The 288,358-nt window shown below is 43.3% G+C and overlaps 4 protein-coding genes across 11 annotated transcripts in view; 1 reads left to right on the top strand and 3 right to left on the bottom strand.

Annotated features, from left to right (window-relative positions):
* The window catches only part of adgra1b (adhesion G protein-coupled receptor A1b), a 131,276-nt gene extending 28,862 nt beyond the window's left edge, over nucleotides 1-102,414 (bottom strand). Inside the window, exons 1-14 of one of the 3 annotated variants that reach the window (XM_029254380.1) lie at nucleotides 101,713-102,414; nucleotides 86,944-87,015; nucleotides 73,610-73,681; nucleotides 71,820-71,891; nucleotides 71,569-71,640; nucleotides 71,209-71,372; nucleotides 64,863-65,076; nucleotides 57,302-57,466; nucleotides 56,449-56,632; nucleotides 50,173-50,322; nucleotides 48,776-48,937; nucleotides 46,860-47,078; nucleotides 7,738-7,945; nucleotides 6,723-6,931 (exon numbers count right to left, since the gene is read on the bottom strand). In XM_029254380.1, the coding sequence (XP_029110213.1) occupies nucleotides 6,723-6,931; nucleotides 7,738-7,945; nucleotides 46,860-47,078; nucleotides 48,776-48,937; nucleotides 50,173-50,322; nucleotides 56,449-56,632; nucleotides 57,302-57,466; nucleotides 64,863-65,076; nucleotides 71,209-71,372; nucleotides 71,569-71,640; nucleotides 71,820-71,891; nucleotides 73,610-73,681; nucleotides 86,944-87,015; nucleotides 101,713-101,930 (2,181 nt within the window). In that variant the 5' untranslated portion in view covers nucleotides 101,931-102,414. Of the gene's footprint in view, nucleotides 1-5,974; nucleotides 5,992-6,722; nucleotides 6,932-7,737; nucleotides 7,946-46,859; nucleotides 47,079-48,775; nucleotides 48,938-50,172; nucleotides 50,323-56,172; nucleotides 56,201-56,448; nucleotides 56,633-57,301; nucleotides 57,467-64,862; nucleotides 65,077-71,208; nucleotides 71,373-71,568; nucleotides 71,641-71,819; nucleotides 71,892-73,609; nucleotides 73,682-86,943; nucleotides 87,016-101,712 lie in introns of those variants that run through there. The other 2 variants (XM_029254378.1, XM_029254379.1) reach the window with 2 other exon arrangements.
* Nucleotides 102,415-126,279: 23,865 nt separating this feature from the next.
* LOC108925798 (gamma-aminobutyric acid receptor subunit pi) lies at nucleotides 126,280-157,692 on the bottom strand. Its single transcript, XM_029254266.1, has 10 exons — nucleotides 157,501-157,692; nucleotides 149,731-149,824; nucleotides 135,281-135,393; nucleotides 134,895-134,962; nucleotides 133,898-134,115; nucleotides 133,018-133,100; nucleotides 129,387-129,524; nucleotides 128,932-129,084; nucleotides 128,423-128,616; nucleotides 126,280-126,618 (listed from the first exon to the last, which is right to left on the bottom strand). The coding sequence occupies exons 2-10, from the start codon at nucleotides 149,784-149,786 to the stop codon at nucleotides 126,280-126,282; spliced, it is 1,362 nt and encodes a 453-aa protein (XP_029110099.1). The 5' UTR covers nucleotides 149,787-149,824; nucleotides 157,501-157,692.
* Nucleotides 157,693-183,347: 25,655 nt separating this feature from the next.
* Nucleotides 183,348-237,047, top strand: cfap46 (cilia and flagella associated protein 46). Of its 6 annotated transcripts, none has more exons than XM_029254186.1 (59): nucleotides 183,348-183,874; nucleotides 184,117-184,244; nucleotides 186,202-186,333; nucleotides 188,174-188,238; nucleotides 189,153-189,317; nucleotides 189,916-190,039; nucleotides 190,213-190,307; nucleotides 191,142-191,252; nucleotides 191,590-191,689; nucleotides 192,180-192,278; nucleotides 192,435-192,625; nucleotides 193,981-194,209; nucleotides 194,340-194,460; nucleotides 195,765-195,882; nucleotides 196,258-196,382; nucleotides 196,786-196,913; nucleotides 197,984-198,099; nucleotides 198,849-199,061; nucleotides 199,785-200,001; nucleotides 201,922-202,071; nucleotides 202,693-202,803; nucleotides 202,961-203,142; nucleotides 204,535-204,666; nucleotides 205,268-205,515; nucleotides 205,663-205,810; nucleotides 206,385-206,568; nucleotides 211,343-211,496; nucleotides 211,622-211,690; nucleotides 212,790-212,911; nucleotides 213,328-213,444; nucleotides 214,251-214,427; nucleotides 214,549-214,697; nucleotides 214,966-215,064; nucleotides 215,440-215,512; nucleotides 215,799-215,960; nucleotides 216,196-216,396; nucleotides 217,063-217,169; nucleotides 217,416-217,598; nucleotides 218,284-218,419; nucleotides 219,778-219,975; nucleotides 221,436-221,624; nucleotides 222,477-222,581; nucleotides 222,944-223,123; nucleotides 223,506-223,679; nucleotides 223,792-223,889; nucleotides 224,209-224,273; nucleotides 225,306-225,472; nucleotides 226,038-226,144; nucleotides 226,754-226,839; nucleotides 227,762-227,917; nucleotides 229,811-229,887; nucleotides 230,295-230,355; nucleotides 231,049-231,084; nucleotides 231,752-231,851; nucleotides 232,663-232,775; nucleotides 234,168-234,249; nucleotides 234,583-234,719; nucleotides 234,946-235,053; nucleotides 235,715-237,047. In XM_029254186.1, the coding sequence occupies exons 1-59, from the start codon at nucleotides 183,826-183,828 to the stop codon at nucleotides 235,843-235,845; spliced, it is 7,800 nt and encodes a 2,599-aa protein (XP_029110019.1). In that variant the 5' UTR covers nucleotides 183,348-183,825; the 3' UTR covers nucleotides 235,846-237,047. The 6 variants fall into 6 exon arrangements, with proteins under 6 accessions (XP_029110019.1, XP_029110017.1, XP_029110016.1 ...); XM_029254184.1 differs by having other exon boundaries at nucleotides 212,790-213,013; nucleotides 217,419-217,598; XM_029254183.1 differs by having other exon boundaries at nucleotides 212,790-213,013.
* An 18,259-nt stretch (nucleotides 237,048-255,306) lies between these two features.
* On the bottom strand, nucleotides 255,307-268,440 carry valopa (vertebrate ancient long opsin a). The gene is made up of 5 exons (XM_018738032.2): nucleotides 267,591-268,440; nucleotides 266,341-266,551; nucleotides 265,605-265,722; nucleotides 264,786-265,025; nucleotides 255,307-257,513 (listed from the first exon to the last, which is right to left on the bottom strand). The coding sequence occupies exons 1-5, from the start codon at nucleotides 268,003-268,005 to the stop codon at nucleotides 257,283-257,285; spliced, it is 1,215 nt and encodes a 404-aa protein (XP_018593548.2). The 5' UTR covers nucleotides 268,006-268,440; the 3' UTR covers nucleotides 255,307-257,282.
* Between the last annotated feature and the right edge of the window lie 19,918 nt (nucleotides 268,441-288,358).

The raw sequence follows: 288,358 nt of genomic DNA, 5'->3' as shown, positions 1-288,358 counted from the left end.
CAAATGTTCCTTTTACAAACTGCACAAAACTGGGCAATTATGGAGACTGACATAAAACACCAAATGTAGCAAAAAGCTGATATTAAGTGACTATTTAAATCTGACAGCTCTGTAGAGAGCACTTCAAGTATTTCCTCTGCTCTACTGTGATGTCAATGAGTGACCATCTGCTCAGCCTTGTCCCTGGAACAGTTGTAAGCCTCAGCAGTATGGTGACATTGACTAAGAAGCAACATTCTACCATATGACTGGATGCTGTCATAAATGTCCTATTTATTTTTGCATATATTTATAGAACACTGAAAAGTTGCACAAATGGGCAGGCAATTGTTTTCCAGACAATACCTGCATAATACAGCAAGTGTATCAAAATTCAGCAGCTAGGAGTACACTATTCTGTTTTTGATTTTTCTGTTAAATCTGCTCACTGGAGACATAATCTAACAAATAATGGGTTAAAACCAAACCATCTGTATGCAACAATAACAAATTTAAAAATACTGTCAGTGTGAGGAAGAAAGAAAATTATATTAAGTGTTGAGATCAGTTCTGATTTCAGTGTCATTGCTGGGGAAAAAAACAATGTTTTATTTGGTGCTGAAAACACCAAGGTCACAGGTTTGTTCACCATATAATCAAATAAAAGTCCTTCTGCAGAACACCATAGCTTTAGTTTAACTAATCGCTCTGTATTTCTTTAGCAGTGTAAATTGAAGCTACAAATTACTGTTCAGGAAATGCTCCTTATTACCTTACCTATTACATTTGTACTTAATCACACATTTATGCGACGAAAGAGGGATAACTTGGCGACTGTCACGCCCCAGCAGGTCAGGTTTACACGCCTGCATGAAGTAAAGGGCAGGTATAAAGGGAGCTGCACCACACATTCAGCTCATGGAATCTCACTGAGACTAACGCCCCCACTACAATCATGACCCGCTCCTCCTTCCCCGCTCCTCGCTCCTGCTCCCCAACTTCACCCCGTGCTTTGCCACTCAATCTCACCTTCAGATTAGCCCTCCACAGAAAAGAACAGCCCCAATCCAGACCCCAGCCACAATAAAGCCCCCTTTCTCATTTACACCACCAATACCCCACATATTCTCTATAAATGTCCGCATTTGGACCAAGTCCCTCGTCTACTTCGTCATCATTGTGTGACAGTGACACAGAGTAATACTGTATGTACAAATACACATGCCCATCTATGTCCTTCTAGAAAAATGATAGTAATAACCACACATCTCCACTGTGTTGAGCCCCACCGATGTGAGTCCATGGCAAGTGCACAGATGTATTATTATTATTATTTTGATTATTATTATTATTATTGCTGCTGCTGTTTAGTTCCGTTCCAGGGCAGAAGGAAACGAGCAGCATAACAATCTAATGATTCAGTCTGGAAATGACGACCAATATGGGGTGGCATCATTAACAGCTGTTCAATATTTGCATATTGATTTGCATGAAGTAAGAGATAAACATACCAGTATTATTTGTCCAATGACATGATTCTATCCATAAAATAATTAATAAAAAATTAGTAATAAAAACTGCTACAGTCTGAAAGCTTCGTAAGTCAACAAACTTTAAGTTTTTAAAAGAGGCATCGTATTAAGAGATGCATGGAAATCCAAAGCTAGCCAAGTCGATCTGTTTGTGGTGCTGATATAAGAAAACAGTTCCTCTAACCTCCAGACAGTTTGAATTCTGTTATTGTTATTGTTTTTATTATTAACTGACAAAATATTTGACATCTGGCAAATATTATTTGATATTTGCCAGTAGAAATTCAAGTTAAGTGCCCCACTCAAGGCCATTACAACTAGGTCCCTCCTGGACATTTCACAGCAACGTTCAAGTTACGAGCCCTTGTCCTTAACTATGCTACTAGACTTCCTGCTGTTTTCATGAAGCCCTACTGGGCACTTATACCACTTATTCATTAGCCTTTACTGTTCCGTACTGATCTGTGCTCGCCTGCTTTTGGGCTATTTTCACTGCCTTTTAAAATACGCCTGGTGGCAGCATACTGTGCCAAAAATGGCCTCCTTTCTGAAGTTGTGCCAAAGTATTTTACTGGGTTGGGGAGTGCAGTTATGATGACACAACAAAAAACCACAACAATCAAAGCGGCAATGAACAAAAAAAAAAAACAAAAAGAAAAAAGGTTTACGATGCAATGCCCTGGTGTGTTTTAATTACATGGTTAGATGCAATGGCACAGCCCAAGTTTTGTCAAACAGCAGGAAAGCAAATTCAGTCTTGCTGCCATACAGGGTCAAAATCAGCACAGTGCAGTACTTCAAGCACAGTGAAAATAAGACATTTCAGCCTTTTATTGTACTGCTGGTGCCTTTCATCACATTAACCTTAAATCATTACTGCAATCTGTATCAGCAACTGTTGCACCAGTATAAAGCCATAGTATTATTGTTATTTTAAGCTGAAACATTTATCAAAGGTGACTTACAATAAGCTGCTTAAAATTTTATACTGACATACAGTATAAAGCAGTATAGAAATTCAGAGAGAAGAGCAATGGCAGTTCAGAGGAAGCAGGAATTGAAATGTGAAGCCTTCAGCTCACAAGGCAAAAACTTTCATCACTACACTACCTGGTGCCTCTCACATTCACCCTTAATAGCCCCTTTGTACAGCTGAATACCATAAATTTAAAAGAAAAATTGACAAATTACAGTAGCAGTATCAAGAGTGTGTTCCACAGTCAATGCCAGCTAACACAGCATTTACAAGCTTAACCAGTATATGGAGCCAAACACATCCTAGTGAAGTGTAACTGGTAGGACATTATTGATCAAACACACTTTAAGAGTTAAATGGATTTTGCAATCAATTGATTAAATTGATTGTTAAAATGATAACAAAGCTAACCACCTCTGCTAGTCTGAGTGGAAATCCATAATGTGTCTCACGCATATATTTTGTGATTTTTGTTAGAAATGTGTGCATGCACCCTTCAAAACCATGCACACATGTTCAATACGGGGAAATCAGCTATGCTACTTTTGCTCCAGTTGGAGCTGGGAAACATTTTGGGGAAAAAAGTTCTCCCCCATTTTCTGATGACTGGAAAAAAGAAGAATTCCTGCTCTTCAAACATCTAGTAAGACACCCATAATATTTCATTATTTTCCCAACTGAGGTGGTATTTTTAACAGTAAAGTGCGAACACAGTCAATTAGGGGACAGCTGGTGCCTTTAGACCTAAAGATCAGAGGTTCAACCTCCAGCTGTAATACCCTTGATCAAGGGACTTACTCTGAGTTATTTCCGTAAAATTTCTCCAGCTGTGTCAATGGGTAAGAAATTGTAAGTCACTTTGTAGAAAAACATCAGCTAAATAAATAAATGTGTCATCATTATGATATCCGTAAAATGAGCTCCACTTCAAGAAGTCATTGATAACAAAATAAATAGAACCACAGAATAAAATGAACAAAAGGATTCATCTGAGAAAATAAGGACATCCGTAACTTATTTATCCGTAATAAGGCATAAGAAACACGCATCATACCATCTGTTTTGTTAGTTTTCTCTAAAGCTAGTAACTAATGTATGTTAAAGTCAAATAACAATGACGAAATAAAGAGGCACGCAATAAGGGCCGGGGGGTGTGGTGGCGCAGCAGGTTTGGCTGGGTCCTGCCTTCTGGCGGGTCTGGAGTTCAAGCCCTGCTTGGTGTGCCTTGTGACAGACTGGCGTCCTGTCCTGGGTGTGTCCCCTTCCCCTCCAGCACTGCACCCTGTGTTGCCGAGTCAGGCTCCGGCTTGCTGCAACCCTGCTTGAGACAAGCAGCTTCTGTGTGTGTGTGTGTGTGTGTGTGTGTGTGTGTGTGTGTGTGTGTGCAATAAGGCTGGACAGCAGAGTCAGGGACTAAACACTAAACCCACAGCGAGACTCCCGAGAGGCTGCTGTGTGACCAAGCAGTATAACAGTAATTATTCACACAGTCAGACACAAAGTGTTTCAATCTTTAAGGCTGATGAAATACTCTATGTTTGTTATATGCACACTATACTATAAGAGTACAAATCAAAGTTCAGTGATAGTACAACAGACCATTAAAGCAGCAGTTTGTAGATACAGGGCATGTTCATGTCACTTCTCAGTAAGCTGACAGGCTTTGCTACAAAATGCTAACACAAAGCCCTTCAGAAGCATGTTCGGGGTACAATGAAAACTCTAGATTTGACTGAGAAATGGCCTTTCTCCACATTTAAGTTATCACATGTTAAAAGCTCTCCTGTCACCCTGATAGTCATAAGGATCACCGGTCTTAACAAATCTTTGAGGCCAGAAAAGGCCAGAAAAGCCTTGTCAAATGTACACCGGCAAAATGCAGTTAACATTCCATCTCATTTCTTAACGTAAATCCTTAGGCACAACTGTACCGTACTGTCACACTATTTGTAGACTCATTATCTCCAGGCGCTCATAAATCGTGAATGAAATCCTTAATCACTGCAAGTGACAACAGGAATGTATTTCAAAGATTCTTTATAGGTCCCTGTGAATATTTTCCCATGCTACCTTGTATTTCATCTGTGTCTGTCTAAATCAACCATGTATTTTAGCTCACTTCGAAGGCATAACATTATTAAACTGATTCTAGCTATTGGACGTCACTCATGTGGAAAAGATTCTCGACTTGGCAACAGAAACCAAGACACCAAAGTGTTGCAAAGTGATCTGTAAAATGAAATTCTGTATTTGAAACCAGTGGAGGTGTACTGCTGCAGGACACCCCCGCAAAGCTGACCTGTGGAAGTGAAGAGGGTCCAGGTTGCCACTGCATAAGGCCTGAGTGGTCGCACATCACTTAGAAATTACTCGTCTTCATGTAGCCGACACCTTTGCCCACAAACAGTATTACATAATGAACTTTGCACTGATTTACCCATTTATGCAGGAGAGTATTCTTACTTTATCAAGGTAAGTGCGTCGATCAAGGATGTAACAGCGGAAGTAGGATTCGAACCCAGGACCATGATTTTGCAACAGGACAGCCCTAAACACTGCACTACCTGCTGACCTCCCAAATAAGAGTTATTACTGAAAATTGAAAGGAACTGGAAGAAGGGACCTATAATTGTGCTGTACCTTGTAAAATTCAGTCCTGCTCACATTCGCTCTCCTTGGGCAGATCTTGCATGACAAAGGCACTTCTCCTCATCTCCTCATGATGACTCAGGGTGTGGGGAGGAAAAGCAAACCCTTAAAACTTCCTCATCTTGCTCTACACATTATGCAACAGGTCATGGCTGCCCGCGTGTTGGGGGGGGGGGGGGGCTTGTGACTATAAAATGACAGCATGGAGGGAAATACGACGCCACGAGTGGGTAAATAATAATGATCCTGATGGGAGGCACCGCAGCGAGAACTGCGGGTATCATGGTAAACGCACAGATACACACGCGCACGCAAACGCACGATCCAGGGTCGCGTGGACGACGGGGGAATCGTCACGCTCCACCGCGGCACGCGACGCTCCGAACCTCTCTCCCGGCCACAAGAAGAAGAAGAAGTTGAAATCGCGAATCCGCCGTGGGCTTCCCGCTGACGGAACAGCTCCATCTTCGGACACGCGACGCGGCACGAACGAGAAGCGGTTCCGACTGGACAGCGGAGAGCGGAAGAGGCGCGGAGCCCCACGCAGAGCCCGCAGCCGCAGCCGACAGCCGCACATTGGTATTCACCCCACGCGAGCTCACACTTCCACAGCGCCGCGCCGCGTCGCTCCCACACCTCGAGCTCGAACACAGGTGGCAAGACACATTTCGGGGAGCAACAAAGAAAGAAAGAAGCGGCACGAGACACAGCACGTCCACGGACACGTCCACGGACACAGCGCACACGCAGATAGACATGTACATCATGTGTGCAGATGCAGGTGTGCGAAGAGAGGAGGAGAGGAGGAGAGGAGGAGAGGACGAGGAGCGGATCAGACCTCCCAGTCCGGCATGTCGAGGCGCTCGGTGAATATCCAGCGCGTCTCCGGACGCTCCAGCAGCGACGAAGCGCGACCGAGACCAGAATCAATCCTCATTCTGTCGGTACCATCCATCCAGAACAGAACCGACTACATCAACGATAGGAAAAGAGGCTGAGGGTAGATGCAGCACGAAGCAGAGGAGGAGTGGCGCACAGTGATTCAATGAATGAGGGGACGAAGCGGTGCGAGGGACGCGCGCTCCGATCACACGTCCCAGATGGAGGAAAAGGCAGAGGACGGAGCCGCTGCGGAGCGCATCGCGCTCCCGTGGACACCGATGTGAGTGCCGCACGCGCTGCAAGGTGGCCAGTGAGTGGGTGGCGAGTGGGTGGCGAGTGGGTGGGTGGGTGGGTGTGTGAGGGAGATCGCGGTTCGACCCGCTGGATCTAACGGACAGATGAGCGGTCGGCTGCAGACGCGGCTCTGCTTCGGGCGCACAGAAGGAGGAGAAGAGCGCCCAGTGCCGCTCATTAGCCGTACTTTCCACACACGCGCACACACGCACACACACCAACGCCACGTCACACCATCTGTAACATCACGCAAAAAAAAAAAAACAATAAATCGAAGCGACACTACTGAAAAAAAGAACTTTGCTTGGAAATGCACATCACGCTTCACTCGGGGACATCGATTAAAGGAGACCTAGGAGGTGATGCTTTTGCCACCACAAACCCCCCAACCCCACTTTGTAAGTACTCACCATCAGCACTGCGAAGTTGCTGTGGCGCGTGCACTGGATGGTGGTGGCGTCGCGCGCGGAGCCCGTTATGTGGCAGCTCTCTGCCCTCCAGCCCCCGTGTCCATCCAGAAGGTCAAAATCCCAGTGGGCTGCGGCGGGGTCCACACCCAGCGCGAAGTGCCTCAGAGCGATGGTGATGGACTGGGAGAGGCTCCCGAGGCGGCACCCATCTGCAGGAGCGGCGCGCGGAGTCAACGAGGGAAGGACGTGGAAGACCCACGCGGGTGCGCGCTCGCGCGTCTGCGTGCAGCCCGCACAGTTACAGACATGTATTCGGCAGACTTCTCTTGCAACCCATGCAGTAAAAACATCCGCACGATCAGAAAGCACCCTGATGTCATTTGTTGCATTAAGAATAAGGCGGAAAAACAAACAGCCCCCCCACCCATCCAAAAAAAGAGCCCCGCAGGTTCGTCCGTGCGAGATTTTGTGTGACGCGATCGCAGCAACATTCCCCGGCACGCGACGTCGCAGATTAGAGGCACCGTAACCTTGACTACCACATGTATCTGATGAGCAACACAATGACGTCCTTTGTGAGACGTTAAAAGCCGCAAGAGCTGCGAGCGGCGCGGGGCAGAAAAGCGCAACAAAAGAAAAGGCAGCAGAGAGAAAAAAGCAATGCACATCATAAACATATCATATGACATATATATATATATATATATATATAGCGATATTATTTCTATTTCTTTTTCTATTTCTATTTCCACCACCTGGCTGGAACGCGGTAACATTCACCACAGCTGCAGTGTGAATACTGTGCATATGCGGCTTCTTCCTGCGTCAGAGACACTGGAAAACAGGTGATTTTAGGCAAAGCCGCGCAGAAGTGACACGCGTGCATCATGTCTGCGGCGCGTGCCTGCGATTCCCGTGGACAAGTTCTGCGCAAGTGTCTCGTCCACGGGCGTCACGAAGATGATCACGAAAGGAAAGGACAGAAAAGGGGGGAAAGCGGCTCGTTGCGTCTTACCTAATTTTGTGAAAGCAACTGGTGTGGAAACACTCCTACGTTTCCCATCATCTGCAAGATTTGACGAATTCCCAGTGCAAGGAAAGAGTTTCCCATTTCGAAAGACAATAAACTGCAGCTTGCAAGTGGAGTTATCAACAGATTGCAACGCAGGGGGGCTCAGAGCAGCAGGCAGGGGGAGCTGGATAGAGGCGACCGCCACCGTGTTCTGCAGACGGAATAAAAAAAGAGGGGGAAAATAATAGATCAATTGAAAAAAAGTATCATTCACAAGCGCTGCGCTCAATCTTTCATTTTAACTCTTGCTGCAGAACAAAATGTAAAAAGTTACCTCACTTTCCACACACTGGGATCTACCACAAATAAGAGAGCGCTAAGAATCATGGAGATGTGGTTAATTCGCTCTGCGTGTGTGTGTGTGTGTGTGTAATGTGTGTGTGTGTGATGTGTGTGTGTGTGATGTGTGTATGGGTTCTCTGCTCCCTGCTGCAGAGGAGGAGATGGTTCGTACCACTTCTGCCCCAGGGAGGGGGTTGGGGGGTTGGGGGTTGCGGGGGGGGGGTGCACATCCACACTGCAGCGCTCATTTAAAGAGACAACCTACCGGCTCCCTTTCTCGTGCATAGCTCAGTAAAACAAGGCACATTAACCCCCACCCCCCACCCCCCGTTACAACAAACAGTCCACAGAAATTACCGCAAAATGACATTAGACGGCCATAAAGAACCCCCCCCCCCGACCCCCCTTTAGGTCTTTTAATACGAATTTTGTAATATACTGTATGTCTACAGTTGAGTTGTGTATTTGCGCGCAGACACCCGCTATACGACGCTAATTATATGTGCCCATTAGGTGCGTCTTCCAGCCATACAGATATAGCAGGTACAGTGGGATCCCCCCTCCCCATACATAATATATATATAATATATATATATATACATAGAAATGCGTTTGTATTTATTGGTGACTTCCACAATATCACATATCATAGGGTGCATCATACTGCATTTTCTTTATAAACGCCATAAAAGACCATTTCTGCTTTCTGTTCATCAACTGGTTGCTCTGCAGGGGTGTGGTGGTCTAGACCCTATCCTGGAAACATAAGGCATGAGGTGGGGTAAACCGGAAAGGAACAGCAGTCCGTAGCGCAACACTAACACAAACTCATTCACTCACGCGTACACATGTTGCACACAATTTAGCCATCAGTTTTCCTGAAACATGTGTCTTTGGACTGTGCAGGGAAACCAGAGCACCCAAGGGAAATCCAGTATAGGATGAACATGGACAGAACACGGAAACTCCAAATTCCTACTACAGGCTGAACTGGATTCAAACACACGTCTAAACCCTCAGTCAAGGAGCTGTAAGGCACATCACTATCCACTATGTCAACATAACACCCTTTAATTACATAAAAAATATGGAAACATTTTTGCAAAATTTGATTTTTGTACCTATAGAATAAAGGTGATCTATAATAACACAACTAACTCCATGTGCTATAAAACGGTTCCAGTGTTCCTCTGACCAGCCACTTCACAAGTTAAGATGTAAGTGGACCACATTTACATTTCTCTTAGGGATGAGTGGATATATTGCCATATTTAATTTACAACAACACAACTCAGCAATTAGTGATTACCCAGCTGTTTAACTGAGTGAATAATTGTAGGTAACCTAAAGTTGTAAGTCGCTTTGGAGAAGAGCATCAGCTAAAGGAATAAATGTAAATGTAAAAGCAACTACTATAACCAGAAGACAGATCATCACGGTGTTACATCATCTTTGTGTGGTCTGTGTTTACGCTTACATTGGTCACACTGGGGACGCAGTCAAGGTTCAAAGGTAAAGCTGTGTCAGACACAAGCCATTCTCAGGATAAGATAAGGGTTAGAGAAGCCCTGAAGTGTACACCTGTGGAGTTGGCACTGATGGCCGAGATCTTGTCTAGCTGCCCTGCATTCAGATGTACAGTTCATGTGTGAAATGATTCCCGGAAGCTCTGCTGGGGAACTCCATGGAACTCCAAGAGTGTGCTGTTAATGTTTTATAGGACCCCTTGTGTACACAGGTGAGCAAAATCAGCAATTCAGCAGCAAATGGTATTTGGATACTCTAGGTGTTCAATGAGAAGAACCTTGAAACAATAAGAGGAGTTTTACAGAATATATAATGAAAGACATCTACCAATATGGCGTTTAGATAATCTTACATTGATTCATCTAACTGACACTCTTCTCCAAAGCAACATACATTGATTGTTAAGCTACCAACAACTACTGAACCATTTATACAGCTGGCTGATCTCACTGGAGCAATTTAGGGTAAGTACCTTGCTCAAGGGTACTGCAGCAGCAGGTGAGATTTGAACCAGTAACCTTCAAATGCAAAGGCACCAGGAGCTGCCACCATGAAGCCTTTATATAGTTTTTCTGAACATGAATAGTCAGAAGGTAATGCAGCTGTTAATGGTACAGAGGTGTAAAGTCTGTGGTTTAAGTCCAGCTACCCACTATTTACTTTTCAGTACGGTTCTTACCCTAAACTGCTCCAGTGAAAAAAAAAAAAAAAAAAAAAAACCCATCAGCTGTGCAAGTGGGTGAAACAGGTCTACTGTAAGTCTCTTTGCACTAAAGCACCAGTTAAGCCACAAATTAATAATGAAAACTGATGCTATTGCAGCATAGTTGTGAGCAGTATCATAGTGTCGGCACTTTTTTTTTTTCTTCAAATATGCTGCTGACTGAAAGGTGTCTCAGAGCAGCACACCCCGAAACTCTTGCGGAAACAAACACTAGTGTTTTTGGTATATAACTAGTGTTTATGTTTATCCATATACTATATAAAGAAACTGTCATGAACTCTCCATACTAGTGGCAACTGCTGCATCAACACTAAAATTACTATTATTTTAAAGTACAGAGAATATATTGACAGCATAAAATAGTCTGCATACTGAAAAAAACTGAATAAAATTGTAATAAGAAATACCAAATAATTGTAACTGCAATCAAAATCCAAAATTTGAAAGTGATCTGCCAGTTTAAACACTGAACATAAGATGTGAAACATAATAAAGATAAACATACAAACATAACAAAATTTTGCAACCAACAAGCAAAGCACTGCTGCTTGATTTATTAAAATACTTAATATAATATATTGGAGTTTGGCTCAAATCTTTCTGACATCATGTGAAACAAAGGGAAGAGGGATACACATTGGTAGTGGTGAAGGACCTGGACTTGTGCCCAAATGCTAGTGGTCAACATTCTGGTAAGGACCCTACTGCTGTACCTTTGAGAAAGGTATTTAAACAGAGTTGCTTAATCGCTGGTGGCAATATTCCCCAATAAGGAAATAAATTATAATAAAAGCAAATCTAGGCTTCATCCACAAGGCCCTTGCCAGCCACCACTTAAAAAAAGCATAAATTAAATCAGAATTAGATTCTTGAATTTATTTACTGACTTTCAGCTCTGCTGAGCCTTGCTGAGGATTTTTACGAAAACATAACAGCCAAAATAGTGTGTAGTCAGTGTTTTCACTAAAAGTTGATGAGGTGGCAGCCAGCATCAATCAATTAAGGTTGTTTCTAGTTGTGCCAAAACCAGTTTATGATCTCTTCTAGTAAGAGAGTCTGGAGCCATTGTTAGAGGAAGGAATGAATGATCCTGAGGGAAGTTCCTCCCAGACAGTATGTGCCATGTAATGGTATGGTGCAGCATCTCTGCAATAAGATACTAAGTACACCTTGAGTACCAAAAAATAAGGATGTGAGGAACACACAGATTCCCTTGTGTCAGTTACATGGGTTGAACATTAAATTAATGAACTAGTTTGACTCACAGGAGGTTTGCATCATGAGTTACATGAATTATTATTTAACTGAATTAAAGTACAGTATGTATATTAAAGGTTATCTGTTCAAGTTCTGGAGTCTTCAGCTTTCTGAACATATTGGTACTCGAGAACCTTGATGAACAAAGAAGCAAGTTTGATCACACAAATGACAAATAGCCTTTTGGTGCTTATCTGTAGTGTCTCTTAACACATTAATTGCATCCCTTAAACTTTGCCTCTTATTCTCATGTCATATGTCACTGTAACCACCAGAGAGGGAAAAAGAGAAATGCACTGACACTTTGAGGACAGGTTTTGCTGAAATCATTCGCCCGTCTCCTGCTTTCTCTTTCGCTGCCGCCCTCGACAGTTCCGAGCCGTTTAGGACTCATCCCTCCGCTGACAATGGAGCCCAATCTTTGCCTTGTGTGACAGCGGCAAGTTTTAGAGCCAGCAGGTCCTGAATCTACAGAGGCCACCTCACAATTACAGCATCCTCAGCAACCTTACCATGAATTGACAGAGGGCAAATTTCTATTAACCCTGTCACAACTTTTATAAGCTGCTTGTACATAAACCTAAGAGCTTCAGTTTTTTTACAGATACAGTATGAAGCTTAATAGTTAGTGCAATGGATCACACTTAATAGGATACTGATTTTCATCAACTTAAATCTCACAAACGTGTCTTTACTATGAAGCTATGTCACGGTGCCTTTCTCTCAGAGCTTAAATGCCTTTCCCATATTTCTATACGCCACTATCGAAAGTTATGCTGAAGCTCTCAGGGAAAATGCCTAAAGCTCTATCGGAAATATGCCTCAGCAGCAATGTCTGCAGTGCCACTAGGATGGGCTTTATTAACACGTGAAGCATCACAGTAAAGCATTGTTTGTTCCATTTCATGATTTATTCATTCTTTCCTTCCATGTCTTACAGCCAATTGTCCAAAGTAGGGTCACAGTGGTCCAGAGGGAGGGTACACCCTGGACAAGGTGTCAGTATATCACAGGGTTATTACACACTCGTTCACTCAGGCATACACATTACAGGCATCGTAGATCCACCTGGAAAACGTGTATTTGTACTGCGATTTGTACATATATATAAACATGCGTATATTTTTTATGTGTAGTGCTTATGAACAAGTATTATGTTTTTATCTCAAATTACAAATCAGTCATTTCAAGCAGTAATAGTCATTTGTAATATTATTAACGATGACTTGGCTATATATACATATATATATATTTTTTAAATCAATTTAATGGTATCTTGGTAAAAAAAAGTACTAATTCTTTAAAAAACATGAAGATTTTTGGGTGATTCCAGACTTTTGAATGCTAGTGTGTGTGTGTGTGTGTGAGAGAGAGAGAGAGAGAGAGACAGTATCAGCTTTGATCAGCACAGTAAGTGGCAGTTCCAATGAAATGATACATCACACTTGGCACTGCACTTTGGATGGGGACAGAAGCTTCCAGCAGGGCACTGAGAAGCAGATCACCACAGTGGTCATCAGGCTGCCAGTTTATCGTGTGCAGCATTCTGCACACCGTTTAGAATCCATGTTGTTTTTATGGCGATTGTCATCCTCCCACCCCCAAAGTTTGGCATGCTGTAGCCTTAGAAACGATAATCACCTCTTGGCTGTGCATTACCTCGGTAAGCAGTTTCCTGGTCTGGAAACACTGGGCTTAATGTTAGCTGTCTCACTTCTCATTTAGCTGCAGACATTGAGGTGTTCTGGAGATGCCTGAATTGATGACAACTGCATCTGTGGCCTGTCACTGTGCCATCCACACAGCTTGATTAAACTACACGCACACCGGAATCAGAGAGGGTACCACAGACCCATCTTCTCTCAGTGCCACATAGCTGTAAAAGCCAAATGTGAAGCATTTAAAAACATCACTCTCTGAATGACAGCCTAGATGCCAACTTCCTAACCAACTCTGGAAGCAGAACAAACTGCATCATTCATAGCCCACTTAAACCTATCAAACCACATACCAAAGAGTCAACAGTACATCCATCCATTCATTATCAATAACTGCTTGTCCATACTAGGGTCATGGTGAATTGGAGCCTGCCCTGGAAGCCCAGCGTGTGAGGCAGGGTACACCCTGGATGGCACATCAGTCCATCATAGGGAAAAAAGACAGTCACTCATCCAAATATACACACACTAAGGGCAAGTTAGAGTCACCAAGCCACTTGAAGTACAGCTCTTTGGGATGCAGGAGGAAACTGGAACACCCAGGGGAAGCCATGCAGACACGGTGACCTGGATTGGAACCCACATCCGAACTCAGAGCCTAAAAACTGTACAGCACGAGCTGTACTTGCCGCACCATTGTGCGTCCGATCCAAATGATATATGTAGATAAAATTCAACAGCTTAGCTACATAAGTAGCAGAACAGCACCTAACCAAGGTTTAATATACAGTACATTACAACTGGCTGGTACACACTGCCAGGATTTTGCAGTGAAGCTTAGTAGTTTCCATTAGTCTGTATCAAATCCAACAAAATAACTCTATCAGTAACAATCTCTGTCAATCAAATAAATAAACGCTGCCGTCTGCTGAATGAAGATACAATTACAACAAATTCTGGCCACAGCGCAATTCACCTGTTTTACAGCTATAAAATAATAATTGCACAAGTGTGACTGCCATAAAGGTCCTAGATCAATTGAGCATCACTGTCGTCTTGTTACTATTACTCACCAAGTGGAATTAAAACAGGGAACACAGTTGCCATGCCAACCTGCTGCCTCTCCTAGACGATGCCAGTCTGAGTTTCAGAGCAGATTTTACCAAGAAAATAAAATAAACTGCTCCTGCAGAAGAGATTTAGCAGCGAACTGAGACGAAACTTTTTTTCTTCCAATAAAAGTTTTATGTTTTAAAATATATAAAGTAAAATGGCAACCAGCAAAATAGCTTTCACATTTATACAGTAAAATATAATTTGAACATTAATGAATAAAATAAGAACATCCAAAACACTGGAATCGGTATGAAAAGGTAACAACATTCAAAAGTTTATCTAGACGAAATATTACATTGTTGCAAGACACTACTGATGATTTTTTTAATATATTTTTTAAAACTGATGTTCTAACTTCAGGGGAAAACAAATCAAGGGTTTACAAATTATAAGCTTTGTAGCTGAATGAAAATTCCTTCAAATTTTGTTGCCTGATGACAAAACTTTATGAGCAACAACACAGGCTATAGAAATCATCCCAGAAGAGTAAAAGGGCAGTATAAGAATATGTATCACAAGTAATTATTAAAAAATCAGAGCTGCAACCATGAGAAAACCACAAAACTGGGATTCCATCTCACTGTGACAAGATCAGCCATGTACTGAGGTAAAGACGCAAGGAAATGTGGAGACAAAATAAATTATTTCAATGGGATCCACCAGCACACAAGTTTTTTTTAAAGTGTGAACCAGGTTCAAAATACTTGCACTACTTAAAATATGAGTCATGACACCAGTCTTCTTAAGTCTTGCTCCTTCTCCACTCATCTCCACTCCCATGTTTACCCCGAGGCCAGCTATATACAAGACTCCACCCTCAGCCAGTCCATTTAGTAACAAATTTAACAATTTTTCACCGCTCATTAAGAGCAACAGAGAAGTGCAATTAGGAATATTAATATTCTATACAGAAACTGCATTTTCTATTTTTCCATTTAATTAAATCAACATCCATTAGACAAGTTTGACTGCTCCCACAATCCACTTCCCAAATAAACCCTCCTTGGAGGCATTTAAAGGACTCAAAATCCTGTCATCCTCTATTTAGCAGCTTTGCTGCCATCTTAAGTGTTGGTGTTTGTAATTTCTTTACATTGAGAAAAATCTGAAAATATGCAAGGGCAGAAAAAACTCAAACAAAGCACAATACTGCTCAGAAGTGTAGGTCTTCCATGTGATGGGGCCTTAACTGGGCCTAAGTCACTGCAATTAATGACAGGACCCAGGAGCCTAAAAGAAGAGACATTTGATGAAAATAATAAAATTAAACACAGAAAGCCGCAAAAGTAACTATTACTGGAAATAGTTTTAGAAGTAGTGATATAAGGTAGTGAAGAGCACTGTTAAGGAAGCACACAGATGTTTAAAGGTCACCAGTTTACCAAGGAGGGGAAACTAGGAACCTTTCCTCTCAGACTGCCTCTTTTGAGAGTTATCCTTCAATACATTAAGAAATAAAACCACTTGAAATGATTTTTCACCCTGGCAGCTGCTGAGAGTTTTAGATACTGCATTTAATGGCCAGATATACACCAGAAATTAAATGGGTGACGATCCCTCCAAATGGCTTAACATGCAGCATACTGTACATCAGTATACTGTACATTGCACTTACATGCAGCACTATGAACGAGCTTTGTGTTGTAATACTACCTGTATTCAAGTTTGTTGGTGGCAGAGATCATTAAATCATTCGTAGTACATGACATAGCTATCTGAGGACATCTGTAAACAAATGGCAATGAGAAATGACATTTGATTATAAACAGCCAAGGGATCACAGCTCTTGACCACAGCCTTCCCCTTCCTTAATCTTTATAAACCTCTATTTTAATAAAGGGACTCAAAGGAAATGTGACATTTTACTTCCATAAAAAGTTGCCCCGAGCATCAAGAGAAGATCATTTTGAAAACTTGAATGATGGAAGCGAGTGCGCTCAACTCTTCAAAACCTAGACACATTATGAACACACACATATTAAATTATATAATTAATAATTCATAAATAATTATTTATACTAAATGAAATTATGCAGATACTCTTATAAAAATTACCTTTTTTTTAATCTTTAAACTGTCAATTCCGTCAAAAAAATTCACAGAGATGACAGTTGACAGAAGCAACATTCTAAGTATTTTTTTTTTTTTTTTAAGTGGCAATGCCTTTGCAGAGTGTGCTAAAAATATTATGCTCCAAAACGCTTTATTGCTGTGACACTTTAAAATGGGAATTCTGAAAGCCACATGCGGCTCTGTATGCAATTGCAATATCCTGTGGGTAGCTGTTGAAAACAAAGACTTAAGGTGAAAAACAGCACTAAAAGCAACAGGCCGTCTGCCTTTCCTCGACCGCAAAAAAAAAACACTGCCCAGGAAAAGAGTTGTACACATGTGCAGCACACTTTTACGGCAGTGATACGGCGCGTATGAGGACACAGATGCCCCCGTCATCTCTCCAGTGTAACCTCGTCACTGAAAAGGCCATAACAGCTCATGAGGCAGCGGGCAACCAAAACAAAACCAGCAATAATACTCGGTGGAGCTCAACACATGCTTGCTCGAAAACTGGGGCAATCACCTGGCAGAGCTCCTGTGGAATACACTGTTCCCGCACTCTGATTACACCGACGGAGTCACAGGCCTGGGCTTTGATGCAGGACACAGAATCCCACGTGAACTGCGGCAGCCATGCTGGTAACGTATGAGTTGCCAAATTCCTTGCAACCTCCCCTGTGATAGAAATCCATGAAGTTGGATTAGTCCACAAAGGGTTTGAGCCACTGTGAAGTGTTCCATCGAAACAGTGGCTTCCTTTTCAACGTGTTTTCTAAACCCTCCTTACTCTGTCCCTCCAGTATTGCTAACTCAACTTCCCCATGTTTAATTCTGCACTCGATCTGAAGACAATAAGATTTAATTAAATAAAGGACAACCAATGCTACTCTATTTATGAATTTATTATTGCCTTGCAGGGATTTCACTGTGTCACACATAAAGTGCATCTCAGCTGCCAGACATAACTGAGACGCATTAAATATTTGTCAGCACCAGCTTGTGCTTCTTTAGAACTTGCTGTTGAAAACAATAATGATTCTCAGGGAACATGGATTGCAAAAACAATATTGGGGGCTCAGCACCTTGAACAGTGGGTGCGGCTGCAGGGTTGCATGCTAAAAGTCACTTCTCACATGATGTGAGCATCAAGTGAAGTTTCCCAAAGCGTACAATGCGTTGCGATTGCGTTGACTGGTTCATATCACTTTCTCATCAATGAAAAATTAAAGATATAACCATTAAATGAGGAATTCTGCCTCATCCATCCATCAGGAAAGCAGGGTAAGTGTTTAATATGCAGTAGAGGGGGCCAAGAATGTCCTTGGACAGATTTTCTTATTATTTTTTCAAAAGGGAAGCCTCTGGTCTTGCATCTGTAATCTGGCTGACCAAATATACAAGCACAGTCCCTGAGGATATATGTATATATCAGAAAGTCTTTGCTTTTTTTAAGAAGCCAGCTGTTGATAACAACTGAGCATTTATTTAACATGGCTAAGGTGATCTACTGTAGGAAAGGCCTTTATTTATTCAAATCACCACAAACATATCGTTCAGTGTTCTCTCTCAGCAACAGTCCTACTGGAAAGACTCACGAATTCCAGTCCAGCAGTACGCAGCCCTGCGTAAGTGTATATTGGGTCTGTTCCACACGCTGACATTTAAACACCACCCGAAAGCTGTATGAGATATTTGCTAACATATAGGCACGAACCCTGTTTTTCAATGGACTCTACTTATGTACAACTGTATGCCTGTCTCTCCATCTGTTAGAGAAGCGCACCTTTGTTTACTCTGAGTACTTTGGAGAAAAGTGACTGCTAAACAAATACATGCAAATGAAAACGTTTGTAAGGTAACTGCAGAAACAATTTACAACAACTATTCCCCAGGACATTCTGTATACAGCAAATGATGAGTCTGCCAGTTACTGAGCTGAGGCACAAATGCTATGCCCCTTTTCGCGCTTTCCTCCAAGGGGTGGAGGACATTATTGAAAGGATCAGGTGAAAGCAGCTCAGTGGAAGGCTTCTTCAAAGTTGACTAGCTTAAATAGCTTCTATTTCTGTGTTCTTGTATTTCTGTGTCTTTAGAGGAGTAATTAAAGTTGGCGACAGCACAGTGTCCCATCTAGGACCCAGTTCTCCTTCCAGTCTTGTAAATAGTGCTGCGGTTGCTGTCTCAGCCCTATGTTTTTGTGAGGAGGGCTTAGCTGTTTTTGTTTACTCTGTCCAGTCATGGCATCAGGCCCACTCTGAAAGCAAGCTTTAAATCACGTTTATTACAGCATAGCTCCAAAGTGACACTGTTTAGCTCATCATCAGTTTTAAAATGCTCCCAAAGGTTGGTATTAAAAGTCAATGTAGTAAAACGATGAATGATTCTTGTTGTATTTACTTTTTTCCAATTCTGGAACTGAATTTGACATACATGATATCTAAATAAAAGCTAGTATGAAGCTTTAGAGACCATAATAATACAGTCTGTACACTAGTGGCAAGTCATAATAGCGTAATCTCCAAGACTACACATCCACATCCACATTAACATGTTCAAAACCCATCCCTGGGTGAGATTTATTTTCACACAAGTGTGTTTTCAAACTGCTGATCTCTGGACCTCCTCTGCTTTCTGTGAAGCATAGATGGCATTTCATTATAGTAATAACCAGTGAGGTATGTTGCCTCACATTTTCCTTCAATTTACGATGCGGCTGCAAATGGGCATATTGTCTCCATGGAAACCGGGTTACGGTACTGGATGACTTAACATTTTCAGGAGACCTCATGTGTTTGTAAGACACAAGAAGGAGGAGAGATAGTTTGACAGGGCGTTTTAACATCAAAGAGTACAAACCTTAGTGGTGAAATTATGAAATTATAACAAAATTTTTAAATATGAAACTTGATATTTCAAAAAAGGGTTAATCAATATGAATATTCAATACTGCCCTATCATTACAAACTGTATGTATTATGTGCTGTCCATGATATTAAATAATTGCCCAGAATTAACGTAATGAAGCAGCATGTGGCCTGTACTGGTGCTGCTCTGATACTCTCTAATGCTTGGCAGTACCCAGACTTCAGAGGTTTCACTGTCATTTCCTGCATTTCTCTGCATTTCTTCCGCATTGCTGCCACCTCAATGTATATATAGTTAATGCAGCCAGATTTTTATGTCATTTTAAGATTTTCATGTTAGTTGGTGCCCTGCATAGGTTCACTTCATATTCTTCACATGTAAATGGTTAGTGTACAGCTGTTCTGTTATTTCACAAAAGAGTGAGTGAAGAGTCAATCCACAGAGTAGACAGTACACTACCTCTAAGAATCTGATATGGTATTTTAGAGTGAAGTAGCAAGATAATGAAGAAATGAAGTAAAAATGTGTTCAGGGGTCTGGGGCATTGGGTCACCTAGTCTTTCTGAGCTGAGACTGGCCCTGCTTACAACGTATCTACACAGCATATCAGTGGACACAAACCAGATTGAAGTGCTCGTACCCCACTCCATCGCCGTGACTGAGCTGGTGGTGTGATCATCACTGCAGTATGCGCCTCTTTCTTTCCCCAGTTGGTAAAATCAGTTGATTGTACAGTTCATTGTAAACTGAATGAAAAGTCACGAGCAATGGGCAGCACTGTGAGTAAATATCCCTTCCATACATATATTTTAAATCATATAAATACCTACATACAAAATAAGGTCTGAAATTGCTCAGCCAATGAAGAGCATATTTTCCCTTGCAAATAACGTACTGAATTACTCTTCTGGGTGTATGCAGGGTACTTAATAAAACAAATCACAAAAATGCCTTTTTGATTTATGACCTGTATGGAATGTACAGAAAGTATATAAGTTTTTCCATTATTTTATTTGAAAGTAGAGAACTGGTTAAGTGCTACAACACAAATCAATACAACAGCTGTGGTCATTCCCAGAATTCAGTGTAGAATTTGGGGTTTCATTACTTGACATCATGTGTCATGCCCTACCATAATACCACATCCCATACACTGCACTTCTGCAAAGTGTCTATGAGGGCGGAAACACATCAACAAATATGGCAAATATAACTAGACTAAATGTGTCTGAAAGCTGTTTCTAATGCAGCCAAATGGTTCCCTTACTCTCGAATGTGTCCATCTGTTGCCTGTAATTATACGTGTTCCTGGAGGAGAAGAGTATCTCGAAGTTTCAGCCTGATCTGTGGGGACCTGGCTGGCAGGATGCCACACTGAGGTCACACAGCCCATTTGGACACAGGGACACAGTCCTTGAGCGCCCCGAGATTGTGAGTCCGGCACCTGAGGTTGTGCAACGGAAGCGCGTTCAAAGTTGTCCTGAAAGGCCTGCCTGAGTACAGCAGGAAAATGTACAAGAAAGTCTGTTTAATATAGAAACTGGTGGGTTTTCCAGACCCAGGAGAGATGGAAAAACAACTGCACAAACAACATAACATTTATATTTTCATTTGTTTGCGAGTTACAGGCAAAGAGTCCTTGTTCTGAAGAACAAATTTGTGCTAAACGCTTAAATAATAAATGCAGCTGCTAAACTGCTTTTCAAATGGTTTCTCAGCAAACAAAAATACAAAAGACACGGCAGTATGCAGACACTGGCCTAGAGGCCTAAAACTTATCTAGAACCACTGATCTTTCCCATCCATTTTTCCCTATATCCCCAATAGATACGACCTTGCTAATCTGTAGTTTCCTAACCCCCGACCCCATAACGTTTACATCATTGTCTTTCATATCTCACTATCTCTTATCGCAGCTTCTCTGATTTCTCCCTCCAGGTCATCTTTGTGAATCAATGTGTAACTTCTGTACTCAGCCAGGCCTCATATCTGGGCTATTTTCCAATGACCAAAGACTTGCCTACAGTTATGAAGACTAAATTACCATGGAACATGTCACTCCACCCCTCTCTTCTCATTCCTATGTCCTGAAAGGGACGGACTGTGCAGATGCACCAAGATCAAAGTTGTACATTCTTTGAATTTCTGTCACAGATTTTCAGTTATTATTTTTTTATGTAATTATTTTTTTCCAGTATGCAATGAGATAAAAGAGCATGCTACCATGGACTCCATAATACTATAAACCAGCATCTTCTACAGTCTGATCGAAAGCACATACATAGTGGATATGTGATGGCATCCAGAGAGGCTGAGATGTGTGTGTGTGTTTGTGCAATTTACATAAAAGACACTGGCTGCATCTGTAAAACACTGTGAACATCTGATTTCTGGAGTTCTGTATCCAAGGCTTAGGGCTGAGCTAACATGTACACCACTTCTCCATATTTTTACCACTGCACCTTTGCCATCTTCCAGCCAGGTGTGACTTTGCCATAAACCTTCTCCTGATGCAACTTTGATTTAGCCAAGAGCCTCTGGCACAAAGAGCTTCTCCCACGCTGCACCCTAACCCAGCACCCAGCATCATTAAATGAAGACAAACACACGCTCATACGGCTATACAGTCAAGTCACTTCTCATCTGGACACATTTCTGACGGTGGCTGCTGTCATCTCTCTGCTACACTTTCAGCTTTAAAATTCAGTGAGAAATCTTATAAAACAATGCAACCTACAAATAATTAAATGTTAATGCCTTTTAATTTCTGTTATACTCATGACTGAGTTTCTCATAGTGTGCTGATCTTTTCGAACCCCACCGTCTCCTGATCCACTCAAATGAGATATTTCCCTGGTGAATGTCTAAAGAGGTAAGCGAATTATTAGCTCAGGCTACGCATGTCAGGTGCTAAGCATGTGACTGCTGGCAAAACAAGTAAAATGCTTTAGGAGTATGTTCATCTTCAATAATATGCCATACATGCTTGAAAGAATATATCTGTTTTCAATAATTTACATTAAAAGATGAGATTATCATCTTAGAGAAAACCTATAAATCAGGAAAAAAGACCATAAATGGAAAAGCCTATAAATGGAAAATATGGCAATATATTTATGACTTCAAGTCTTCCGTTTTTTTCAGGATGGAGTGAATTTATATGTGTGTTTACTTATATTAGCAGATCATGTCTTTATTCTTAACTCATACTTATTAAAAAAAAGAAAAGAAACACATTTTATTTAATTCTTTTCAAGCTCAATGGGCTGGAATAAAGGTCTTGTGAATACACAAACAACATATTTCTATAAAGTACTGGCACTTTATAATGTCTTTCCTCTACCTGTTCTTACACATTTCATTACTGGCTTGGCTACAATAATGATTGCCCTGTAATGGACTGGTGTCCCATTCAGAGTGTACCCTACGTTGCACCCTAATTTTTAATGAGGAAAACATTAGGAAATAGGAACCATTACAGGCACTGAGCCACAGTTTTCTGAAAGTGGACAGTGCCTTCAGAAAGTACTCATGAGTCTCCACTTTTTCAGCACTTTGTTGTGTTGTAGACTTCAAAATGAACTAATCTGACTTTTTGCCATCAAATAACACACAATACCGTGTAACGACGAAAAGAAACATGTTTTTAGGACTTTTGTGAATTGGCATCTGTCAGGTAGCGAGTAGTACCTGGTTTTTGCCAGACATGACGCTTGCCCTTCAAACCAAACAGTTCAATTTCAGTTTCATCAGACCAGAGAGTCTTTTCCCTCATCCTCTCAGAGTTGTTTAAGTGCCTTTCGAAAAACTCCAGGTGAGCTGTCATATGCGCTTTACTTAGAAGTGGCTTCCATCTAGCCACTCTTCAATAGAGATCTGACCAATGGAGTGCTGCAGGGATGGTTGTCCTTCTGGCAGATTCTCTTATCTATACACAGAAACTCTGAAGCTCTGCTACAGTGGCCGCTGGGTTATTGGTCACCTCCCCAAGCCAGTGCCTTTTCGCCTGAATACTCAATTTAGTCCAATGGCCTACTCTAGTCATGATGTCTGAAAAGTTAAGAAAGTCTTGACGATTCAAAACTTCTTCCATTTGACTATGATGGAGGCCACAGTGCTTCTGGGAACCTTCAATAGATTGTCAATTTTGTATAACTCTCTCCAGATCTATGCATGAATCCAATCTGTCTTTGAGGCCTACACAGAGTTCCTTGGACTTTACAGCTTGATTTTTACTCTGCTCTGCACTGTGAACCATAGAACCACATAAAGGGGTGTGCCTTTCTAAATCATGTCTAGTCCAGTGAATTTGCCACAGGTGGACTCCAATCAACTTCTTTGGTGAGCTCAAAATTATCAAAATAAATAGGATGCAGCTGAGTCCAATTTGGAATGTCAAGGTAAAGGTTTTGAACCCTTTTGTAAATTAGATATTTCAGTTATTAGTTTTAATAAATTTGCAAAAAATTCTAAGAACTTGTTTAACTTTGCCATTATGGCCTATTGTGTGTCAATTTATGACAAAAAGGATCAGCTCAATCCACTCTGGAACACATATCCATCACAATAAAGTGTGGAAAAAGTGGAAGGGTCTGAATACTTTCCGAAGGCATTGTATGCATTTCTAGTTTATGCCAAAAATAAAAAGGATTCCTTGTAAAGATGAAATGAGCAAAAAGTTCATTCTGCACATGTACTACATGAAGTCAGAGGTGTTGCTTCATCTACAAAATTAAGTTTAAAAAAAAATGCCATGACATAGCAAGCCTGTAGACCATTGCATAAATGTAACCAAAGTAATACAAAGATTAAAGGAAAAGAGAAGGAATGCACATAAGCAGCAATAAAAGGTGCATGATAATTTGAAGAACAACTCTATGAGTACTGGAGTTATTGCAGGCGGAACTACATGGTGTGAAATATTAGCGGTAACTCAGCCAGAAAAGTCTGATTGGTTCTAATGAACAGAGCATTAGGAGACATTCCAGATGGTGGCAAGAGGTGGACATGGAAGTGATTCTTCTTATAAGTCCTCCCTTTTACCTGTTTGAACTATTGCTATCCACCATGAGTGCTCTTGTTATGGTTTTAATGATATCTGTGCTTTTCTGTGTCTGGAAAAAGTCAAATTACACTTTTCAAAGCTTTGAGAATTTATTCCTCGGATCCAAGATGGGAACAGAGGTGGGGAAGTGATGCTCCTGCATTTCTCCCACCAGGCAGTACTTGTTTACAGGCCTTTTTATTGACATGCCTGTAATTGTGCAAGACTGGCTATCTGCCACACCAAACTCCATTCTGCCTTATCTCCATGACCTTCTCAGGGCTCCTGTCCAGCCAGCTGAAAAGCCCAGAGAAAATGCAGATCATTTGATTCCCTCCTTTCAGGGCTGACATTCACCTGGCTTGAACGGTTGTGGGGAAGGTGGCTGTTTCACATACCCTGTTTTCACATACCCTATCCTGATCTCACCGAGTCACCACCCTGTCTTCAACTTAATTCTTCTCTCTTTTGGTGCACCAGCATCACAGACCATTTTTCCCATTTTCCCATTCCATACCCTCACCTTCCCCTTGCTCCAGTGAGCTGAAACCCCCTCCCCTGGCTCCCCTTGACAGTGTGTCTTCACAGTCCTGTTCCATCTTCCCTGTGGACTCTTGCCTCTCACCTTGCATCACGTAAGTGGTGTTACCTGACATGTAAACAGTTCCCAAGAATCAATTTCCTGGGATATCTTCCCCTGATTGTGAGAAAGGTCCTGGTCCAACATCTCTATTGTCAACCTGATTCATTCATTAGCAAGGACTCAGCTGAATACACCATTCACATACACACCATTTATCATGCATGTCTCCTCATGCAACCCTCCGCATTATTTTCCACTGACGTTAAATGATAATCGGCTTGGTAACCACCTTAGAAACGGTTCCATTTCCCCCTGCTCCTTATTCTAGTTTATTCATGAGTTTGTCCTCTCCTGCACTATATGAAGGGGGGTGTTAGGGAGCAGTCTGCGTCTGTGATGTGTGCGAGTCTTGACAAATTGTTGCCATCGTGCTATGTGTCTGTCTGATAAATGCAAATTTCAGCAGATGTAATGCACACCCTAGGCATGAATTAGGGGAGGCCCATTCTGAGGCTGGGAACTGGGGAAAAAAACCAAGAAATACAGGTGGGAACCTTGTAAGGCAATTGCTGCTCATATTCAAGAGCCTGGGGGTAGAGAGTGGTGCCCCAATGGGATTAGCAGCATTGGAGAGGTGTTTAGGGGTAATGGCTGTATGGAGTGACTGCTTCCTGTGAACACATGTAGGCCAAATTTTCCGGAGTGGTAGTGGCATGAGGAGTCGGATTAGTTAATGTCTGAGTCCTGCCACCAATGGAATGATGCATAAGAGGCTCAGAGGACAGATGAACCATAACGGCTGAAAAGAGGTGTTTGGACAGGGGCACTAAGGCTGAGGCCAATGTGTCACAATGTGATTGCTTGTCTTGCTATGGAACTGTACTGCGATACACCAGACATCTGAATCATAGGGTCACCTGAGGGGGGTGTGCAATGATTCAGTATAACATACTGGTTATTGACCTTATTTTTCCTTGTACTCTCAAAAGTGCTAAAGCATTGTACAAATCTTGACACTGTAAGTCACCTCAGCCAAAGGTGCCTGTTAAAGAATTAAAATAATCACTGCATATAATAATAATAATAATAATAATAATAATAATAATAATAATAATTGGGGGCGCGCGGTGGCATGGCTGTGTATCAGGTCTGGGGTTTGAGCCCTGCTTAGGGTGCCTTGCGATGGACTGGTGTCCCGTCCTGGGTGTGTCCCATCCCCCCTCGGCCTTGCGCCCCGTGTTGCCGGGTTAGGCTCCGGCTCGCCACGACCCTGCTTGGGACAAGTGGTTCTTGACAATGGATGAATAATAATAAAAATAAGGGTGTAGCATCATCTTATGTGTCCTGAATAAAGTTTGATTTCATGTCGGTGTAGGCATGGGGTCTCCACGCTAGATGTTCTATGAGGATTCTACCAGCTGAGTACAAGTTTCATGAGAAACCGTCACAATTTGGTCCCGAGCATCGTAAACAAGAATTACTCAGAGAGGTGTCACAGAAGTGCTTTTAGAAAGCTACACTGACAGATGAGTCAAGCACATGCAGCCACAATGGGAAGTTCAACAAATTGTATTTTTTAATGTAAGGAATAAACTTTAAAAAGAGAGTGAGATATAAGCTGCTTTCACAATTTCTTTCTGAAGAAATGATTGGTTTAGTATTAATTTGTAGTTTTTGTCTGGCGATAGAACTTTTTCCACTTTTCAAAATAATACAATACCTGAAGTTGTCCTGATAGTTCATTATTCCTACATCTTACGCTCAGAGGTTTATAAATCAAGAGGTGCATTCACTTCACACCGATAAACTATAATGAATAGTACTTGAGAGCTGATAAGATCATATTTTAAAATACCATAAACACTTGTGTCTCGAGCTCATCAGTTTTATCCGTTGTGATGTGCTCTTGGTGGACGCATTCAGTCAATGTCACATTTGCATCAGACATTTTGGCAAACTGACATGAGAACCGCAGCATCATCTATAAGTGAAAATGATGAATCTATCATTAATAAGTGAAAATGCAGCCACCTATATTGGGCAAGGCAAAAAGACACCTGTGCCACACCTAAAAGTAATGAATTTCCTACCTGCAAATGTGCAATTCAACAAGCATATTTAACTGTGACCCGCCCACAATTTGCACAGCTTCTAATGCATGACAAGCTGTATCTCCGTCAAACTAGGGCTCATGATCTTAAAAGGAAAATTATGATACTGTGTTGATATTTCAGAAAATATGAAACTGCCAGAATCAAGACAATTTAAAGCATATGGTTACTATCTGAGTATAGTGGTTCCAAGAATTCAGTCAATATTAAGAGAACCCTGAAGAGGATATAAAAAGTCTCAGTTGCTAAAAATTACATCTTCAGTTTAAACAAAATGAGGAACAACTATATGTATCATACATTTGGTTAAACTCTCATTAGTGCTTCAGTTAAAGTCACTGAAACATTTTACCGTCAATCACACACACACATTTTCGGAACCGCTTGTCCCATACGGGGTCGCAGGGAACCGGGGCCCAACCCGGCAACACAGGGCACAAGGCTGGAGAGGGAGGGGACACACCCAGGACGGGACGCCAGTCCGCCGCAAGGCACCCCAAGCGGGACTCGAACCCCAGACCCACTGGAAAGCAGGACCCGGTCCAACCCACTGTGCCGCCACCGCGCCCCCCTACCGTCAATCAATAAGAAAGAAATAATTATCTTTACAACAGTAATTCTTTACACTATCTATCTATCTATCTATCTATCTATCTATCTATCTATCTATCTATCTATCTATCTATCTAACTGTGAGAGATAAACCAAAGCACAGCAAGAACCAGCACATAGAGGTATATCTGGTGGACTTGACAAGGTAACACAACACTGCCTTCTGGGGTGAATGTGTTGCTTGATTCATCTCAGTGGATTGGAAGCCAAGAACAAGTGGGGTCAAGACATGAGAGAGAGGCAGGATGGAAGCGACAGTCTGCCAGGAGACAGTCTCAAGGGATTGCATGTCATGTTGGCAGAAATGAAAAAGATGGAGATGAAGAGGATCAGAACAAGGACTAAAATGGCAAAATGGGATTAATATCGTAGACTTATGGGACAATCACCAAGTAATGCAACAGGCACAGAACAGCACAGGAGGGAAGAAATGACTTTGCAGAACATAAAATCTAATGTACTACTATATTACACAGCTGAAAATAGCCATCAGAAACGGTACCATCTTCAGGAGCATCACAAAAAACGTGGTATAGTGTTTTACTTTATAGAATATAAAAGCATGCTATCAATGCTTAAGCAGTTAATCCAAAAATGAAATTATTCAAAGATTAACACAGAGCAGACTACTGACAGGGTGACAGGGTGGATGAGTCTTCACCCTTTGTCCTTTTCTTTCTTTATCAGATTGTGGAGAGATGTCTTCAGCAAAGAAATTGCAAGTAGTGTTGTTCTCCTAGATGCCCTGTAGGGCTCCACGCCAGGAGCGGGCACATTCAGCGAGGGGGTGGAACATTGTGGCGGTCCGGTGGTCCAGCGGTCCACCAGTCAGCTGTTTGCTGGTCGCTCCCAGTCCCTGCTGACCCCTGCCTGAAAGCTCCACCAGCACACAGGCATCTTGCAAACTGTAGGTGCTGTGGTGTTAACTGGATTTCTTTCTTTTTTGCTGTTCCTCTGTACTGACAAATTTCTGCATTATGTGCAATTCAAAGCTGGAAAAGTTCTGACTCACTGTTTCTACCTGCTTCTTTTATTTTGCCTGTACTGGTATCCTGCCCACCATGAGCCATTAACTCTAGGCCTTCACAGCACTAAATAGCTAAACAGGGGCAAGTACATGGGATCCATTTAAGTACTGACAACAAGCTCCAAAAAGTAAAAAGAAAAACAACTGAGCACATAACAATTATGTGAAATTTAGCCTAAACGTGTATTTTTAGGCTTAAGTTTACAGTATGCTAAAATCAAATCTGTAATACTTGGTAGGATTCAAAGGTACCAAATTCGTCAACTGTAGCTCAATAGTTACAGTCTGCGTTCTGACTCAGTGAAGATATATCCTGTGTTCACAACAACTCACATTAACTCCACTATTAAGGTGGGCCCAGGAATTTATCTTGTAACAATACTGCAGTTCTCTGGAGCCCTTTTTCAAAATAAATAGATGTTTAAAAGCAGAGGTTATGACCAAATAGGGGTCAAGGATTTGCTTCATTATGGGATATGTCCCTGAAGTAAGGATTGCAGACTGTTACAAAGCAGACCACATCATGGACTTCACTCTAAAACAGTACTGTAATGTAAATTTCTGACGTTGATATGGTTATAGAATAATATAAAGATGGTATGGCTCTAATTCATGTCAGCTATGACTGTTTTTATTCTGCATGATACTTAGAGAGTAATTTTATTGCCTGTATTTTTCTGTTTCAAATTTCATTTCTTTTTTACTGAATTTATTTAAAAGTAAATCAATTTAAATAAGGCAACATGTAGTGTGATGGTTAGAGCTGTCACTTGCAATATATTTTTATGTTAATGACAAATTTCAAGCATCTTGATACATTAACAGAGAAGCCAGATGTATTGCAAGTAATCTGAAAAGCTGATGTGACCCTGGACTAATCTCGTGTGCAATGAGGGCATGACTGGAGTGGCGTTGCACAGATGAGACACAAACGGAGCTGGGACCGCAGCTGAGATGAGCTGCACCCATGTTTTTACTGCATCTGTTTACAGTCACTGAGTCTTGTAGTATTTTCCGTACACTAAAAGCAAGACATATGCGACGCACTCCAGCTTTGAGAGTTGAGGCGTAAGGGTGGCAAAGAAAGGTATCCGTTGCAAACTATGACTAACCTTTAACCTTTAGCTCCAAAAGACAACAAAGAAACATGAGCTTTGGACCGTCCAAGAAGATAAGAAAATGTGACTTCATTCTTACTGACAGTCAGAGCACATCACAAACAGACTCCGTGTCAAAGAGCGCGAGACGCACTAATTGCCTGTGAAACCAGCAGATAATGCAATCTTTTTAACAACTTATCGAGGGCAGGCAGCCGAAGTCAAAATTCCCCCTTACAGTTGCATCATGTATCCATAAATGAGTGTCAGGGCTCTCACTGTGTCTTGATAGGCCATGTTGAAAGAGATCAAGAGAAGGGCGTTAATGGTGTGAGTAAACGAGCGTGCAATGAATCTCTGCTGACACAGGCGGCTTACGGCTCCATTGCCGTCCATTAGACTCATGTACAGGGGTGGCTGCAAGAGCCACTGATACTAAAACTGGAACAAATCACGGGAAAACAGGAACATTCAATATTACGGAAAAGATCAGCATTTAGAGACTAAATGCTCAAAAAAGAAAGAGCAGAGGACTTGACCACTAGTTCCAGCATTAACCAAATTTCAGCAGGAACGCTTCTTTTTCCTGAAGGTTTGTGTTTATTCAGATTCTGAATAAAATAAGGAAACACAAATCTGGAGCTTATTGTACAGCCACTTTAATTTCAGACCCTCTGGTTACAACACTAACCATTCGGTGCATGTCGATAGCAGCGGACTGTGAGTACTACCACGAGTACAGATCACACTGTACGGTACTGTGCAAATGCTGCCGCATAAGTACAAGGTGCATAAGGAGCTGTTAAGAGGTTAAGATGTTGCACTTTCCAGCAATTCTGTGTTTGTACTTTCCTCCTTGCTTAAATGAATGTTCAGACACGCGGTGTTCACATAATTAAACCACTCAGATGATTTTATTTAATTTTATTTTATCAGATTATTCAGACTATTTCAGACTACTCTGTACAAGTCTAGAAAAACATCCACAAAAGCCAAAGACATTCCAGTGCTTGAGGTTAACCAGAACTATGTTTCTACGATAACCGTGTTAACACTAAAAAATAAATAATTTTACTTTGTGCTGAATATTGTAATGATAGGCCACTGTGCATTTGAAAAAGAGTTCCCAGGTTTTATATAATAAAAATGAGCAAGTTTGTAATTAAACAAGAGTATGATTCACTATTCAGTGCTCAGCTCTTGCTCTCATCCTCCCTAATCCTGCAGTATTTAAAAGTCCTCAGAGACTGATTCAGCACAAAAATGCTCACTAAAGCAGAGAGCACTATGCTGGACACAATGCAGCATGTCTCCTCTCTTCTTTTCTTCATACTGTATTAGTGTCAGCAACTGAAAGTCAGAGGGACACAATGGATGGTACTGTATGTACACTTCAGGGGAAAATATCAAAGGAAATGACATCAAGTTACAAAACAGATAAAATAAAGGTTAATGAAAATCTAAATAACTTTGCTTTCGTACGCGCTTTCAAGCTCCACAGTGACCCGCTGATCAAGACCACAGTGAAGGATGGGGAACCTGGCAACAGCAGCATTCTGGGGCCTGTGCACCCATCAGCCTTGTTCCCAATTTCTATGTTTCATTAATACAACAGTACCTCATATTCCAGTCAGTTCTCCTAACAACATAGTTACATAGCTCCGTTAATTATTCTGCTTAATTTTATTTAGTTGTAGTTTGACCATTCCACTTAAATTTACTTGCCATGCACACAAATCCATGTAATTTTGGAGTAAATGCTCAACCTGCAAGAAGCTTCATATGTATCTTGCCTCCTCATCTCTTCTCCTCATCAAGTTCAAAGCTGTGGTTTCAGCCTACAAGACCATCGATGGATCTGCTCCGCCATACCTGCAGGATTGGACCTAATAACTCGCTATGCCACAACCAAATCGCCACACATGAGTTGGCCCAAAAGCCCAAAGGTTGTCAGTTCTGGCTCAAGCATGGTGGAACGAGCTCCCTCATTCACTGAAAACTCCCAAATCTCTCTCAACATTCAGGAGGAGCCTCAGAACATATTTCTTTGGGACCTAATTCTCACCTGATCTCACATCTGCTTTACAAACTTGTAATGCATTTTCTGTTTAAAAACAAAATGTACACACTTTCAATTCAATCTGCAGCTCCTTGGGTGGTGTATGCGAGAAAAAACAGCAGTATGGAACTCATAGACTCTACTTTGTGAACTGCATGTCTGCATCTCTGTCTCTCCATCTGTTGGTTAAACCCACTTTTGTTTAATCTGAGTTGTGTATTGCTTTGGAGAAAAGTTGACAAGTTGAATGCATGCAAATGTAAATGAAAATGTCTGGTACCTCATTTGAAAACACAATTCTCTTAATTTGTTAGGAATTTTATTTTATCTTTATTTTATTTGAATGTTACTTCATTAGAGGAAGCAACAAGTGCAGTGGTTAGAGCCATCTCTTCCCAATTAAAGGACTTGGGTTCAAATGCCTCCAACTGTAGTGCCCTTGAGCGAGGTTTGAAGTCACCTTGCAAAGGCCGAATACATAATATATAATGATATTAGCTTCAGCCAGTAAGTTTCTTTCTTTTATTTGGATGGGAAAGATTTTGAAACTTACATAAATATAATAATTCTACCAGGCAATAAACATACCTTTCTTGCATTTATTCATTTAGCTGACACTTTTCTCCAAAGCAACTTACAATGGTAAGGTTACAATTATTTACCCCTTTACACAGCTGGGTAGTTTTGCTGGAGTAAACGAGGGTAGGTACCTTGCTCAAGGGTGCTACAGCTGGGGAGGAGGCTTGAGCCTGTGGGTCCCAGGGGAGTTGTTCTAACCACTACACTACACTACAGGCTGTCCCCCCACCATGTGCTTTATGCCTTCATGCCTGATACAGCTACCTTGTGTTTCTCCACTTCTTAACTCATTATCCTTTTGACCACCATAAAGAGGATCTTTGGTTTGCTTATTTAGTGATTTAATTTATTCTGTTTAGCGGTTTTGACTGACTAAATATGTTTTATCCAGCGCCAGGCCTCCTACAGGGGTGGGGTTCCGGGCCACATGTATAGAACACTGGGTTAATACACACACACACACACACACACACACACACACACACACAGTGCATGTTAAGAAATGTCTGTGCTTTTCAACCTCTTAAAAATGTATGGACAGGTGCTTTTACTAGCTCTGCTCTCTGGATGTTCCCGATGCTACAAAGTGCACTAAGCTCAGCGGTGCGCAGAGCTCCTCGTCTTCATTGGTGCTTGCTTTGCGGGTGTTACCCCATAATTTCTCACCTGCCTCTTCCCCGCCTAGCGCTTTTAAGACGGCCGTTGCTCATGAATATTCGATGTACTCAATGTGCGTGCATGCTGGAGCCGACAGCCAATGGTCACAATGGCACCGTTGATTGACAGTGTGACTTTTAAGACAAGATTTCCCTTTTTCTTCCAGAATATGTGCTAAAGTAACTTTTGGAGAATAGCATCATATGCCACCTGGGCATCACTGTGCCACATTTTAAGTAAAGAGCTCCTGTTCCTTTTCATAAGCCTAAATACTATACTCTCGCAAGCTGATGTTGATAATTTCTGTTGAACATTAGGGTCTGATGTTCTGAAATGTTAAAAAAAAGTCCCCAACTAAGTAACACACACAAATGTTAAAAACAAAGATATTATGTCACTGACAATAACATACTGGTGGGAGTTCGGTGCCATCTGCAAATGCTCCAGATGAGCAGATTTGTGCATGGAAAACTAACAACTGCTTTGCTGTATTAATCTTTACCTCATACTGTATGCTCACGGTCACATCGAGATATTTCACAGCACATATTAATTAACATATTACATTTCATAAAGAGACATTTAGCTTGATAGGGATTTCTTTGCACAAACTTAATGTAAGGCAATCGCCCTACAGCTATACGATCCCACACTATAATTTGCATGGATGCATCAATAACTGTCCAATTATTTAAAGCGACCATTGAGATTCACTTGAACTATGCATGAATTTTAATTCACTACCAAGGTGAGATTTTTAGTGCGTCTTCCACATTTAATAACTTTCTAGCAGCGTAACCTTCACCGATCTGTCGTTTCTGCTCAGAGACCTTCTATTCAACAAAATATCACCATGAGAAATGGATCCTAGCAGGTGTGCTAAATGTTCTACTGGCAATAGTGCCACAAGCTTCTTTTAGTCCCCTTTTCACTCCCCAGTTTCAGTGTTTACAAGTGTGCATACACTAAAGCTAAATTAAACTAATTTTTAGCATCTTGGAGGACTGGACAGATTCACAACTCACAGCCCCGGCAGTAAAGGAGCACTGGGTAAAACAAAGCTTGGACAGTGCAAGAATGATTCAATTAAAGAGCATTCCATTCTTCCAAACAAGGAATAAAACCCCATTTACTCAATCATCATTGAAATTTGGGAATGAATAATTGAGGCTAATCAGGGCCCCCTCCCAGTGTGGGTGTGCACCTTGCAGGACCCTTTGGGAGCAGTTCTGTATGGGAGCTGATAACACATTAACATGCTGGCCCAGCATCAGAGCAGCCAGGCTCCTGTAATTACTGCGGTGCGTTGGCACTTTGGATCGGTGGCTCATACGGAAAGAGCATTTTGCTTCCTTAGCCCACATATCTTAACATGTCTGTGTGCGCAGGACGGGGTGTGTCCTTTTTTGCACGAGTGTGTGAATGCGTGCGTGTATCTGTGTGTGCGTGTGTGTGTGTGTGTGTGTGTGTGTGTGTGTGTGTGTGTGTGTGTGTGTGTGTGTGTGTGTTTCATGCACATTTTTGAATGTAGCAGCGTCTTTCTCCAAGTGGCATTTTGTGCATTGGTGTACGCACGTGGAGTATGTTGGAGTTCCTGTATGTAACAAGCAATAAGATGTCAAATACACCCACATTTATTAAGCTGTGCCTGCATGCTGGAAGCTGTGCCATAGATGTGTGTGTCTTCTTAAATACTCCATTGTCACATTAAAAATAGCATGTGCAGCACACCCTTCCTGATTACACCCAAGACTCATTTAACATGATTTTTGTGTACATCCTCCTTTAAATTTTATGAACAATTAATTGTTTTGATCTTATTTCTCTCTGTGGAAAACTATAAGATTTATTCGAAATGGAATAAGCGACCTCTGTGGCTACGGTATAATCACTGAGAGCTTAACATTATAAAGATAAAGAGGGAGTTTGTTTGTGCAATGAGTAAAGAATAAAAAGTTAAACTCATTTGGTACTGACAGACAATTCATATCAACCTGCAGATTTGTAGCATGTCATAAATAAACCATAGATCTTAGACAGAAAGAACTTTAAATAGTACAACCTCAACCAACAAAAAGAGAAACTATGAGAGTACTATGAGAAACTATGAGATTTTTGCTTGCTTGTATACCTTATAATATTATTGAAAAAAAAATTGGTAGCAGGGTATCAGGATTTGTCTATCCTTTGTTCTATGCACCTACTTGAACGATGAACCTCGGTGCAGCAAGTGGTAGGTAAACTAGGTTTACTTGAGTCACATGTCTGCAGCTTTGTCTATTTCTCCTAATGGAATGCATAAATTGTACTTTTGCTGAGATGTATGTTGCTTTGGACAAAAGTGTCTGCTAAATGAATAAATGTAAATGTAATGTACAATAATAATAATAACATGATTATTACAATTTATTGTATTATAATGTTACTTCATATATGTACATATTTATTTATTTATTGGCAGAATTGCAGACAACCTAAGAAGCCCTCCTGTCCATGCTACTGCTCCATAATGGCCATAAAGTGAGGAGAGGTTCTTAATAAATTCAGAAACAAAGAGGTTTGCCATGACCAATTGGGATTTCATAGCTAAGTGTGCAGAACAATGAGAGGGTGGACGTGTCGCCGTCTTCAAGGAGAGAAGAGCAGAAGGCCCCCGGAGGACATTACTGTGGAGCTCGATAAAGAAATCACTGCACGAAAACCCAAATGTGCGACTGCCCAGCATCCTTGGCAGCCAGTCTGCTGCCAATATTAAAGCTTCAAAGTGTGACTGAATCCAGGCATTTGCTGGAAGTTACCGCATTGTTTTCAGTGGCACGACACTGTGTGGGAACTCTACAGCACACTTAGGGGCTTGCAGACAAAGCTACTAATCCAGGATTGGATACAGCCACGTATCAATTTAGGTACTGGGGACCAGGTGGTAAAGTGGTTACAACCATCACCTTGCAATTGGAGGACCTGGGATAAAATCCTACTCCCACCACACCACCATCAAAAAAGGTACTTAACCTGAATTGCTTCTGTAAAGACTACCCAGCTGTATAAATGAGTGTACATATTATAAGTAGTTTAGTGTAGTCTACCAGTGTAAGTTGCCTTAGAGGAAGGTGTGACATTAAACTAGTTAACTGAAGTTGAACTCCATGAAGTTTAAAAGTGAAAGCCCTCACACTGAATGAAGTTTACAGTAGTGATGTAGGAGCCATGTGAGGAACCCAAGGGAGGGAAGGGCAGTATGACTGGTATGACTGGTGTTCTATGGTTACTATAGTGTATAGGCCACACTGGGAAACATAAATGAGACTAAAAACAGCAAAAACAGCAAAAACAGCAAATGAGAATTTCAGGAGTTTAGACAAGTGGTTGGGAAATATACACACTGAGGGCTGCGGTTCTTATACCCTTAAGCCAGAACTTCATTTAAATTCCAGTCCAAATGTGGCTGCGTAATTTTTTTTTTTTTGGAGATGTAAAACTGAGCAACAGCCTCTATAAATAAAAGCATCCACCGAGGAAAGAAAAAAAGGTATAAAAGCAAGTGAACTTAATTGTACGTTGGTCATTACAAACACATGAGAAAGACAAAAAAATCAAATAAAACAACACAGTAGCACCAGTTGTCGGAAGAACGGAAATAGTAACGATTACTGAGGTTGAGTCCCCATCGCGCAAAAAAAGAAGTGTTTAAAATGTAACAAGGTGTTACGGTAATTATCGCCTGTAAAAAACAGCGTCAGTACAAGGCACAGAAATCACTGCAGGCGCTGTAAGATTCCTGTCTGGCTAATTCAGGAATTTTAAATGCGAAAGCCACAAATCTTTCAGATGGTGCACATGTACACAGTATGTGTGACACATATACACAATACGCACAGTAATTAAAACATTTCCTTTCTCTTTTTCCTTCTGAATTTTAAAAGCAGTGTTTTTTTATTAGGTCGTACTGCATCTAGCAGATGGGAAGAAGTGATACCAAAGATGAATAAAGGGAAATGGAGCAAGAGGTCTGCAGCCGCAGAGGCCCACAAGTGGAAAAAAGAACGGAATGAACAAAACGTCTATGTATGTTCTTGTCTGTCTGCGTGTGTATGTGTGTGTGAGAGAGAGAGAGAGAGAGAGAGAGAGAGGCAGTATGTGTTTCTGTGACCTTCAGAGGGGTTATATTTCATCTCTATGTTTCATTAATTAGGCTTGAAGACATTCTTTGTGCTGATTGGCGCAAAGGAAAGCAAGTGTGCTGGAAGGGAGCTGAGGATAGACGAAGTGGGAGAGCGATAAAAACAGGAGCAAGGAGGCCAAAGCCGGGCCAGGCTTGTAGCTGCTCCTTCCTTCCTGTCTAGGGGCAGGGGGTGGGGGTGGGGGCAGAGGGAAGCGGGAGGAAGGGCGGCAGGTCAATAGAGCTGTGATTTGCAAGCCGGAAGCAAAAAGGTGGGAGATAACGCTGGACAGTGCAGATTAACTGGCACATGGATGGGGCCCCAGGCCAGTTGGCTGAGAAAGACGCTTTTAGTGATCTAAGACAGAGAGAGATGGACTGAACGAGGTTGAGAAAGGGAGAGAGAGCCTGCCGGGGAGCCGCGTCATGGGTCTGTGAGGCACCAAGAGAGGGATGGAGAGAGATGGAAAAAGACAAACTGCATGACGATGAGAGAATGAGCAAGGTGCAACGAAGGGGAGCGGGAAAGGGTGGGACATAGAAGGAACGAGGGAGAAGGAGTGAGAGAGAAGGACAAGTAGCTGGACGGGGGGGCAAAGAGAATGCAGCTCAAATGGAAAACACTGCAAAAACTGCTGGTCCTTGGAAATATCCAGTCCAGCACAACAGCAGGAGGATCACATGCACCAGGAGTGAGGACCGCGGTACTCGACAAGCTGGGAAGGGTGTCTCGATTTCTGTCTTACATTGTCTCATGGGGTAGATGGCCAGGAGATAGATACTGAGACACAACCCAATGGATGGTGAGAGGGGAGATACTGCAGCCTAACTGACAGTTAGTGGACCTGAGGCTTTGTGGCTAAACGGACACAAAGATGGCTAAAGGAAAGGCCAGAGTGTAGCCTATGCGTCATCCGGGTAAGATGTGGTGACGGTATGCTTCGCAGCTAAACTGGCACCCTGAAGGCTCAAATAAAGACCAGATTGTGGCCTCTCTGTCACCAGGAAGACATCTGCCAGTAGGAGGTTTTGTGGCTCAAGCACCACCATAATGACTAAGGCAGTGTAACTCAACTGACACCAGAGTGGCTTTATTTGGGACTGCGACATGAGGGATGAAAGGGGGAGGAGAGAAAAGTCCGGTCCCTGTCTGACATGACATGGCGATGACAACAGTACAGAGAAGGCAGGGATAGGGGGCAACGGGAAAGGCAATGGGGAAACACTAGCACAAATGACACTGGAGACAGGTACAGAGAAACGCTTTGCGGTTCAGGGGAAACCAACACGTTCCAGAGACAGTGAGAGAGACAAGGACAAGTAAGCAAACATGCAGATGCGGCTCGAGCCGTACAGTGCGGTGCATAGAATTACAAGGGGTTATAAAATTACTACATGGGGAGCAGCCAGAAGAGCATGTAGGAAAAGACAAAGGAAATAGACTGGAGCATATTTAGGCACGAGGCAGATCCCTAGATGATGGGCAGCAGGGAGAAAAGTGGTGAAAAATGTGGTCTCTGCTGCTCAGAGGTGTTCTGCTCTTGGGTGAGTACTTAGCCTACAGAGCTCTAGTGAAAACATCCAGCTGTTTATGTGAACTACATTTGCAGGCTCTGGAAATAGCTGTGGGAATAAGGTTCAACATGCAAAAATGAGCCAAATCTAAAAAACACTGATGCTATGGCTTAATGACCCACAAATATTGATTAAACTTCTGTAGTGCGGTGGTGCAGGGGGTTTGGCCTGTCCCTCCTTTCTGGTGGGTCTGGAGTTCAAGTCCCGCTTGGGGTGCCTTGCAGCAGACTGGCATCCCCTCTGGGTTGTGTCCCCTCCCCCTCCAGCCTTGGGCCCCTGTGTTGCTGGGTTTGGCTCCAGCTCGGGACAAGTGGTTTCAGTGTGTCTGTCTGTCCCAATTTTTGTAGTAGTTTTTGGTCTAGATCAAGGTTTTAATATTTTCTACTTACATTCTGTCATAAATAAGACACTCAACATACAGGTTCCGTTATATTTACATTCATTCATTTAGCAGACACTTTTCTCTAGAATGAAGTATATCTCATAGAACAATGCAAAGAGCGAATTACAATAACAGGAGGTGAGATTTGGATGCAAACACTTGATTCTCAAAAAGACTAATTTAGATCTACACTTGGACGGACATACAGACAGACGTGCAAAGAGCAGAGAACTCCTGCCTTTACCAGGGCACCATCAGCACAACACACCACCTTAAAGATTTCAAACAGTATCACACAAATGCAAATGTACATTACAGCTGACCTTTCACGCGTAATTATGTGACACAAATGCAGAGTAAGGATGATGAAAATGACGCCGACATGTTCTGAAGCACACAGCCGTTTCTCACTCGCTGAGGCCCAGGTCTCGGCGCAAGCTGTGCACGCAGCCACATCCGTGTGAGAGCTGTGTTACTGACAGGTGACGGGCCTGTCCCAAGGGCACAAGTCAAAGAGGGCCGCGGCTGAGTGTGACCCACAAAGGCCAGGCGGACTCTCTTACCCTACAATAGGGCCCAATCTGGTCAAATTGAAAAGCTCACCCCAGGGCTCTCTCTGCCTCTCTCTCTGCCTGTCTCAAAAACACTCCCCTGTCCTTATCAAACAAAGATGAGGAGTCACCATTTCCACTGCACTTAGAATAGCCGCTGCTTCCACAAAGGGCGTGCAGTGGAGGGTCTCGGTCCGGCTCGCTTCAGAGAGCTACTCGAGGGAAGGGGAAAAAAGGGAACTCCACAGTACGCTTGGGCACTTGGAGAGGATTCCAGACACAGAGCAGTTGTATCAATGCCATTGTCCAAAGAAATTATGTACCTTTAGCCACAGCTTTTCTCCAAAGCAACTCATAAAGTTAAGCTTTTCACAATTACTCACCCATTTACACAGCTGGGTAATTCCCTAGAACAACACAGAGTGAGTATCACACTCACAGATGTCCTCTACAGAAGAGATTTGAACCTACAACCTTTGGGTTGAAAGACAGCAGCTCTAACCATTAAACTACCAGCTCCCCCATAGTGAAAAGACAACATGCTTGTTTATTTCCAATTACCTTTGTCTGATGCATCTCAGTGATGTTAGGTTTGCATACTAACTTTCTTAAAATGATTTAGCCGTATACTCAGCTGGGTAAATTTTACATATATGGAGTAAAGAGTAAGAAGAGATCAAAAGTAGAGCAGCAGGGGCAAGGACTTGAACCAGTGTCCTTCAAATAAAAGGGGGCACTTCTAACCATTTATGCTACCTGCTGCAGAAGGCTACCGTTAAATGGTGATCACTTTTAGGAGATGTTTTCAGTTCAATGCCAAACAGCCTTTTAATGACTAGTGGAGGCCCAATTTCACCTGACAACAGGGATGTTTAAACAAACTAAAATAAGGTGTTCAGTTACCAGGTCCTACCGGTATTAAAAAAAGATGCCTCTCTACATCTCAATTTGGTACTTAGGATAAGAGCTAGAGAAGCAATCAAGGGAAATGGGTCATAACTGGTACACTTTTGGTTTGGGCTGAAGGTACAATATATTGCACCTTATGCCCCCTGCACAGAGGCAACATCTTCAGGCTCTTGCAAAGACCTGAAGGGAGAAAGTTAAGTCCCGGTAGTTAAGAGTATAATTTAACATTACGGACCATGATGCAATAAGAGACTGTTTAACGCAAGCAGTAAACGTAGATTATAATATTTAATAGTTAATCCAAAACCATTCATAAGTATTTTTGGGTGATGAAAGAGAACCAGTGAGCTGACAAGCAGGGTGGAATTAAATTATCCTGCATATCAGTTCCTCTTCAACCCCTTGATGGGGCTGACAGCACACCTTACTGTAATCCCCAAGCATAACAACTGTTAATAAGGCATGCTGTACCCCAGAACACCTCATAACCTCAGGAGTCTGTTTCTACAGCTGCCAAAATTACAGGAGTTGTAAAAAAAACTACACTCAACCCCAGCAGAAATAAACACTGCATACAACCCTGGACTACAATGCAGAGCAGTGTTCCTGTCCATTCTTACAGCACAGAACAGCCTTGCTGCCCCTGGCTAAGTGGCTTGTTGGCTCCTCCCATCTCGATGCCCCCTGGAGGAGAACAGTGTGTCAGCAGCTGACGGAAGGACAAACGAAAGCTATTCGTCTGACTGTCACACTGAGATGTGGCGTAAGCAGATGCTCAGACACGTCCTGCAGTCTGCAGTGAGAACTCTGGGATTTCTATCAGATTTCCCTGCCTTTCTGAATTAGCTACTGGCTACCTTGATGTGCACGTACACACACACACACACACACACACACACTCCAAACCTTAGATGCATGCAAGACAAAAAGCACCCTTTTGTATTTGTCCCCTTTTAAACTGAATTGCGTTGTTTGTGCTCCCACACATGCCTATCTGAGTATCCCCCTGAGTATCCCACCTCTTTAGAAGCTACAGATTCAAAGTCTATGGTGCACTGACAGTATACAATGCTGGGCAGGCATGACGTGACATTGAAACAGTAATAATGGCATGAGCTTCTGGCTCCTGTTTAAGGGCTGTGTAATAATGGACTTGATCATAGCTCCATTTCTGTCCAAAGCATGTCGCCAGCAAGGTGGACACAAGAGCCTGGTTTGAAAATCACTCTGTGTCAATAGAAAACACATGTGTGTGGTAACAGCATATTTAAAACATCTCTTCAGATGGTTCAATTATTTATCTCCTGAGAAGCTCACTTCCCCTTGCTTTCAGACCATACTGAGTTGCAGTCCAGGACATTTATTTATTATTAGAAGTATCCCTCACTCGCGCGCTGTCCATAACTGCTTGTCCCAGTCAGCGTCGCAGTGGTCTAGAGTCTATCCCGGAAACACGGGGCATGAGGCTAAGTAGGGTAAACCTTGGTCAAGGATGATTGCCATTATTACCATTATTATGCTTTATTATGCCATCTGTGGTAGTTTCGGGTTAACCATTCAGCTCAAGGGTACATCAACAGGGACTCTCCTGTGATATGAAGCATCAAGTGACTCTTCAATTCTGGATTGTCATTCACTGGCACTGACTGGAGGCTGCCAGCAAACTGACACTGCTCAGCTGAGGTGAATTGAGCAATACTGGACGCTTTACTTGTCTTCCTGCAGCTTAGTGCTCCCTGCCAGGCCCCTTTGAGCTGCCGATTTCTATCTGGAGATGTTCCGCTTCTCCTCCAGTTGGTACAGTGCTCTGTGGTACAACAGCAGAAAATCTGCACTGTGCAAAGAGTGCAGGATGGCACATAGCCATGGATCAGTGAAACAAGCAGTTGGATAATACTCAACTGAGATTTGGGGGAAAAAGAGAATGGAAATCCATCATTCATTATATTTAAGAGAAAAGCACTAGAAATCCATGTATACAGATTGCCAAGATAAACACATATCAGCAATGAGCGGTACATCACTCAACTGTCATGGACCCAGTGAACATGGAAGTAACATTTCAGGATTCGGATCCCATTCACTTAGGTTGTGGACAGATTATTGGGGCAATGGATGGATCGGAAAGACTCACTCGCAGGCAGAAGTAAACAAAGTGCGAGAATGGAACGATCCACCATTGCATAGCACTTCAGGCTTGTTGGAATCACTCAGTGCAGTGAGGTTAAGCAGCAGATGATCCCAATTTAATCAATTTAGGGGCAGTGGGACTCACGGAGTGACTTTCTCTGGTCGAGGCCCTTGTTGTTCCAATATGTTTTGTCACTAACTGGTAGCTATAGCTGGCAGACCCACAGGTCCCCTGCTTTCCGTTTGCAGAATTGGTGGCCTTTTGCTGTCACTGTGATGGTGCCCTCCATTGAGCCCTGTGTTATAATACCAGAGAAACTGTCTTTGGGTTGATGCTTTGTCCAGCAGGCACAACATACCTGTACCAGGTTCACCTGGTAAGACATCAGGCAGACACTGAGAGTCAGAACACCATGATTAACGAATGTGTTTAATATGACTGTGATTCAGATGCAATCATTATGCAAAAAGGACACGCAAAGCAGTACAGCGCTAAGCCCTTCCTTGCCACCACAATTTCTCACTGTTCAAGTGGGCTGTGCTCCTGTGTGCTGGCTGGACCTCGACACTGCCCTGCTAGTTGCTCTCCTATGTCTAATATATGACAGCTCCACTTATGCGGAACACCGATGCACACCTAGTGCTTTTAACATCTCCTCTGTCCATATATTTACATTTATTCCTTTAGCTAACACTTTTCTCCAAAGTAATATGCAACATTAAGCTTCTTACAATGATTTACCCATTTATTTTTAACTTCAACACTTCAGTGTAAGTACCTTGCTCAGGGGTACTACAGCAGGAGGTGGGATTTCAACCTGGGTCCTTGGAGTGCAAGACACCAACTGTAATCACTGCAGTACCTGCTGGCCCTGTACACACCCCACCCTGTACACATTGCTCCGCTATTGATTTGTATTTTACGGTGTCTCCCAGTCCATACTTCTGCTGGCTGCACTTGCTCTTTGTCTTTCCCAGGTCCCAAGAGGTAGACCAAAGAGCTCACATCAGAGCTGCACCATCACGAGTGCTCTCCAGAGACCTTCAAAGACAGCAGTGCATATAATAATTGTTTGGGCAAGCTCTTTACAGTAAACAGATTTGATTGTTTTCACTCAGCAATAGTTACATTGCATCATTATGGAGTATGTGTGAAATATTTTTTACAGTTACTAATTAACTTATTGTTACATTTGGACAAATGCAGCTGTTCTTAAAGAACAAGTTGCTGCCTCTAAATTCTATACTGTTGGAATTCCTTTTCAAAAGTTGTGATTTGACTCGGATGAACAGCTCCGCTAAATAAAGCTATAATAGCAATAATAAGACTGTAAACAAAATACAGCAATTGTCAAAAACAGTCACGCATAACACATTTTTTTTATTGCGATATGGCAGGAGGTGGATCCATGGCATGGGGCGTGGCTGAGCTTGATGCCAATGGGTCTGGGTAATGAAATTCAGCTGCCAGCTGTTGTAGAACAGTCAAGGACAAGATATAAGGCAGCTCTTCCAAAGATGGGGAAGTACTGTGAGAACTGAGACAACACTGAGAGGTGGACGGTGAGATGAAGAGCTCCCTGCTGTTGTTCACTTTTGTCAGTATTTTTGCCTTTGTGTATCCCCATTTTTTGACTGTGCTTTAATAAAAGCCAAATCTTGTTGGAAAGATGATCATCCCAAGCCTCTGTCCTTCCCATGTGTCCACTCCACCCACAACCAGAGCAGCAGACGGTGTAGTGGTTAGAGTTGCTCCATTTGGACTCAGAGGTTGCAGTTATACCCTTGAGAAATGTATATAAAAAATGCTTGATCGTTCCAGTAAAAAAAAATGCTTAGCTGTATAAATGTGTAAATAATTGTAGGTAGTTTAAAATAAGTCGCTTTGGAGAAAATGTGTCAGCTAAATGAACTAATGTAAATGACTGGCCAAATCACACAAATATGTAATGTCTCTGCACATCCCTCTTGGTTTTCCGAAAAAACACATGAGCAGGCATATGGCCGAATGCCATCATGCACTGGAAACACAGCTGTGATATGTGATGTGCCGTATTGTACTTTGATGCAAATAGTGGCAGAGTGGCAATGCTTGGGATACAGGTCAGTCTGATCCCAAAACAACCTGCCTCCCATTCTCAGGGCTAGAGGATTGAGCCGACTTTGCATATGTAATTGACTTTTCGGGTGAAATGCTGTCACGGTTCTGTGTAAGGGACACAGTACCTATTTACAATTCCAAGTCCACCAGGCAGAATGCAGGAGTGCAGGAGATGAGCTCAGCCAAATACCCCTGGGACTCGGATGAGGAACAGGCTGCAGGCCCCATAAACACAAGTTCCGCTCCAGATTGCAGTGACATGGCAGTGACAGTGTTGGTACCATGCAACTAGAGGGAGGCCTGGGAGAACACTAAGTGATATGAAACACAGCACAAGTCAACCAACCATCAGTTCACGTATGCTTCCCTCAGGCAGCACTACTGATACTGCAGAGCTGCTTATTTTACTTTAGTTATAAACCAAGAGCAATGTTTTCATAATTCATTAAGCAAATTTGAATAGGAAAGTAGCATATTAACATATTCATATATAAAAAAATCAATTGGTTGATTACTGGAGCAGAAAATGTCTGAACAAGTGAATTGATGCCAGATGAATAGCAATGAACATCCACTCCTTGTGTTTAGCCACAACGGTATGTTCTTTCCTTCAAAAATTAAGGATCAGTTAAAAGACCAATAAGAGGAAAAATCTTTGAACAACAGCCCTTCTTATTTGTTTCACAAATTGGTCAGTCAAGCACAAAGCTCAGAACATGGTTGTAGTTCGACATGGTCAGTCAAGCACGGAGCACGATATGCTTTACAGCCCTCCATGATCGATCAAGCAGAGCGTTACATGGCTATACTGCTGTCTTTTCTGTTTAGCACACAGCATTACACGTGGATACAACAGCATATCAATAAATGTTTATGGAATGTAAATGCTTTTCATCGCAATTACAATCCCGCAGTCCAACATGCACACAGAGCACTGAGCTGTAGGTGGCTGAAGGCCCACCCAGTCAATCGAGCATCCGGGCCAGCTGAGCACAGAGAGCAGCACATCAACACTTGTAACCGAGCTGCTAGAGGCTATAAATGTTCAGACATACCACATAGCTACCTCTCTACAGCAGGAGCTGAGTGTTTTCTGGCCTCTGCATGTGTAATGTGCCTTGTGAAGTGGTATTTTTCATTTGGTTCAGACTACCTGCAGGTGTGACCGGGTTCGTATGATTTACTGTGACAAGGATACAAGGCCGTGGCATCAATCACACTGTGGCCAGCTTCTTCTGAATTTTGATTTATCCCAAATCATGCCCCACCCCGCCTCCCCATCCTGCCACCTCCTATCCTGTCACTGCCGCCTCTCCTTCTAGCCAAAACTGTCTCAGACTTCCGTATCACAGTAGCACTATAGAAATATAAAACAGTGAATTATGGGTGCATTAAAGACAAGCGCTACCAGTTTTCAGTTAATAGCACTCTTGTTATATTTAAATATGCATTTCTTACTTGAAAATCCTTCTGGGTGCTTCACAAAAAAGAAAAGAAAGGAAGGGAATAAGTACAAAAATAAGAACTAAATGTTATAACTACAGTGAAGAACACACACAAATTTGTGTTTTCTTGTTTCTTTTGATGGTAATCATATATAAATTAGTGTTGTCTTGTTTTTCCTGATGGTAACTGCTGAGTGACAGACAATGAAGTGCAAATTCCAGTGCGTCAGCTGCTGAATTTGTGGTCTTTGCATTTATACACTTTTTAACAGTTTCTAAAGGTATTATACAAAATGTACAACCACAACACCACAGATTTTATAGGAAGTATTTTGATTGAAACTTTTTTTTTTTGGAATGTCAGAGAATAAGTACATATGAAGGTTTTTTTGGGGGGGATATTTTAATAAATAAGCTGTGGATGGTGATTATGGGAGCAGGATGGTGCAATCAGTGCGAACGTATTCAGGGCCTAACTGCTGCTAGATCCACTTTCCAATCAGCACTGGCTTGATTCATGGATTCTGGAAGATTCTCTGCCTCCAGCAGCTGACCCTTACCTTTCCATGGAGGCCCTCCAGGGGTCTACTGAGGTTGGCTGTGTTGCACTTGAGATGGAGCAGCGACTCCCCGCGGCGCTCCATGCTCCCAGGAGCCCCTCCCTGGCTTAGCTTACCCCCTTCAGGGGTGGGGGTTGCCCGCTGGACCGCGGTGCAAGACAATCCCGTGAAGCTTGACGGCTTGATTGTGAAGGCCTTCAGGGCAATGTTGGGGGAGACCTGAGAGAACACAGTACGCAGAAAAGAAAAAAGGAAGCAAACAACTAATCATTGTTGAGCTCAATGCACAATGCAGGATCCAGGGGACCCCAATATCTAACTCAGGAAAATTGCCTACAACAAAATGTTAATTACTGGTATGAGTGCTCAGATGAGTGAGGGAAAACATGACCCATTACTCTTGACTGATTAGTATGATGAGGATAAAACATCAAGAACCACACACACATTTCCAGAACCGCTTGTCCCATGCAGGGTCGTGGGGAACCGGAGCCTACCCGGCAACACAGGGCATAGGGCCAGGGGACACACCCAGGACGGGACGCCAGTCCGTTGCAAGGCACCCTAAGTGGGACTCGAACCCCCGACCCACTGGAGAGCAGGACTGTGGTCCAATCCACTGCGCCACCGCACCCCCCCCCCGTCAAAAACCAGCTTCACAGAAAACATTAAGCCAGCTGTTTGTATAACCAATAACACAATTCTATAATCTGAAGATGAATATCATTATCTATGTATCTCCAAAGCAATGCAGGGTGTCAAGCTACTACTTATCATTATTTACCATTTATACAGATGAGCAATTTTTACTGGAGCAATTCAGGGTAAGTGTTTTTCTCAGGGCTGTTACAGTTGGGGCAGAATTACAAGTCAGGGGATGTAACCACTGTACTACCACTTAACTGTTATGCTATTTGTTCACCCTGCTTGAAGAAATAAAGAAGGGGAATAATTTAAAGAAATTGCCTGGGTTCCATTGGAAATAAATGACAGTTATATAGTTTGTTAATGATGGATGGATGGATGGATGGATGGATGGTTAAAATGAATTTTTTTTCCCAGGATCCTGTCATACCAGTTTCATAGGGACAAGATTTAAGAAAATGTTTGTTTGCTTTCAGCACCCATAAAAATTAATGTATTTAATGTATGCATTTACAGCCACTTAACTCCAGTATATGCAGTTCTCCTTTCTTTCTAAATCACACACTGTTACAATAAACATTTTGAACATACGCTGAAGAAGTAGAACACACTAAACACAATGAGGAGGCAAACACAACTTCCAACAGAGTGTACTTTTCATCCTGGTATCTCCTGCTGGTGGGAATAACTCCCTACTTCACACCCCCACAGACCTTTTCTAAAACAAAAACTATAATGCATCACCTGAATCTGCCTCATTTGCTCATTTTGCCAAACAGCCATGCTAATTACTAGTCAGCTTAATTAGACTTAATCAATCAATCGGTAAATTGTTCTGAGGACATTAAGATAACCATTACGCAATTAAGTAATTAATCATAATTGACCATAACTGTATAATTATCATTCAGATGTGTAAAGATGAAATCACATTGAAAACCAACAGCTTCATCACCAAAAGACAGTCCCAGGTTGAGTCAAGAGAGACAATTGCTTAGGGCATCTACTGAAGTTCTCATGTTCTTGTTACCACAGCATGTCCAGGTAAATACGGTATGATACACCTCTACATCACATAAAACTACTATGAGAGTTATAGTAGAATATGCCATGCAGCTAGAACTACATTTACTTAAGTAACAGAATAACTTACATAACTTACAGTTTACTCAAATATATTTGCCAGTGACTGTGTGTGAGAGAGAGAGAGGAGAGCACACGGACAGGCCGAGGGAAACGGAAAGTGGCTGAGTCCTGGGGCGAAGGCATACCTTTGATATGGCCTGTGTGTGGCTGGTGAGGGCCAGGTCAGCGATGCGCTCCACACACTGCACCATGCGTGTACAGGCCCTGGCCTCGCTCTGCGCCATCCAAAGAACATGCTCCTCCACCTGCATCATGTTGCTCGCGATGTCTGATACGTAGTCCCCAAGCTGGGAGATGAAAGACAGCCCAAAACTGAAACATATCTCTGTTTCTGCAGACATCCTTCCCCCACCCCCACTTACAATTAGGGAAAGGACAATCATTGTCTTGTTTTTTTCCCTCCCTTTATAGATTTAATTTAGATACGCTTCCCAGCAGCACGTAATTACTTTCTTTGGGAAGATGGTTAAAATATTTACATCAATGTCAGTGCAAAATGCTTTTTTCCCTTGATACAATGAGGTTGCTGGTAATAAAAGCAGACACAGTGATCCAAGTGCCTTCTTATCATTTAAAAATGGTAACACTGAAATAACAGCCTGTATGGAAGATCCCTCATGAAGCCCCAAAGTCAAAGTGAACACGTTCCTTCACACCAAAGGACAAGAAAACAAGGGGTGTTCTACTGCTTTTTCCAGATTGTGGTCAAGGTCAGAAGTGATTTATTACCATGATGACCCTGTTGTCTATTTATCAACTTATTTAAAGTCAGTCTTATAGAGTGTACCTTATGAAGTGTATTTGTCATTTGGTTCAGGCTACCTGCAGGTGTCACTGGGTACTTTTTATTCGCTGTGACAGGGATACAACCCCTCGGCATCAATTCCAGAGTCTTGCAACAGAGGCGGAAAAAGCAACGTTTTGCAGTTGTACCTCTAATAATGAGGTACAGCTTACCATGTGTTGGTACAGCATTACTATACCAAAATAACTGCAGCAGGTTGAGAATCTCTCACTGTGTTATTACTTTCTTGAGGAAAGAGCCATGTTTGGTTAGTTTCAATCAGTCCTTGAAAATTACCGACTGCATGCAGAAATTTTAAGGCTAAAGCTTTTTCAGAATATATTTCCTGCTTATGATTCTGTCAATATACTATTTATATTCTAAAAATATCTAATGCATTTAGGAAAAAAAGCATGCCAAACCATAAAATACAAGCTAACAATATGTACAGTTTCCCTAATTGCATGTTAGCCTTCAGCTACACTGATGCCAGAATAACCAAGAAGCCTGGCAATTGAAGCAGCTGGTTTATTACTGAGGGCACAGCTGCTCCCGACAGACACTTTTTACCCATGTCTCCTCTAAAAGGAGGCACCTATAGAAAGAGGTGGGGAAACTACCCACATACCTTTGCTGTCATTTTTGCTAAGGGGAAGTTTTTTTAAATAGAGTATGACGTATAAAGGCATGAGGAGGAGGGTAAAAATTCACTTTATACTAGACAGTGACACGCCGTACATCTTGGATTCGGTCCACATAGCGCATGAGCTTCTCCATGATGTGTGTCACGAAGATGACGTCCATCATGTCAGTGAAGTCTGACGCCCTGCTGGTGAAGGATGACAGCTGCTGGGCCAGAGTCTGCGCATTGGTGGCATTTATGGCCATCTGAAACCAAAGAGAAGCTTTTCTTTTCACGAAGCACAAACAAACACGATATGTTTAAGTCAGCACATTATTATTATCACTGTTTCATCATTTGCCAGGTACATTTATACAGATACATAGTGTATTTTAACAGAAAGTCTCAAGTGCTTTTGACCAGTATTACAGACAATTTCTTCCTGGGACTTGAACCAGTACCATTCTGGTTAAGCTTTAATTCTTAACCAATAACCACATGCATAGCTCAGCTTTGTTATAGGTGCAGTGTTTTGTTTGGACCTACCATATAATTAATCTGGCTTGACTGAGTTGTTACAAAAAGCAATGGCCTAGATATATGCATTTTAGGTGCTTGAAGTAAAGAATCTAATGTGTAATTCAATCAAACCTCAGTATCTGCACTGGTATTCACTATTTATGTTGGTAATTTTAAGGAGTATTGTTTACAAAGAACCCCTCCGCAAACCGCCACCTTAACGTGGTGGAGGGGTTTGAGTGCCTGAATGATCTCTGGAGCTATGTTGCCTGGGGCTATATGCCCCTGGTAGGGTCTCCCAAGGCAAACAGGTCCTGGGTGACAGACGAGACAAAGCGCGGTTCAAAACCCCCTTATGACTATTAAATCAAGGTTCTCGTTTACCCCGCCCGGTATGGGGTCACTGGGGCCCTACCCTGGAGCCAGGCCCTGGGGGGGGGCTCGCATGCGAGCGCCTGGTGGCCAAGTCTATGCCCATGGGACCTGGCCGGGCTCATCCCGAAGCCAAGACGTGGAGCCGCTCTTCGGTGGGCTCACCACCTGCCGGAGAGGCCGTAAGGGGCCGGTGCGTTGTGATTTAGGCGGTGGTCAGGGCCGAGTCCCCGGCCGACCCAAACCTTGGCCGCCAACTCTGGCTTTTGGGACTTGGAATGTCACCTCACTGGCGGGGAAGGAGCCTGAGCTGGTGCGGGAAGTTGAGAGATACCGTCTAGATATAGTCGGGCTCACTTCCACTCACAGCTTGGGTTCTGGAACCACTCTTCTCAACCAAGGGTGGACTCTCCACTATTCTGGCGTTGCCCAGGGTGAGAGGCGGCGGGCGGGTGTGAGCTTATTAATAGCCCCCCAGTTCAGCCGCCATGTGTTGGAGTCTAGCCCGGTGAACGAGAGAGTCGTCTCCCTGCGCCTTCAGGTCAGGGAACGGTCTCTCACTGTCGTTTGTGCTTATGCGCCAAGCGGCAGTGTAGAGTACCCGGCCTTTTTAGAGTCCCTGGGGGGCGTGCTGGAAAGCACTCCCACTGGGGACTCTGTCGTTCTACTGGGGGACTTTAACGCCCACGTGGGCAGCGACAGTGATACCTGGAGGGGCGTGATTGGGAGGAACGGCCTCCCTGATCTGAACCCTAGCGGTGAGTTGTTATTGGATTTCTGTGCTAGTCGCGGTTTGTCCATAACAAACACCATGTTCATGCATAATGGTGTCCATCAGTGCACTTGGCACCAGGACACCCTAGGTCGGAAGTCGATGATCGACTTTGTAGTCGTTTCTTCTGATCTTCGGCAATATGTTTTGGACAGTCGGGTGAAGAGAGGGGCTGAGCTGTCAACCGATCACCACCTGGTGGGGATTCGATGGCGGGGGAAAAAGCTGGACAGACCTGGCAGGCCCAAACGCATAATGAGGGTCTGTTGGGAATGTTTGGCGGAGGCCCCTGTCAGAGAGGTCTTCAACTCCCACCTCCGACAGAGCTTCAACCAGGTCCCGAGGGAGACTGGGGACATTGAGTCCGAATGGACTATGTTCCACACCTCCATTGTCGGGGCGGCGGTTCGGAGCTGCGGCCATAAAGTCTCCGGCACCTGTCGCGGCAGCAATCCCCGAACACGGTGGTGGACACCGGAGGTAAGGGATGCCGTCAAGCTGAAGAAGGAGTTCAATCGGGTCTGGCTGGCTCATGAGACTCCTGAAGCAGCTGACGGGTACCGGCGGGCCAGACGGAATGCAGCTCTGGCAGTTGCCGCGGCAAAAACTCGGGCCTGGGAGGAGTTCGGTGAGGCCATGGAGGAAGACTTTCGGTCGGCCTCAAAGAGATTCTGGCAAACCGTCCGTCAACTCAGAAGGGGGAAGCAGTGTTCCGCCAACACTGTTTACAGTGGAAGTGGTGCGCTGCTGACCTCAATTGAGGATGTCCTCGGGCGGTGGAAAGAGTACTTTGAGGATCTCCTCAATCCCTCTGACACACCTTCCGTAGAGGAAGCTGAGGCCGGGGACTCGGAGGGGGACTCGTCCATTACCCTGGCTGAAGTTGCTGAGGTAGTCAAAAAACTCCTCGGTGGCAAGGCTCTGAGAGTGGATGAGATCCACCCCGAGTTTCTCAAGTCTCTGGATGTTGTGGGGCTGTCTTGGCTGACACGCCTCTGCAGCATTGCGTGGAGCTCGGGAACGGTGCCTCTGGACTGGCAGACCGGGGTGATGGTCCCTCTTTTTAAGAAGGGGAACCAGAGATTGTGTTCCAACTATAGGGGGATCACACTCCTTAGCCTCCCTGGGAAAGTCTATGCCGGGGTACTGGAGAGGAGAATTCAACCGATAGTCGAACCTCGGATTCAGGAGGAGCAATGCGGTTTTCGCCCTGGCCGTGGAACACTGGACCAGCTCTATACCCTTACTAGGGTGTTGGAGGGTTCATGGGAGTTTGCCCAACCAGTCCATATTTGTTTTGTGGACCTGGAGAAGGCATTCGACCGTGTCCCTCGTGGCATCCTGTGGGAGGTACTTCGGGATTATGGGGTTCAGGGCTCGCTGCTACGGGCTGTTCGTTCCCTGTATGACCAGAGCAGAAGCTTGGTTAGCATTGCCAGCAGTAAGTCAGACCTGTTCCTGGTGCATGTTGGACTCTGCCAGGGCTGCCCTTTGTCACCGATTCTGTTCATTATCTTCATGGACAGAATTCCTAGGCGCAGTCAGGGAACGGAGGGTGTCTGTTTTGGTGGCTGCAGGATCTCGTCTCTGCTTTTTGCGGACGATGTGGTCCTGTTGGCTTCATCGAATCAAGACTTACAGCGTGCACTGGAGAGGTCTGCAGCTGAGTGCGAAGCGGCGGGGATGAGAATCAGCACCTCCAAATCCGAGGCCATGGTTCTCAGTCGGAAAAAGGTGGATTGCCCCCTCTGGGTTAGGGGGGAGTTGCTCCCTCAAGTGGAGGAGTTTAAGTATCTCGGGGTCTTGTTCACGAGTGAGGGAAAAATGGAACGGCAGGTTGACAGACGGATCGGTGCGGCATCCGCAGTAATGCGGTCATTGTACCGGTCTATTGTGGTGAAGAAGGAGCTGAGTCGTAAGGCGAAGCTCTCAATTTACTGGTCGATCTACGTTCCTACCCTCACCTCTGGTCATGAACTCTGGATCATGACCGAAAGAATGAGATCGCGGATACCAGCGGCAGAAATGAGTTTCCTCCGCAGAGTGGCTGGGTGCACCCTTAGGGATAGGGTGAGGAGCTCAGTCACCCGGGAGGAGCTCGGAGTAGAGCCGCTGCTCCTCCGCATCGAGAGGAGCCAGTTGAGGTGGCTCGGGCATCTGTTCCGGATGCCTCCTGGACGCCTCCCTGGGGAGGTGTTTAGGGCATGTCCCACTGGGAGGAAGCCTCAGGGCAGACCCAGGACACATTGGAGAGACTACGTCTCCCAGCTGGCCTGGAAACGCCTTGGGGTTCCCCCAGAGGAGCTGGAGGAGGTTTGCGGGGAGAGAGAAGTCTGGGGGGCTCTGCTTGGACTACTGCCTCCGCAACCCGGTCCCGGATAAGCGGAGGAAGATGGATGGATGGATGGATGGATGTTTACAAAGAAGGAAAAATAAATACAATGCAACATATTAAGGAAATACTGTATATCATCATACTGTTGTTTTAACTGATTCAGCTGAAGCTTCATATAATTTTCCCCATACTGAGAAATTAAACAAAACCCTGTACCTATAATAAAGTTGATGTTTGCATGTAAAGCAAAGAAGAAATCATTTTGTGTAGTGTAATGGTTAGAGCTGCTGCTTTTGAATCCAAAGGTTGCTGGTTTGAATCTCACCTATTGCTGTAGTACTCTTAAGCAAGGTACTTACTCTAAATTATTCAAGTAAAATTACCTGGCTGTACGAATGAAGAAATAATTGTCTGAGGCTTAACACTAAGTTCCTTTGGCAAAAAGCATCAGCTAAATGTAATGAAATGAGGACCATGATTACTGAGATGATAACAGGCAAAAGTAGTACCCAACATTTCAAGAGAGCATAAGGCAGACGATAGCTGCAAAGACCTCCAAATGGTGGCACTGGTCTGGCCAGCATGCTGGTGTCTCACAGTACCTGGGGTATACAATTTGACATAGGTTTCATTCCTGTTCAGTCTGTGTAGAGTTTGCATGTTCTCCCTGTATCTGAGTGAGTTTCATTCCACGGTCCAAAGGCATATGCATCACGGTAACTGTAATAATAAATCTGGATATGTTACATTCTCTTATGCATACACAGGTGAATTACTGAAGAGGTTCGTGAATCTAACACTGTAAATCACCTTGGATAAAGGTGTCAGCCAAATACTACATTATAATCAGTGTATGTTACTTTGAAGAAAACATCTACTAAATGCAAATTCCAGGTGCTGTTTAGAAGCACATACAGTTCAAATTTGGTCTGTAAATGCAAAGAAAAACCTTGTAAGCTTAAGGAGTATTATATGAAACTCCTTGTGAAGTCAAATTATTATAATTCAAATGGGTGTATCTTGGGATATGAATGTTCTATACAGGGGTGAACAAAATAACAGAAACCTGTAACAATAAATATCAAGAACTTAATTAGGAGTATGGTCACCCATTGCCTCCAGAACAGTTTCAGTCCTTCTTGGAAGGCTGTCATACAAGTCCTGCATGTTGTGTAGTGGGATTCTGAACCATTTCTCAAGAAGAAAAGCCTCTAGTTCTTTGAGTGGTGAAAGAGGTGTAAGTTGACTTCACACTCTGTGCTCCAGAACTTCCCATGAAGGTTCAACAATATTTAGAGCTGGTGTTTGGGGAGGTCATAGAAGGCATTTGACTTCATACAGGTGCTCATGAAACCACTTCTCAATTTGTTTAGTAGCGTGTATGGGTGCATTATCATCCTGGAATACAGGAACATCGTGAGAGAAGAAGAGTGTTTGTGCCATAGGGTCATCTAATCTTGTAAAAAAGTGTATTTCATACCGTGCCAATATTTGACCATGCCAAGCAATCATTGGATCTAATGACTCCCATGATATAGCTTCCCATCTTATTATGGATCTCCCATCATGGTTAATAGCTGGCAACAGACATTGTGGGTTGAAGGTATCCTTTGGCCTTGTCCTGTCTTCAGTTGCTCAAGGGTCCACGTTTCGAGCTCCTTACACCAGGTTTTGCACCTTTGTGCGCTGGTCTTGGAAACAAGTGCTTTCTGAATTGTTTTGCAAACCTCACAGTGTAAAATTTTGTTGAGAATGGTTCACAGATGTGTTCACTCAATTCTGTCTTTTGTGGTATTTAGCAACTGTGCAGTGATGTCCATCTATTCCGGTGAGCAAGTTTCAGCTTATGACAACTGCTCCTCTTTTCCAAAGCACTTTTTCCATTTTTGGCATATACTGTAGTCATTTTTCTGTTTTCTGTTCCCCTTGACAGATGAAATCATTTTGCAGTTTTTGTGACTGCTGTACCTGCAATTGATGTACCGACTAGTTTGCCTCTTTGGAACTCTGTTAGCAGCCCCATGTTCCTTTGAAAACAGACATATCAAAGTGCTAACTGTCAAACCGTCTTCTAGCTCACACATACTGCTAATTGGCAGTGAACCTAATATGACTCACCTTTGCAGCTGCTTTTCTAATTGTGACTTTGCTACTTCAAAGTTTAACTTTTTCATGTGGTGTTTCTGTTATTGTGTACACCCCCTGTATATCTCCAGCGGATCTTTGAGGCGGCATGTTCCCATTGCTGAAGCAGACATTGATGAAAATATGATCCTACGGATGAAGGAAAGATTAGTGATAATATTGTCCCTTGGCAAGGATCTTTGTGATGGGTCAGCATGGTCCCATGAGTGAAGTGATCTCCTAGCTGTAGGGTACGAGGACCTGGCATACCTGGCTCAGCTCATATAGTACATGAGTGACTTCGCTGGTGTAAGGGCATTGGGTGTAGTCCTCCTCCGCCCACCGACCTGCCTGGTCACAGCGCCGCCATGCCTTCTTCTGGCGAACTGGAGAGTAGTGCGGGTGCAGTGTGCAGGGCAAGAAGGCCATGATCCCTGCCAGTGTCTTTGGCCACCTGTCACAATGTGCCCACATTTTCAGAACAAAGGACCTAAAAAGCTTCAAACCACAAAATCTTAATTCGGACAACATTAAGCTTTAATAACTTCCAGTAGCAATGAGTAAAATTTCCTAAACCAAATCCTATTCAGTACAATTAATAGCCAAAGTCAATGGCACTTAAGATACTTAGCTCATAAAATGGCAAAATGTTGATAAAATTAGGAAAGAACAGGAAGTTGAGAGGAAAATGAAGACAGCACATCTGACAAGGCTGAAGACCATTAAGATTTGTCATCTGTATTTAACTGCTTTTCTCTTCTGTCAAGGCAGCATCCTCCGCCTTCAGGTATGGCACAGGCTACTTAGTAATAAATGGAACTAATTTTGTTCAACAAAAAGGGCTCATTTTCCACACCATTACTGCTGTGCTCCACGAAAACAAAGCAGTTCTTCAATGCACTCTCCAAGAGGGTCATAAAGTACAAGACACAGGCAACAACATCTAACAAAATGGCATGTAAAAATGACTGCCATGTTAAAAAAAATGCCATACACGATGGGTACACATCCTTACATTTAACAGACACAGCGAGGGCTCAATTGAAGTGTCACAGTAAATGATAATTGACTGTTGTTGCTGTTCTCAGCTCACTGAGGGTTGTGGTGGTCTCTGATCACCCACCTGAAGTCACCCTTGTTGTTGGTGACCCTTGACGCAGGGCAGTAGGGTGCTGACGTCTCAAGTACTACAATCTCCATGCTTCTTGAGCTGTTTCCACGGGAACTGGTCAGCAGGCACGCCCAGTTGCCCGATGCACTCATATCGATGTTGGTAAGGATCAGCTCACTAGTTAAAAAAGGAAAAGTTAAGTATTTGATATTTTGCAAAAGACTCCAATAGGTAGACAAGTGGTGTCTCTAAAGAATCATTTAAAAAAAAAATCTGGGTTGAGATTCATTAGGAAAATCACACACCCGATGAGAAATATGCAAATATACTCACACCTACTTACCAACACACACATAATTTATATGGTAATATCTCACTGCTAAAGCCCAAATGCTTGACTATTAATAGATCATAATTGCTATAAAACAATTTCCATGAGCACTTGGTAGACTAAATAGTATTTCTGGCTTCACACTTCTGCAAGGATTTTGACGAGAGAAGCGGTGACAGCTGTGGTTTGAAACACATTTGAAAATTCTACTTTAAATCCAACCACTTCATGTTTGCACAGTTTTCTTGACATTTAAATTACAAGTGACACTGAACTGATAGCACTTAAATCTCACTCAGTGAAATGATGGCTGGGATAGTAAGGTCCAATGTTCACAGAACAGTAAACATCAGAACATCTTCATTTGTTAGCGCCACAGAGATAGTGCCCTGATTTTTATAGTTTGGAGATTATTGTACAATTAGATTCTGTGAATCAGTTTCCCATTTTGAAACATGACATCTTGTGAACTGTCACAGATAAAAGATGATTTCTACATTTGTGCTGAAATGTTAGTCTAACAGTATTTATCGGGAACTGTTCAACAGTGACAACCAACCAACGTCTACAACTGCTTGTGCTGAGCGGGGTCGCGGTGAGTCGGAGCCAAACCAGGCAACACAGGGTGCAAGGCCGAAGAAGGAGGGGACACGCTGCAGAGAGGACGCCAGTCTGCCGCAAGGCACCACAAGCAGGGCTCGAATGCCCCGCCCAATGGTGAGTATATGATTTTTTTTTTTTTTTTTTTTTAAATTAATATGTTGGGGGGGGGGGGGGGGGTGCGTTGGCACAATGGCACAGTGGGTTGGACCGGGTCCTGCTCTCTGGTGAGTCTGGGGTTTAAGTCCTGTTTGGGGTGCCTTGCAACAGACTGGCGTCCTGTCCTGGGTGTGTCCTTTCCCCCTCCAGCCTTATGCCCTGTGTTGCCGGGTTAGGCTCCGGCTCCCCACGACCCCATGTGGGACAAGCAGTTCAAATGGTGTGTGTGAATATGACCACATACAACCCCAAGAAACACATTTTGGAATGAGTTGCAAGCATCAGTTTCAGAAAATACCCATATCTTCAATTAACAATGCCGCTGATTAGGAAAAACATTTATCTTTATACTGTGTCTGTTTGAATAAAGTCAAAGTAAATTTACAAATCACTTCTTGTTTTTAACATTTTCCATACTGTCCCAACTGTTTTGGAATTAGGGTTATATATGTCCCTTTAGGCGCGGTGGTGCAGTGGGTTGGACCGCAGTCCTGCTGTCTGGTGGGTCTGGGGTTCGAGTCCCGCTTGGGGTGCCTTGCGGCGGACTGGCGTCCCGTCCTGGGTGTGTCCCCTCCCCCTCTGGCCTTACGCCTTGTGTTGCCGGGTAGGCTCCGGTCCCCCGTGACCCCCTATGGGACAAGCGGTTCTGAAAATGTGTGTGTGTGTGTATGTCCCTTTAAAATAAGTAATTTCTTTGATGGACTGCTTGATAGAAAGGATGATATGTGTTCCCTGGATGAGTAGACAGTCACTACACAAAATGATGGAGGATGAGGAATTACATTAATTATCTTTGCATGTAATATACCTTAAAGCTGAAAAATCACGTGCACATGCCGAGTGTACTCACGCTTTAGTGGCAAATGGGAAAAAAAAGAATGACTGAGCCCCAGCTGAGACCCCATGGATGACATTTTATGTTTGGGGTGAATCCTTCGATAGTGTTCACCAGGCCCTGGAGCACAGCAGTCAGAGAGCCACAGTCCAAAAATAACAGCCTTCTCTCTTCAAGGCCTTCCCTCAAATAAATGGAGCCACAAAGTGCTATATCAACTCTCCGGCGGGCCCTAAATAGCAGTGTTCCGAGCGCGCACCAGTACCGTTCTCTTACGCTTGCTCTTCAATCAGAGTCAAAACCAAGAAAAAAGTAATAACCAAAGTGGGACCTCTTTTTTTCACATGTGGTTTGAAAGAGAGCACATCATTGTGGGTATTATTATCATCCTTATGATTTTCCTATCAAAGTATAGCGTTTCTCTGCACAGTCCTCCTCTGCTGTCTGAAAGACTAGAAGACACGTGAACGATTACCAAATAGTTCAGTGAAATGTTTCATCTCATTACTCCGGAAAACATCTCTTTTGCTGCCGGATAGACCTACGCTAACTAGCAGAGGGAATGTGCGACGTTCCATTTTCAGAGATTCCACTGCAATGGACAGGAATGGAGATGCTGGGTATGGCAGCGCTTCAGACGGACATCTGTGTGAACGGGTGTCGTGCAACTGAGGCGAGATTCTGAGCAGAAGAAGAGGTCATCGGTCGGAGAGTTCATCTCTCACTGCAAAGTCCATCCCTCACTGCTACCGGCGCGACATCTGTTAGTGTGCAGAGACAATAATAAACAGCGACAAACTGCGACAAGAGCAAGAGGTTGCCGAGGGACGAGCAGAAAGAGGCAAGCAGAAAGCACTGACCTAAATTCACATCAACACTGCTCCATTGTGAAGCAGTCTGCATACAACACTCCCCGGCGGACTCATTAGGGCCGTTTATGCTCTTGCGCTGATATTTAATGATTTGTTTGTATAATGTTGCTTACGAGGCTGTAATCTTTAGATGCGGGCAATACCAGCCATTCCACTGTGATGCTGCTTTCCAGCCATCATTTTGTGTGTGTGTGTGTGTGTAAGACAAAGAGTGAAGGCAAGAAGAGACAGAAGAAAAGCATGTGTGCATAAAAACCTTGCGGCTTTTTGAAGTAAAGCACTTAAAACTTTCTGGCCAATACCAATTCTTATGAGCTTTTTAAATACTTTTTATCCGTTGGCAGTTGAGTGAGGCATCATTTATTTCATTGAAATAAGAGCCACAGTCCACCTAATGATAGGTTTACAAATGTGTGTGCATCTGTGTACGTGTTTTTTTCTCCCTGCTGCCTTGTGAGCCACCGAATGTAGTTAAAGAGTGTGTCTGTGTGGGTGTGGTATGTGCACGCATGTGTGTTTTTTGCCTCTTTCATTACACAGTAACGCACACTCCGCAGCTGCAGCGTGTGGCTCTGGGGCACCCATGATAAGACTTTAATAGACTGGGATAAATCTGGACCTGGACAGCCTTGGCCTGAAAGCTTTGGAGAGTGATTTTTGGTATAAATAAAACATCTTCCTCCCACAACATTCCCCCCACCTATTCAGGCTCATGCAAAAAACTTGTGCTCTCCTGACACTGCCTGCTATTGCACTGGAGACTGCACTGTGTTCTCCCGGGTGCCTAGTGGCTGCATCCTTTCAAAACAGCCGTGAATCACCTCCATCAAGTCGCCGTTTGTCACGTGCGTCCTCCACAACTCCCTTCTCTGGCATTGCAGGAAGCCATGTATAATCTCCGCCGTGTCACAGCCATTGATTAGGACTCAAAGACAACAAGGAAGCTCCCCAAAGCATGGCCGTCGTGTCGGTTTCCATTGGCTGACAGCCTACCTTTCGCTCTTGCTCACCCTCTGTCATCTGATCAATCCCTCTGTCACCTGCATTAGTTCATTGAGACGAACGATGCAAAAGAACTGTTTGCCTGCCGGAGCGACCATGTTCATATGAAGAAGGAAGTAATAAGCCAATTAAATCCAGTTACCATGGTGACTGAGGTCTGCCAAGAACACAGTGAGAAAAAAAGGAGGTAAGGCCAATCAGCTGGCTGTGTGTGTGTGTGTGTGTGTGTGTGTGTGTGTGTGTGAGGGAAGCGCAAGGAACTTTCTTCTTTTCTTCTTCCATTTTCCTGTGTTTTTTTGACAGACCAGGTTGATTAAAATGGAGAGGATTAAGAAAGATACCTCTGAAGGAGACGATGGCTGCAGGCTTTAAAGAGTTTGATTAATGGAGCGTGATTCACACACTTCGCCTCTCTCTGTCTTAACATCATTTATTGTGTCCTTAGAAGAGCACCATTACTCAGCAGGAGCTGGGGATACACAGCACTTCACAATTAGCCTCCCGTTCGATTACTTCTGGCCCTCATTCTTAATAAGGAATAATGCTTATATCTAACTGGCTAGTGGAAACCAATGTAAAGGCAAGCACACACAGAGAACCCATTTATACAGTTATTCATTTAGCTGATGCTTTTCTCCAAAGCAACTTACACTGTCATTCTACTTACCATTATTAACCCATTTACACAGCTGGGTAATTTTACTGGAGCAACTGGGGATAGGTACACTGCTCAAGGGTACTACAGCTAGAGGTGGGATTCAAACCTGCAGATTCTGCATCTAAGGACAGCAGCCCTAACCACTATGCTACCAGAAGTCCCCTAATAGGGTGTGACTATGCATGAAGGATCATTTTTGATGGCCTACATCAGGGCACCAGCCCATATAAAGCTCCCATCAGACAAACACATAATACAACATACTCACTGACACCCGTAAACTCTATAGACTTAGTCAGCTCAATTTCTACGTACAAGCCAAATCGCTCAGGTTTCTCAGGGTATTTTTTTGGGAAGATTGAGAAATCGAAAACCAGACCTAAAATTACACTAACATAAAGTATATAAAATTTTAAAAATGGTGGCTTCACTAATTTAGCTTACACATTTCTCATGAGAATCCATAGCAGTATTCAATAAGGTACTAAAAAAAGTGACATAAGCACACCTTAGCAAACAAGGGACTGACATCAAGGAAGGCTGACAAATCTAAAATCACAGTTAAAATTGCTGATTGAATAAAATGCAGAGAAATTTAAGCAATCATGAGTTCAGTAATTTAGCTTACACATTCCTCGATATCCCTGCATTTAGGCCATTCTCCAATAAGATGCACTTAAAAGTAACAGAAGCAGACCTGAGCAAACAAGGGACTGACGTCAAAGTAAACAAGGCGTGAATGTGTAGTGAGTTCAGTGTAGTGAGACCAGCGATACCCTGCAGGAGGAGAGCATCAGGACTCATGGTTGACATTGGCAGAAACAGGGAGGCCCACGCAGCCAAAGTTCCCTGTGCTGGCAGACCAATAAAGGGCCAAATATGTGAATTCCTGATCTTTAATTAAGGACCACGGCTTGCTGCTGTGTTTCAGAGGGATTTTTCTGCAGCGCCTGCATTTCTTTCAACACCCTTGTTCATGGTATGAAGGGACATGGGGGCAGAGAGAGCGCAGAAAGCGCTGGGCCATGTTTTTCTTGGCTCCAGGGTTTATACGCGAGCTACTCCGCTGTGGAAATGAGTGCCCTTTCCTTGCATCCCTCTAAGGGTGGGAAACATCTTGCCAAGAGAAACATTACAATATATGAATTCACTGCATTAAAATTACATAATTTGTGTATGTAAGGGAAGCAGCCGCTAATTGCGTGACTCAAAATCGGGATTAGACTAAATACATCTTTCTTTGGGGAAATACTGCAGGTTTGTAAGCAGGAAGTCTGCAGCCCAATTTGTCCCAACCAAAGTGTACAGTGGACAGCTGGCCTGAGATGTAACCCTACCTAACCTGCCCGAAATACATTCACTCTCATGTATAGATGGGGGAATCAAAGCGGAATGATTAAAGGAACTGTCAAAACATCCCAGCTCGAAACAGACTGCACTATAATTGTATTAGAAATCCAAATGAAAGTTTTAAATTTGTGCTTGGCTTCTCTGCATCTCACTTCAGACATCACAATGACTGTTTTTTTATCAAGTGGAAAGAAAAAAGCGAGCGATTCGGGGGGGGATCTGTACTATTCAAATCTATTCATTTTTAAGCTAATTGCTTATTTTCCTACAACAAAGAAATACACGGATATGAAATTTAGTTCAATTGTCTTCCACGTCCCTCTCGTTCCACCTACGTAGTATTCATACTGCAGTATAAAAAAAAAAAATTTAAATCATTAATGGTAGGCATGCAAGGACAGCAGGCAAACATCCCACCATGTGGCAGGAGAAGAGATGAAAGAGGCTTACCGCACACTATATAAATTGTCTGTGAGGCCAGCAGGACTGTTGACACCGGGAAGCGTATTTCTGTCGGCACTCCGGCAATATTTACACAGCGCTCAAAGAGAATGGCCGAACAGAACGTGGGCAATTGTATGTTTCTCAGTCTGATTGGAAGGCCAACAGAGAGGCGCCAGTGGACCGAAACAAGAGGAAGGAAACGGACGTAGACTAACCCGAGGTGGTGGCGAGAGCGCGACTCCTTTCCACATTATCACTGTAATTAAATGACGGAATCTGCTCCAGATACCATGCGACCCGCTAACACTCAGGCGCTGTCTGAAGCACTCATTAAACCCCCAGAAGGGGGCACTGACTACTTAGAAGCCATGGCACTCTGCCAGTGCAACTGTGCCATGCCGCTAAAGAACCCAATAAAAAATGGGCCCGAATGGCTGGGTTCAGTTGTAATGAGGAAAACAGCCCAAGAACAAATCAACACACAAATGAGGGATTTGTGTGTGTGTTTATGGCAGCATCATTGTGTGTTAATCTTTCTGTTTATATGATTTCTTCATAGGAGGGCGTGGTGGTGCAGTGGCGCAGTGGGTTGGACCGGGTCCTGCTCTTTAGTGGGTCTGGGGTTCGAGTCCCGCTTGGGGTGCCTTGCGACGGACTGGCGTCCCGTCTTGGGTGTGTCCCCTCCCCCTCCGGCCTTACGCCCTGTGTTGCCGGGTAGGCTCCGGTTCCCCGTGACCCCGTATGGGACAAGCGGTTCTGAAAATGTGTGTGTGTGTGTGTGATCTGTTCATTCCACTCTTTGTTTATGTTTACATTCACATTCATCAGTTTCACAGACACTTCTCTCCAAAGCGATGCACAATGATTATTAACTCGTATTTACCTTTAGTATTAACCTTTGTCCGAGGTGGATTACGGCACTGGATATGCTGCACCAGCATCCCTACAGTCATTGACTCATTCAGATACCCAAGCAATGTAACTCGCTCACACATTTAAACACGATGGACAGTTTAGACTCACCAATCCACATAAAACATCTTTTTGGACTGTGGGAGAAAACCAGAGCACCTGAAGGAAGCCCACATGAATATGGAACAGCACATGCAAATGCCACACAGACTGAATCGAACTGAAACCCAGAGACCATGTGCTGAAAAGCACCAAGCACTAATGTTTATGTAGGGTATGTGAGCATGATTTTTTTATGCATGTGCTTGCGTAAACTTTGTACATATGCATTTATGCAAGCATAACTGAATGCTTTTCTGACTGTGAGTATAAGCATCTGTGCAAGTGTATGTGTGCAGTCCGGCTCTCACCTGGTCACCAAGCAGCAGTCGTGAATGATGCTGTCCTCCACCAAGACCCCGCTTTCCTCATGGGTCCTCACGGCCCGCCCGTTGTGGCTCCACTGCAGTGTTACGGAGTGGTCCAGGTATGAGGCGGTGCACTGCAGTGGCATACGGTCGCCCCGGAACACCACTTGCCTCTGGGACGGGATGAGCTGGAACAGTGGCAGCTCCAGGGGTCCAGCTGAAACACATGGATAATCCATTCCAAGGAACCGTAATGGAGAACACTCCAAGGGTTCGGGGAGAAGTGTCCCCATGCGAAACTGATCAATGACTTGCATCAGGATCCCACATGAGGGACTCCAGGTGCAGAGGCCTGGACATTTTCTTGTTTCAGTCCCAATGTCTTTCTGTTAAGGTCTAACTTTCACTTTCCCTGTTCAGCCAGATTGGAACAAACATCAAACCTCAAACTGAAGCCTGGCAGCCAAGCATACTACTGACTCTGCACGTTAAAGTTTGATTTTACACCACTTATTGAGCCTAAATGTGTGGCCTTACGAAAGAAATTCAGCAAGTAGCACCGAGTCACAAGAAAAATAATGTCAGAATTATGCTGATGTTTATTGAAAGCTTCTATCCAAAGGATCTTATGATGTTAAATATTTATAGGGCTGGATATTTTACTAGAACAATTTAGGTTAAGTATCTTTAACAGGGGTACAACAGCAGCACAGACATAATCCTTACTTCATCAAAAGTTATTTCAGGGAGACCCCTTAATCCACCCCCCAAAATAATGGCATTATGTATGCAACATTATGTCCACTGATCACTTCTAGTCATGTAAAGTACTGCCACTTTTTTGTGTCATATTTCAAGCTGTTTTACATAAACACCAGATGAAGGTAGCATGACAATTATAAGGAGAGACAGTTGTGAGCCACAGGAAACCAAAAGTTGAAGAAACCTGTGACTTTGTCAAAATCCTGAGGAATTCTGTTCCCCTTGCCAATACCTGTGAGCTCTTAAACAACCGAGGGTCACTTCCAGAACTTCTGGGACACAGCGAATGTAACATCAAAATGAATGCTACTGTACACCGAAATGAAATCAAGATCCACAAACATTGTGAAGTGAAACCAGACCCAGTGGTGTCCAAAATGCACACCTTGTACGGTCTTTGTGCCTCAACCAAAAGCAGGAAACACTTGTCAGATCCCTCCAAAATGAGCATGTTGCCTTAGCATGCCTGTTGGTAATAATGACATGAAATATGTGCAAAGTGACATTTCCTGCTCTAAGATGATGCAATGGAGTCTTCATTTTCTAGGTTTCAGGATTATAAATTATTATGAATGAAAAATTCTAAATGCAGCCCTGAGAATGCTGCTGGTCTGATAAAAAGGAATAAATAAACAGAGCTCTGCTATAAACACAGAAGGTCCAGAACACAAAGTACTGACCACATTCAGCACTTAGGCGTGCCCAGAGCAAGCGCCCTGTACAAACTGCAGCACGTTGGGTCTCCTCCATTATGCCTGCGTTTTACTCGCTGAAACTGTGAGTCACATTGGAATTGTCGTGTTAATGCCAACGGTCGCGTTACCCAGCCACAGATAAACAATGAGAGAATGACCCTTTACTCCAGAGATACAAATGTAGAGAGAGAGAGAAAGTCATTTTTATAATAATCTGTTTGATGACCTCAGAAAGACCTCAGGAGGATGAAGAGAAATAAGCACTTGAATACTGCATTACTCCACAGCATTTTTTTTAATCATTGTTTTCCTCGGCTGTGAAGCTGGAGTCACAGCAGAGGTTAAAGAGAGTGAAAAGTGGGAGCTAATGAGAACGTACTGGTGTTCACATTTTTCCGCAGGGTTCCCGCTGTTGTCAGTGGGTTTCAGTGTGCTCGTTGGGCCCCGCTCATGCTTTCATTACTTCGCCACATTTGCTAAACGCTTCACGAGCTGGAGCCTGTGATGTTTATGTTTCCACCCTGACTTTGTACAGTGAAGTGATTGTTTGTTTCACCCAAACACACGCTGCACCTACAACTGCAATCTGAGGACTTATCCCAACAAGGACATTTTCCACATGCATTCAAGACTGTGAAACCAAAGTTTGGAAAATCTGACCAAAGTAGTAAGTTTTAATAAAGTCTGTTTGTTATTAAATGCTAATTAGAATAATTGCATAATAACAATGTAAAATAAATAGGGACTGTTAAAACCCATACGAATCTAAAATGAAAAAAGAAAAAGGTAAAAATGCACAGGCAAGACAACATACTTGTTTACACTTAAGGAAAGAAAACAACCAAACTAACTTTATAAATATCTAATATCCTCTGTACAAATGCAACTTTGTTACACGCTATTTAAAATTATTTTATAAATGTTACAGTACTAATGCAAAATGTTCAACTTCCCAGTGAATGAGAGTCTCTGAGTAGTGCAAACTATAAAGAGCAGAATGCTCAGGGGGTTAAAAAAAAAAAAACACAAACCAATTATAGCACACATAATTGACCATATCCATAATTAGCATTCATCAGGAAGAATTTGCATGGCAGTAGTGGGAGAGAATCTGGAACCTCTGGTATTTACACAGCTCAATATTAACTAAATATACACGAATAATAATGAATAAACACACAAAAAAATATCAGGATAAAGCTGTGTCAGCCTGAAGGGGGTTTTATGCTGCTTCATTTATGTTTAAAACCAATTAAGTGGTCTAGTCAGTAAAATGTCTATCCCAGATTTATACAGCTGTGGTCTCTCACACACACACACACACATTTTCTGAACCGCTTGCCCCATACAGGGTCAAGGAGCCTAACCCGGCAACACAGGGCATAAGGCTGGAGGGGGAAGGGACACACCCAAGACGGGACGCCAGGTCGTCGCAAGGCACCCCAAGCGGGATTCGAACCCCAGACCCACTGGAGAGCAGAACTCAGTCCAACCCACCGCGCCACCACACCCCCTAGGTCTCACGCACCTCAGTCAAAATATATATCACAGGCTAAACCGCTCCCAACTCCTTCTGCATGAGACCAGTTGTGCGTACTGGAAGTGTGAACGTACACTAAGGGACGAAACACGTGTAAATAAGGTCCATGTTGAGCTGCTGCATCTGTCACATACTGTAAAAGTTCAGGTCTCTGCACTACCGGGAAATCTCTTTGTACGGCATCTACAACATCCATGTTTGCTGACAGATAGGGCTCAAAACACAGTGCTTGTGTAAACTCAGTGAGAGTATAACATTAAATGTTATTTCACTGTATCTCCTGACTCTTAAGCTGCTGCTTAATGAAAAATAACCTGTGTGTGCAAGTCACAGTCCACCTGATTACAGAAGTGAGGGGAATGGCATTTGGTTGCTTACAGCTATTAAACATGTGGCCTGGGGACCCTTTGGGTGTCTCGCTCTGAGCGGGGGCTTCATTTCAGTAGGCCCCTTGTTGCTATGGCGCCACAACTGTAACGAGGAAAACTCACAATGCAACCGTTAACGAACGAAGCAAACCGACCCTGCGGTCTGGCCTGTGGAACTACCAGCGTCTGCCATGGCAGTGGCTGCCCAATTCAGTGGAGGACACATGTCTTAACGTCTGTTTGTGGACTTACTGGAGGCACCCTAACCTGCCAAGAAATTGCTCAATATTAAAACTGCTATTACATAGACTTGTTTAAATTTCAGCTCCATTCAGAAAAGCTGTCAATTTATTGCCATTAATTAGTCACACAGTTACAATCAAAATATCACATCAAGAACATGCTTTGACATGGCCACTGAATGGACTGCAATATTAATCAGTAAGTTGGATGTTCATAAGGTGATATTATTAAATCACCTGCCCACAGAAAGTATATATCACAACATAAGGGCAAACATTCCAGACTTTCACATACACACAGTCTGAAACCACTTTTCCTCAGCAGGGTTGTGGTGAACCAGAGTGTAACCCAGTAACAGAAGGTGCAAGTCTAGAGAAGGAGGGGATACACCAAGGATAGGATACTAGTCTGCTGCAAGGCACCCAAAGCAGGACTTGAACCCTAAACCCACCATAGAGTAAGTCCTGGTCAAACCCAATGCACCACTGCATCCCTCTTCAGACTTTCAGCAAAGGTCCAAGTGCAGTCCTACTTGAGATGAGTAACCAACCTTTTGCAGTTTACACTTCTGTCAATGGACATCAGCTCATGTTTCACTAAGATGTATAAATGTTTTATAGATTTTTGTGAAGAAATGTAGAACAGTGTTATTTTATAAAGAATGAGTCAAAAAAACTACATAGAGTTCACCTGTTCAGAAATGCAGAAATGTCATTATTGTAGTCATTTATTAATGAAAAGTTCAGCTTCGACTACGAGTCACATGACTTAGTGAATTAGCCACTCTCACAAGAAAGGATGGCTCATGCAACTTAGAAACTCTGAAAAGTTTTCTCCTGTCATGTTAAAAACTGATTGCTGCTGTCACTGAATTTAGCCCCGTTCAAAAAAGTATGATTTATGAACTAAATACCAGGACAGCGAGCAAAGCCTGTAAGAAATAATAAACAATAGAGGCCTATAAACAATAAAGGCCTTGATAGATGAGATGAAGTAAGCAGATGTCATCCTTGGTCAAACACCTGATTCCTACAGGAAACAGTTGGTTATTTTTTCGGTCAAAAAAGAAAAAAAAGACAAATATTCTGAGGACTCAAAGAGAATGCCTGCAATGCGCAGTGAATTATGTTGGGGTGACGTTAGGGTAATGGCTTAAAGATGTGTTTCTAGCTGTCTGTTTCCCATCACTGCTTTATGAAAAAGGATATTATCTTACTTCCACATGCTGAAGTCCAGCCACTTGTGTTCCTACAGGGTTTTATATGCGCCTGAGGAGAATTGCATTAGGCTCCATTTTAAAGGTAAGTCACACCTTCTAATGCAAAGCAGAAAAAAGGAAAGGAAACCCTGGCACAAATCAAAACTGTCAAAAAGAAGACGGACCTAACAGTATTTCCTCTGTTTCCTTTTCATGTACACATTTACTGTATGAGCATTGGACCTGGAATGTGTGTCCTGTACAGAACCTCACCTGGTCTACTACAAGAAAACACCAAGTTATATATGGATCACAGAGCATAAAACATACCAGGGTGAATAACAGTTATTAAATAATCAATCACCTGGACATATACATATATATATATATATATATATAAATTCATCTTTGTGTATTGCTGCTGTTATAAATTAATTAAGAACTCACAAAATCATATTTATGCCTGTCCAGATTACACAGTGCATAACCCTGACTAATTGCATGCTGATTACATTATTTACATACATAAGCATGGAAACAAGATAATTTATGAGTCAGCAGAATCAGTACAATTCATCCAAAGGATATCTGAACAAGATCCGGAATATTATCTATGTAATCCCATAAACGATAAGCATTTTTGAAAGGCAGAACTTGGGATTCTATCTGCCAATTCCATATCTGGCTATATCTCTAACCAGCTGTTAGGCAGGAATTACTGAGGTTTGGGCTGTCAAACCCACACACACACACACACACACACACACACACACACACACACACACACACACACACAAAGTCTAACTTTGGTTCATTTATCTGAGTCTCTCTGAGACGCTGTGTAAGAAATATCACTTTCAAGTAAAGGAAGTGGGGAACCTTGGAAAACTCTCAGACATGACATATAACTCCCTGTGGTTGAAGGACTGAAGCAGCTCACATATAGGAATATTAATACTGATATTCAGCATAAAAAATTGTCAGCATTGTGCTTTTGTGGTTCACAGGAATATGAGAAAACAGAACATCTCTGCACTATCTTCATTTAAATATGAAGCCAACTGTGGTTCAAATGCAAGACTTTTTCTCATTCATGCTGGTTGTATGTATGTATGCTGGTATGTAGAGTATGTATAGATAAAGTTAACAGATGAAAATTTGCAAAGCAAATACGCAAAGGAAACTGTACATCCTCAGTGGCCACAAAATTTCAGGCTGGACTTTCAGCGCAAACCCATAAACCCAAGCAAAAATATTTATTCATATTTGCACACAGCCATGGGCAGACTTGAGTCTGCAGGTTGACAGTTCAAGTCACATTGAACCCTTCCGTAACCTACTTATCTCAAATTGCTCCCGTACAAATACCCAGCTGTATAAAAGCTTCAGATACTATGAGATGCACCGGATAAAAGCATTGGCTAAACAGCATAATAATAACAATAATAATGATAATAAGCCCAAGGAAAAATGTGTTCATGTTCACATACAAGCATGGTTAGGAACAAGGGCCCACAGCGGAGTCTCGGCAGCTGTGACGTACCGCACTTGAGCTGGTTCTCTCGCAGACCACGGAACTCAAGCCCATGGAGCTGCGTGGGGTACACGCAGTGCGTGCCATTGCCGATGTGGACTGCGTTCCCCCGTGCCCACCGGATCAGCCATACCAGCTGACAGTCACAGAACAGATACTCCGAAGCAAAGTGCCTGATGGGAAAGCACAGGAATTTCAGAAATGGCGCAACTCATTCTTTCAGAGAAGAATGGAAGGTTAAATGTTCATATGGATGTGCAGTGTTTCAGGTTAAAAAATTTGCGTGTGCATGCAGGTGTATTTGCAGATGTATGTTCAAGTGTGCGTGCGTGCTCATGTTTATTTGAGAAATGAATCCGGCACTTTTACAAGATTTTCAAGGACTTGAGGTGAGCAAACAGTCCATCTGGTAGGGAGGAGAAAATATTCCCTGATAAATTCCTAAAAAATAGATCAAATAAAACCAGCAGTTACTTCACAACTTCTGCAATGAAGTGGAAAAATGTTAAATAAATAAACACAAGATAAGGTGTTGCCAAAGACAAAGTTGACATCTAAAACTTCTTAAACTCTCTTCGCAACAAAATATGGCTAACAGGTCCCCCCCAATATGTACTCACAGTTTCAAGAGATTTCCGAGGTCAGTGAACATTTCTGGAGAGAGGCAACCAATCCTGTTGTTGGAAAGGTCCCTAGAAAGATAAAGGGTCAGTATCATATTTTATATATGAAATGGAAAATTCAAAGTTAACCTGATGCAAAGAATTTAAGAGGGAGAGGAATAGGGAGGTGCTCTGTGTGTGTGTGCGCATGCGCGCACTCTTAAGATCTGTAAGACCCTCTGCACTTTAAGAAATGGAAGATCAACTGTGAGGCTAAACCCCTGTGAACTTCTTCTCCTGCGGGGGTCCCAAGGTGCTGCCTGACCTGCTCTAACCTTCCACCCCACACCTCCACGAAGTCCAGCCTGGAAGGCAATCTCGCCTCAGAATTTTTCGGCCTTCTAAAGAGAGCTGTTGTGTAGCCGTTGCGGCCCATCTCCCCTAACCCACTTCAATTAAAGCGATGTTTTTCCAACAGCTGGAAAGGGAAGGAGAGGGAAGCGGTTGCGTAATCGTCATTAAGGGAACACTTCGATTAGCGGCGCACACCTCCGGTGCCAGGCACACACGCAGCTAGCTAAGTATGGATAGGACACTCGCGCTACGACAAACTCCTGGTCTCAGGTGACAGAATGAATGTTTGTTACATTTCTCATCTCTTTACATTTCAGTAACATTTTAATGCATGGATATTCTATTCAATCTGATTCACAAGAAACCCACACACAGCTCCCAAGTGAAGGGAGGGAATGAAAGTGCTTTGACAGTGCCTCCTTTTAGTGTGTCTTTGCAAGGCAAACACAAGGAGAACATACACACTCCACACATACCGAGCTGCACTCCAACCCCATGTCCACTGAGCAGCTCAAAAGCTGTGAGGCACTGGCTTTTCCCACTGCACCATCACATTCTTTTAACACCTAAAAAGGTACTTAAAAAGCTTGGAGCCACACACAGCTTTGAAACACCTCCATAAATAAAAATGCCTACATAACATAATTCCTGTGATTGGTTGTGTGCCCCATCTTCTTAAATATAGGAAACAAGACAATTTGTTTACACCACTTAGGTTGTTACTGGATGTACGTAGTGCTGTTGACGCAACAATAATAAATAACGTGCAATTTGAGGCTGTGATGCAGTGTGATGGCTCTTCATTCAATAAAAGCTTTAGAGTACAGGAAGAAAGAATTGTGAAGTAAGGAAGACAAAACTGGCGATATCATAGCCGCCGTGCATTTGTCTCAATCTCTCTCTTGTCATTTGGAGCTGTTATCAGAAGTGTTAGCACCTTTGGAGTTGGCTCCAATTCTTATCGGATTAGCTACGCCTCATAGCGTGAGTCCCTTCGCTGAACGGAATCAATCCCGCTTTACACACCTGCTTGCGGTTTCCATTGCTGCTGACTAACGGCAGCGACACCAGCATGCATGTGGCATGTCGCAGCACTCACACACAGAAATGAGCCAATAGACACACAACAGACACACACTCTGCAGTTCTTGGAAATAATAGTCTAGGAAATCTGAATAATCTTTTATTATCAGTCATATGGCTAAACCATTTCAAAACAATATGAATGCAATAAGCATTTCCTATCCAAGACACAAAGAACAACATGAACAACGTGAGAAATGAAGGCAGTGTGCGATGTTGTCATCTCCTGCCAATCCATTATTTACAGGAAAGAATAGATGGTGCAGATTGGAATTCCTTCAAGCTTTAGCTATGTAGTCCTCCTGACTGGCCTGTTACCCTCAGGCTCCAACCCCACTTGGGACAGGGGACCCTGACTGCTTTATACTCACAGTCTCTGCAGCGCTGAAAGTCCGCGGAAGGCCCCAGGCTCTATGGTGCTAATTAAATTATTCTTCAAATCTCTAGGAAATAAGACATGGAGAAAGCCAGTTACTGATCGTGCCACCATGGCTCCACGCAGTGCACAAGTGCAGCGCAGAGAGCATGGCTTCTCAAAGGCCTTGCTTTGCCTTGCCAAGGTCCATGGACGATTTAATGGCCACTTGTCACGTCAGGTTTGAAGAGCTCATCATAACAATGGTACCCAGACTCAGGGTTAAACTGATTAAACTGGTAATGTTTAAATATAGACAAACCTCGGATCTCTTCAAACGGTGTGTACTGTAAGATTATGTGTCTGTTTTTTCTGTTTTTCCTACACTGGGAATGGAAAGCAACGAGGGATGGAGAAAGGACATGACACACTGAAAGAGCACATGGCTATCTCTCCTTCCACACAGGCTGTAGGAAAAGAAAGTCGGTTGGGTAACACTGAGGCAGCTTCAGAGGATCCTGAAGTAAGATGATAAAATTACAAAATTATACTTTGAGATGACTTTTCAGGCAATATCATCACTTTGATCTTCTACATGTACACCCTCCACTTGATATCTCGGAGGGCAGATTGTACTTAAGTCGGCTGTCTTCCTCCGCCCTCATTAAGGACCCAGTGAGATGCAAACCGGACCTCTTACAGCATTCGGCAGTGAGCTTTCAGAACGTGGTGAGCTCCAGCACAGCTGTGTTCTGCCACGGAACAACAAATGGAATTGGCCCTCAAATCCAACCAGGCGCCTCAGCCAACTTGGCTCTGTCAGCAACCAGCACATGTGTTTACTTGAAACATACAAACATCCATTGCTTTTTCCCGATGTGGAGATCAGCGTGAAGGCACAGCACACTGACAAACGAATTCCGTGCTCCCCCAAGGATGCAGTTTATTACAGAGAAATGATACAGACAATTTCTTGACCTTGTAGGTTGTTGTCAGGTTTGATCTTCTTCAAAACCATGAACTTCGTTCCAAGAAAATAAAAAAAAGCATTTGTCTAAAGGCCACTGCATGTTACATTCTAGCATTTTGCTATTATTGGTGAAAATGCATATTTAAAACTTTTCAGGGAACAATACATATTAGACCTAACCTCTGCTGTACAAGCGGTCATCTATTACTTAATGCCAATACACATTAATTTACATAAACTGGCAACAGGCAATATTTTTAAGTAAATGTGCTGCAAAAATTCACTGTTATAAAGCATATGCACATTTCCAGCATCATTGCGAGGCTGTATGTTTGCAACTGCCCTTTTCATGTATAAATGCCTGTGACGGAAATTACAGCACGCACTGCTAAATGGTGAAATAATTACTGCATTTAATCACTGCATTTCTATTCCAAGTAAAATTACTGTGTATGCATGCTGTAGAAATGGTGCACTGTTATTTCATATTGATCTGCATGTATAATAAAGCATCACAGTTTAAACTTTTGTAAATAGGATTCAAATAAAGCTCAACTTCTGCTAAGGGCCCAGGACCATAACCAATAACGGCAGTGCTACACTCAATACCGTGCTTTACTACACTCCGCAGTGCTGAGTTGAGCACATGCAGAATCGGTGATGCATACCCCTCATATCTGTCCCGTTTCCTTTCAGATCCAAACATACTAAAAATGAATTCTGTTGAAAAAAAACATTCCTTTTTCTTTCCAGCCAATGCAAACTTCCTGAAATTGTATCCCCATTTCCCCTTGCTCCCATCCGCTGCAAGTGATGGGAATCAGAAGAGGATCTGGGCCACTCTGAGGTGCACAGATGCAGTATGAGTAAACAGTTTATGCTGCAGAAAAGTACTGAACATCTGCTGTTACGTCTATTCTACATGTGGATGGACGTTCCAAAATTAGGGTAAGCCAGTCTTAACTGTAAAGATACATTGTTGGAAAACACAAGTGCATTATTTGTCTTTTGTAGATAATGGCTAAAAGATGAAAGAGCATGCCCTATGTGGCCTTATATAATTTCATAGGAAACACTGTTGAATACTATTGAAATAGCTAGCTACATCGCTAGAACACACTATATTTTTATATACACAGGGTATACGAACCATGGAGTGTAATTTATATTTGCATTTATATTTTATATATACACACATACATAAAACAGTGTAATCTTATAATCTAGCTTAGTGATCGTGTTAATTAAAGGAAAAGGAGATTGCCAAATTCAGACTAACCAGAAACAAGGACCATTATTAAACGATGACTGATGACTCCTGTCAAGTTTGTAATGATCTGTAGCTCATGGGAAACTGTACAATCAAAAGTTAAAATGCACTTCACTACATTTTTACATCAGTCATTAGTAAGAAGACTATTTCTTTAAGTGGACCTTGGCACTTTTGACCACACACACACAGTATGTGTACACATAACTTTTTCCATCGAAAACATTTTGAGAAAGTTCGCAAGGTTTCTCCTTGTAGTCCCACCATAAAAACACTACACTAATTCACACAGAAAAATGCACAGCAGCCGATTGAAGAAAAAAATGCTAACACGGCAAAAATAGGATCTGCATTCTGCTTAAACGACAATTCCTTTGTGCTCCTGCACAATGATTGGCAGCAAGAAAAATGGTGTGTATTGGCAGGATGGAAGTGAAGTAAAATAAATAACCGTTCCCGTTTCCTGAAGGTAGAGGCAGCGCGATGCGCAGGTCGAGTGGGCCGTTGGACGAGCACGCCAATCATGCTCGCTCACGTTGCACAAAAGGGAAATAATTGCCAAGGGCAAAAACCTCCAGCTGGATAAACTCAAGGAGATGAATGTTTTAAAAATAAGCATTTTTCTCTCAATCCCAAGCTGGTTCTGGCTTCCTGTAAAAACCCTCTACCCGAACATAAGTTTGCAGCTAATATTTCAAATTCTACAAAGGTGACTCGTAATTCTTTTCACTGTGCTGCACACTTAATGCCTTCCAGCATTCTGTTTGCATTTCACGTTTCACTTGACAGTACTAATGGAGAGATATATATTTCAGAATAATCAATATAAAGAATTCTCAGTCAGGAAGGTACAGTACGAGCTCCAAAACATTTCATATAAAGTGTGGTCCTATGAAAGAAAAAAAAAAATCTGAAAACATACATAGCCAAAAAATAAAAATGTTTAGACAAGATCATGTTAAGAAACATCACGTGATTCATATTTAATGCAGGTGTTAAGAAATTACATGTTTGTGACTCAGTTTTTAAAGGTTTGACTAACCAAATGTGGTTTGCTTACACTGACAAACAATAAACGTTAACAGAAGCAAGCCGTGCTTCCTTTTTACTTTGTCGTTTTCTTTCTTTTCCAAGCAGCATCTGCTGCTCTGTATCTTGCCTTCTCATAAGCCACCAAAACCAGAAAAGCTGATTTCAAAAGCGGTGGCGCATCCAGAATATGGGACTGGCCTCTAATAAAAAGATGATGATGAAAAGAGATGCACTGCCAGCTTAGATCTGGGCAGGCCCAGGCGAGGGTTGCGGCACGCGGCCTTACAAAGCAAAGTGCTGCTTTCAGTGCGCATGCCAAAGAAAGCGTATGGCTTCCATTAAACCCTAATGGGGAAAACATAAAGTCATTCTGACACAGGAGTTAAAACTTTGGGCAGTGATTTTCACCACATCATTGTTAATAAACAAGGAAATACTGTAACCGAACACATATCAGCTCAAAGTGCAGCGCCAGAACTCAAAAGTGCTCCACTTTTCCACAGCTTCTCACTCGAGGTCCCGGAGGATATGCTTCTACTCAGCAACACGAGAAACTGACTCCATTGCTCAGTTTGCGGACTATCATATCGGCCACCTAGGGCCGAGGTTGAGTATCCCAGCAGGCCCAGCAGCCTCCAGCAGTTGTCTCGACAGATACAAGAGTCACTAGGAGTAGCCGTGCAGACAGTGTGCCTACAAAGACCAGGACTGCGTCCCTGCAGCCACCTTCACAAGGTAGAATAAGGCAGCTTGCAGACATTCAGGCTTTCCAGACTGAAGAAAGAGGGAAGACAGTTTGGCCTGCTGAGACCAGTCTGGTAAAGGTAAAGAATCGATGCTCAGAAGGCCTGCTGGGTTGAGTTTCAGCAGGATTGAGGTGAAGGAGCTCAGCTTGAGTGGCGCTGAGCACTTTCTTTCAGTGGCATCCCGCCCTCGCTCTGTAAACGTCTACTAAACGCTGCGACACCCCAAAGCTTCAGCTCTAAAGCTGTCCAGTTGGTGAAGATTAATGTAACACTTCAGCGTTCCTGTCTCAGGAGCACTTCTGAAACGTTATCACTGTTCAGCACACATTACCGTGTAATGTGCTAAACAGGGTTCCTTAAATAGGCACCAGAGTGGTGCTTGGAGCACCCCAGAAGGACAGCGGGATTCCCTGACCTCATATGATCTCAGATTGTTTCGGAGACAAATCTGATTCGGATGTCCAGAAGCCAGAGAGAAAGCCTTTTAGAGATGCTGTTTGAGTGCAGTTTTCAAGTCATGTGGCTCACAGAAATGCCTCTGCTAAAATCCATAACATGTGAGTGAACTACACTGATGTGTGGTGAAAAGGTCATTTGCTTTCAGTTGGTCCATCTTAGTTACACTGTGAGGGGCAGGAAATATTTTCTGATGAAGTGTTTATGTTTTGAGCAGATGAACCACTCTTAGAACCCAATGAAACACACTGACAGTGTGGTTCCACAGAAACCTGCACTCAGAGTTTCTCCTCTGTTTAACATCTGGGCTTCTCTCCACATGTGGCTGACTGAACGGCTTTTGGGGAGAGAACAGGGATTACACGGAGAGGCCATTATGCCTCCCTCCCATGGTGCTGCTGACATGTAAATGGCTGTTCTAACCTCTTGCGACTGGTGCAGGTGTTTGCCTTCTGAAACACTTCATGCCATTGCTACGAGCTCTGGTGCCTTCCAGAAAGTTCCTGACATGGAAGCAAAGCAGCAGAAGCGGTGAGGTAAAGTGCAGGCCCACCCTGTCTGAACCCGTGTTTTAACGGTCACTGAGTCATCCTAGCCCCTCTGGGACGAAGGGAGAAGAATGCTCACTGGTTCTGTGAGTCAGTGGAGGGAGTGACGATAATGAGAAACCAAGCCCGAGACCGCAGCCGCAGCTGGCGTTGCCTCACTGCCCAGGTGGGCAACCCACAGTCTAGTAGGTGGTGCTCTATAATACTGAAAAGGCTGAAATAAAATATTTATATCCACTCCACATTCTCGAGTTGGGTACACAGAGATTACAGGCATTGACCTTCTGACAGTATAGTAAACGTGGGTCATGAACACTGTGTTACTACTGGCCAATTTCTAAACCTCACCAGTTACAATGATGCAAAGATTTTGCATGAATGTTGACTGGCCCGCATTCATTTATAACAAAAAAGAAAGAAAACACTTCGCATTGAAACCTCAACACTCACTCTTCGAACCGTGACCATGATTCCTCAGACCACAGTCTTTGCATTGAAATCAGGACCCTTCGGACCTCAACCGTCACATTCGAACCGCAAGCATGCTCGTTTGGACTTGGACCCTGGCTTGCGAACCATGACCTTTCTGGTGATGTCCTGAACTCGACCCAGCGTCATAAAAGATCTTTGCAACTGCGTTGTGAAAAATAACTAAGGGGAAACATGGCATCTCATTTCATAAAACAATAAACTGATGCGTGTCTTGAGAAAACATTTGTTTTAGCCATTGTAAAGCACCTTGGACAAAGGTGTCAGATAAACAGAAGTTAATAACAAAAAAAAAAAAAAATAATAAGAATAGTAATAATGATGACGATGTGGCGTTGCTGAAGCATCGTCACAGTTCTGCTAGGATTGACAGATGGAGCACATGAGAGTCTCATAAAGTCTCATAAAATCAGTCTTAGCGAATACAATGGTGCTTGGAGAGCTCCAAGTCTGTCAATACAGTGCCATTAGCAGACTGTCTATGAAAATGTGTGAGACATTCACAGCTATTACCACAGCATCAAACTGCACTGGACACTTCCCAAGAATATGTGCACACTGAAAATAAATGTGCCGTGGGACCAGCAGTCATGTATGAATAATAGCTTTTTGACAAGAAATATGACTGGCTGATTAATGCCCCCTCTTTGGCTGCTCAATAACAGTTATGAACGAAAGCAGAGAAATTTTTATTTCCATCTATAATATTTTAAATTAAACATGTCCACATGAATCTGATGGCAGCATGTCATGTTCTGTGAGGATGGCTCTTTCAGCATCTGCTCATTTTACTCACATGCACACAGTATCTGAACCGCTTGTCCCACACGGGGTCGTGGGGAGCTGGAGCCTAACCCGACAACACAGGGCATACGGCTGGAGGGGGATGGGACGCACCCAGGACAGGATGCCAGTCCGTCGCAAGGGACCCCAAGCGGGACTTGAACCCCAGACCCACCGCAGAGCAGGACCCAGTCCAACCTACTGCGTCACCGTACCCCCTACTACTTATTTTACTGCTTTTCCAAAACATGACTAATTTTTTTTTTAAGTAACTGCCCCAGTTAAATTCTCTCCAAAATATTAATAAAAAATGTAAGAATCTTTAAGGCAATATGCAGCATCACATATAGAAAACAAAACCTTTCCATGCCACTACATGTCCAAGGTCTATGCTGAAGTGTGTAAATCACTTTTAAAAAAAATTATGAAGACCAGGAATAGTAAAAATAAAAACTGAAAGAAAAACAGTTTAATACATTTGGTTAATATATATGCTTTTTATATGGTATACTTCTGAAAATAACACCTTAAATAATAAAACTAGATTACATTATTAATCATCAGTAACTGTATGTTAAGCATATTGATTTTCATCAGACTGCAGTCTTCCAATCTTAGAAAGGTAATTTGTTATTGAAAAACCCTTTAAATGGTGAATTCTAATAAAGGGAGAAAAAAAGTTATGCATTAGTGATCCCAAAAATTGACACCCATCTTTTTTCTAAAATATTACCAATTCCAATTACAGTGGACAATTACTTCAATAATTAATGTTACTGTAACAGAAAATAAGGCAGTTTCCTTACATACATATGGCACTCAATGTTTATGTATTAATTCCACCTTTAACTAAAAGAGGAAAAAAAAGTGAAGACAAAAGAAATCAATAAAATTTGATTACTGAGATTATAAGAGGTGAAATTATTAAACAAGGGCCAGTGAAGGTTGAGAACTTCTCAAAGCCCGTCACAAACGACAATTGAGAAGACAACTACATGGTGGGGCACACAAAACCCAAATGCCTCGTAAACTCAAGCAGAAGTATTAAATGAAACTTGTGAAGTAGGACTCTTAACCCAAATGGGTGTGCCTTGGGATATGACTATTCCATTCAATGCAACAAACATTCATTCATTCATTCATTCATTCATTCATTCATTCATTCTAATCCCTTCAAGATACCCTCCCGATGGGACACCAGTCCAGAGGGTAATCACACACAAATACACGCTTTGAGAAAACACACGTAAACACAGGAAGAACAAGCAAACTCCACATAGAACAACCCAGATTTGAACTGACATTGAAACCCTGTAAAATGAGCTGTAAATACAAGCGCAAACCATTACATCAATGTGCTGTGCATATATCCTCAGAAAACCTTTATGAATGACCCAGTAGGGGTCCATGTTTAAACATATGGGGAAGGACCAACCAGCACTTATCGGTTGGCTTCATCTTCCTAAAAACCATCTTGTATACTGTAAAACAAAAACTTGTGTTCTCAAAAAACAAAAAAATAAGTAATGTACTGACAAACCTATATGCTACTCCATGAAGTCAACAAGTTTGGGAATTTGGGAATAAGGATACTTTTCCTGCAAAAAGACAATGTTTGTGATAAAGTCTGTCATTACTGAAGCATGGTCCTCCCCCCTCCCACAAGCTGTTTTATTTAAAACCTCTTTGAATCAAATGATTTCTATGCATTATTAATGTTTTGACTGCCAGTTGGTTGGCATGCTGTTCTTCTTCTGTGATAAAAATCATGAGACTATTACTTCTAGAATACTGAAAATAAGTAAAACAGTGACAAAGTAGGAGGAAAACGTGTATTATTCCCTCACACGCACAGTTTTTCCAAGAGTTTTCCAGGCGAATACACTCTCAGAACTGTGGGCGAACACACGGTATACTTCTAAAAAGGATCTCATTTTTTGTCCAATTTATTTATTTTTCTTTCCCAACAAAGCCCCCAGCTAGAACAATAGCAGCAAAGGTGACTTTTCTGTACATGTCTGGAGGCACTTTGAAATAAATAAAAACCTGAAAATGTCACTAATAATTCAGATAAAGAAGAGAAGTGGCCTTCAGTGCACTGCTCACATGGCTGGAGAAAAGAAGTTGCATAATTATGTATATACTTTTTCATCATCAGCCAAACGAAGACTGGAGGCTGGTTGAAAGGAACACAACAGTGAAAAGAAGATTTGACAAGCTGTCTCTCAGTGAGTGTCAAAGAGGTGCTTTTGAAACTAAGGGGTTGAACACATCAGTAAAAATGTGTTTCTTAGTGATCCTCTATTTAAATTACTCACTTGCCTCATTGGAGCACAATGATAACCTTGTTTGATTACCCTGTTACTTAATTACAGAAATTATGAATGGAGGAATAAATATCTTTACATTTGATGTTATAACATTTTGATGATGGTGATGTTTATATACACACACACACACATTTTCAGAACCGCTTGTCCCTTACGGGGTCACGGGGAACCAGAGCCTACCCGGCAACACAGGGCGTAAGGCCGGAGGGGGAAGGGGACACACCCAGGACGGGACGCCAGTCCGCCGCAAGGCACCCCAAGCGGGACTAGAACCCCAGACCCACTGGAGAGCAGGACTGTGGTCCAACCCACTGCGCCACCGCACCCCTCTAATATTTGTACATTTGCTTGAAACTAGACTTGCCTGGGCTAGTGAGGAAGTCAGACTAGTGCATCAAAATTTGAAATATATGGGTCAAACACCCTTTATCTGTACGACGAGGGTGCGTGCATGAGTACAGCACTGTGTGATTCCCACTGTTTCCCCTGAAGGAGACACAGTGTGGTAGTCCAGGGTTGTTTTGCTGGTCAGTGGTGGTGATCTTTACCAAACCCATAGCAATCTGGACCAGCTTGGCAATCAGCGCACTTCGGAGCTATGCCCTTCCATCAGGGTAACAGTCAGTTGGACAGGCCTTAATTGTTCAGCAAGATAAAGACCTGAAACACACCTCAAAGTTGTGCAGAACTATCTGGTGAAGAGGAAAAATAAAAGACAAGTGAAACTATTGACCTGGATGTTGAACAGTGTCAATGATGAAACAAAACAAATCTTCATTATGTGTGCTAAAGCTTTGGGTTCTATATGAATATATGCACATATTGTAGCTACCAAGTTGACCACTCAAATTTAGGAATTTTGGAAGGGATGCTTGAGCTCTTAAATTCAAATTAAGAGCAAGGTTTCTAACATCAAACAGGTGGCACAGCAAGCAACAGTGCTGTCTCAGAGTGCTTGGGTGATGCAAGAGGACATGGGTTTGATCCTCACTCAGTCTGTGTTGTATGTTCTGTCTGTGTGGGTTTCCTCCCACAGTCCAAAGACATGTTGTTCAGGTTCACCCATAGTGAGTGACAGAGAGAGAGAGAGAGAGAGAGAGTGTGTTTCACTGATGTATGTATGTATGAGTGACCCATTGTAAGTAGTGTATCTAGCAGTGTAAGTCACTGCAGTGAATAAGGTGCGTGGGCTGATAATGCTACATAGAGTTCATTGGAAGTCGCTTTGGAGAAAAGCATCTGCTAAATAAATTCATGTAAATTAAAACTAAGCTTGAAGAAAGCTGTATGTATATTTTTCTTGCGCTCTAAAGCCGTCCAGTTGGTGCATCGACATGCATGTAATAATTTAATTTAACCAACTTGACTGGACACATTTCATTACGTTCTAATCATGATCCTGCACATTATGCTGTAAGAACTGCTTACCTTTCAAACGATTCGATACAGTGGAACCTTACTGTCATATTTCTCTGAAATTTGCTTTACTTCATAGCAGCTCTATCTATGAGTGACATATTACACATCAAGAGCAAAAACAAAGATACAGGGGAAAAATACACAAACACACACACACACACACACACACATTTTCTGAACCGCTTGTCCCATACGGGATCGCGGGGAACCAGAGCCTAACCAGGCAACTCAGGGTGTAAAGGGGAAAAATAAAAATGATTACATAGATAAATAAAACATGCTTTTCAAATTAACATAAACTTGAACAGAAGAGACAATATATCACAATATACTGGCCAGAATATTGCACACTCACACCATTACATACAAAATTACACTTGTTGTCCTGTCCTGCACAACTGTGATCACACTTAGGACCATAATACTATAACTGCAGTTTCCTTGAGTTTTGCTGTCTCTGTTCAAAATAGGACTTTAAAAAAAATTAAACCTATTCAGTCAATGCGGGTGGCGCAGTGGTGCAGTGGGTTGGACCAGGTCCTGCTCTTTAGTGGGTCTGCGGTTCGAGTCCCGCTTAGGGTGCCTTGCGATGGACTGGCATCCCGTCCTGGGTGTGTCCCCTCCCCCTCTGGCCTTACGCCCTGTGTTACCGGGTAGGCTCCGGTTCCCCGTGACCCCGTATAGGACAAGCGGTTCTGAAAATGTGTGTGTGTGTATTCAGTCAATGCTTTGGAACCATCTATTTAAAGGTATAACATTCATAACCTTTTGTTTTACTTGCATTGTTTTTTCAGGAACATTCATTTGCTGTTTCGTTATTTCGCAAGTGCGGGAGGTCAGAAGAGATGCAAAGAGATGTTACGTTCAACTATATAATAATCACAGCACACTATTTTCCTTTTAACCCAATTTTTTTACCCAGTAGCATTAAGTAAAAATTTTAAAAAAGACATCCCACTGTTCAACTGCTTTTTTAGAGCTCACCTCTAGAATAATAAACATAATGTAACGCGCTTCAGATGGTGCAGAGAAGAATGCACATGCACTGTTCATGACGAACGTGTACTGGAACAGCGGCACACTGTGATAAAAGGTATTGGTACACGTAACAGGGAAATAACATGAGCAACCAGCTTACAGTTGCTGGTTCTTGTCCTCAGAGACACTTCAGCATAGTACTCAGCCTGAGCTGCTTTATAGTAAGCAAGTAAAAACATTTCCTAAATGGGTAAAGTTGCAGCAAGAAAATAAGTATAATTAATAAGTAAAACAATAAGTAAATTAACAGGTTTCCTATTGTTATTTTTTTCCTTTTGTGTTTAATGACAGCGCACAACCAAAACGTCTGATCAAATGAGACATGAATTCATGCAAAAATCATGTGAGTTTACTCCGTTTTGGGTGATGCCAAATGGCAGTTACTGTGCAGAGCACAGCCAAGCAACGTTGTATGAGATGCACTTCTAAAAGGGCCTGGCATAAACGGGACGCTACCCGCCAGTGACAGCGAGTAGCAGGTGTTTGCGACGACCATCACAGCCAGCATGCTGGGATGTTTGTAGGATTAGAGATTATGCAATGACCTATAGCTGGCACAATGTCTGTCTGTAGTGGGGGCTGGGCCACTGAGCCTCAGCCAAAGGTTACGCTATTTTTACATTAATGGAGGAACACCAAGAGGGAGGCTATCAAACTGAGCTTCAAACCAGAACACGAGCACCAAAATAGCATTACAATGAGCCTGCACACTAAGGAGATACAGAAGGAATATGGGAAATGGGGAAATTATAAACAGAAACAAACAGGAAAAAGAAATCAGAGTGAAAGGTGACCAAATATAGAGGAATTCTAAATCCATTACTGAGACAGAACGAAGAATGTCAGACTCGTTTAATGTCAGAGCGTAACTGGAACACACAATATGCGGCATGCAAACGTTAAAAAATTTTGTTCAGTATATATGTTTTAAGGTGGAGGGTACGGTGGCGGAGTGGGTTGGACCGGGTCCTACTCTTCAGTCGGTCTGGGGTTCGAGTCCCGCTTGGGGTGCCTTGCGACGGACTGGCGTCCTGTCCTGGGTGTGTCCCCTCCCCCTCCAGCCTTACGCTCTGTGTTGCCGGATTAGGCTCCGGTTCCCTGCCACCCCGTATGGGACAAGCGGTTCAGAAAGTGCGTGTGTGTGTGTGTGTGTGTGTGTGTGTGTGTGTGTGTGTGTGTATGTTTTAATGTGTGCTTATTACACTCTTGAGGTTTTACAAAGTTCTATACTGAAAACAGTCAAGAGATGTGCAATACACACTCCCCCCTTCTAACATACAAAGAGACTTCCATTACTGAACCAAAAGTCAAGTAACAACTCTGTACTATGTGCAGTAATAATAATAATAATAATAATAATAATAATAATAATAATTTATCAAGCCCAATATTTAACTGGAAAAAATTCTTACTAAATTATTTTGAGAAAAGGGTTAATATATGAATTTAAAAACTTTAACTGCTAATAGTTTTGTTTTTTGGCTACTGATCAACATCTGTGTTGAAACACACACACACACACACACACACACACACACACACACACACACTGTCTGAAACTGCTTGCCCCAGGTGGGGATGCAGCAAACCGGAGCCTAACCTGGCAGCACAGGGCGCAAGGCCGGAGGGGGACAAGGCTGGGGACATACCCAGGACGGGAAGCCAGTCCGTTGCAAGGTACCCCAAGCAGGACTCAACCCCCAGACCCCCACCAGAGAGCAGGACCCAGCCAAACCCACTGCGCCACCGCACCCCTCACTCATGCTGAATCTTTATATAATTTTTTATTACTAGAAATATATTATTTCTCGTACAACTGACAGATCCACCACTCACAACGTAAAACTTTAATTGTGACTTGTTTCCAGTGAATTAAAAAGACACAGAAATCAGGTCTTGACACACTGAAGAAATGCTAATAGAATAAATTTCAAAAATGAGGGGGGGGAAGATAAATTCTTCACTTAGGGCAGGGATAAATTAACAGTATTGTCAACCAAATGAAATTAAACTTTTTTCCCCTTTCCATTTCAACTCACGCAGTTTATGCTTTGTCTCCTCTACTTGAAGATGTAGGATATACAGTTTCCAACAGTTGTAAGCAGGTATGATTAGTACAATATCCACAGCATAAGTAACAATGAAAACAGTCATAAAAAGCACAGTTGTAAGATGCAATTTTTACAACGAAACTTATTGCTTTGTCCTGGAAATGTATGAAAACTAGATGAGAAGCACAAGATAGAGAAACAAAAGATCAATTACTCACAGTCTCTCTAGAGACGAAAGGCCGAAGAATGAATCATTTTTCAGCAGAGAGATCTTGTTGTTACTGAGAATCCTGTTGAGAGAACGGAAAAGAAAGACGATGAACTGCTGATAGTGTAAAGTATTACACTAATGCACACAACACTTACATTATGAAAGTGTCTATAAACAATTGTAATCCATCTATGAAAATGACTTGTACAGCGCAGTAAAGTACACAGTACGGTGGCAGGTACTATAGTGGTTAGAGCCACCATCTTAGCACTTGAAGGACCCAGATTCAAATCCCGCCTCCTGCAGAAGTACCTATGAACAATGTACGTACCCCCAGTAAAAATTATCCACATGCACAAATCAGTAAATTATTGTAAGTGGCTTAACAAGGTAAGCTGCTTTGGAAAAAAGTGCAAGGAGGCATTCAACACACAGGACAAGATGTTACAGCCCATGCGTATATTACAAGGACCCAATCCAATGACTTCACCGTGAAGCCACAGAGAAAAATATCCAGTATTGCCATCATACATCTCCATGACTCAAGACCAAATGGCTTAATTTCCTCACACAACCACCATATCAACCACAGGGTGCCAACACAGGTATTTCATTGAGGTTGTCAAGTGGGCACCTCCCTTCGTCAGTGTTTCATTTAATTAGGCCCACGACCCCACAGGAAGGCTCAACGGTGCAATCTGGTGTCCCAGACCCACCCACTCCACTCCACATACATTAGATGCCCTTCACCCTCAACAAATACTGCAACCCCACAAACTCAACTACGCCAGTTAAACCACAGTGCCATATATACCTTCAAATGCACCACCTTAACAGACTCAATATGAGAGATTATGATTATTATACCAGTCCAAAAAATACCTATAGATTCTATATGGATTTCTTGGAGTGATATAAGCAGTGAGTGGTTTTATTTCGGAAACCAGTCTCAGTACACTGTAATGAGCCACACCAAGGCAGGCCCAAAAAAGAGGGCTACATACAACTCGTCCTTTACAGCACATCCATAAACTCGAAGGAAGGGACACTCATTTAAGAAGATGCTATGGTTCCGATTTTGGGCAAAGCCCCGCAAGGCAGAACGACAGCAGGGTAATTCTGCTCATTCAGCAAATTAAGTGGTGGCAAGAAAAGCCACAGGGTGCTCAGCCCACATGAGGCTCTTTACACACATGGGCTCTGAACTGGCTCCTGCTGAATGCTTAACTCAGTCACATGGGAACCAAATCCCACAGAGCTAGCAGTGCCTCTTGTGGCCACAAATCCCACCCTAAACTTCCTCAGAGAAATTAAAAACAACTGGAAAATATGCCATTCTTCCAATACTACAGAATTGGAGGCTTGATATGCCACTAATACAGCATTTATTCTTGCCAAGATGCACATTATTTCAAATAGGATTCAAGCTGAATTTTTCCGGATTTCATATTTGCTGAAATATTGATTTATCTTGCAAGGTATTGTATAGTGTGGTCTGCAGCAGGGCTACAGAGTGCCAAAACTGGGTGTGTCTGTGTGAATAGCTGCTTTACATGCATGGGATTGTGTTGCTGCTCTCTCCACTGCACACGTAACAGGATGGCCAAGGTCAGATCTGCCCCTGCGGTTTTTTTTTCAACAAGGTCAAAACTTTCACTTTCAGGGCTGATAGAAAGACCAGAGAAGAGGCGGTAATTACAATATGTCACCAGGCACCTCTGTGACGGGAAGGAAGTGGTGGCAATTATGCTCTACATTCTGATTCCCGGGGAAACCTCTAGTTCCCTACAAATGCACTGCATCCAGCTTGAGGTTTACGGAATATTTCCATTCAAATATGTGATCCACTGCCTCAGGAAAATAAATATAAGCAAATAACTGCGCATATACATCTGTCTCCTCACCTGTGAACGTATGTTGTTGTACCATACTGTGAATCGCAGAATAATTTTATAGCAACATCACAGTGTTTTTCTGTTTACTTATAATTTGAGTACAGTCTAACATTATAGACTTGCTGAAAGTGTAACACTGTAACAAACAGTTTTTTTAAGGTGTTAGTGAGACAAGGGTACAGTAAGGATAAGTGTTGATTTGAATTCAACAAAGACTCGCACACTTTGACAGTAAGGGAGGGTATGGAAGTGGTTAACCACTGTCCTTTCCCACGCATGTCTTTGGACTGGGGGAAGAAACCCACAAAAAAAACTGGGAGGGCATGTAAGCACTGCACGGTCAAATTCAAACCCATGGCTGAACACAGGTCAGCCACCGAAAGGCATCAGCTTTACCCTCTGCTCCACTGTGTTGCAAAGGGTCGTTTCTTTGAGGAATCCAAGACTTACAGTTTCCTTTTTGAATTTTCAAGTATTTACGCAAACTTGCAAAACAAAACATGCCAATTAACGAACGATAAACTAACAATTTTAAAAACAAACAAACAAAACAATGAATAAAATAAACAGCTCCCAGGAAGTGTACATTTGAAACTTTTGATCATGATTAAAAAGTTGCATATACAAAAACCTGTATGTTCTCAGTATTAATAAATATGTGAGTCAGAACTTTAGACATATCATTGGTCTGGTGCAAAAGACTTTCATCACCAAGCAGATACGTAATGTACAGCTTTACTGTGGTCAGACTAACGGATCAAGAACGCTTAGAGTGGAACAGCTGTCAATTTGCTCCTTAAAATGAGCTTTTATCTCTTCATTTGACCGATTCAGCACCATGGGGTATATTCAAGCTGTGGCAGCACATCAAGAGATAATTAATGTCAGCAGACTAAGTTTGCCGAAAATATGTCATGAACTCCTATGATGTCACAGCACATTGACCAATGATGCGTCATTCTGGGCTCATGATGCACCATTCGCACAGTAAATGTGACAATTCAATGAGGCTCAGGAAAGGGAATCTGCCAGAAAGGAAGCGTCTGAGTTTTGGACCCAGGGCAATCAGTGTGTCTGACAGATTCCTCTGGCAGCGGACTGTCATTCTGCTCTTCTGCCTCAGATTATACTCATTCCCATCAGAAGAGCTCCATGTGAAAGAAAGGAATCAGGGAAAGAGTCTAAGGGCATCTTACTGGCTCTGAAGTGAGTGAAGAAGTGAGGCAGCTATCAAACCAAGTTCTTTGCCTCCCTCATACACCACACATTCTCACACAAGTACAGACACACTGTATATTGCTCATAAAGCCATTGGATTTGTACTTGCTAATATATTTGTAAGCTCATCCTCTTTTGCATTTTTCTTTACATCATTTATCTAACAGCAGCATTATTTACAAAAAAAAATCACTTAATTATACACGGTGATTCAAAAACAATTGAACACGTTCATAAATAAAATCCCCAGATATTACACCATGCGACTTTTTCTTGCGGGGATACATCAAGGACCTTGTGTTCGCAGCACCCCTTCCACACAATCTTGAGGAAATGAAGGGGTGTGTCGTGGCTGCTGTGTGTACCGTCAAGAGTGATATGCTACAAATGGTCTGGGATGAATCAGACTACAGGATTGACACGTGCCATGTGGCACAAGGGATGCCTACTGAGAATTTGTAAGATTAAGAAAAAAATAAGAGTTCCCTTACAAATCGGTTTGGACTCCATGTTCACATGCTGCTGAGTAATACTTTTTTGAAAGTGTTATCCAAAAAATTGACTGTATTTGCATGGCTGACACCACTGACTAATTTGCCAGTTGGATTCATTGAAGTTCTGCAGCTATGCGAACCCACACATGATTTTTAATGTCTGTAAAATGGCAACAAAGAAAAAAGTTTAAGAACAGGAAAAAAGTGATTGCAGTCATTTAAGCAGAGGTTTTTCACAGTGTAATGCATTGTGTGGCTGTCAAGGAAAGGCAAGCCAGACTGAAATAATGAAGTCAGAGCCAGTGGACTTGGTGCTCCAAAGCACATACTTTCCATGGCTGAAACAAAGATTCATGTCAGGCGTTTGAGGCTATACGGCACACTTGTCTTGTTCTTTCCACTCCCATTTGTCATGGTGAGGTAGAATATGTATGGTAGGCAGCCAAATTCTACACAGATGTATCTCCCTTACAGGAGAGAAGAGAGCAAAGCATCTGAAGTGGCATCTGAGGAAATGAAAGGTGCAGTAGAGTAAATCAGCAGAAGCTAAAGAGCACATGAAAAAGGGTCTCGGTGGCCTAGTGCCAGCTCCTTGGAGCTGCACGGTTGCTGCTCTCGGAGGTGTACTACACCATGTGCCACTCAAACATCTTTCAGTGAATGACACACATCTCGTATGAAACACATTTACTGGTTTGTTTCGGCAAAGCCACCAGTTCGATGCCATTAGCGCAGCAGGGCTACTGCCCCACAACAAAACATCTCCGCAATCAGACAAACACACAAGACAGAGTACTTCACCACTGTTGTGCTAGTTACTGAACAAGGCATTACGCGGGCTGTTTTCATGTGTTTTTGTGTGGCTTACACCGCAAAATAAACACTTAGTGACACACGTTGCCAGTCGCTGTTATGTGCGTGTGGGGTTTTATTATCTCTGTCTGTGCAGAACAAAAAGTTTCTGTCAGACTGCTGCATCAGCAGGGATAGTTCATATTTTGACTGGTTTGTTTTTGCTTTTTTTCTTTTTTCCCTGAATGCATTCTCTGTATTTGCAGAATAAAAGTATTTCTATTTTCTCTTTATACTGCCACAGTTGGGGAACTGGAGCACTTTGCAGCAAGATACATTTCTGCCCACTGGCGGTCAGTGAGACGCTGTACCAATGTCTCATGGTAGTTTGGTTCACATGGTTTGTGTCCCCCAGTTGCCAGCCCCGCCCCCACCCCGAGGAGCCATTCTCCCCGAGCACTGGTGACCTCTGAGAGACAGGCAGCCTCTGTTTGTACAAACTCAGCCGTGCCCGCGCTGTTTATGTAACGGAGCACAGTTGCTTCACAACCCGGGTGCATTTTTTCAGCTCTTTCCAGGCTTCTGCGCAACCTCCAGGAAGTCCGAAGCCAAACATAATTGTACATTATGTAAACAATGCTAAACTAAATTCTAGAGTGTCCTTCCAACTTTCTATTTACAATATCAATTATGTTCTCCAAGGATAAGCGGCTCCTTGGAAAATAAAAATGAACAAATTAAATATTGTCTGATGAGGAACGAGCAAATGGTCTGTGTCATTGCTTTCTGTGTTTCACTGATTAGTGTAAATGGGACGAGTACAACTGGCCGGTACACATGCATAAATGCCCATGTGACTACACAAATACAAAAAGAATGTCTAGTAGCAAAAAATAAACTGTACACATTTAAATACGTTCCTTTCAAAATATCAAATTAATTTATGTGCTGAAACACACAGGGCACAAAGTGTAATGGTCTGATGACTTTTTTGATTAAGTGCATGCATGCTACTTTCTCATACACTTCTCAACTAAAATGATAAAACACAAATGAGGGATGTCAAACAACATCACCTGCATTGCTCCCAGTCACTTTATTCTTTCATTTCCTTCTCACCACAGCTTAGTTTCTTCTGTGAGGGCCACATTCGAAGATCAGCCCTTCCCCAAAAAAAAGCCTGACATCAAACTATATTATTATAAAATAGCAGGAACAGAAATAACTTCGATAGCCATATCCAATGACACCAATCTCGGAGACCAAGTAGGGTAAAGATTACAATTTGAACTATTGCAAACATCCCAGTGTTCCTAGCCACTTTGCCTTGCAGAGTCCGGCCTCTGTTATTCTATAATATCGGGTTGCTAAGCTCAGCTAACCAAAATAACATATTTCATATCGACTAACATTGACCTTGGACACAAAACAGAGAACACTCTGGAGTTCAGGTTGGTATTAGCAGAGTTTCAATTAGGCCTCAGCTATAAGCTAGTTAGCACTGTAAATATCAGTACTCTACTTGGGAAGGGGGGGGCGGGGGGCAGAGGTTAGCCTTGGACTGGCATTTGACCCCTTCAATGCAGCAAGTTCTATTAGTCTGCTCTTTATTATAGTTTTGTTGAGTTAGGAAACGCAGTCTAAAATGTGGACCTCTTTTGATTACCATTTACAAAATTGAAGTGCTTAAATCACAGCAGCCTAACAATCCTGTGGTAGAACCTCGAGGGTTGCTGACAGAACACAATGGGAAGATTGCCCATCACATTATCGCTCAGGAGAAGAAACAGCACACTCCAGGCCTCCATTGTTCTGATTCACAGCAGTTTTGAAAAGAGAAAAAGCGTAAAATATATCCAGCAATTTTCGCTTTTCGTGTGACAGCAGCCTTATGACAGTTTAAATAACCCCTCTATTTGTTCAGTGAAGGAGGGGTAGGCAGGGACAACAGACCGGAACAGTATCCTTGGCTGTCCTCGTGTTTGTCTTTCTACATATTTTTAGATGGCTGACATTTAAACATATTGAGACACATTCTTGGGTTTAAGAAGGCATGTAGGATTTACAGTCTTCCATATGCTCCATGATGGTCATGAACTCTACGCCCGTAATCGTGGGAATCTCAAGACTAAAGCTATTTAATTAAAGATGCCTGATAAAACAGTCTTGAATGTCTTAAGAAAACATTTAAAATCAATTTCTAATGCTAAAGCTTCATTTTAAGCCAAGAGAAACTTCATAAACCACAGAAGTTTGCACTTCAAAATCTTTAACATCCTTCCAGTGTTAATAAAACGGACTGTCACCTTACTGGGATCTAGGAATGATAAAGTTTTGCTAGATTAAGACAGATATGGTTGTTCACCTCACTGTTCCATACTTCATATTCCTTATGATAATACACATTTGTTTTAATATCAAGGCATCTGAAGATGCCTGAATAATGTATGATTTTTAAAGTATGTACTGTGCATGAGTGTTTTCCTTTAAAGCTGTTTTTGTTGTTATGCAGATTTAATTGAAGTTATTATGCTCGTGTTGAAATCAGTAATTTTATATATAATGTAGACACTGAGAATGACTGGTAATCAGCCTGTCAGGTCTAATTTTCTGATATGAAACTACATGAAACAGACTTTTGAATGGTTTGAAAGGTTCATACTTTCATTAAAATTACAGAGGAATCTTTGAAAAACATCAGCTATTACTTGGCAACAGCCTCTGCAATCTCATTTTTGAGCTGGTGCATGTATAGGGAGTTTTTTTAGAGACCCAACACTTTTCCAAAGCCCTATTTAGTAAACAAATGGTGGAAATCTTGGCACTTTGTTGGTTGCATTTAGACAGGATGCTCTGAATGTACACATGCACATGCATGCGGTTTATATATCTACTCATTGTTTAAAGAAATCAAGCATGACTGTTACACTTCCTCAGTTTGTAAAGGCGAAAAGTGGAAACCACCCCCCCGTTGACCGTTTCCAGAATGTCGCGTACTGCAGTGTAGGAAGCTGAATGTGAGACAATACAAAAGGGGATGATACAGACAGACAGACACATTTTCCGAACCGCTTGTCCCATACGGGGTCGCGAGGAACCAGAGCCCACCCGGCAAAACAGGGTGTAAGGCCAGAGGGGGAAGGGACACACCCAGGACAGGACACTAGTCCATCAGAAGGCACCCCAAATGGGACTTGAACCCCGGACCCACTGGAGAGCAGGACCCGGTTCAACCCACTGCACCACCGCGCCCCCAGATGATACAGACATTTCCAGAAAATGAAGCTTAATGTTTGGTCCCCCTTGGCGCTCATCCCCTCCAGCCTCACAGCAACCGTGCCCCTCTGAGAAAGCATATCACCAGACCCATAAGCCAGTGGCACTAATTCAGAAAGACAGTCAGATGTCTGTAACACCAGGTACTCTTAAGGAACTGCAAACTGTCAGCAGTAGGAGCTGATTGCTGTGATCAGACCTCTGAATAAAGGTGATAAGATTGACAGGTGTGTTACTGAGGATGCCTGTCAGCCCTGCTGGGTAAATTGTTACATACAAAGTGTAAAGAATACAGAACATTTAACACCATGTAAGAACATTAGAAAATACCATACATACTATAAATACTATATGAATAAAATAATATATCTATACACTGTACACTGTGTGTGCATCTACATATATATATAGCAATAAACTGAAATAGACAGATACAACTGACCTGTAACAGTGGGAAGAGGCAAATAAAGATTTAATTCAGTTAGGGTTAGCATTTTAAGATTCCCCCAGAATCTGTGGAACCAGTGGCATATTTGGCAGATAACTACACAAACGGTTGAGAGCTAAATTAAACTAACACCACAAACAGGGATAACTGATAAAAGACAGCCGGCGCAAAGTTAAAAGGGCCCCTTTTCGCACTGCGGCCCCTCTGCCCTCTCCTCACAAGCCATGGCTAGTGATAATGTGTCCAAGAGGACCAGTAAATGTGCAAGCATGAACTCGGAGAGATTGATGCGGGACCACTCATACATCCCAGGCATGTCAGGAGCATGATGACAGCTTCAGAGAGTGTCAGTGTGGTGAGGGCGAGGGAGAGAGAGAGAGAGAGAGAGAGAGAGAGAGAGAAACTGCAGTCTACATAAACAACAAAGGCAGAGAGGAAGACAGAATAAAAAATAAACTTCTGATTTATATACAGCACGTTCTTCCCCATTTGCTGCATGCCATTATTTTATCAGCTAGACAATGTAAACCTATTGACTCAAGTTCCTGTCTAACTTTGGAGTAATGTCATTAAAGAAAGATTGCATTTTAAGGAGTAAGGCATGAAAACACACTTTTGTAATGAACTGCAGAAATATGAACATGCAGGAGGCTAACAGCAGAACATAGCAGGTAGACCTATGAGGATAAGAGATACTCACATCTTTGTAACTCAAAGAGTTGCCTATCAGCTAGCCTTCTCAGTCTGACTGCAATGCCATACAGAAGTGTCCACCAGCTATAAAAGAACTGAACTTCTGAACTACTGTACCGTACTACCCATATTGTAAATCTCTTAGATCCAAATTTTACCCACATCCAGAATTCCAGCCATTCATTCTTGTTCACTCTAGAGGGCATATACAGTATTGTAGGTGCACCTCTCAATCGGTACATTCTACATCAGTGAGTCTAGGTGTGACTTACAGTGGACATTCTATGCTTTTAAATGATAAAACATGCTTTGGGGAGTGACTTCATAGCAATCCAACAAATGCTTCCAAAAACCTTTTTTTTGGCCTTAGGCTGGTCTTGGGAGGACACAGAGAACACAGACAGACAAAAACATATTAGATTTTCTGGTCCTTCTTGTCACATTGCTCTGTACACCAAAACTATTAAAAAGCGAGTAAGACTCTATGATCATTATAGAGCAGTTAAGGAGCTACAGGCATAAAGTGGCAGCTTTGTGTCAGTAGAGCAGCTAAAAAATGTGTTGCAAATACTACAATAAAATATCCAGATTTATCTCCTAATAAACTTTGAACTGCAAGCCAAAGAAGTAACTCTGGATAAAGGCATCTTATAACAATGTGACACAGATTACCAGCGTGTGAATTAACCCGCATTTCCAACGTTGTAATAAAGACGTTTTATCTCACCAGTAAATCAAATCGAACCCCAGCTGTACTTTGATCTAATTGCCCCATTATATCCCATTGTGGTGTGCTGCTGTTGCTGTTAATTTTAAATTAGCTCACCACAGGTTCATCTGGAAAACTAATGCTGTTTAATACACTAATGTTAAATTACAATTTGAAAAACTTTTTCCAGGCTCTTTGCTGTAATATTTAAGTGTTCACAAATAACCACATGCTGATCATTACATTGTTTCAAAGTCTTTACCAAAAATTGTAAGAATATTTAATAGTAATATACTTAAAAAACGAAATGTGCCACTATTATCAGCACTGTTAAAAACCATTGTAAAAACTGTCATATATGGAGAATCTTTTCCACAATATGCTGTATGACCAGCATTTTCAGAATCCTTGACAGTCCTAGTGTGCTGTCACCATTGATCACATTACATAACTGAAGAGCAAAATTCTGTATACATGACATGCCCATGTGCAAAAAGTCTTTCTGCAGGATGCATTGATATTTTAGCACTTGCCATATGGGTGCTTTTGCTTCTTGGGCACCGAGGCTCCAATGAATTCACAGCATCTCAGTGCAACCCCTGTCCCCCACCCACCAACCCTGCCACCATTTTCAGACCAGAACAACACAAACATTGACTGAATTCTCCAAGCACTTAAAAGTCACTGCAGGACAACACAAGGACTGGAGCAAACACACACAACAGGAATTTACACCACCTGGGAGAACTTCTCCCAGAGGTTTATCCATTCACATGTACTCAATACAGGGAAAAAAAGGTTTGGCTCAGGCAAGACAGTTACAACGCATGTTTGTCTTCTGTTTTATAACTGTCATGATTTTATTTTCTAACCAAAACTTATTCCCATAAAATACACAAAAATGTACTTGCTTTTCAGCAGTAGATATCTGATTGGATGTCCATGTGCACCAAACACACCAAAAAGGCCTGCTGTCTAACACAGACAATGTAGACCTGTACAAAAAAAAAACACTAATGCAGTCGGGGGGAAATGTTAAGTAAATCCACTAGAAAATCGTTCTGTATAATTATGCACGACTATTCATTCTCTAAATCAGCTTATTTTCTTTGCATATGAAAACAAAAGCGAGAAGAGGAAAGCCACTTCAGGTTGCTAAAGGTCATATTTCCTAATGCAGGAAGGGCTCTTTGCCAAATAAGGCCGCCGGCAACAAAGCAAGACTTCGTGTTTCAATTGCCGGGGAAAAGGACTGTGGACACAACGACTGCAGGATTCTTAAACAAAACAGGGAATTCTCCAAAGAGTGCAGAGCTGTATAAATGTGAAAATGATAAACATTCTAATAGAGAGGCCAGTCACTCTGGGAAAGGCAGGGGAGGTATCGGCTTTCCTTCGCAACTCTCCGAGTTGATACAGCCGCAGAAAAAGCAGAGCAATCCACACATTTCACTTCTTGATGTGTATGATGAAGATAGAGCTGGGCAGAGAGGCCGGTATGAGCTGGGTTCCCCGGTCCGGCACCTGGAAGTGGGCTTGCTGGGTTGCAGTGCGTGCAGCTTTTCCAGATGTCATTAAAGCACTAACCACCTCAATAAGGACCAAGAAGATTGAAGGTTCCTGCTCCAGTTAGATAAATAATTACTCCGGTCGAGCGGTTAAAAGTTTTGGTACAATTAAACCTGCATACTCAAATGCCTGCGGACCACAGCTCCTGATCTGCTTATTTTCCCAGTCTGCCTTTACTAAAAACAAAGGCGGTCAAACTCATTGAATTGATACGTAAATATAGTTTCATCAGTTTATCTGCATATCACATGGGTTTATGCAAAAAATGGACTGCCTGTGTCACATAATCTGAATCTTATTCATAAAGTCCACATACTCTGAACTAGAACCACTGAAGACACAGAAGAATGCAGCACCATCACACAGAGGAAGTAAACCCATCATCTGTACTTCCACACATTTCTACACTGCTATTTCCAAAGTTTCCTAACCGGCCTATCAAACAGCGAACCCTCAAAAACACTAACAATGTAATAAATATAAGAAATGTGTAACCATTATAATAATTACAAGACTTTCCATACAGGAGTCATGTACATATATTATTTCAACATGTACCTTCAGAGCAATACATGAAGTGTACACACACACACACGCACACACACACACACACACACACACACACACACACACACACTGGCTGAAACTGCTGGTCCCGAGCGGGAGCCTAACCTGGGAACAAAGAGCATAAGGCTGGAGGGGGAGGGGTCACACCCAGGACAAGACACCAGTCCGTCACAAGGCACCCCAAGTGAAATTCGAACCTCAGACCCATCAGAGGAACATGACTTGTTGGAACCAGCCAACCCTGCTGTGCCACCATACCCCCTATACATGAAGTGTAGTAGAACACAAATTAATGTAACATTCACGCAACATTTGAAGTTTCACCAATGAGCATTTGAAATATTCTCAAAAGTAGGGCTCAATTAAAACAAACAAAAAAACTGCACTAATGAATTTTTAATGCTAGGTGTATGTGCAGGGAAAGGGAACTGTTTATGTTGAGCACTGGGCACTCGGCTGAATTTAATTCAATATCCATACTGCAATCATGAATAATTTCTCTACATCTATTTTTCAGCAAGCCAATATTGTTATGGGCTGCTGCAGGACAAGGTGGAGGTCTCCTGTGGACAGTGCCCACTTTGGCCTTCAAAAGATCTCCACCTTACTATAATATTCATGAGTTCATAAACTGCTGCAAAAAGCCTGTATGCACCATTAGCAGTGGCTTGGTGTGTGTAACTGTGTAGCTCATATTGCATTCACTCTCAAGTGTGTGTGTACCTGTGAAGTACAAAAAAAGTCATGTTGCTAACTCTTCATATTCGTATCCCTTTCAATTCAGAAGCAGAAGTACAATAATTAAGTACAGGAGCAGTCTAATACTTAACAATATTACTATGATATTTATTAGCTCAGAGTTTTGTCCACACAGACTCACAATATTAACTATTTAAATAGCTAGTTAGGGCACAGAATTACTCCAGCAATTAAGCTTAAGTGCCATGCTCTAGGGTACTACAATAAAACAGTACTCCTCCTGCATGCTTGAAAACATTTTCTTAATAGGGTTCCACGAGAGACACATTTTTGGTTTTATCAGGAACCCCATGTAACGCAAAGTTTTCAACAGCCCATATTAGAGTAACTATTAATTACACAGCTGTATACTGGTTCATATGGTGGGTTGTTACAAATTGACTGTACCCTAGAATCATGTGTCTGTATACAAATGTCTCCTTCTGTTGATGTAATTCACTCTTTATATTGTTCTCTAAGATGTAGGATGCTTTGGAGAAAGGTGTCCACTAAATGAACGAATGTAATTGCATGTAAATGAATAAATGTAAATATAAATGTAAATTAATCTAGCAGTTGAGATCTAATTTAACAGATACATTACTCAACATGTGTCCATAGGCTTAATGACTCTTCTGAGTAATTACATGGAATTCTTTACAGAACTAAAGAGGATTCCCCTGTGGCATCACTGTAAGAACCATGTTTAGCACTTGGAACTTCTGCTTAGAGCAATCCACTCTCCTTAACCACTGTGCTGTCTGCTGCCAGACTGATAACAGCTTCAGAGAGAGTGGAGAAGAACAGGTCCTCATGGATCACAGTCTGCGAAGAGCAAAAATCAACCAACAGGAACACAAAAGCGAGAAAATGGAATGTTATCCTTCTAGCTGGTGAAGTCTTTCTCACACACAGTACCAGTCAAAAGTCTGAGTATACCTGGCAGCCTGGTCAATGCTTGTATGAGACAAACTAGGCAGAAGAATGAAATCAAGGCAACACACAAGCATCCTACATCTCTGTGATCTTCTGCAGAAGAGATGTGAAAATGTCAGCTGATTTCCTGCTCAAAATTGGCAAAAAATGCCTTTTGAAACAAACAAGTTTCTAGAAAGTAAATACGCAATGTTGACTGGTACTGTCCTTCCATTCTTTTCTGAATACATAAGAATTTAGAGTAGTTTAGAGTTTACCTCTAAGCTCATTTACTGTATACTGCTGAACATTTGAAGGAAAGCAGCTCAGGTTAGTACCAACTGGGCCTTGAAAGAGGAACTTCTTGTTTTAAAGTAAATTTTGTTAATCAAGTATTTTAGAAGAAAAAAAGCATGCCTTAATCCCTCTTCTATCAGTTGCCATGAATAAAATATAATGCATACCTCCACACGGAGAGACCAATACGGCATGTCAGTACATACAGACCTTTTCTAAAAATTTCAGCTATTCTGATAAGGATGTGACCTGCATATTTAAACACAATTTTTAGAGTACAGGCTACAGTACGATCAGCACATGGTGAAAATGGTCCCCTTCTTCCTTTTGATGTAATGCATTAAAATTCAAACACTGCATTGAATGTACTGTAATTTGGGTCTTAATGTCTTGCCTGCACACATAAAAGCACTTAAAACTGAAGGGAAGTATATAGGCTTTGAAGGAGAGGCCTCGTGTTGCTGACTTCAAGCCTACGGTGCCTTAAACTGATAAGAGTAGAAATTACTCAACTATGTAACGAGCAAATCGCCAGTGTAAAATTTGTTTTTTTTTGTTTTTTTTTTTTTTAATGCAAGGTGTTCACTTTACAAGGGGGGCGCAGTGGCGCAGTGGGTTGGACCACAGTCCTGCTCTCCAGTGGGTCTGGAGTTCAAGTCCCGCTTGGGGTGCCTTGCGGCGGACTGGCGTCCCATCCTGGGTGTGTCCCCTCCCCCTCCGGCCTTACGCCCTGTGTTGCCGGGTGGGCTCCGGTTCCCCGTGACCCTGTATGAGACAAGCGGTTCTGAAAATGTGTGTGTGTGTGTGTGTGTGTTCACTTTACATAAAGTCGTTAGCTAAATGAAGGTTACTGATAATGATTATGAGTGAGTAAGACAAATAAGTGAAGAGTTCACAAACACTTAAAGATCTGATCAACTGAGAGCAGGTGTGACCTTTGCTGCCAGTGACTTACTGATGAATCGTTGTCTTTCTGTGGAGATACAGGCTGCTGATGGACCAATGTGGTCTCTACAACTGTTGTCTTACAGTCTGAATGTGGCTGGTTCGAATCCCACTACTGATGTGAAGGTACTTACCCTGAATTTTGCTACAGCAAGAATACCCTGCTTATGCTTATTATTACTGTAATATATCATATGAATATGACGATGACGATACTCACAGAGCGACCGTCCTGTTGGGCAGAGCGCCGGGCTGCAGCGTATCCATGAGCTCCGCTCCGCCACACGTCACTCGCACGCGCACCGTGTGTCGCACGGGCTCCTTGGAGCGCTCCGAGCGGCACTGACAGCTGTCAATCATGAGGTGCGGACAGTCCCGGTGCGCGCGGAGCGCCGTGCCCAGAGCGGCGGCCACGCACAGCACAGTGAGCGCCCTCATGCTGAGGGGAGGCGGAGAGCAGGTGACACACACATCGCCTCACCTCTCGACGCGCACACACGACACGGACACGCACACGGACACACTCGCGCCCTCACAACAACAACAACAACAACATGTCACACTTAGACTCTAGGACCGGCGGCGGCGGGTCCCCAAGGCGGCGCGCGGACAACTCCTTTTTTATCGACTGCAAAAAAATACTTGTTAAAACCCCAGCAAGTCGAAAGTCTCGACTCGATTTAAAAAAAAAAAAAAAACTCGTCGTGTGATTCGGAGGAGCGCAGCTAAAATTGTGTTCAGCACTCTGCTTCTTCACACTTCTCGCAAACTTTAACTTCTTGTTGTACTTCCATCTCCGAACTTTCTTGATATAATCTTTCAGAAACTTTAGTCCTTGGTTGTTTTATTTATTTTTTATCTCATTACTTTGAGCTTTTCGGCCCTCTGTGAAGAAGGCATCCAGCCCCTTCGACCCGCTATCAACAGGTTACAGTGCGTGAGGTACTCGGCGCCGCCGGATTAACGCGCTCGAGCCGGACACATCAACTCTGTGAGGCGGGAACCTAAGCCCCGCCCCTTCGCGGCACCAGCGAAGTGGTTCGCGCATTTTGATTGGCTTCATCGCAACCACGTGACAAGCGGATGCATTGTCGCCAAAGGTGAACGACCAGGTCAGGTGTGCTGTACTTCTTAGGTTTTCCTAAAAAGTGAAGGAAAACGCACAGAATTAAAAAGAAGAAGAAGAAGAAGAATAAAAAGACAAATGGATGCTTATCTAGAGTATTGTTTTGTGATTAAGTCCAGTGGATGCAGCTGCAGACCAAAAATCTATCATATGGCACAAGAAAAATGCCAATATAATAGCTATGTTCAAATTACTCTCAGAGAAGAGTGGCAGCAACAAAACGTTTGCATTGAATAAATAAGAATGATAATGAACAGAGCATATTTTTTACAATTATTATGGGAAATCACATATTATATGACATCGGGTGAATTTTTCACCCTTAAGAGCTTTAGACCTCTAGATGCAAGCTGTGTTTATTGAATAACGAATGTAAATGCACAGCGGTGAACATAAATGTTCTCAGCTTTGGATCTGCATAAGATCAGCTGTCATTGATCACACTCATCGTAATGATGTTGTTCCACTCCAGAAACACGGCAAGCAGGGGTTTGGACAGTGCTAGCTGCTGACCGTTTCGACGATGACCGTATGTCTGAAGGTAAATAACATCCATGAATGCAAAAAAAATGGTTCTGTTTCAAATCTTTAAAAAATTATATTTTAAGAAATGTCAGTGGGGTGTGAAGCACCCCCTGCTTTCTTCCAAGGATTGCATAATAATAATTTTTATAAATGTGAAGCGAAAGGTTGTGTGTACATATATAGCCAATCCTATTTTCGGGTAACAAAAAAGACAGCCATACTAAAAACCATATTCAATAATAAAATAATTACTAAAATAATGTCCATGCACCGTGGATATTCCTGTACTGTACTTACTGAAGAAAGAGATCTGTTATGATAGGCCTTGTTACCTTGACAACCAAACAGAATTAATGAAAATTGACATTTGCAGGTTTTTTTTTTTACTCTTGGTAGCCATAAAAATAATAGGAGTGACTTCTTTGTATTATTTAATACACAAAGATAACCGATGCTGGACTACTCTTTTTAAAGCACACAAAGAGGTACAACATTGACAGTGAAATTGAAACCTTATTAAAGGTTTGTTTTGGGATCAAGCACAATACACTGCTACATACCTGACTGATTGTGATTGTAAAAATGAGTGATACTGAATCTGTGTGCATTTACATATTTCCAAAGTACAATAATCATCCTATCATCTGGCATTGTTCTTCCTGGTAAGCAATGTCACTGGTATTTCAAATATAAAATCATTCATTATTCCCACTCTTACTTCTTCACTGCAAGGAATTAAATGTTTATGCTTTGTATGATTTGTAAAAGAAATATATAATTATGAAACATTTTAATGTATACATGCATAAAACCCCATATATAGTGCAATAGCACACTTTTGCTGTTGACGTTTGGGTATATGTGTGAGTCTGAGAAAGAGGCAGCCGGCTTAGCTCTGGAAAAAGGGTGAGGTGCTTCCTCTGTGCGCTCACCGTGGTGAATTCCATTCTCATTAATGGATTCATCTCTGAGGGGAGCGGGAGCACAAAGAAGTATGTAGCACTTCTCCCTGACTTGCCAAATATGTGCTGTTTGTCCTCCATAACCATTACAAGCAAACATGGCAAACACAGGAACATATGGCCAGACCAGACTCCTTATTTTCCTTTTTCTTTCTTTTTTTTTTGTCTTTTTTTTGGTTTATACAGATGTACAGTACTTCACCTTTATTTATAAAATGGGTAATCATCCTGGGAACCAGTCCGTTAGACACTTAAGGAATGAGCTGGGTTAGTTGACTCCATCATTTGCAATGATAAATCTTCAATTTAGGACAGAGTGAGAGATGTTTTTGGATTCCGGCCATAGATGCTCAGTTGGCTACTTACATCACCCTAATGGAAAACAGAGCCCCAGCAGCCCCCATATTTTGTAAATACTCTTTTTTGTGACAGAGAAGCAGCTGGTTTTCACATTTTACAATGTTGAGAGAGCAGTAGAAAACATTTTCGAATGTAATACATCTAGATGCCATAGGTCTTCAGATTAGTGACATTACATTTTGTTTAACTTTGCAAAATTAAAGACAGTGGAAATGAGGTTTTTGCCAAGAGAATACCTGAAATGTTACAGTAGTGTCGTGAATTATGCAAGTAACTAGAGATAACATAACTATTGTCTTTTCTGAAATGAAATTAGTTAAAATGAGCATCTTTTTATTAACCTGAGAGGAATTGAGTTTAAGTAGCAATTGTTTCTTTGTCTCTCAACAGTCACTTGTCTGTCAGCCTAATGTTCTGTGAGTGTGTATAGCTCTACATTATTGCTCTATACTAGAGATTAATACAGCTGCAAGGCAATCATTATTTCCACAAAATATTTACATGTGCTGTTTGTAAAGGGCAGAGGGCCATGGCACTTCAGGAAGAAGGGAGCGCTCCGCTGCTAATGCACACGAGCTTTTCTGAGGGTTTCTTATCAGCGAGCTCTTCACTGGCTGATTTGCGATGCCCGTGTCCTCATAGTGTCTCGGCACTCAGCGCTTCCGTCCACCGGCATCTTTGTCAAAGTGCTCTGCCTTTTGCGGTGCTCTCTGTGTGAAGATGGGCCCAGTTTTCTTTCTGAGAGATTACAGCAAAAAATGTCGTTGCACACTTTTCACAGGGCACAAATGAAGTATGTATGGTTTCCACACATTCAGCAAAAGATATTTTTATTTCCTTGAATGCTACCCTTTGCTTCTACTCAGTTCTATATTTTATAGAATACGCTGCAGCTGCCAGGTTCCAGGTGTAAAAACATGACAGTTACGAGAAAATGTGAAATTGTAGAGACACTGCAGGGATTTGGGGGCAAAGGGATTTATGTGGGCAACCTTGATTTCTCATCTGCTGCACACTCTTATTTGGATTTTTGACAACTTTCACACCTATTTGTGAATCGAAGACTGAATGAGAACTTAGCTTATTATTATTTTGTTGCTTATATCGAAACCAACTTACAGTCATACTATTTCAGACAGCTGGGTGTGTAACAGGAGCCTTAGAGACTCTGTGTCTTACTTAGTGGTCTTATAGCTGGGTCCTCTCTCGAGTTGAAACTGACACATATCAATTGTCTTTAAACACTGCTCTCCCATCTGTAGTCCCCAAAATCGTGTTCCATCCTGCTGAGTTGTTCAGGAATGTTTTTATTATAAGACATGTTATACAGCAGCTCTGCTTATAGACTGCCTCAACTGGGGTGGTGGGGGGCAGTGAAACACAATGATGGGCAGTCGAATAATGAAAAACTGCACTTGGGGAGGGTGGAAAACATGAACGGGCAAAGCCTGCCTCAGTACCCCAATACCCCAGCCCCCCTCTAATGCTGGTTACTTCTGCTGTACAGGACAAGAGCACCATTTGGCCAGTGTTGAGCCCCTAATGCAGACATTGAGGGCGACTGCATGGAATCTGTGAGCAGCACTGAGCGGCTCATTTAGTTTAGACTTGACCTGCTTTCTGTGGCGTGAAATGGCCTGACATGCTCGAGAGAAGGAAGCATATCCACTGCCGTGCCACCTCCCTAATCCACCTCAGTTAGTGCCAAGCTAAGGGAGAACGGGTACTGTTTTTTCAGCCTTAAGTTTGACTTGGCTTGAGATGGAACCCACAGCTTTCTGGTGTCAGGGTGGACCCTTTGACCACAAGGCCACCAAACCAGAGCTTATTGGAACATAATGTCTTAGAAAGGGTTTCTGCAGAGAACAAAGTAGACATCATAGCTTAAGAAAAAAAGCAACATAACCCGAGGAATTTATTTTTGAGAAGATGTAGTTACTGACCTTAAAAGCCTCTGCTGTTCAGGTCGGAGTTTTTTTCTCTTTAAATTCATGCCTAAACTGCTCAGATAAACAACAGTGGCAATGGCAGTCTGACCCCTTGTTCCACTGACCATAGTTAATCATTTAAATTTCATGATGCAGAATGACAGTGATGTGGATCATCTTTTGGGACCAAGAGTGTGCCACTGACAGGTGATCTGGGCTCATTATGTAATGTGTGCTGCTCAAACCTGCAATAAGGGCCACGCTGGGTGGTGCTCATGCAGGGAAGAAAGTGAGAATGAAGACACTGAAAGTGCCAAAACCTTGAGGGAGTCCTGGCCAGTATGAGAGTGTAGATTTCACTGCAGTGAGATCAGCGACAGATAGCTCTATTAATAGGGACATACACATTCATACAAAGCTGAAAATGGAAATATACACTCCTTCAAAGGAACACAGCTTTTATACTGCACATTTTATCATTTCAAAAATGAAATAAAAGCCTCCAAGGTGGGTTTAATATTAAATGCAATAGGATTAATGTGGCCCTCATTAATGATACTTCCACAAAGTTGCTGACATTCTGAAATGCCATTAAGCCGACATTATTGTTTACTGAGCTTTTCTCCAATGCTTGTCAGGGGTCAGTTAGCAGTTGCCTCACCTCTGCCATGCATGGGGAAATTGTCATGACCCTTTCCTAACCACCACTCGATGCCCATCTTTGTCTGGATACTCTGAGGAATCAGTTGTGAGTTCAGATTTTATCTGTCTCTGTGTTGAAATTTAAATTTCTAAACTGCAAGAAACCTATAATATATTTTCTGCACAATCTATGTTTTTAAAAGAAAGTGAATGTAAGTGTAAAGTTAATGTAGGTCAAACAAAGTGACAGATTGGTTTGTATGACCATTGAATAAATTCTATCCATTGTGACACATACGAAAATACGATACAGTACTTAATTTTCTAATTTGTCAGGTAGTGCTGGTGTCTCAGAGTTCCTGGGCTGTGTGTTTGGGTGTGAATCTGGTTCAGTTTCTATTGTGTTTGTTAACTCTCCACGTGTTTGTGTGAGTTTACTCTGGGTGATCTGGTTTCCTCCCACAGTCCCAGGATCTGTCTTTCAGTTGAATTGGTCACTCTAAATTGCCCATAGTGTGTGTGTGTGTATGAGTAGGTGTGTTACATTGCTCTGCTGTATAAACGTCTTGATAATGGTGTTTAATACAGTGTAGCATTGTACGGCACTTTGGAAAATTTGTCATATTAATACTAATGTATAATAATTGCAAGTTAGTTTGGAGCAAAGTATCTGCTAAATGAATAAATGTGAATTTAAAAATCTAAATCCATATTCAGAGGTACACATCGAGTAATAAAACACTTAGCCCTGTCTCTCGGTCCATAATAAGATGAGGGTGACTATAACCCAACTCTCCTGTGTGACTGAGTGTCAAAGGACCAGACAGCACACCACCAAAGAGCTGCAGAGTAATTAATAAAATAAATCAATAGAAGAAATATAAAATGTTAATTTAGGTAAGCTAACATCATCACTAGAAACGGAGAACAAAATTTGCGCTCTTAATTACATGATGAGGCTATTGATATGGAATTAAGGCAAAAGGCTGGATTGTCTATAAACTATTGTGATGCTTGCTGGTCAGATATAGTACAACAACATTAACACATCATCAGCAATTCATTCTGTTGCATGGCTGCATTCTCAGTGACCTGCACATGGGAACTATTGCAAAAGTGGCCATCTGTTACATATCAGGCACAGTTTTGGGCAAAATAAGCGATATGAGCTAGTTACCCCTTCATGGTCCATCTGCTTAATATTCAGCTGGATGCTCAGGTCTGGAAGCAAGTGTATCATTTAATTCAGGGAAGAAAATATTGCCTTCTATATACACTATGGCCAATGCTCCCAAGCCCCCAGCCCCCACTAATTCTGTTAATTTGGTATCCTCACTCCTGTATTTAACACTTTGGAACTGAAAAGTGTGGTTGTGCTTAAAAATATGATTTATAATGCAATGCAGTTAAGACAGATTAGAAAAAAAAAAAAAAAAAAACAGAACTACAGTATTTTTGAATCACTTAGGTAAATCGAGTGTCAAGAGATGGGATGCCATCAGCTGGAGTGAGATACCTAAGTGGACCACATGACCTTGTAACCTCTGACATTAGGATACACATCATCATGTCTGTAATGTTCTCATTCAAGCTGTTACCAGCTCAATGTGCGGGGTATGTGTTTACCAACAGAAATGACAGACTGTCCACCTTCTTTGTTCAGCTGTACATTAGCAGTTGAGGGGTATTTAGAAAGGTTGACCTGAGAAGGTGAACATGTTATCATGGCCTGAGAGATTACACTGTGTTTGCTGAGAAACAGAAAGCTGCGTGTTGCTTGATAAATAATTAGAACTTCTTACAAATCACTGCCCTAAAATTCAATAACTCTTCACTTCTGTTAAATTTCATGGTGATATCTAATATGAATACAACTTGGGGAATATCGCCATGTTTTAATTATATAGCCTCATTCAGGACTGCTAGGAAATTGGCAGTAATGAATCCATTGATATTGTTCCTTTCATATGAGCTGCAATATTCTGTTTTATCAGCACAAATGTGAGATCAAACATTTGTCCAGATGTTGGTGTTATTAGGCATGAACATGCAGTCTGAAAAAAATGAAACCCATTCTTTTTGGCAGTAGTTATTAAACTCGTCATTGTATTCATTCACAATTCAGAGCATTCATGTCTCATGGACTGAGTCCAGACTGCATGAGGTGGCTCAGAATGAATGGAGAGCCGGCACCCATGGGAACAGTTGTTTTCCATGACAGAGGAGTGTTTTCCTGCTGTCCTATATTTGTCCTGCGAGCTGTCGTCTGAAGCCTGTCCCCCTCCTCCTGAGCTGCACCGCAGCCCACGAACCACAGCCCCCCCGGTCGCCCCGGCTGTCGAAAAGGGCTGGGAAAGGGCAGGATGCGCACAAAGGTCCACCCTCTTACCCCATGTTCTCCCACAGATCAGGAGAGCTTCCTCTGCCCCCACATCTGAACACAGAGACTAGAACAAAGATGCACTACTGTACGTTCCTTCCATAAAACATGCTTTTACTGTATCTTGCTCCTATGAGGCTGGGTAGCAAGTAAGACATCTCAGAAAAAACACTTCCATGGTTGAGAATTGCCCTGTTCACACCAAAATAATGGGAACTGTCTGTTACTGGCAGACTTTGTTAAATACCCCCCCAAGCCAATTACATATGACTGGGATCAGATTTTATACTGTCTCAAAGACAATGCTGAGCAACAGCAAATACAAATGGTCTGTACTTTAGCAAAATTAATGAGTTTTGATGGAAGGAGGCTGCAGGTCTGGAACACTTGAATCTGCAGTATAATTGGTGTGCCACCTGCTTGTAAAAACATTTTTTAAAACTTTTTTAATAATGACATTTGTTCATACTTAAAAGACATGATGTGTGATTCAATGGATGGTAAAATTTAAATTCAGTTGTTGTCAGAATGAACACGTTCGGCAGATACTTTTCTCCAAAAACAACTTGCACTGGGTAATCTTTTCAGGATACGTACTTTTCTCAAGAGTACTGCAGACGGTGGGCTTCAAACCTGCAACCTCTGAATGCAGCAGCGCTTACCACTACATTGCACACAGCCCATCTCAGCCCTTACCACCAATCTTACAAATACTGCAACCCACATTTTAGGAAACCCATATTAAAAAATATGCAATGAAGTAATTTAATTCAGAACAAACAGAAAGCCCCCAGTGGGGATATGTTTTTTTTCTATGTCTTTTTGCAGGGCTAAGGACTATTTTTGCTCAGATCTGTAATTCCACTTGTTCTGATTAATCACTTCGGGAAGAGACACATTTCTTTTGTAATGTCCCATCTGGCACACGCTTTGTAAAGATGTATCAGTGGAATCACCCAAAGCCACACCCAATGCATTGCACTGTTAAACAACAGTAAACGAGAGGTTAACAGGAAAAAAAAACAGAAAAGTGTGATTGTTTTTATGAGACATGTATTCAAGTTTCCAGGAAAGAATCTGGAGACGTGCACATGTGGTGGCCTCCTGGTAAAGACAATGAACTCCAGGGTCATGGGTGCGGTTCCCGCGCAGGTCAGCGTGTGGTCGGCACCAACAGTGTTGGGTTCTTGACCTCAATTCCTCCCATGGGGAAGGACAATGAGGGATAAATTGCTGACGCTCAGCTGATGAGCAGAATAATGGTGTTACCACCGAGGTACCGGATGACAACCCACCGGGAGCATGAATGTTCACAGCTGGATGGCCTCGCTGCTCGCAGCGGTCGCTGTTAACCTCCGATTCTGTGCTGATTGGCATTAAAATGTGGACGTGGCTTCCTGCTGAGAGAAACTTTTGCCCATATCTGATACCATGGTCTGTCTCCAGGGCATGACGGGAAGCCTGGTTAGATAAGTTCCTGGTTCGCCACTTTGTGCTGCCACTGGGTACAATCTGTGCTATGGTTGCATTGTGTGTGGAGAAAATACACTGAAAAGTGGACATAAAACTTGAGCAGAGTCCCTCCCTGCCCCCTTGCTTTGCTTCCGTCCGACTGGAGAACTCATTGCCCCCGTTACCCTTCTCATAGAAACACAGCATCTGGATTTGCTTATTTGGGATTTTACACATTGAGTCCAACAACTTTATGACTTAGACAAAGTGCAAATAAAAGGTTGCAGCTTTTTTAAAGCCTGTTGGAGCTAAGAGCTAACTGGATGGAGTGCTTTGCGTGCCACTTGTACCCAGATGATTGCATGCCCCTCACCTTTGATACATCCTTCTTTTTACCAGCACACTCCTGCACTTATTGCTCTGTACTAAACAGTGATATTTTTCCCTCATTAAACAGATGCAAAGAATGGATGGAGCGCTTGTGTTCCGGGGCACGGTGGCGCAGCGGGTTTGGCCAGGCCCTGTTCTGTGGCGGGTCTGGGGTCGAGTCCCGCTTGGGGTCGCCTTGCGGCGGACTGGCATCTCGCCCTGGGTGTGTCCCTTGCACCCTGTGTTGCCGGGTTAGGCTCCGGTTCGCCACAACCCTGCTTGGGTCAAGCGGTAGTGAACATCGTGTGTGTGTGTGTTTGCGTTCTGAAATACCTTGTGTCAGCTGTAGTGTTTTCCTGCTGCACAGCATGATGGTGGATGGACCGGGGTACGAGAGCTGGAAACGACAGCACTTTTTTCATATGCCGAGGCCCTTGCGACGCTCCACTACCTGGGAGGGTTGAGTGCATGCAGAGGAACAGTGAGCTGGGCTCAGTGCAGGGGTTTGTGGGGGAAGGGCCCACCCCCACCAGCTTGTCCGGCTCCATGCAAAACGCAACAGCTTTACTGTATTCCAACACTTTAATAGTGCATCTCCCCCTCTCCTAGCAGCCTTTCGGCATTTGCTGCTCCTGTTTAAAGTCAACATGCCCCAAATGCGCTTTGTGCGCTTCCTGCCAACGCCCCGAGTGACCGGTGCCTTTTACCATAAAGCAGCCGCCGGCCTGCCGTCCCAAGGCCACCGTGTGCTGCTCTACCCCCTGTCTTTCTGGCGCAGCGTGTGTTTTCTGTTTCAGCCCATTTCCTGCCTTTACTGTGTCATGATTATAAGGCTGCAGTTATTGACGGAGACTGTCTGTCAGTTGCCTGTCCGAGCTGTGCGGGCTGCAGCTGAATCAACAGCGTAGCGCTCAGCCCCGGGCCGCAGCGCCCGCTCCCAGCATTCCCAGCCACGCTCACACTAAACCTACGTCTTCCTCTCACGCGCAGCACCGAAGAAAAGTTCACAATGAGCCGATAATAAAAAAGAGCCACAGTTACCTACAGTTCTCCTTCCCATTCATCTTGGGTTTATTGCTATATATGGAAAAGGGAGATATTTTCAATGAACTTCAGATGACAATGCTAAATGTGTTGTAGTGAGACTGCGTGTACCTTCCCATTTATAAGTATTATTATTTTTATTATTATTTTAAATCTGTAACAGTTAATGAATGTTTTGGATAATAAAACATATCCCTTTATAAATAATTGACAAGAGTAATCATGCAGACACTCTCTTTTGTGAAATACTGCTGTAAGGAGAAATGTACCATCTTCCCGTTTTCCCACCCCCTCCCCCTCCCCCTCCCCCGCCCCCCCAGCCCTTTCCTTTGCGGTCATCGTGCTGTCTCATGGTTATTTAGAGCTCCTGTTAAATGTTTGTGTGTAAGAAAGCGGTGCCTGGAGATCACTGCGACAGCTGCTGCTACTGGGCCCGGTAGACGCATGCCTTGAATTAAGCAATCAATCAGCGCGTTTCGTTTATTTCGGCGGCAGCCTTCAGCATGTCATAGACTCCATGGTTCTTTGGGCAAGACCGTGGCTGCAAGAGTGGCAACGCTAAGTGAGATGGAAGGTTTGTACCGCTAAGGATCGAATGGTCACCGACGCTAAATTTTCATCCATCTGGTAACACTCGTGTTTCAACTTTCGGTACCTTTTCATTAGCGGGATCCTCATTACTGCGCTGCAAAGGTTTCCAGGAACCAAACGCTGAGCTTGGGATCACCGCACTGCAGATGGCAAATAATAGTTGCCGGCTGCCCTGGCACACGGTGACATCACTTCTTGTAACTGTGGCCCTTATTTGGAACTTCAGCAATAGTGACATATTTCAGATCACATAAATGTCACAAAGCTATGCGTACAACAACAGAACAGCTCCGCTACAAGCACCCTTTCTCATTATAATTTGTGACTTTCTGTTTCCGAAACAGAGGTAATCAGATCAAAGTAAGCTTGACCGAAAACAAAAAGCACCATGAATATTGTTCATACTCATTCACACAAACAGTCAGACCTTCCACTTGAGATGATGGTCAATTTTTCACAGCTCTGGCCAATGTGACACCTTCCAGAGACTTCCAGAACTCTGCCAAAGGCCTCCTCTTCTGCACTAGCAATATTCTGAGGTCTTTGGGATGTCTTTGTTTCATATACATGTTTATGTATAACATACAAAAACTGCTAGAGGTTACCACAAGGAACAGTGCTGGATGATGCACGCAGACATGGATTTGACTCAAGCTCAGTCTGTGTGGAGTTTGCACGTTCTCTGTATTTTCATGTTAAGCAGTGTCTTCCACAGTCCAAAGACATGTGTTTCAGGTGGACTGATCAATCTAAATGGCCCCCAGTGTGTGTGTGTAAGCTAGGGAGCGAGAGAGAGAGAGCGAGAGACTGCCCTGTTATGGAATGTGTGTGATAGACTATATTTGGAAAACAGACATTTTACAATATATATTTTACAGCTGTTCCCTAAAGGGGCCACATACCACTGTTTCTTGTTGATTTTCTTAATAAAACCTTTCTTGCCGAGGACATGCATTTTGCCCTTTTCAGCTGTCCTGCCCACTTCCACTCCGTAATCATACTCACACACAGCAATGTCTTCAGGCTCGCCTTAACACACACACGCACACGCACACGCGCGCACGCACACGCACACACACACACACAGAAAGGCCCAAGGTTAAACTTAAAGTCAGTGTTTAGATAAGTGTTTGAGTTTTTTTTTTTTTTCCGACACATGAAGTAGCCAGACCTCTTAGTTAATTTGTCCCTCTACTTGTTGTATATTTTTAGTTTGTATAAATCAGCTCCCTTGAAATGCTGTGGATGAATATTCATGAAGGCCTTGGGTGCGGATGATTCCGCATCTCAGTGGATTTCTGTGGACACTACAAAACATAGGTTCACCATTGGATGAATGGTCGTTTTAGAAGCGTATATGGTCAATGTAGCTCCTGCTTTTTTAATTTGTGTACAGCTTAAATTTCACCATCTACAGAGACCACACACTCGAGTGAGTCGCCCTGCTCACTGTGCCTAACAAGGGGTCCTGAGTATTCTCTGCTCAGACAGTGAATTTTCTCTTGTTTTTCTCTCATACCTTCAGCACTCGAACTTGGAGTCTAAGGCATAAGTAACAAGATACTGCTGGGGTTTTGGTTGAACCCTCTAGGCCCGTGGCCCTGGGCTCCAAAGATTGCATAGGACTTGATTGTATAGTACATGCCACTGACTTATGGCTGAGCGACCCATTGTAAGTGGTGTATCTAGCAGTGTAAGTCACCGCGGTGAATAAGGTATGTGGGCTGATAACAGTACATAGAGTTCATTGGAAGTGGCTTTGGAGAAAGATGTGTGCTAAATACATAAATGTAAATGTAAATGTAAATAGGAGGAAATGGGTGATGTACGGATTGCTAGGACCTGTCTGTAAATGCATCGGAGCAAAGGCCCTTTTATTTCATTTGCATTTTTATTACTGTTTTTTCACAGCATTACACTTCTATTTTTATTTACATTTTGTTTTCTTGCTTCATTATCAATAAAGTCACCCATGCAATGGACTGACTTGACTGTTTACCTGTTACTGTCTATTACCGCTCTCATTTGGTTTTTTATTTTGCAGTACCTACAGTAGATTACATATTCACGTTGACCCTGTGCAGCCTCTTGCTGTGACAAGATGTGTTTTCCGAAGGCTCCTGTGAAACATCTGCTTTAGATCAATACACTCCTGTTTACTTTGGAAGCGAGAGGACCCAAAGGAGTGCTTGCTTAGCTGTCATTCAGATGCACTGTAGTTTAAGAGGAGCTCCAGCTTGTAAAGGCGAGTGCACTGTGTGAGTCGCTTCTTGTGTCTTGTGTGAGTCGCATATTATGTCCCATGTATTTTCTGAGTGCATCTTCACCTGGATAAGGGCAGCAGGGTGGTGCAGTACGGTGACCACCAGGAAAAGCTTCTCCTGTAACCTTCAAAAAATGGACTGAATTTGAATTGGTCCAGCAGAATGCAAGGCTGTTCAAATGCGAAAGAAATGTGTGTCTGTGGATGAAAGTCTTGGCAAAGCAACAAAGTAATAAGAATAATAATATGTGACTGGTTGCGCCTATTCCATTTTGGCATGAGAGGTAAGAGAGGTCTTGTCTCAGCATCAACATCATACATCTTGACCCTGTGAAGTGGACTCGATGCGCTCAGGAACTGGCTGGTAAAAACTGAGGGCTTCAAGGACAACCCGATGAGGACAACTGCACGCACAGCGCTGTGAGATCAAATTCCAGGGCACCACTAATACTGGGCCACTGAGATTTACATGTGGTCTGTCTGCATGAGATTGTCTTGTGAGTAACTAAATGACATAACTAGTTAGATATTTGTGAATGATTTTGAAATGCGTCTCCTTCGATGGTACACATCCTGTTGCTGTCACGTTTGGCACCTGCGTGTTGCCATGCAGGCCACAGAGGACCTGCTGCATTGCAGGTGAGGCAATTCATATTATAAAATAAAATAAAAGAAAATTCGTATCCTCAAAATCACTTCAGTGTAAACATTTCATCATGCGCTTAAACCGGAAGCAATGCGAAGTACTGCCGAGGCCCGTAGCGCCCTGTAGCGCACCTTTAGTCGGAAAAGAGTGTCCGTGACGATGTTCCACCAAGATCAATCCTGCAGACGAAGCGCGTCGCTGCACCGAAATGGAGTTTAAGCATATTGACGAGCACGGCTGTTTTCTCAGACACCTCTCGAACCACGCGGAGGACCGAGGCGAATGAAAGTATTTGGCCTGCTAATAACTAACAGTGAACCCAGAGCCAATGACAGTTTGACCTGTGAGTACAAAAGCAGCCTTCGGAAGAGTAAACCAATAGCTCTTCACAAGCAGATCTGTCGTTCTGATGAGCAGCAGGGTCAACGCTAACTTTTAATTTGAGCCCTGAGGCTGTTTCGCCTCCGGAGGAGATGCTGAAAATCGCCTCGTTCTGCGCGGCTCTTTGAAAACCTTTACAGGGTGGCGGTAGCAGTAATCAGACACGAGAAAGACAATATCCTCTATACCTATACAGTGTAAAATAGGCATATCATTTCGTTCTGCTCTCAAGACATCTCCGCTTACCTTCCCTTTTCATTTGCCAAACTGAGAAATAAAGTCACAGCTTCGGACTTTGATCATAAAAGTGCGGAACGTGTCAGAATTGGAGTGTGAATCTTGGGATTTGCCAAGGTTATTATCTCTGTACAAAATAAAGCATCTTTGCTGGAGGAGTATCTGAAGTCATCGTGACAGGAAACTTCAGTCCCGGATGTGCCAGAGTCTTGGGACGTTTGGAAACGGAAACAAATATAACCTAAAACAAAAGGGAAGAAGAGCTTTTCCTCTGAGCGCAGCAAAATACCTAATTCATAGATCTATGGGCAAGAATACATTGACCAAATTAATAAAGTTTGTATAATTTTACAGATTTCAATAAAACTGCCATATCGATTTATTCTCATATTATGGCTTCCAATAAAAGCTGGGAATAGCAAAACAGTTGAAGGACACATTAATAATCGTCATTATCCAGGAGCCATAATATTCATTTGCTCGTTGACGGTAACTGCTTGTCCCATGCAGGGTCGCAGTAGTCTGGAGCCTATCCTAAGAGCATAGGATGTGAGATAGGACACAGCCTGGACTGGGCACCAGTCCACTGCAGGGCAGTCACACACATTCAAACACTCCTCCATGGACACAGCAAGGGTAATCCAGAGTCACCGGTTAACCTGAAACACCCCCAACCCTTCACCCCTTGAACTGCGGGGTGAATCCGGAGCCCCTGGAAAACGCATGCGAGAACTTGGAGAGAAGATGCAAAGGCTGAGCCAAATTCTCACACACACCTGGACCCAGAGCCCCAGAGTTGTGAGGCAGCAACACAAAAAGTGAAAAGAATAAATAGACAGTGAGGATTCTACTGTGCATGGAGTTTCAGCTGTTTTCGCCAGAACGCTGTATATTGACGAATGGTTTTTACGACCTTGATGCTGCTTTGAGCATCTGGTTGTGATCCAGTTGGAACATGTGCTGTTGTTTGGTAAAAAAGCTGCGTCACATGGGCGAGCTGAGAGCATATAGGTGCCCTCGCGCTCGAGGGCCTGCCTGGCACCGGCAGCAGACAATCGCCTCTGCTGGGATGGTACCGGTCAATAATGACCCCGGAGAAGCGTGCGTCGACTGCGTGCGACCTCTCGTCTCTCTTACATTTTGGAATCCCTATTTATTTTCTCCCTCCGTGTTAATTGAGCCACATGACTCACCGAACTCGCAGCGTTTCTCCGCAAAATGCCTCCCTGCCCACCGTTAATGACAATCCAGCCTGGTTCAACAGTAATGTCTTTAAACTGTAATGTATTCCTGACGAGGAGAGGAGGAGAGGCAGTGCCAGCTCCCCGCTGATGGGTGAGTCATGCTGCTCTCCACAGGAGAGGTGGAGTCGGACGCACGGGGGTTGCGGGGAGGGGGGCGCTCGGCAGCAGCCGACAGGTCCGCCTCCTCCTTTGCCGCCGTCGTCCGCGCTCGTTAAATCTGATACCGCAAACTCGCTTCATTAAGGTCCTTTTCAAACACTGGAGTAGTCTGGAAACTTATGAATATTCATTAATTTCCCGCATCGCAAGGATTTGAAGGAAAAGTCATGTCGTTGCCTGGAGTCAGGCAGGAAGACAATTCCAATGATCACTTTCCAGTCCACAGTTCACAGATACTTCCCAAGTGCATGATATCTCCATCTCTGCGCGCTGAAAGCTGGCGCTCGCATGCCTGCTTTTGTCTGCAGGATCATTTCCAAGCTTCCCCACTGCAGATCAAATGTGCACCGGCACAACAGATGCACTGACTATACGACGATGCGCGAAGAGTGAGGAGTTGTTGTTCGTAACTTGACAAAGAATCCCGGGCAGCTTTCCGTACCCAGCTGGCCGACTGTCTTCTCCAGACCTTCAGCCAGACTTCCATTCGGTCTCGTCACAACAAGGCACAACAGTTTCCTTGACGACATCAACAAGTGAACTCCCGTCCCAGGACTTTTACCATAGATGTCTAAAACGCCACAAATGCAAGGATCGCAGGTAGCATAGTGGTAAGATCTGCTGCTTTGTTCTCAGAAGGTCTCAGCTTTGAATCCCACCTACTGCACCTCTCAGTAAGGCACATACACTTAACCTTACCAGCTGTGTCAAAGGGTAAATCACTGTAAGTGACTTTGTGTTACCATAGGGCAGTGGTAGCGTAGCGGTAGGTACCGCTGCCTTCGCACGCAGAGGCTGCAGGTTTCAATCCCAGCTCTCGCTGTAGCTCCCTTGGCAAGGTGCTTACCCTAAAATTGCTCCAGTAAAATTACCCAGCTGTGTAAATGGGCAAATAATTGCAAGTCGCTTTGGAGAAAAGCATCAGATAATGAATAAACGTAAATAGTGCATCTCAGCCACTTGGAAGGTCAGTCGTGCATTTTGCTGTGCTCAGAGAATAAAGGTGAGTGGCACATACCCTCTGGAGGCACCACGAGGGCTTCCCTCTGGTGCTCTCTCCATAACCATGTCTACCCCAACCATGGAGCATCATCCTGGATGTAATCATTCACCTTTTTCTTAAAGAAAGAGCTGCTGGCTGGATGGATGGAAGCACATTCATTGTGTCCACTCTCCATCACATGGGTAACGTGTGTGCGTGCTGGCGTGTGTGTCTTTTGCTTCACTCGAATGAAAGAAACATGGTGAAAAACTGTGTGTGTGTGTGTGTGTGTGTGTGTGTGTGTGTGTGTCTCTTTTCGCATGGACAGACAGTAGGGTTAGGTTTGGTGTCCCTGTGCTCTCTTCCTCAACAGGGAACAGCTGTATGGTGACGCCTCCAACATACAGTTACATAAACAAGAAGGGCTCCTGCTCCTCATTCCACTCCAATTATATGCCTATTTGGGGGCCACAGAACAACACAGATTTCAGGGGAGATTAAGAATCACTTGAGCAGTTCCAGCAAGAGTCCTTTCAATTGGATTTAAATGAGAGCTGGACCGAGCCTGGACGTACAGGGAGCGAGACATGGAGAGAGAGAGAGAGAGAGAGAGAGAAAGGAAGGGAGGAGAGCAAATCACCGTAAACTGCGGGACGTTTCATACACACTCGCCGTACACAGAGGGCAAAAACTTGAGCTGCAAATGAGGCAGGAGCTGCAGCGCGCCGAGACGTCCGGCCCTCTTTTGTGGGCCGCTGCCCACGCGAGCGCCTCCGTACGCGACGGAGTCGAGGGCCGATTCGAGTCGACGTCGGCTGTGGGAGGGGGACGTTTGTCGAGGGCATCTCTGCTCATTCGGAGCTCAGCAGCCGTGAGGAGGCTGCCCGCCCTCCGCACACACACACACACACACACACACACACATACACCCCGCCCCCACCTCCTCACTGCCTGAAGGCCAGCAGGTCTGCGGCGCTTGCGCTGAGTGCGAGGCTCATCTGCTGTATCAGGAGCTCGCACACTTTCGCAAAGGTGTGCCAGGCTTCTGAAGCACTTTGACTGCACCGTATTAAAAGCGAAAAAAGAAGAAACTGTCAAAAAAGTAAACAAATTCAACAGCAAAAAAAAATCTATTATGCTACTTTAGTGAAAGGAATGCTTTTCTTATTTTAGTCTTGTGCGGATGGTGTTATGATTTTATTTATGGTATTAAAGAGGCCCTGAGCGTCATGGTACGTCCAGCACGGTCTCCTCAGTGCAGTGAGCAAAGTGTTGCCAATAGGATGAGTGTAAGAACGATGGTGTAAAACCGCACGTGACCCTTTGCCCCGTCGGCATCGCTCTTTGTAGGCGGTGCGCGACGTGTCCCCCCCGACCCCCGCCCGAACGATGAACGGCGCTCCTGCCTCTCGCTCCTCGGCCCAACAAAGCGAGGCCTCTCCATCCGCCTTTGCTGTTTTTCGTGGCGAGGGCCCGGCTCGTGAAAGGCGTTATCAAGATTTTAATAACTTTTGGGGGATTACAGTAATAAAGGGTGGGCGAGAGATCCAGGCGTTACACTTAGCTGTCCATTTAAAGCGTGCTTTTTGGACGCCAAACAAGTCATAGCCAGGTCCAAAAATACTCGCTGTGCGTTGGAATGCAGAACTAATCTCAGCCTTGGGACAATATAATACATGAGCTGTATTTGCGGAGAGCGGAGGCGTCCGGGGGCTGCGGTCTCTGGGAGGAGGGCAGCGAGAGGTGAAGGTGACGTGTCGATCGAAAGAAAAGCTCTCGCGGATCTGGCAGCGATATCAAAGAGAGCGGCACGGCCGCGCACGTTCGTTCCGGCAGCGGCACGAGCGCGCCGGCACGCTCGAGAGGAGCGCCTCTCACCTTGTCGGCGCCTCGGAAATGCGGCCCCCGAGAGAATCCTTCCGAGAGGTCGCCGGGAAGGGAAACGTGACCGGCGGCGGGAGATACGTAAGGGAAGCGGTTCACCGGAGAGCACGCCGCCCATAAGTGAGCGCAGGCCGCCGTGCGGCAAAGGCCCACGTTCCAGTGATGTCTTTCATATGTTTCTCGTGCGTTCCGCTGAGCTCTCCCGCCCGCCCGCACGTGTCGTGAGCGCGATGCTCTGCGTTGCCCCCCGTTGCCGGCTCCTTGGCTCGGGCCTTTTCATGCGCCGGAAACTTTCGGAAAGACCGACCTGCGCGGCGTGTGCCGCTGACGTAAGAAAGAGAAACGCAGGAGGCGGCTATATTGGCGGGTGAAAATATTTTGAGAGAATATTAACTCGGCAAAGCGGTGCGGTATTTATTTGTCGCTTACTGCCGGGGCGCTCGGTAACATTTTCCGCATCTTCTTTGTGCTACTGATACACTTCTTCTGTGGTATTCTGGCTCCCATCTTTTTAGCCAGGTTTTTGCAATGTGATGTGACCTCAGGAAAGAAGTGGCATTTAAATGCAGCTCCATAGCGCCCCTTGCTGGCCGCACTGCGCGCTGCCTTCAATCTCAGCTGTGTCGTTCATCGGCGGCACGTGACCCGGTGACTCTCATTCATTGGCCCCTTAAACACCTTTTACTGCTGTTTATTGTGAGCATGTAGCAGCATAAGGGGAAATGGTAGGTAAAGTCAAAGGTAACTCTTTCCCAGGAAATGGTTACATCTCTTCGCAGTTTGTTCTGCACTAAATGTCACACTTTTGCACCATAATTTACCGTAGGATCGGTGCCGAGAGCGTCTCCGTTGCGTGATTTCCGCAGCCCATCCCCTCAAAGAGGTTACAGTCTTTTACCTTCAGTCACCCCCTGGTACCACCAGGCCAGAGCGGTCGACGCAAACCGACGCCACAACACCCCCGCCACCCATGCTGGTGCCATCGCTGTCCGCACCAGTCTGTACTATGGGCGCTCATCCATTCTTTTCAACATCCCAGATCTGTTGACACCATCTCTACGACTCCGTGACTCCCCAAACGTCCCGCTTCCGCTCACCACATCCTGCGCTTCCGCGGACCCCCCCCCGACACACACACACACACACCTCCCCTGGCTCAAGCGACATAGAGACTCTCCCCCCCCCCCGAAGAGCAGCACGTACATTGGACTTTTAGGGAAGATATAAGTGGTTCTAATGACCAGCCACAGCTTTTCCTCCCATTAACTTGCAGCCCTTGCCCAGGAGGTCGGAAGCGTATGAGTAAGACAGCACCCCCCGCTCCAGGAAGAAGATAATTACACATTATCTCAAATTCACAGCACTGAACTTTTCACCACGTTTTCACCGTACGATGTGTCTCGCCACTTGCTGCGCTTTCGAAGAAGCACAACAACACGCTCCCCAGTCAGTGGGAGCTGCACAGACTCACTTGACGTGTTGACTTGTTAAAAAGCTCACAGACACAATCTCCCCTCGCAGCTTTGCCATCATTCCTACTGGGCTTCATGCAGAGGTGTTAAAGCAGCTCTTTAGCGCATCCGCAGCGCCGCCGCTTTGTGTCCCGTCACATTATTCACGGCAAGCGGAACCGCCGCGCCGGGTCCTCGGCCCATCCGAGCCGCGGCTCCTGCGCTCTAATCACGTAGAGCAAGAAGACGTGCGGACAGGCGCCGTGTCTTTGATCGGAGATTGAGCGTTCGCTCTGGGTTCGGGCCCCGGACGTGATGAACGAATCGAGAAGAGCGAGCCGGGTTCGTGGGTCGGTGTGTCGTTGCCTCCTAATCCACGGGTTCCACATTATAAGAGCCAAGAAGTCTGCTGTGAGATTAAAGGAAACCAAACACATGCAGGCTATGAAACCAACCGTATTTTTACCACGCCGATAAACCCAGTTTCAAAGCTGCGGCCGCAAATGCGCATTTTAAACTTGCGATCTCTTCGCATTCTAGGTAGCGATTAGAAGTCGTGATGGCAATTTAAATAAAGCAGAAGCATCAGGGTTCGGTTATGGGACACACCTTTGTTCAAATCAGTCCAGCCGGTCTGTACCGTGTGACACCTTCTCACACCGCTACTGTGTCCGTGTCTCTGCTCCGGTCCTCTAACGTATGATGTGTCCAATTAGAAGTTGAAATAACGCACCATTTCCCTACCATTTCTGGTGCGATGAAATCCCAAAAGAACGAATGTGACTGGGGACAGATCCGAATGTAGCAGAAATGACCCTTTTAAATGACCTTTGTATGTTTCGGAACATACATCCGCACACGTGATCGGAGGAAACGGGACAAAACCAGCTTAACCGGTATAAACAGGTGAGACATAAGGCATGAAAAAGCAGATGTTTCTGACGCTGGACTGGTTCCCAGTAGATGATTTCATCCGTCAGAGCGCACGCGCTTGCCTCGTAGTGGATTTTAGCAGGAGCCGCCGTGCTCCCGGCTCTCTGACTCCGAAGTGTGCGCTCACCTCACACGCCAGTGGCCTGAGCAATATTGTAACAACCCACGTTACTGCTTTAATGTAAATAGTTGCATTATGGGAAATCTGTAAATAATGTCCGTAACCGCTGGGGTTACGTCGGGGGGAAATGGTGGGTTGACTGGCTGCCACGGTGTTAGAGAGAACTTAGGGGCGCTAAGGCAGGTTGGCTGTAAGCGCAGGTCTTGGAGGAAAAGGGGTCCTCGGACCGAGAGCATTATTCCCTTTGTGTTGGTGTTCAAATAAACCGTTCGTTATGAACGCTGCCTCCGCGTCCTCCTTCGCCCCATCCAAACCCACGGCGCTGCGCGCCACAATATAAATGAAACATAATGGGAAGCAGTGTATTACAGTGCTTTATTACTGTACTGAAAGGGCCGGTCGTGAGACATAGTTACAACGATTCAATACAAAGAAAAATACGTACGGTACATATCCCCATATACTGGCACAGAATAATAAATTTATTGGAGAATAAATTTGCAGTCTCTTAGGGCACATGGTTTTAATAATCATATAAAGCACAGAATTACCAAACTACTGCAGCATTAGAGCATTCCCGTGAATGTTTGTGTGGAGGGTTGGGGCTTTTGTTGCTCACGCTGTAGCCTTTGCAGCGGCTGCGAGATGTCAGGGCCCTTGCGGCGACGGGAGGAGAGCTGTGGGACCGGAGCCCACGTGCTAATGGTTCCCGGAGTAACGTGAGCAGAACCCGCAGTAGGATCCTATTGCTCTCGGTGACACCACTGTGACCGTGACAAAACACACACACACACACACACACTTTGGCAGGGATTTGAGGGAAAAGAGAAAATTGGAAAGAGCAAATACAGGGATGGATGGAAAGTGAAGTGTGACTGGCTTCTACAATAATAGTTTGTGTCCCTTTCTGAATTGCAAAACTCTTCACATTTAGCACTTTCACTTCAAAGGAGCTGCAGCCCTTTCCCCGCATAGCCGTCTTTTTGCATATTGAAGGATTAGCGTCACGTCGAGGGACTAAAGCTGCCAAACATGGTCACTCTGGTGAAGGGTTAGATTGTTGCTTTGAATAAACGCACTTTACATGTTGGGCACAGCTCCGTTCGTTTTGACAACCTTTTGAAAACACGTGTTTCTGCTGACCATTTAATGGGCAAAAGTCGCTTTTGGGTTACGGCTGAATTTGGAAACTTTCTGCTGAAACGCTGCAATCATAAGTGATGACGACCTTTGATACAGACACATTTTATTTATTTCGACTCTCGTTCACGTCAACAAATCAATCAGAGCTACAATTTTTGATCGTTTTAGAAGAAATGTGGATTTAATACATAAAACTTTTATAAACATTCTCTGACTCTTGAAAAATCTAAGAAATGCCATATATAAATAATATATATAAAGCGTGCATTATACAACTGTCAATATTTTCAACATTATTTCATCATAAACCATATTTTTCAGTAAATGCATAAATAATTTGTATAACTTCAAGGTCCACACAGTGATGTGATATCAGGAATCTGTAGACACATGAGCAGGATGCACGAGTTTTATGAAGACAGATGAAAGAGAGAGAATTAACTGCAGCACAACGTTGCCCCTTAACTGCAAAATGTCATAGAAAAAATGAAGGGTTTGCCTTTAGATGCATCTAAAAACCATACATCTATGAAGGCTGACCATTTTATTTTTATCTATGTATCTTGCCATTTTTTCTCACGTGAGCAGAAGCTGTCTCAACAGTAATTGTAAGGAAAGGATAAAAAAACATGCATAATTAAGAGAAGAAGAGAGAATATGTGCCAAACTTACTGTATTGTAACTATGAAGCGTACTTTTTCATTCACTTTATAACCAAAGATATACATGCCCATCCCAAGTCCCACTGTGCTACTTCAGTAGGAATTGGACATCATAAAGGATTCAACACAAGCACTTATTCAGTAATAAAATGCAAGGGCTAAGTTTAATCCAGGGGTCTGTTTGAAATTCCTCGCACTTGATTTAATTCTATCAGTTTTTCTGTGCATCCAAAAAAGCAAAACATAGCCATATTTGTTAGATAAACCACATATGCTCTGATTTATTTAGCATGAGCATGAGCTGAATTTACCATCGGCAATAAAAAAGGGGTAATAAAAGGAGTAATGGAAAATAAAGATAAAAAATAGCATGGCTATTAAATGGTAAATAATTCAAACTGCACGTGAAATCTTTGGTCCTTCCTTCCCTTTTAATTCAATGCACCACTTATCCTGCATGCAGAAGAGTGCGTCTCCGGTTCGCCTCGATTCCCTGTATTCGGACGTAAACCCTCATTTACTCGCGTAACAGCGTTCCCCTCCTCTATACATTCAGAATGAAGCGTTGCAGAGAAATCCCACGTTCAGTTTTCTCAAAGGCCTTAAAATCGCCCAGATTACACCGCATAACCCTAAACATACAGCATGTATACCATATATTTATGCGTAAATGGACCCATGTCATTACTTGACTTCAGATGATGTGCAGCGATTCATGGCACACAGTTTCAGATATTTACTAAGATTATATAGATTTTTCAACACGGCTAATGACGTAAAGGCCACAGATTCCTAACGGCCATAGGGGAACGCAACGGTGTACTTTTACGCAAGCAAAGCTTTAACTCGCTCCGTGTGCCGCGGTCTCCGCGCTGCTGTGGTCACTAGTAGCCGAGTCCTGTACCACAGTCTCCGGCCGCCGCCCGCAGGACTGGGTCGAGCCTCTCTGGACCTGGGTGATGTGCACACAGAAATATGTAGATGCTGTCGATGAAACGCTACCTTTAGAACGGTTCGAGCGAGACGTGTGCTTCTCACCGCCCGCATGAGCCCACGTGTCTGCGGCAGTCCTAAGGAGAGGCTGACCCTTAGCGTGACTCTGTGTGTGTGCGTGTGTGTGTGTGTGCTGGTGTTGCTGTGCAGCGCCGCAGAGCCCATGCCGCGCTTCCGGAAGGGAAACGGCTCGATCTGTCGCCACTCTCACCGCTCAAACAGCTCCCTGCAGCTGCTGGCTCCTGACGGGCCGACGCACACAAAAATCATCAGGACTCACACACAGCGAGACGCGCGCGAGGCCACGCGTTAAAAATACAGGTAGTACGTCCAGTAAAGGAGGTTGACGAGGATGAAGGACAAAGGGAAGGACACGCGGGAGTAGTTGTCTATGTAGTGCGGGTTCTCCACGTGGCAGCAGTTTGCCAGCTGGGCCGCCCTCTTCAGGAGGGACAGGGACTTCCGGCAGCGGTCCTGCGCCTCTTCGCTCGCCTCCTCCTCGGCCTCGCCGCCGTCGGAGGGGCCGCGGCCGCAGCCGCCCGCCGTTCCGGATGCTTCCTTGCGCTGCTTGGCCCTGCTGGAGTCGCTGGCGATGGTGGTGAGGATACCGTTCATCTCGCTCTCACATTCTTGAGTGCTGCGTTCACACTACGGGTGGGGGGAGCAACATGAGCGTCAGCGAAGGGCCGAGAACCCGAAACGCTCCCGCGCATTTGGCAGGTAAAGCTGTCGGTGGGTGGCACCGGTGCCTCGCGGCTCCTGGCCCGTGGCTTCAGAAGCGGGAATAAACCCGGCTCGCTCGGTCCGCGTGGAGCCTGCGTATCGCTGCCGTGTTTGTGCGGGATTCCTCCCGCTCTCCAAACACACGTGCTTCAGCTGGCTGTTTTTGCGCGTGTGCGTGACGGCCCGGTGATGAGCCGGTATGGCGACCTGTGTGTACGCTCTCTCACGGGGGGGTGAGGCATCTACCAGCGTAGTGCTTAGAACTGCAGTCTGAGCTAAAGGTCACTTTTTTCAGTCCCACCTCCAGCTGCAGTACCCTTGGGCAACGTACTTACCCTCAGTTGCTCCAGGAGAATTACCGTTATTTATCCACATGGGTACATAACTGGAGGTAGTTTGGCGAACAGTGTCGGCCAGATAAACTAACGGAAATGTCATGTTTTTGGAATAGGCTCTGGACCACCATGACCCTGCACCGGACAGGTGGTTATAGGCGTATGAGTGAAAGAATGACTCTTTTAAAACTGTTCTCTTCTCAAGGTGATAAACTGAATTCTTTAGTCCTTATTAAACACTCTAGTTTTAAAAATGGAATTTTAATTTTTTTTTTTTTTTCTGCCTGCACAGCAACAGAGGAAGGTAAGATTTTCAGGGCCTGGTTTCAAACCCTCTCTGCCAGATGGCATCGGAGAGACTGAAGATGGTCACCATGGCCACCTTGAGCTGCACCGAAACCTCGGAATGGGAGCGAGGAGCGGAATCTCACAGCTCAGAGAGCAACGGACAGGCTGTGGACCTTCGGCTTCTTTATGTTCACTTTTTATTTCTCCTAATGATCTGGTACACTGTTTTCCTCCACCGACAGGAGGTACAAAAATAACCCATTACGTAAAACCCATTACATAATACATTATTATTTTTTTTCTTCTTCTTTCTTCATTCCAAACAAAAGGAACGTTAAGAGTGTGTCAAATGTTTCTCTTTGGAAATTTCCACAGTAGTTTTGCATCTACAGGAAATGTGAGGAAATGAGTAAAAGTGTGTGTACTTTAATTAAGTGGTTTATGATTTATTTTTTATGTTTAAATTAGAAAAAGGAAATATTCAGCCTGGATATATTTTCAGTTAAAAGTACTGGCCCCTTTATTCATAATACACTATTATAAACAAATTCTTTGTTCCTTTACTGCCATGTCTAGCTTTGACACAGGTTTTCATAAGTGACATTAATCTATGTAATTTAAAGTGCATTTCATATAAATACCTTGTTTCAGAGAGAAAGCAGTGCAATTTTATTCTTGAAAGAACATAGAATTTTACCGCAGTGTGGCAATAATGAATAACAGGTCTAACACTACGAAGCAGATGCATAATGAAAAATTGAAGGGCTGTAATAAAAACAAGAAATACATTGTGGGAATAATGCAACACTGGTTTAAAGTTAAAGAAGCACATCTCAGTTTAGCATTTCATTGCTTCATGATACCACAGAGAAGCCTGCGATGAAGGCTAAAGGGATGATGTGCATGAGATGAGCAACCTACCTGTCACGCCGGTAGCTCGATGATGGTGATGATGGTGATGATGGTGAGGAGCCCATGGGGAACACTCAGGCAAAGACACGGGACAACAGCGATGAGGATCTCACCACTGGGATGAACTTGTGATCTGGAGATGAAGGCTACGCTCATGAGAACGGCAGCTCTAACAACAGGGACCAGGGTCTCACCATGATTCCACGTGTGATGTCCGGGTGTTGCAAGGTGCAGAAGTGGGCGACGGCGTACTCGATGAGGGCGCCGAAGATAAAGCTGAAGCAGATTCCCAGGTAGACATCGATGGCCTTGATAAAGCAGTTGGCGTTGGGCAGTGAGGTTCTGGCACCCATCATCAGCGTGGTCATGGTCAGGACCGTGGTCACCCCTTGAGTGTGACACAGTCACAGCATTGCACCTCATGGTTAGCACTTGTCGGAAATGTTAGACGGCACCGTAAGACCGAGAGGGTGTCATTAACTGCGAAGAAGAAGGTGGACCTAGTATTCAGATCTGCGCTGAGGTACAGCAGAACGGTGAACAGGCGTGTGAGCAGGTGCAGCCGGAGGGGCACGAGGGCAGCTACGTAAGGAAGACCAGGCGCCTTGAGATGCGCCGCAGGTCTAAAATAAAACGAGCCTTCAGGCATGAATGTATGGCGCCGTTACGCAGGGTGTGGTGTTTCCGGCGTACGTGAAGGTACCTATACAGATGCGAGCGGGAACAGAGGACTGACTGATCCAGAAGGACACCCAGGACAGGACCACCAGGAGGCTCGAGGGCACATAGGTCTCCAGAATGAAATACAGAATGCTCCTCTTCAGTTCAAAGTGGAAGATAAGTTTGGGGTAATGTCCTGTAAGCAGAGTCATGAAAGGGTATGAGAAAAAACACACAGCGTTTGTTTGGCTCTGCAGGGAAGGAATTTGACTTGGAAGTGAAATAGGAAATGGGCTGATAGGCCTGTGACAACTGCAAGAAATATAATTGTATTTATAACAGACACACTATGGACCCCGTCTCCTTCTTGCACGTAATTTGAAGAGAGACGTGGCAATAAGAGGCTGCGGGAGAGTCCCTAACATGAGGAACAGTCAGCGTCTGTCGGCACACGGCGGTACTGGAGCGCTGACGCCAGGGGGCGCCGCAGAGCCGCACCCGTCTCGTAAATGGCCTCGGACACGGAGGTGTAGTGGTCCTCCACGGTGTACTGGGCGAGCCGCAGCGTGTCCAAGCCGCTCACCGACTCGTTGCCCCTGGTCCAGTAGAACATGACGTCGTTCACATTGTAGCCCCCTGTGTGTGGGTGGAAAGAAAGAAAGAAAGAAAGAAAGAAAGAAAGAATTCCAGGTAAAGTGAAACACTTAAAATGTTTGACCTCTGTCTGTGCCTTAAATAAAAGCTGCTTTGGACTTGATTTGTGGGAAAACCTTACAAGCTACGCGCTGCTTCTCGGTATCAAGGAATAAGATATTGCTGTAGATTAAAGAAAAAATAAGAAAGTATTAATAATAATAATAATAATAATAATAATAATGTAACGAAGGCTATGAAATGATGAGCGCAGAGAGAAGGAGCGCAGTGAGCGGCGCAGTTCCGCTTCATTCCGCTTCATTCCCCTCCGTGCCGCTAGAGGGCGCCCTACATTCACGGGAGTGTAAGGCAGCGCTTCGGAAGTGTCCCTTAATGACATGACTGCCCCCCCCCAACATCACACAGGAATTTCTCATTAAACGTGTGTTTTCCTCTTCTCCAACAGCCGACGGACACACCGTAGTGTAAGGAAGCCATGCATTATTAATTGAGGCACACTTTGAGTGAAAATAATTGCGAGTTGCTCCCCAAACACTGCGGCATCATTGGCAACTCCCCCCATGAGCCAGGCTGAAAACACACACGCATTTTCCAAACCGCTTGTCCCATTTGGGGTCGCGGGGAGCCAGAGCCTAACCCGGCAACGCAGGGCATAAGGCCGGAGGGGGAGGGGACGCACCCAGGACAGGACACCAGTCCGTCACAAGGCACCCCAAGCGGGACTCGAACCCCAGACCCACCGGAGAGCGGGACCCGGTCCAACCCGCTGCGCCACCGCACCCCCCCGTGCTGAAAACATTCATGCAGTAATCCATCATCGTCTTCCTTGAATCCATAACGCGCAGCAAAAACCACGTGTCAAGTTTGCAGGCTGGGTGAAAGCGAAGGGGTCGTAACGCGCGCAGACGCCGCTCTCCAACATACGTCGCATCTAACGAGTCCGAGTCGCTTCTCCGATACTGTACTTTTTCACGACCGATTCGTGTCCCGGCGCGAAGGCCTGTCTGCAGCTATCGATGCCCTGTTTACCGGTTCCTGTGGCGGCATGGGACAAATTGACTGCACTCCAGCATCGCGCATCTCCTTCCGGCGAAGCGAAGCTCTTTCTGCAGAGACCCCCGAGATGCGCGTCGCTTCGAAAAAAGGCGTCTCCTCAAACGAGTCGATGGAAATGCAACCGAAACGTACGCTGCTCGCAACCGACGCCCGCGACGGCGTCGCAAAAGCAGATAGAAGGACGGAGCACGAGGTCATTGCGCGAGCAATAAGAAGGGATTCCTCGGTACGTGTCGAGTATCGGGCCGTCACGCACACTCCTTCCCACCGGCGCAGTCCTTTGACACGTGCGCATTCTGCCGTTTCTCCTGGGTCGTGCCGGAGGCCCTGAGCCAATGGGACAGATGTCACTGCAAAGTCGAGCAATAATGCTCCTGATCCCTGCTGGGACGGCCAGCGCGACAGGGTGGGGGAGGGGGGAGGTGTTGGCCGGGTGGGGTACGGCGCCAGCTGCCGCAGTGACATTGCGAGGCAGTATGGGTACTCGCCTCGGCGCTGTGTTCGGGAGTAACACGGGTCACCATCAGTCCGCACCTTTGAGCTGCCATTCTGAGGTTCCTGCTGAGAAGCATGACAGAACTCTGGCAAGGCGTGTGTGTGTGTGTGCGTGCGTGTGTCTGTGTGTGTGTGCGTGTGTGCGTACGTGCGTGCGTGCGTGCGTGTACACGTGACACATTTCAAGTGCAGTCTCATATCTGCTGTGTTACCCTTAACAGTGTCAAAGTTCACACCAAATATTTCTTAAATACGTCTCACTAAATCAAATTAGAGCAGCTTAAGGATAACAGTCTGTAATTCATTTTTACCGCATTTGTGACTCGTTTCAGAAAAATCTCAAACCCCGACCCTCTGAAACGGGCCTCCCGATGCGCTCGCACGGCCGCCCTCTCCCGGCGGACCGAGAATACGCCGTTCGGCTGGAGGCGAGCGGCTGTACGGCCTGCCTGTCTGCCGCCGGCGAACAAACGGGAGGCGGCGTCCGGAGGCCCTCGCGGTCCCGCCCCCTCCTGCGCCGGGCAGGTACGCTGCTCGCCCCCCCCCCCCCGGGTTCACCCGACGTAATGAGCTTGAACGGAGGCGCGGGGCCTCGGCACACTTTCCGAAAGAGCGACCGAGGGGCCGCGCCCGGCTGCCGCGGAAGACCCTGAGCCAACGGGGCAGATGTCATTGCAAACGCAACCCATAATGGGCCCGAACCCCCCGGGAGTGTGGGCACAAGTGGGTCGCACGCTAAATACGAACGGAAACGCACATTTGCAGCGTGAAACTTGGGCCAATACCTGCATCCAGCAAAGGAGATTATGCCTGCATTTCAAAGCAGATTATTTTCCTTTTCACCAGATGGTATGCGATACGAAAATATGTTTGTTTTCCAAGCAAACAAATCTGTGTCACATTGCCCAGCTATGATGCGATTGCTGTGCACACGTGGGCAAAATTGTCAGTGAGTGTGAAAATACATAGCTGGAAGTAACCGCAGTTTTGTTGGTATTGTGCCTGCATGTCCATTTGGCATTAGAAAAGAAAGAATAATAATAAGAATAATAATAAGAATAATAATAATACATGCATAAACTGGAAAAATGTGCCTTGGGCAGGCGAGCAGTTAGTGCTCTTGCCATGCGGTCCTGAGGTTCCTGCTTCAAATCTCGTTCCTGCTGAAGTGTCACCGATCAAGGTACTTATTATGAACCGATACAATAAGGAGAGGCTGCTGCGGGGAGGGTGAATTATAATAATTCATTGCACGAGCTTAACATTATAATTTTCCTTACCCCAGCGGTGTGCCCTAAGGTAATGACATTTCAGTGCAGGGTACCAGGGTGCGTGTAACATGTAAACGTGGTGCTCCGCACACACGGGGTACCGATGATGCGCTTAGCAGCGCGGCGTTAGAGCAGCTTGGCCGGAGCGCCGGGCTCACGTGGGGTTGCAGCCCGGGGCAGCAGTGCGCGCAGAACCGCTCCCGCTAACGGACTAATTATTCACATGTGTTCGCGAGTCACTTCTGCGTTTCCGCGCTCTTAAACCCTTCACCCCAAATTAACGCCGTGCCAACTCAAAATGACCGCATTCCCTTTCCAGGAAATATAAATATCCCCTCTCCGAAGATAAAAACCGGTTTAGAGCTTCTGCAACTTAATATTAACATGTAAGGTTTTCCAACAAGTCAAAATAATTTGCCCTGCCGGTTTGTCGGTGGCCCATCGAAATGTATTTCCGCACGAACGCAAAAAGGCAACCGTCTGTTCGCCACCGGCGATTCGGCGTCGGCCTTGACGACGTTCTGCAAGTACGTTCGGCGCGTGCGTTCGCGACCCGGACCGCTGACCGCAGCGCTGGAGCCCAGCGGCAGCTGCTCCCTTTGAGCAAAGCGCGCAAAATGTGTGCAAAATTGTTCCGGCGAACGTGGCCTTACAGCTCTCCAGCTGCAGCGTGCAGGTTTGCTTATCCATGGGGTACTTGGTGAGGTCCATATTGCAGGCCACAGTTGTGGTGATCCTTAAAAAAGGAGCAGGCACGAGAGACAGATGGCAGATGACAGACATTATATAAGTTTCCTCAAAAAGCGGCCAAAATTCCCCCCCGCTCTCCTCTCCTCTCCTCTCCTTTCTGCAGGACCGAGGCAATGTATGAGTGCTGATATCGTAAAACTTGTTGCAAAACAGAACTCTTTCGAACCTTTGGTTTCACGTGCTGTCACTGTCCTGTCTGTCTCTCTCACACACACAGATGCATACACACATACTGACTGAAAGACATCCAGACAGAGTACAAATAAATGCATACATCCACACACGAAACACATCCATATCCATAAGCCCATACGGTCATAAACTTGTTGGATGTGCAAGAAATGTTCTCACTCTTTCTAATGATTTTTAATACATTTCGTTTGATTTGCTCGGTCATTTTAATGTTGATTCTTCATGCTCATGTCTGCAATGTCTCGTGCGGAGCTGCCAACACACATGCCTTGCCTCGGTATTGCCTCCTACGTTATCTATGATTCGGGCCAAATGCATGCAGCACATTTGCATAATTTTCTTACATTTATTAAACCTGCAAATTATTTAGCTAAACATAAAACTTACATTTAAGAAACATAACCTAAAACATTTTAAAGCATTTACAAATGTATTCATAAAATATATAACATATTCTCACAACATGCAAATAAGGAAACGGCTGCAGCATTTGACTTAAACTTCTTTACTTCAAAGCAGAAGTACGAAATTCTTTCAAATTAATTACGTTTCACGTTGCGCTGAACCCCATAGCATGATGAACTCACTCACCTCAGTGCATAAAGAACTGTGCCATTGGGAAATATCCTGATCAGTCGGTTCTCAACCGTGATGTCATGGAGGAAAGATTTCTTGGAGTCCACGATGAACGTGTCTGGGACCCACAGCAGTTCCACGAGTCGGCCGTCTAGACTTAAGCTCTTGTTTCCATCGAAAACAAGACGCTCATCTGTCCAGCGCTGCCGCAGGAATATGGTGGCTGTGTAGTCCTACGGCAACACGCACACACACACAAGTAGGTTATTCTAATATAACAATAATGTTATTGTTGGGGATTTACTGGATGATGAGGCAACTGTTTCCCAAACTAAACAGAGATATTACAGTATTTCATTTTAATTGAAAAAACCGTACAACTAGAATCCCGCTTTCACAGTTCTTTTCCAGACTGTTTTCGGTCAAATCAGTTCCAATTTAGAAATTAATTTAGCAATTTGTTAGCAGCCCAAATTACAAGCCTGATTTTTAAGCAGTGTTTTGATTTTGTCCATGATTAATGAGCAAAGACACAATGAGCGCATTTCCGTAAGAAAGTCAACGTGCAGATGGAGTTGCATTATTTCAATATGCTGTAAGTCAAAGTGTGACACTGAAACGTGGCCCAGCGATGAACGAAATTCATTTCGCTGAATGGAGTCACTGGGTTTGGCTGCTCCCATATGTGGGCCACACACACGTTGCTATATTTTGCTGACCTACTCATTGAGCGGAGAGCAAAGAGCTCCGTGTTCAAGGCTCATTTGTAAAGTTTTTCCAGTTGATGATTTGCACGCTGATGATTGAATCATAAGAAGGTCTCTATGGCTGCTGCCATGAAGGAGGTGCTGCACCGGGGTTCGAATGCACCAGTAAAGTGTCCTGTCCTGGAAGAATGAAGAGTCGTGGAATGGTGCCTTCGGCCCGTTTCCCCTCTTAGTTTGAATCTTATGGTCTCGTCGGCATTAACGTGTTGCCATGCGTGAGGGGGACTGCTCAGCAAGGTTCTTACCATGTTTATTTCAGAAATGGTGTCGATACTCGCTATGTCCAAACTCATACCCACTGTCACAGGACCGTCTGAGGAGTAAACAGTACAACGTAAAATCACATGAGACACTAGTGACAGGCAAGAAGGAAAAGGAAGATGAAGAGCACATCTCTCTCTGCCTCTCCATCACAAGCGCACACACACACTCACACACACCAGACTCTATACATTCTACTCTACATTCTAGGTATCAGAAGAGAGAACTGTCACTGCTGCGACGACTTTCAGCTCACAAAAATAACACACGTAAACAGCGTTGGTTCTAAGTCTCTTTTTAAAGTCTTCAAGAATCATGCAAAAAAGACACAGAGTAGGTTAAAAAAAAAGCCGTAAATTTATCGCCTTACTATCAAAGAAAGGCCGAAGGTATTTGTTGTATCCCTTCATGAGCTTCTGGATTGTGGGTGGAAGGATCTCACCCTCCTTCACTTCTGCGCTGAGTAAAAAGTTTTCCATCGTCCTGCAGGAGAAGTTCATAAGCTGTACAATGAGAAGGCGCTTTTCCTTACTGTCGTACTAGACGTTGCGCTCGCATCAGCAAGCGTCTGCCAATTCAGCTGGACAAAAGGACAGAGTGGCAGCACTGGAATTCTCCCCCAGTCTCATCATTTGTATGGACGGAGAGTAAAAAGTAGTCAAACTATGCAGGATGAAGCGCAAAATGGATTTCTGCAATAGGGTTACCTCCTGTTGGGAACAAAACAGAAATCACTCTGATGAAAGCATGTGAAATTCAGGGAAAAAAGAAAAAATCCACCTTCTCATTCAGTCCGATGTATGTACGGTGCTGTTCGAAAGTCTGTCAACTCCCTGTGTCCCTTAGTTTTACCATGAAATACCATGAAATTGACATTTATCGAGAATCAGTCTTTCTCATGTGACACAATAGGTGCGTAAGACCAGTTATTTGCACGCACTGTTGCGCTGGTGAAACCAAGTAGGTAAATAGAATCGGGGTATAAATCGTAATCACTTATTCTTTTAACAGGATTATTTCAAGATTTAATACAAGCATAATGAGCACCCCTAAAGGGTTCCCATACTTTCAAGCAGCACTTTATTTACTCCATGATTCAAAACTGGTTAATCAAATTTACTTTTATTTTCCTTTGCTGGAGTTCAGTGCGAGTGAGCCCATCACATTGCTGGGCACTGACGTGCAGATATGAACTCTGACTCTGTACACTGCAAACCACAAAGCAGCCCTTAATACAAGCTGAGTCTCTGTTAAAACATGCAGGGAAAACAAATCTCTTTACGTAACCAAAAATGCATTAAAATAGAACAACCGCACATGGACCAGAAACGGTAGGAATGTGATTCAAATGCTCTTGGTGACTCACATACTCTATGGAGGAATTAGCCTCGTGGAGGAAAACCCCATCTGAGAGCATTATTTTCTTGGCAAATAAGAAAGGTGGCAAACACATCTTTTGCTCAATTAGTGAGCAAGCAAAACCAAGAAAAAAATGCATGGTCAAAAACAAGGGATAACGTAATTGAGATGACAGAGGATATATGCGAGGGTACCACCTTTCCCAAGATTGTTAGCCTTCAGTGGAAACACTTGTCTCTGAATGATGCTCTAAATAACACTAATATTGCAATAATGGAATAAGCAAAAAAAAATGCTAATTATATCACTTAAAATGTAACTTCCATTATATTTACCTCTTTCTCAGTGTCACCTAAATATTTCTAAAACAATACAGATGCTATTTCTAAAGTTTTATGCTAACACTGGGTAAAGATAGAAAAGAGTTTACATTATGACAGCTAAAAAGAGTAAAATGTTTGGCATAATTTTTTAAGTGAAGAAAGTACATGTGTGTATAAAAAAATAAATAAAAATAAAAAAGCAAAAAGCGCAACATTTACAGCTTAATGCGTTTTAAAAAACCGTGCAGAAATGTCTGTGTCCTGTGCAAATATATTAATAGTACAAGATATCGTGCTAATAACTTCCGATCAGAATTTGCGTCGATCAAAGACGAAGTCATAACCCGTAACGGATGGAGAGGTGGGACACAGGACCACATCCTTGTTGTAATATTTCACTGTATCATGCAAGGACAAACCCAGTGTACAACACGCACACACACACACACGCACACACATACACACACACGCACACACACACACACACACACACTTCTTGTTGTTATTCTGAAACTGAAGTACCAAAACCAGCGCTTGGAAGGCCCAGCACCAGCACTGATCCAAACCATGCAGAAAACAAAGACAAGCAATTAAATAAAGTAATTACCCTGAAGTAACATTTCAACCTAATTGAGTGTAAAAGCACCCAAATACCTCATTATTTCCCGCTCTTACTCATGCAAAGCTGTGAACCCAATTAGAAACGTTGTTTATGTTTGCCATTTGGACATAAAACACCATGAGCGCTGAAATTGTTTTAATGAGGAGATGTGCTTACAAGGGAACAAGTGTCTGTGTGTCCAGCTGTTGCCACCGCTGTGTGTTTCGGCCACTTTGAAAAGTTTCTTAAAACCTATTTAACCCGTAAAAGCTAAGAATGGAACTCTAAGAACGGTATGGTGAACTGTGAGCTCTCTTTACAAGAAACGCCTTTTGAGAACAGAAATTTCTCAAAAGAAACTGGAAATATAAGCCTTCGCGATGTTAAGCACCAAGCAAGGCAAGTAGAATCCCACCTCCACACAGGTGGCTTCTCCTATACATGTCAGTTCTAAGGTAGTGCTGTGTGGGTTCCAAAGAATCCATCAGGTCCCTTAAGTACAGAAGTTTTAAAGAAAGTGCGGAAAAATTTTAAGGCACTAGAAAAACCTGGAGCGATAAAACGCAGAATTCTCTTGAAGGACAGTATCATTACGAATGACACTGCATTACTGTTCTTTTTTCATAAATGACACTTTACAAAGAGCTCAGTGAAGAAGGGTTATGATTGATTTCAAGAATTATGACAATTACCTGGTCAATATTAATTATAGTAATAATCACCTTTATTTTATACAGCACATTTAAAAGGAGGTTTTATACAATACAGAAGAAACATGAGTGGGATACAATTGTAAAACAATTTAAAATCAGTCCTTTACAGAGCCACTCCTGCAATGCAACGTAAATGTTTATATGTAGCTAAAAAAGAAGCAATAAGTGAAATAAGGAATTGATTAGTTATTAACAAGCTCTTGTCAAATGGGGTGGTTCAGACTCAATATGAGAGGCATATGGTACAACGCAGGGTACACCCTGGTACATGGGACTCCAGTCTATCGCAGGGCGGTCACACACACACACACACACACACACACACACACACACTTATTCACATAGACACACCCTCGCACGCTAATAATTCCAGAGTCACTAATTGACCTGAAACACCTGCCTTTGGACTGGGGGAGGAAATGAGAGAACCTGTAGAAAATCCACCACAAACTCCACAAAGAATGGGCTGGATTTGAACCCACGTTTGAGTTGTGTGGAGCTTGAACGTCACCATTCCACCCAAGAACAACGCAGCAAAAGGAACAGAATAAAAAGCACAAAATAGGGAATATAAATCAAGAGGGAGAATGGGAATAAAATCTGTAGGAACCTTGAGAAAAGTACTTCCCCTCCATCGATACAAAATGAATGAATTGTATGTAGTTTAATGTATAAAATAAGACTGCAAACTGTCTTAAAGAAAAGAGTCAGATGAAAAAAAACATAGGCAAGACTTTCTTTGAAAGGATTTGTCTGATTTGTCTTCGCTGTGCTTCCTGGGTGCAGCGTCTCTGCATTATTGCAATTAGCAGGAGAAAATCTCACACTGCTTCAGTGAACTGCCACTGTTTTGGAACCAGCAATTTGTAACAGGCTTTAAAAAAATCGCCTGAATATGCCATCCGCCAGCATTACAGTATCTGAGCCCCACTGTCATGCATATGTACATATTTATATTTGCATTTTGTCTCAAATTAGCCAAGACACATGTGAACTTGCACCTCTGAGCTTCTTTGCTTGTGTAGCTAATAGTGTGCGGCAGTGTGTGGGACATGGAAAACGGAGTCGTCTTAGTGGGTGTGTGTGACTTTGATCTCGTGTGTGTGTGTGTGTGTGTGTGTGTGCTGGAGCGTGGGGAACATGTGATTACACAGGCACTCAAGAGCCTAGTTACAGATTACTAAAGCCTTCAATTTTTTAATAAAAATCTGTCAATTGAGGAGGTGCTATCGACTTGTCCCCAGCATTCAGCTCCTCGTGGCTTTTGCTGGCAGTGTTATTCATCCCTAAACCAAAGCAAGCTCTGTTTTAAAAATAACAGGCCCCAGAGCATAACAGCACATGTAAACATCGCGAAAGCAATCTAGGGGCTTTGCATAAGTGCAATACTCTTCATTAATATTCTAAGCACAGTCAAACTTCTTGGAACTTTAACTTCTGGAGCCCGAGGAAAAGGTGCAGAAGGCAGCGTGTTCCTGGCTGGCTAAGGAAGCCGCAGAGCCATGGACACGTGCTTTGGGCCACGCCACTGCCTGTGTATATTATATGTTATAAATTAATACACTGGTCCCATCCAACTGACCTGGGCTGGTGTTGGCCAGCGGCTGTCCACCGGTCATACGATGTGGCTCAATACAAATAACATCCTGGAGTGACACGTTGCCACTTTTATATAATTGTTTCATGAAGGTTCACTTTCTTAGTGTTTTTCCATCGTGCATAATACAACTCAGATTCATATTTAATTTGAAAAGAAGGAATCTGAGCTGCGCACTCCTTTTACGTTTCCTCCCCATGACAAAGAACATACAGCACAATTCTCTCATCCCCAGTTTGTTCACCTGAGAACTCTGCTGCCGATCACTAAGGACAGGTAAACCTCTCACTTCGGGCTGGGCATGACAGATAAAAGGACTGAGTTTTCTTTCATGGCTTTTGTAACCCGTGTAACAAGATATTTAATATTAATAACCTTCGGTAATTTTCCTTTGTGTGCTCATTACTATTTATAACGTCGAATAAGATTTGATACGATTTGATAAGATTTCATTAATGCATTGGATAAGTCAAGCAACCTGCAAACAAATGAAGCATCATAAACTAGGTTGTTTCCATGGGTACTGAGGATATGCTTTTTACATCTTTTTTGACACAAAGACAAGCTGGCGTTAAAGCTAGCTATGTCTCATGGAATGTGTGCTGCTATGTCTCGATTAAACTTTCATTAGAATAATAAAATCCTGAAGTGAAACACATTGCCTGAAACTGCTTGTCCTGGTGAGCCAGAGTCCAACCCGGCAACACAGGGCACAATGCTGAAGGGGGAGGGGACACACCCAGGACGGGATGCCACTCCATCGCAAGGCACCCCCAGCAGGACTCGAACCCCAGACCCACCAGAGGGCAGGACCCAGCCAAACTCGCTGGCTGATATAAACATGATTTAAATGTGTCTTACAAAAAACAACAGAAGACAGACATAAACTGTCTAGGAACTGGTTGCAATTGTATTGCACAAAATAATGCCATAAAAATTGAAGAACACATCAGCATTATTTTTGTTACCACTATATAGCTATATATTTGAAAAATAATATCAACGCTAAACACAATCCATTTCTTTCATCAGATCACGCTATATCAGATGGTCAAGTGGCTAATTTTTTTTCCCATATTCCAAAACATTAATATGCAGTAGTGATACAGACAAGCCGTACTAATCGTGTCACCTTAAAGGGTGAGTATCTGGGTTTCAGCTATTAGGGATTTTTTAGAAGTAGCAGAATGTTTAAACCACAGGAATTTTTATTTTTTTTTAAATGAAGCCATCAAACCCTAGGTAAGATAAAACCTTACAAGAAAAGACTAAGAACGGAACTTTGGTTCAGACAACTTATACCTAAACCTTAAACTTCATCACATTTCCCTAGTAGCAACAGGAGAAAAAACATGCATGGAGTTCCAGCTCCAATAAAACGACTGAGTGTTAAGGAGACTGTCGGTTATCCAGGGAGGTGACATACGGAAACATATAGAGTTGATGTTAATTCAAACATTAAGCCCTGCCAATTCACCTGAAATGCAGAATGTCTTTGGTGTGTGACCCGAGTAGCCTTTGGACACCTCCACCAACAGAGAGACCTGCACGGCCCTGGCATACACCTCGGGCCTTTAAAGAGAAGACCACCTTGTTGCCATGTGTTTATGGGAGGAACGGTGGTTTGGATGGTAGCTTGATGCATCACGTCTTCGGGCAGAGGAAAAACAAACAAAATGTTGTTATCAAAGAGCTGAATGCAAGAAGGACATTCCTCTATGGTTCTGAACATTTGAGCAAGGTGCCCTCACGCTACCTGAAACTCACACATACCTCTCATGCAGGCATGGTTCTGTAAACGGGCTTCCTACTGCCACATTTTATGGCCACTTCTCTGATGTCCCAGGCAATTACACCGAGCCAAGCGAGAGCTAACTTTGACACTCTGATGTCTCAATCCCCATAGCGATGGAGCTACCAAAAAAGTAATGATGATACATGTATATTGATGAACACATCTGTCAGCGATCTGTGATTTGTCTGATTATGGTTAATTAAAAGAGAACCCTCAGAAATATTGCATGTTAGAGGCAGGAGGCAGCAGAGTGAATCTTCTATAGACTCCGGAAAAACAGCTTCGGTTTTTGGCTTTCCGGTTATTTATAGTTCAGATGACAAAACCTGTGATCAAAGTTCTATATCCACAGGCTGATATGCATGTAAACGGGAAATGACGAAAGAGGAATAAAGCAAAAAAAAAAGACAAGTTGGTCCAGAAACAGATATGACATAAGAAACTGGTCTTTCTTTAGAGGAACATGTCAGTGCATGTAGATCCCTTGACTATGACTGCAACGGAATTCCTGCTTATTTCTGTGTCAAGACCAGAAGGACTGTTACTCTGCTCCTCCAAACATCATAACACAGAATATGTAGTATAAACACCCCACTTTACAAGTACAGCCATATCGTTTTATTCCCCCTTTCTGGGTTATGATATGTTGCCCTTAGTAAGACTGATAAGTAAAGAAAGAAGTAGCAACACCAAAGTTTTTCATTACGAGGAATATTACTCACCAAACGCTTTCCCCTCACCCAGCTATTGGCATTGGACGACGTTTTTCTCTATACCTGTCTTCGATGCATGGCCGCTATCCAGTCATCAGATGCATAACATCTGCGGCAACTGGAGCTGATAAGTGTTTCCTTACCCAAAGTAGCTCTATTATTAATATATTTGGGCTCGTGTGATGGAGGCTGCCTGGAGCGCTCCGCTTCATCCTCTGAAGACAAAGCATCGGCAGTATCGCATCGCAGCAGATTATTCTGCTCCACGCCGCCTCGCAGCCAGGCGCTCGCTTCCATTCTTCACAGTACCTTCAGATCATCGGCACGCTCCTCTCCCACAATCCCACATCTTCTCCTTCCCCACAGGGATTGGCAGATCGCCGCACCCCTCGGGAGGGGCCTGGAGGTGGGAAGGTGTGTGTGGATGCGCTCCACGTACTTGTGCGCGTGGATGAACGTAGCCCGTGATTTAATGAAACGCATGTTTTCTCCACTGTGAGAGAAATAAGCTTAGAGAAAAAACAGCCTCCAATAAAACAACATCCAAGGCAAGGTCACAGTAAGGGCCACTGAAATTGTTCGATAGCTAAGATTCCCGGTATTGCTAAAATTTGCCGTTTGTGCTTTTCGTACTTTTACCAGAGGCACCAGCTAGTTTGGGTGTTCGTAGGAATCCAGCTCAGCGTGTGCGGAGTTTGCACGTTCTCCCCTTGACCGCAATCCAAAGACACACGGAAGACGGCAACGACTAAGAACTTGGGCGCTCCCCCTAATGAAAAAACCATGGCAGCAGTCACAACGAGTTGAAATGCACTCATCGGCACTAACCCCATGTTTTCTCCATTGTGTGAGCATTCACACCGGCTCTGTGAAACAGCACTGCAAAGCAGAAAAGCCACTGAGCTTCTGCACTGCAGCAGGGTAATTCACACCAGTTTTGATGGCTCGCTACGAATATCCAAGGTCTGGACAATCGGCATCCCGAAACGGCCACGCAGCTTTTCACGTAATACCATTTTCATAACCTCAGTTTCAGAACTTTTCTAGAGTAATTTGGTATCTCTTTGCCTTCTTATCGTCAAGTTTCTTCACAGTGAATTGTGTTTATCATTACTTTTGCTAAGCAAAAAATTTTCCTTTCATATACTGCATGTTCACATATCAAATTAGTGTGTACTGACTTGTAATTTTTGTTTCAAAACTCAACATTTTCAGAGTTCTTTGCAAAGAGCATTTTTAAACGAACGGTAAAGTTCTCAGATAGAGGCTCGTTGGCACGGTAGAGAGCACTGCTACCTCACAGCGACAGAGCTGTTCAGTCATAGGTTCGACTCCAGCTCTCTATGCACTTTGCACGTTCTCCCCTTGTCCCCGTGGGCTAGCTGAGGGCGCTCCAGTTTCCTCCCACAGTCCGAACACGTGCAGTTAAGGTGAATTTGCGATGCTAAATTGCTCGTAGAAAGTGAATGGGTGACCGAGCGTTTGGCTACCCTGCTATGGAGTGGCGTCCCATCCAGGGTGTATCCCCCCTCAGCCTTGTGCCCAGTGAATCCAGGATAGGCTCCACACCGCCGTGAACATGAGCAGGACAAGCAGTTAGCAATAGTGAGTGAATGAGTCACTCGGAGACCCTTCCTGTGTCAAGGGAAAGGAGATGATGCAGAAAACTACCACAATGAACATTAATAAGGGAGAGAAACAAATTAACAAACCATATTGTCAGTTTCATGCTGTCAGGAAAGAAAAGAATCAAGCAGTTCATTTACCGTTAATTTAGATCTCTTCAGACTCCACTAAACATAATCAAACTGTCAACACAAAGTGCATTGAACCCTTGGCACTGGTGACAGATAGCTTGGAAACATAACAACACAAAGCTGTTAGTTAATGTGAAGTTTTCAGAAACCATGTGAAAGTCAGATGCAATCTTCTGCCACTGAGTGCAAAACAGAAATGTGTAAGACAGAACTGTATGATTTTTTTCTCTGAGTTGTAGGGTGCTTTGGAAAAAAAAAAGTAATGTAAATGCAAATTAACTTTAGAAAGAAAAAAATAGAAACAATGATTCCTTGAGTCACACGCAAACCAAGCCATAGAGCCACGGGCCGAACAACTGGTCGCGTAGTTGGGGAGCAAACGTCCCTGGCAATAGTGTTGTGTGCAGTCACACATGTTGGAACATGTTTTCCAGTAAATTCCAGAAACGAGCGAAAACAAACTCTAACGTGTACGGGGCTGGGCTTCGGCGACCACACAGTCACTTTCGCGTCAAGGTGTTTCCCGAGTCAGAGTGCAGGGTAAGATGCTTTACTTGTGAACCATCCAAGTGTGGACAAGGCTTCTTGAACTTGAGTGGTTCACAAGATAACTAATGCGTAACGAAACCGTATTTCTTTTTCTCATCTTACGCTTCTGGTCTGAAAAGTAACTGAACTAAAAATACGTAGAGCTATAAATGGACAAAAGAAAAACAAATGAAAGTAATGTCCTTTCCACTGAGCGCACAAACACACTTAAAAGAATTAACTCGGGTACAGATCTGCAGTCTGTCACCACAACGCGTTTGAAATAACAGCTCAAAGCATCAGGCAGGGTTATGTCCTCATAATGTTAACCTTACGAGTTCAGCTGAGAACATCTAGGTTTTCAGCCGCTGTGTAGACTGTCGAAGGCCTACGGTGTCCTTCAGCTTTGATCAGCCACCTTCCAAATGTCATCAGCATCTGTTCCTCTGTCAGACCACTCAGCATCAACCATTAGGTCTTTGCTAGTTGGCAAGTGCTGGGTCATCCTTCCGGAACTTGCTTGTACCCCAGTGCTTTTACCCCAGTGTGGAACAGAAATTATGAGGCATTCAGTGCACGTTACGCATTATTGTTAGACAAAAATGGAAATGATTGACTGACTGTTTACCAAACTCTGCTAACAGCCACCTACATTAATGAAAATACTGAAAGCATAATTTATAATATGCAGCATTCTGCCAATAGTGTATAAGGTAGATGAGTTCAAGTGAATTAATGGAATGAAAAGACAAATGTCCAGACTATAACAAATTGAACTCTCCAAACGACTTGCACATGTTTCACATGGCACTGCCAGTGGACAGAACACATATTAACCACTGTTAGAACCGCTTTCAATCACAATAATCAAGCTGCATTAATAAATGGAAATATCAATTGAAATTTTGCCAGGCATGATGAGAAGCCACTGCTATTGGACACGGGTATTGGACACTGGTACTGGACACCGGTACTGGACACTGATACTGGACATTGGTATTTGGACACTGGTACGGGACACTGGTATTTGGATACCCCAATTTGTTTTTCCTCCGGTTTCGTTTGCTTGAAACTTTTTTGTTTCTTGTTTCCATTACCGGGGGGGTGCGGTGGCGCAGTGGATTGGACCCCAGTCCTGCTCTCCGGTAGGTCTGGGGTTCAGGTCCCGCTTGGGGTGCCTTGAGATGGACTGGCGTCCCATCCTGGGTGTGTCCCCTTACCCCTCCGGCCCTACGCCCTGTGTTACCGGGTAGGCTCCGGTTCCCCGTGACCCCCTATGGGGACAAGCTGTTCTGAAAATGTGTGTGTATGTGTGTGTTTTCATTACCTCAATTGCTAGAGGGCTTATGTCGAATTTTTCATTATCTTGCCTTTGAAATAGAGTTTCTATAAAAATTTCTAGGAGATCTTGAAATCTGTGTCTCTTGAATGCCGGCCAGGAAATAGCGTGTTGGAAAGAGTTGCAGCAATGCTGATAGCCTTGGGTACAGGGAATAGGAGTGTCATTTTCTCAGAAGATGGTGCCGAGATAATGTTCAAATACTTGATGACGCATATTTTTGCTGCAGCAAGAGCATACGAGACTCTGGTGAGAGTTACAGACTTTAGGAGACTAAAGGTGGGCGGCGTGGTGACCGAGGGAGCCCAGCAATGCCAGCTGTCCAGCTGCGGTTCCTTGTTTTCTAGGAAGCCCAACAGCTCCTGCAAGTGTTTTACGCTCAGCATGTGTACATTTTCGGGCAAGGGGTGCAGATGGAGTGAACTAGATGAGGCTCGGCACCAAAATAGTCTGTTATTCGCAGCAGCAAACCCTCACCTTTAAACAAAAATTAAGTAGTGGCACTTATTCTGTAACTGCTCATACAGGAAAATGAACGTATGCAAGATGTGTTACGCTTCAGACTCATTAGTTTTTATATTTCCGTTATTTCTAGCAGTGAAAGTTATGCCTGAGTTGAAGAAATAATTTAAAAAAAAAAAAACAAACATTAATTGTCTCAAAAAAAAAACTTTGAATTATCACTTAGGCACGGAGTGTACAAAACACAGAAAGAGATACTCGTCTTTCAACAAGCACAACAAGCCGGTTAAATATTAAAGGGAGAAAGAACAAAGAGCTGCCAGAACTCAATGCATATTCTCAGAAAATAGGGACGATATAAATGTTTTCAAATAGCTTGTAATGCAAGCGGTATAAAAGGGACTGAAAATCGGATTGAGTGAACAACTCAGGAAATTCTGGGTGGGGATGTTAAAAAACGCTTAGGGAGCTTTGGAGGGTAGCTGCACATTTGGGTAAAACATTTATCACCCACTCAATGAAATTTAAAACAATGCATCAGCCCCTAGATAATGATCTCATGAGATGAAAGCAGTGGTTTAAAAGTATAGAATAAAAATAAAATATGAGCAAATGCAGCTGACATACTGTATTCCCTTACATTACAAAAGTTGCATTGTGGCCCACATTTTGCTTTTGTGTTCCCAGTGTTATTAGTGTACCTGCACTGTGTCTATGTGTCACAAGTTAAATCTGTTTTTTCATGTTTTCTTCTGCGGTTCAGGGACTGCAAACTATTATCCGGAAAATGATAGGTACATACATTATTAATTAGCAACTGAAAGTGAATAAGCTGGAAGAAATCTCCCAATAATTAAATAATGTCAAGATTAATTTAAGACTAATTACATAAATATAAAAGACAATTCTCTAAATGGTCTCTAAAGGGGGATTATTTCTTTAATTACTGCTTTGAACTGATGGTTTGATAGCTGAATGATTATAGTACTAAATACGTAATTAATACATCTGTAATTAATCTATCACGAGAAGTGAATACAGTTCATCCACCGTGGTGTTATAATAACACACAGCTTGCAGTGAATATCAAAATAAAGTTTTATGTCTACAATCAATAGGAAAATGGCAAAGGTAATGGGCGGAAAGGGCAGAAAGTTTCTGAGATAAATGGATTATAGCTCTTGGGCACAGTTATTCACTGATAAATTAAAAGTAACACGTGAAAGAGGTGCAGCCTATCGGGGGGAGGCATCAGCAGAGGGTTCGAGGACACAACACGACGCAGTTGTGTAACAGTCTTCTACTGTTCAAGACATAAGCAAAACACTGAAAGTTATGGGATGCAAGTTTGCTGACAAGTCATTCTGAGATCTATTAAATGAGCAGTGCTTCAGCAACTCAGCAGCCCTCCTGTCCATGTCTCTTTCTTGCAATTTTAAAACTTTTTTTCTAACTCTACAACTAAGACTCTTTCAGAAGCACTTGGCCTCAGATCATGACACACAGATGCCTTCAAGCACAGCTGGTGGGTAACACAGCATGGCTGCTACTCCTATCTGGACGCCCCAGATAGCCAGGGCTTAGGACTTTGGGGCAGGTCTGCCTGGCGATCTGACCTGCCAAATAGGATTATGAGTCACAGAGTAGTTGCCGGCTGCACGGGGGAAAATGTGGCAGGATACCAAGCCTTCAGAATTTCTCGTGTGTTTTAACTAAAACCTTACGCTGAGCTGCGTGTAGCCATGCACCAAACAGTGCTGCTTCTCTGAGGTCTTTTATTACGGGCAGCGTAACTGCGTAGAACACTGACAGAGGCCTTCATGCCAGCAGTCCGTGGAGTTTGACTGTTTCAGGCTCAGTTAGTGCGAACAGAATATCGAACCCAGCGCCGAAGGCTCACGGAGAGGACAGTTTGGTTGCGCAATTCCGAACGATCGGTCGCACATCATCTCATTCCGAAATCATCCAGAAGTCCACCCCGGTGTTCTCTGGACATGAAGTCAAGCCAGTTCAGCCTCGTAATTAACATTGCCAGAGTTTCTGCGATGCTTCAGGTATGTATTTGGCATGGTGACCTGAGATACTCCTTCGTCCGCTGACGACCCTGATGTCAAGCCACCTGCTTGACACAGATGGCTGAACGTGCAGATGGGAGCATAGCTTCTAGGCCTTTCATCTCAGGAAGTTACAAATGCCCATGAGGTGCCATAGCGATGTTTCTGACTTTTCAAACACAGCTGGATGCTGACGATATAGAACTGTTTGCCAACATGGAACAAAAAGGAGAACTGTGATACCAGACTATAATGATCCAGTTTGTCAGCCATACTCTCATGAGCATTTAGAGAGTTGTCCACTCATTATCTCTGTCTACTGCTCATGTTGGTAAAAGGCGCTTCAGGACACACGCTCACTAGCCTCTTTATTAGGTACACCTAATTGGGACCCTCTTTTGCCTTCATAATAGCATGCATTCAAAGAATGTGCTAACACATTCCACAGATTCTTGGTCCATGTTCATTTGGCAGCTTCACAAAGTTTTTTGGAGGCACTGTCTGCTGAAAAGCCCCCACCTGCTAACTCTGCTCTTCCTTGTTCCAGAGAAACTCTTTTGGTTTGAGATTTGTAGGCTGTGCAAACCATTGCAGTAAAGTAAGGACACTGCCATGTCTGTGGAACCATCTTGAGATGATGTGCGCTTCGTGGCATGGCATGCTATCCTGCTGGAAGGAGCAGTTTGAGAACAATCAGATTGGCCATGCACCTGGTCAGCAACAATGTTTTCATGATTTGTCCCCGTGTTCACATGGATTTCCTCTGTGTGCTCCAGTTTCCTCTCACAGTCCAAAGACGTGCGTTTCAGGAGATCTGGTGACTGGAAATTGCCCATAGTGGGTATGTGTATTTCTGCATTGCTTTGATATGGAGGGGAGGTGGTGCAGTAGGTTTGGCTGGGGCCTGCTGCGTGGTGGCTCGGGGGTTCGAGTCCTGCTTGGGGTGCCTTCTGATGAACTGGTGTCCCATCCTGGGTGTGTCCCTTCCCCCTCCGGCCCTGCACCCTGCGTTGCCGGGTTCGGCTCTGGCTCTGGTTCACTGTGACCCCCGCTCTGGACACACGGTTGTAGACATTGTGTGTGTGCTTTGAATTGGTGTACACTTGGGTGAATGGCTGTAGAGAGTTTAATGACTTTATGTCAAGTACATCAATGTGCATGTCATGCTGGATAAGAAATGTAATAAAAAACACGTGTTTCTTTCTGAAATTTGTTTGGTTTTAAAACTCTTTTCAAAAGAAAGAAAGGAATTATCTGAGGCCATGTCCATGTGTGTCAGAGGAGCTAATCCTGATTAATGTTGCACAGAGAAACACTCCAGACAGGGCAGAGCCATCAATCCATCTCTGTCCCACTGAGTGCGAAGCCAACGGGACGTACATCTTCAGAAAGTGTCCACTAAAAATGGACGAACAACAACATGCAACTGAGACAAATGGCTTCCAAATGATCACAATTAAGCGTACAACTCAGGAAGTTCAGACAGTCACCAGCAAAGTGAACAAAATGCAGAGCTCATTATGGATAATTGTGCGCGTTCCTCAATTCCCTTTTTCGTCCATAAAATCATGACTCTTACCTGCCAAGGATGAAGGCGAGAGCAAAGATGATCCCTCTCGAATTAAAGACAGACATTGTTGTGGAAGACTGCAAAATATTCTGAGATTATTTACCTGAAAGGAAAACAAACGTGAGTGAGTGAGTGAGTGAGAAACACCACACAACATACAGAAACCAAGATGAGGAAAATGTCTTCGGATACAGACAGTCTTGCCACACTGTTACAAACAGGCTTAAATTTATAGAAATAGTTGTGTAAAGATAAAATAATGTTTTAAGACAGCAAATGGTTAATGGGAATTACTTAAGATGCGACATTCCTATGCTCTTAAACAATACATATAACGTCTATATTGTGTTAACAAGTTACTGGCACCGTTTCAGTGTATTTCCGTCATTCATCTCGACCCGCACGCCCACTTGTGACGTTCAACTCAGATTACGCCTCCTTGCTGGAAATATGTTCAACACTCAACATTCCTCGAGGGCTTCCTTTGGACTGAAGCACAATTTCAGAATAATGACTTTGCTGAAACTGCCTGAGCACTAATCTCTGGATTAAGGTAAAAGCAATAAATGAAATTGCAGTCACTTTCCTTCCCCCGTCTCAAAGTGTGCTGTGGCTCAGATGAAAGAAGACAGAAAGTTGCCCTCTACCTCCCAAGGGCCTTGTTTGCTGGCTCTTGTGTACTGAGCTTTATAAACAGAGAGCTCATAACAGCACCACGTTCCATGAGGATGTTACCAACAGTACCGTGGGAACTCATTGCAGTAAGAAATAGAGAGAAGCTCACCTGGACGTGCAGTGCACTCCTATTCAATAGAAAATAGGCTGAAATGTTGCTTTAGGAATTGTGGTGTATGGTAAGACGTACGTAGAAAGTTGAGCTTTTTTCAATAAGACTCTTGAAACATTCTGCCGAGAGCGAGACATTCATTTTTGTCAGTTGTAGAGATGTTTTCAGGTGTATCTCTCAGACCGGACATGTTGCATCTCCTGTCATCTAGTCATCTAACTCTAAGCAAGTCATGTAGCTGGAGCTCAGAGTTCCTTGGGAAGAACAGATTGAAGAGCGTAATGAAGGAAAGATGGAGAGGAACAAGGAACTCAGGAACCAGAGCTGTCTGAAAGGCTCGAGGGCAAGGTGTAGAAACACTAATGCAGACTGCAGCGGCTGTGCAGGAGTGTTCCTGTATGTGACGTACAGCGTGTTGGGTATCACCGGCAGTCAGAGGAGCACTATGAACCGTGTTACTTGGCCTGCAGGGAAAGCGTCTAGGTGGCCATGGGTCTGAAGAGGTACTTCATGGGTTCAAAGTAGATCTCATTGCAGGCTGAGGTCTGATAAACCCTGCTTGAGTGACTCTGGTGTAGAAAGACCTTATACACCCTGTGACTACATCACCGATGATGTGTTCAGGTGTATTTTCAGATACAAACACATTTTCAATGCTGTCCTAAAGCATCTAATAGAGAACATTGTGTGCTTTGAAATAAATTTAGTCTTCTTTCCCCTCCTGGGTCTCAGGATATTTTGCGAATGGAGAATATACTGTAGATATACACAATCTGTATATTTCTGACACTTCTCACAATGCTGAATGCATTGTACTCCTATGTAATGTATTTGTACGAAATATAAAAATGCCGGGACAGAAAGTAAAGGAGCACATGAGAGTGTTGTCATGAGAATTAATCCTTCTGCACGTGCTGACACTTTAATACGGCTTTCATCTGATCAACCTGCTTTTCCTGTGCTGGAGAGCAACACGTGAAACATCTGTGTACTCCACAAATGGAAACACAGGGACAATTTAATGACATATAATGGCATTAAGTCCTGACAAGTTATTAGAAGCCAAGAGCACTACGTGTGAAATGGATCCATATGTGTGGCACACCAAGACAGGGCAAAAGGAAAGCACAAGTAGCTTTGCAGCAGGAGAAATATTAAGTCATTCATCTTTCATCACTGGCATTAGTGATGGTCTTTCATCTAATTGTCCTTTCATAGATAGATCCATGTGCAGAGTGCTGCAAGGAGACAGCTTGTGGACTCGCCCTTGAATCAGTCACAAGGAGCCTCAACATGAATCGGTGCCTGAACAGCTATAAAAGTGGCTTCAGCGAAGATCGGTGCTTCCGGCAGAACCAAGCTGTTTCAGCATGGATGAGCCCCTACAAGGGGTTTCAGTGTGGATCAGTCCTTCTTGACGATGAGTAAGCAGCCTCAGTAACATCGTCGCTTCCAGAAAGCTCTGAACGCAGGATCAGTGTACGGTAGGTGAGCTTTTCCACAACTCCACAGAAAAGGTTCAGCCATTCTGACAGGCTCCATAAGCAGCTTCTACAAGGGTTAGCGCCTCTGACTGATTCAATTAAAGTCATTAAGTTTGTCCACACGCTGCAACAGAGTATGGGCTGGATTCTGCCAGTTGTGAGCGCCGAAATCTGCCGTAAATCCTGCAGAAACTGACCGCGGCCCCCGAAATCTGGACATCCATCAGATATAGAAAACAATGCCACAAAAACAGACACAGACAGCACATGTCCAAATCTTTTTAGGGCATGATCTAAAAACACAACAAAAACATAAGCAAAAGGTGAAGAAAGCCAGTGCTGTTGTTGTTAAAGGATTCCGTAGTGGGCTTGAAACTGGCTCTGTGCAGAGTTTGCATGTCCTCTCCATGGTCACACGGGTTTCCTCTGGGTTTCTTGGTAGAGCGGAAAGATGTTTCAGGTGAACCGGTGAATCAAACTGAATCTCAGAAGCTACAAATCTTCTTTTTTATTAAATAGAGAAACAACAACAACAACAATAATAATAAGAAGAAGAATAATGATGATGATGATAATAATGCATTAACTGAGTTAAACTTTCAGCATGAGACCTGAGAGCAACGAGGAAATGCCATGGCTCTAAGCACAGGCCATGCGGCTGAGAAAAGTGCCGTTGGAGGTTGTGTAACTTAACAGTCTCTTGACTTTGATCTTAAGCCATCGTGAAAAGGGCATAAAGTAACAAAAGAGGCGTTTGCAAAGCCATATGAGATGATGTGTGAATTTATTCATTGCCCTTTCTACTTGCTAAGAGACACAAAAATGAGTCAACTCTCATAACTCAGGTCCCTTCCCCCAGGAACATGGTAACACTGACAATAAACCCACTGCTGCAGTCAGCAAATGGGCAAAGTTATTTTGGTCCTGTCAGCGATGCCTCTTTATTTCATCTCTCATGGTGAGATGTTCATCTGCAAGTTCAGAGCCTTTGATTTTACTTCTAATTTTTTTCCGTTACAGGAAACCAGCATGTCAGCCAATTACATTCCTCACGTTATTGTAAATAATCGCACTTGCTACCCAGAAGAGAGTTGCCAAAAAGCAATAGTTCTGAAATCTTCAGTGTCCAATTTATTGAAGCAGACCGCATCAATGACACATGATGAGGCGTAAACAAGATTAGAAGCCACTATTCCTCAAGTGAATTGCAAGGGAAATAACAGGTAATAAATTCATACTGACAACCATGGACCTCAGAAAATTCTAGAAAGGCATAAAACGTAAAACGACTGATAATATTTGGAGAAATGTATTTACTTATGAAACACATGCCGCATAAGGCACAGTGTAAATTACACACACACACACACACACACACACACACGTTACTTGAAAGACAAAATCAAGTTAGAAGAGATCATCCTCCAAAGATTTTAAGTAATCGGCAAGGCTGTACAATATGGACAGTGCTGAGTGTTTTGTACACTGAGCAGTTTTGGTCAAGGGAAAAAAAGTCATTTGGAGGGACCACAGAAAAACATTTGGATACTTAAAGAGCATAGGAAAGGTCACAAATTAAAAGTGTGGAAAGACCCTAAGGGGTTCTGCAGATATCAGTCCAATGAAATTTTGAGGAAATCAAGAATCTGCTGAATAAAAAGATGGCACACGAACCCTGGTTCAGTCACATTCACAAAGGTGTCATATGGGCACCTCAATAAGCTCCTGCATGATGGAAGCTATAGATCTAAGCAGGTTTCCAAAGGTTATTCTCCGCATGCGCTCTACAGCTGTCTTGATACATGAGGAGCCGATGCCCTTTTCTGGTATTTACATTTGTCTGATATTGCCTTCGATCTTCAAACAGGTTTAGCTACTGATTCAGCAAAATGCTTCTTTCCACACATCCTAAAATGATGCATTCATAATACCATAGTTCCATATAAATGTCCTAAAAACAAAACATTATCTGCTATTAATAACGCAAAATAAAAAAAAAAACAAAAAGAAAAAGAAGAAAAAAGAAGAAAAATTGGTGGGAGGGTATCGGGATTTGTCTATCCTGTGTCTTATGCACCTACTTGAACGATGAACCTTGGAGCAGCAAGCGGTAGGTAACAAACTAGGTTTTACTTGAGTCACATGTCTGCAGCCGTATCTCTTTCTCTTAACGTAATGAATAAATTGTACTTTTGCTGAGATGTACGTTGCTTTGGACAAAAGTGTCTGCTAAATGAATAAATGTAAATGTAAATGTAAAAATAATAAACGAGATTGGTCAAAGAAGAATTGCTTATTGTTTAAGCTATTTATGTATGTATGTATGTATGTATGTATGTATTTATTTATCGTATGATCAATGACAGATCTTCAGCAACATAGGGCAAGCTTTAAGCTGTAAAATTGGCTTCATGTAACCAGTTGTTTAGTCTAATGATCAGTTAATTCCAATCAAATACTTAAAATACTTGTTAAACTAACAAAGTATGTGGAGAAACATTAAAGATAATGTATAAAGTCAGGAGTAAGACTGACACAAACTCATTTTAAAATTTTGTGAAGGTTGTTTTAATCAAAAACAATATCATACATACATACATACTGCTGTCAACTGACAATACCAACCTGGCGGGAGTTAAGGCAAGTATAAAGGAAGCACCAGCACCCCTCTCGATTTGCGGAACCTCACACAGACAACTGCCTTACCTGTGGTCGCTCCTGACTCCCAACTCCTGACTCCCAAATCCCGACACTCGAATCCTGACTCCCAAATCCCAACGCCTGACTCCAGACTCCCAAATCCCGACTCCTGCTCCCTCCTCCGGTTTTGACCTTCACCTGGACCTTCGATTTGGATTTAGCATCTGCATCACGGGTGATGTTTACCTCTTGACTCTGACATGTGCTCTCTGACCTTGATTTCGGATTTTCCCCTCACCACAAACAACCTCCTTTAATAGAAACCGCACTTGTGTCCTACCTCTCATCTCCCCGTGTCCTCTGTGCATGAAAATCATGGTATATATGAAACAGTTTTTTTTTAATGAAAATGTTATCAAATCATTCAATCTGGAGGAGGCAACTAGAAATCTATTGGCAACAATCTGAAAATAAAAACAATAAAAATAAATAAATTAATTGTAGATTTTTCTATCTCCATCTGGCCTAAGTCCTGGCAATTCTAAGAAAGTCCTAGCAAGAAAAGAGGAGAAAACTATTCATTCTAACTACTGGGAAAAAGTGTAAATATTTAGGGCAATTTACTCACTCTCATTCACTTTCTTTAACCGCTTGTCCAAGTCAGGGTCCCAGTAGTGCAGAGCCTATCCCAAGTAGGGTATGAACAGGATGCGTATCGATTGAAGAGTGGCTAAACACAGTCATTTACACATGTATACACTATGGAATTGCGATTTCCCAGTTCTTTGGACCATGAGGAGAAACCAGAGACTCTGAGGAGACCAATGCAGACATGAGGAAAACATGCCAACTCCACACACCTGAACAAGCCAGGTGCTCTGAGGCAGCAGCAGCACCCACTGCGCCACTATGCCGCCCCTTAGTGTTCCAGCATTATGAGCTGAAAAGCATAACCTGTGATAGTCTGAACAAAAATCAAAATTCTGACAAACAAAATGAGAGTGAGCAAGAACTGAGAAATAATTTATAGTTAATCATTCAATCTTATTCTGCAGTTGACAAGACTGCTAGAGAAATTAAAAAAAAAATGACTGACTCTTTGACTGTATGTTTGTAAGTGCATGTGTGAGTGTGCACTTTTTACTGGAATGACTAATTGTAGCTAACTTTGAAAATGTTGAAATCTGCCAAGGCCTGATATGGGAATGAAAAATTCCCTGCCCCAGTCGAGACTGTCGATTACAACAAACCCGTTTTCCCCATTTCCCGGCAGTCATTTATCATAATCCGATTCATTCATGCTTCATACTCCTACCTCTAATCTCACGCCTGCCTGAAACCCAAATGCACTCTGAGATTGACTTCATAGTCATCTGACAGGTTGACATTACCCACCAAAAACACAATATAAGATTTTTTTTTTTTTTTCAAAAATTAGATTAAGACTCAAAAAACCGTTCCAAGATCTAGTTAATGATGCTGACTTCCACAGTTTTGGTGAACAGGGCCCACCATTCTCAAAAGGAGAAATAAAATGATCCTTTTCTGTGCTAGAACACCCTTTCGCTGCAAGAATTACAGTTAAGACAGAATAGAGACAGAATAAATGCCTCCAGATTTTTTTACATAAAAAAAGTGACACTGAAGAAGCAGAAACACAAAACTTGATCTTGGACTACATGTTCTCAAATCTGAAATAACGGCATATCACTGCATATCGTTCATGCCGACGGACTGCGATTTTACAGCAATCAGCGCGTACTTCACGTGATGTGCATATTCCTGGTAAAAGAAGCTGAGCTGCAGTTTATGATTTCCTCCAATTATTCCTGGGTACAGTCATTTGTCATGCCAGCAAGCGCCTGCCTTACTTGCCAATTTAGAATAGCAGAAATCAATACAAAATTGTTCCTGTCTATTGCAGCTTTCTGCAACTGAACCTTAGGAAAATCTTTTTCTCTGAAACTCTTTCTGTAAAAGTAGTGCAAATGATATTAGTAGCAGCATGTGTGGTACAGCATTCCAAAAGCCGTAGAATCAGTATCTCCACACACTGTCTGTAATGTACCATTAATGAACACATACTGACACTTCCTTTGATACTATATCATGTACATATACAGTATTCATGTCAGTCCTACAGTATTTTTCACATGAATGGACCTGCTATCGAAATTTATGACCATTACCTCGACTACTTTGCTTATAATTGCATTAATTATTGCCACTGATAATTTCTACATAGAAGAAGAGAATCGATTGCTTTATTTCTTTATATGCAACTTACCTAATGACTTAATTATGTCAAAATGCATCTAACATTTCCTTAAGCATCCATCCATCCATCCATCGTCTAATTGTTTTATTTTTCCTTTCATGATTCAGCCAAATGGGACTCGAATCAAGGGCTTTCCAATTATGTCGGCGACATAAAAGCACCGAATTCAAGTGACAAACATAAAAACTCATAGAACAGATGCGATCATCAATAGAGAAGGAGCCCGTGTCATATTGATATTTATTAGCATCGTCATAATTATTCCTGTACGATTTGCTCACAAAACATCTGTGATTAATGCACACAAGACAAGTCGCAGTATCAGTAACGAATAATAACAGTTCAATAAGTGCGACGTGAACAAGTAACAATAAATATAATCCGGCCGCCCGCTGTGTGTCAACACTGACTGTAGTGTATCATCATGTATCTACTGCTTCTCCTGACAAACATCCGCAAGTTCCTACTGAAAAACAGTCTGTTCGCATCCCGACGGACGGGTGAGGTGTGTCCACCGGACAGCGTTACTCCGGCGTTACTCCAGCGTTACTCCAGCGTTACTCCAGCTTTACTCGCACGTGTCCGCTTACCTGTGGCGGTGCGCAGGATCGATCATCCACGAGATTTCAGGACGCATAAAAAGACAAACTCGCTGAACATGATGGTTCTATCGGACACTTTCCACGTTCGCGAGTTTTTTCTTTTTTTCTCAGCAAGGAACAGGGAAATAATAGAAGCAATAATTAAAATAAAATAAACGCGTTATGAACATGACAGTTGAGTCGTTGTTTAAAAGCAGCTTGAGGAGCCGGGAAGTGGAAACACACCGCTCATGTTCCCGCACATCCACCGTGTGCGGAGCCTGTGGTCTCACACGCGCACACACACACACTCTCTCTCTCTCTCTCTCTCTCTCTGTGTCTGTGTGTCTTTGTCCATCTCATCTGTCTGTCTGCCTCTCTCTCATTTTCTCTCCCAATGAAAGTTGAGGAGAAATGAAATGTGTCCATATAACGCATTTAAACACCTGCTACTCTTACATGTGTTGTTCTCTGAGAAAAATACAAGAAGAGCACATCGTGTCAGCATGTAGCACCTTTACATGTTTTGCAGAAGTGATTTGGTGCTTTCTTCTGCGCACATTTGCTCCAGGTTCTTCAGGTGAGGGTTACAAGTCACCTGTGTACTCTAGTTTTCGAACGGAGCCGCAGTCAGTCCACGGTACAGTATTGAGAGCAGCATTTTCTCTGGGTCGCTCTTGGACTTGGACTCATCTTTTTCATCTCATGCCATTCCACTGTTGCGTTGGCCTTGGGCTTGGGATCATTGTTCTGCTCAATCATGTCATTTCTCCCTAGCTTCATTTTTTTTTTTTAACCTTCATCTATTTTCTCCCGCTATTCTTCCTATTTAACAAGGTGCCCAGTTCCTACTGCAGTCCCGGCTGATAAAAAGTGGCTTCGTCTCATGGTGCTGCCAAAACAAGCATAAATTTTTTTTTCTTTCTTTCTTTCTTTCTTTCTTTCTTTCTTTCTTTCTTTCTTTCTTTCTTTCTTTCCAGGTAAGATAATGAAATATCACAGTGAACAAGATTTCGATGCACCATTTGTGAATCAGTGAAATGAGACAGTTGGTCAAGGTTTCAATATTTTCACAAGTTCTTTCACAAGGCCCTGTATGAACGTTTGGAAGTGTACCTATACACGTTGACAGCTCCATTATCTACGCATTAACTCAGCTAACATGATTAAATGTGTCACTTGAAAGTTCATGCTTAGGGGACCCAATATAAACCTTAATATTCAATCTGCTTTGAAACCCAATATCTTTCTGAGCCTCTCATTTGTTCAGGCTCTTTTGCTAACTGCAGTGGTGAATTTCTTGTAGGTTCCCCTCATGAAATAACTACCAGAGTGGTCTTAAAACTGTGTCTTTCGATGTATTGTAGTGTATTATTTCTCTTGGTCCAGTAAGGCATCTTACATATAAAAACAATAAAAGCGAAACCTACAATAATAGTAAGGGAACTGTCTTCAACACAAAGAAGCGGGAAGTAGTTCTAGTGTAGGCTCTTGCTCTGGTCCTTCCACTTCATTTCAGGAGCTCTTTTCTGTGCTACCAGTTTCAAGGCCCAGGGTGTTAATTCCACAAAACTCTATGTTAATACATATTCCCTCATTTGCAGTGTGTTGCCTTTTTCCCTTGAGCTGTTCACAGTGGAAATGTACTACCAATGAAATAGAATTTGACAATATCACTTTTTATTTATTATGAAAGAACTATCTCATTTCATATTCAGTACTAAGAAATTATGAAATACCCTGATGACAGGAACAGCAAAAAATAATCAAGAACTTCACATTTTGCTCTATGAAAGGATCACATGAGGGATGGTGCACACGTGTATGAATAATACGTGCTCATCGGGGTCACCCTGTGACCTTGTCAGCTCCAAAACTTCTGGGTGGCAGTGGCAGATCTCTTGTGGGCTTGTTTCTTTCAGTTACAATTTCTCCTCATCCTGCTAACTCTCTGGTTCACGCTGCAAGTGCAAATTCAGCAGTCATGCTAAAATGAATTTTTATGATTAAAGGATGACTCCGGTGACTCTGCTGGTTTAATGTCAATGAGTCGCAGCTTGCTCTGATGGAAAATTGATGGAACTCCGAATAAAATAACACAGCAGAACCTTGGGCATATGGTGCCCAATTACATGTGTCAAAAATAAGACCCTACCCTCTTCCTTCTTCTTCAGCACAACATTTCTCAGCCAACAACACACAGAATATGCAAATGTGCACTAAGCGATTTTTACATTTACATTGATAATGACATTTCTCTTTTGAAGGACATGGCAAAACACTGTAAAATTCAATTATTTATTCAGTCAGTAGTAGTTAGTAGTAATCAAGCAGTTGTGACAAAACCCTGGATTTACAGCCAGTGTAATATGCGGATGTGAAGTGGACATGGATGTCTTTTACACTTGGGGTCAGGTGTGTTGATGCACTTAGACTGGTGTCACACAATTCATGTGGTGGACATGAGGGGTTGTAACAGCCAGCTTTTTCACTTCATATTTAACTGCATTCGTTTTCTTCTAACAGTGCAGATCTGTTCAGCGTCGATCTACTGTCTCTCGTCCATTGGCGTTCACGGTTTATACCCCTCATTTGGAGCAGACTCCTTCATGGAGCTTTTTAAACACACACACACACAAACATACAGAGTGTACTGTTTTAACAACATCTCACATGAAATGTGAAGTTGAAAGACACGTGAACTTTTAAGCCACATTGCTGCAATTTCATAGGAATAAAAAAATCCTAAACCTATAAGGCTTAGGGGAGCAACACTATAATTAGAACAATGTTTTGACACAATGTTCAGATTCATTATTCATACTGGCATCAAGGAGAGTGCCTTTGCCATGCATTCTAGCAGACACGACAACACCAGCTCATTATTATGGACTTTTTGACAGATTTATAAATTATCGAATGTTTTTGGGATTCTTCTTTGGAGGAATTTCACCTGGAGTTTCTTGAAGCATTGGTGCCGTAGTCAGTACTGCATTAACGCAGCCAAACAAGCAGCTAAAAGATATGTATAAATTCGAAATTTACCTATTTAAATTAGCGCCGATTTAAAAACAACCGTAGATGATCATTCTGGCAAGACAGCAGGGGAACAAAAAGTAGTAAGTTGAAGAAGCAAACTAACTCTCAATTCCACAAGGAACAGATTCATCTGCAGGAGCTCCTGTGGCCTAATTCAGAGTCTAGTGTTTGAGCAAAACGCCGGATATCCACCACGCAAACAGGAAAGCACACTGATATGCACTGGATAAGGAAGAATGCAGTAACTTGTGGAAATACATGCATTTCAGTTTAATATTTGTATTAAATTTATAATATTATAATGTATTGAGTGTGGCTGGCACAGCGAGTAGCGCTGCTGTCTCATTGTACCTGGGTGGTGAAAGAGGACGTGATAAACCATAAAATGAAAAAGTGGTTAGCGGATGAGCGGATGAGGGAATTCTGGGTATATTCGGCCCAGGGAAGGTACCGGCTCCAATCCGTTTGGTTCTGGGCACAGTGACGGTGAAGAAATCGAGCGAGCTCCTGGTTCAGACGTTCCACTTGTCCGTTGCATTGGGGGTCTTTCCCAGAGGTAAGACTGATCGACACGCCGAGTCGTGAACAGAACACTTTCCACACCTGGGACGTGAACTGAGGACCTCTTTCCCATACAGTGTCTTTGGGGGATGATACTGAGAAGGAAAACCTGTTGGAACAAGGCCGCCGCTTTTTCCGTCGCTGAGGCCAACTTGTTCAGAGGCACCAGGCAGCAGGCTTTCGAAAACCGGTCCTTCATCACCAGGAAAACTGAATTTCGAAACGCAATTCCTGTTAGGAAGAGGCAACGGTTCGAGAAGCCCGGCAGGCAACATAACGACACCTTGGCCTGTGCGCTCGAGAGGAAGGCCAACACAAAGTCTTTCACATCTTGCCTCATGCTTTGCCACCCAAACTTCTCCGAGATTAATTTCGCCACAAAATTAAAATGAATAATAATTCATGTTACATTAAGTACAAGAGAATAGCAATAGCAGTAACAGATGTTTTGCAAAAGCTTTATTATTTCCGACTTTCTGTTACTTAATTCATCTAACAACATGAATCAAGTTCTCTGCTTCCACCACTTACTTCCCAGATGGATTCTTCCTGCTGATCATGGAAGAACTCAAATTCCCACAGTTCTTCCCTTTGCCATCTTGGCCTCCAAGCTGCCATTTTACTGCAAGGTAAAGTGTGTTTTTTGTTTTTACGTGGAATCGAACACCAAGCACATCTCTATTAACTATAAAAATATTCAGGTACAACGCATATGTTCCTCTAAACAAGACATCATGATGTTTGTTAATGTTCCCTGTCAGTATGTGTGTATTGTTGTAGGCAATATGTCCATTTGTATCTATAAATGTTATATATTAGCAATATGGGGGGGTGCGGTGGCACAGTGGGTCGGACTGGGTCCTGCTCCCTGGTAGGTCTGGGGTTCGAGTCCCGTTTGGGGTGCCTTGCGACGGACTGGCGTCCCGTCCTGGGTGTGTCCCCTCCCCCTCCGGCCTTGCGCCCTGTGTTGCCGGGTAGGCTCCGGTTCCCCGTGACCCCGTATGGGACAAGCGGTTCCAAAAATGTGTGTGTATTAGCAATATGTCCATTTGCATGTATGGAGCAACTACTCCATGACACCAGTTAACAGAAAAATCACAATAAGAAATGTCTGCATATGGTGAAGGAACCTTTTTTACAGAGTTCTTCTCAAGTTTTGTGGGGTTTCCACCTACTTGTTCAGACTCAGATGGTGGAATGACTTTGTAAATTGTAGATATTAGTGAAGTGATGGAAGTACTGCTGTGATGCAGTAGCAATAAGGGATTTTAAGGTGAGCGAGGAAACGGAACAGCGACCCAAGTACTGACATCTGTTGGGAAGATTTCCTTACTGCATCGACTCAGGAGATGTTTATTGTACAGGAACTCATAGTGCTGTAGGGCCCCAACCAGGACTTGAACTTGCAGTGCATTGTTGAGAAAGCCATGCCCTTAACCACTCAGCTGCCTACAGTGGGCTCCTCTTGTCTCACTTGGGTAGGGCACTCATGGAACTCCTGCATTGTTTTGCTGCTGCTGCTCATCTCTGTGAGCTGGTACCATGCCTGTGGGCCACATGGGGTCTAACAGGAATTTCTTACTTCTCATTTTGTTTCTACCCGCCTAGAGGAGCTACATCTGTGTGCATCATACTGTCAGTGGGAAGTCATTGTTTCTAGTTATTGTTGCCTATTACATTAATACTATATTCATGTGCATATAGTTCTTTTTCTCTGCCCATGTGTGATATTACAGGATTTATTTGAAATGCCCAAACTTCAATATTTTACTGTGTAGCTTAAGTTGGCAGTCTACAGAAAATTATCACAGTCTGTGAAACAATTGTTTTGCTTTCATGAGTGAAATGGAAGAAGGACTTTTAGAATTACTGGTTAATACTGTAATAACATTAAGACAATTTTTGTGTCACGTAGTGAAAAAAATCCTTTTTTCTGTAATATGTGATTTCTGTTAAGAACCAACCAACCAGCCAACCAACGTCTACAACCGCTTGTCCCAAGTGGGGTCGCGGCGAGCCGGAGCCGACCCGGCAACACAGGGCGCGAGGCCCAAGGGAGAGGGGACACATGTTAAGACCCATTCGTGTCAATATTATTTTTAATAGTCAGTGAACTGCTCAAGTATTTTCCCTGAATATGTGGACTCTTAGGCTTAGTGACAGTCAGGGTTGTTGTAAGGCTGTAAGCAGCTATTAATGAATCGCACCTTGGCAGTGACTTAATGTTGTTTTACTGCATTTGCAAAGCTATTGAATGTAATACTTGGTCTTAATGCAATTAGATATGAACATATTTCCCCCTGCATGTTGCAGTGTCCCAGAACCATTACTTTGAACAAATCTGGAAACAGCTTATGTGTTATGTAAGAAATGGCATTTCCAAGCCCTTTGGTGCATAAAAATAATAAAAAAACATAGTGTTTACATTACTTTGGATTTTTTTGCAGAGTTTAGTAGTTTTCAGAAGACCAAGCTATTTCTAGACTATTAAAAACCCTAAGTCACTCATTAATCCTTTTTCCAAAAACAGTCATGTTTTAAAGAGCTTTATCAGGGACTACGGTTATTTACCATTTGATCATGGCACAAGTACACATGATAGTACCAACAGACACTTAAATTACTTTTCTGTTAAACAGCTGGAACCGTTGTCTAAGGCAAATTACAGTGTTAGATTTGCAAACTAAACTAGTATATACATATATGTACATTTACATTTTACATTTATTCACTTTGCAGACGCTTTTCTCCAAAGGCACTTCCAATGAACTCTATGTAGTGTTACTATGAGCCCACACACCTTATTCACTGCGGTGACTTACACTGCTAGATACACCACTTACACCGGGTCACTCATATATCTTTGGACTGTGGGAGGAAACCAGAGCACCTAAAGGAAACCCACGTAGACAACATGCAGACTCCACACAGACTGAGCGGAGATCGATCCCACGTCCTTTCGCACCACCCAGGCGCTGTGAGACAGCAGCGCTACTCGCTGTGCGTAATGTATTTTTTGGAGCAATTCATTGTAAGTACTTTTATTGTATTAAAGCAGCAAACGGGCTTTAAACCAGAAAGTAATTTTAGAGTTATAGCTTCACCCAGGATACAGCATGTTGCTGTGGTGTGTGTGCATGCGTGTGTGTCTGTGTGTGTGCGAGTAAGAATTTAACTCAGACACAAAAGATATTTGGGAAAGTTTTCGGATTTCTCAAACTGTCAAATCCTTTAAAATCACTGATGTCAGACTACAGTGCTGCATCTGAGCCGGATACACAGATGATGTAATATTTTGGCTGACTGGGGGACAGCTTGCTTATGCCTCCCGAGACTTTTGGGCTTACACTGCTAGTTTCCCAAAATACTCCAGGTCTCGAAAATGAAGGTGTCAATTGGCATTTAGCCTTTTCAGAGGAGGAAATGTCACTTAACCCTATGGCAGGATTTATTAATAATCACTCCCTCGGATCAATGGCTTACAACGCCCAGCCGCTGAATTGCACTTAATGACAATACACATATAATCGTCTTTATGATACACAGTACATCCAAGTTTTAAACATTATACTTTGGCATAGTGTCTGTTTTAAACAGTAGATAAGCATACACATTAATGCACATTTTATTTTACAAATGTATACTCTATACAAATTATGCTGTGATGAAAATGCATATAAATTGCATTAGTAGGTATTGTCACAGTGCAAGACAGACTTTTTACTGCAATATGATGCATTTCTGCACAAAGACCACTTTCTGGCATATTTAAAACAGTCAGCAACATTCTTAATCTTTTCTTTCCTTTTGACGTTGTTAAAGCACTGCTGTAGTGAAGAATTTGCCTTCTAATAATTCATTACACTAAGCAAGTTTTACAGGCTTCATTTTATTAATAATATTCTTTTGAAGATTCTGATATCCAGTGAATGTGAACTGAAAGACCCAGAAAAGAAGATAAGACCCTTTTTGAGCATCACTCTGAATGTCAAGGATAAGATCAAATAAAATCATGTTGAGACTAAGTATAGTAAATTGAGATTTAGCTTGTCAGAAAGCCTGAGAAGCTTGAAAATATGAATACTAATTTTGAGACTTTAATGTGGAACGTCATTGCCATGGTGAACCTGATAGTGTAGAGATGCTGCAAATGTTGACATGTCAGAATAGAAATGAACTGTCTATAAATTACAGATACTTAAGGCACCTTAAGACACGTTCAGATTTTCTTTTTCAGTTTCCTCGCGTTTGTTTCATAATTGAAATTATGACTATTGAATGAAACATTGTCCAGAACTCTGAGGGAGTTTAAACCTTTGTCCTGTGTGCTGTTTAACTGCACGTGTTTATTTAGAGTAATGAAAGGGAGACAGGGTAACCCCACTCACAAAATCTTCATTGTCCTTGATCCTCTACTAATGCTGCTCTGCTGTATAAAATAGATACACACTGAAGTGCACAGCTGATGCTACAGAGACATGCATGCAAACATTTGCATAATTCTAAGGGCAAAACACAAAAATAGCTTCTATTTTACTTGTTTAAATACAAAACTGAAATTTAAACCAAATCTAAACCTAATTTAAATGCAACATTTTGATTGTCTACCTTGAATATACAGAGTAATGTTATGGTCACAGACAAAATAAATAAAATGTAATTAAAAGTGTAAACAATCCATATGTAGATTGTGTCGAGTTTGTTTCAGGTTGACATGATATTTTGAGGTTTCTTTTTGATGGAATGAGTTTTCAAATTTTCACACTGTTTGCCAAAAAGAGGTTGACCATCAGGAATGTTGAGCAGCCAAGCCTGGCAGATGACTATTTCGTTTCCATCCTTGTCCAGCAGCAAGACCAGAATCACAGTTGTCTGACTCAGCCAGCATTAATTGAGGCACATGCTTATATTTCCCCTTTTGTTGCTCAAACCAGCAGCCTTAAGGGCAGAATGGAGAAGAAACAGGCATGGATCTTCAGCCCTGGTTTCCCACTAACAGCCTGTTGCATGGGAACAGCAGGAGGATGAATATGGTTTCCACTTTTTTGGTCATTGATTCCATGACTTATTCCATAACCACCTTAATATTTCAGAATGGTTTTTTGATGTTCTAGTTATAAGATATACAGTATGAACAGTCTTGTTATTCTTTGACATATTTCAATATGTTTTAATATACATTGGGAGTAAACAGTAAGTACAATCCATATGCTTTATCAAGCATTCCGTCATTACATCTAATTTCACAACTGGGAAATGCTCACATGATAAGTCAATGATTAGGTGCTTAAAAAAAAATTACATTTATTCTTTAGCAGACTCTTTTCTCTGAAGTCACTTACATCTCAGAGAATCAAACTTATAATCGTAGTACAACATACTGTATTTGCTGCCAGCTGCCGAAAAGTCAAGATATGCAAAAAAACCAGGGCAGCTCTGACCTTTGTGTGCCTAACTGGTGGTGACAAATGATGTAAGTTGTGCAGCATGTGATTTTCTTCATGAATGGACTGCTCAGAACTGCAACTTTCAGACACCACAACTACTGCTGCTGTAGCCACAATCATTGGCAATGTTGACACTCCAACACTTTTAATTGTGCATGCATTAGAGAAGAAAATTTTAAAATATACACAAATCACTTAAAAGGGGGTGCGGTGGCACAGTGGGTTGGACCGTGGTCCTGCTCTCCGGTGAGTCTGGGGTTCGAGTCCTGCTTGGGGTGCCTTCTGATGGACTGGCATCCCGTCCTGGGTGTGTCCCTTCCCCCTCCGGCCTTACGCCCTGTTTTGCCGGGTAGGCTCCGTGACCCCGTATGGGACAAGCGGTTCAGAAAGTGTGTGTGTGAATCACTTATTAGAAAGTCCCATAAAAGTCACAGTCTCATCAAAAGCAATTGCTTATGAAGGACTCTAAAGGATGGAAGCAGCATTGTCTTCAGCTTCCAAAATTGCATATTCAAATTCAGCCCCAGATCTGTAATGAGTAAAAAAAATGTAATTAGCAATAAAAGTGTGTAGATCTGTTAAGGTATTAATGTTTCATACAGGTGAAGTTTTCTGTACAGCAACAACTCTGTCATTGAGTAGAAAGGCCAGCGATTAGACGTTTAGGCTCAGCATCACCTCTTCGCAGGAAGGTACAACTGTAAATCAATGACAGGGAATACAGGGTGTATTCAAGCAAGAAATGCGCTCAATGTGTTCGATAAATAATTTCTTCCTGTTCATTGGGAAAAGATTACAATCAATACATGACTGAATATCTGAAATAAGTTAAATGTTTCCACTTATTTGGCTTTTACACCTCGAAATGGCTGCCATGTGCATGCACTTATTATTAGTTTCCCCTTATGCTTTTATAGCAGGAAATTTAAAAGGAGGCAAAGGTCAAAGAAAAAAAATCACTCAAGCAGCTTGGTCTTTGGTTATGTAGCAATATCCACCAAAGGTGGACTGTTTTCGCTTAGAATTTTCTCTATAGAGCTGAGATTACAAAGCTGGTGAGAAAGTCTCATGCTGGTCCTTCCAGGATTTGACTTTCTTAACCTGTAGGATTTACCTGGTGGGAAACATGGGCCAAAGGTAACATTCTCTACTGGGAGGTCTGCGAAGCAGGACAGATGTTCTGTAAGAGCAGAGTGAATGAGACCAATTCTTATGCTATTGCTTGAAATCAGCACATCATCAAAGCAGCACAGAAGGGAAATGCATATTTGAGAATTTCTTCAGGCTTCAGTTTTCCAGAACCTGATATACCACAACTTCATTATTCACAGCTTCAAAAAATGGCCTACTTGGCCATCCAATAATTTCATGCTTTGCACATATTTTCTAAGTGGGTCACGAACACAGCAAAGCAACACAAAAATCAAGTTTTAGAGGTATAAAGCAGTACACTTGTGTCCTTTTCATGGTTAGTGAACGTCTCTGGCAATGCAATTTACTGACAATTAATGAGAATGCAAATACCCCTCTGTTTTATAGTGAGACAGCTGCCTGCTGAGAGTCTCCAGATAGACATGACCTGGAATGGAATCCATCTACGTACAGTATGCCTGAAACGGTTGGCTGAGTGCAGAGATGACCGTGAACACCATGTGTTGTGGCGAAACATTGGGGGAACGAGATTATTAAACTGACAAAGCTTTTAATTCAAATCCCCATTTACTCTTTTGCATTTTCCACCTCGGGGCCCTTGTTCTGGGCACCTGACCGAACTGGAGCAAAGAGACAAGTGCTTAGGCAGCAAACTGTCGGTCGAATTAAACATTTGTGTTCATATAATGACAGGAGAACCTCCTGAGGTCCTCAAACCAGTGACTGGCAGTAGAACCCACGCTGGCCGTGCCTGAGCACAACCACTCCACCTGTCTGCTACTTTTGCATTTGGTTTATACATCACCGTACCCATAGAAGATCATGTAGCTCAACCAATGGATCCTTTTGTTGCAGCAACCTCTGAACATCTCTCGTGCCTCTCTGCTCCTCACTGCTACAACCTCAACAACAAAACATCACGGCAACTGGAACTCACACCATGGATTCGCACCACGGATTGAACTTTGATACCTTACATGTATTGAAGTTTCACCATACAGTATCAACAGAAGTCAAGAGAAATACATTTGTGAAAATCAAGAGGAAGATTGCCTGAAGCAACCTTGCTTGCCTTGAGATCACAGCACCTTGGTACGTCAGGGAGCGAAGAGCTGAGGGTACGAGTGGAGCAGTATATGGCTTCACTTTCCTCTTCATTTGAGAAATTAAAAACGCAGAGGATGAGACACTACAGTGACAAGTCAGACCTTTCGTTTTGTTTAAGCTTTGCTAAGACTTCAGGAATGTCTACTGGCTAAATCGAATAATTACAGAGGGATAATGGAATTATTCGAGACACACATAAAATCATAAACGGTATTAACACTGGAAAAAAGGGAGGGATTAGCATACAGAACAACTGAGGCAGAGAGTAAGAAAGCAATAAAGCAATAAAATAAAGGTAACAGTGAAAGGGGAGAGTTCCACAGCTCGGAAGTCATTGTTATTGTAATAGTGTTAGAATAAATAGTACTGTTGTCTAAAACATGAAAAATGATCATAGTGAAAGTAAGAAAATGGTGTGTGAATATAGTGTGTGTCTCTTCAAAACAGTCAAACGCACCTGTCTCCATTCATCAGTTTTTAGTGTCAAGTGGCTATGTATGGGGGTAAGGTGGTGCAGCGGGTTTGGCTGGGTCCCGCTCTCTGGTGGGTCTGGGGTTCGAGTCCCGCTTGGGGTGCCTTGTGACAAACTGGCATCCTGTCCTGGGTGTGTCCCCTCCCCCTTCAGCCCCGTGCCCTGTGTTGCCAGGTTAGGCTTCGGTTTGCCGCAACCCTGCTTGGGACAAGCACTTTCAGACTGTGTGTGTGTGTGTGTGTGGAGATGTATGTTACTTCTCTTTGGAACGCTAAGTTGCCATTTTTCAGCTTGTCAGAAGTGTTTGTATTATTTTATTTAATTATGTATTTATTCATTTCTGCCTTCTCCAAGTTTTCACCTCGCCATCTGCAAAACGGCTGTAATGACTTCATGGCTCCGCTAATGAGATTAGAGGGAGCGGGGGGGTGCGGTATGACAGTGCCACATCTGCCCCCGCTGCAGGAGCTGCCACCGAGTGTCACATGCATGCCAAGCAGAGGTGTGCACCCAGGACTCGGTGCCCAGAACAAATCACCTCTTGCCACTCAGCAGGGGTTCGCAGCCCGCTCTTATCTGGACACATTACGCCACCCACTTCCAGCAGCTCCTCAGGCCTCCAAATCCCTCTCATGAAGAGCAGCGAAAGCCACAGCTGGGAAATGTCCCGGAAGCGAGATTTAAACGGTGACACAGTGTTCAGAGCCATTAAAATCAATGTTTTCCTCTGCTTGATAGCTCACAATGTAACGTGTGAGGAGGTTTTATCCTATTTTTAGATGGAGGAAGAAAATCCTCCACAGTAAACTATGCAATTGTTGTTACTGTCGTTGTCCTTGATCGAAAAAAGATGCACTTGATAACAAATGACCATTTCTGAGATAACAGTGTGTGTTTTTTGCGTGCGTGCATATGTGCGTTTGCTGTCGTTCGGATGGTTCGAGGCGAAGAGCTCATCTCAACATCATATTCTGCTCTATGACCAAGTGTAGCCGGTACCCCCTGTAACTGGAATGCGAAAGGAGCAAGACGCAGCGCGCAGCGTTAATACGCTCACAGAGCGCGTACAGTATACAAGCTCAGCACAGAGGTGACTTTGAGCCGTATCCTTTAAGGGGGTCTTTGAAATTCTCTCCTCTTCTCCCTCTTCTGTCAATTCCCACGTGGGGCACAAACCCCTTTATTCTCCTTCTCTTTCTGTCATCCCCTCACTGACAGGTGGACTACATCTACACCATTACTGGAGCAGAGACACGCTGTGCGAGGGAGCGAGGGAGCGAGGGAGCGAGCGCACAGCGTCCTGCATCTCAATCCACAGATGAAGGTGTTTTCAGCCTCTTTTCAGGGTGTCTGGGATTAATTACACAGCATCACTTACAGCAGGCTAATAATTCCTTCGCTCCCACGTTCGGTTCGGCACTGAAGCCAGCGTGCATCATTACTGCTTGCAAAAAAAGAGGTGCAGCCATTGTTGCGAGCAGCACCATGAGGAGCAGCATGACATCCTTCCCCTATCTTTCGCATCTTGTGTACAGGCACATGCTGCCTCCTCTATTTATTCTATCAGCTTTAGTTAGAGGCTGAGCAAGTTGATGAATGATTAAAGAGAGCTCTTCTTCATGCCATGGAAACAGTTTAATAGATCTACATTAAGCCTTGACACCATTTAGAGAAGGGGATCCATCTTTCAGGCTGACAGGCTTCCTATGCTTGTCTGCCAGAACGAGCGATTCCAGGCAAGCAGCCCTTAATGAACTTTATTACGGTTCATTCAGTCAATTCCCTTCATCAAGTGCTCGCCGCCGCCGTGCCCCGTCTCTCCGCTTCCTTCCTTCCAGTCTGCTTCGTTGTGGAACCTGTTTCCAGAGAGAGACAGGGCCACACTTTCAGATAGAGATATACTGTAGGTCAGCGCCAGTTACGGCACAGTGAAAGACACGCAGGGCTCTTATTTGAAAATTCCTTACGCTCTCCCTGTCAGTTCACTCTTGCTTGTAGGAATATGTGTTTGGCAATACTTCTGATGTTACATTTCTCAGTAAGGGGGAGTGGGAAGTTTGTGATGGAGATGAAGACGCTGCTCACCCATGTATGCTCAACAAGTATGACAGCACTACAGTAGCACCACAAGCAAATATAAAGTAACTTCGCTTATATCTTAAACAATGTTATTTTTTAAAGTATTGATGACGGACAATCCTTAGAACTACTGCTGAAGCATAATAAAGTTGTTCAAAATTTAGAGCGTGGTCTAAATTTTTAATGCTCTAAAAACCTGTTCAATACATTGAATGTGAATTAGACAACCGAATGCAATTGTTATGAAGTGTTGTGCACTTACGTATTCGGAAACTTTACATATGCTTCTGTATTTAAATGTTTGTCTAACATTGTGGCTTTCCCCCCACTCGGCTTGTGATTCTTTCTAAGCAGAGTTTGCAGATATAATGAAGCAAGTTTATGCAAATATATTTTGCTGACCACTTTTTGAACTTTTAGCTTTCGCCTGTTGGCTACTCCATGCACACATCCCTCCTGCCCAATTAAATCACTGCGTTCGGAAAGAACTCCGTATTTGTACAGCACTGATCCTAATTTGTTTTCTGCTCTGAGCAATCAGATCAGTTAAAACAAGTGAAAGCCAGATAAACATAAATTGTGTTTTTCCCCTGCTCTCTATTGCTGTACTGGCGGTACTGGAGCAGAAGGTCATTTAATGCTTTTAGTCATTCTTCATGTGCTCATAATTTCTATATCCTCATGCCGTACCTATTTGTGAGAAAAGAACAAGAAAAGGTCGAACCCTGCATTTTCCCAGCAGCGCTTAAACAAATGCTTATGAATATGAAATTTGTTTCTTTTCTATACATGTACATTTTTAAAGTTTTCTTTAGTTTTTATTTTTTTTTATTAGGAGTAAATCAGCTTCTAAGTACCTTGGTAAATTACAGAATTCCACTCTTAGACAAGTCTTATCTTTATATCTGACAAGTGCAGTTTCTTCTCCAAATAAGATATCTAAACGGTCACCTGAGTTGATTCTTAATAAGATAGAGAAAACACCTTGGGGACAAATGCATAAAGCAAGGCTATTATAAATTTCTTTTGCATTTGCTTTGAATCGTTATGACATATCATTGCAGCATGTGAAATAAAGCATAAAGGGTTTGCTTAATATGCAGATTTCTATGATATTTTGGGGCTATAAGAGACATCAAACATCATGTGGGGGAAGTAATGTGGTCAGCTGTTTGCTGAGCACCATCCAGGTAAAAAAGGAAATTCAGCACCTTGGACAGCGAATACCCCCCCCCCCCCCCCCCCAAGCCCCCCCCCTCACATCCATATGCAGCACGTCTGCCAGGTAGAAAAGACAGAGTTTCTCCATATCTCGTAATATGACCTGCGGCCAAAAAGAGCAGGCAAAGTGGAGGAGTAAAATTTGAGCAAGCCTAGAGGGCATGAAGAGTCCTTTGGAAGCCAATGTGGAGGTACACCTATCCACACTCGCAGGGGACTCTGGTTTCCTGTAGCGCCCGTTGAAAGTGTATGATTTTACTTTTATTATTAGTTTATTTGTTATTTTTAAAGGCCACAGCTCACTTGTGAAAAATGAAACCTGATAGTTTTGAAATGATCTTGTGCACCAGTGCTGTTACTACACTTGTGGACACTTTGAGATATTTATCTTTATTTTCAATATTCTGCTGCTCTGGTGTAAATATCTTAAGGCAAATAAGTCCATCTATGACTTGTAGCGGTTGAAATTTATTCTGAAATCTGTATCCATGGTATTGCAGCCTTGACTTCTCCCAAGGGTGGGTGATTTGTCATTGTAATCTGAAATACTTCAGCAGATAGAAAAGTAGTGTTTTTGCATTAATTGTACATAGAGAGAATATAGAAATAAAGCCAAGCATAAGGCCCGTGAGCTTGCAGGGATTACTGTCCGCGGAGGACCTGATAAACTGCTGCATCATTTTTCTCTACCGTTTTGCTTTGAAAGATTTATTGCTCACAATATCCCTCTATAGAGAGCTCAGAGATACGGCAAGTGCTGTATGTTTCAAATGAGGTTGGACAATCAGTCCAGCTGTTGGCCCAGTTTGTGATGTGATCGACAGCTCCCTATGCTGGCAAAAAACCAAACACCCAGTTGTGCAGCCTGGCCAGATGACACAGCTCTTCAAAAAGGCAGTCTTCTTTGTGCTTATTTTAATTTAACTTCATTTTATTTTTCTTATTTCTCATTTTCTTATTACGGGTAAATCCCGGTATACGGACTGCCGGTTTACACGTTTTCGGGCTAACGGCCCTTTTTTTATTATTTACAATTTATTATTTAATAATGGAAAAGCCTGTATGTGGTTTCTCGTGTAACGTATACTGTTTTATTCTGTTGTATGAGACAAATTAATGCGCTCGCTGTACTGGACTGTAGTGGTGAAGGGGGAGCTGAGCCATAAAGCAAAGCTTTCCATTTACTGGTCGATCGATGTCCCTACCCTCACCTATTGTATATTGTATTTTATTTCTTATTATGTTTCTTATCATTATTCTTTGAGTCTACCCCCCCCCCCCCCCCCCCCCCCCCCCACCAGGACAAGCGATTAATGAAAACGGATGGATGAATGACTGTAGTTCTTGTTATACTATGCAGATTCATGTGTAGTGAAATATTCTCATGATTTACTAATTTGCTTCTAGTGTACCTGTATAGAAAAATGTCAGAGGACCTTCTACTATATATCCCATAACTTTTATTTTTACAACCTTTGAAGAACAGTAATTGCATTATGTTATAAAATAGCAGCGTGTGTCTATAAACTAATAAGACTCTTGAGAGAAAGGTTAACTAGAGCCATTTTCCACTGAGAGACAAGTCTGCCGGAACAACTGTCACATTTGACATTTATCCTTCGAAACCAGAAGCTGTTGAGCACGTGCTGGTGGGTATTTGTCACAGAGTCCATGTCACTGTAGGCAAGGAAGAAAATGAGGCATCGCAATCCATTGATAATCTGGTCCATCTTTAAGTTACAGATTTATTAATGCCAGCAACATATTATTTTAATGTTTAGTCATTTAATAACCAAAAAGACTCACTGGCTCATTATATCATGTTTCAGGAAGAATTGTGATATACAGTAGAAATTTAATTTATTGTACAGTATTTACTGTGAAAGACAGTAAAGTGTTGCCTTATTAGCAAAATAATAAGTCAGCCTGGAGGCCGTGTACCTGTATGATGTGGTCACAATTTGATTTAATAGGGGGTAGGTCAAAAAATGAAAAAAATATTGAGAAAAACATTGGTGAAGTAACAACAGGTCTGGAAAAAAAATACTCGAAAAGGAAGAAACCAGAGTTTCACTCTTACTCTGATACATTGAGAATATGTAAGCCTTAAGGTGTTTTTTTCTTTTTTCTTTTTTTTTTAAAAAAATTTACACAGTGCCATAGCATTGACTATCACAAAACATTAGCTGAACAAGGATAAAAACCATCATTAAATTATAAAAAATACCTCTGAGAACTTTGTAATGGTGTGCCATTACTGAAAATGTTATGCTAGAACCAGATTCCTTGGGAAATATATTAGATTGTTATACAACATTTATTTTATTTATTTGTCGATTGATTGAGTGTGAAATCTATTCATTCTGAATGAGTATGTATGTGGCAATGGTCTGCAAGCCCATACAGGGTGTACCCTACCTAGCCTGTGTTTCCAGAAAAAAAACTCCAGAAAACAGTGACCTTGACTTTAGATTGTTAACCTGGCAAACAGTTAATAATAAGAGCGAGCGAGTGAGTGAGCGAGTGAGTGAGTGAGAGCATCATGAACACAATGCCAGGGGACAGGAGGTAAGACCCAGGTGCGGGACTGTTTATTGTCTTTTGAAGGGCAAAGGCAGGAGTCATGGTCAGCGTCAGGCGTGCATCAGTTAACCGAGGATCGACCGTCATCCTTAGGGCAAATCTGAGGTCGTTGTTCAATGAGCAGAGCAGTGGCCAAAGCTGAAGGTTTCTGGAACTGGGCCAAGGAATCGGGGCTGGGGTGAAGAGGCAGGAACGTGGGGCGAGGAGTCAGAAGGAGCAAAGTTTCCGGTTGCAAACACAGAGGGAACGGTTGTCTGTCTCACTGAGATTGCTCAACCTGGGGGCGGTGGTAGGGCTTTCTTTATACTCGCCCCCCAATTCCTGCTTTCACATTCACAGATCCTTCCGCCGCTGGTATGACAATGATAAATAGCATGACTTTTCGTTGTGCATCTTTGCGGGTAGTAAAAACAGATCCTGTAGCTCTCATCTCTTTACAACACGTATTTATACGGTACCATACTACTTACTGTACTATCCTGACTACCTTCACACAGCACATAAGCACCGGAACACCGTGGCACTTACCTGCTCCGGTGCTGCACACCGCTGCCACATCCCCTAATGCTCTTTTCCTTCAGTCTGGAGCCGCACAGCCAGACCTGCCAACCTCTACTGCTCTGTGAGTCAGCGATGCATTGTGCTTCTTACAATAAACAGTTTTTTCAGCTAACATTTTTCAGAACTTTAAATGACAATATTGCCCACAGCTGTCAGAGCTGTCAGTGCATTATCATACTAACATGCAACAGTTTTTTTCTTTTTTGCTTCTCATGACACATTTGGCTTCAAATGCAGGGCAGCAGGTAGCAACGGGGTTTAAATTCTTCAGGGGACCCAGGTTTACATTGTATACAACTCCCAACTCTATGAATTCGTAAAATGTAAGTTCTTTAATACTGCACATCTCTTGGAGAAAAGTACCAACTTAACAGATAAATGTTTATGCTTCTTTACGCCGGTTTAACTGCACGACTGTAATTCTGTGCTCTGGCTCACTGCTTTGACGATTCTTAATATTAGCTGTATCCCTGACTTAATGACCCCATACAGCTAAAATGTAAAAAAAAAAAGAAAAAGTTAAACGTATACAACTTTATTCCCCAAAAGTAACTGCTCATGTGAAATACCATAAGCTTCACAAATATTAACACTGCGGGAAACTTTCCAGCTGACCTGCCTCCCCACTGAGCATCAATTACCTGTTTCCTCTTCACATATAATTATATTGTTTTCAGAAACGGATTCCACTGTAGGTGGATGACAAATTTTCAGTTCTCAAAACCCTTTGGTGCTAACTGACTCTTGAAATGCCTCAAAAGAAGAATCCTAGCATGATGCTAATTTTTACAAAGACATAAGTCATTTGAGACAGAATCGCTGCTTATGAATAGAGCAGACACTGACGGTGCGGCAGTGCAATCTTTTTTGTTAAAGAGATGATCGCATAACATTTTGTACCGCTTTCATTTTTGGAGGCAATGGACTGAAAACAGTTGAATGGTGAAATAATAAGGAATATTTTTTGAGTAGGATTTTTGTACTCATTCCCAATTGCAAGACACAAGAATTGGAAAAGATCATTAGCTGTAAACAGAAATGCACAAAATAAAACCTAAAAATGTGACTTAAGCAGCTGGTTTAGTTGCTCATGGATTCCAAGGTGCATGAAGTTTTTTTTTCCCCCATAAATGTAGGTGCCTGGAGTGTAAAAAAGTGATTTCATTGATATGTTCTACGGCAGTGAATAAAAACTACATGAGTATGAAGTAAGGTTGAGATAAGTCTTTAAAATATCTTGTTTGCATCATTATACTGATGTATGGAAGAAGCTGCTCTATTGACCTCTATTTTCCTGCACTTGGCAGCTTGTACACTTGTAATGCTGATGCTATGACAATGGCTATGAAATTGTGAATGTAACTGCTGTCAGTTCAGAGGAAGTGTATGATTAACGTTAACAAGACTCAAGAGATCCATAGAGACAGGCTATCCTGTTGCTGTTTTAGTGGTTGGAATGATGCTAAAAAGACTATGAACATTACAGTTCCATTTCTTGTTAAAATCTGAAATATTTGGCTCATGGAATATGTGTTTGACGTGTTTGATGCTGAGAATTTCAAAATTTGGCTTATGCTTATATTGGAGATGTGGTGGCACAGCAGGTTTGTCTGGGTCCTGCTCTGTGGTGGGTCTGGGGTTTGAGTCCTGCTTGGGGTGCCTTGTGATGGATTGGCGTCCCATCCTGGGTGTGTCCCCTCCCACTCCAGTCTTGCACCCTGTGTTGCCGGGTTAGGCTCTGGCTTGCCGTGACCACATTTGGGACAAGTGCTCACAGTTGGTGTGTGTGTGTGTGTGTGTGTGTGTGTGTGTGTGTGTGTGTGTGTGTGTGTGTGTGTGTGTACTTTAAAGACACATTCAGGGCTGAAACAATTTACAATCAACGACCAAAGGATCAGACACTTCACTGTTACTCTGCCATTCCAACATCCTAGTGTTAAAAGAGCAAGATCTTCTTAGGAGTAAATTTGTTAACCTACAAGCTGCGGTCAGCTGATTAATGCTCAGGTGAAATGTATGAAGAAGAGAAAAGTTGGCCATTGTGTGGTTGACAGTATGAGTGCATATTACCATAAATGCTATTGAGTGCTCCGTACTAATAAGTCACCTTGTCACTGATCAAATGAGACCTTTAGGACCTACAGGACTGGGGATTTGCTCACGACAGACTTGGAACTCGAGGAGCTGACTTTCCTCAGTTATGACGATAAAGTTTGCATTGGCCTGGAGGAAAGTTTATCTGACCACACATTTCCACACAAAGGATCCTGCCAGAATCCCCATTTCTTGTTATGGTACAAATTTGGACACCCTTGGGAAAAGGGTTATTTATGGGATTATCTTTGCTGCCAGAAGTCTAATAATTATAAAATTTCAGAACTTAGCCCAGTGTTTTGTCATGCTCCTGAGCTTCTTAATTAAATAATTTAAAAAAAAAAACACTTTTATGTCTTTCTGTCTTTTATCAGAATTTTATCCCATAATTCTCCTCCACAGTGCAAATCCTACTTATCCCAGGGAATTTGCAAAGAATTCTTATAGGCTTGCACTCTTATCTATTAATAATCCTCATGTGATTAATAATGCGAATGTCGTCTCATTTATTCTCTTCTATTCTCTGCTGGTTTAAAACAATGGTGACATGAAATGTTCCATGGATTAGCTTCTTCTTACAAGTCAAGGGTCCTCAGTTAAATGATTAAATAACAGAAGAGAAGGAAGCATCATTGGAACATCAGTTTTACATGGTTTAAGGACTGAAATTTCAGGTATAAATCTCACCAGCAAAGGTCAGGTTTGAATTTTTCGGCTGCTTGTTTGTGCACAAAACCATTCAAGATGATGCATAATCAATCATCCAGGAATGTGCATCGCATAACTAAAGAGACTGAATGGCTGAGGACACTGCGGGTGCATCTCTAGTTTTTATAACAGTCACAGAATCCAACAAAATAAATAAGCATACAAATAAATAAAAGTAAATTTTGGAAGTACATAAACTTTCTGATCTCAAACTCTAATTCAAGTACAAGACACATTTTCATCACTACATGGCACATATTCCGTTTACTATTTCTCCATTATTTCTTCTGGTTTTATTGCTTCAAGTTTCCAAAGAAAATAAAAACCTGTGGGAAAAATAATGAGAGCATCATTATGTGTTCTGAGCTGCAGAATTCATTTTCCTGTCATTTACAAATAAAGTGTATTGTAGCGATCTGCGTTACTGCTGGTTCGAGCCGGGAATGCATTTATTGTTAAGAGCTGCATTCTGGGTAAATTGTAAATAAAGTGTTCAACCACTGGGGGGAATTCGGGGGAATATAATGGGGTGGCTGTGTTTGTGAATGTGTTGAACAACAGCTGTGGGTGTTAAGTGGGTTGGTTTGGGGTGTAGGTTCTAACTCTAGAGCTAGGTCAGTTATATTTTTTTAAAGCCAGAGAAGGGATTTTTATAGGAAAGACTTTGTCTTGATAATGTCTTTTATCTAATGGTTGTTTAGTAATTGTGTTAACCAACTGCAAGAAAATGGTGTTGGGTTTGTTTGATTGGGGATTTTTAATGTATTGTCTTGGTTGTGTATATTATTGATAACTTTATTAAATAAAGTCTAGAAAAAGGTTTGAACACTAAAAGGTTGCTAGAGAAGATGTGTTGTGAAAAGGGAAACACCCAAGAACTGTACATAGAGCATATGGTAACAGGCTAGGGAAACTCCCTTCTTGAGTGGTGAAGTTACTGGGTCGGTTTAATTATTTATGGTTTTAAGCCTTGAGGTATGTTTGTCATGTTTTCATAGGTTCTGCCTTGCGATCTTTATATTAGCTGGTCCTATTGATTTTTTTTTTTAGATTTTATTATTGGTATGGCAGTTTTTAGGATTAATTTCTTTATTGAATAAAGATTTTAATCATTGGCAATGATGAATGGAAAAATTTTTACCTGTTGAGTTGGACAGTGTGTGGAACCAGACACCCCTGGTGGGCTGGTGATCCATTCTGATTTGTAAGAAAAGGGGGGGAAAAAAAAAGTAGGTCCTGAAGGAAACGGGCTCCTCGGACTGAGCACGTTGCTGTCCCTGTGTGCTGGTGTTCTAATAAACGTTCGTTATGAATGCTGCATGTGCCTCCTTTTTTGTGCTATTCGAACCCAGAGTCCCACGCACCACAAACACGCAATGTAGATCCGGAAATTGATATTTACAAAGAGCAACCCAATTTTCTGTAACTAATGATTTACTCCTGGAAATTATCTCATACATTCACTTGTCCATAGAAGTGGGAAGTAATGAGTTACATTAACTCTGTTTTTTTTTATGCTCTTAAGTACATTTCTGGAGAAAATATACTTTTTTCATGCTAGGTTTTGCTTTCAATACTTTTAGATAAAAAAGTATTTGTGAAGATGGTGGTACGGTGAGTTGCACTGTTGCGAGACGATGGAGTCCAAAGGCCTGCAGTTCAGCTCTGGTGGTGACACTGTTGCCGTGCGTGCGTGCATGCGTGCGTGCGTGCGTGCGTGTGTGGAGTGAGAGGGGGAACCCTGCAGTGGAGTGCAGTCTTGTCCAGAGTAAACCCCCCCAGCCTTGACTGACAACCTGAATTTAAGGAAGGATTTGAATTTAACAGCATTATTCCATATTTCTGGAGTTGCATTTCATACAACTTCAGCACGTCTTCATTTTTATTTGCTGTGTTGCTCCCTTTTTTAAATTTCTGCCCATGGAATATGCTAATATTTGAAATGTACGAAGAGAGCGGTACAAATTTATACAGGTTAAAACAAGAAAACCATTTTATTCAATTACAAAGTAGCCGTCTAAACACATTTCTATGTCAACATTACTAAGAGTATCACTGAAGCTACACAATATTGAGTCAGCAATTTTATCGCTGTTCTTCAAACCAGTGCTTGAACACTCTTTCTGATGTGATCGCTTTTCTTACCTGCTTGTCCAGTCCAGGTTTGCGATGGTCTGGAGCCTCTGCAGGAGGCACAGATCTCAAGGCTAAGCAGGGAACACCAAAGACGATGGAGCAGCCGATTGCAGGGTAGCCATGCAGAGAGACTGACTCTGGGCAATCTGGAGTCACAAATTACCCTGCAACTCATGTCTTTGAAGAGTGGAAGGAAACTGGAGGAAACCCTTGGGGAGAGAGAACATGAGCACACCACTCAGATTGCCCTGGGTTCGCACCCACACATGAATAGGCAAGGTACTGTGACACACCTGAGCTACTATGCCACCACCAAAGCCATTGCTCATCTACACAACAATCAAATCAACTCAATTTACCTAGTAAAACAAGTTCTGGGAATGTGACTCGGTGCAGTTTTATGTCTTTCAATTCTGACGATCTAAATTGAGCCTCTGCTTCATTAACGTCATTTGAAAACTGTAAAGGACTTTGTTGGTCTCAGAAAACTTCCTCTCCACTAACTTTGTCACAGCAATGATTTTAATCTTTGGAAAAGTGACGTAATTTCTGCAGCGGATTGAATGGCCAGGAAGATGTGCGTTTGATCACAGAGTCATGCTAAAAAAGATTTAAGCCTTCTTAGGGAGCAGGTTAAACCTTGAGGGTCTGATCCTGTGGTTATTTAGGACTGGATTTGTCAAGCTTTTACACCAGTGCAAAATGTGCACCTCTTATTTCTCAAAAGATACAAGAAAAATCTGAAATGAAACCCTAAAGGTTTTCTTCTTTTATTCTCTTTGTGACCCTAAAATTGTGCTTTGAATTTTGTTTCAGAAGTATTGAATACAATAAGATTTCAATTTTTATTGCAATGCTCCTCATCGAAAACATTGTTTGTTCTATTTTTAACTTCGTGAAATACCCAATGCCTGAAATTGTTAGATGACTTACAATTTGTCCAGTTTCGTGAAACACATCCAAACTAAACTTTATGTAAATTTTACAATTAAACTTAAATCAATGATAAACCCTTGGAGCACAGCCATCCACTAAATCTCTTATTGATGATAATTTTAAAAATAATAATTCAATTTTCTGCAGTTCAGCAATGTAATGAACATCTAAAAGAAAAACCCAAGGCCTATATGTACAAACAATATTTCCATTTCAAAGTGATGTGCATGAAATTAAAAGCAAACAAGAAGCATTTACTTGTGTTGCACTCTCAGGGGATTACTAGGAACTTCATTGTTTGTTTTCACTCGCTGAAAAAAGCACAAATGCCAATAACTTTCAGAACACGTAAAAGCTCGCATTCGCTTGTACTGTTTAAATATTTTGGAAGAGAATCTGGTGCATCGTTACTTCTGCAGCAAAGGGCCGTCCTTTCCTCCTATAGCCTGTAAATGCCGTACTGCCTCTCTCTTGCACAGGGCAGTAAAAATGGATTTTCATTTGTACGAACTGACCTCTAACACGCTGAAAAGATTTTGAGGAAGTCTGGGGATCCAAGGGAAAATTTTCAAATCAATCTTATGCCTTGAGAGAGAATTCTTTTTCAACCTGGTCATGACAGGAAATCACTTTACCGACAAACTGACAATAGTAATATGAGGAATGAAAGAAGTTCAAGCTGCCCTCCTGTTCTCATGCAGAAATGTGTGAAGATATTTTGTTCCTGATATTTTGCTCTGAATTCTTCTCACAAGGGGACATTGTGTTGTTTAGGACCCGATCTCTGAACACGCGAAGCTCCCAGACACGGGTGAAAACAGTCGAAAGAGAAGTGCAACGATACAACTGAAAGAATCATCAAAGCACATAGGAAGAAAACATCCTCGTCGATGCCCTCGTGGAATTGTTAGTACAACTGCTTCCTCTTACACTGAGATTAAGCAAAGACTTGACAAAGTGAAGGTTTATTCAGTGCGGAGTATTGTTTGAACCTGGGAAAAATCCCTCAAAGAACTTGCTTGTGCTCGGAAACCCGGGAGCTCGCCTACAGAAAATGGAGAACAGAAAGAATGTAAGATATGAAGCGAAAAACACCTTCTTATCGCAGGTGACATTAGTCTTGGTGAACCGAACCCAGCTGATGCTGGTGGTAGTTGAACCTTCACCTGAACCACTTAGGTAGATTGATAGAGGCTGCAGGGGGAGTAGAGGCGCTTGCGAGAATATAAAGCAGTGTAAAAATGTGGCGAAACCATAATATGCAAAGAGAATACATCATCTTTTCAACAAAATCGTGCGGCGCTCAGCCAGTGACAGTTATTTAAAAGCGGCCGAAGGAAACAATCAAGTTCGGTGTGGGAGCGGGTGACAGAATGACTGGGAGCACACATTCCCTAGAGAACATTATAAATGAAAAGATGATGAAGATGATGATGATGATGATAACAACAACAATAACGGTAATAATAATAATGAATGATAGTGATGAGTAGGCGAGTTGCTCACATGCTGAGAGCACGAGGAAAACTAACGTGTTCATTTGTTCATTCATTCATTTAAACAGTATGAGAAGTTCATACGAAACAAGTGTAAGGAAGGAAAGTTAATTTTCCGTTAGAGCCGGAAATTAAAAAGCCTAATTAATTCCTGCCCAGCTTTCCACGCCCTCGCTGTTGCCATGGTATCAGGCGCACGCGCGTATACTGGCCTACTTCCGGTCGCGTGCTGCCGTTGCTAAGATACGACGCTAACAGAGCGCAGCTGCGCGCGGAGAGAGAAGAGTTAACAGTGCAGTGCTGAGAAGGACGAAAGACCTCTTCGTTTTCCCTCGAAATATATATATAGTGTGTAGTTGCAGAACTGTGGCGATCATCGTGTGGAGGCTGTGCTGTCGCGCGTTTCACCGACACACAGAGTGTAACAGTGTAACAATTGCGACGCGTCGGTCTTTTACATGATGAATCCTTCCATCCTTGGCGTTTTAAACTAGCGCGCCTGCTACATTCATAATCATTGATTGATTGACTCACTTCGCTCAAGCTTTTCTCAGGAATAACTTACAGTGCTGAGCTATTTTTACGCTTGCTGTTCACCCGTTTGTACAGCTGGGTAATTTTACCGGTGACGTAGAAAAAGTACCTTGCTGAACTAGGTAAATTACTACACTGACTACTGACCTGCGGCTCTAACCACTGCGCCCCCAGCTGTCGGAGTTCGGGGGGGCGGGGGAGGGTCGTCATGGATCTGGACATTCGACAGTGTCTCAATAAGGCGGAATCTCTAAGAGGTAACTGACATTTTCATCATAATGGTATACTATAGCTCCATAACATTTCTTATTATTATTATTAGACACCTTTTTTCCGAAGCAACTTGCCACGATTGATCACCACCTGTACAACGATTCCCCTCTTACAGCAGTACTTTGCCCACTTCCCACAAGCTGACCCTAACCTTAACCTCAATCCTAACCCTAACCAACCCTAACCCTAACTCGGTGATGCTGCTTCTCTGCCTGCTGTGCTGTAGACGCCGACGCTCTCCACGCAGCGTATGCTTTGATTAAAGGAGGCACCAAAGGACCGTCCGCGGCCTCAGTGGACCAGACGTGCGTCTCCTCTGAACTGTACATCCTGTGTGCGGAACAGGCCTTTCGGGTGAGAATACCCGTGAGCCACACAACACAGTTTGTCTGGGCAAAACACCAGGGTATTACCGCGATTTCTCACTGCACTTACTGTATGTCCCGTTTTGTTGCTTGTTCCCAATGCAAACTGTTCATCACGCTAATAAATTCAGACAGCACGAATCAGCACTGGTTAACAGATTAATCGCTTTTTCTAGCACATCATTCATATTAGCACAGTTATTCTTCAGTTAACTGACACCTTTCTCCAAGAACACTTGGAATTTTAAGTTTGTACAGAAATGCTCAGAAGGCTGCAGGACACAGCGCCTGCATCAGTGCTGCTCACTGACAACTAACTCGTTTTCCCCGTGTTCTGGGGCACTGAATCCGAAAACAATACCCATGTTTTTGTGGCACGTCAGGTTTTTTCACAATTTAACCCACACATTTTTTGGTACGTTTTCACCACCAATAACCAGCGACGACCACAGAAGTTTGCCTCCTTTCCATCAGCGTTTTTGCCACAAATGGGTGACTGATGTTCCAGTGAGCTGAGTAAAATATAAAACGATTATTTCAGTGTTTATTGTGACCATCTCTGGTTTATTCTGCAAGTTGCATGTTTTCTGTCTCCCTGTGCACCACATCGATGTGGTATATAGAGGAGCAGCTGGTGTTGCGGGTAATGAAGCCAGCGGGGCCTCGGTAAACATGTGACTTTTTCGGTTTCTTCTGCTGTTCGATGCGAACTCCAAGCATCCCATCATAAAGCAGATGTCGTTTTAGTGGGTGGTGAAGTTTTGCGCAGTGTCACAAGGCAACATTTTCAAGCATCAGCTATGCAGCTACATTTAGTTTGAAATTATTATTATTAATTACTATTATATCTTTATCAACGGTAGTCCAATGGAGAGTTACGGTGATCTTGGCCCTTATGGTTATGTTCCTAAGTAGGAATGGTGTTAATGCTACAATTAATAAGAAATGTTATAGGAAAATTGTATGAATCATAAAACTTATTGCATAGCAGACACTTTTATGTACTTATACTGAAATATTTCACACATTTCTACATAGTGTATTTTTAAAGCTTTGAGCAAGTACTGCGATCACTGCGCAGTAGCAGGAAGCTGCTTGCTACCTCTTCTGCTACACCCGTAAACTGACTTATCCATATTTATTAAAAACAGCATGAATAAGAGACAGAGATATTAGATGTTAACAAAAAGTATATGTGTGTCCTGAAAGTGCTGATTGAAATATTCATTAGTTCCATTAAAGGAAAATATATCTTAAAAGTTCTGGAGCATCCATGCAGTGCACATCCCGTACACACACACACACACACCCTGCTTTGGCTGCGCTGGAAGACATTCCAGTTCAACTAAATCATTTCATTATTTCATGTTTAAAGAGCGGAGTGCCGACTGCAGGAAGAAGAAAAAGTGCTCCTCCCTGAACGCGTGGGCGCCGAATAAACAAAATCGTCTCGTGTTTTGCGTGGATGAGCTCAATTCTTGTGAAGTTGGACAGATCTGAGTGTGTTCAGAGTGCGTTATACATTTGCTGAAACAATAATGAATGCGGTGCATTCAGTTGCTTGTAGAAAGACTTTTGTGCAAAGCAACACATGTGCAAGCAAAGTTAATTTTTGCATAACTGTTAATAAATCGGTTGAAGGTGAGTGTCTTGCAGAGGACAAATTTCCTTTGCTGGGATTTCCGTTTTTGCCTTTGAGGCCCAAGTTTATCATCGCAACAGACGAAAGAAGAGAGAAGTGAAGGGACGCCGTACAAATTTGTGGATTAACGTTTCTGAAGGGAAAGAGAAATCTTCAAGGCAGTATATTAATAATTTTCAGCTGGGGAAGCAGTGGGGAATACAGTAATTTTGATCTGTACTCTCAGTTCAGGTTTGAATGAAATATTTATTTTACACACGAGTGTTTATTTTCACCTGCTCTTCCTTTCTTTTTTCTTTTTCAGCTGGGATTCCCAGAGATGAGCAAAGAGTGCCTAAACATGTACTTTAAAGGAAAACCTCCAGCGAATCAATTCCTGATCAGGGCGTACCTGTGCGGCGGTCAGCTCACGTCTCTGCAGAGCTCTGGACGTGCGGTGAGAAGACGACGTTAACTAAAGTGACACGGTGATGAAAATAAATGTTGGATGTCGAGATGGGCTTCTCGACAGGTACAGAAAGAGAACCAGTGAGCGCTGCCGTATTTCGCTTTTTGCCATAATGCCGAAACGTATTGCTGGTTCCAGTTCTGTACACGACGTAGGGGGTTGGGAGGAAACTGCAGTGATTGTTGTAAATGAACCACTCGGTGAGATTTTTCAGGGCTCACGGTGGTGGAGGTTTGCTGCTTCATGGCACCATCTTCAACAAACCAAGTCAACAAGCATCTCTTGGTGGAACAAGACATTCGTTGACTTGTTTGGTTATTTTATTTTCTTCGTGTTGTGTGGACGTCGGTCTGTTTAGAGCCATGGGCAAATTTTTTGTTCTAAAGATTATTTTTAAACATTTGAATGTGATAATAGTTGCAGCATGAGCTTTGAAGGAAATGAATTCCCCTTCCATCTGTGGACCTTTTGAAAAAGAGTCCTTTCATTAGACCAGCTTTTATTTGTTTTGTTTTCTTTACTTTTTTCAACTTCATACTACAGAGAATGAATAGTACAAACATACACCGTGTACATTCCTCCCAAGTAAGGGCCCTTTCTGCAGCTTCATTTTTGTAACCCCATATTGTTAACGGTAGTTCACAGTCGTGATCAACACAAACGCTGAAGGGCACTGAAACAATTTGCTTTTTTTGTTTAAAGTTTTAACGTTAGGGTCTCGGAATGAAACAAAGCCATTAGAGAACTGTACGTACTGTCTGTGTTTCAGGGTAAATAGTTCTGAACTCCGAGCTGTTTTGCTCTAATCTTACTTTGGTACCTTGAAGTAAAACGACACACTTTTCACGATGATGAGCTCAGACATGCAGTTGATGTTCAGGAATAACATGCTTTAGAACAAGGTGTCGGGTTCAGAGCTCTTGCCCTTACCACCGAAGGTTGCAGGTTCAAATCCCACCCCCAGTTCCAGTGCCCTTGAACGATGTATTCACCCGAAATTGTCCCAGTAACTAATTACGCAACTGTATAAATGGGTCAATAATACTAAGTTGCCTTGTGGAAAAGGGTCATGTAAAATTTATTCATTTAGCAGACGCTTTTGCCCAAAGCGATGTACATCTCAGCAAAAGTACAACTTATGCATTACGTTAAGAGAAGGAGACATAGCTGCAGACATGAAAGTCTCAAGTAAACCTAATTTGTTACCTACCACTTGCTGCACCGAGGTTCATCATTCAAGTAGGTGCATAAACACAGGATAGACAAATCCCAATACCCTCCCATCATTTTTTTTTTTTTAAATATTAAATATTTTAAATGAGATAAACAAATACTTCCTTCACTTGGCTCCTGTGAGTACAGTTGCAGTACTTCTTGCAGTAGCATGGTAAAAATCTTTGCAGCACAGTTGCGCTGGTTTTAAATGGGCTTGTGAAAGTTTCTCTTGTGCTCATTAACATTAAGCTGAGAAAGAAGCACATGGAGCCAGAAAAGATGCATATTAGTGCTGAGAAATTACTAAGGGTTTCAAACAGCTCAGTACCAGCTATAAGATAAAAAATATTATGGAAATACGTTGAAAATATTGTTATAAAATGGAAATATGAAATTTCAAATTACAAAGATTTTCTTTATCGTGACTACTGTAACCCACAAGAAATGGTCTAAACAAGCAAACTGATGTTGTTCAGGCTACGTTTACTTATGTTGCAGATGCTTTGTCATGATGTCACTGGCGAAATGAAAGAAAAGATTAATTTCCCAAATCTGAAAATGTTACAGTGATTTTTGACGCACTTTCACCTTTTGTTATTTTCTCTGCTTTCAGGGGGACATTGAGAAAGTGGTGATGTTCTTTCTGAAGGCTATAGAGATTTCTAAAGAACAACCAAGGTACGTTACATCGGGGACAGATTTCATTTCTCCTTCCCGCAAGATAAATGGCTCTTCTGGTATGTTCTGCAACACGAGGCATCTCTTGCTGTCCCAAAGCTATCACAGAAAGAGAAGATGAGGCACGTGATCTGGTTGCCAAACCTAAAAAAAAAAAAACCTTGTTAAGGGAATAACTGTTGAACTCGATGCATAAATTGCTCATATTATTTGGCTTCACTCTGTAATAGTTACAAGACTGGCATCAAAAAGCACAGCACCAGCCAGGGCAACTAGTGTTGTAGTGATCAGAGCTGCTGCCTTTGGGCCCAAAGGTCCCCGGTTTGAATCCCACATCCATCCAGCTGTGCGACCTTTCAGTAATGTACTCCCCCTCAGTTGCTTCAGTTAAATTGCCGATGGTTATTGATGGATAAATAATTGTAAACAGCTTCAGTTGAAAATATGGTCCTAGTTACAAAGTGAGAAATTTGAGAGGAAGGAGATGTGTTCTAATAAAACATGCCCTTAATTCATGTCACGAAAATATGCAACATTTTAATATAATATGATTTGTCTTTGCTGAAAGATCTCAATATCACCTGCAATTTGGCTTCTTTGCTCAATTAAAGGCAGTATAAAGTTGCATTTTGTGTTGATACTGATGGAAGTGGAGTTCCTCTGTGGGAAAATTACCAGCTGGAAGAGAGATGTTTCACCCCGTTTTGTTCCCTTGTGTACTTACGACCTAATAATTGCTGTGCTTCGATTGAGGAGATTAGACCCGATCTTTGCTCCGGCGACTCATGAGAGATGTGCGTGTGTTCTAAATTGAGATGTAGAAGCCGATCCTTTTCCCCAGAGCATTTGTTACACAATGAATAATTTATTTCACTTCCTATCTTTTTTTAATGTTTTCCCTTTTATTTTGGCAGATACCACTTTTTAGTGTTCAATGCCTCTGTGCTCTACTTCCAAGCAATCGGTCCCTTCCTGAGGCCAGGGACCAAGCAGCACCTTGTGTCCAGTCTGATGCAAGTGGTGAAGGCGTTGGAGGACATCAGGGAGGAGGACCTCAAGTGGAGGGCGCAGCTCATGCTGTTCGTACCCATCCCTGGCCGACGGTTTCATCTTCCATGAGTGTAAACACTAGGGTGGGGAGTAAACAAAAAAAGTGGTTGCGCAGGCTTCTTAAAACACATTTTTTCTTCATATGGTGTGAGTCTCAGAAGTGAAGAAGTTCTATACTACATGAAAATGAAGGTACCTTTTGTGTATTTAGGAGAATTTTTTGAAACCTCGTTGGTTATAAAGCAAAAACTCGAAAAGACTCTCAAAGGCTTTCTTCCAAAGCAGCTAAAATAGTTTATAGTGAGTTACCAGATATTTACATTTGGATGTGCAATGCAGTCATTCAGGTTGTTCACTTCCCCGTCGCAGTTCCATTCTTGGAGCCTGAAATAGTTCCTTTCATATCAAACTAGCTGTTTCATACCTTTTCATACCTTTTCGACAATATTCACCAAAGACATGATTCTAGGAGTCGTCTTTTTTGAAACGCTGTGCTTTCTTGCTTAGAATAACCGTCTGCTTGAACTTGAGTCATGCTGAGTATTGTCTGCAAGACCTGCATAAAACAGGTCACATTCTGACAAGTTCATCTGTTTTGTGTGTGTGCGTGTGTGTGCGTGCGCGCAGTCACCTGGTAGAATGTCTGGTAGATGCAGGGAGGAAGAAAGAAGCTGCCAGTTTTGCAAAGCTTACATCAGACTTTGCTCAAGTCAATACTCCGGACCTGTACCCCAGGATTTTCTCGTTACAGGTACTGTAATGAGCTCCTCGAATGTGACGATATATCGAGTCCTGCTGCAAACAGTAGACCGTGAATTGCTGAGAAGGACGGTGACCACAGTGCTGTGAGCCACTGTGCAGTGAACCTGCTTATACATCGGAAGTCCATAAAGGCTGTGTATTCCCCACTTCCATTCCTCACAGGTACGCCACAAACTTCTCGATGTGTCCAGAGCTCCGAAAAAAACTGAAACAAGCCCGACTTTGTCAGTTATTTATAAAATTCAGAAACTCAAATGGTAAGTGATTTTTCTTTTTCACACTGACTAGGAGTCTACTTTCTGGAAGTTTCTCTTTGACGAGAAAATAAACTATGTTTCCGAATCAGATTCCATAAACCTGTCCTTTCAGAGTGAAAGGTGAGAAATACTGAATGTAATTTCTATGGAAGCTAAAAGTTCAATGAAAAATGACATTTACTTTGACACGTGTTCATTTAGCGGACGCTTTTCTCCAAAGCGATGTGCGTCACAATGAGCGCAATGTCAAATTATTAAATAAAAATGATTTTTGCTGTCTCCTGTGCCGTTAGATCGTAACTGAACGTGCGGCCGTCTTTAGCCGTACCTTTCCATCACCTCCCCCCCTTCTTACCTTGTGTAACCTCTGCTATCCCCCCGAAACCTAGAAAAAATGTTTGGATCCACTTTGGTCATTTGTAGGTGGTCGTACGAAATCTCCATCTCCAAACATGTTGTCTCATTTATAAGATGCACCAGGACTCAGCATTCTGACATGTACACTTTGAGATATTCTGCATGTCCTCAAGGACGGGAAAAAAAATACCGAAAGGGTCTCAGGATGACGTTACAAGAAAATGCTTGGTGTGTAAAGTTCAACAGAGTTTATAACCGAAGTGCGTGATTCTTCAACAGGGACACGTGTGCAGTGTTTAGTACCCATGTAAAAGAGCGTTCCTTCTCTGGTGAACGCAGTAGAATGTGGCTTTATACGATTGGAACGCACACTTTTACACTTCGACACAAACGGTAGTTCAGGATCATGCAAAGGGTTCCATTACAGTTAGAGACGTAATGTGTGTGTGCGCGTGTGTTGTTTCTATGAACTCGCAGTCGACTAGAAAGTGGAGAAGCGGGCGAAGATGACGACATAAAACTGAAAGAAATCTTCCGCCTTCTGACAAGCAGCACGGAGAACTCGTCGTCCATCCCTCTCACCGACCGGTTTGTACCACTGCAGCTTCCAACGCGGCCTTCTGCATGTGTGGCAGCGAATGTCAATTTTTCCTCCCGTGTAGAGCCGTGTTCTGGTTACACACACACATATATATATTACTGAAGGTGAAAGAGTTTCGCTTTAATGTGATTTTGAAAGAGTGTATTGCAGCGTTCAGCAACGGACATATAAATGCCTTAATGTGTGAAATTACGATGAGATTTACCAATATATATATATCAATATCGTTAAGATAACGTGTCATTACGAGGTACGTGAAACATGGAAAGTGACGGAGCCTTGTTTTGCTGCCGCTAATCGAAATGCAAAAATTATTCATTTCAGATGTGAGTTTTTGCTGGAGTTGGCTCATCTGTCTCTGCTACTGAAGTGTAGCGCAGTTTCAGCAGGCTGTCTGAGAGAGCTGGAGACGATGGGAATTTCTGTAAGTAGCTGTGTGGGAAATAAGCAGCAACTAGCAGCTGTTTGCCAGCAAGGACATTTAAACTCTGTTCTTTTCCATCATTCCTTTGTATATTCGCTGGATAGCGATCTTAGTATAAACGTATTCCTTCTTTATCTTCTTTAACTCTCTCAGGGCCCACTTGATACCGGTGGTCGGAAAAATCTGTAGCGGCTCATGCTAATATGTAACGTCTGCCTGGAGAGAGTTAAAAGTGTAGTAAAGACTGTGAAGGAGTGCGGGAGATGTTGTGGTTGGAGCCGTCGCTTTACAGTTTCGCACTTGTCCTGTAGCACCCTCAAGTAAACCTTACTCAGAACTGCTCTAGTAAAAGGGTAAATAACTGTAAGTAGCTTAGTAGGATACGTATCTAACATTGTACGTGACTTTAGAGAAAAGCTTCGACTAAATACATAAATGGGAAAAAAAATAAACAGAATAGTGATGGATTTTTTTTATTTCCCCTGCTTAGGATGCTGAATGTCTTGTTAAGATAGAATGCTTGAAATGTGAGTTAGACCTTCATAAACGGGGGTCTAAACTGCAGGGATACGCCAAAGGTGATGTGGAGGTGTGTATAAATGTGTGCTAAACTTATTTTTGTTTGGAACTCACACATTCTGGCTAAGTGAAGCAAATGGCATCTGTACAATAATTTCTTTTTTTTTTTTCTTTTAAACACATGACAAATTATTGTATTGTAATGATGATGCAATACCTTGTTTAGGCGCAGCTGAAGATGGTCAAGAGGCTGGATCATTCCCTGCAGAGTGCGGTGCGGGGGGGCGGCCGCTCTCTCATACAGGCGGTGTGTGCGACGCTCTGGAACGCGTGTCTGCCTCTCCTCCAGCTAAACCTCAGGAAGAGCATCAAGGGCCAGCTGGTCCGAATGGCCCAAGCGCTGGAAGAGTCTCGCAGGTGGTTCGAGTTTCCCATTTCGTTACTATTTGTGCTCTGCGTGCACTTCGTACGTACGTTTAATAGAGGTATTCATGCTATTGACGTTCACTCTGACAGACATCCTACAGACGGTCTTGCTCACCCTCATATGATAGTTCCATTTATGCCTTGAGACATTTTTGTTTGTTTAGCTGACAGCTTTGTCCAAAGCAGTGTTAGGTTTATACACGAAGCTTTTTTTGCCCACATATACAGTTGGGTAATTTCTACTGGAGCGACCGAGGGCAACTACGCCGATCACGGGTGCGGCTGTGGGTGCGTGGATTCAAACCAGTAACATTCTGGCTACAAGGCAACAGGTCTTTCCAGAGTGCCTTCAGCTGTTGCCTCCTTGGTTCAGAAGCCTTTTGCTAGTATGACGAATATGACACAATGAAATTTTTATTGCAGTTAAGTCTGTATCAAGCAATAAGTTATATCATCTTCTAACTCCTCGGTGATCATTAGTCAGCTGAGGGAAATAAACGTTAATTGAATTGTGGAGAAGGTAATGTCTAAATCTTTGCAGACCTTGCTGCAAAAAATAAAAAAAAAAAAAAATGTTGCGTGAAGAATGAAATTTATTTTGATCACACACACAGAGTCAATATTTTAATGTATGGTTTCTGTTATTTTTTAAATCATAGTAACTATTAATTCGAACTGTTTCTATTTGTATAATTTTCCTAGTGTCACTGTGAAGGGTAGCTGGAGCACTTGTATGTTCGGTGGAACGTCGTACTTCATTTTGCACTCACTTGACGTGGGAGTGAGTCCTCATGGTCTGCTGATTCAACACGTACTGCTTTGCGAACGTGAATCGGCAACAGACGATATCCTCGTTCCCTTGAAATTCGTTTGGGGGGGGGTTGTTTGCAACAGCTGAGTGGTTTCACTGACATAGTGTGGGTCCTTTTGAGACATTTTCATGACGCGTTTTCCATTTGCATCACAGTTCTCTTGGTTGTCTTGCATGTTGCCCAAAGAGAGAGACCTTTTGACTCTATTATTGCAATTGAATAAGTGTCGCGTTCCTAGCCTCTTAACTCTTAATCCACGCGGTTCAAGTGCTGCTGTTTTCTACTTACTTCTGTTGGACATTTTGTTTAAAATGAATTCTGTTTAGCTGCTTTTTTGACTAATGCACTTTGATCACTGATGGTTTGTTGCCTCTTAGCAGAGAACTTGTCCTCATGCCATTATTGTTGCTTCTATGGCACTAACAACAAGACAGTACCGTTGTGAAGAGCAGATTAAACGTTTGAAACTGTGCACAATAGATTTGGTCAGACTTCAGAGACCCCTGTTTATAAGTGTTTTTGCCCTGGATGCAGCCTGCTGCTGGAGATGCGCTTTCAGGTTCACAATGAGATCAGCGAGATGGAGGTTGAGGAGGATCATCTGGAATGTGCCATAGAGCACCTGGAGAAGGCCATGCGTCTGGACGAGGAGGGTATGCACCGCGAGCGCCTCTCCGCAAGCCTGCGCCAGCTCCGGGCGCGTCGCTCGCTGTACGAGATGCCAGACAGGGCGGAGGACAGGGCCGCCTTGCTTATTGAACAGGTGTGTCGACACGGTTCTGCTCCCTGGAGGCCATCCTTAAGATCTGCGCTGCAAAAGGCCTTCTTTTTATTCTGAACGAAACAAATGAAGGATGAGTGAAGGAAAATAACTTGTATCTCCTGCACCGCAGGCAAAGCGTGGAAGCCCAAAAAATGACGTGAAGAAGATTAGGTCCTTGCTCATTAATGCAGGTAAAGCGTTGGCCCCTGATGCATTTCAGGTGCTCCTGGAAGCTGACGTTGAAGCCAAAGGTATATTTAAATCCTCTTACTGCGGTGGCATTACTAACATTTGCTGTCTCTACTTACACGTACTAGTTTCAAGCCGTCTTCATGCTGTTTCCAGGGTAACACTGAGGGAAAACAGATACACCCTTGCAGGGAGGGAAAATGAGACCCTTTGGGACTGTTGAAGCATGTCTTGCAAAGTCTCCATGACAACTGTGATTGCGGGGTGAAAAAAAAGAAAAGTTGTCCAAGGAAATTCAGTTGGCTTCTCACCATTAGGGTTGGTTTGGGTTTTGGTTGTCTTTAAAAAGTCTCCTTACGCTGCAACCAAGAGTGTTGGACATGCTTCGATTTCCTGCTTGGGTAATTGTGCTTTTGTATCTACAACGTTGCGTACAGTCATGATTTGTCTTGATGCTGATGGGTACAAGTTTTTGAAGACGCGGATGTCTCTGTTGCAGTAAAATGCAGTAGGGAATCTTTACGTTGTTCCACAAAGCCTGTTCTGGAAATTCTGTTCTGAATTCACAAATTCTATTCTGGGAATGTGACAACGCTGAAGTTTACTGGAATGGATTCACGTTCAAAGGATTGTTAAAAACCTTCCATTTTTCCCTTTGGTATACCTGTTAAATCATAACCTAAATTCTGTTTTTCATGAAGATACAGAATATATATCTTATTATTATTATTATTATTATTACACATACTCCACAAATACAGTGCTGCTTTGAAAGTATGTGAACCCCTAGTGTCCCTTAGCATTACCATGAAATCATTATTTAATCAGAACCAGGTATGTGAATCATAGTCATTTATTCATTTTATAAGTTTATTTAATATTTGATTGAGATTTTACAACTTTATTGTAATGTTTTATACAAGAATAAGACTATTCCTACAGGGTTCACATACTTAGAAGCAGCACTGTATGTGATTCACTCATTTACCTGCTTCTAATATAGCTGGAAACTGATATAAAAGCTGCATCATGATTCTAATAAATTTTAAAAAGTTTTGGTAATTTTTGAACACTTGTTTTTTTTTTTTGCATTTGAATGCAGCCTTTTGCTAGATGTACTACACTTCTCACCATGCTTTACAGTATTTAGTGTCCCTGTTCTTTTCTGTTGTTAAATTAAAATAAGAAATACAAGATAATTAGAAAAATATACTAAAATGTATGTATATTATCAGTCCACAGTTTCAAATTGGCTGCTTTGTTAGTCTGTTTTCTGCCATTAGGTTATGAGATTAAAGTGAGTTTTATCTGATTTGCCGTAATCGTTTTGAAAGTCTTACTTTGCCTGAACGTCCTGTGCCCTCAGGGAAACGTGAAGAAAGTGTGGTCGACCAGCTCGCCAGTAAAGCTCGGCATCACACCACGTGTCTGAAGGCAGCAGATCGACATCTGAAACAACAAGGAAGCGCTAACGATAGCGAGAGGTGTGTGTGTGTGTGTGTGTGTGTGTGTGTGTGTGTGTGTGTGTGTGTGTGTGTGTGTGTGTGTGCGTGCGCGCGTTTGCGTGCGCGGTCCTGCTGAAAGTCACACCATTGACTCCTAGTTTCAGTGATGATTACAACACCTTCATTTAGACATTTCTAAAAACTTCTGAACAATATTCTCACATTTTGTCTTAATTTTTATCATGCACGGTAACAATTGATATTTCAATGGCTCATATCCAGTATTATTTGTGTACTTGAACTGTTGAACGTTAACCCTAACCATACACACAAAGAAAATGCATGTACGTTTGTAAAAGGGTGGATACTTGACGACACAGTGTTGTTTTGAAAAAAAACGCCCATTTTCGGCAGGCTGAGGCTATGGGCGGTGCTGGCGAAGACGGCCCGTAAACGGGGGCTCTGGGACGTGTGCAGGGCGGCCTGCAGGTTCTGTCTGCTCTATGACGATGGGCGCTGGAACTTGTCCGCAGTCAATGGTAAGCAGTGCTCTTCATCTTATTTGAAAACACTTGTGTATTACATGCCAGTCCTTGCTTTAAAAGAGTGATTTAATATGTAACATTAATTTAACAAGTAATATATTGCTGCTCATAAATTTACATATACATGCTGATCTTGCCCTATATATCGTTGATCTATAAAATATTTAAAGGGTGTAAAACCAAAGCGTACCCTGCCTCACGTCATAAACTTCCTGGTCTCGGCTCTGGGCCACCATAACCCGAAACTGAAAAAGCAGCTACTAAAAACGGTTGGTTGGGTTGGTTGAGTTGGTTGGTTTGTTCGTTCGTTGGTTCTCACTTGTTCTACATGGTGTAAGATTTCATTTTCTCGCAGCTATTGCTGTGTTTCACTAATTGCTCTACTAATTGCTCACAGGTGAAGAGAAGAAGGAAGAGGGCCCAGCGGAGGACGCAGAGACCCAGCAGTCCGCGGGGACTCCGACTCGCACCGTAGAGCGGGACTTGATCGTACTGCTGGCCGAGATTCATTTCGTAAATGCTGAGGTTAATGCCCAGTCTCCGTTTGGCTGTTTCAGTGCACCCTGTGTTTACTCTTGTTGTTCACCTCTTTTTTTATCCACAGGAATGTCACGTCTGCCCACTGAGTTACTGCTCGACTCCTTCGCTGCACTTGCCTTCTCTTTCTGTCTCCTCCTCCTCTTCACTTGCTCTGTTCTTCTTCTCACCTTCATGAGATGTTTTCATTTGTGCAACTTTGACATGACAGTTGTTTTTCTGGCCATCCCTCACTTGTTAAGAGTATTTTTTAAAATCCTTGTAACACTTCCATTGGACACAGTCCTGTTCTGCTCACATCGGAATTTAAACACGTCTCCTTTAAACGTGCATCCAGTTACCAAGCCTCCCTCTTGTGTTGCCGTGTTCATCATCGATCTTGCCGGATCATCTTGAATGCTAAAGTACATCAAGTGCTCTGGGAAGCTCCTGCGGGAATGATGCTGTGTAAAAACAAATGCTATTGAAAATAATTAATTATCCTTTGTCCATCCAGTTGCACTTATTTTTGCCATTTTCTTTGCTTTTTCTTTCCTGCTCCTCTTCTACTTGCAGCCATTTTCACTCAGCCTGTACACTGCAAGTGCAGGACTGCCGATTAACCCCCCGGAGACATATTTGACAGCTCTTTGATAAAAATAAACAATTAATTAATGTAGAACTCGGAAAGTAAAAAGCATGCAAAAGAGATGACCTCATGAAGAACGTCTTTGTTCTTTGGGAAGTCGTTCTTCACAAGCGTCCTTCAGGATGGACACTGACAGGTTTCACCTCCACTGATGGAGCTGCTTCAGCTGGGCTTTCCAACTCCTCTTCTACTCCCTGCTCCGTGGAGTTCTGTAACTGCAACGTTCAGTGGAAATTTGCAGGGTTCACGTCAGTGCTCGCTTTCAGACACTGAGCACGCTGGCAAAATGGGATTCTTATGTGTGTTGGGATTATTAATGTTGCATCTTCTGCGTTCTGCTCTGCGGTCATGTTTTCTCTGGCGAAATAGCACGGAAAAAGTAGGGAAAAGCTAAAAGAGGTGGACAATCACGAGATTTCTGTGCCATCAGGCCGCTATACAGAAGCTGCGTTCGGAGGGTGTGAATTTCAACCAGGAGCCGTCACCACCCGAGGACAGAAGGAAAGATGTCCCACCGGAGGAAGATCCACAGTGGACCATCTACAGGTGCGCTCTGCCATCTCGTGGAGGCATCGTTTTACGTGGCTCTTTGCACGACACGAGCCGCTTATCTCCCTTCTGTTGGTAGCTGCTAAAAAAACTAATGCTAACTGCTTGATAACTAATAACTGACAAAATAACTAATGTTGGACATAAATATCTTTTGTCAGCACAGTTTCTATTTCATCTTCATATATGTGCTGCGTCTCAACGTATTCCTCCAAAATTTTCCCAGACAATTCGAGTTTCCATTTTGTCGTGTTGTTGTTCAGATTTTTTCAGAAATAATTAATGAGGGCAATAACTGCCTTAAAAAAAAAATTAAGCTTTTGAACTCGCGCACTGTTTCATGCATATACGCAGTTAAAGCAATTTCAGCCACAAATATCCATGTTCATATTTCGCATTTATTTGGCCAAAGGATATGTGTATTTTTTGTGACTAGATCATTTATTCAATGATGATGCCATGTCGACATGCCCTGTAGCGTAAGCTGATGTCAGGCTGCTGTTTTCCCTCATGAAGCCTCACCAGCGCATTTAATGGAGAACAGAAATGCTTCGCTGTAAGAAGCTGCGACACCCCTGGCGAGGGACGTCTTCCAATGAACCCTCGCAGACAGCTCTCCGGTTCTTGACTGAAGTGCTCTGATTTCTTCATGCCCAGCACCACATGATTCGCAGGGATGTGGCACACTTTGTATTTGTGCTTTAAAGAGGAGTAACATCCCGCGTGTCCTCTTTGTCCTCCTCCAGGGAGTGGGCCCTGGAGATGTCTGCTCAGGCCACGATCAGCTTCCTGCGGGCGGCAGAGCTGGGTGCAGAGATCCGGGAGCAGTGGATCATCTCCAATGCAGCTGTGTACCTGTGGAACTACAACAAACACATCCTGGCCGCAGGGGGGCAGTGCCAGCTGTTAGCCCCATTTCAGAAATTAATTGACATTATGAAGCTGGTGGGACACACCAGGTGGGCTTGGGCTTTGTGGCCACAGTTAACCTGTTACAGTCTTCTGATACTTGCTGTTTTATGTCAACATTCAAAAAAAATTTATCCAGTGCATATAATTAATATGACTTTGTCTTCAGTAAAAGGCACAAGAAGATAATAATAATAACATAGTTGTTTTAAAGGTCAAGACAGTCAGTACCCCATTTCATCATAAAAGCATGTTTTGTTAGTAAATGCATTATTGCAAGCACAGCAAAAAAGGAAACAGATTAAACTTTCAGGCATATATATATACTGTATGTCTTGACTTTTTTTAATGCTTTTATCTATGGCAACTTACATTTTACAATTCCACTTACATTATTTATTTAGCAGACACTTTTCTCCAAAGTGTAATCAGCCCACACACCTTATTCACTGTGGTGACTTACACTGCTAGATACACTACTTACATTTGGTCACTCATCCATACATCAGTGGAACACACACACACACACACACACACACACTCTCTGTCACTCACACACTGGTGGTGGAACCTGAACAGCATGTCTTTGGACTGTGGGAGGAAACCAGAGCACCCAGAGGAAACCCCTGCAGACACAGGGAGAGCATGCAAACTCCACACACACTGAACGGAGATCGAACCCACATCCTGTCACACCACCCAACACCAATAAGGTGTACAGCGGAGTGTGTCTGTGTAAGTCGGTGTGTTTTTCTTGTGTTTTCCTCCTTCAGTGAGATGGTACTGCAGGTTCTGCTGTGTAACACAGTGGCCCAAATCCTGATCCCATCGCCAAGTCCTCCTGCCAACAGGGTGACCCAGGAGAAAGAGGAAAACAAGAAGCCCCCACCTCCTGAGAGAGGCAAGAAAGGAGCAGGGAAGAGAGTGGAGAGCGTTCAGAGCATCTCCATGGATCCTGCTACTGTTCAAGAGGGCAAGAAGGTGCTGGAGGTGAGCTTGACTTGTCACTGACACTAATACGTATTCCAGCTTGGATCGGTCCATCAGCCCAGGTGGGCTATAGGCCACTAACAGTGAGGTGTCACTTCTCCCGGTGTTTCTGTAACAAGCTGAGCGTTTACAGAGTGGGACCCAACCCTCCTCCTCTTGTATCCAGGCTTGGCACCGCCGTTGTTCTTTTTTTATACGAATAAGGTTTCTTTCCGACTGCTGCTGGCGTCTACAACCCAGAACTGGCTTTATTTGTTTGGCTTTTGCTGTTATACAAAGCTCGCACCTGTTGAATGATTGTACTTTACTTTTTCGATGAGCGCACTTTGTCAAAAGTGGGAAAGGCAGTAAGTTCGTTTCGTGGAAAATGGCATGAAATTGTGAAATTGCTGTACATAAAATGCAGCGCAATAATTGTATTATATACTCCTGCATGCCCACACAATAAAAGGGTAAGTTTGGCTTTAAACAAATTGCAGTGCATGAAATTTAGACCAAAGAAACAACGTGACAAGCATGGAAACGGGGGCACAGGGAGCAAGAGGGGAAAATGACAGAGGCGCAGCTGCACGGAGGCTTGAGGTGTCGCACAATTCGTTGCATTTATTTTCTATTTCAGTAGAGCCCTGTGGATAGAGGCAGTAGAAAATCAAGGAATATGTTCACAGGGGAACAAGGCAAATGCTCATGTGTTTCCAGTTTGAGCGTAAAGCCTAACAGAGAATGTGTGTGAATTGGGGAATTGTGCATATTTTTGTCTAGAGGTCTGTGATGAGTTCAGATGCGCAATACCAGAGGTGCACCGTTTGCTTTTGCACCGCTCCTGGAACGAGAAACATTTTCCTCGGATGTTGGGCTGAACAGTAAATGATGTGCGTTTGTGTTCAGCGGGTGGCTGTATGGGCGTTCGCCGCACTCCTTGCTCCCTCCACCCGTATAAATGACACTCTCCTGATCTCGAGACGGAAGCTGTCACACGGACGCATCCACACTTGAGCGGTGAGCTGACGTGTCACAGAAGCAGGCTTTGTGGTGTGCGGAGCCTCCACAACGCTCGAAAGAGCGATGAAGACAGATGTCTGACATCTGCCTGCAGAGCTTGGGGTTTTGTTTAGCCTCCTTTGGCGAACAACTATACACACACCTGTGGGCGGTAGTCCCTCGGGATCCACCGTGACCCTCTTCAGTGTTCTGCTGGGTGCACACACACAGAAGCTAAAAAGATGGGAGGTGTGAACTTAGAGATCTTTCAAAATGGGTTAAACCCACAATGCTCAGAAAGATCTTTGATGCAGGGTTCACGCAGTTCAGCGTATTTGAGCTGTAGCCTTGCATTCATAATGTTTGAAGTTTCGGGGGAATTTGGCTGGAATTGCACCGTTTACACTGCTCAAACCAATTCTGTCTCCATTTTCAGTAGGAGCAAAAACCTTTCTGTGCATTCTGAAAATTTACACCACTTAAAGTACAGCAATACTATAGATAAAGAAAATGCCATTTCATCACCACAAAGTCAACATGAGCAGCACGTTGTCACTGAATTAACTAAGTCTGAAAATGATGGTTCCTTTTTATTAACTGGCAACAATCTGCTCTTTTATTCAATTCTCCCCCCCAAGGAAAAAAAAAAAAAAAAAAAACAGGTAATTTCAAACAATATTTTATCATGAGACTTATTCTTCATAATTCAGATCCCCCTGTGTGGATTTAGGCTTTTTAAACTGTTTTGTATTATTGATGTGCTTTCAGGGCTTTTTGAAATGGGTACATTTTTAAAGAGGATCCTATTGTGTGGTGATGCTGCTAAAACTCTTTACTCAGCTGTGTGTTGACCTTTCCATAGTGTGCAATTCACCGGCCGAAGCACTTCTGCTTAAAGAAGCGTAATAATGAGCGGCTTCATCTTTTCTCGAACTGCAGTTGTGCGACTACGCCTTCCACCTCACCAGCAGCACCGACGGGGGAAAGGCAGTTACGCTTGCCGCACGGAAGCAAGTCATCGGCACCTGGGTCCAGATCAAGCAAGTCCTGCAGCAGCAGCTCGGACCGAACCCTGACGTTGACGAGGAGGTGAACCCCAGGCGCAGAAGGGAGCTGCTTCTTGCTCTCTCAGAACTGTTCCCTTTAGCCCCAGTGAAAGCAATTGCTCCTCTTCCTCTTGCAAAGAAAAGATGTTCCTCTGCTGTTTTAATTATTTAAGATATGATGTCACAGAATTTCCAATCATAAATGAATACATCTCAGAACCCCCTTATAAAACATCTATATTTTGCTTCAAAATCTCAGTAGTTCTGTGCCTTGTCAGTATGTATAGCTATGAAGTGTAAAAACAGTTCAGATGCCTGTTTAAAAGGCAGGCTAAACTAGAGCTGCTCGTGGTACTTCTCTAACCTCACTCTCTCAGCATTTTGTTTCACATTTATGAGACAGGGGGGAGTTCAGGCAAGTATCAGAACATTCTCCAGAATCCACACTTGCAAACTGTCACAAGTGTGAAAGAGGTGTCATGTGCATCTGAAGTGATACATCATGTGTCAAAGTTGACATTTTTAAAAAAAAAAAAAAAAGCACTCCAGAGCAAAATATCAGTGAATACAACTTCAGAGACCAAATGGTTCAGCCATTAAACAGGTCTTTTCCTATAATATGTATAGACTTTTCCCAAATTATCATTCTGTTCCCTTTTTGCAGTGTACAGATGACACAGTAATGGCCATGACACGTGTGCTGGTTGCTATCGAAGTGTTACTGAGTAAAAGTAACTCTGGTGTCATGGAATCTTCTCTTCCCACTCTGTCAGAGGTACATACTATAGTAAAAGTCTTGGACATCTTACTGTTAGCATCTTTACATGCTCCTCGAGGCTATAAAAAGCTTCAGAGACACTTCCTCCCTCCCTGTGATTAACGTGAGAATCGTCATTGCCCTTTGTCTCTTAAATGTGCACTTTTCCTGCCAGCTGGTCACAATGGCATCAGAGTGCAGATGGACAGACCCCACAGTGGAGCTGCACACATGGACTCACCTGCTGCATTTTGCCCATGTGGCCCAGGACCACGATTTGATCATGAGCTGCTCCCAGAAGGCCCTGCAGTGCGAGGATGCCGCATTAAAGAGGGTGAAGATGAGTACATGTGCTCTGTGAGTCTCTCTTTCCATGGATCAGCATCGCAACACACACACCACACACTTGCATTTGCATTTTTCCAGAAAAAAAAAAAAAAAAAAAAAGAAAATAATCATAGGACATAGTATAATCAGTCTCTCCACTGGAATGAGGATTTTGGTTCATTTATGGCCTTTACAAGACTGCAGAAAACCATCAGGGACCTCCTGAAACAATTAAATAAGTTTCCAGCCATTCTTTGTAGCAGTTCCTCACCTCTCTTTCATTGTCTGTGAAAACTTTGAGTTGTCCAGGTCATGGTATATCTTAAAGCAAAGGCAGCTGGACTTGCATGAGGGTTCTTGGCACCATTTCAGCACTCATCCAAGGGGCTTCTTCCATTCTAAATGACTGGTGGGGAGTTTAGGTTTTTAAATTGGAACATCTGTGGGTGGAGCCCACTTGAAACTCACATGACTGGGGTCTGTTAACAACCCAACAATCACCTGCAATTAGAGGATGTGTTCAAATTAACCTGGGTGGTGTCCTGTTTTCCCACAATTAGTGGCACTCTAACGACCCATTAATGGCCAGAAACTCTAGACTCAAGGTGTGACTGGGTGTGAAACTTTTTGGGGACAGATGCTAAGACTGTGTTGTACGTGGCCTTTAAGTTGCTGATAAGTCTCTTTCATTGTTTGTCTTGAAACATGCAAAGTGGCCAAGTGCCATTTTTGCCAGATTGTCATGTGTTACTTCTAGTTTTACTCAACTCTCTCTTGAGTCGTCAACTTGGATGAATGTCACCTTTTTTTATACTAATTTATATTAGCACAGGGGGTGGGGTGGTGCAGTGAGTTTGGCCTGGTCCTGCTCTCCGGTTCGAGTCCCGCTTGGGGTATCTTGCAATGGACTGGCGTCCCGTCCTGGGTGTGTCCCCTCCCCCTCCAACCTTGTGCCCTGTGTTGCCAGGGTAGGCTCCGGTTCACTGCAACCTCGCTCAGGACAAGCGGTTTCGGTCAATGTGTGTGTGTGTGTGTGTGTGTGTGTGTGTGTGTGTGTGCGAAAACTTCAACCTTATTTTGCACAACACTGTTTATGTCATTAAAAATATTCATGTGTTAAAATCCTTTTCCAAAGCAAACTTGCCCCAGCATGAGAGAACTTGGCGACTCTGTCTAGAGTAATGAGGTGTGAAATTTAAAATAGTACGTATGTTACTTTAATGCAAGTAACGATGCAGTGATGCTACTGGTTGTCAGCGTGTTTGGTTTATAGAGTCGAAATGCCATCTAGTGCCCATTGACAGGACACAGATGAACCCCAGTGAAAATACATGTGGATGTTGAGGATGTCAGCTTTTGGTGTGGCCTGTCACACACACACGTTTGAAAAAGGCCATGTGATGTGCTTTATTTTCTCTAAAGATACAGTGATGAAAACGTCCAGCAAATGCTCAGCAGTGTGATGTGTATGAGGGGCCAGAGTCTGCTGCACAAGTCCAATGGGCATCCTGTGAAGTACAGGGCCGCTCTGAGCACGCTGCTCTGCGCTGTCAGGTGAGTCCGAAGCTGGAAGCCGTCAGTCCTCATACTAGGTTTTAAATAAATAATAACAGCGCATCCGAAAAATAGTTTGTTCAATTTTCACCGTGCGCTCGGTTTTTTGGCTCGTAGCAACACTATCAAAAGTAACCAAACGCCAATCTAAATTAATACTAAGGAAACTGACCTTTCGCTTTGTATATTACAAGAGTGAGGAAAGAACAAAAACTGAACCAGAGGAACAGAAAAGTGAGGTCCAGTGACAACAACAAATTGCTAAGTATCAGAAGAAAAATTAAATAGCCACCAGATGTGAATTCCAACCAAATCTCCTTACTTACATCAGAATCAAAATTGTATGTATATATATAAACACAGCTCTATATATACTGTATATGTACTGTGTGTGTGTATATATATATATATATATATATATATAGTAACTACCTATTTTTATATAACTATATTTACACACACACACACAGTGTATGATAGAGAGCATTTAGGAGCATTTGGAGTACTGACACATTTTAGGACAAGTACCTCAACCAAGGAATACCCTCTTTGCCCAGTTTTTCACTCTATTCATCTTTTCTCTTTTTGTTAAATTGAAAAGTTATGCAGAAAAGGCCGGAAGCCACACTCTGTGTATGGCGGCTGCTGGCCACTATTGGAATGCCTGCCTGCCTTTGGCAGAGACGGCCCAGGGCAGACAGGAGCTCAGGGCCCCTGTGGAGGCCATCCTCAGAGCCATAGCCAGCATCAGTACCAGCATCAGCACCAGCATCAGCACCAAAGACAACAGATCACCTGTGCAAACACAACTGGTTCTGGAGCAGCCGTCTGAGACAGTGACGACACAGGGTGAGTCCGGGTGAACCTCTTTCCCCAAAAACTGATTGCATGGACCCAACACCACACTGAGTGCTGAAAGCTGCCCGCCAGTTTCGGTTTTACCTGAAAAGATGTGATCGCAGTTATGAGTGTTTGCCTCGTTCTTGCACTTGGCAGCTCAGGAAGATGCGCATGAAGACCTCACTCTACGAGCAGCATTGGTCAGCTTACTGTTCCAGATCCACGCCGACCGGGGCGACTGGAAGACCGGGCTGCTGGTGCTGGACGAGGCCCTAAGGGACATTCCGCAGTCCAGGCACAGGCTGTGAGAGCGAGACGGGGTGGCCAATAGACGTACAGCTGTGTGTCTGTTCCAGCTGGCGTTCATCTCATACAGTGTTCATGGAATATAACACATCATCTGCTTTTGTGACCGCTTTACTTGCACCACGTTCAGGAAATAGCTGCTGGGCTCACATTTTAATGTATGTAATCAGTGTGTTGTTGAATACATCTATGCTTTATTCACAATTTGAACCGATAGGAGGGTGCGGTGGCACAGCGGGTTTGGCCGGGTCCTGCTCTCCAGTGGGTCTGGGGTTCGAGTCCCACTTGGGGTGCCTTATGACAGACTGGCATCCCGTCCTTGGTGTGCCCCCTCTCCAGCCTTACGCCCTGTGTTGCTGGGTTAGGCTCTGGTTCACGGCGACCCCACTCAGGATAAGCAGCTTTTGTGTGTGTGTGTGTGTGTGTGTGTGTGTGTGTTGAACCTATAGCTCTCACTTTCATCTTACAGGCCTGCTTTGTAACCGCTATTTCAGAAACAGCTATTCCTGCCCATTGTACCTCCCCTACATTCATATTGTGGAGTGTTTGTCTGCTCGCTGGCTGTCCATCAGGCTCCTCCTTGAGCAGCGCGTCCAGGCCAAGGCGAGGCTCAGCCAGAGCATCACGACAGACATGAAGAAGTTCTGTGACGAGGGCGAGGAGCGCCTCGCCTCCATATGGCACTGCGCCGCCCGCTGTAGCACCGACGTGGCCCGGCAGCTCACCTGCTATCAGAACGCCATCGCATGCCTGCAGGTGGGTGTCTCACGGGGGACCGAGGACAGAGGGCTACCACCCAAGCCGTTAACATCCCACTGGTGTGGTTTTAAAATAAACTTGCGTGATTACATTGGTTTATTACTAAAAGAAGCCACTAAAGCCATAGTGAGTATGATGTGGCTCGTGTAACTGCTGAACCTAGAAAGCCAGTCGAATACGTGGGACATTTTCACTGAGTACTTCCCTTAGTCACAGTCAAGATGGAATTTCGAGAAAGGTTTCAAAAATTTGTTTTTAAGTGGATCCATTCACATTCTTAGTAATTCTGTCATCCATAATTCATGGAATTCTTACTTTATTAAGTTATTTTTTTATACTCATCCATACTTGTTTATTTTACATTGTATGTGACCTAATTTGCAGTATTTCATCACAGTTCTGTTATTTAAGAGACTTAAGCTCTGTGTGTGTGTGTGAGAGAGAGAGAGAGAGAATCAGTGTGTGTGCTCTGTAGAATATGTGTTGTTATTTATTTTCATTAACTTATAAAACAGGACGGCAGAGCAACAGAAGCCCTGCTGGGAAAATATGGCAAATGAAAAGAATAACAATAACAAATGAAGTAGTGAAATCCCTTTTCAGAATGTACTGGTTATGAAGGTATTGCATATACTGCTCAGCTAAAAAAGTTGAATTGCCATTTTAGATGGGTCATATTCTCTCATTTAGTATTTTAAGGTGTTTTTTTTTACTGGTATTGTTCATTGATATTTGCTAAAATGTTGAATTTCTAAAAAGGAAAATAAACTTGCTCATCTTACTTTGTTTCAGTTTTTTTCCATTATTAATGTCTTCGGTTTCAAAAATGTATTAAATAACCAGCTTTCTGAACAATAACACAGATGGAATGTGCTACAATGTGCAGTTTTATGTGTGCTATATTATTCTGAATCCAGTGTACTAGGTGAAGACTTGTGTTTTATTCATAAAGAAACATTAATTTAATTATTATGAAATGAAAGTAGAAATGTTGGACTTGGTGATAACGAGTGCAACGAAACGTTTGTATATAATGGGGATATAGAAAAAAAACCATGGAAATGGGACATATTTGTTCTCCCCAGTAATACTGAGTGGCTTCATTGATGAAGGATGAGGTCATACATCCATCCATCCATCTTCCTCCGCTTTATCCGGGGCCGGGTCGCGGGGGCAGCAGTCCGAGCAGAGTACTCCAGACTTCCCTCTCCCCGCACACCTCCTCCAGTTCCTCTGGGGGAACCCCAAGGCGTTCCCAGGCCAGCCGGGAGACATAGTCTCTCCAACGTGTCCTGGGTCTGCCCCGAGGCCTCCTCCCAGTGGGACAAGCCCGGAACACCTCCCCAGGGAGGCGTCCAGGAGGCATCCGGAACAGATGCCCGAGCCACCTCAACTGGCTCCTCTCGATGCGGAGGAGCAGCGGCTCTACTCCGAGCTCCTCCCGGGTGACTGAGCTCCTCACCCTATCCCTAAGGGTGCGCCCAGCCACTCTGCGGAGGAAACTCATTTCTGCCGCTTGTATCCGCGATCTCATTCTTTCGGTCATGATCCAGAGTTCATGACCATAGGTGAGGGTAGGAACGTAGATCGACCGGTAAATTGAGAGCTTCGCCTTACGACTCAGCTCCCTCTTCACCACAACAGACCGGTACAATGACCGCATTACTGCGGACGCCGCACCGATCCGCCTGTCAACCTGCCGCTCCATTTTTCCCTCACTCGTGAACAAGACCCCGAGATACTTAAACTCCTCCACTTGAGGGAGCAACTCCCCCCTAACCCGGAGGGAGCAATCCACCTTTTTCCGACTGAGAACCATGGCCTCGGATTTGGAGGTGCTGATTCTCATCCCCGCCGCTTCGCACTCGGCTGCAAACCTCCTCAGTGCACGCTGCAAGTCTTGATTCGATGAAGCCAACAGGACCACATCGTCCGCAAAAAGCAGAGACGAGATCTCGCGGCCACCAAAGCAGACACCCTCCGTTCCCTGACTGCGCCTAGAAATTCTGTCCATAAAGATAATGAACAGAATCGGTGACAAAGGGCAGCCCTGGCGGAGTCCAACATGCACCGGGAAAAGGTCTGACTTACTGCCGGCAATGCGAACCAAGCTCCTGCTCCGGTCATACAGGGAACGAACAGCCCGTAGCAACGAGCCCCGAACCCCATAATCCCGAAGTACCCCCCACAGGATGCCACGAGGGACACGGTCAAATGCCTTCTCCAGGTCCACAAAACACATATGGACTGGTTGGGCAAACTCCCACGAACCCTCCAGCACCCTAGTGAGGGTATAGAGCTGGTCCAGTGTTCCACGGCCAGGGCGAAAACCGCATTGCTCCTCCTGGATCCGAGGTTCGACTATCGGTCGGATTCTCCTTTCCAGTACCCTGGCATAGACTTTCCCAGGGAGGCTAAGGAGTGTGATCCCCCTGTAGTTGGAACACAATCTCCGGTCCCCCTTCTTAAAAAGAGGGACCACCACCCCGGTCTGCCAGTCCAGAGGCACCGTTCCCGAACTCCACGCGATGCTGCAGAGGCGTGTCAGCCAAGACAGCCCCACAACATCCAGAGACTTGAGAAACTCGGGGCGGATCTCATCCACCCCCGGAGCCTTGCCACCGAGGAGTTTTTTGACTACCTCAGCAACTTCAGCCAGGGTAATGGACGAGTCCCCCTCCGAGTCCCCGGCCTCAGCTTCCTCTACGGAAGGCGTGTCGGAGGGATTGAGGAGATCCTCAAAGTACTCCTTCCACCGCCCGAAAACATCCTCAGCTGAGGTCAGCAGCGCACCACTTCCACTGTAAACAGTGTTCGTGGAACACCGCTTCCCCCCTCTGAGTCGCCGGACGGTTTGCCAGAATCTCTTTGAGGCCGACCGAAAGTCTTCCTCCATGGCCTCACCGAACTCCTCCCAAGCCCGAGTTTTTGCCGCGGCGACTGCCAGAGCCGCGCTCCGTTTGGCCCGTCGGTACCTGTCAGCTGCTTCAGGAGTCCCATGAGCCAGCCAGGCCCGATAGAACTCCTTCTTCAGCTTGACGGCATCCCTTACTTCCGGTGTCCACCACCGTGTTCGGGGATTGCCGCCGCGACAGGCACCGGAGACCTTATGGCCGCAGCTCCGAACCGCCGCACCGACAATGGAGGAGCGGAACATAGTCCATTCGGACTCAATGTCCCCCACCTCCCTCGGGACCTGGTTGAAGCTCTGTCGGAGGTGGGAGTTGAAGACCTCTCTGACAGGGGCCTCCGCCAAACGTTCCCAACAGACCCTCACTATGCGTTTGGGCCTGCCAGGTCTATCCAGCTTTTTCCCCCGCCATCGAATCCAACTCACCACCAGGTGGTGATCAGTTGACAGCTCAGCCCCTCTCTTCACCCGAGTGTCCAAGACATATGGCCGAAGGTCAGAAGAAACGACTACAAAGTCGATCATCGACCTCCGACCTAGGGTGTCCTGGTGCCAAGTGCACTGGTGGACACCCTTATGCATGAACATGGTGTTCGTTATGGATAAACCGCGACTAGCACAGAAATCCAATAACAACTCACCGCTCGGGTTCAGATCAGGGAGGCCGTTCCTCCCAATCACGCCCCTCCAGGTATCACTGTCGCTGCCCACGTGGGCGTTAAAGTCCCCCAGTAGAACGACAGAGTCCCCAGTGGGAGCGCTTTCCAGCACGCCCCCCAAGGACTCTAAAAAGGCCGGGTACTCTACACTGCCGCTAGGCGCATAAGCACAAACGACAGTGAGAGACCGTTCCCTGACCCGAAGGCGTAGGGAGATGACCCTCTCATTCACCGGGGTAGACTCCAACACATGGCGGCTGAACTGGGGGGCTATTAATAAGCCCACACCAGCCCGCCGCCTCTCACCTTGGGCAACGCCAGAATAGTGGAGAGTCCACCCTCGATCGAGTAGAGTGGTTCCAGAACCCAAGCTGTGAGTGGAAGTGAGCCCGACTATATCTAGACGGTATCTCTCAACTTCCCGCACCAGCTCAGGCTCCTTCCCCGCCAGTGAGGTGACATTCCAAGTCCCAAAAACCAGAGTTGGCGCCCGAGGTTTGGGTCGGCCGGGCACTCGGCCCCGACCACCGCCCAACTCACAATGCACCGGCCCCTTACGGTTTCTCCGGCAGGTGGTGAGCCCACCGAAGAGCGGCTCCACGTTATGGCTTCGGGCTGAGCCCGGCCAGGCCCCGTGGGCATAGACCTGGCCACCAGGCGCTCGCATGCGAGCCCCCCCCCCAGGCCTGGCTCCAGGGTGGGGCCCCGGTGACCCCATACCGGGCGGGGTAAACGGACGCCTTGCTTTTTCCTTCATAAGGGGTTTTTGAACCGCGCTTTGTCTCGTCTGTCATCCAGGACCTGTCTGCCATGGGAGACCCTACCAGGGGCATGTAGCCCCAGACAACATAGCTCCTGGACTCATTCAGGCACTCAAACCCCTCCACCACGATAAGGTGGCGGTTCACGGAGGTCATACATGTAACTGTAATTTTAACGAAGTGGGGAATAAAACTAATTATGTTAAGTAGCTTTTCTCTCAATTGAACATGAAATATGTTGTCAAGAAAATGTTTTTTTTGTATGAAAAATGTATGATATTAATTATATTAGGTTTCAGTTATTGGAGAAATGTAGCTCAGATGAGCCCAGAAAATCCTTAGAGTACAGAATTGCCTCTGTGTGTATAGATACTTTGGCTCGAATATCGACGTATGTAGGTATGTATCTTGAAACTTTGTCTTTGTTGCCCTTCTCCCAGACACCTGAGTGCAAGTGGCAGAAGGTAGAATACCTGCTGGAGTTCGGAGAGTGGCTGCACTGCAACCACTTCCCCGCCACGGACGCCCTTCACCAGGTCCAGTGGGCCATCGACCTGCTCTTGTACGCGCCGGCCGAGGAGAAGGAGAGCGTCGGTACGGCAGCGGCGTGTTGCGGTGCCGGGGGGACGAGGCTCCTCCTCACTATACGTTGCAGCAGTCGCTGTGCGAAGGAAGCGTGACGCGCCTGTTTGTTTGTCCCCCCCCCCCCCCCCTCGTAGAAAAACCCGGATCCAGCTCTGGCCGACCGAGGACTAAAGAGGCTGGAAGAGTAAAAATTCACCATGCAGGTATTTGCTCTTTCCCACAGCTGTGTCACAGTGATGCAGCTTGAATGACTGTCGTTCAGTGACAGGCAGAATAAAGGTGTATTCTGTCGCTCTGCAGAAGGTATAAGAGTAGCAGGTAGCGCGCGCACACACACAGACACACACACACACACACACACACACACACCAGGTCTCAGTAAGGGGACACCGTGTCCTGTCTGGCCAAATGTGAGAGCACAGAGGAGGACAGCGGTGTCCATAAGCGTAATTACTCTATTGTGCTTTTTACATATAATAAATGCCAGAGAACCTCTGTTTGTATTTGTGTGCTGTTACCTTTTTGCTCTCATTTTCGACATTAATGTATTGTAGTAAAAATACTGATTGATTATTCTGTATTTACGCTGGAAAGCAGATGTGAAATGCTTCAGATGATCAGCTTTTCCTCATTCATTTAATGCCATATTACTGCTTTCTGTCATTTGTGACTATCAATATATTTTAGATAGGATGCAAAGAAATTATTTTAGTATTAACTAAAAATACACACACACACATACATATATAGAGTCAGAGAACTTATATATGTTTTTCTGGGTTAGGGTTTATTATTTTTTACTTTTTATTGTGCTTTTTGCTTGTGTGGAGGGTTGCTCTTTTTATTTTATGTATAGTGGGGTCTGGGGTGAAGGTACCACTGGGGTTAGGGTTAGGGTTGGGGTTTGGAGTTAGCAGATGCGAGAGACACTGGCTGACTCTGGCGGGGTGGTTGTTGGGGATTTTTCATAACTGTTTCTGGATTTTGGATTCCTCCCTCCTCCTCTCGCTCTCACTTTCTCTCTGCTTTCTGCTTCACTGGCTCATGTGTTCCACTTGTTTTTGGTACCGTGTCAGGCAGCACTGGAAACTGAAGGAAGAAAAGCATTTAATGAAAGATTCATCTTACTGTATCATGTTTATTTTTGTCTTATCATTACTCACTTTTTCCACTATGATTTATTCACCTACATTGAAGAGGCAGAGGTGGTAGCGATGTGAGCATATGTGTGTGTTACACAGAATTCCTCCGGAGCGCCTAAGGGTCTTTGCATACCTTTCTATCCGTGTCTCCCGATGACAGAATTGCTGAGCGAAGAGACAGCCCGGAGACCCGTCAAGTGTCAGTCGCAGATCGGAGTGCAGGGCGCAGTGTCCAGTCCGTCTCCGCGTGACCTGAAGGATGTGAAGCAGCTGGATGGACTGGTTAGAGCCCACACGCTGCTGGCCACCATGGTGGACAGGGCCTCCAGCCATTACCGCCAGCACTGTCTCCTGGCCTACAACTACGTTCTGCAGATGTGGGAGGTACCGATGATACGAGCAGAGGGACTGTAAAGTAGCACATTTCACACTTTCGGGTCTTTCAAGATATGCGACAAAACCTTGATCAGGGCATCTGACAAGGAGCTAGATACAAACGTAGAGTGTGTTGTGTTAATATTCAACGCTTGGGCTGTGGGACCCGAACATTCGTTGCACACCTTTGCATCTCAACACTCTTGACACGCGTGTGCAGTACGCACTCGTTTCTGTCTTCTGTATATATACTTAGTGTTTAGTTACTTTGGTGCATTTCTGCAACTTGTAATGTGTTTCTGGTGTGCAATGTGTAATGGCAGGTGTCTTTGGCGACTGTGAATGAACTTGCCAAAGAAATAGGGAAGGATCCCATTCTTCCTTCAAAGTCCTCACCATCAGCTCCAACAAAGAAGGACAAAGGAAAAAAGTCAAAAGAGGTTGTGCCTGACAGACATCTTTCTTCTCGACAGTTTTCTTTGTTCTTCACATGAACGGTTTTAAGACGAATGCGTAACATTAGTCGCCGGTTGGCAGTTGCTCCAGACAGAGCCATTGGCTTCCCGAGTCCATCACAGCGAGCTTGGTCTCTCGGGTGTGATAAGTACTTGTATGACAAAGTAAATACACTCAGGGCAATTTAGTTGTCAGTGCATATTCATCTGGGTCATTTGAATACTTTAATACAGCACTACCCAATAAAGTAAAGTTGCAGCCAAAGTAGATTTCCCTCCGAAATTAGAAATGTTCCTTCGTTTGTTTGGGAATGTAAAGCAAACCATATGAACAATCATGCACGGTGTGGCTTTGCAAAACAAACTTGCAAACAGCACTGATGCCTCACAGCTCATGGACTCTGGGTTCAGACGCGAGTTTGAATCGAGTTCAGTAAGCAGTTTACGTGTTCACCCTATGTGTTCCCGATGTGTTCCAGGCAAGTTGGAGACTCTAAATTGCTCTTAGTGTACAAGTGAGTGAACGTGTATGTGCTTTACCTACGATGGACTGCCTCATATGCAGTGATTCTGGCATGAGCTCTGGACCACCCCGACCCTGCATTGGACAAGTGTTACCGATAAACGCTGCCTGATGGACTGATGGATAGACACAGATGTGCCTAAAGAAAAACTAGACACACACTGTTAGAGCTTTATAATTAGAAGGGAGATTGTTTCCATTCATAAAGTGCGTGCAATACAGTTTGTAGAGCTTCTTTCTTTCGGGTAACATTGTCGTCTTTGCTTAGCACCCGTCACCCGTACCGCCGCCAGCTGAAGAGAAGCCCAAGCAGAAAGTGATCGTTCATGTTGTGCCATCCAGCTCAGAGGAGTGGGCTCAGTATGACTGTCCTAAGCTGGTCAGGCAGACGTTCAGGTCTGACAAAAGTCTTCATTCCATCAACAAGCACAGCATCGCCAATCAGGTGAGCGTCTCAACTGGAATTTGTCCAATGCATATACTTTCTCAGGATGTAGGACAACCTCTACGTCCATCTTTGCTTGCTGTTTTGTGCTAGTGTGACTCTTTTGCTGTCCAATAATCAGACACAAAGTGTTTTCTTCCTGGAACTCCTGGTGAAAGAGCTGCAATCCTCAGCACTGACGCACCTTACTCTACCAGTCCTGCATCTTGCAGAAGTCATTTCTCGTGACTTGATGGACAACAAGAGTCTCTCAGATTTGTATCGTCTCAGGTAGCCGTACTTTGGCCATCATTGCATTCATCCTGACGTTCCTGCCAGCATCTTTTTCCTTTAACGGAGCATCCTCCTATGCCAGTGAACTTCAACCATTTTATTTACAATAGAAATCTTGACCTTTTCTGATCACACGATTATTTCTACACCATAGAGTATTTATGAGCCTGACCATCAGTAGAAACATGGGCAGGAATAAAATTCATATTCCTCTTACATTGTACAGTCTAAGATGCAATTCCAGTTACATTTTCCTGTGTTTCAGGATTGCAAAGTGCTGCACTATGTTAGGCCTGACCACATCAGCAGCGTACCATGAGAAGTGTGTCGGTTCAAAATTCATATATGAGGATGAACAAATAGCGTACGTGTGCTCTTCTCTTTCCCGACATTGTGGGCTGGGGTTTTGAATTAAACTCTTGTTAAAACTAGGCTTCACAATGGCTTGAAGATATGATGATAAAGTGCCTCCTAGTTCACAACAGCTGCTTTATGCAACATTTATTCATTTCTTAAATGAATAAAGTTAACAAACGCAAAATAATCCATTTGCTTTGGTCACAGACACCCGTAAGTGGTATGTCATGACAGCAGAATACACATTGTTCTTTCATTTTGTAATTATTTTACTTTATTTTTGTCACATAGCTATTAAAGTTCATAGTTTTAACTGCTTCATCATTTTGTCTCCCATGAGATTGATTTGTGATTATATAAATTGAAGCACATTTTGTTGAAGGTGTCGGAAAGCTGTCTTTCATACGAAGAAGAAAGTATTTCCGATGTGCCCTGACGGCAAACATCCGGACAGGGTGAGTCTTTGTTCTTTCTCGCGTTGGAACTTTTTTGAAATACGGTACTTTTTTCTGCTTAACTGAATCAAGTTATGGCTGAACTTACTACGTGAGTTTTACCCAGCTCCTTACAGTTATTTACATCTCCACTGAAAGATATCTAGTGGTATCTGTATTAGTATCAGTAGGAAGTAGACAGCAAGGCAGTTAACGGTTTATTTTGACCTCTTTTAACTTGAATACCTTAGAGGTGATAAATTTGTTCCAAATGTCTGTTTTTCCTTGTCTTATTTCTATATTGCAGGATCCACTTCAGCCTTTGACTAGTCATGCCACTGTGAATTTGAGGAGTGTCAGGGGACCTTGTACTCAGCACATTTGGATTGACAAGGCCGCGTTATGCCTTAGTGTGGGTTTGTACCAGACGGCCAGAATCCTGCTGGCAGAGGCCAACTTGGTTGCTAAGGTTAGTGGAATGGCAGCAGGAAGAGCTCTTCTTTTCAGTAATCCCCCACCCGACAAGCATTAATAGCAGCTTTCTGTTGACCTGGTTGAAGGGATTGCACGTTGTCAGAAGCTCATGCGCTGTTCGCTTCTACCTCTTTCAGTCTTGTACCATTGCTGTCAGAGCTGATATCACTATAGTTTTTCACTGTTACCTGTGCTGGTGTGGACAACGGGATTTATGCCCCGTAACCCAGGAGTTGGGAGACCACGCTGCAGAGGCGAAGAGCCTTTACCTCCTCGCTGTGCTGGCGAATCAGGAGCAGAAACACAAGGAGGCCTTGGCCCTGTTGGAAGCAGCTCAGGCCATCAGCGGTGATGAGGACTTCTGGTTCAACCTATCCATGTGTCTGGCAAAAGCCCTGGGGGGCTTAGGTGGTCCGGAGAACCATTCTCAGGTAAAACCAACAATCGGAGCTTAGTATCCTCACTTAGGATTCGTACCCCATAGTAACAGTGTATTCGTTGTAATGTATTATGGTTACGTGACTTCATTGGCAGATGCTTTTGTCCAAAGCGACTTCCAATGAACTCGATGTGGTGTTACTAGCAGCCCGCACATCTTATTCACCGTAGTGACTTACACTGCTAGATACATTTTGTGACCCATTGTAAGTAGTGTATGTTTCTGTCCGTAAAATTCACACACACACACTGTCTGAAACTGCTTGTCCCAAGCGAGGACGTAGCAAACCGGAGCCTAAACTGGCAGCACAGGACGCAAGGCTGGAGGGGGAGGGGACACACCCAGGAGATGGGACGCCGGTTCGTTACAAGGCACCCCAAGTGGGACTCGAACCCCAGACCCACCAGAGAGCAGGACCCGGCCAAACCCACTGTGCCACCGCACCTCCCATAAAATTCACATTTACACAAAAAAAGTGTGTGTGTGTGTGTGTGTGTGTGTGTGTGTGTATATATATTATATATTATATGTATGTATTTGTGTGAAAATACGTACTAATGTATATTATTATATATGCTTATAGAGTTTAAACTTTTACATTTACAAGATAAATTACCATCTAGTTTGTCTTCTTTTGTATTTTATTTGCCCTCAACAGGCATGTTTGGTGTTGAAGCACACTAGCAATGTTCTGAAATCACTTCTGGATGAGAGGCAGAACAGAAATCAAGTTTTAAAATTCCAGATTGCTTCGCTGGAGACCAGGTGAGCCTCCCGAAGTCAGTTTTGCTTTCCGGGTTCAACTGCTCTGTCAGACTGATTTCTTCTCTCGGTTACTTTTCTCAGTAACGAATAAACAGTGCAACACTGTAACGTACATTAAATCCTGACTTCACAACGATTCTATGCAATCGACATAGTTTATGTGATGCCGAGGTGAGCTGTAGTGCGCATCTTCCAAAAGCATTAATAAATACAGTTATTCCTGTTCCCATAAATGTTTGCTTCCAGAAGAGCGGTTTTACGGGTGCAGTCGGTCAGTGTCCGTCACCCTGGCGATAGTCTGGACACCGGCTCTAGGAAGACCTTAATGGAGAGCTGTGACATTCTGCAGCAAAGCAGCAATGAGTTCCTCACCCTTGGACACAGAGAGGAGGAGGCAGAAGCTGCTCTTCAGCATGCAGACATTCTGAGGTGAGCGTGAGGTCCTAGAAGCAGCAGCTGAACCCCGGTGTGGCTCCTGCAGCTCCTGGTCCGCTCGTGGGTTTCAGTGGCAGCGCTTCGTTTCCATTGCGTTGTTCAGCGAACAAGTGAAACTGGAGACGGTGGTTGAGAGCAAGTTGAGAAGTGTGCTTTTACGTGCGTGAGTGTGTTTGCCTTACTGCGTGTGACTCGTTCGTCAGTTTTGAAGCTTGGAATCAATCAGTGCAGGAATTAATTGTCTGATGTGAGGTAATGTAACGATTGTGATGTGTGCGTCCAGCTGAGTCACGGCTCAATTGAAATCGCACTCTTTTTTTTTTTTCCCTATTATGAAGCAAATGCAATATAAACGTGATTATTTTGCATTTCTGGTAACACTTATGCTCTGGAGATTACTGAAATGCAGCAGTGTTTTGAATCTCACATGACTTGAATTGTACCATTCATTGAAAAATTCAGTTCGGACTAGAGCAGTATTTCTGTCTTTGTCTGAAAAATGTGGATACGAGTCTGCCAGAGCGGGAAATGCTGCTTCTTAAAACTCGCTGCGTGACTTTCGGCACACTGTACTCTCCCGCAGTACACGTTCACCTCACGCCCCCTCGTCGTCTGTCCGTGCGCTGCTCGGCCTCTCTTTCCATCCCCGTTTTCTCGTTTGTTTGCTTTCCTCTCAAAGAATCGTTGCGAAACGCACCGAAGACCCGGAGCTACGACGGCGCCACTCGCTGGACGCGTACCTCTCGATGCACAAGGCCGTGTCTGTGCAGGAGGAGGTGTCCCTCTACGCTCAGAGTCTGCCTCCCCTTCAGGAGGTACATTTTATTCTCGCAGTTTTTATTCTGCTTTTAAAACCGTTCTCGATGGGTTTGCTCTTAATAAAAACAAAAATCTCGCGTTTTCAAGTTGCCGTTTGAGATTTTGTTGATGCCGCTCACTTTTATACCTGCATTTTGTCTCTGAACTGTCACTGGCGATGCTGTTCGCTGCAGGCACAAACCAGTAAAGCAAACTTGGTTTAGAAATGCTACGCGAGCCAGGAATACGTTATCGAGCTTACGAGAAGAAACGGAATCACTCGGCCGGAAATGTAATTTGGTGCCGAGGCTCTCTGAGCTCCTGCCCGTGGACACTGCTTGTGCCATATGGCATTTTGGTCTCCCTCTCAACATATTAAGGACTGGAATTTTGCAGAAAGACAGGACTGAATTTGATAAAGCAATAAACAGCATTTCATTTGGGCTCTGAGTAACTTAATTCTGTCTGGATAATTGTGACAAAATACTGGCCTGAACAAATGGACATAGTGCCAGACCTCGTGCTTCCAACCTGGGCAGCAGCGTTAGAGTCCAGCGCATGGTTAAAACACGAGAGCAGAGCAGGTTTCGAGTGCGACGTTACTGAGTGAATGGATCAGCATTTTCATTTAATGGAACTGCCTGCAGTCTGTTTGCCTACAAGTTTATTAGAATTAAACTTATTCTGCTCTTCTATAAAAAGTGTGACTATGCATAAACGTCGGATTTGATTTAATATGTTTTGCTGGGCTGTACGAGCTCGTCGCTGGGGTACTGCGGGTGCTACCATGAAAAAGTTAATTTCATACTTTTGCAAACATAATGGGATTCCTTTTTTAATTTAAATGGAATCCAGTAAGACAATTATCTGTTTAAGTGCAACTTGCTCCCTGATGAGATTTGGAGAGGATGCTGAGACACTCTGGCAATCGCTGCTGTGGGATCAGTGCAAAGTGATGTAAAGTGATGTAAAGTGATGTGATGTCGACAAATTCTTACTGTTGCCAATAGATGGTGCCAGTATGATACAGTTTGTTCCTTTTCGGAACGTTATACAGCAGTCTGATGGGTTTCACTATTTCACTTTGGAGTCTGATCATTCGGGAATAAAATGTCAGATGTAGTATTTTGGATTAATCCAAGGGTCCTAATGTAGTTTCTCTACAGTTACTTCTGAAATTTTTTGTAAATGAAAGTAAGATGGAGGAAGTGACAAGCTGAAATGTATTACATGGATTAACGTAATAAAAACCGAACCTTGCACGAAAATGTGTGAAAAATCAAAGGTTCGTTTAGGAAGCCAATAATACAGTGGTGCACACTCACAGCACCGCTACACCAGTGCTCAGGGACCATTTGCTCTCCTTCCACGGTAGAGTCGCTCCGTGAGCCTGCCTGCGACGAGGAGGCTCACGCGCTTCAGGTTGGCTCTCTCAGGCCTGGCGCTCGACATGTTGGAGCAGCTCTGCGTGGAAGAGAGGCAGCGAATGCTGGCAGAGGACTCGAAAAGCTCGGTGCAGAGAACGCTGGAAGACTTCTTGCGGACCACCCCTGATGTGACATCTGTGGAACATGTGAGTGTGTGTGTGTGTGTGTGTGTGTGTTCCACTGATGTATGGATAAGTAACCCAGTGTAGGTGGTGTATCTAGCAGTGTAAGTCACTGCAGTGAATAAGGTGCATGGGCTCATAACACTACGTAGAGTTCACTGGAAGTCACTTTGGAGAAAAACATCTGACAAATAAATAAATAAATAAATGTAAACGTAAGAGGGGTGCGGTGGCGCAGTGGGTTGGACCACAGTCCTGCTCTTCAGTGGGTCTGGGGTTCGAGTCCCGCTTGGGGTGCCTTGCGACGGACTGGCGTCCCGTCCTGGGTGTGTCCCCTCCCCCCTGGCCTTACGCCCTGTGTTGCCGGGTAGGCTCCGGTTCCCCGTGACCCTGTATGGGATGAGCGGTTCTGAAAATGTGTGTGTGTGTGTGTGTGTGTAAACGTAAGTATGTTGGCTGGCAGGAGCCGATCGGCACACGGGATTCGTTTCTAGAGCTCAGAACGCTCCCTCGGTGGTGTCTTTCCGGGAAAACGGCTCTGCAGCTTTGACAGAGAAAGTCGAGATTCGGAGAGTCGTCCCGTCCACCTGAGCTGCATCTTGCTTTACGGCCGCAGTTATTGAAATGAAATGATTTCATTTTATTGTCACTTCACCGCAACCACAAGTGTACAGAAAATCTGTGCTTGTTCTCTGCAGCTGTGCAACATAAACAGTGAACATACACATATACGCAATATTTGACTGCATTGTCCAGTTGACTGGCATGATGACTACAGTAGTGTGACGCCACTCCGCCCACGATGCCGTAGCCGACACAGCTTTCCTTTTCTGACAGTATGAAAAGTCAAAGTGAATTTTATTGCCATTCCCACTGTACGTTTAGGACGTACACAGGACTGAAAGAGCGTTTCTGCTAGACCGCAGCGTGAACATAGAGGACAACATACTGTACAGTACACTATTACTAGTAGAAAAGTGACGACAAGAAGCTAGAAAACCGAAAACGCTCCCGGATAAAGTGCAGTGCTGCAGTCAGTTCAATAAACAGAAATGTCAGCAGATTTTACAGGGGATAGTGCAATAAAGTAAGGGTGGTAGTGGAACCTTCCGTAGGTCGTTGTGGAAAGAATTTAAGAAATGCTGCAGCTACACTTGCTATGGACACCGATTTTACGTGAGGTTTCAGCAGAAACTCCCGGTGGCATGAAAAGGGCATTCGGAGAAAGAGGAGACGGGTGTGTTAGTGGCGATCGCCATCCCAGGTGAGCAGGGGCACCAGTGCACAAGCGCTGTAGTGAGCCTCATTTACACACACACACACACTGCACTGATACCACAACAATGGGCTCTTGGTTCCAAACGGAAATCTCCGGCCACGAACGATGGGTTTTGGCTCCCATCTTACGTCATGTGAGCAAGGTGTGAGCATCTGTGATTTTCCCCTCGAGGATCGGTGCTCCAAGCTTTCGGTCCTTTCCGCAGGAGTGGCTCAGCACAAGCAGGACCCTGGGACAGGTGGCACAGGCCCAGCTGGAAACTGTTACTAGTCTCTCTGTGAATGACGTGGAAACTCGAGCCAAGGCCCTGTGCATGCTGGGGAGATGCCTCCAACTGCTGGCGCTCCAGAAGGACCCCTTGTATCTTTCTTCTAACTGGAACCCCCAACTGACGGTAGTAACTCTTGACAGTGTTGAACCATGACAAGCAACCTTGGAGATGATTGCTGGGTGTGACAGCGTAGAAATTCCTTACCTTTTCAAAGCTAAGGTGACCATCTCTTAAATTCTCTCATGATTTCCATTTGGTGAATCTCATGGGAATTTAACTTGGGTGGATTGATAGTCTGGTCTTTTACTTTCTTTGGCAAAAGTGTACTTTTGAATATTTCAATATTGCACACATTGTGCCCTCTGGAGATAGCACTGAAATATTTCTTTCACCAAAAACTTCATTTAAGGAACTCCCCACATGAGGTCAAAACTTTGGGATATGTCTCTCGATGGCGTTTCAGCGAGTGGAGCTGTGCCTGTAGATAATTTGCACGTGACGTGTGGCGTTGAAAATGAGTCCACCTTTACAAAGTGTAGAGGAGCAGAAACTGAACTCAGCTCTACAAGCCTGACTCACTGCTCTCTAAGGCCTCTGCTCGATGTCCATCTTCTCTTTCCTCTTTTCTCACTCGTCCCTCTGGCACGCAGCTTCAATACATGGTAGAAGCCATGGTGCCTGTGTAAGCTAGATGTTGTGCAAAACATCACATGGAGCTAGATCACCTGCAATGACTGCAGTAGCAATTTACCAGCTACCAGCTCCATTAGATAGAGGAATAGTGAAAATCGGATGGAAATTTTACCCTTCCATCTAGGGGACACCTATAAAGGTCTGGTGGAGTATTTTAAATATGCAGTGTGCTTTTCTAATACTCTGTGTCTTTTATTGTGGCACGAGTGTAATCTTTGCATACACTTGTCGTTGTGTCTTACATTTGTGCTTTTGTCAACACACTCTACAATTGTCCTGAAGCCTGAGGTCAACTGTGAACAGAAGCCAATGAGTCCTGTGGGAAAATGTGAGGACCTTGGTGTGAAAAAAGTGAAAAAGCAGTTATCCGGAGCTGCTGAGATGCAGGTACAAAATTTTCCTTATCTTTGTGTGTGTGTGTGTGTGTGTGTGTGTGTGTGTGTGTGTGTGTTTCCCTGGTTTGTGCTGCACTTTCATCATTTAGCATACAGTACAATAAAGTATCATAAGCATCCTGATCATGTAGTAGCTGTGCTGTACCACGGTATTCTCTTCTTTCCTTTGAACAACAAGAAAAAAATGTATTAGTCAAAACAATCTTGCTGAGATTTCTGTGCCAAAGTAGCGACAGACGGGCAGTAATCAAACGAAAGTTGTGCTGCAGAGCTTTTCATTTATGAGATATTTCTGTGAGATGCTGAAGAACTGCTTTGTGCACATTTGTGTGTGGATTTGTCTTCGTGTTACAGAAAAGACGCAGCGATGCTCAGAGGCTGTTGGCCCAGGCGAGTGAGACGCTTGCCCAGGCTATCGGCTTGTCTCTCCAGCACAAACTTACCCGCATCCTGGCGGATGCCAGCCGTAATATGTTGGAATGCTATGGCCAGTTCGATCTGAGCTCTGCTGGTCAATATCTGGCTCTGTACCAGGTACGGAGGGATGGCTTTGCATACAGATGTAGGCACACGAGTTCGGTCGGGCCTTTGTGCGAATGCACGTGTACCCTTGGGCAAGGAACGTAACCTCGAATCACGCAGCTGCGTGTCAGTCGGAGGTGCCTCCGAAGAGAGCATCGTCTGAGCGACGAGCGAGCGTAGCAGCGAAGTACAATACGATGCCATTTATTGTGACGCGGCGCTCCGTCCTGACGGCGGACTGCGAGCACTTTCGCAGATTGCATATGAAATGTATGACAAAGGACCGGCCAACACATCGCAAACATTTGTAGGATGTACAAAGTCAAGTTTGCGTCAGTAAATGCACGAACTGGGGTCGTCGCTGACGTTTGGGGGAATAACTGTGTCGGTGCAGAGCTGCTGCGCTTCCGCTGTGATGAGCGAAGTGTTGCGACGCGCCTGTGCTGACACCGCTGCCTCCCAGCTGGCTGCGTTGCTCAATGTGCAGAGCAACCTGGATGCCATGAAGGAGGAGGGAGCTGGCAGGCTGCTCAAGCGCGTCGAGGACACCTTGCTGAACGTGTCAAAGGTGCTGCCGTTCGGAGCGCTGCCGCATTTCACCCCATTCATTTCGTAGCGTGCGAGGAAGTGAAGGTACAGTCAATAAACGGCAGCCACTCTTTTTGCTGGACCCCCCGCAGGCCTTCCGAAACCAGAGCATCAGCCCAAACCACCTCAATATTTTGAATGAGTTGCCTCCTATTTTTAAGATCCTGCTGCTCCAGCACACGGAGGATGGGTAGGTTCCAGCTCTCTGCTGTGCTATAAATCATTGCAGGTAGAGGTGCCGTATAATGTGAGACAAGTTTAATTTATTAAAGCAGATCAGTATTTTATTTTTTCAAGTTACTAGAAATAGTAACAAAAAGATTTTATACAGGATTGTATGGGAAAAAAAAACAACTTATTTTTTAATCATGTTTTTAGTTAATTCTACTCTGAATTCCTATTCTATTTAAACAGAAAGCTGTATGTTTACAATCTTGTCTTGTTGAAACTTATTTGCATCTGCTTGATGTTTTAACACTCATCTTCTGAAATAACATTACATTTTGCAGATGTCTTCTGTATGGCGCTTTTTTTGAGAAAACAAAGTCAAATGAACGTCAAAAGGGAAAGACCGGTAAGGACCCGTAATACTTGTGGTTACACTGTCTCTGAATGTACTTCTTTGATGTGCATCAACGGGACAAAATGTTAATCGTTTTACCTGTTAATGATAAAAACCTATTGTTTCATGAGACGTAGCAGTGAGATTTAAGTGACGGATATTAAGGACCGACACCAACAGTGCAGCACGACAGCAGTAAACAATCTGAAGCAGCAACAGGTAGAAATGTAGCTTGCACTCTGCACTCCAGATGTTCCCATGAAGCTTCAGTGATGTTTAGATCTCATGACTGGGGAGGTCGAGGAAGGCACTGCATTTATTTAGCTCGTGTGTATAGCTGTATTATCTTCCTGGAATATGGGAGCATCACGAGACACTGATGTTTGAACCATGGGGTGGCCGATATATGACCATGCAGAGCGATCATCAGACCTAAGGACTTCCTCAAGACTGCCGCTCATGACACGTTCACAAGATATACCTGTCCAGATGCAGGTGAGACGGGTGGTTTCCGAAAGGCAGCCCTGCCGTAAATTGCAGATTCGCGAAGCTCGGGATATAAAGTTTCTCTTGACGGGTTCACGGGGGGCCCGATTCCCCTTGACACACGAAACAGTCTTGCAGTTTTCGTGCTCGATGCACCTGCAATTCGGCCGCTGTCTTGCCTCCTTAGGACTCTGTCAGTTGCCTCACGTCACATTAATAACTCACAAATGAATGTGCAGATTGTCAGACCTCTGCCAGATATCACACACACTACTAATGGACAGGCAGCCTAATAGGAGAGTTAGAGTCAGAGTTAGGCTCCTGTTTCATGCGCGCTACCTATTTCGTCCGCTGCCCCTCGATGCAAACTGTTCCGAGATGCCCGTGAGGGAGGAGAGCGTCTTTGCTGACATGCCAGAGGATTTCTTCGCTAGTGAGTCTCGGAGATGCCGCCACAAGCTGCCCTATGAAGTCGGGACGGAGGAGGGCAGGACGCCTTCCGCTGCTGCCGCTCGCCCGGCCCAGGGGCCTGTCACAGCCGCTTCTCATCATCCGCAGGTACGCTGGCCTGCAGCGCGGTGGCCAGGGTCCCCGTGAACCCCGAGGCCTTCTCCAGGCTGCTGTCCAGAGCGAGCTCCTTCAAGCAGGAGACCATGCAGCATCTGCTCAAGGAGCGGTACAAGCAAGCGGCCGTGGTGCCGGAGCTCGCCGCAGCTCCAGCCTCCGTGGGTTATGAATCGTTGGCATTTTCTCCTTGTTTCTTTACCCTCCTTATGAATAAATGATCAGTACTGCTAGAACATGCTGTTCGCTATTTGGCCGTCTGCTCACAAGGAAGCGAGGAGTGAGGAATGAGAAATGCGAGTACGGCCCGTGTTATTTTTGCGAATAGTCTTGATTGAAGAACGTCTCGCTGTTTCTAACGAGATGTTAACAGCTCAAAAGCACAGTAAAGTACAGGGCCTTCACGCAGTGACAGGATCCAAAGTATAAAACTGGGATAGTTGTCTGTCTGTACACACACGTAGATGCGGACGGAGGACAGCTGGCAGCGTAGCGGTTGCTGCCTTTGGACCCAAAGGTCGCAGGTTCGAGCTCCGGCTGTAGTACCCTTGAGCAAGGTACTTACTCTAACTTGCTCCGGTAAAATTGCCCAGCTGTATAAATGGGTAAATAATTGTAACCTCGGCACTGTAAGTCGCTTTGGAGAAAAGCATCTGCTAAATGTGTGCGTGTGACGGGCCAAGTGTTTTTTTAACCTGTTCTCTTCCTTTTTGTCTTTACACAAAGGTGAATATTACAAGCGCAAAAACTGCACCTCATTTTAAGTCCATTCTAGAGCAAATGGAGGACTATTTGCAGCCCGTTCTTTCGCAGTTAGACTTTCCGTGTTCGAGGTACGTCGGCGGGGAATGTTCCTTCCTCTGCGCTCAGTTTTTCCTGCTGAATGTTGGTGCGAAGCATTTCATTTGTTATTTGAGGAGGTGAAGTCCAGACGTTATAACAGCACAGCATTGTGAGAGTGTGAGAGTGTGTGTAAGAGAGAGAGAGTCCTGTGTTACACTGGTTTCTGTTGCTGGTCTAAGGTGTACCCAGCCTTGCGCTGTGCCTTAACCACTATTGACTGTGGGTCATTGTAGCCTTTGTTTGGATGGATGGATGGATGGATGGATGGATGGATGGATGGATATTATTCTTCATGGCTTTTACCGGTTACCAGTTCTAAATTTTTGCATTTTATATGAGTTGAAACATTTTACGATCTCTGTCCGTGTTTGTGACACAACTGGTGTTCACTGCATACAGTTTGATTGGAGACCTGACAGTTAAACTTTTATGAGGAGACGTAGTTTTCTCTCTATCTAACTGGGAGAGGAGGAAAGAGAAATGAAGACACTACAAGGATACAGTAACCCTACACACACAAGCAGATCGGCGTCATCCTGTTTGGCGTGAGAGATCTCTGACGCAGCCACTGATCCTCTTTGTCTGTCTCTCGGGCGCAGACTGGAGACTCCATCGATCTCCGTCCCGGACTCCACCAGGATTAAAGACAAGGAGGAGAAATCGGGCCCCGACAGAGGTCCACCTGGTGCGTACCAGTCCAGAGGCCCAGTGCTTTTTGGGTTTACTGGGCAGGGAAGGATCAATGTATGGTATAGATCGTGAGGAATTGATGAGCAGCACTTCTGTTTCACATCCATTCTCACAATTCCAAACTGCTGCTGCTCGTAAAACCTTGCACTTTATTCCTAATGCCAGATGTTAGCATGCATGCATTTTGTGCTCCACTGTCTTCCTTACACCACATATTTCCTTTTCGTGTAGGAATCGCTTGATCAGCGTATCGAGTGCCTTTGCAGTTGAGCGGCAATTTTAGACAAATCTGGTACTTATTCAGTCGTAGCTGGTGAAACTGTTGAGGGCAATTTTATCTGTACACTTAATGTGTAAAAAGGGTCAAAGGCCAGACCGTTCTGTATTGAGATGAATTCGTTGAATTGAATTTGATACTGAATTTGTCTTTACTGAAGCTTATTATTGTCGTTAATGTTACTGATGATGATTACAGTTGCAGCCCAAGTACATATCCTATCCAGTGGACCTTCAGTTATTTAGTGTGGTGCAAGTGTTGAATATTGGCAAGAGCAACGATATAAAACTGTTAAATTAACTAAATAAATGCATCACTAGTTTGGAAGCACTTCTAAAAAGCTTATGACTTGTCCCTCATTATTTAACAAATAAGTGTGTGTAGCTTATTGCTGCATATATGAGCAATAATTGTTGCTCTACTGTCACTGTGACACTGGCACTGTATATTTGACCAGAATTTCTTATTTGGCTGGTATTCGGTGGTCACTTCACTGTGAACAGCAGCAGTACGGCGTCGCGAGTGCTGAGCTGTCCTTTCGCAGGGTTCCTCCCCGTGAGACCATTGGGCCTTGTATGGGTTTCACAGCGCTGTGTGTATCCAGTATATCGCGATGCTGCGAGTGACTGTTTCCATGCAGGAGATCTGAAGGAGTACGTGGTCCTGCTGGTGGATGAGGAGCTGATGACACTTCCCCTGGAGGCACTCGGTATCCTGCAGGGCGAGAACGTCGGCTCTGTGTCCCGGGATTTTTCCTTGCAGTTTCTCCACAACCGCCTGAGCAAGACAGAGACCGGTATGTGTACGGTTACTCCCACAGTCAGGGAAGAGGGAAATGACAGGAACGGTCCATTCCTGAATCAGTGTTCGGACTGTACGTGAGCTACGGTACCTCTAATGAAGCGCTTGTCCAGCATTGATATAATCAGGAGTTTCGGAGCCTGAAAACATGTAATGGCAAGCAAGGGCTTATTCAGCAGCTCCATATCCTCATGTAAAATATTACTAAATTTAGACCAAGGCATATGGCGCAATGCTCTGTTTTTGTATTCAATTCATTCTAATTCATTATTATTATGTTAGAATTAAATACTAATGCATATTCATATTGTAAATGAAAAAAACACATTAAGAAATTAACTGTAAAGCACGGTGATTTATGAGTGTTCCTAGAAACGGCTTCTAAAAGTGAATTTCCATAAGTCATTATCTAAATTGCCGTTAGTTTGAACAGGAAAATTATGATGTCCACGTCCCAAAAAATGTGAGCAATCTTTTACCCAAATTTGCTAAATCATCTGATTATTTAAATGAGGACATTTTCAGTAGTATCCTGCTCGTCATATCACCACCTAACAAGGCTGAGTAATTTAAGAAATGTTTTTAAACATTAATTACATTTAAAAAAACCCAAAAGATAAATATCTCTCTCAAAGGGGAAATTTTGCATGTGAACATGTGGGTACTTGAGAACTGGCTGGGAAAGGAGAGATGCTCCTGTCTTGTCTCATGTGTCGATGTGTCTCACACACCTTGTGTGTAGTTTGTAACACAAAGAAAGGACTGTGGCTTTTTTCATTAGAATTTCTAATTGGCATTTCTCATAACTGGGAAATTAAATTTAAAGTACAAAAAACACTTACTGACAGCCTTGACTTCTCATAAATCAATTTCCTGTAAACCAGGAGAATAAATGAAAATGTGCAACATGGAATTAATAACAAAATAACAGGTGCAGCAACGTGCTCATTGAATCATTTTTAAATCATGTATACGCTGGACCTTCTGTTTTCTTGCCTTTCCCTACCCTTTGCAGTAGTTACCCGAAGGTGTCGCATTTTTCTGCTTGCCCCCCCGTGTCTTCTAGTCCACAGGAAGGGGATGTTAAATAGCATTTGACTATTTGACTTCTGTTTGGTCTGACCGGAATGAAATGTTATGTGTCCCCCCTCGTTCTACTGCGGACTCATAATAGGTTGAAAAATGACAATTTAACCCCTCCAAACTTCATTTTATTACATATCACATTTTTCACCATATGAAAAATCATCCACTGCTTTAAAAACTGCTTTACTCTGCTGCATCATGCATTACATTAGTGAAAATGGCAAATGTTTAATAACTTGCTGTTTTTGAATCACTCAGTCAACACGTCACTGCTGAAAAGTATTTAAAATATTTCTGAAATTAATATTTTCTACAGCATGAATAATGTAAATCAAGTTCTTGCCTTTGCCGTATGAGAAAGGACCGTCTACAAAGGTTGAATCCTTTAGACATTTTAAAGGCTGTTTAAAGGTTAACGTTACCAAACTCATCGAGGGAGTCGACACAAGTTGTAAACAAAATTTACAATAATTACTCGTACTGTTTCCACCAAAGATCCGCTCTGCAATATCTCTGATGTTAACAGTGTTCCAGTGGCTGGAAAAATGGAGCCGAAGCTGTTGCTCATTTAGAAACGTACGATTGACTCCGTCTCCAAGATTTCCTTCAATTAAAGTCTGATATTCCATGTTGCGTTTCCGAGTTTATGTTTATATCCATTCTTTCATGTTACTCTTTATAAGTGAATTTATTTAAATTTCTGTGACATTTGAATGTCATTTTTCAGGAACAGATGTGGTGTCACATTGAAATATCCAGTCGCAAAATTGCAGTAATAATTGTTGTTTCCCATCTGTTGCAGTTGAAAGCGACAACAAAAAGGAGGGAAAAGGTGGAAAGGCAGCGAAAGGGAAAGGAGATCAAGGCCAGTCCATGAAAGTAAGCTGACGAAATGAACCTGGCACAGGGAGATAGATGATGAATATAGGCGTTTATTATCACTTTGAACGATTAATTATTCACTTCCTTTCCTCAATCTTTAAAGTACACCTTGTTGGCCAGTCACATCTTGTAATAAGGATCCTGTGTGCGCTGCAAATTACATTCCTTCTATCTTTCACAGTTGCATACAAATACTTTGTTTCTTTTTACCAAATTTTTAACTCAAATGCTGAGTTCTGTATATTGCCAAAGCTTTAAAGTCCTTAAAAAGACTAACCCTAACCCTAAAAGGATGTATCCATATTTCTGTTTTTCTTCATGTTTACTAAATGAATATGCATATCAGGTGTTGCTGTAGTAATTCTTGCCTTTTCGTGATTACCTTCCTTTGTTACATGATGAAGCTGCAAGTAAATCGAGTTGTACCACCAGAAGGCCTCCCTGTTGACACCCACAGCTTTAAATGTATCCTTCTATTGTTTATTTCGGTTAACGATGATACAGCAGAGGCATAAAGCTACAATATTTTTTTTCTTTTCATACTCATCATTGTCTTGTTTTTTAAGCTTTATTCTTTATTCAAATGTGCGTTTGTACCTCAACTGGGGCCATAAATCTGTGCATACCTGTAACTGTAAGTCTAACCACTTAATCCATCTCTACTTATGAGTTACATTGTATCAAAAATGTCAGTTAAAACTAATGAACTGAACATTTGTTGTATGAATTTTAGTTACTTAATTTTCATAAACTCAGACAGCATAGGGTCATAGTGTTTATTTTCTATTTTCTCATTTAACTTTATTTTATTATCTTTTATTAACATGAATACTTCAAAATGACTGAAAATTAAAAAAAGATCATATCCTCAACCTCATCCTCCTGCTTCTGTCCCATTTGCCACCGAGGTCACAATAAAACTAACCACGAGAAAGTGACCGTTTCGTCATTTTAAAATTACAGTCAAAAAGTTGTATTAGCTAATGACTGGAATGTTTCTGCAATAGCTAAATCAATAATAAACAAAAAAATGCAACCATTTCAAGTTCTGTTCTCAATGCATTTTGTTTCAAACTAATAGCTGCAAGTAGAAATGAAACCATTGTTTCGAATCAGCGAAATTGGGAGCAGTGTATTTTTCTTGATGCACTTCTGTAGATGTTATAGATCCTTACAATGAAGCTGGTTTTTCGGGTGAGTTTCTATATCCTCCTACGTAAAATGAGAATTCAGTGCTTTTAGGTTGGTGTACCCTCTGGTCTTAAAAGAGGCTTAATTTACATGTACATTTATTCATTATTTGTTAACAGACACTTCTCTCCAAAACGACTTCAATGAACTCTATGTAGTGTTATCAGCCCATACTCATATTCACTGCGGTAATTTAAATTCCATACAGTATATGCCCAATATGGCTTTAAATTCCCCAGAATGTATCTCACAAGCCCCTGATGAGGCTTCAGCCATCTGTAGATCTTGGGTTCAAAGCTAAGTTTACAGTATGAAATCAGTATTGATCTGATTTTGTCTTGACATCGTGCATTTTACTGTAAAAGGGTTGGGTTGTTACGGAGAAACTGTTTGGCATAATGTTGCTGTGCCGTTCCGTGCTATCTCATTCAGCAGAGAAAGTTTTGCTTTAGGTGAGCACATAAATATTTGAATAGCACAGCACTGGCGTAGTACGGGGGATACTGTATATTACATTGCTTCCTTGTAAGTTTAATGCTATTTTGGTGCACCTCTATTTGAAAAAATTTTTTTATGAATTTGTAATTAAAATGCACTGTCGCCGTATTACCGTCTTACAGCTTTCAGTTGCTGCTTCTGAACGTGCCTTGTTGATGTTGGGCTCTTCCAGTGGGCAGTCCTGTGGAAGGAATGAGGCACATCCTGGAGAAGTACAGCCAGCAGTTCACCGCTCTCTGGGAGGGCTGCACGGGCTCCGAGTACACCCCAAGGTGAGACGCACCGACACAACCCTTGGAGCTGGTTAGCTCTGTTGTTTCCAGTGTGCTCTCGCTAAAAGCTCGCTGATGTTACCACATGAGGCTTTGGATAAAGATACCCGAATACCGCAGTGCTAGGTGTGCTCCTTTTCCCTCGTTGGCATCTTCTCAGTTGACCAGCTTAGTATCTTTTTCTTGGAAAAAATAAAACAAATGTTCATATTTCTTTTTATAGGTACATAAGTACGAAACTGTGATCTTTAGCTCTGCTGAAACACGTAAGAAACACAAGTCTCTGGGGCACCATAGTAACAGTACATCTTGTCTTTTACCCTGTGGCCCTGTTCCGTACAAGATGTTCATGTTTCCATGTTTTGTCTTCCTTATGTCCTCATCGTAAGTGGCGTGTTTTGCGAATCGTTAGCTTGGTTTTAATGCCAAAATTCGTGTTATGTAAACAGATGATCTTCGCAGTGACGACTCTTAGTACCACTCTACGCACCCACTCTAATCGTATGTAAGGAGTGTATGGTTTTTGTCCCTGCCTCCCCAGCGCTGCTTCCATTGCTCACTCATTCCACTTCAAGGATCTCCAGAGTAATTTACTTTATTAAATGTCTTACTACTTTGATTTGCTGAGTGGTATGAAGTGTTCTGTATGAAAGAGGCCAGAGCAGGCTGTACTTTTTAGGAAGCTTCTATCTTTCGACATGTGCAACATTTTTCACGTGCAGTACATTTTCGTTTAGAATTGCACTTGTTGGCAATAAGAAGTATTGTACTTTACTGCATTATTGTAAGTAACTGACTTTGATTTTTGTAGCCTTGCCCAGCTACAGCAGTGGTTAACAAGTGCGAGTGGTTTCATATTCAGCGGACTGGAGCATTTTCTAGCCATTGTTCCACCTTCCAAGCTTGTTGGCCTCAACGTTTCAGGTACCAAGTACATTTCACATGTTCTTTTGCTTTGTTTTCATTAACGTTCCTTAATTTGTCTGTATGGAATCAGTTTAATTGTAAACATAATAATTTACACATGCACTCTGTTTATGCTTCAGACAGAGCATTACATTAAACCCCATAATTCAGAACATGTAATTAATATTTTGAAGTATAAATACTCTGGTGTTGTGGTACTGGGGAGTAGGGTTTCAGTTTAACACATTTCTGCAACAGCCAGAGGATCCATGAGAAAATTCCAGAATTACTCATATAGATTCGTTGCAGTGTTTTATCTATGTCCTCCCTTTGGACTGAATCACACAGTAATTTGTTGAATGAAACGCAGTGAAAGAAATGGTATAAATGCCAAATTGGAAACAGTGACAAATACCATATCAGTAATAACCTCACAAGTCAAGAGTGCGATGCAGTTGTAGCTGCAGCTGTAGCCGTTGAAACTAAATCTTTCTAAACTCATGCTCAAGTTCTGTCATTGAGGCCATTAAGTCGTGTAGTGATTTAAGGACATGAACATCTCGCTTTTAAGTTGCTTGTTGGACCCAAACTTCCATTTAATGCTATAATACCCTTGATCAAGGTACTTAACCCTGAATTGTTGCATTGAAAGTAGCCAGCTGTATAAATGGGTCAATATGGATAAAGTGTCAGTTATCAAACAAAACAATTAGTCATATTCTCTGTGTACGTAGTCTAATTGTATACAGGTAATAATTGTATATTTATGTGTAGAATAAGTTCTGGTTTCTGATTCTTCAATGAGCTTTGACACACATTTCACACTCCAGATAGTTACTGCATTTCCCTTTAATGACAGCTGACTTTGATTATGAATATTACTTTTATAAAAAGTGACAGCATGCTGTGATGGGCTGAATCCACCGCAGCAGACATATTGATGTCATTGCCGGAGGTCTCACGGATGTGGTGATTTAGCAGTGTTTGTGTTTCAAAATGGTTTTCTCTCGCTGCTAATCAGTATGTGTCCTATTAATGGTCAACACATCCTGTGAAACCTATTGATGGACAGCAGTTGTGTGGTAGCCCAAGATAAGAGACAAGGAATTCTAAGGTGTAGGATGTTCATTTGGATATGAGCTACGTCAGTAACTGGGATCCACACGCATAAACGCACACACAGTGAATCTTTCTAGAAATGGTTTTGTCTCGTTTTTGTAACATGCCTGATTGAAGATTCTGAACTTATTATTGTCGAAATATTAAAAGGGAACGAGGGTGAAGAGTAGCAAATAAAATGAGACTTTCCTTCATTTCAGAGGTAACAGTTCTGTACAGCTGTACACAGAAACGTACAATACACTCAAAAGTTTTTTTTTTTTTTTTTTTTTTTTTGTTTGTGCTTTCCAGACTGCCAGATGGTCATCCTCCTCGACCTTGTTCAGAGCTGCGATAGTGCAGTCAGGCAGTCAAGGAGAGATGAGCAGAAGAGGTCGGTGGAGTAACTTCTCTTTGTCTCTGATCATTTTTCTGCTGTCAAGGTGTCACACTCATGACATTCAGACAAGTGTTTGCGTACACATTTTACAGTATTTTACAGTATACGCTATATGCACCTCTACTTCAGTATGCTCGCTGCCTGATGAATGATGACATTGAATCGTTGTTCCACGTGTCTTATTTTGTTCCAAATCGTGTTGTATTTTATTTGTTCTGTTAGTTGACAGGAGCATTTCTCCATAAAATTGCGCAACACTCAAGGACCGTCTTTCATTATGTTCTTACTTGACTTGACTTCGGCACTCTTCCCTTTACTTGTCTGCAGTGCAGGACAGCTGTCCCTGGAGAGGCCTGTGGAGACGGCGCTTCTGCTCAGTCTCAGTGGAGTCCGGGCCGTCGTGCTCAACCAGTGGCACACAACCCTCCAAAGCAACACGCGCCACTTGGAAAGGCTCGTGGAGAGTAGGTGTTGCACAAAGCATGTGCAGAACGCACCCGCACCACCCCTGGAAGCGGCTGAGCATCTCCTCGCTCTTTCGGCCTCTGCATTTTTACCGTCTCCAGTTTTTCACCGCTCTAATTCTCGCACTGTACTATTTACAACAGCAATGCGCCACCAGTTTGTTGACATTGGCAGCGTTTGTGTTCGGCATAATCACATCCCAAGCTGTGCTTATTTGTGCCGTAGACCTCCTGAAAGCTGCAATGACTTCAGGGCAGGCTGTCCATGCGCTTCGAAGAGGTGGAACCCAGAGCTCTCCACTCGGAGGAGCTATGAAGTCAGCAAGCCTCAGAGGTACCCATGAGTACTGATCCAGCTCTCCATCCTGTCCACATTCCTACTCATTATTTCTCCATAAATTCTCCAAAATACTGTCATTCTGCCATATCCCTCCCAACACAGAGACAAGTTTTCAGTTATGCTCTGAGGTGTGCATTCATTGCATGTGTTAGTTTATATTAAATCAAAGCAGAGCAAGGCGCTATATGATTCAGCAATTCTTTAATTGCTGCCTAGGTTTGTTTTGTCTGCTTTAAATGTGTTGCTGTGCAAGGGTAAGTGGGAAAGTGGGAAAGTGGGAAAGTGGGCTAGTGCAAGTGTCCTGCAGTGGAAGAGTGGTTCTGTCCCTGGAGCGTTGCATGTGTCCCCGCTATAGGCTACAGATCACCGCAGCTCGGTGTGGATGGACAGTTAGCAAAAATGGATGGGTGGTGGGGAGGGAGCAGTGTCAGTTCCACAGTAACTCCTTTTCAGTACATGGTTAATAATACCTGATTTAATACCACCTAATTTATATGTAGCTGACAACGATTATTGATCCTGCCTTCTTCCATAAACACTGTAACTGCTCCAGCTCCTTCCTCTGAGGTTTCTTGCTCCTTCCACAGCCAACTGTACCTGTCTTAGGTAACACCTGATGCAGTTCTTGTTTTTTTTTCCCTTTTTCTTTTTACAGCCGATAAGTCTTATGGCCCTCCCGACGCCCATACGGAAGGAAGTTCTCATGGCGATCAAGAAAATGTCTCTCCATCACCCTTGGCTTTCAACAGTGTCATTTATGGGCTCCCCCATTTAGTTATTACATGATGTACCTTTATTCCTCACATAGCCTTTGTGATTATTTTAGGCCCAATTAGCCAGAAAGAAAGATCACCCAGAATATTTCATCCTTTCCAGCCTTCTTGGATCCCAGTGGGCCTAAGACAGCTCAGCGCTTCATCCATGAGTTCAGTCGAACGGAATAACTTTTTGCTATTTGGAGAAGTCACTCCTAGCCTCTTAATGTTGTTTTTGTTTTCTCAGAAGTTTCATTACATTGCTTTCAAATTGTTTATGTTCAGACTTTGTAGGTACGGTGTTTACTTGTGCATATTCAGTGTATACTTTACTTTGGAATAGAGGAAACATTTTGCTGCTTTAAATTAGCCAAAGGCATATCGTAGTACATCTTCTTTTTCCCTTCCGTTCTTTAGCCTGCGACAAGGTTCGAAATTACTTTTTGTGCTTTTGCTTTTACCTTGGAGGCACTTTACAATATAGCCACAGGTTGAGCAGAGTTTTCCCTTCACCCTTGCTGAATAGTGGGTTTCTGCTGCTTAGTGATATTTAAGAAATGTTCTAGTATGTGTTCTCTTAATGTGTGTAGCCTTAATATTATACTCCGTGTTACTGTCTGGTTTCTCGTCTGTCTGCTGAGTGTGTTATGTGTCATTGCATAGTCTGTCGTCTGTGCTGGTTTGGTGCAGGACCACAAAGTAATTACCAGCTCGTGCTAATTTGCAGCGCCTGCCTAGAAAGGGTTAAAGAGATTATAATTCAACTTTCAGTAAATTTACATTTATTCCCAGTGACAAAAGTTGTGTTGTTTGAAATATGTGTGCACATTACATACGGAAGTACATAAATTATCTTGGACCAGTTGTGAGCCATTGCACTCGGGTGGCATGTAAGCGCTCGAGAGATGGGCAGGTGCGCCGTTTAAAAAAAGTTTGCAGTCGTTGCACAGACACCACCTTTATTGCTATTCACACCCATCCCTCCCTAATAATTATACCCGTCCTTCTGCTCTATTCAAGGAATGTCCTTCGAGAGAGCAGTTTTTGCCTGAACGCAGGGGTCAATAACAGTCCATGACAAACACTAATGCAGTACATAAAGTATATAGAGTACGCAAGCCTAAAGCATTCTCAGATTTCTTGTCCTTCAAAACGGTATGGATTCAGTGTTCAGGTGTTCAGTGCTACTGTCCTTCATAATTTTTATCTACCTGCGTATTTCTGTAATAATCAGTGTTCATGTGAAGTGATGCTCTGTAACTCATGAGAACATGTGAAGTGTAATTCATTTAGCTCTTCTAATATGTGGCTCTTTGACTCCATAGCTGTGTCTTTTACTCCGTTTTAAAGTGCATCAAACTTTAGTGTTTATATCTGCAGTATTATAACAAGTCTTAAAGTTTTTCTTAGCGACGCTGGTTTGTTCAAAACAATGCAAATCAACGTTGTTTGTTTATGTCTTCAAATTTAGGTACAGTATAAGCTGTTAATCCTCCATGTGCTGGTGTTAGGTGTTTATTTTTGGCTGAGTGTAAATGAAAGGATTCCTAATTGGTAAATGATTTCCTCCTCGGAAGCTTGGCTTCTGGAGATGCAATAATATTTCCGTTTGCCAAAGGCTGGTTTAAAGGGATGAATTAATTAATACTGAATGAAAAGTACTTGTTGTTGAAGTGTGACAATCTGACATGTTTTTTGGATGACTGGTCAGATGTATAAGCAGCCTGGATGGGGACAGTTTACTGAAGAAGCTGACAGTTATGATGAAGGTAGTGTCCTAAAATGATGGAGTGATGGACTCCCTGCCCAGACATTTAATAAATTGTGATTTATAGTATATTTTAAAGGTAGTTACTTTAGCAGGAAAACAGTGTTATCCTGGAGAAGCCTGGAAAAAGTGGGTCATGAAGACGTTTTTTTCTCTTTCAGCAGAAATGAGTTTATTTTTCAGTAATAGCAAACAGTTTTATTACAAGTGCTACATGTCTGCTATGTGTGCAGGTGCACATTTTCTTTGAAGGAATTCATCTTCTGCACCTTCTCATGGATGCAGTAATAAAGGTCAGATAAGGACTCGAAATGGCAAACTTCCCGTCAAAATTGTACCTAACAAGTACTGTCCTGTGCGCTGCGTCCTAACCCTAACCAGCACTTGTAAAGTTACCCCAATGTGCACTTTATTACTGACATTACAGAGATGTGTGGATGTTTCTGGGAGCGTTTTCCCAAAAAGATGAATGAATGGCATTGATGCTTCACGTCACTCCTTCATGCACATACTTTTCAGCCCTGGGGATGTTGCAGGACGACTCCTGGCTCACAGGTTGTACTTTTGGGCTTAGTTAGACAGGCAGTTTAAAAGCTAAAGCCTCCCCCAGCCATAATAACCTCAAATAGTACATTTATGTCCCACGATGCAGACTTTCGGTAGTTTTACAGAATCACAGCTTTTGCTTGGTTCGGAGGTAAGACCCCGATAAATCTTGGCAAAGCAACTATGATAGATATTGAGTTTCCAGTGTCTTCACATAAAGACCACCCGCCCCTGATTTGAAGTGAATTAGTACTTATTTCTTTATTTTTTATCAAATCTTGAACGAATACATGATTGTGCAATGTGGTCCTGGTCCTGTCCCTTATGTACTATAGAAACCTTTTTCGTTTTTTTTTTAAATGTCTTTATAATGCTTTGATTAAAAAAGTGAGTGTAAGCTATATATAAAAGACTAACAAATGTGTAAATACTGCTTTGACATGCAGCACTGAGTGTGATGAGTGTATCGCTACACAAAGGTGAGAGTGACGTTCAGGCTTCGCTGCGCACGTCTCACAAGCTGGATACAAGAAGGAGGGCAGAGAAACGGGGTGTTGAGGAGAAGCTCCAGAGGTTTGACCCCTGCAGTAAGAGGAGAGACTGAACAGTGGACAGTGATGCTGTACAGCTGTGTTTCGCTACACTAATCCACACACACTGGCACACAAGCGTCAGCTCAGAGTGTGCATTAGTGAATCTGCTTTTCATTGCTGCTTTTGTGCCTTTGTTGTTCCGGGAACTGAGACAATAGAATGATGATCTTGCATTGTGACCTTTACACCATGACACCTGCACCCCGACTGGAGCTGCAGTTCGTCACAATTCCCTTTCCTCCCTCATGTCATGTCACGACCTTGGGGAACATTCCCCAGAGGACCACAGGTTAAGGTAATCTGTTCTTACCAAGAACATGGTAAATGTCTGCACCTGACTGTTAAAAAGAGGAGAAGTGCCCACTGCATCTCGGAACCCCATGAAGAAACCTTGCCTCCTTACGCCTCACCTTGCTTCTCGCCCATCGTCATTTAACCATTGGATGTCAACCCTCGCTCTTTGAACCGCGACTACGCCCCTCTGGACTCGGGACCCTGGTTTGCAAACCACGACCTTTCGGATCACGCCCCGAACTTGATGCAGCTTCAGAAAAGGTCTCCATGCCTGCGTTCTGAGGAATAACTTGTTGAAATGTCAGGTCAGTGGAGTCTGCCCACACTGAAAATCTCCACTCAAAAGTTTCTACTACACACACACACACACACACACACACACACACTGAACCGCTTGTCCCATATGGGGTTGTGGGGAGCCGGAGCCTAACCCGGCAACTCGGGGCGTAAGGCTGGAGGGGGAGGGGGGACACCCAGGACGGGACGCCGGTCCATTGCAAGGCACCCCAAGCGGGACTTGAGCCCCAGACCCACCGGAGAGCAGGACCCGGTCCAACCCACTGCGCCAGCGCACCCCACAAGTTCCTACTAAGCATTTTTTTTTACTTGCAGATTTACCAGTTTAGTACAATTCTTCTAACAGTAAACATGCAGTGTACGCCGTCTAATAAATTATTTATAAACCATGATTTCCTCCACTCAATTAGATTATGCACCTTTTTTGAGACTTGTACTGACAATGACTGTAATTTGTCATCAGGTGAAAACTATAATGCCTATTACTTCTAAAGAATAAATATGACTCGAGAGGGTTCTTGCTGATTCTTTTTTGATACCCCATAACTTTTGTTCAAGGTGCTCTCCATAGTGTCTGACCACAGTGCAACCCAACCTGACAAGCCGAGCTGATTTATTTCGTCATTGTAATACTGCCCGAGTTCCTGCTTCTCCATTCAAGGCCAAGCAGCTTTCATGTGGATGTCACCCATAAGCTGCTAGATTTATTGGACTGTGCTTTCTATCCCAGGCTCACTTTGACAAGGGCCGCAGAGAGAAGAGCGATTTGCATATAAGTGGCACAGCCAGATGTCTCTCCCTGAATATTTTTGTAAGATTAGTCGATACCGTACTTGCCATTGTAGAACGTTCTCTCCCGATTTTCTGAGGGCAGGGAGGAAATGCTTCTCAGCGGAAGGGGGTTTAGAAGCAGGACAGTTAACCCTAGTAAAGTTCATTGTTCACAAGCCCTTCTTAGCAGCAATGACAGCGATGACCTCATTGCCCAGGAAAATGGGAAGATTTTGTGTGTGAACAGAGAGGTACAGTATGTGGCAGCACTGTTCATGCAGACAGATGTGTTGTACCTGGACGCGGGATTCTTCCTTCCTTCACACACCATTTGAAGAGAGAACTTGTCCGTGTATCCAAGCCGCGTGGGGGATTTTATTTCTGTTCTTCACAAACCCCACTGAGTCGGGACCTCCGAAAGAGGTATGCCAAAGTAAATTGAAGTGCACAAAAACAGCGCGTTCTTGGCAAAAGAAGAACCGTAACTATTCTTTAGTTGGGTTAAAGGCTGCCCTTCAGAATGACCCTTGGCAAGTTTTAAGTTTTTTTTTTATCAGCACTATTCAGCGCACAGATGCATCCTCTGAGGACGGCCAGTGCCCAGGAGCCTTTTCCAGCGATACCAATTCATTGTTTCCGTTCCGTCTGGGTGAGCCGGCACAGCTCAGGGTTGTACCAGTCGCTTGCAGTGTAGTTCCATCACCTCTGAGCACCTTATTTGTGACTCCGATTATATAAGCAGCTGGTCGTCTCACAGCTGGAACTTCTCAGCACTTCCCAGACAAGTGACAAAAGAGATGAAGACAACACAAGGCGTCCAGACTAAGGTGTGTATTTTGTAAATGCTTGAACACCGAGTGGATAAACACGATCTGCTCTTTGCCTTGAGCTGCTTGAGCTGCGTAGGTGGACGTGCCAAAAATTCCTCTTTCGCTGGTTTATCGTTCACTTAGCATCACCTACAGACTGATGGAGTTTAGCATTGCTTTTTTACAATTACAACCCAAATATATATGCAGATAAAAATGTAATTGCAGACTGATGCAAGTCAAAAGGAGACATTGAGGTCAAAATGAGTCAGAGTTTATTTTCCATTTATTTTGAAATGAACAGTCCACAAAGAAACAGCGGGACCAGCAAAATACCAACACAAAGCTAGCCAACCTGTGGCATATTTTACAGAGCAAGATTTCTTAAATGAACTGAATAACACTTTACTTGGGATTTCATTTATTTGCTTATTTCGTACTGTTGGTAGTACTGCGTTTGGACACTGTGAGCTTTGATTTTTAGAGGTAACAGCTAAAGAATTGCTTACAAAGCGACCCGTGGCACCAGTTTTGTTAATTTGCAATGAAATGATGCATTCTGTCTGTCTTCACAAATTGCTGCTTGAATTAAAGATGATGTTGACGCAAAAGTCTCATGTGACTGACAAGCAGGCCTTCTCTCTCTCGTTTCACTGTGTGCACGTACGAGAAGTCCAAAAAGGGATTAACGGAAATAAAACTGCTTCTGTCACCAGAAGAGAGCCAACGAGACAAATCCACAGGATTATCAAACAAGTAGAACAGGTTCACATCCTCTTCAAATGTTTTGCTTTTTTTTTTTCTTTTTACTCAATTAATGCAGTAATGCAAGTTCCTGCGTGGCAGGCGATACAATTCTGGTTTTTCCGGGTGGTGGTGAGGGTGGTGTTCTCCTCAAGTGTGTGACTTTTGCAATGGATTTGTGTATATTACTGCTTTCCTGCATGGCCTCCGGGGAAATGTCACAAAGCAGGCGTACGTTTAAGAAACAATAAGGGAGAGGCGTTTGTCAGCGAATTAAACTGAAAACAGACTAACAAGTAGAGCAAGAATCAGTCGGCTTCTTCTGAAGACTCACTCACTCCATAAACAGTCCTGTTTATTTGAGTAATGACTGTAATTTTGATTTTGCTCCAGCTTCATTCTAAATGACAGCAAAATGTTCCAGAACTGCGTCACAATCATTTCTGCTCCAAATATCAGTCAATATCGCTTCTGCATGATCAAAACATGACAGTTTGACCTCGACAGTGACTATCTTATTTACTCATTACAAATATCAATTTATTGTATGCATTCTGAGGGGTGCGGTGGTGCAGTGGGTTGGACCGGGTCCTGCTCTCTGGTGGGTCTGGGGTTCGAGTCCCGCTTGGGGTGCCTTGCGGCGGACTGGCATCCCATCCTGGGTGTGTCCCCTCCCCCTCTGGCCTTGCGCCCTGTGTTGTCGGGTAGGCTCCGGTTCCCCGTGACCCTGTCTGGGACAAGCGGTTCAGAAAATGCGTGTGTGTGTGTGCATTCTCTGCAAAAAGTATGCACTGGCACTGGTGTAAGAGACACATTGTCAGATCCCTTGACAAATTTGCCCAAATCTTTAATGCTTTCAGACCTCCTGGGAGAGAGTGGGTTCGATATGTGGAACATGGTCTCTGAGAAGTTGTGACAAGTGCTGGGATGAGGTCCAGAATCCCCGTGGACTCTATGTGTGGCATCAGGTTGGACTGATTGGTCTGCTGTCTGTTCCGCTGGGACCAGTGAAGTTGCTGGTGTCACTGCTGGCCACACAAACCTGAAACAACTGTTTTCCTTCAGCACAACAAGGGCAAGAGGCGTCTACATTCAAGCCGAGTCACACACTGCGAATCCTGCAGAAACGAGCCTCGGGTTTCCTGACCACCCCGTCTGTTTGAAATTCCATAGTAGCGGAAAGTCATGATACAGATGGCGACAATTACTGCTCGTAATGAGGATCCAATACATGAAATGAGATGTTTTGTTAGACGGCAGGTGCAAAATTGACTTTTGTGGTTTGGGAGTGTAGGTCAACTCCAGGCACACGGAGTGAAAAGACAATTCGGCCTTCAGAAAAGTTTCCTAAGCCTTGGGAATCAACTTTGACAGAACAGAAATGCCTTTTTTATTGCCTTCAATGATCAATGATCGCTGGGGTTTCACAACACTACCAGCGACTTAAGCTTCGAGTCCCCAGCAGTGCTGCTCCTTTGAAAGCCATGCGTGGTTTTCTTCCCTTCCTTGGAGATGAAGGCTGTCTTTGACATCTTTTTCCTTAACAGTCCAGTCTCATCACCCCTCAACACTTGGTAAGAACTTTTCCCAAATGTCTCATGAAAATCTGTGGCTGCCTCTTCACCAGTTTCAACTGCCTCCCTGTTAGCAGGACTTATTGCCACAATAAGGGATCTATGTCAGAAATAATGATGTCAACCCTTTCTTTTTCCTCCTGTCTTTCTCACTGGGCTCAGAGGCGGACCGAAGGTGCTACGCTTTGTTCAAAAGGTGTAGTTCAACAGTAACACCACGTCCCCACATGTAGCACAGATATGTATAGAGCACTTCTTCAGAGTGATACTTTGTTCTTATTTGTAGCCTTGTGTTCATATATTTAAATATGATGCTGTTGCACACATCAAATGCAGTAGATATACTAAAGATGTGAGAATGTGCACCCATGACCTAGATCTGGCCTTTTGCTTTTCAGAAAGATACTAGTCTCTGGTGTCGACAAGACACACGTCGTTTTCGGTTTGTATTGAAAGTCTACGGAGAGTAGAATAGATGCTCTCTGCCCATTGCAGCATTTAAAATATTACTGCTAGAAAAATACTTATGCGCCATGTTTCCTATACAAGAATATATGTAAATTGTCATAAATTAAAAATAAGATGAATATTGCAGAAAAGAGTTTTTACCAGGTGTTAATTTTACACAGCAGAATACTTGCAAACTAGACTAAACGATTTAAGGGGTTTACTTCTAAGAGGAAAGAAAGCTTTTTAACTGTGTCTTCTGAACCTTCTAGGCAAATGGCAGATTCAGTTCTCCGATCTGAATCAACTCAACGCTCCATCAATGTATCCAGACCATGAAGGCGGAGAGGTTGAAGTTCCAGTAAATGCATGACACGCTGCAGAGGGGAAGCAGTTCCTTGAAAGGTGTTTGTCACAATGAAGACATTAAATCCTGGTGAGAACGTGAAAAACTGTGAAAAGTGTGGAAAGTGTGGAAAGCTCTTAATGAGACTTATGAACGCATTCAAAGGTCTCATTAAGAGCTTTCCACACTTTTTTCTCTACATTATGCAACTCCGGTCAAGTCAGAAACAGTAATAGACATATAACCACTGCAGGTGACATACATTCATACGAGGTGTTTATGGACTATATAGACTTTGTTTCAGTTCATTTGCTTTGTTCCGTGTCCTCGTCATTATTATTACAGCTCTTATCCAGTCCTGCAGCATCCTTCACTTGCTCTTCACACCCCTCATTTAATCCCCAGCTGTATCACACATGGCTACGATGGACCGTTTGATCTTCATAAAAGTTTGATGATGAAAATGACAACAGCTTTGTTTTCACAGGGATGAGGTCCAGGCCACGCTGTCCCACGTGGTGTCACCGTGAGCAGGGTGAGCGCTCAGAGCATCACGGTCTGCGGATGAAGGAAGTCCTCAGAGAAGTGTGTCATGTGCAGAAAGTAGAGCAGTTCCTGCAGGAGAAGAACAAAGACGGGCTGCATCACCAGTCTTTTTGGCAGAAAGAAGCGGGAGGTGTGTATGTGGCACACGACGCCCGGTGAGCTCATCCTTCCGACAACAAAAGTTCATCTGGATCTGCAGACAAATCGATATTCTCGGTGGTCGCTCTAGTCAGGTTTTCCATTCGAGGAATACGAAGAGCAGATTCTGAAGAAGTAGAGGAGTCCGTTCAACAAATGTTGTCAATCACAAAAATACACACTGCCTGGATGTTGCATTAGCGTAGCTCTGCAGAAAAAAGTGACCATTCACAGCAATACAGCCCTAAAAAGAGATTTAAAGTGAAGCCACCACTAATGTAGACTAATTTAGAAGATTTAGAGTAAGTGAAAGTAAGATGATCATTAAATAACCCTCAATAAGAATAGTGAAGAATGTACTTACACCACACGTTTAAAACTGCGCTGTAGCAATTTTCCTGCTCGTATTTAAACACACACAATTTTTTTCTTACATTCACTCATATTTCACTTGTAACCCTCAGTCAGCAAACAGTATGCAAATTAATCGATACGTTTATTGACACAGTTAACACTGAGTCTGAGGAGCTCTTGGTAGCAATAAAAATGTATGTTTTACGTAATCGTTCATATTTTATTTCTTCTAGTTTTGCATGTTTTATATCCGTCTCCTATTAGTAACTTATTGTTTTTATTAATTCTATGGCTTTACAGTGACACTTTTAATGCTGCCAGAGTAAAATAGCTCGATATTTCACTTCCTGCGGTTAAACATGATTTGGGTCGAGATCTGAAAAAAGCACGGTTGTACACGCCACGTGAGAAAGACGAATGACTCTGAAAGGGCCAAAGGAGTAGTGGAGCAGTTAATGTTACATTAATTGTACAGTACGGTACCTGAGCACAACTTCAGCTGAGCTCCTTACTTCCCCATCTTCCCAGCTGCTGTACTCTCTGCTGAATCCACTCTCTGCTTCCTGGCAGTCGGACTTCACGTCAATAGTGACGCGATCATTCACGCAATTGAGATGTGTGTGGACGGCATGTTCCCGTCTCAGCTTTTTCCCTTCGTCCTCCTTCCTGTCTCCTGTTTGTGACCAGACACACGCTTTTTTCTGACCCCGCTCATCTCGCTGGCCTTGGGCCCTCATAAAAGGCTGCGGATTTGGCCCAGAATATCAACCTTCTTCCTCTCTGGGCTTTGCGCCCCAGGTGGCCTGAAGTAAAAGGGCGATGCTGAAACATGATTTCTTGTACCCTGCCCAGTGACCTACTTTGAATATAATGTAATGCCCTGTTTTGCTGGAAGAAAGATGGTTCTAGTGCTGAAGCCAAAACTGTAAAGCCATAGCAGAATTCCCTTTCGTCTTACGTGTGGAAAGATGTGTGTTGCGATGACGTGCTTTGAAGGTACTCCTCTGGCCAGTTCAGGTTCTCCTGTTGGCAGCATGTTCTCAATCATCGCTTTCCTCCTTGGCTCAAGATATTATCCTTTTTGATGAAATTGGGGTTTTGGCACATGTCTAGCTCCAGCTACCCTGGTTAAGTCCTCTACCTGCACGGTATTTTATAGAATTACTGAGTGGAAATTTGTTACACTCCTATCTGTGAACCCGCAGCGCTGAATGGAAATTTCACGAAAGACCTTTCACCCTGAAGTAGTCAAAGACACCTCTGTATTCCACAGAGCTCTGCCTAAATGCCTTTTAAAGAATTTTGGATTTTAAAGCTTTTGCCACAAGTTTCATTCTATCATCCTCTTATTTTCCTCTACACAACACCTACAGAGATGAATTTCTTTGTGTGAATGAATCCACCCTCGAGTGAAAAGAAGACGCTCTACTCCGACAGGCAACATGTTCCGAGAGGGCTGGTGGCCGACGGAGCAGCGGAGACGTTCCAGCATGTTGCTCGCGACGTCCCTCAAGGAGCAGCAGCATCTCACAGAGCTGGAGAGCAGAGCCAACGAAGAGCCTGACGCTCAAGGCAGAACATTTAACAACTTCACTGCACAACTTCTCCAAAGGGCCTCGAGAAGTCTCTGCGTTGCCTCCTCCTGTGGTGTCGGGGAGGTTGAGGGGGTCTTGCCTGAGCGTCTGCATTCCAAATGCTATTTAATGTAGTGTTTAGATATTATCCCTCCACTGAACGTCACGTGAGAGACTCTGTAAATCTCTTTAAATGTTCTTGCCGACCTCTTGACTAAATATGTTAACTGCGTCACATCTGCACAGATATTTTATCACTAAACGATACACCAATAAAACATCTCAATGTTGGAATTATTTAATAGTATGAGAGTTTGACTTTTTACAGCTAAAGATGTAAGAAATGTGTTTTATAAAGTGATTTCATTCACGTTATTCCCTTTTTGTACACAGAGAGCAAGTGCCTGTTTCCAAAAATTCAAATTATACAGTAAGTTTCTTTCCTGTGCATTTTCCTGGGAGAAGAAAATGACAGTAATTTCTGTAATTACGTTTCACTGGGAATATCTAGAAGTAAAGTTCTGTATTATTTTCAAATGCAGCTCCATGCAGATTTTTTGTGCTTTTATTTTTTCTTAAATTTTCAATCTGTACTTTATTCATTTGTACATCTAATCATCAATTCAGTGGTTTAGATCTACATTATATTAGTGACGTATCTTGCAGAAATTACAGTTAAGGCATCTTGATGCTGAAATAATTTGCATTGTTGTTTGTTTTCTCCCCTCCAGGAGAAGACAGTAACTTTGCCCTCTTGTCCGATGTTTGTGAGCAGACCAGCCAGATTGCAGATGTTAAGAAACAAGTCCAAGAGGTATTTTGTCACTTCGACATGCGCTCCATGCCTTCAATGTGCACAGAATAAAGTGTTATTGTAATGATGTCAGCTCAATATATCATTTTTAAACTGAAATGTAATAATCATGAATTATTTATAAAGATGGCGGTGCAGAGTAGTGGGTTACATTTTAAACAATGTACTAAATTAATGTAATGCAGTCATTTTTGAGAGTTTATTTTTGACTGATATGATTGTAGCTCAACAGCTCTGTCTAATTTACTTACATTTACTCTTATCCACTTACCTTTCTAGCAACGGACAATTTGCTTTGCTAAATGAAAGTATTCTCAAAATAACGTAAGAAGAACTTTTTTGGTCAGAGACATAATTACATATACACTAAACCCCCTTTAAAAATCTCTGAAGATAACAAAGTGTTTCTGTGATAAAAGTGTGTTTAATGCACTTTACACCTTCAAGTGTGTGTCCTTATAAGAAGGTAATTGTTAATGTACCATTTCATTTCCATTTAAAAAGAATAAATGCTGTATACTGTATATACCCCACATCATTACTATGCAGTGATTTATGTGCAGCAGGTTGCAGGGCTATAGATTTTCTTCAGTATCTCTTTGGGCAGCAGAGCACATTAAAGAACTCCACTGTTTACAGTTGAGTACTGGACCTTTCAATCTGATACATTACATTAGTAACTTTTTTATAGATGGAGAGGCAATTAAAACATCTGATCCATGACTAATTTATTTCTGCTCGAGTTGAGTATTGAGGCTCAGAAGGCCAGGGACACCGCAGAGAGGCTCCCAGACAGGATGACAGCCCTGGAACTGCAAACTGATGCTTTGTAATTGTCAGGAAAAGTAGGTATCGGGTTAAAATACCATAAAAGGTTTTGTTCATGTTTTCATAAATATGGTTAATAAAAGCGAATTCTCATATGGGGACATTGTACTGATCTTCAGAATGTATAGATTTGTGAGCAAATCCTGAGGACGACGATCAAATGAGGAAAGGATGTTCAGACGTTTCTCGAGTTCATCATAAAGCTAATGTTTCTTGATTGATCTTTATTTCTTATCATGTGGCGGAAAAATCATAATGAGGATTTATACCCATATCCAAAAATTGTTGTGCCCCATTTACAGGTCAGTGCTCCACAATTCAGCTGATCCAGGCTACACCATACAAGTGACTGTATTTTGGAAGCATTTGCATACAATTTCCATTTGTAACATTATCGACTCAAAATGAGTTGCCCAAGAGACTTATTTTAAAGCTTGTCTCACTGACAGCGTCCTCTGTGGACTTCTGTCATTCTTCTTCTAGTCCAGCTCTTCCCTCCTCTTCCCAGAGGGGAGGGTTGTGCGGTCGTGCGACACCTCTGCGCCGCGTCCCAGTTACCTTCTGAAGGCTTTTCGGTCTCGTTCCTGGCTGGAAACCACCTCATTAGCAATGACCTACTGTATCTGTAGACGTGTGCAGTCTATGCATATATGTGGGGTCCACACCATCTCTGGAATTTTAACACTGGAGGGAGATGTTGTGCATAATAAGATGCCTCCAGATACTTTTATTTCTAGGGCAGGGATTTCTGTCCATTGCACAAAAATGCAGTAAAATTGCAGTATCTGGGGACACGACAGGGTTCTTTATATCCCAGTGGCAGTGACGCTGTGCTGCGTAGGACCTGGACAGGATCGTTTACATTTACATTTACATTTATTCATTTAGCAGACGCTTTTGTCCAAAGCGACGTACATCTCAGCAAAAGTACAATTTATGCATTACATTGAGAGAAGGAGACATAGCTGCAGACATGAAAGTCTCAAGCAAACCTAGTTTGTCCTCTACCACTTGCTGCACCGAGGTTCATCACAAAGGACTGGTATGGACAGGAGTGGAAGAGCAACAGGTCGGTGAAGAGAGATCGCTAACTAAGGATACGAGAAACCCACATCTGTCTGGGACAAAGCAGTCCTCACGGAAGTTAGACCAGTACCTCCCAGTGCTGTACAGACAGATCACAGCACCTCTCAAGCCTCCCTGTCGGTCTTGGGAAAGGAAGATCACCGGGTCACTGAAATCCTCGATATTAGAGCCAAAAAAATCCAAAGTTCAGAATATATTTCGCAGCTATAGCTACATGTTCAGAAAGGTGATTATGGATAAATTATTAATGTATTTCTCTTTGACGACTTGTCTTTCCAGTCAGACAGTCCGTTATTGAAACGTGATAATGAGGGGAAATTAAGTGGAGAGGAGAGACGGGACGTTTATGTTTCCGCTGTATGTGATCCCTCCATTACAGGGGTGGGAAATTGGACCCAATTCTTCGCTTCTTCTCAAGACCCACAAAGCTGAAAGAAGCAGATTCCTTTGCCCGTTTTGAGGTAGCACACCAGTTAATACAAGGTATTCTACAGCTTTGTGCTTCCAGAAAAAACTGTTGCAGCAGTATGACTACTACAAACACAACAGTGAAATGGTTTATTGCAATACATCTGTGTTAACTTTGAGTTATGCTTCTAAGTAACATTAATAGTTGGAAATAACAGTTTGGCTCCATGTTAATGTCCTCCATTTATTCCTGCCTCTTCACCGGTTGTCAGTGACACCTTACCTGACATTATTGTGGTGCTGCTTATGGCTCTTCTACGTCCAGACCGTCACGTGACCGAACTCGTCTGCCATGTTCACGTCACCCCATGGTCCATGTTTCATCCTAACTGTATTACTTTGTTACACCTGCCGCTGTTCGCTCTTCTGACAAATGACAGATTGACTGTGGTTTGGTTCTTCCAGGAAGAGGATCCTGGAGAAAATGACGTGCGGTAAGTGATTTGAATCTTCCGCGTAGCTCACCGTTCTCGTAGTTCACGTCACTCGGAACGATTCATCTGCCCGCTTCCATTGCAGTTTTCACAGCCACTGGGCAGAGCTCAGGTTTTCTTCATATTCGTTTCTGCTTTTTAATCACCTCCACCTGCAACTACTTACTGTTCTCCTTCCCAGTGCAGCCAGGATCCTAAGTGTGCGAATACAACATGAAAATTTACTTTGAAATTCAAAAAAATACTTTTTGAATTAATTTCATTCATACTCTGTTATTATAATAATAAAGAAACAAAAGAAGAGCAAAAAGTATAAGAGGAAAAGTGAGAAATGAGTACAGATACAGAACCATAACTTTCTGTTGTTCACTACTAGTCACTCTTATTATAGAACAAAAACACGGCACATCTGCCTTCTCACATAACCTCTCAGCCATTTCTGCCCATCACGGGCCGTTTCTTTCTTCCCTCTCGACGCACAGAGACCGAGAGATGCCGTCAGCCGGGGCACACAGCGCGTCACTCGGCGCATCTCCCCTTCTTCACTCGGCCCTTTTCATCTCTGTCCATCAGCATGTCTGTAACAATCAGTGATCCTTCACAGCCGCATCTATGAGCTGAACCATTTGTGTAGGTCCTTTTTTGAAAAAGGTTCATACTGAAAATAGAGGGAAAAGCGATGCTGCTCTTCTGGGGGCGTCGTGTGAAACCATGTATTTTGGGAGAACTGGGCACTGAACTACGGGAGCCCTGTCTCCAATTGTGGTATTAAATGGGCACTCTCCCGAGCACGCTATGGACACGATATGAACACGGTATGGACACGGTATGATCACACTCTGTACGCGGTATGTACTTTCTCAGAGCGCTCCAAGACATCCTTTAGAACGTACACATGTACACTTGACCCCTTCAGGTTTTTCAACACGATAGCAGTACCGTCATTTGTGTGAACAGCGTTTCAGATTTTTGCTTATTTTTCAAGTACAATGAAAAGAGTCCTCAGAGCTCTTCCTTTACTTTGTATGTCTTTGGCAAAGAAAAGTGCCATTCTGAAGAATTTGCTTTGCAAAATACCAGACCGAATGTCCACATTTACACTGACTGCTGTGAGAAAGTACATAGCGATTACAATAAATGCTCCCCTTTACTTTCTTACTGCACTCAGCGCTCTTGACTTCATTTAAACTGGGACTGATTAAACCCTCCTGTCTGTGTGACTGACGTGGATAATCCATCCAAATTAAGGGGAAAGAAATAATGAGGATAATTTGATATTTTCTCATCACTGAGGCTGGAGTTAGTAGTGTCGCGGTTTGCCTGGCTGCCTTTGGACCCAAACGTTCAAAACGTTCAAACCCCACCTCTAGTTTGACCACCTTGAGCTTGTATGAATGAGTAAAATGATTACAAGTTGTTTTGGAGAAAAGTGTCAGCGAAATAATTAAGTGTAAACATAGTAGAACCTCATGGTTGTGGTGTGGCTGTAATTTCCCCCCTGGTTCCATGGACGTGTGCAGCAGTTTATAAACAAGAGCAATCCTGGGTGATTTTACAGTAATTAGATGTGGATGAAAATATTCAGCCAGCGCTGCAGGGTTTTCGTAGTGTCACCATCTCTTCTACTGGCAGTGCGGAAGAGGAGAACGATGAACATCTCGCACTATTAACAGGAGAGGAGCTACGAGCGAAAGGCATCCACGTGGTACAAATTGTCTGCTTAAAATTTTGCATGTATCTTACCTCCTTTTGTAAATTTTGTAATATTTTGTAAGTGATATTTAGAATTTTTATGAGAACAGCAGTTCACTACTTGACTGACGTGCAGTTAGTTTAACAGAACATCCACTTTTGGAAGTACAGCAAAAAGATTTTTAAAATTTTTCTGTTAGGTGATTGGGTGTAATTTTTTCGTGGGGGGGGGGGGGAGGTATACCTCTGCAAAAATTGTTTTTAGTGCCATCCTGTTTTTTTTTTTTTTAAATTTACAGAACTGGGGCACATTTCAAGTCATTGCAAAGGCCTGTTTTAAATTCTCCATATTATAAAAAATAAGTAAACTAATACTAATAAAACTAAATAAACTTGCCAGAAGTGAATGTAGTGAATAATGGAGCCGGGAGAAGGTTTCCCAGGATGCTGTGGGGAAACAGCGTGTCCTCATCTGTCAGACACCTGTGTTAAAGCTCCTTTCTAAACGTGGCCATCATCGCTCAGTGCCAGCGGGGCACCGTGGGGCATTCGCGCAGCCGCGGGTACAAAGGGCCCGGATGGTGTGGCAACAGCCCCGATGATGTGAATCTTCTTGATGCTGAGAGACATTCGGTATGTTGTGACAAAATACACATCCTGTAGATGTTTGAGAGGAAAGAGATGTTTTTTGAAAGAGGGTTTTAAGGTGAGGTTCTTAAGGTGATACGGTGCGTGTGTGTGTGTGTGTGTGTGTGTGTGCGTGCGTGCGTGTGTGCGCGCTCCTCTGAACACCTGGAAGGAGAAACACAGAAGGTGGCGTGAGTTCAGTCCTGAAAAATGTCCACACCAACATACTGCATCTCATCCCGAGTTCCAATTATTATTATTGCTCTGATGGTGAAAAGACATCAGTTATATTTGAATAACTCAGTCATCAACATTTTAGACATCAAGGTGCATTAAATCTCATTTAACAGAGTTGTTGACTTAAATAGCTGCCTTTCTTTGTGGTATTACTCCCAAAACTGAAAAGAAATAATTTACAGCATGATCCTGATCATATTTAACTTTCAGCATATTAATGTCAGTGACTAATAAGAATGAGCACCAAAAAAGGCATTTCTGGTGGGTGGTTTTTAAGTCTTCGGTGATTTTCAAACATGAACAAGAGGTGGACTCTTTGTTAAACTGTGTGTTAGTATTATTATTAATATTTGGTGCCTTTAGAGTTTACTACTTGTTGTCTGCTGTTTTAGGGTTAGGGTTACGTGTCTCGCACAGATGGCAGCAGCGCTCCTCCCCGAACAGCTTTGTGTCTCTATGTTTATTTCGGTTTATATTGATTTATTTCAGCCCCACTGACATCTTGCCTGCTGCAGCCGCGCTGTCTGAGGACGAAGAAGGAGCTGGACTCCGGCCACGACACTCTGTGGGGACGTCTCTCCGAATGGCATGATGATGCGAAGGCTGTGGGAAACGCTCAGCGCTCCTCCCAGACCCTTTGCCAGGTGAGCGAGCGAAGGTAGGAAGCGTGTCCAGTCCGGTCCGAGCGACGAGTGTCCCTCCCGCAGCCTCCGGAGCTGGGAGGGCCGCCCTTCGCATGGCTCCGTTCGGCTGCTGCCGCCCTGCTCCGGCGCAGCAAATGAGCCTTGCGACTGACCGCTGCTGTCAGGCTCTCGAGCAAACGAAAGTGTGATGGCTTGAAAGATTTATGAGAAGGTCACTAAAGATCGCTCTGTAAATTATTGAAAGAGAAGAGAACGAAAGGTGATGTTTTGTTTTGCTGAGGTCGCTGCCTATACGTTCTGCATTGAGAAAAAATAAGGACACTGTTTCTGTTATCGTGCCGTACCCGTCGCTCTCGCTCGCTCCACTTCATGAGCGCTGCGAACCGAATACATTCGTCGCAAATCTAACAGCGCGGCACCGAGGTAAAGGAAACCAGATGGCTTCTGAGTCAGAGCAACGATCCTTTTCTCCACCTTTCATTCCACACAATATGAGGGTGAATAGACTGGCCGCTTGCAGAGAGCCTTTACGTTACGCTGCAAACCGTTCGCATCGCAGTTTCTCCTCTGTTTGGCCTAAACATCGCGCCCAAAGACTTCTGTTACACGCGTCAATCGTTTTGCTCGATGTTCGCCCACGTCTGAAGAACTCGTGCGAAGTGTTGTGCAAACCGCGAGATCCGATCATCCCACAGGTGCCCGCTTTCCGTAGAGCAGATTGCAGCATGCGGTTTGGCGGAGAGCCGCGCGGGGAATCTCCCGAGGAACAGAAGCAACTGTGCGGCCGGTGGTCTACGGAGGAGCAGAAAGGAGAGGAGGACACACAGGTTGTGCTTCGTCGCCCACGTGCCTCCTCGGTGCGCATCGAGCCTCTCGTCCTCCGTCGGCACCGCAAAGGGCCCCTTCGTTCATCCTACCTCGGCGACAAGGAAGGGCATCTCTACACGCTGCACTCCTGCAATTTCACACTGCTGTCCGTGCAGCAGGCGGTCGGAGTCAGTCCCGTTTGCTGATGCGACGTCAGAGCTCAGCGCAACGATTCTTGCCCCGATTTAACTGAGCGATACAGATCAATAATTCTAATGTATAATCTTTTATTATAATACATAGCAAAACAAGGACACTGTACAATATAACAAAAATAACATTACATTCCCTAAGTTAATAAAAATCATTGGTAACAAGAGTTTACCATGGTAATACTACAAAAATGGTATTCCTAGTTTTGTACATGTGCTTCTCAAACACTAAAGTAAATTTACATGAAAATAGACTGTCAACACCGTAACGCTGAAAAGTGAACTTTATTGCATCAAGAGCCATTGGAAAGGAGTGGTCCCGTAGAACTTTTCAGAGTGAACGTCTTTCTTTCAGAAATAAAGACTAAATACAGAAAAATTAAATGGCTTTTATGCCCAGTCTTGTGTTTATACAGGCAACGTGTACTGCAGTCGCCGGATGAAGGACGACAGCAGGTTTGCGACGCACAAGAGCAGCAGTGGCATGAGTTAAAATGCCATAAGTGGAGCCAATAAATGGAAAAGGAGATGCTAGAAACACATTTTTCAGATTTGTCAAGTTTGGTTTATTTCCCAGCATGATCGAGAATTTTTGTTTTCCTTGTATTCTGCACTAGTGATCACAGTACTGGATCTGGGCAAAGTGGCAGCTGCTCTTGAACCCCAAGTGTGTGGAACACGGTGCAGAAACGCAGGGCTACCAAAAGCACATTCCCCGTTTGGGCAAGCTGTTGAACAAGGGGAGGAAAACACGGCGACATCAGTAGCAGTGGTGCTGAAACGTCAAGGAGGGGGGAGATGAGAGTTGCAGGACTGAGAACTGAAATCTTCCACATCTGGTCTTTCTGCAAGAGCTCCATACCTTAAATAGGGGACTTTTGTGTTGTGCGGTCATCTATAGTCACGTGAAAAAGAAAGCACACGCTCTTTGAATTCTATGGTTTTACAGGTCAGGACATTTTTTAAAAAAAATAAATAAATAAATAAAAATCTAGTCCTTAGCAGGTCTTAAAATTAGGTAACTACAACCTCAGATGACGTATTACACCGTGTCATGATTTATTTAACAAAAATAAAGCCAAAATGGAGAAGCCATGTATGGAAAAACTAAGTACACCTTATGGTTCAATAGCTTGTAGAACCACCTTTAGGAGCAATAACTTAAAGTCATACAAGAAATGATTACTTCATCAGTCTCTCACATCATTGTGGAGGAATTTTGGCCCACTCTTCTTTACAACGTTGCTTCAGTTCATTGAGGTTTGCAGGCATTTGTTTATGCACGGCTCTCTTAAGGTCCCGCCACAGCATTTCAATCGGGTTGAGGTCTGGACTTTGACTGGGCCATTGCAACACCTTGATTCTTTTCTTTTTCAGCCATTCTGTTGTAGATTTGCTGGTGTGCTTGGGATCATTGTGCTGTTGCACGACCCAATTTCGGCCAAGCTTTAGCTGTTGGACAGAGGGCCTCACATCTGACTCCAGAATACTTTGGTATACAGAGGAATTCATGGGCGACTCAATGGCTGCAAGGTGCCTAGGTCTTGCGGCTGAAAAAGAAGCCCAAATCGTCAGCCCTCCACCACCGTGCTTAACAGTTGGTATGAGGTGTTTGTGCCGATATGCTGTGTTCAGTTTTCGCCAAACATCTCCACTTTGGTCTCGTCCGTCCAAAGGATATTGTTCCAGAAGCCTCGCGGTTTGTTCAGATGCAACTTTGCAAACCTAAGCCGTGCTGCCACGTTCTTTTGAGAGAGAGAGAGAGAGAGAGAAGAGGCTTTCTCCTGGCACCCCTTCCAAACAAACCATACTTCTTCAGTCTTTGTTTAATTGTACTCTCACGAGCTTTAACATGCTAACTGAGGCCTGTAGAGTCTGAGATGTAACTCTGGGGTTTTTTTGCAATTTCTCTGAGCATTGCACAGTCTGACTTGGGGTGAATTTGCTGAGACGTCCACTCCTGGGAAGATTGGAAACTGTCTTGAATGGTTTCCACTTGTGAATAATCTTCCTCACTGTAGAATGATGGATTTTAAATTGTTTGGAAATGGCCTTATAACCATTCCCAGACTGATGGGCAGCAACAGTTGCTTCGCTAAGATCATTGCTGATGCCATTCATCCTTGGCATTATGTTACCACACACCTGAATGCTCCACACCGGCAAACTGCCGGAACTTCTGCTTTTATAGAGGTGGTCACACTTGCTGATGATCACTTAATCAGGGGCATTTGATGAGCAGCACCTGGCTGCTACTTACCCTCTTAATTCCCATGGAAGCAGTAAGGGTGTACTTAGTTTTTCACACATGGCTTCTCCATTTTGGCTTTATTTTTGTGAAAGAAATCATGAAAAGGTGTAATCTGTCATGTGTTGTTCACCTGAGATTGTATTTACCGAACTGACTGTATTTCAGTGTTTTGGGCTGAGATTAATTTTAAATTTTAGGAAGAAACAAACAGAAACATGAGTTAAAATATGAGAATCCGGCTCAGCGCAGTTTGTATGGAGAGCTGCACGTTCATGACCAGCTATGCGAAACACGGTGAAATGGCATACAGCAGAAACACTCCATGAAGCACATGCATTTACAAATCTACGTAAAAGCTTCCCTCACTTCCGCGTCCTTGTTTCACCCTCTTGCGTACAACGAAACGACCGAAATGCAACTTGGTGCGGAACAGGCGAAACGCACACTTGAGCTCCTCTAGCTAGGGCAACATGTGGTGCACATGTCCAGGGAGATGGGCTGCGCCACAAGGGCCGGGTGGCTTCCGGGAGAAAGGAAAGGCTCGGGTACAGGAGGCACGATGTGCTGTTACATGGGACACACTTTGTTCTCGGGAATAGGGAGCTGCGAGAAAGCGCCACGGTCACCGGACCCGTTCCCTGCCCGTAGCGCCTCGGTGGCAGCGATCCGCGCAGCGATGGCCGACATCTCACCCGTGTTGCTGTTGCCAGTGACGGCCCCTCTGTCTGTGGTTTGATTTGGGTTCGAGTCCAGGCTGTGACTGCTGCAGCTGAACAACTGGATCAGACATTTCCTAAACTGCGGAGGGGCGGTGGGAACACAGGTTAGTTGCTCAGTAAGTATATTTCACGTCACTCTGTTTCACATGTCCTGAGAGCATGAAAACTGGGGTCACTTTAGTTATGAAGCCTTGCTGCCCTGGGAATATTTCGGTCGTCAACAAACCCTCCGAATGACTAGTAAACTACCTCCATATTTGGAGGCGACAAATTTCGATGATTAAATGCAAACATATCCATAGGAATAACAAAAATGAGAGAGCGGTAAACCGAAAGCATTGAAACGGTGGAAACGACACTTACGTTAAACTGTCAAAGTGAGGACACATTACTGCTTATTAGAAGTAATATATGATTTTCCGATGATTCAGCCTTTTAGTGTAAAAATAATACCAAGTAATACCAAAAAAAAGCACACACAAAACTGCACACTTGACAAAAATACAGATACACATGAATGAGAATCTTAAAATGTAACGACCACCTTGAAAAGTAAACAGCTGTTGGCATGTCAGTAGTCAGTTTTGAATATTGTATTTACAGAATTCAGTGTAAAATTGAATTAAACCAAACTGGGCAGCATTTTCTTTGGTTCACTTCAAAGTAGGACTTTCAGCTTTTTAAAGGGTTTTATAATTTAAGAAAAGGAAAAATAATGCCAACCTCATTTTGCTATGTTCAGTTTGCTCCTGGAGAGACGAACTACAACAAAGAGGCCATAATGTTTTTCTTCTAACCAGCAGAACACACGTTCACGGAAAGCCCGCGTTTTCGCTGGCGACACAAACATAAACGTGACACAAGTGGAGACTCGGTAAACAAAACCGATGAGGCGAAAAAATAACAGAGAATCTGAGAGAATTTAAATAGCACTGAGATGACACTTTGCACATTCCCTTTCATTAAAAGCCAGTTATCGAAGAGGATAATTGCTCTGCTTCTTCGTGTTACAAATGTCCACCACGAATGTCGAAATTTTCTAGCAGGGCAAAAACATGTCATTTAGCAGGACACTGAACGCGATGTGCATGAGCACCAGATAAATATATGCAGCATATATGTATTATAACTATCATGTCGTTGAAGTAAAACTGATTCCTCTATGTACACATATGAAACAGACTGACACTTCTAGGGGTGAAAAAAGCAATCAGCTCTCTAGCTGAGTGGTTAAAACCATAGCCTTTAGTTAAAAAGGTCTGGGGTTCAAATTCAGACTTTTCAGTTTGCTTCTCAAAGAAACAAAGTTCTCCTGAAGGTGCACAAGATGTTCAAAGACCTTTTTCCATCAGCATTGGAGATGTAGCACAGTGGTTAGGGTGCTGCTCTTTGGAGGTGGGACTTATGCTATCAAGTCCTGTAGAAGTAGAGCCCCTCAGCTTTTAGTATAGCCCTTCAACAGAGCTGTGGTTCATAACACAAGTACCAAACAAAGAGTAAGAAAAGAATGGGTGGCTCAATGGTGTGATGGTTAGAGCGTTGTGCTAGAGTGAAGAAGCCCCACGGTTCGAGTCCTGTGCCTGGAAGGAACGGTAAATTTAAGGTAAGTGAAACAAATCTATCCTACCAACATGTAAGTGTGAATAAGTCTCAGGGGGAAGACAGTTGGTAAGTCTGTCTCTCCAAGATAAGAGAGTGGTGAAATCATGAATGTGAACTACAACATAAACAACTATGATGATGTAAACATTAATTGAACTACTATACATGTCAGATGCATAAAGGTTAAGAATTATATTATAGAGATGGCAGAAAGGCCCCACTGGGGGCTTTTTTTTTCCCCTTACACATTCACTCCAAAACACCCTTCACACCACCATCACTCACACCAACGGATCCTGAAGCGCTGGCGCCATGGGCAGCGGCAGGCTCAGGTGTATGGTCCATACTTACCTTCCCCGGGGAACCGAACCAAGGACCTTGGGGTTAGGAGTCAAGCTCCTTACCTGTTATGCCACACCACTGCCCAGAAACCATATCTTCTAAAATCTCTGTTGTTCCTCCACAGCTCAACGCCTTAAACAGAAAGGTAAGTTGGGGTATCTAAGGAATAAAGAAGGATGGTGCTGAGACTTGAACCAGCAAGCTCAGAAACTTAAACCTGTGTGTTTACACACAACACCACAGAGCTTGTGAGGCTTTTACCTTTTCCAACTTTGCACCTGTGGCCAAGAGCTGAGTCACATGACTCAAGAAAAGTGAACCTTTAAATCAGAAGAAAGGGAACAAACAGGGATTGAACCAGCAACCTTGCAAGTGTAAGCACATGTACCTTGCCAGTAGGCCACAGAGGTTCTTGGCTTCCTCATACAGCTCCCCCCAAGGGTGAGGGCCACATCACTCAAAAAACAGCGCATGATTAGGTTGCTAAAAGAACAGAAACCCAGGGATTCAGCAAGGGGGACTTGAACCAAAAAGGCCAACTAAAGAAGCACATGTTCTTACCCACAGCCCCAACTAAGAACACCCCATACTCTTGCCTAGGAACCATGTTATTCAAAAGTTACACATCCACCCTCAGCAGATTCAAATCTCAGTGCAATGGGTCACCCTCCATCAACCATAGTGCCACATGGACACACCCAGCGCTATGGCTACATGGACATGTCCATCACTCAGCTCTCCAGCAACGCTCACTTTGGGTCACAAAGGTGGTGTGAACGGTTTTCTGAGACCCAACCCAGACAGTATTATACCACAAAAGGGTCTTATACGGAACAACAAAGCGGAATAAATGTTTGTCGATAGCGAATTGAGTGCTTTACTCGCAGAATGAAAGTGATTTTCCTCAGAGATCAGTATGGACATTAATACAGGCGTGAACGCCTTTGCCACAAACACAAAGGGGGACACCGTCTTTTCACTTATGGGTGATTTTTTTTTTATTTTTTCCTTTTTCTTTGACGATTTATTTCTGAAATCTCCACCATTTAGCTTCTAATAATCCAAGTGGATGTAATATTAATGTAAGAAAAGTTGAAACTTACTAATGAAGTATATTGCTAAAAATCACCCAAAGGCTTCTGGGAAATTAAAAGGTAATCGAAACGTAATCAAAACAGTCGTCAGTCTGTGGCCAAAACGGAGTAATACTCGGAGAAAACACACACACACACGGAGTTATTTATTATCATGTTGTGTTTATTTGCGAAGAAAGGAGTAGAAAACGGACCGACTGACTTAGCAGCGCTTGTTTGCCCCGCCTTCCTTACAGAACAAGGCACACACACGCCCGTCGCGAGGGGCCGCTTCTTCGTCCCTCGAACCTGCGGCCGAAGGGAAACGCGCCACGAGATGCGCGCGTTCGCTCGCTCCCGTCTCCATTGCGGGGGAAGCGCTGCGTTTGCGCCGCGTTTGCGCCGCGACGCGCTGCTCCCTGAGCTGTCGGTCGGGGTGCGAGTTGCTCTTCCCTCCACTGCCGCGCACGAGGTTGCTGTGTGCGTGTGCAGCGCGTGGCTGCGCGCGAGCTCAGTCTTTCAGTGTTTGGTGTCGCCAAGGAATAATGTAAATGGGGTTAATCCGTTCCAGACCCCCAAATGATTGCCTATTTAAACCTATATACATACACGCGGCCTGATGCTAAAGCCATAAATAAAAAGTGTAAAACCCAGTGCAAATCGTAGATTTAGGCATTCCACACTGACTGTGTGTTGCGCAGCCAGATGAAGGACACAACACCTCACTATCATGTTTTTCAATTATTTCCTTTTGGACCTCTATCGTGGCTCTCATTATTTTCCTTTTTGGCTCATTGCTTTCACTAGTAACCTTCTTAGGACCCACAGACATCATCTGAAACCACTTGTCCTATACAGGGCCACAGGGAGCTGGAGCCTAACCCAGCAACGCAGGGCATAAGGCTGGAGGGGGAAGGGACGCATCCAGAACGCAATGCCAGTCCCTCACAAGGCACCCCAAGCGGGACTCGAACCCCAGACTCAGGGGAGAGCAGGACCCGGGTCAACCCGCTGCGCCACCACGCCCTCCCCATCCTTTGCCCAATTAACACACAACACTTAGTCCGAGTGCATTTTACACTGAAAAACACAAACATACGGCTCATGGACTAAATGCATTTATGTGTACTCTTGACATTAAGGAAAAGGAAGAAAAGGTCACAGTCCTGTGTGTCCTAATTGGCCTAGGATTTTTGGAGTCATAACCTTAATTAAAACAGAAAAGGTCAGTTGCACCGATGCAGAACGCTCCGGAAATGTTGCAGCCTCCTGCTACCTCAAGGTTCGTCTCGAGAGCGCAGCGCTGTAGGACTGTCATTCCTGCACGTGTTCATTACGCCACCGGAACGGTACCAGAATGTGCCGAACCCAAATAGCAACGTGAAGAGCAATGCAGGCGAGAGAAAGAGATCGCAGCAGTGCGGTCTTAAGGTATATCGCAGGTCTGACCAGAAACACTGCTGGTGTTAACGCCGATATAGAGGTTTACATTTACATGTAATTATTTATCACATACTTTGTCCAAAGCGACTTCCAATGAACTCTATGTAGTGTTACTATGAGCCCACACACCTTATTCACCGCGGTGACTTACACTGCTACATACACTACTTACACTAGGTCACTCATCCATACCTCAGTGGAACACACACACACACACACACACACACACACACACAGCATGTCTTTGGACTGTGCATTTCTGGACTTGGCATATTTAAAATAAGTACAGAAACAGCTGTTCGCTGATTATTAAAGAGCTCTGACTTTTTCTTGGAAAATATAATTTCGCTGACCCACATCCCACATAACTCCACAACACCGGTTAGATTTGCAAACAACAGCTTTAGGTTTTCAAGGCTGTTCAAAGTTGCAGAATGTAGGTCTCAAAATAGACACTAATTAAAAGTATATTTGTGTTATGCTACGACAAACTTCTTGCCAGCTCTTATTTTCACGCACACTTGTATAAAACATTATATGTTACATAATAATAGGTTTCAAATCGTAAACTATTTCTTCATTTATTAGTCTGATTTAAGGATTAATCTATTGCATTTCAAGAAATGGCAGCCTCTTTAAACAGTCTCCTGTTGACTAAAGGTATATCATATTGCTTAGAGACCGGTCCAGTCTCAGTAGGCTAAGCAGGAAATCTACAGCTGTTTAAATTTTAACAAATATGCCCAGCTTGTGAATTAAGAAAATCATTAATATACAATGTATTAGCTGTCTTTAACCTTCAATGGCCTAAAATTTTCAGCTAATGTAACTACTTCATATCTTCAGCATAAATCCTGTCAAAAATGTATGGGTGATAAAAAACACACAATACTTTGTGATTAAAACAAAGTCATTGTGGAAAATTTACTACTCAACTTAGAGTGGATGCTGACGTGAAAAATCCATCTGTTTTCAGGTTGAACACATTGTGTTACCATGAGAGTAAAACAGAGCCACTCCCAGAGAGCAAAGGGGTGATAGGGGACAGGAGCACCTCACATGAGCTCTCAGTGTTGGCACTGCTTTATAGCACATTGCACTCATAAATACAGTAATTCCATTCGCGTGTTTGTTATCATTTTGCAGCCGCTGTGTTTAAACGGATGTTACTTCATACAGTCGAAAAGAGCACCAAGAAGAAAGATATGATCGCACATGAGAAGCGGAGATTCCACCTCGAGCTTCTTTCCACTATTTCAAGTGAGAACATATTCAGAATATTGAACGGAGCCAATAGCTGACTGAGGGGTAACGGATTTATTCTGAAGTGCACTACTAACTTCAGCTGCGTTCCTAAGCACTATAGTTGAATTTGCTGTGTATACAGTTAAAAAAGTACAGGTAAAGCTGTGAAGAAACTTTTTGATCATATATTCAGCTGAATTGAGGGTAGCAGAAAATGTTATTCGGACCAAAGATAATATTCTGTGATCACAGCTTCATTGTCCATGCGCAAACTAAGCAGTATCAGTATTCTCATTACATTTTAAAGCAATTTCATGGAATTCTTGAACCAATTTTGTGATTTGTTAATTTAACATATTTGCACAAAACTATACCTTATGTGCTTGTTAGTATTCACAGCTGCGCGCGCGTGTGTGCGTGTGTGCGTGTGTGCGTGTGTGTGTTCATCCCTCTCATGGTTATGTGAGCGTCACACAATGTGGGAGGCACGGGAACGGGGTACTGCCGATTTCAAACTCGCTAAAAAGGGTTCTGCCATGAAATAAAAAATAAATAAATTTAATTTTCCTCCATATTTATTGAGTCGGGGGATTTATTACTTATGGATTTTCTCAGCCTTGATGATTCTCATGTGCTCACTTTAAACAACCCATAATGGCCTCAGTTTTACTGTCTGTCATAGAAGTTCTACATTGAAATGCGTTCTAGAACCACACGTTTGAGCTGCTTAAAATCTTGCACGTGAAAAGGACTCGCCAACGAGCAGACGAACTAATCGACTCTGCAAGCGGCTGGATCGATCCTGTACGTTTTCCTCCGGGCTTAAGACAGCAGATGGAAACGGTGTTTAAGAGTCGGTTTGCTTGCCTGACATATATCCATAGACAATTGTCATTTCTGATCATATTTACTCATATGCCGTACATTATTGAGAGGCCAGTAACACCCAGCAACAAAAACCTCCCTTTGAGGTTTTCCTCAGAACCTCGAGCCTTTCGGCACTGATGGTTATGTGCAAAATCACAGAAGCTGCTGTCTGACGAGAGCTGTCATAACACAAGTTCCAATATGAGTTCTTCAAAGTCTTGTGGCTATTTATGGAAAAATAGTTACCCTGTTACCATGTGGAAATCAACAGCATATGAATCTATTTCTCAAGGGCTTAATCAAGCAATTAATTGCACCTCCTTATTCAGATAACTGCTAAATGTTCTAAATGTGAAAATTCCAAGAACTTTAAAACCTGCAAAAAGGGCACGAGTGCCATGAAACACATTTTTAAAATGTTTCAGCTCATACAATGCTAAAGAGCATCTGATGAGGAGTTATTCGTTTGAAAAACAAAAGAAAAATAAACAGCACAACCACACACTGCAAATATACAGCAATATACTCTTAAAATTATTGCTGTTACTTACTTACTTATTGCTGTTAAAAACACTACTGTTCACTTCTGACATTTCTATTCGTATCACGGTGATTTCTTTTTTTATATTACTCTCAATGGTAATCTCCACTGTGCGACCCAGGTAAAGTTACATGGTCCAGGTTGACGAACTTTGGGAGAATCCGACCGAGAGGTTCGCACACAGGGAGCAAACCGAAAATAAGAGCACGAGGAAGATTAAAGTGATAAATAAAATCACCTGTTTGTTCATGAATACGTAGATCACTGGGTTGTAGACGGCTGCTGTTTTGGAAAAGAAGGCAGGGACGGCAGCCAGGCGTGGATCCAGGTCGATGGTGGGGTATGCCGTAACAATGATCGAGAAGGCGGCGTAAGGTGTCCAACACACCATAAAGGCCACGATCATGACCACGACCATGCGTGTCACCTGACGTTCCGGTTTCCTGGCATTACCCAGTCTACCATGCGTGTTAGACACCTAAGGAAAAACCCTGAAATTAGCGCTTCCGCATAGTCTTATAGAAGACCATTTGTCTTGCACTGCAAAGAAGAAAAGCAGAAGGTGGAGTTTCTTGAGGTGTGAAACCAAGTTTTCAGAGCCCTGTCAACAGACCTACTTGACTACAGGTTGTATTCAATGATTTCCTATAAATCGGGCCAACCCGCAAAAGCACCGAGCAACTTGTAACGGTGCAGCTCTCGAGCCACCGTACCTTGCGGAACCGCCAACGGCACGGCGCCGTGTAGCGTAGGCACTGAACAGCCTCCTCAGCTCGGTGAGTGGAACTGATCGCAAGTACCAAGTAACTCTTGTATGAGTACAATTACGGTACATACTGTATGAGGATCAGTGATTTTACATCCTCCGGATCCTCTTCATTACTTTTAATTTGGTTTACGCAAAATTACCTGTGAACATAGCTTTTCTCCTTTTCATCACTCGTCGTCTTGTCTTTCATTTAGCGTCTCAAGTATACAGTAGAGCATCACTCACTTGCACAGCATTTTTTGTGACTGTGTGTTTCTGAAACAAGTGCAATCTTTAAGCGGAACTAACCTTCCTCAGTTTTCTGGTGAGTTTGCCATAGGACACAATGATCACTCCAAGAGGCATGATGAAACACGTGCTGAAGAACGTGATGATGTAGGTGTGATCGGAATAATTTCCCGAGTACCTGAGGAAGAAAAAGGAAATAGAGCATTTGTTGAAGTGACCGCGTTTCTGTGTGAACGAGCATTTCTGCTTGCGTGGGACTACGTGTGTCCATATATAGGAGTACTCCTACTTTATATGCACGTACGTGTGTGTTTACATGTAAGGGTTTATATACCCTTCGAACATTTCCTTGCATGAATCTATAAATGTGTGTGTGCGCGTGTGTGTGTGCACGTGCACATCCTCTGCTCTAAACCACACGAATTACGAGTGACAGGCATCGGTAAATGTTTGTATAAATTTAAAATAAAATCAATGTATTCCTTAGTCTGACTATCATCAAAAAGTCACTTATTAAGTGAAACAAGATTTTGCTGTAGTTACTGGGCTGCCACGAAATACAGATGATAGACGATGCGGGATACAACATTTGTATGACACTTGGCAGCATCCTCTCTCAAAAGACGTCTGACCTTTAAGAAAACATATTAGTTTAACTCTGTTTTCTCGATTGCATTTCGGAGCTCTGCCGTTTTTACATTACATTTTTGTGCCAGCAATAATTACATTCGACTTTGCCACCCTCTGTGTGTGTGTGTGTGTGTGTGTGTGTGTGTGTGCGCGCGCTGGTTCTCACCAGTTGGGTTCACAGGTGGTACCGATCTTGCTAACCGTGTAGCTGCTCCAGCCGAGCACGGGGGGGATGGTCCAAATGAAGGAGAAGGTCCAGACGAAGAGGAGTCCCAGCGCGGCGTGCTTCCCTCTCAGCCGGACGTTCCCCAGGGGACGACAGATGACAAAGAAGCGCTCGAAGGCCAGTACAGCGAGAGACCACAAGGCCACGATTCCTGCCGAGTTCATAAATGCAGGAAAAGCCCATCCAGCCACATTATCACATTACCACGTTCTTATTACTCGTGCACATTACCACGTTTCCACATTGCTAGTAAAAACATAAGGGTTTGGCTGGGACAACTATCATGAGAGATGTAAACTCCGTATCACATTCATAATAAGATACCCCCCTGAAAACTTACTGTAAAAAAATCATTTACATCTTTTAGGCATACTTTGTAAAATGGAAAAATAAAGAGTTTGAAGAAAAGGTCTTGGATCTCCGCGTCTTGATACGTCAACAGGGCACGCGCAACTGACGCGCCGCTGTTTTCATGGCGTCTTTAACAATCGATGTCCTCATAAAAGTTTTGTGCACATTAAGCCCAGCAGCATTAAGCAGCTTTTGCATGAGGCAGCCGTAATGAAAGGCATCATTGTCGCCAAATTTGTCCACATTTTAAACGCGGCCCAGGCCGAACAAAAGCTTTCCTTGTTCAAGCTGCCCTAGATCACAGTTAATCTGGAAGGGCATTTATGAGACATGGCCAAGTGCGAAACGCTCCAAAGACGCTGCATCATGTCACTTGTCGGACTATACGAGGAGGCTGCTGTCAATAAGCTTCGGCAAGATAAAAATTATATTAATAAAGACGCCACAGAGATTGCTTTTTCAAAGACACCACGTGTGAGGTCATTTATAAGCAACGATTTCAAGGAATTCGAAGAGTTCTGCGATCACGACACGGATGGAACAGTGTTGTTCGGCCGTCTTTGGACAGGAGCGAGGAGCGACACTCGGCCCGCGCCCGGCCTTGGCTTGGCTTGGGTTCGAGGCCGATGGACCGCGTGACTCAAGTCAAGGTGTGAAAGGTGAGCACTGCGCTTCACCGAGATGAAATCATAATTCATCATCATCATCATCATCATCATCATGTGACTGACTACTACGAGGAAAGAGCTCATTCATTGCGCCTCCTTCTTGTAACCTGAAGGTTGCGGGGTCGAATCCCAGGCAGCCCCGAGCGAGCCGCGTGAACAACCCCCGCTCACCGAAGAAAGTGACCGCGAAGCCCTCGAGGACGCACGCCGAGCCGCCCAGGAAGAAGTAGCCCTTGACGTTCGTGGCGAAGCTCAGGGTCCCTCCGACGAGCGACACGAGGAAGTCGGCGAGCGACAGGTTCACGATGATGTAGTTGAGCGGCTGCCTCAGCTGCTGGAAGCGGAAGGTGACGAGCATCACGGCCAAGTTCTCGGACAGCGACAGCGCCGTCACCACGAACATGAGCGCCGCCAGCACGCTGAAGTTCCAGGGCGCCACGGACGCGAGCGGACCGGCGAACGGGTCGTGCGGCGGCGGCGGTGACGGTGGCGGCGGCAGAGAGGACGGGGGCGGCGCTTCGGCGACGACAAGTTGGTCGCTGTGCGAAGTGACGGCGCCGTTCGCGGGCCTCCGGAACGAATCCATGGGTGGGCGGTGGGCGGTGGGGGGCGGTGAGAGAGAGAGCGAGAGAGACTCGCTGCGGTGACGATGCGATCGATGGCACTACTGACTAAATTTGTCTCATCGTCTCACCTCCTCCTGCGGGCTGATGCCTTTCGGGCGCACGTGGTGCGCGGCGCCACTAGTAGTAAGAGTAAACAGTACAGAAAAAATAATAAATGAAGAGTAAATAGAGACACTAGTAGTAAAACTAAGAAGTAAGAAGAAGAGTAGTAGAGTAAAGGAAAGAGACGAAGTCCAGGCGGGCGCGACTCTGCCGCCCTCCCTTCCCTTCCCTTCCCTTCCCTTCCCTTCTCGGCTCGGAGCCCCGGACCGGCGGCGGCTTCGTTGATGCGGCCCGTTAATTGTCGCTACAATGTGTCCGGCGGAGACCGAAGCGAAGTTTGTGCGCGGCGGCGCTCGATCCTTCGCTTTTATTCGAGCCGCAAAAACTGAGAGGTTTGGTGCGAGAGGTTCGGCGTCGCCCCCCCTCCCTGCTTGAGCGCGCGCACGCACACACAGTGTCACACACACACACACACACACACACGGTGACACGCGCCTCCGCTCATTTGGCTCACACGTCCTGCTACAGTCAAGCTGCCCAAGCCTTGTGCACCTGTCCTCTGTGTGTGTGTGAGAACGATCATTTATGTTTACACGTATTTTACATATACATTCATATTTTCTACCTTGTTTCACTATGATCCGTACACTGCGGGATGTGCCTATCTGCAGTTTTAAAACTAATAGATCATTATACTGTTTAAACTAATGTGTTTTTTTTTTAATTTATTTAACTGACATGTTTGTTTAAAGTGACTTACAGTTATTTACCTCTGGTGGTTTAGCAGGGGATTTCTACTGAATTAAATTAACCCGGTATAAGGTATAACGGCAGGAGCAGCATTCCGACTGGGAACCTTGATTGCAACACAAGAAGCCTGTTCCTGTTCAGGACCTGCTGCCCCTCACTGTTCTCAGACACAATTAATCCGAGTAACAACTATGAAAACGGTCTATAATTGGCATTATTAGCAATAAAAATTTCTTACGCCAAGCATTAAAGGAGGTTTGGTGTATAGATGGACGGACACACAGTCTGAGTGTGTCCATCCGAGGGGAAGTTGCGGTGAACCAGAGCCTAAGCCAGCAATGCGGGGCAGAGGGCTGCAGGGGACATCCGGCCATCGCAAGGCACCCAAAGCAGGACTTGAACCCCAGACCCTCCACGCAGCGGGACACAACCCAACCTGCCATTCCGGCATGTCCCTGAGGGATATGTGTGTAATTCCTACAACTAACATTGCAAGTCGCCTTAGATAAAGGCATCAAGTAAATGAATACATGAGAATAAAGTAGTGTGTTCTGCTCTGAGAGATCTTGCAGTGTACTTACAGTCCATGAAATGTATTTCATTCAAGTGACGCGTTTAGGTTTCGCTCGTGGAAGGAAACCTTTATCCCAAAGCGCCATTTTTTTCTTCCGGGATGACACTTGCGCTCCTACTATGACAAATCAGCTGTTCTTACTTCTTGATCCAAGACTTTGTGCTGCCTCACTTGTCTCACCCCTGTATACTACGAGAAATTAAGATTCATTGCTTCTGAGTAGCCGGTGCTCTTCGCCAACTTGGCTGCAGGTGTTAGATATAACCTTAAAAAGTCTGAACTGTCCGTGTCCTAGAAATGCACTAAAGGATGCACTTCCTAAGCACACCTAGAGTATACCTGCATCCCTGTACCACACCCACAGACTCGCTTCTCTTAACCTGGCCAGCAGTCTTACTGTTTTTTGCTAATAAAACACTAAAAATTTTTTCCCTTTCAGAGGCATTACATACTACGTATATTCCATAAATAGTGTCTGAAGTGGAAGGGGGGCGCGGTGGCGCAGTGGGTTGGACCACAGTCCTGCTCTTCGGTGGGTCTGGGGTTCGAGTCCCGCTTGGGGTGCCTTGCGACGGACTGGCGTCCCGTCCTGGGTGTGTCCCCTCCCCCTCCAGCCTTACGCCCTGTGTTGCCGGGTTAGGCTCCGGTTCCCCGTGACCCCATATGGGACGAGCGGTTCAGAAAATGTGTGTGTGTGTGTGTGTGTGTGTGTGTGTGTGTCTGAAGTGGACATTTTTCTTCTGATGTTGACACCTTGTCTACAGCGTGTGTTTGAATTTGTGCTCATTCACTATAAATGAGAATAAAAGGTTTTAAAGCTGGATTTATGGGTTAGGGGACAATTCACTTGCGAACTTGTGTGCACTTCATCCCTCATGTAGAAGTCATGGCATTTCTGTGTCCCGGTTTTTGAAAACTTTGCTCTCGGTTCATCATTTACTACTGAGTGTACAATTTCTTTATCTGCGTTCCTCTGAATGTCTGTTATTATTGTAATCTCCTAGATGAAACGCAGGGTGAGTGCAAAAAAGTGTACGTTCATTCCGAAGCCCTGCCACAGAAAGCGGCTGCTATGTAGAAGTGCGGGACAACAAGCTTTTTGTTTTGCGTATTTCTTCCCTGCTGACCTTCCGCTAACAGCCTTGAAAAGCTTTCCGCTGTGCCTATAAAAGGGATTCCTGTTTTCAGCATGTGCCACAATATGAAAAGAAGACAAATTGAGAAATTGAGCCTGTTTTTACCTTTGTAGTCGTAAAAGATTTGAAAATATTACAGTGCATTTTTCTTGATAATGTGAGTTGCTTTGAACGGAGGCACTTGCCAAATGAAGAACGATAGAGCAATAAAAATGTTACAAATGACTCTTAAAATGTTCCATTGGGTAGAAGTGTTGTTGACTTTTTTTGTTGTGCATGAATATATTTTCCACTTTAGTACAATGATCAGTAATACTGTACAGTTGTGTTTTATTGTTCAGATGACATAAAAGGTTTCTTGGCCTGGAATAAACAAGTTTTCTGTTTTGTCGAGGAGTTCGCTACGTGCCGGACGTGAGCGTTCTGGCCAAATACCGCAGGTGACAGAGAGCCAATCAAACGACAGACAGAAAATAACAAACCTAAATAAAACTCTTCTCTTCTTCTCCTCCCACTCTCACAGGATCACTGATAAATGCCGAAGGCCATTCGAGAGGGAAATAAGTTCTCCAAACAACGGAGTTCAGAGTGAAAACCTAGATGCCGATTCGCTTCTGCCGTTCGCTCTCCGGTTCTAAGCCTTTGGGTGTCTGAGTCTATATTTGAATTCTGGTTCCGTTCCTCATCTGACTGGGGTTTCCTCTCCCGCTCAACGTCCATCGCAGCCCCAACTAGGGAAAATGATAGTTCCTTTAACTGTGGCACAGCTGAGATCAGTTTGTTTTCTTTTACTGCACTCATATCAGGCTGAAAATCCAGCTGAACCTCCCACACACACGCACACGCACACGCAACACCTTTTACTTTACTGATGCAAATACAAAAAAATGCTCTGTTTTGTCGAAGTGTGTACCTTGCTTCGTATAACTAAGAATTATAAAAGAAAATAGCAAAAGGACAAAGAATCGGTCTATTAGAATTTCAACATTTGTTTTACATTTTTATTTTTATTATATAGTTATATTTTTTTAATGCTGCACTTGGGAAAATCCCAGATTGAAAAGTGTTTTTCAGACATTAAACTTCTTTTTATTCGTATTTAAAAAAAAAAACTGTCAATATCCTTTATTTCAAAAACGGTTTTCTTTAAAAAAAATAATGAGTGGAAAAATATATAGAAAGTACATCATTTAAGAAATATTTCTCACTGCAAACTCCACTTGTGAGCAACAGACAATAAAGCAGTTTTTTTCCCCAATAATGATTTTTCACACATTTATCCAAAAAGGTTGTTTTCTTCAATGCCCATAACCCAGCAAGTGGTCCCAGTGAAAGCTGAAGTATAAGTCTAAGGTCTAAGTGAAGGAGAATTCACTCTGGCTCACAGCATCAACGGGTTCGGGAGCTTTAATAAAACCACTGTTGCCAATTATTGCAACATGGTTTACTTTCACATTATGAGGAACGTGTGTGTGTGTGTGTGTGTGTGTGTGTGTGTGTGTGTGTGTGTGTGTGTGTGTGTGTGTGTGTGTGTGTGCCTCATTCACCAGTCACCTTTTTTTTATTGTCTTCTTTAGGTGTTAGCCTCTTGTCTTTGCAAACACACCATCTTTACCAGCTTGTAACTGACAGCAACCTGGGGAATGATTCCAGAAGTCCATCTGGATGCAGGTTAGACTAGAGGCTTTTTTCATTATTTCACTGGATGTCTTCTTAAAACAAGTATGAGGGAAAACGGTCACCTTCATGACCCTAAAACAGTCCCAAGAAAGTGAGGTTCACTGTTACAATCAATTTCCCTAGAGCCTCGAGGATCAGGCTAGGGTCAGCACTTTTCCATTTACTGCATATAAGGACTATCCTACAACTTTTGCAGGGGGCAACCTGACTGAAATGGATGAGCACTTGCCACTCCATCTGGGGATCTGGAGACTGCTTTGGGTGCCCTCATAAGTGCCCCTTTTCAGCATTGCTCATGGAGCTGACCTCATAATGGTCTCAGTCAAGTGGGCCTGTGGAACCAGGGAAATGTCTGCTGGTTTCTCCATGCCATTGTTGCACATAAGGAGGGTGTGATGGTGCAGTGGCACAGTGGGTTAGACCAGGTTGGACCAGGTCCTGCTCTCTGGTGGGTCTGGGGTTCAAGCCTTGCTTAAGATGCCTTGTGACAGACTGGTGTCCTGTGCTGCCAGTTTGGGCTCTGTGGGACAAGTGGTTCAGGCATTGCTGCATATAGATTATTATACATTCTTTAGGGCGATTAAAGCAAAAAAAAAAATATTTAAGCTTAATTAGTCAAAGGATAAAACATTTTCATCTGACCTTGAAATGAATACAGTCTCCTTTTTGTTCCTTATTTAAATTCTGTTATGACAGTAATTGCAATATGTCACATGACATAGTGCAGAAGTTAGAAGTGTTAATCTGTTGCTGGTACCTGTGGCAAAGCAGCATTGTTTTCTTTAGAGAATTACGTGTTAGTGTGGTAGACTGACTAAAATACTAATGAACATTATTTCCTTTTGCCTTAAAAATCTTCTTTTTGTCTGTTCCCAATAATGAAGGCCAAGCATACAAGATCAAGCTACATGTACCTCTTGAGCTGTTCTCTTCCAAAAATAAAAAATCATAAGTTTGCTTTTTGTGATTAATTCTACAATGAATGGATGTGTTTGGGCTGCCAGTAAATAGAAGGGGCCAAGTACATATCTGACATATGTTTTAAATGGATTTTGTCACAGTGGGTTGGTTTGGCCCTTGGGATTATATTAGAATCAATTTCTGGTTAAAATAATATATTGAACTTTAATAGTGAAAGTGAGATGTACTCAGAAAATTCTTTCATTATCCCTATGGCAATTATAAGTTAAATGGTACACTATTTTGGCTGACAGCACTTTGCTAGACTATGTTCATTAGTCTCTTACCCCTGCTTGTAGTATTTATGGGGGCAGCAGGTAGCACAATGGTGAGCTTCTGCCTCTGGGGCACAGCAATGTTACACACACCCTATCTGAAGCTGCTTGTCCTAAGGGGGGTTAAAGCAAGCCAGAACCTAACCTGGCAGTTCAGAGTACAAGACTGGAAAAGGAGAGAGCACACCCAGGAGAAGACACCAGTCCATCCCCAGGGAGCCCCAGTGGGACTTGAACCCCAGCCCCCACACACAGCAAGCCCTGGCCAAACCTGCTGCGCCACCACTGTCCCCCTATGTGGAAAGTAAAAATGTGTATATTTCTCCTTTCAGTAATTGTTTCATGCAGAAACACACATAATCAGAACTTACCTGTGTGGTAGGAAACAGCTTTACCCTTTGTACCAGTATCACTGATTCTCATCAAAAATAAACGGTCGTGTCCCACAAGGATGATACCCCCAGTGACCAAAGGAGGCGCCACTCAGCTCCACGCGTCCAGCCCAGAACAGCTGCTCACAATTTGATCATCAGTCACTCATAAAAGGAGCAAACAACGGCAGCCACCTTGTGATTCCCTAGGGGTCCTGAGTCCTGCCTCTTGTGCTCCTGGCCAGGTCCAGTATTCCAGTCTAACTCTGTACTCAAGTCCTGCAGATGTGTGGTTCACTTTGTGACAATACACTGTGTCTTTGCCCTGTGTTCAGTATTCCACTGCTACACTGTCCTTGGTGGCACAGTGAGTAGTGCTGCTGTCTCACAGTGCCTGGGTGGTGTGAGATGTGGGTTTGATCCCCACTCAGTCTGTAGGGAGTTTGCATGTTTTCTCTGGCTGCTCTACTTTTTTCCTGTGGTGTGTGTGTGTTCGTTCCACTGATGTATGGATGAGTGACCCAGTGTAAGTCACTGTGGTGAATAATGTGTGTGGGCTGATAACACTACATATCTGTTGGAAAGTGTCTGCTAAATAAATGTAAATGTACTATACACTTATAATGCACTCTACATGTCTCCCTCATGCAGTTCTGTTAACCACTTGTCCAGCTAGAGGTTGCAATGGTCCAGAGTCTAACCTGGAATCACTGTATGTAAGGTGACACACCTGGACAGGGTGCCAGCCTGGGGTAGCTATGCATGTGCGCACTCATGAAATCCTAACATTGCCATGGATTGTAGGAGTGGTGGCACAGTGGGTTGGACCGGGTCCTGCTCTCCAGTGGGTCTGGGGGTTGAGTCCTGCTTGGGGTGCCTTGTGATGGACTGGTGTCCTGTCCTGGGTGTGTCCCCTCCAGTCTTTTGCAGTGTGTGGCTGGGTTAGGCTCTGGCTCCCTGTGACCCTGTAGGGGACAAGTGGTTCAGATAGTGTGTGTGTGTGTGTGTCTGGATTATAGAAGGAAACCAGAGTGCCCAGTGGAAACTCCAGACTGAGCTGGATTTGAACCTATTCCTAAATGGCTGAGGTGAGGCAGCAGCACTATCTGCTGCATCATAGCCACTTCAGTTTTTGGTATTTCTAAAGTTGTTTTAGTGAAATCTGCATAACTACTACAGACTATTTCCTGTAGTACTTCCTGTATGTCTTTCAAATGTAACTTAAAATTACCAAATGTCTAATTCTAATTTCATTTATGTTAGAGGAAACACAACTGACAGTTCTATTTAGTGCTATTAGCTCTTTTATAGCAAACCTGATTCCAAACTAGTTGTCTGTCTCCAACATTTTTTTTTTCCCCCTCTTCCTCCCCCCCCAGAATGTTTTTGTTTTACATGGCACAGGAGCATATGAGCTTTTAATAAAAACATGCCTGGGTGGCTCAAATCCCAGAACAAGGCAAAACAGCTGCTACCATTGGCAGAGTCAGGACCTGTGAGACTGTTTCCAACAGTAAAACAAAATGGTTATAAATTAAAATGCAGAGACACCACAGTAGTCATGCTGTCTGTATAAAGCAGATACTTTTTGCTGTGGATAAAATAGTAGTAATAGATAGAAGCATAAGATTGTTGGGCATTCTTCACTTGACAGAAGTCTCTGTTCTGTCATACAGAACTAGTAAATCAAAGTTTACATGTTACAAATTTACTCACAAAAACTGCTTAGGATTTTTAGTCATGCCAAAGAAACCAGGAGCTTTCCTTTGTCCAGGAGTCAAAGGGTAACAACTTTTTTCCATCTGCTTTTTTATAATGTGAATCAGCCTTACCTTTGCAGAGAAGGTGTGTGTGGAGAGAGGATGAGCAGCATGACACTTGGCACTAAGACTAAGGGAGCAGCTCCTCTAAGACACTCTGGTATGTAGGGATAAGTCTTCTCAACCAGTTGCAAAGTTTTGCCCAAGGTTGTTGTGTACTCCACTAGACTTCTTGTTTCTGCTTCAACCAGAGTGATTATAAAGAACATGGCCTTTTGTACTGTGCCTGCTCCTCCTCCTCCTCCCCCAAGAGTCTGTCTGGTCTCAAGCTCATAGCTCACCTCTGGAATCTAGATGTCGGTCTCTGTAGTACCCAGCAGAGGGGAAAAAGTCCACTCTAAGCCTGTGTGAACCCATGTTCTGCATGCTGGCTGGCCTATTCATTAAAATTTGATTAACTGTTTAGCTCTTTCCTTCTGCCACAGTGCATAGCTCAACTTGTTTAAATCTGGGGTTCAACTTCACCTGCTTTCATGGCTATTAGTGAATAGTCTTCTGTCTGGTCAACTTGCATTTCTTGTTCACAAAGGCTGTATCAGGGAGGGTAAAGGGCAGCATGTGAAGCATCAGCATCTGGAACTAACTCCTCAGTGTGTGAGAGCAGGCAGTGCTGTAGGTGTTGGAGAGCCTGGGAGAACGAGGATGGAGGAGAGTGGGGCTGCAGTAATGTGGCAAGGAGAGTCCTTTGAGTGCAGTGTTGTAGGTTTAGGAGTTCCAGGAAAGAAAAATAGCCTGAAGAGGTAGACACTGCCATTTCAGAAACAGCACAGTGCCTTCAGCTTACACACTTGCACTGAGCTGTTACTTTCCTCCAACATAACTTAGTGTTAAGCTACCCATGACTAGTTATCCATTGACACAACTGAGATGTTACTGGAGCAATTTAGGGTTAAGTACTTGGCTCAAGGGTACTGCTGGGACCTGAAGGTTGCTGGTCCAGATCTCAAGACAGCAGAAGCTCTAACTGCTACACCAACAGCTACCACAGCCTGAGCATCACCTTGTTTTGCTCTGCATTTTGGGTCAGCAGCCTAGGAAAGGGCAGAAAAAGGTGATCTATTCCAGGAGCTCTTTCAATTTACTAGCTGCAAACAAAGTTCCACTGTAGATGGGGAAATGCCTCAGACTCATGAGTAAGGATTCCCAAGTACTTCTTGTAAAACATCATTACAAATACTGCCATGTTTGTACCAATGAAGGCAGTGGAAGGTAATCAGCCTTGCTTGGAGTTTCACTGAATACTCCAGCTTCTCTTTAGAGTACCATAGTCTTCATATTGGCATGAAGGTATGTTAAGAATGCCAATGTCACACTTTGTCTCCTTATTTACTGTATGAACATCAAAATAAATGTAAAGGCTTCACATTATAAGGCTGGGCCTTTATGACTGGAATTGGTAACAGTAAAGCAGGACATTGAACAGTTGGAATCTTTGGTTGTTCCTGTTCACATCATCTATTAGTGAACAAATTACCACATCAAGTCTGTTTAATATACAGATGACAGGGTGTGACTCTTCTAGAACATTCCCATAAACTAGTAAAATTGTTTGAACAGATTGAGCATCCATCTTGTTTTAGGATGGCTGTATGACCTACTTATTGGTCTAGTCTTGCACAACACATTGCTATCCTGGAAATTAATTAAAATGAATGTGCTGGCAAATCTTCTAAATAAGAAATTACTTCCTTAACTGAAAACACCACATCACAGGATATTTAAGCTGCGCCTGATGAAGATAAAGGCAAATTTGTCACTGATAAATCTAATTCTCTTTTTTAATCTGTGGGTGACTAATACTGTAAGCCTCTTGCAAAATATTTTTGCCTTTTTCTTACCTGAAAGCTCTTGTTAAACATATAAGTTTATCAGTGTCCACCTTTCTAAGTTATTGGGTTCATTAAGGTTTTTTGTGGTCTGATTTACCAGTATATTTTTTCTATAAGCTACAGTTGTGGGCACAGAAAGCTGCTGCTAAATGACTTCTAAGAAAGACAAAAAGCCAACAAGAGGTAGATGGCAATAAGTTATATTTACTCATTTAATTACATTTTTGGTGTACCTTTCAAAGTAATTTAAATTTATACTTCCTACTTGACATTTGTTGCATTTTAACATTAGTAAACATTGACCATTGCTTATCCTTGACCAGTTAGTTTTACTGTACAGTTTTGTCCCACCTTCACTGAAGGCTTCATGGTCAGAAGTGATGGTTAGAATTGCAGTTAAAGGAATCGAGTTTGAATCTCTGCTCCTGCTGTAGTCCACTTGATCAAGGTACTTGCACCGCAGGACAGTAACATACACGATGAAATGTGCTACAGAAAGTCAAATGGAACTTTATTACATAAACAACCCAGTATTTCTGTTACTTTGAGCACTACTGCTGAAATTTACCCTAGTATCTAGTAAGTTGTTACAGCACTACTTCAAGGTGTCTGAGGTAGATCCTTGAAACATTCAAATTTTAGAACAAATAAAGGAGGTTCAACAGGTAGTGCCAACTCCCAACCTAATTTTGAAAAAGCCAAAGCTGAGATTATTTTTTTTAAGTTTGTATCTTACATGCAAGATGTGATCATCTCCTCAGAATCACACATTTGATGGGTATACATGAGATCTGTATGGTGGTGTGTTACATGAACACTCGGATTCAGCCGTGACATCTACGTCTGAATGGAGGAAGTGAGACACGGGTGGAGCGCAGGACCGTCCGCATAAAGTGTAGCTGAGCACCACATTCTACAAATTAAGATTTTAAGAAAAGGTTATCTGTGATTCACTGATACTGATTCTTGTGAAAAATGTTAACACAGTAACTTCATGTTATGTTTTAGAAGGTGGAGCTAAATTAGCTCTTCAATATTGTTCACCCCACTTTTCATTTGCATACATTGCATATGAAATGTAACCCCATCTGGAACTGACACGTACACAGCAGTGATCCAGTAGCATTTGCACCTTGGTACTTGGTTAGCTTCCTCTCCAAGTAATATCTCTGCTCTGTACCTGCATCGATATTTGTCCTTCAAGCAGTCACTGATGTAAAATCAATAGCGATGTGCAATTGAAAACCCGAGAGTACGAAGACAAGACTCCATACTGCTCACCTACAAAGGCTGGAATATGTCCTTGGCACAGATATGGTACTTAGTAAATGCCCTTGGAGGAGGCTGTGGCTTTGGCCAGTTGATGCTTTCCTGATATTCGATGAGGATCATGAATGCTGACTGTCTCTGGAGTCATTCGATGCCCGTCATGCACAACGTTTCTCTGAAACAAACTGATTTTAAGAAATGGAAGCAAACCAAAGGAGACAGGCTTTATTTGTTGTTTGCACCTGGACCGACTGGTCTGCCCTCATTTACGTTCCTAATTGAACAAGAATAATTGAATTGATAACTGATTTTGCAGCACAACAATAAAGACCTAATTCAAGTGACCTACGGGCAGATTATTTTGAAACGCAAATACCATATTAGCTCGATCCTCAGTCAATAGCCTCCTCTCACACCTGCTACCCTCAAGTGCTGCAAACGAAAACCCTGTTCTCTACAAGGGCAAAGACATATATCTCACAGCAGCAGACAGTGCTTTGGCTTTATTTTAAAAAAAAAAAAAAAAAGGGGTAGCATCCTCCTCAATATGAACATATTTAAAATATTCTCAGCAAGTATTCAATAAAAAATAACTATAATTCAATTAAATATTACCACAAAGTGGCGCAGTGGGTTTGGCCTGTGCTTGCTTTCCGTGGGTCTGGGGTTCGAGTCCTGCTTGGGGTGCCTTGTGATGGACTGGTGTCCCGTCCTGGGTGCGTCCCCTCCCCCTCCAGCCTTGTGCCCTGTGCTGCTGGGTTAGGCTCCGGTTTGCTGCGACCCCATTCAGGACAAGTGGTTTCAGACAGTGTGTGTGAGGGGTGGGGTGGCGCAGTGGGTTGGACCGGGTCCTGCTCTCCAGTGGGTCTGGGGTTCGAGTCCCACTTGGGGTGCCTTGTGATGGACTGGTGTCCCATCCTGGGTGTGTCCCATCCTGGGTGTGTCCCCTCCCCCTCCGGCACTACGCCCTGCGTTACCGGGTAGGCTCCGCGACCCCGTATGGGACAAGCAGTTCAGAAAATATATATATGTGTGTGTGTATGTATTACCACAATCTTTTGAGAAAGGATAGTTATCTTCATTACCATTTTAATCTACTTTCATTATGACTTTGAGTCATCTGTACATCCTATGAAATATATACACACACACACACACACACACACACACACACACACTGTCTGAACCGCTTGTCCCATACGGGATCGCTGGGAACCGGAGCCTAATCTGGCAACAGAGAGCGTAAGGTTGGAGGGGGAGGGGACACACCCAGGACGGGACGCCAGTCTGTCGCAAGGCACCCCAAGTAGGACTCAAACCCCAGACCCACTGGAAAGCAGGACTGTGGTCCAACCCACTGCGCCACTGCGCCACCACGCCCCCCTCCTATGAAATAGCACAGGAAAACTTCTAAAAACATTCCCATTTCTATACCTGAAACAGGTTAACACACGACCAGAGACGGACAAAATGTGAAGGTGACACGGAACAGGACGTTGTCTGTCTGCAGAATTCCTTTGGAAGACACTTTTCTCCAACGCGACGTACAACAACTCAAAATACACGTGAAACGGAACGTGTGGTTTTTCGTCAGTTCCTTTGTTTTACCTGTCCAGGGAAAGTTGGCACGCACAGGTGTCGGCATGGCCGTGGCGGGCTGCACTTGAGCTTCAGAAACTCCCCTTGAAGTGACACCTCGCCCAAAGCATGACAAACGGTGTCCCTGGTTTCAGCTGCTGCACAGCTGCTCTCCTGTGCTCTCTTTGCATAAACACAAGTGAACTCCAGACTTCATAGAAAAATGGAAAAATACCTTCTGCGGGAGAAGTGCTTTTAAAACAGCAACACGGGAGTATTTCTTTTTTTAAAGACTGAGGTAAGCAAATACTCTTCCCAGAATATCGCTCCATAAGAGCGTCAACAGGACCAATATTTTAGCGGTAGATCAGGTCTAAGTGAAATGAGCTACATTTAAAAGATCAGAAACTTTGACTAATACTAAGAACATTTCTCCATCTGTTCAGAACATCACCTTCTGGAACCATAGAAATAATACATTAACCTTGTGTGTGTCCTCTCTTTTTCTCAAGAGATATTTTCCACAATCCCAGTTTTCCCAAACTTCAAAAATTACATTTATGAGTGTTTTGCTGTAAAATTTCCTCTACCTACTCTTTGGAGAGCCACAGTGTCCTCAGAGATCTCGCCACAGGGTCTGGTGACTGAGAATGTTGTCCTGCTCCGCCTGCTCCGGTGTGCGAGGGCCCAGCCAAGAGCAATATCTTGTTAGCCGTCGGCAATCTGTCTTGCCCTACGCTAACCGCAAGTTTAATTTCCCAAAAAGCCCAGTTATATTCTTTTCTGATCCCTCTTTTATACTGTTCTCGGCTCGATTTTCCCCGCCTCTTCCCTCTGCGTACTTTTACAATAAAGTCAAACAAACAAGGAACAAACCAGAAAAAAGTACTGACTTCATCTTTTGTTTGACATTGATCACACCACCAAAAATACAGAGCGTTAAGGATTATTTTTTGTATGGACAAGATAAAAAAAAAAAAAGAAAAATTATTACTGACATCCTCACAGCAGATGTCGGCATTATAAATAACTGTAAGAGATTCAGTTAGAGCCACAGTGCACACTGGCTGTACCTCCGTAATGATTATATGTTACATCAAGTCTTCTGTGTTGTCATACCGTGCATCAATGGGTACAAAATCTAAATGTACTTATACAATCCACAAGGCTAATTTAAGAAACTATCATTCACAAAACAACAGATAGATGCAGTACGTGGAAAGAGGTGTGCAAGTTTTTGCATGGTACGATTTCGGTATATTATTTTGGTTCATCTTTAACCTTGTACTGTAGCTGGCCACTTCTTGGTCAGTGTGGACCTTGTCAGCAATTTGCATTTACATGTATATTTATTTATTCATCTAGCTAACACTTTTCTCCAGAGGAACTTTGGAATACTAAGCTACCTACAAATATCATCCCATTTACACAGGTAGGAATTTTTACTGGCACAATTCAAGGTAAGTACTTTGCTTAAGGGTATTACAGCAGGAGGTGAGATGGGATTTGAACTTATATCCTTCAGGTCCAAAGGCAGCAGCTCTAAACACTTACGTTACTAGCTGCCATATAGCAATTGACACTTAAGAACCAAGTTTCTTGTTTCCTCACCAAGCAACACACAATGGATAGACATGAACATAAACCATCGCTTTATCATTTCCACTAACCATTTGTCTTGAAAGAAAACAGGATGTAAGGGCGGGGCTTATCTTGAATGGTCACCAGTATGCACAGAGTCACCCAGTAATGTTACTTTAAGGTCATTGATTCACACTGGCGCCATAGGTTTTGAACTGCTTCAAAGTAATTTACCTTTATTGAACACTGAAATCTATTTATTTGGCAGTCAGGGATCTTTGTTTTCTTTACCATGACAAAAAATGAGTCTTTCTACTCATTTTACCTGTACTGACACATATGATTCAGATAAATGGAAGAACATCAAGAAAACCATATTTTTTCAATTCAAAAAGTGGAGGAGCATCACATTCAAACTAAATCTAAAATATGACAATTACAAGAAACCTTTAAATCCAAGCTTAAGACTCACGTGTCCAAAATATCTACGGTACCATTTAACGGTTCAGTCTGTCTGCACTCTGAATGTTGTCCCCATATTCATGTGGCTTTCCACTGCTTGCTCTGGTTTCCTCCCACAGTGTGCCTTTTAGGAGAGCTGTGACTCAAAGTTATGTCTGTTGTGTGAATACGTGAGTGTGTTTGATTGCAGTGTGATCAGCGTGCGCCTTGCCTCATGCTCTGTGCTTCCGGGCTAGGTTTCGGACCACTGCAGCCCCTCGGTGGACAAGCGGTTGTTGACAATGGATGGATCTTACACCACTAACCCCCTGATTTGATACTGGACCAAAGATTTAGTAAAGTAAAACTTTGCTCCATATCAGCCTTTAAGTATTTTGAGATATTATTAATGTGATAAGAGAAATATACTGTGGACAATAGTAAGCGGTACCTTTAACCTGACCATTTTTCAGCTTGCTTAAAAATTGTTTTCCCATCTTTATATATTCTGACATGAAAGCAGGAACTAGTTTCAAAGTTCCCTTCCAAAATTTACAAATGTTCATACAAATTTCTGTGCTTGTAACTTCATTCAGCAGCTGTACACATTTCTGCACGGCAGGCAAAGCTGCTTGCTGGAAACCGTGAACTGACGCGTTACAGTCCGAGCAGAAATCGGAACATGTGCTGCTTCAGCCTATTGTTAGGTGGGTGAGGTAAAGCGGTCACAGCACCACTCTCTCGTAAGTCCCATTCATCTTGCAAATAATGGCTGAGCAGGCCACAGAAGCCACTTAGCTGAGCTGTGCTTAAGCCCAGCGCTCCTATTAAAACGGTCTAAAAGCAGAGGGGTTCCCAGGAAAGGCCTTTCGATCTCCCCACATGATTAATGTCTATGATAGAAGTAGAGTACACTTTACATTATGCGCGCACTGTGTTGCATGTCATGGTAATATATTACAGACCTCGGTGTGCACTTTATTCTCATGCCCTTTGACCTCCCCCTCCCCGGTGCTCCTCGAGCCATGTGGTGCCCCGTTAAGTACCACCTGGAATTCACAGATAGTCTCATTACCTCAGAGGACAATGTACTACTATACTATACTAATAATAGTAATAGTAAGGAGAAGAAGAAGAAGGAGAAGGAGAAGAAGGAGAAGGAGAAGGAGAAGGAGAAGGAGAAGGAGAAGAAGAATCACAATCACACATTTTGTGTCTAATATTGTCCAGGTATGACTTCCTTGTAAAATCTGGGTCTGAAAAAGGTTCTTTTGTTTACAAAAATTATCCCCATCAAGGCTTTCAGTATGAACACTGAGTTCAACCCAACATTTCTGCAACTTCCAACAAGAAAATGCCATTTACCAACAATATCATTGTTACTTGTTACACACTGGTTCACAAATTGTTACTTTCTAGAATGCCCAGGAGGGGTGGGCAACCACTGGCCCGTGGACCCCCAGAGGTTTTTTTTTTCTCCCTCAACCATGAGTCGGGAGTTTTTGCTCCTTTTCTCGGTGACCAGTAGGGATACTTATAGCTCTACAATAAGTTCTTCATTATGGTAGCCATTAGTTGACCGTCTTCTTTGTTTGTATCTGTTTTTCTTGCTTTATGCCTGTGCTAAAGTGCTCTGTGTCACTGCGTGAGAAGAGCGCTCCAAAAAATAAATTGAATTGAACTGAATAAATTGAAAAGTGTTTCCTCAGAACTTGCAGCACTGCGAACAGACATCAGACTATCCCAAGTCTACATGTAAATGTTTAACTGCTGCTGTTGCACTTGAGTTTTCTTCGAACCCAGTGTGTGCACTGAAACATAGAGTGTTTTCCTGTCTCCGCACTGCAGCGAGCGCTACTTGTAAAGGGACGCGTACTTTCAGTGTCACACGTGCTCGTGCTGCCATCTCCTGCTTTTCTCTCGTAGCGCAACGAAACGTGGACAATTTGCACCTCCTTCGCTGCAGCAAAGGCGGGACATGAACAGCAATTTACTGCTTGTTTGCTGTCCCCACAAACACAAGTGGCCTTTTGTCGGGTGAAGGTGGGGCGGGGAAAGTGTTAGGAAAGATGGGGTTTCATCACTGCACTTTCACTCATCTTTTACTCAGCACTAAACCAAAACAAGGGTAACAAAGCAAAAACACACACAAGCTGCAAGGAACGAAACCAGCAGCACAGATATGAAAAACTGTGTCCAAACACTCAGTCACAGACTAATACTGTGCATCCCTGACACGCTTTATTATTATTATTATTATTATTATTATTAGCATCGAGAGAGAACAGAGAGAGAGAAAAGAAGTCTTTATAGGACATCAGTTGCCTGCAATGAAGCAGTTTGAGAGGAACTCAAGGGCAAAGTGTCACAAGTTCTCATGTCCATCCTCTTTATCCTTTCGTTGGAATTATACATTTACAGATTGGGAACTATGTTCCTGCTGAAATTAATTGTATTACCTGAATTGGCACAATGCTGCAATCACAGCAGAATTGGATGTTTTTTTTTTTTTTTTTGTAGTGATTCTTTTTGCCATCTATTTATGTTACATGGAAATCAGTGCATTTGCTCATTGTATAACACAATAGGTACAAAAATGCTACCGCAATACATGGTACAGTAAACTTACAGTACTGCACAAGACGATGCACTTGGGACTCATAATAGATACGTAAAATTGAACATGTGATAATAGTGAAAGAACGTGGTGGACAGTTCATAGTAAACTATCTGTTTTACACCGCAGTGAAGTGACTTTAACATCTGGCCTGTAATTGGTCGCCCGCATCGGTACACCTGTACTGTGTACTGTAACAGTAGCTGTTGCTGATGATTCTGTTCATTGCCATTATTAGTCTCTGTTCAGCTGGCACAGTTGCCCGAAGCACCTTACAAGGAAAATAATCATTTTCACATATTCATGCATGCATCAAGTCATTTACTTTAAGAGTGTTTTTAACAGTTTCCAATGTTGGATGAGTGCTACACCCCTCACTTTTGTATCTTCCCCACTGTCTGGGGTTGTCCTCCATCTAGCTGGCTTGATCATTAATATCTCTGATCATTAACTCAAAATTACATGTTAATTATCTTGTTCCACTAGGCCTTACATAACAGTGTGCTTAATGTAGAGAAAAATAATTAAATATATTTCACTCATTTATTTTATATTAATAACAGCGTATGTACTACGAGCTGCTGAGGATTTATTCGCCACTCTGGCTGCTGGAGCACAGCTTCTCAGTTAAATGGACTATTACACCTGGAAGCCATTCAAAGCGGTAAGTAGCTACTGCTACAGAGAAGGGCCGGTGCAGACACACTCACCTCCAAAACATCAAGTCTTCCATCCATCGTCCAGTCAGGTACGGACCATATCGTCCGGGAGCTCAGTCGCGTGACACGATCGAGTGACGACATCGTGCTTTCAGCGCAGATCCGAGAAAATAGGCTGAAAATAGGCTGAAAATAGGCTGAAAATAGGCTGAGCGCTCCAGCGCTGTGCAATGATCTGGCTGTCCAGTGCACTTTCTGGGAGGCTGCTGCAGAGTGACCGTTTGACTCTTGACTCTCAGCCACCGTGACTGGAGCGGAAACAACCTGCGAGAACAGAGCACAACACAGCCTGGGCTGCGGTCTCCTCCGGAGCTTCTCTCTACAAAACGACAGGGCCGTCGCCGCACACGGATACGTCGCATCGACTGCGCCCGTCCTCATGCCGCCCCAGGGAGCGCTCAGCTTCACCTCGCAGCGCTGCTTCGCAGAAAGCGATTCGCACAAAGTGGCCTTGGCTTGAGGTGCCGGGCAGGGAAGAAGCGGCGGTGATTTTATCTGGGTCTCCTTTCGGATAATTGTTAACCTTCCGGCAAGAAAAAGCACGGCTGCAGTTACGCCTAGAAAAAGTGCACCGTTTTTGTGGGTTTACTTCATTTATTTCCGTTTGTATGGCACGGCTCCGCTGTTATTCCTTCCTTGTTCTCTTTAAGGAGACTTTTTGAGGTAAAGACACGTATTGACGAGGCTGCTGCAGCCTGACTGTAAATCCGGGGCCCTGGTGGTGTCACCACGTCGAGGTTCCTGTACATTGACATTCGCTCACAGCACAAACATGTTACTCTACTAGAGACACGAGCAGCACTGACTGACACTCAAGTGGCGGCTCAAGCCACGAAGTAAAGTGCCACAAAGTAGCACAAAGTAGCACAAAGTAGCACAAAACTAAGCTGCACAGCCCTGCTGCCCCCAGTGTATCTGCGCGCAAACTAGTCAGTGGGGTTAAACTGATGTTGAACTGTAATCTCCACAAATAAGCTCTTAGAAAGTGATGTCGGGATTCAGTAACATACACACACACACACACATTTTCAGAACCGCTTGTCCCACTATAATATAGTATGTTACACCATTTCATTTGATTTGCACTCTTTACTTTTTGTTCACTGAACTTCAGCGACTACACAAGTCACACAAGTCACACAACAACACAAAACGGCTCACGTTTCCGTCCTGCGTGCGGTCTGTGGTCATGATGATATTTATCCTGTCAGAATAGCGGCGGATGATACGATATATTGTGGAGCAAACGGCGTGTGAAATGAATGAATGAATGAACGAACGAACGAACGAACGAACGAACGAACGAACGGGACAGGCGAACTGCTGTCTTTCGCTCCTTTCCGTCGAGCGGAGAATTAAAAAGAGGCGATATTTGCACTTCCGCCCGCGGCCGGGAGGGGGCGCCTCGCACCCGCTGCGCGCTTTCAGGTCGCAGCGATCATTTCCCGTCTCGGTTATTTCCCTGCCGCTTATAATCTCCGTTTCATCGTTACGCTGCACATCGACTGGCACTTCTCCATTATTTTTATAATTCATTCTTATTACTCTTCTTGTTATATCATGTTAAATCAAAATGATTATGTCCCTTAAATTATTTCAGTTGCACTGCTGTACAAATTACGTTGCTTGATATATATATACTATACATATAAACAGTTCAATCTCTGCTTTATTCTTCTTATTATTATTCTTCTTAATAATAATAATAATAATAATAATAAGAAGAAGAAGAAGAAGAGGAAGAAGAAAGTGAGGCAACAGCAGTATTTAAAAAACACACACAGAATGGTCGCTTCAAATGTACAATAAACTGTCATTTCATTGTAATAGTTTCTTTTTTTTTTTTGTTCCATCTAGTTATTCTTTAAAAATCGAAAACCTCAGCCGAGAACACAAATGCAGTTTAATGAGGGAATACCTACCATATTTGAAAGCGAAATAATTTACCCAACGCAGAGTAGTGCATATGGTGTAAATAAAAACATGCTATAGTATGCCGTTATTAATATTAGTGTGATGAGAAATTACAATTATTTATGGGAGTAATGCCGGCATTTCGAAACGGATGTTAACATCTCGTAAATACTATTCCGTGGTGAATTTGCGCAGTTCTGAAACAACAAGCCACTTGTTTTATCATTTCTGCGTCATAACATAAAAACTCATCCAAATTTTCAATGTATTGCTGAAAATATGTGGATTCTTGGGAACCCGCTGCGAATTGTGACGGAGAAAAGACACGGAGCAGCTTTTCCACCACACACACACACACACACACACACACACACACACACGGCGGGGGAAAAAAAAAAGTGCTACAAGAAAAGAAATGAGAAAGAGATGCACTAAGAACAATGTCGCAATTGTCGCACCGTTTGTAGCCTTTAAAATGACTGATGGAAAACAATAGGCGCAGAATTCAGTGACATGTGTCTCTATTAATAACTCTATCATTATTGATGCTCAACGGATGATCCTTTCTTCTGGATGTGGAACAAACGTGCTCATTTAAAATCATTTCCAAAGAATCACAGTATAAGCACCACACCTTTTTGGCTTATTGGATTCGTGATTTTAAAAAAAAGTAATTAAAAAGTAAATGTCGCATGTAAATTTTCAAAATACAAGTCTACGAAAAAAGAAAAAAAAACACGAAATACCTAATGAACAT

The sequence above is a fragment of the Scleropages formosus genome, chromosome 8 (assembly GCF_900964775.1).
Source record: "Scleropages formosus chromosome 8, fSclFor1.1, whole genome shotgun sequence".
In the NCBI taxonomy this organism is placed as follows: Eukaryota; Metazoa; Chordata; class Actinopteri; order Osteoglossiformes; family Osteoglossidae; genus Scleropages; species Scleropages formosus.
This window is presented reverse-complemented; position numbering and strand designations above follow the sequence as displayed.

What these genes read in the sequence shown, in the direction of transcription:
- LOC108925798 (XM_029254266.1), bottom strand. Translation starts at nt 149,786, where the DNA reads ATGTCTGTCTTTAATTCGAGAGGGATCATCTTTGCTCTCGCCTTCATC. An exon ending in CTCGCCTTCATCCTTGGCAG is followed by an intron (nt 135,394 to 149,730) that starts GTAAGAGTCATG and finishes CTTCTCCTGCAG; the next exon opens with GACGATGGAAAACTTTTTAC. An exon ending in ACATCACACGTGGAATCATG is followed by an intron (nt 126,619 to 128,422) that starts GTGAGACCCTGG and finishes CCCCACCCGTAG; the next exon opens with TGTGAACGCAGCACTCAAGA.
- cfap46 (XM_029254183.1), top strand. Translation starts at nt 183,826, where the DNA reads ATGGATCTGGACATTCGACAGTGTCTCAATAAGGCGGAATCTCTAAGA. An exon ending in ACGCCATCGCATGCCTGCAG is followed by an intron (nt 206,569 to 211,342) that starts GTGGGTGTCTCA and finishes CCCTTCTCCCAG; the next exon opens with ACACCTGAGTGCAAGTGGCA. An exon ending in TATGAGGATGAACAAATAGC is followed by an intron (nt 215,065 to 215,439) that starts GTACGTGTGCTC and finishes ATTTTGTTGAAG; the next exon opens with GTGTCGGAAAGCTGTCTTTC.
- valopa (XM_018738032.2), bottom strand. Translation starts at nt 268,005, where the DNA reads ATGGATTCGTTCCGGAGGCCCGCGAACGGCGCCGTCACTTCGCACAGC. An exon ending in ACCACCTGTGAACCCAACTG is followed by an intron (nt 265,723 to 266,340) that starts GTGAGAACCAGC and finishes TTTCTTCCTCAG; the next exon opens with GTACTCGGGAAATTATTCCG. An exon ending in TCACCAGAAAACTGAGGAAG is followed by an intron (nt 265,026 to 265,604) that starts GTTAGTTCCGCT and finishes GTTTTTCCTTAG; the next exon opens with GTGTCTAACACGCATGGTAG.